Raw genomic sequence first — 230,745 nt, forward strand, 5'->3', positions numbered from 1 at the left:
TTTGATATATCCCAACTGCTATTAGGCCCTGGGTATAGAAGCAATGGCTTGATTGCATTGGTCACAGAAAGCCAATGTAGCAAATCAACTCAAATGACGAGCAGAGGATGCTATAAATGTGACAAAGTCAGCAACTCGGACGTTCAGGAACAGAGCATGGCAAGAAACTCGGCCTTGAAAGAGAAAATGTGTAATAGGTGCCATATTTGTGAAATGGCCCTTCTTAAATGTACTATGAAAGAAGGGCTATTGGGTTTTCACACATTGCCACACGAATTTCATAATCAGAATATTTCTTGAAACCGGAGGAATCCGATGAGCTATGAAGCTCTTTTTCACTAATGTCCAGTAGGGGGCGGATCAAAATTTGCTCTCCGGATGAATAAAAGATTGACACCATACCCCCGCAGTTAACAATCAAGAACTCAATTGGGTTCAACGCAACATCGTGGGGTGGGTGGGGGTCATTAACCCTCATTCAGGATAGGAACAGCGCATTTCTACAGGACAGGGCATTTATCTTTATTGTTTTGTTTAAACGTGCAGTCCAGGATTAAACATGGTGATTGTGATAAATGCAACTGTGTTGAGGTTCACTTGCCTCCGACCACGCAAATGTTGCATCGCCTCGATGTTGGCATCAACGGCACTGACTGCAAATGATTAACCTCTTCTGGACCTTCAACCCCGTGAGCCAAGACGCCGAAGACGTCGACGCAGCAGCAAAATCCACGGTTTAAACTCTACGCCTCTGCTCCATCGTGGTGAAATATGGACAAACAACCCATAAAAATTATAACCTAAAAATTATGTTGGGTAAAAAAATAGTTGTAGACGCCACGTGCACTTTGCAGGACCTCAATGCTGCTATACTCGCGTTACATTTGACGATAATGCACCCACCAGTGGTGGAAATGGGCCGGGACGCCGTGGTGCAAGTAAAAATCTGAACCCCGCCTTTTACTTATTTATTTTACTCACAGACCCCCATCTAGACTAACAGACACGCGCAGAAACCCACAAAAACCCACAGACACGCGCAGAAACCCACAGACACGCACAGAAACCCACAGACACGTTCAGACACCGACATACGTGCACAGAGACTCACAGACACGCTCAGAGACCCATATACGCGCGCAGAGAACCACAGACACGGAAAGAGACCCACAGGTCAGCTCAGACACCCACAGACACGCACAGAAACCCACAGACACGCACAGAAACCCACAGACACATCCAGACACCGACATACGCGCACAGAGACCCACAGACACGCTCAGAGACCCATATACGCGCGCAGAGAACCATACACTTATAGAGACGCACAGGTCAGCTCAGACACCCACAGACGCGCACAGAGACCCACAGACACGTATAGAGACCCACAGGTCAGCTCAGACACCCACAGACGCGCGCACAGAGACCCACAGATACATACAAAGACCCACAGAGACACACACGGAGCGAAGCTCCAGCTCGTCCCCCTCCTCAGATCTAGTGGGGGTGGGGGAATAATTTACGAGTTCCCCCAGTAATTTATTCCATTTTCAGCCCTGTTCATCACACTGCTTCGTCCGGGTTGGTGCAGGCGAGAATATCCACGAATTGCTGTTCTGTCATCAGTCAGCAGGTGGCGGTCGAGATCTGTGATGGCTCACAAAGGACGTGGGCGTATGGCTTTATTGAATAGAACAAAACCTTACATTCTTAAGCAAATAAAGACTCCTTTATATCCTCAACAATGCCTTTGTAATCTATAGGCAAGCGTGCAGCGTTTTCATTTAATCTGTGAACAATCTGTTTTCACAAAGTTACCCAATCTGATGATGTTGTCGAGGACAAAACACATTCTTTTGTTAAATTGTATTTGTATCACGGGTCCCGTGGTGTATAGTACCGTTTATTATTCACTCCATCACTCTGGCCTCTCTAACTCTGTTATGAAGAAGGGATATTGCCCATAACGTCACTGATTATATTTTTTTCCTCTTTAAAAAGTCAGTGATTTTGCTGCTCAAGTGAGCATTGTTGCAGTACTCCCCCAAGTCGGTGGTGGAAATTCCACATTACTATGGTGGGGAGAAGTATATATCCGTTGGACAACCGCTGTTGCCTTCCCCCCCACACATTGGTATTCACTTTCCTCTTCAAGGGCAGTGCTTTTGAAGAATGTGCTGATTTTTTGGATAAAATGCCTTTTGTAGGCCTCTTAGCATTGTTTTTGGATCTGAATTTCACTGTACAGTTGTTTGTGGCTTGTTGACCCCCCCCCGCCAGGTGACCTTTGCAAAAGAGAACCCTTTGTCTCAGATGTGTGTCATCTGTTGACATAATGACACTAAAATCATAAATACTAATTTTAACCTAACATTCACTTTTAGATAGTGTAGCGCTTTGAGCGTTGGGCAGTAATTATTCCCACGTTTATAAAGACCGCATGTTTTAAAATTAAACAATATTAGACGGTATCTGCGTAATCATTATAGTCGAGTACTACCCGGAATGGAGCTGTGGTTTAGTAGTTCTCTGAGCTATGAACCCAGCCACCTGAGTTTTTGACTCCAGGAAATGATAGGTTTCCGGCGTGCACTGTTCCTCTGATGTGATGGGGTTTTTCCGAGTCATTTACAGGGTTGGTTCCAGGCAGGAAAGGTCTACGTCAGTGGCGAATTACATCCGAACTCATCCTGAGGCTATCCAAAACTGACCAGCGTACTGAATTCTCACGGGACCGTTTTGTGCCAGTATGAAAGTACGAAAAATAAGAATAGGTTGTACTCTTTTCGACAATAAAACAGGTTATTGGTTCTTTCGGTAAAGTCACGTAGAAGGGAAATAAAACAATAAAATAAAATAATTTTTTTTATAAAATTAAACATAAAAAAATATTTTATGTTTTATTTGTATTATTTCCCTTCTACGTGACTTTACCGAAAGAACCAAGAAGATGAATCCCTGCAGTCACGAAAGCTTTTTGCAAGGAATCAAGTCTGCATTAACCACACGTACTTGTGGTGAGCATGCAAACAAACATGTTCTCATAATATATGCATTGTCTTTGAAACGGATTGGCCTACACGAGACAGCTTTCTTTAATGCAGACTTGATTCCTTGAAAACGGTATTTAGTTGGTGTTTGAACATCTTAACAGCTGTTTGGTTTCCAAAAAGGGTAAACACTATTCTTAATTTTCGTACTGAATTATGGCCTAATCCTAACCCTATGAGCAACATGGCACGACCGAGGCAGGTGAGCCTCCAAGCACGGTTCACAAAATCAATTGTTAAATCCTGGCCGCGTATTTAAATAAAAGATAAATGCCGTCCTGTAGAAATGCGTTGTCCCCACCTCGAATGAGGGTTCATGACCCCCCACGATGTTGCATTGGTAGCCCATTAAATCCCGAACTGTTAACTGCGGGGAATTGGTGTCAATCTTTTATCTGGAGAGCAACATTCCTATGGTAATGTGCTAATCTCACCGCTTACAAATGTGTTTACATTCAGGAGGGTACATTAAACTAACCCAAACCAATCTTACGAACGCGTGCATTACAAAACGCTTTTCAACAGACCTGTTAATTTACCTGGTGTTTATTTACGTGTGGAACTCGAGTGAAGAATCAGCGGCAAAATTATTTGCATATTGTCTCCGTTTGCTTTGGCTCATTTTTAACTGGGTAAAGTCCTTCGTAACACAACTTTACACCAGTTTGCCTCCGATTAGATCATCTTTATAAACGGTTAGAATGCTGCCACTTTAAATCTTGGTCAAAAAGCATGAAAAAGCCTACCACCTAACTACGATTAAGATCTCTTTGCAGTCCCAAACGTACAAAAATTAAGGTAATGATGTTCTGTATTTACCCCAAGAAAGTTTAATCTTCAAGACGTTCTCGGGCGAGTCCCAAATTGAGACCAATAAATGTTGCCAACGAGTAATTCTTCATCATTGGATGAGGCCAGATTATCCAGAAACCCCAGCCACGCATACAAGGCGATAGCACTGAAAAGCACGGCACAGATAGATTCAACAACGCCACTACTGTACTTCCAGCTCGCTGCCCAGTTTTGGAATTTAACAAATATTTACGTGATCCAACTTCTCCCCTCCCCCCCCTACTGGGTTCACATGTGCACACCACCACTCGCGTAGTGTAAACCCCTACGAGGGAAAATCTACGATTAACAAGTTGAGTAAAGTGCATTACATAAAGTGGGACCACAGCGACAGTAAAATGCTCAAGCCGAATATTTTCTCACCCCACTGGTTTGGGGTGAGGTGGGGAAAGAAGGGGTCTCCAGTCACGGGCCTCTCAAGAGAGCTGCTTAGACTCAACGTTGGCCAAGTGGTCTTGGACGTAGCCACACTAAACCAAAACGATCTGCCAAGTATTGTACCCATTTCCACTGCTGGCTGGACACGTCCTCGCGTCTGTCAGGACTGTATAAACACGGATTTAAAAATAACTCCCATTTATTTGAAACTGGTTCGCCGGGTAAGTTGAACCGGGTAATTCTGGATTGCAATTCCAGGGTGCTAACCAATAACCAGCCACGGTGAAATCACAACAGGTGACCAAGTGAACAGCCTTCAACGGTTCCCACACATACCAAGCCACGCCAACAGGGGGCAGCAACAGACCGCACACATGGCCTTAAAAAAACAGTTTTCTTTAATGTTTAAAGAGAAAACGTAAAGTACAGTGGCTCATAATTTAAAAGTTATTACTTTACAAAACGACGAATATTCGTTGTACATTGTGCAGGGCGCGCAGCAGGCAAAATGTACAAGTGTTTTAAGTGGTCTTGCAAAATTGAAGCACAGAAAAAAAATGTCCAACCTTTGTAATGTACGCATTTCGGGTCGGCCGACGCGGCAGATTTAATTTAACATCTTCAAAATACAATTGGGAGGCCATTTCTTAAAAAAACCACGTTTCAACAAAGGCTTCCACTCAAAATCAAATGCAATACATCGAACCAAAAAAAAAATGTACACAACCTTGAAAAAAATGAACGGATTAAAAAAAAAACGTGTATCTCCTTCACACATTTTCGTCTAAACGTTTGAAAAGCAAAAGATCAATGCTGTCGAAGTTTGCGTTTTCTTGAAAGGAAAAAAAACACCACATGCGATGGAGTTTTTGTTGTCGTTTACGAATTAAAACCGCTTGGAATCATAAAAATTCGTGCGTGGCTTACGCATGGGATGGGGTGTGGGCGCTGTCGCCAATAAATATGGGGCTTCTCACTTGCTCCTGATGAAAGGTCAAAAAGACCTCTGAACAAAAGCTACAAAAATCTTCAGTCGGGAGGCAAGGGGGGGGGGGGGTGTGAATTAATCAGCACACGCGTACATGTTTTGCAAGTTCTCACACCCTCAAAATAGAGGGCGAACTTCAGAAAAGGATTCGTTTTTTGCCGTCAATTAACAGTTATTCAACTTGCAACAGGATGCCCCCCCGTACCCCCCACCACCATCCCACAGGCAATATTGTTGTTATTGTTGATGCGAGCACAAGGAGGACGTCACTCTCAAGGGGGGTGCCAAGACGCGGCCTCAAAACTCCCAAAATAAAATCGCACTGGACGCGTTTCAATTTACAAGTCTTGCGAAAAACACACAAATGAATTGGTTTACCTTTATTACTTTTTAATTTACTTTTTTTGCACAAAGTCCTTGAAGTATAATATATTTGTATGTATAGGTGGATGGAAGGGGAGGGGGGCTATGTATAATGAACTGGGGGGGGGGGGGGGAGAAATCGGTGGGTTGTGGATGCAGAGAGATGACAAAGATCAAGGTCCTGGCAACGGCGCCAAAAGTCGAAATAAAAAAAAGCCCCGCACAGAAGAAAAAAAAAATAACTCTTCATCAGTGGGCATACACTCCAGACAGAAAGTCAACCTCATCTTGACCCAACCACAACTCCGGCAACTCTTGCACACGGTCCAGACCCAGCTCCAACACGAGCGACATCAGAAGCTCCTCGTCCAAGGCATCCGCATTTGGCATCGTCGCTGCGTGCGCTGCCGCCGCCGCCGCCGCCACCACTCCCGGGAAAGAGGCTCCCATGTGGCCCATCATGACGCCCCCAACGCCGCCCACGCCACCACCGCCGTGCATGGCCACGCTGTGCCCGTAGTAGCCGTGAGCTCCCACCAGCATGTGACCCGACGCAGCGTAATGCTGCGCGGCGTGCGAGAGGTGGTGACCGCCGCTCGGCAAGTGGTGCAGTTTGTGGGTATGCATCGCAGCCTGCTGCTGCTGCTGCTGTTGTTGTTGCTGCTGATGGTGCTGCTGCAATGCATGCTGTGCGGCAGATGGTGGCGCTTGCTGGTGATGTTGCTGCTGCTGTTGCTGCTGCTGTTGTTGTAGCTGCTGCTGCTGCTGGTGGTGCGCGCTTAGAAAGTGTCCCGGGTGCATGCCACCGTGAGCCACAGCCATGGCCACGTTTCCGGCACCACCTCCTCCGCCCACCATGGTGTGGCCGGGTCGAACTCCCAGCTGGTGGGGCTTGCCCACCCGGCCCATGGCTCCCGGGTGGCCGCTCTGCTGGTACTGCATGCCCGGCGCGTACTGGCGGTAGGGGTAGACCGGGCCAGCCGAAGATCCCGGCAGCATCTGGTGGCTGCTGGCGGACATTATCATCGGCTCGGCCATGTCGCTGATGAGAGGCGGCGAGGATTCGAGGTCGGGAAGAGAAAAATGAGAAGAGGGGAAGGGGGGTTTAGTTAGCAGATGCCGAGGATGATGAAGCGTTGTCTCAAACCAACAAAAGGCCGATGCGATTATTGCGAATACTCGTGCAAAACGTCTATAGAGTACACATCAGGCTACAATGCAGCCAGGAGACATGTGCATAACCACACCAACCGATTCCTCGACTGTTGATAGTGTAGTCCAGCGTTTCGACTAATCAGCACGAGGTTTATCATCATCAGCAAACGATCGATCCACCGCTGGATGACGATCTCCCGCCATCCCCCCCCCCATCCCAAAGCCACCACCATCCCTAACAATGCCGCCGAATCATTCCACCTTGCAACACGCAGCGAATTCATCGCTCCATTCACCTCGCCTTCAGAATACTCTCAATCCGATGCCGCATTCCGGTCACCAATTTCCGATATCTACAACCGCGGCAGTAGTTTTTTTTTCAAATAAAAAAACGCGTCCGAGTATGTTCTGTAAGAACGCTGCTTGCCGCGGTCCACCCAAGTCTCTAAATGTTTCACGCAGGGTTCTGCAATCATCTCACGGCGTAAATCCAGCCCTGCCCCCCCACTCATCGTCCACGTGTTTCATGAACGCGAGCGTGGAACGGCGGCCGCCAAATCGACAGCAGCACTTCTGTGTCCCACGACACAGCGGCTCGCGTATGGACACACGGCTAGGTACAGCTCACGGATAATAGCAGACCACCTCCCCCACCCCTCCCCGTGGTCAATTGTGATTTATTTGCAAAATTGCACGACGTCGATTATTGTAGCCATCAACCCCCACAACGGTTACCGATCTAGGAGACAAAAAACGTTTAATTTGCCATCAGCTGGACAAAATCGCCCTGTCGCTACATGGCGGCGTTGCAACTCGCTCACCCCTAAACCACACAAACATCGTCTACAAGCAAGCACCCATCCGCTCCGATTCTTTGGTGGGGGACGAGATTGGTGGGTCAACCAAACGCAGACTGCCGAGTTAAAACGCGTAGGGGACTTTCGCGACCAATATCCACACAGGTTTTTTTGCGTTAGGATCTGCATTATAGCAAACGGTTAACTCAGCCACTCGACACACAAAGCAACTGGCTACATCATCCCAGGAGCAACAGAACCACCACCACCAAACCACCACCATTCGTGCCCGCAGCAAGACTCCAACTCAACAACAGTCAACCCCGCAAGGCACCATTGTTCGCTTGTAAAGTGCCATCCCATCATCATCCTCCTCCTCCTCACCCACCCACCCGCCCGCCTCTCCCACCACAAGCACCCATGGGGACACAGTTGGATGGCCCAGTAAAAGCAATGGGGCCCCCCCAAGACAAACCCCCACACACACACAACAAGAGAAAGAAGACTCACCTCTTGAATGCGCCGTAGCCTTCCAAATCCGCGGACGTTGGAGCGCCTCGCGCGGTCGTTTTTGCTCGCGGTCTCGCCGGCCGCGTCCTACAACTCTTGGGGGTGGTGGGTAGGGGGGGGGTTGCCCCGCTTATCGCCTTCGTCGATGATATCCCTCCGCAGAGACACAAAAGGCCGACTACAACCACAACCAACACCACCACCACCACAGCCGCCGTGCACCACGCTACTCCACAATGAAAACAACCGCGTCCCGACTTAGTGGCTCCGCGCTTCTCCCCTTTATATACCCGAGGTGGAGGGGCGGAGGGAGGGGTGGGAAGCTAAACCCGGCTGGCGGCACACGGCGGAACGGATCGCGCTAGAACGGCGGTGCCGGACGAGGCGACGCCGACGTCGCTAGTTTCTCGCCGTCGTTTCAATCCGGCGCGCTCACCGCCGCCGCGTCGTTACGCCTCCTGCGAATGGCGCGGGTCCGTTCGTTAAAAATGATCGCCCGCGTGAAAAGGCGTCGGTTTGCGATCCGCACCAACGACTCCTGTCCGCGCTTTGCGGATTACCGCGACGCGAACGCGGGAGTTGTGGGGGAGGGGGAGCGCGCGAGCGGGGTGGGTGAGACGTGCGGCCAATGGGCGACGAGCTCGTGCCCCACGTGACCGCGACTTGGGATGTTGCTGGGCTGAGCGGGAGGTGGTCGCGCAAGCATGCACCGACACCAATCGGTTTTTTTTGTCAATGCACGCGACATACGGACTCTACCATGCACCAACTTTGCCAATGAACACTCCACAATGCCTTATGGTGTTGTTGTTGTTATGCAACTACAGCATGTGAATTGCATCCACGTCTTGTCATTCGAGATACACGGGCGGGGAGAGAGGAGGGGTGGGTTAAATAGAGGGCCATCACATGATTACACAAGTCCATTAATTGGTTTCACTGTTTGCACGCGTGCAATGTAAATGTTATGCTTGCGTATTTCCTGTTGTGTGCATTGTGGATGATGTACATTGTGTATGATATGTACATTGTGTATGATGTACACACAAACACGTTGTTGTGTCTGGCGCCAAGTCTGCCTTTTGAACATGGAAATACCTTCCTCAAGGTTATTTTCAAATGTCATCTATTGCACACACGCGCATCTTCAAAAGGTGCAGGCGCAGACTCTGCAATTGCTTGATCATGCCATGCTGGCAGAAGGGCGACTCTTCCAAATGTTGGTAGAGGTAGAAGTTCCCACACTTTACCCCACCATAGACGCCCTGCCCACCGATCGACTCACTGTGGTGGTGGTGTGCCCATTTATACTGCCGAGTGGACAGACGCAGGAATTTGAAGAAACTTGCCAATTTTTGTTGACCCGGACAAGGAGATTATAGGAAGACGACCATTTACACCACTGTAGCATCACAGTGTCTCTGTGTGTGTCTAGTATATATAACAGGACATGCCCCAACAGGCTGTGAAGGCTATATGGGGGGTGGGGGGGATCTTTGTCTTTGTTATATCCATGTAATTTGGGAGGGGAAAATTAACTCCTTGATGCAGCTAATTCGGCTGTGACGGTCCCACCTGATGACGGAGACTTGTGTTGCCTCCGAAACGTCGTGATTTTTTATTTTATTTTATTTTTTATTAATTTTGATGTTTTACCTACGTGACTATACCGAAAAAATCTAAGAATATGATTCCTTGCAGTCACGAAAGCTTCAAATCTAGAAGAAAATTAACTCATTGTACTTTGGTGAGGTTATCCAAAATCTTGGAAGGCATTCAAAAGTCATCAAATGTTGATGAGTCATTGCACCTCAGTTGAGTTCATCTCTACTCGATCTGACAGCACCCACCATACGACCCCCACCTTAGCCCACATAACTCGTCCAGTGTATTCGATATCGTTATTACCTCTTGGTAGTACATATTTTACCTTTTGTGCAATTTAACTGAAGCACCAAATGTTTTTTTATGGACATATTTACTGTACTGTGTGACCACCCCCCCCCCCCCAAATGTTTTCCTTTGCACATTAATTTCTGTTTTAAATAAACCTTAATTATGTAGAAATAAAAAAAAGTTTTAAATAATTAAATGGGGGGGGGGGGGGTCACAGGACATCTGGACCACTCTGTACACATTACTAGAAGCATCATTATATAAGCAGCTATGATTATCTACTGCTGGATGAAAGTAATCGCCACTTGATGACGATTGCTTGTGTTGCAGTCGAAACGTCGTGAGATTTTTTGTTTGTTTTATATTTTTGTTATTTTATTATTTCCCTTCTACGTGACTTTACCGAAAGAACCAAGAATATAGCACGCGTAGTGATAAGTAATCATATTTGCTGTGAATAATGTATTTGGTGATATTTCATCATCATCATCATTTTATGCGCTGTGAAGATGGAGCCATTGCCCGAAATGTCGTCTGTTATCTACATTTTCGCCATTTTTAAGGCAGTGTTATTGATGCACGTGTTGAGTTGTTGATTGCTTCATCACCACTGCAACCTGAATTGTCACAAAAACAAGATGCAGTGCCATGCACGTAGCGTTTCAACAGACTCGGGTGTTGGTGAGGTAGTTATAACAACTTCGAATGCACACACATTTTATGTATTTTTTTACTTCTAGGAATGCATGCAGTCATCCTCAGATTGGTATGACTCGATGTCCTCACCGGCCCCATAACGCAACCCCTTGTTATTGAAACAGGCGGGTTGGCACTCTGGGATTTGAGTCGGTGGGTGGGTTTTTTTTAGCAGTTCCCAAATCAGCGATGAGCTCATTAAATATCACAGAGGCATGCGTTTACGCTAATTAAAGAATCGGAGAGAGAGGGAGAGAGGGAGAAACAAACGTACAGTCGCTAAGCTTTAACAAAGACAGACAGACACCCAGACGCACCACACACGCCTCGTGTATAAGCTGCGATTATTGTGCGCTGCGGTTGTTAATGATTAAGTTGCTCTGTGTGGTTGCTGTCGTACGGTTGCAATGGTTATGGCAACGTTTCACTTTGCATATATTCAGAGGTCGCCGGTTCCAACCTCCCGAGGTGGCATTTTAAACTATTTCTGGCCATTCCAGCGACATCAGAAGTGGGTACACCAAACAGGCGATGGGTTAGCCATGCGATCTTTACAGGAATCGATCCGTGTTTACTCTACCAACGGGATCCGTGAGATATTGGGATCGCCTTCTACTCAGTACTCCCGAGGTCAAGGCTCTGTTCCTGCAGGGGCTGATCAGAATAGTTTGAGATATTTAAATGCCGTCTTAAACTGGCCTTTAGCCCCCAGCTCTGGCCGTTTACCATGCAGGTTATGTTTATCTCCTGCATTCCATACACAGCGCTCATTGCATTGGTTGGATCTACGGATGAAATGCGCCTTTACAAATGTAACTTATAATTATTATGGTCGCGTTTGGTGGGGTAAAGTGTGGGTACTCTCACCGCTTCCAAGACATCTGGTTCAGCGTGGAAGAGTAGGCCAAAAACACCCTCTGTGTGGGATCTCTAGAGCTCCCTCCAAATGGAAGCCCTTCCACCAGCAGGCACGTAAAGTGAGACACTGTCGAGCTGAAACTTTATAATGTTGTGCGTAAGTAACAATGCCAACCGAGGAGCGGAATGAGTCTCAGAGGACGTATGCCGGAGGAGATGGAGCGGTAAAATCCGTCGGTGCTAGAGGAATTATTGTATCGCAGAACTGTGAGAGACGGAAAATGTTAATAGGGGCATTCAGCCAGCAGTGGATAGACAATTGAAAATGATTATGACGATGAGATTTGGCAATCGCGAGAGATACTAAGAGGTAATTACGAATATTATAAAGTATTCCTAAGGTGACGTCGAGAGTCGGTCAGAGCCAGGGAGTAATTGCAGCCGGGTCCTATCCAGGTCTCACACGGCACACCACATCCAGTATAGCGCTCGCTATGGCTACGAGTCGCACACCTGAGTATGTTGATGATGATGATGAAATGCAAACGCATCTCAATAGAATGTAGAAAAATATGGGAGACAACAGAGAGAGGACATAACCAGTCGAGATGGAAACAAAATCAACAGTGCCAAATGTGGCTATACAATACAATACAGTGCACGACTTGGTTATTGAATACAATGAACACACAAGAGGTGGAGCGATGCGGTGGTGTCGCTGCGGTTAGCACATTCCCCTGGCCAAGGCTATAACATCAGTGGCGAGTTTTATCTGGACAGTCGCCCCTTGAACAACGCGGACTGGGCAGGCAGCGTGCTGCAGATTGGCAAAAACTAAAACAAAAAAACACGGAGGGGGAGGGCTTTCATCCGGCAGTGGATTGATACAGGGCTATAGATCACTTCGCTCTGCATTGATGAAGGGCAAAAGCATCCCCATGCAACACTGGATAAAGGAGGTTACTTGATCCTGTCCAACTCTAGAGAGATTGTGTTTCAGTTGTTTACTGTGGCGGTGGGTTGTGTATCACAACCCGCAATGAATAAATCTGGCCAAACTGCAACCTCCATTCATTGGGAGATGTAACGTCTGACATTGTTCACTGTTGTAGGAAGAGTTGATGCAATAATGTACATGCTCTTTTGTTTTTTTTCGGTAAAGTCACGTAGGTAGGTAAAACAATTAATAGAATAAAATAAATTGAAACGACTAAATTAAATCACGACGTTTCGGAGGCAACACAAGCTTCCTTCATCAGGTGTAAAAAAAAGGCACAGCAAAATAACTGTAGCGATAGTTATTTTTTTTTCTCTCGCTACAGTTATTTTGCTGTGCCTTTTTTACACCTGATGAAGGAAGCTTGTGTTGCCTCCGAAACGTCGTGATTTCATTTAGTTGTTTTCATTTATTTTATTTTATTAATTGTTTTACCTACGTGACTTTACCGAAAAAACCAAAGAGTAAGAATCCTTGCAGTCACGAAAGCTTCAAATCTAGAACAATAATGTACAGCTTACAAAAAAAACCCCCATCACGTTAAAGTAGCCAGGCATCTGCGCTTAATATGGCTAAATTCAAGCTCTGAGAATGAGATATCGGTTTGACCTGTCATGCGACGGACATTGCTCTCATATAGCAGAGCGGGTGGGCCCTAAGTGTTTCTCTTCACTGTGGACTTGAGGTCACTTAAGGGGCTCTCAAACGTAGGTCTATTGATGTCTTGTTTTCGGGGACCCGTTTCGCTAGCAGGAAGCTTCGCTACTGCACGTTGAGATAACCAACATGATGCCGAAAGCACAATCTAGAGTTATAATTCTGGAGAAAAAAACAAATATAAATTTTAAAAAATGTACAGCCCTTCGTCGGCTATGGATATGATGTGACCACACTTTGTTTGTCGTGCTGCTTGTTGCTGGCTGCGTAGAAGTTTCTGGGCCTTTCGACCTGCGTTCAACAACCTTAATTTAAATATAAATATATATTCATTACCTCAATCCGTGGGGCGGGGGGGCGGCGGACACTACACAGACAATGTGAAACACACTTTAAACAAATGTTAAACGCCAAACAAAGCTTTTATCATGCATTCTCTAACGGAGAATGGTGGAGGCTTGGGGGATGCCTTCATCCAGCAGTGGATTGACCATGGCTCTAGCTCTCAAATGATCTCACCCCTCCCCACCACTGTGTGTATACGAGCTCAGGCTGCAGCGGTCATCGCTTTATTCTAGATTTGAAGCTTTCGTGACTGCAAGGATTCGTACTCTTAGGTTTTTTTCGGTAAAGTCACGTAGGTAAAAAGAAAAAATAACAATAGAAATAATAAAATAAATAAAATTATAAATCACGACGTTTCGGAGGCAACACAAGTCTCCGTCATCAGGTGGGACCGTCACAGCTAAATTGTTTTATTAATACAGTAAATTCAGCTGTGACGGTCCCACCTGATGACGGAGACTTGTGTTGCCTCCGAAACGTCGTGATTTATTATTTTATTTCTATAATTACTTCATTTATTTTAAAAATGTATAAACTATTAATGCATTATTTATTTATTATTTATTTGTTTTTACCTACGTGACTTTACCGAAAAAAACCTAAGAGTATGGCCATCGCTTAATTGGAACACTTTTTTTTTGCATTTTGTGCGGAGCTTGAGGATGCATTCACACTTTCGATAGGCGAGGGCAGCTTCTCGAGTGGTTGCAGGAGAACGAACGCTGATTTCACTGAACTGAAGCGGACACTCGTTTTTTTTGTTATGTTCATGAGCACGTTCGGCCCGAAGGTTTGAATCAAAACCAAAGCCACTTGTGTTTTAAACATTGCACCCATTTCGTTAATTTTTTGTTTATTTCGTAAGTATCTATTTTCTACGAGGTGCAGGCCACTCGATGTGGCATGCCGGGTGCACACACACGGGGGCTTGCCTTTACAACACGGGGCGACTCTCATCTTTGTTGGCATGTGGCTACGAAACCGCACAATGAGAACGAGTTGAGTGGTTTAGAAACCTGTTTCACCACACGGGGGGTGGGTGCTGTGGTCAGGCAGGAGAAGGGTCCTTTTCACCTTTACTGCAGACTTGCACCCACCTTTGGTTCCTATGATCGGTGTTACATTGTTTTTATCGCTTTATTGTGGTGATTTCGAAAACGTTTTGGTTTAGCCATGTTTGTTTGTTGTAGTAGAGAGTTAGACTGATAGATTTAATATAAATTGTCTTATGGTTGTTATTGCTTGACTTGCATGCTACGGGGATTTTTGCACACAGCGTTGATGCTCGGTGCTTTTTCTGGAAGACTTTGCTGTTTTTTCCTGGATTTTTCTGTTTGCGCGTCGTCATTTTTAGATGTTCTTTGTTCATGTTTTTGTTTGTTGCGGTTGCACCCGATTCAAGAGCCGAATGGCTCACAGGGTTACACCTAATACATAAACTGAAACTGAAGAACAATGGTAAATGTTAATCGATGAATAGGTTTGATGAAACAATTTAAGTTGTACTTACGTGTTCGTGTTTGATTTGAGTCTCGACGGCTTCCCTTCTAAAACAATCTGGCCGTGCCTCGCACCTCCAGAAAGGGCATCACCCACCCCGGGGTGCGTGCGTACAGCCCAGGTGAAGAATCACTTTTGTAAACGATTAACAAATACATTAGACAAGTCAAATTACAGTAGTCCAATTGCACCCCCCACCCCCGACCCCACATTGGCTGATGGAGTTTGCTTGGAAAGGATGTAACGAGTTCTTTAGATCTGGGATATCCGATTAAGTAATCGATGCCTGTCGATTATCCGGTTAATTTGCTCGAACTAAGATCGGATGAAGTCGGTAGAAAAAAAACACAAGTGGGGCATCTGCGCTCAATCGGGTTGATTGTGATCTGTGAAAAAAAAGAGATTCATAGCTCATCGGATTCCTCCAGTATGAAGCAAATATTCTGATCTTGTTTGGCGAGGCGATAACTCCAGGAGGCCAGCGATGAATCTCATTTGCATTCAGCGGAGATGTCCCGGGTCACCGCCGTGACAAAAGCAGACACACAACGAAATAATGTACGCACTGTATCCCCGTTGCAATGAAGCAAAATATAAATCGGTGCCAAAACAACGGCGTCACACAAGAACGTCGAGAAATACCGCAAACGACGACACCGTACGACGACTACAATATTCAACTCTAAACCAAAAAAAACCATTTCTCTCCCAATGAAAGTTGCTTCGGAGAAAATACTTTATTATTTCGATTTAAAGCTTTCGTGACTGCAGGGATTCATCTTCTTTGTTCTTTCGGTGAAGTCACGTAGAATGGACATAATAAAATAATAAAAATAAAACATAATAAAATAATTCTACTTTATTATTATTATTTTGTTGTCATTGTTCAATTCAAAGCGATACAAATATTGAGCATAGCATTAACACGCGTGGTTTATTTTCTCATTTACAGTACAATGATATGGGGGGGGGGGGGCCCCCCGTTACCCGGGGTTATATATTTTCCGGAGTTCAGCCCCGGGCAGCTTGCGGTTGAAAGAACCCCCAGACCGACCGGCTGGATGTCTGGGCAGACAGCCAGTGCAGAGGACGTGTTTATACAAATACTGGTGAGATCCAGTGTTAACCACACACACACACCACCAACAACCACACTCCCTCCCTCGCTCGCTTCTCCCCATTCTCTCGTTTTTCGTTTTCCAGCCACTCATTCCCAATCATTCTTTACATCCACCGCTGCGTCCCACACAACACACAAATATACTCTCTCACACACACTGTTTACACACACACATACACTCACACACACACACATACACTCACACACACACACTGTTTACACACACGCATACACTCACACACACACACATACACTCACACACACACACATACACTCACACACACACAAATATACTCTCTCACACACACACATACACTCACACATACACTCTCTCACACACATTGTTTACACACACACACATACACTCACACACACACACTGTTAACACACACACACACACACTGTTTACACACACACATATACTCACACACACACATATACTCACTCACACACACTGTTTACACACACACACACACACAAATATACTCACACACACACATATACTCACTCACACACACTGTTTACACACACACACAAATATACTCACACACACACACACTGTTTAAAAACACACACATACACTCACACACTGTTTACACACACACACACAAATATACTCACACACATACACACTGTTTACAAACACACACATACACTCACACACACACACTGTTTACACACACACACAAATATACTCACACGTACACACACAGACACGTACACACACAGACACATGCACACAGACACATGCACACAGACACGTACACACACACAGACACGTGCACACACAGACACACGCACACAGACACACGCACACAGACACGTACACACACACAGACACACACACAGACACATGCACACAGACACATGCACACAGACACAGACACACACAGACACGTACACACACACACACACACGTGCACACACAGACACGTACACACACAGACACATGCACACATGCACACACACACACACACAGACACACGTACACACACAGACACGTGCACACGTGCACACACACGCGCGTGCACACACTGGTTGTGTGTGCACGCGCGCACGTGCACAACAGGCTCAGTGACGTGACACGCTACCCCCTCCTCGTGGTCGACTCGTCGCCATATGGTGCGAAATGTAAACATTAGCACTGGGGAGACAAAGGCGGCCCGGGCGTCGTTATGGCCTTCATAGGTGCACGCTAACAGCACTTGCCCCAACATGCCGTGCAGGCTACGCGGGGTATATTTGTCTTTTTTTTACGATGCAAAAAAAACTATCTAAGATATGCACCGGCAAAAATGATCAAAGTTGATAGTGATAATAGCAATAATCTACAGCCCTTTCTCAATCCACTGCTGGATGAAGGTCGTGGCAGTCCTTTGTCCATGTTTCACCACGCGTATGAACCGGTGCAAGCAGCTCTACCGCATCATCGCGATCTGCTGATTTGAGATTGCCTGGCCAGAGAAGTGACTATAAGTGAGTCGGGGTTCAAGGTGCAGTCAACTCGCAATTTGCACGTGCAGTGATGAATACAATACAGTCCTCTACTACATAGGTGTATGTGCAGTGCTGCATTAAGAAGAGCCATATTCCCAAAACGTCGGCCATCTATATAAAAATGCGTGTTTATGTGTGTGTGTACTGCAGCGTTAATGATTAATACGGCGAATTACGTTTGAGTGTGAGTTATACAGTGGATACGGGTCGGTAACCTTGCATCAGGTGACAAAGAGTTATTCTGCTAACGCGACATTGTCGATGCAAGCTCGTGGCACGCAACACACACACACACGAAGGCTCTCGGATGGTCCGATGTTTACATTTTTGTTTGTTACAATCGCGACGTTGCGTTTTGTAAGCGTCATGATGAATCGATACACTCGGAGGCAATTCACCGACATCATCAAATATCGTGAAACAAAATAATTCCTGCAATTCTTGATTTTAATAAAATGACTTCGCATTAGACGTCGGTTTGAAACTGATCTGCACTGTATATCATGGATACATGGCTAGTCGTTGCAGTAAGTTTTTCAACAGTTGAATGAGTCAGTGGAATTGAGTCATCATTTCAATGGGAATGTACCCAAGATTGATTATTTATGCACAATTACAAATGTCTCTTTTTTTCCAGAATCTAACAAACAAAAAAAGTACGTGTGATGCAGCGTTGGCAGTGGTGCACAAAGCACAAACAACACAAACGCCACTCATCTGTCAATAACATCACAATAGGCAACGTTTGGAGTAATGGCACGTCTATCATAGAGAAATCATATTCGACATTGTTACCAATGAGTTTTTGCGGAATTTCATCGACAGCGTGATTGATGAATGTGGTGGATGAGAGGTAAACCTTTTGCTAAATCCTCTTGCCCACGTGGTTGGGTGACCTCAACATTGCCCATGACTCTATTCTGTTCCCAATTATCCTCCTCAACAATATAAACAATATTTTAATACACGGATTACACGAAACAGAGCCATTACTTGTGAAGCCCTTCATTCAGCAGTGGATTGATCATGGCAGATGATGATCTTGATGACATGGGATAGTGAATAGCGATGAGTTTGGAAGGTCTTCATCCAGAAGTGGATAAAGCATGGAGGATGATGAATTAAAAATGAACTTTGATGAGAAAAAGCACGGCGCGAACTACTCAATTTAGAAAAATATTTATCACAATAGAAATCGTTTGCCAACGCAGTAGTGTATCGTCAGCGCCAGAGTGCCACTAGGGGGCTTGGGACGCTGAAGCCCAGGGCCTCTGATTGTTACAGACACCCCCCCTCCCAAAAAAACTAATTATATAGAGTGCTTGATAACGTGTGAAACACAATACTGGTGCAGCAAGATGACAAACCGTCTTGGTAATTTGGTAATCAAAAGCCGTTGCAGCACGACTTGTGTGCCGACATTAAAATCGTTTTTATTCGTTTTAACTCTTTTTTGTCTAATATTGTTGATACCCAAGGTGAATCTTGCAAAATGGTACTTTCCTGGTGTGGCTTGACTTCTTACGAATGTGAAACAAAATAAACTTGACTTGATTACAAATTTGTGCGTTACATGTTTTAAAAAAAATTGTAAGTGAAATAAACCCCAAGATTTAATCAAGTCAAGTATTTTTTTAAAATCGTTTAACCAGCTGAGAACTCAAGAGATGTGGAGATAGTCTCATTTGTAAGACTGACCCTGGGGGCACTTGAAGTGCAGATGCAACTCGTGAAATCGTGGGGCTTCTGCACAACAACCGTTCAATGTCTTTCTCAGGAGAAGCAAACCACGTGAACCATCTCCCGAGATGCCCTGCAGCACCACAATGCTATACTCCTCAAGATGTGGCGATGCCCAAAACCAGAAGTAGTGGCCTGTGTTGATTGTTGGGGAAATACTCCCGAATATGTTGGAGAGGAGACACGAAGGGCAGAATAAGGACGCGAATAGAAATCGGCGGAAAAACAACTGCGTCTTTGCGAGAAATCGAAAATATTGCACCAACGTAAATCGGTGTGAAGTCGGTGATATTTAGACTGCAGTACTTGTACCGTACAATCGAAAATTACGCAACAAAAACACTTTGGACAGATATCGGCTGACTATTATACTCTTGTGTAAACAGACAAGGATGCGTGTCGGCAAGTAAATTGAATAACAATGAATGACGTGTTTGGCATCGTACACGGACGCTGGTGAAACATTAAAGGGAAGGAACCGATTGACACAAAGTGAGCCCCCCACGAAACTAGACTGCTCAGGGGCCTCCCGTCCAAACTTAACCCAGGCTTGTGTCTCCTCCAGTGCGGGTGGCACGTGTCGCACTGTATAAGGAAGATGCATGACTTTCTCACTTCCCCTTCGTGCTTTGAATGTCGCCAAACCCAAAAAAAACCTCTCATAACGTGTACCATGTGTCAGTCGAGACCATCAGTGCTGTGCAGACGCGTTGTTGAATTGTTTCCATTGGGGTTATATTTCAAGAAAGAGTAGCAATTAACTGCGTCCTCCTCCTGTACCAGTGAAAGGTACTCTTCATCGATCATCATGTATACCTCGCCTGGTATACAGGAGGATCGTGAGATCGATCCCGACCCCGACGCCTATATATTTAGAGTCCGTGGGTTGTCCCCGTGGTCGCGTGGATTTTTCTAGAATCAGCATCACGCGTTTAGAGTATTCGGCTGCTATACATTTCCACGTGATAAGCCACTTCGTTGAGCTATCATTTGTGGTGGCCAGGTCGCTTCTGAAAACGAACTATGATGCTCAGTGAGCCTTACCTGGTAAAATGAAAAAGTTCACTTTTATCTTCTTGGTTCTTTCGGTAAAGTCACGTAGAAGGGAAATAAAGTAATTAAAAGAAAACATAATAAAATAATTCTCACGACGTTTCGGCCACAACGCAAGCAGCCGTCCTCAGGTGAAGAACAGGTCTGTCGGAAAAACAACGGCTGCTTGCGTTGTGGCCGAAACGTCGTGAGAATTGTATTTCATTGTTTTATTTTTATTATTGTATTATTTCCCTTCTACGCGACTTTACCGAAAGAACCAAGAAGATGAATCCCTGCAGTCACGAAAGCTTTAAATCGAAAGTTCACTTTTAGTTTGAAAGTTAAACACGTGATGCAATGGGCGCTTTGTCAGGCGAAGGTTATTGTGGTTGTTGTCGCTATCAGCCTGGAACTTCCAACTGTTCCTCGTGCAGTCATGGCATCCGAACTCCGATACAGTCTCTTCCGCAATCCTCCTCCACACTTCTGGGCCTCCACTCCTCCCTAAGTCGACGTTGTCTTTCAGTTGCCCTCATCACCGCGGTCCTTCCCCCCTCATTCTCTATGAATCTCGCTTTGCTCCAACAACGGCATCGATACCGCCGCATATCACCACCCCCGACTTACTGTTTGGCGTATTCTTATTTCTCCATGATGGGTTCAACCACGGCCGAAGTGTGAAAGAGAAGAACAGCGTCAACCAGTGCTACGGGCCCCGCACTTTCAAGGGACCCGCGCTAAATGCTTTCAAGCTATCAATTCCGGTTCAGTGATTCTGCACTTGCTCTATTACTATAGTACTATACCGCATTCAAATTTTACGAACGACTGGGTGTTTAAGGTTAACAATTTGTCGTATTATCTGGCTGTATAGCAAATGAAAAAATACAATTTACTATGCAAGTAAAAACAACTTTTTAATATTTGTGTTTTTTATTTAGGGCCCTTTATAACATCATGCTGCAGGTCTCGCACTAGTTTTATCCAGTACTGGCGTCAACGTGACTTTGAAGCGATGGGAGAAGAAACTATGTAAACAGCGGCGGCGTGCGGATATGCGTGCCACCTATTTTTGTGTCAAAGGGAAATAGTCACGTGGACGTGTTATTCACTCGCTACCGTACACTATTATATATTTCCCTTTCCCGAAATATATATATTTAGCGCGTACACACGCAGTCGTTATCTCGGTGTAGCGATGTGATGCCGAGGAATATTCCACGGTATTCACACGGGGCGGAACGCCGCGCCACCATAATAATGGACCCTGTGATCAAAGTGACGGTCTTGTTCTACCTCCGATTATCACGGTTGGCTACGTACGGTGCGAAAGAAGTTCAACATGCAACATACACACACGTACGTGCAAAATCGCTCGAATAATTGTTTAACGAGGTCACCGTTGGTCGTAATGCCCCGGTCTTTCTCCAGCGGGTGACAACATTTTTGTGTTTTCGGGAAGAAGAAAAAAAAACGCCGTCTCTGATAGTCGAAAGTTGTCAAATTCCACCGTGCACCGTCCAGAAGTAAAAACATAAACACCCTCGCAACTGGCTTCCAGTGGAGTGTAGTTCTGAACAGAAAGCAAATCTCCACCCCCTTTCCACACCGCCGCAAAAGAAAACAACAGCAGGACAAAAACACAAAATAGAAGCATCACATCGCCCTGACTCTGAAATCTACAGAGATACACACACAACAACAACAACAAAGATCCCCCGTAAAGCCTTTAACAGACTGCTGGGACAAGTGCTGTTAGCAGAGAAGTCGCAGCACCCATGAAGGCCGACGCGGCACGCGTGGGGGTGGGGGCCAGCACCACGCCCGGCCGCCTTTGTCTTCCCCCCATGTCTACACACACTGCACCAGGTGGTAACTAATTTGAGGCTGAGTCGACCTAGGGGAGGGAGTCCGTGGACCGCTTCAGATATTCGTCACCGATTGTTGGCTGTGAGCCGGGTATCGAATTCTGTTCGCCTTGTAGGAGGAGGGGAGCGGGGTGGGATTCTAGTGCAGTGCGCTAACCGCTGCGCCACCGCTCCCCACTGCACTCAGACAACAAAGACAAAGGTCCCCCGTATAGCCCGCGACAAGACTGCGCACAGACAGCACGGGCAGTAGTCTTCACCGCTCCGCGATCACGGCGAAGGGCGTGCTGGGTTCGGTGGTTTCAGGTCAACAAGTGTAGCCGAGACATTATCATCAGAGACGCACGCCGCGACATATTTTCACAGACACACAACGCGTAACCTCAAATAACAGGGGGCGGCGTGGCTTTATCACCACACCCACCACCACCACTACCACCACCACCACCACCGCCCCCTTCTTTGCAGTCGCCCCCGCTGCACGCGTGCATTGCTCCGTGTGACGCATTTGCTGATGCAAGTCCGGAAATCACTCACCACAAAATATACTACACAAGTATTTATTTTTCCCTAGCGTGGTGGCCGGGCAGCAGTGTTTATTTATTTATTTTCTCTCTCTCCTCTCTCTATTCGCGCACACACGCGGCGAATTATTTATTTATTTGTGTCTGGGTTATCCTGGGAGAGGGATGGATGGGAGAGTCCAAGTGGATGGGGGCATGGATGAGTGGCAGGCAGAGAGAGAGAGAGAAGTAAAAAATACAATGACTTGCAATGACTGCCATTGAAATAACAACAGCAGCAGCAGCAACAACAACAACAATGACCGTGGTGGTGGTGGTGCTGGTCGTGCAGCGGTTAGCGCGTGCGCTCCGAACCCCCGGCCACCCGAGTTCGATTCCTGCTCACAAACAACACCAGTGGCGACTATTTGAACCTGTCCTGGGCCTGCCCCCTAGCTGGAACAGCCCCAAATGAGTAGCACCTGGTGCGTTGCGTAAAAACCCATCGACACCGGGGAGACAAAGGCGGCCGGGCGTGGTGTTGGCCACCCACCCATCCTCCCTCGTGTGCCGTTGCCGGCCCTTCACATGTTGCTGCTTCTCGCTAACAACACTTGCAACAGTCTGTCGAGGTGACACGGTGTGAGGGTCTCTTTGTTTTGGTGGTGATAATGGTGCAAACGAATCGTTGGCGTATCGTGTGACAAACAAATTGACGAAGCGTTCTGTTGGCGCGCGCGCGCGCGCGTGCGTTTTACTCGAGGAATGCAGATGACATAGCGAGCCCGTGGGGTTAGGGCGAGAGAGGAGAGAGGGGAGAGAGAGGAGAGAGAGGGGAAGAGGCGAAAACACGGAGCTGTACCAAATACTTCGCGTCGGCCGGAATTTCTCAGACGCCAGAAAAAGAGCAGCAACAGCATTGGCGGCGGTGTTAGAAGCAAGACATGTATGGACGTCTTTCGCTCTCTCCGAGGCTTTTGCTGCTGCTGCAACAACAACAGCAGCAGCAGCAGCTTAGCAGAAGACGCCCTGTTACGAACCACATTTTGAAAATTAAATTCGCGGTTTTAAAATCATCAACGCGCGCCCACTCATTTATCACAATGCGCGTTTGAAGCGAGACAATTTCTCGCCGGTTTCCCACCCCGTAGCTTTGTTGAAGTGTCAGGGGGCATTTTGGAAAGAATTGTCTCGGAGCTGTTGACGTTCATCACGAAGACATGCAGAAGAAGATCCGCCCGTATAGCTGAGGCCACAGGGGCTGTTGTGGGGCAAGATCATTGTTTGCGAGCAGGTCCCTGGCGCACTGCGACGGGATGGTGTGGCCAGGACCACGCCCGACCTACTTTGTCTCCCCACAGTGCCGATTAATGTACACACACGGCACCAGGTAGTCATTTAAGGCCGAATCGAACTGGTGGCGGGTGGTGGGGGGGGGGCATGCAGGACATTCTACTGGGCATCTGTGAAAAATAGATTTAGAGCTCAGGGCCGTCCATAAATGACGTCACGCGATTTTGGACGATTTTTGATCCCCCCCCCCTCGTCACACGACGTCACAAAAAGTCAGACCCCCCTCAAATATGACGGCACGAAGCTCTGCCCCCCCCCCCAAAACCATATTTCCATTTTGAAAATAAAACATGCTTCAAATCGCTTTAAACTATTGTCATTGTAGTGCGTATTTAATGTGGCGCTGCACTCTGATGTTGGAGTGTTGTTATACCAATTAGTGTTGTTATAACAATTCTATATTTAAAGTTGCGCATTTTGATGTGACGTCACATCAAACAACCCCCCCCCCCTCGTCACACATCGTCACAAATGTCTGACCCCCCACCACCCCTAGGTGCGTGACGTCATTTATGTACGGTCCCTTAATTGATTCGTCCAGTATAAATACAGATTCTGATTCACGCAATTCGCCACTAATGATATCCATGAGCGGGAATCGAACTCGGGTATCCAGCTTCGTACTGCATTTATAACACGCACACACGTAGAGGAGACAAGGTTTAAAAAAAACCTCCTTTGTACAAATTAGATAAACATGCTGATCTGCCCCCTCTAACCATTCCTGACTACAGCACGTCGCGTTAGAGGAAATGGTGTTATGGGTGTGTCAATATTTATTCAATTAGTCACCCATTGCAGGGAAGATACTAGGTCCCTGACAGCCCCGATGTTCATGGAAAACTCTTCCAGCGTCGTGGCAAACAGGGCTTTTCAGTTTATGTTTCAGTTTATTTGGTATAGCCCTGTGAGCCATTCGGCTCTTGAATCGGGTGCAACCGCAACAAAACAAAAAACAAAAACATGAACAAGAAAACATCTTAAAGTGACTATGCGCAAACAGAAAATCCATTTTTCTTGGTTCTTTCGGTAAAGTCACGTAGAAGGGAAATAATAAAATAATATTATTATAAAACAATAAAAATGCTCACGACGTTTCGACTGCAATACAAGCAATCATCATCAGGTGTGACATCCACAGAAAGAACATTTTACACCTGATGACGATTGTTTATGTTTCAGTCGAAACGTCGTGAGAATTTTATATTTATATTATTTTATTATTTCCCTTCTACGTGACTTTACCGAAAGAACCAAGAAGATATTCATTCACCTTTGTCACGCACGGCCGCGTGCACATTCTCAATCTCGGCTCGCATTAGCCGAGCTCTGTCGCAAGCGGTTAAATGCCCCGTTGTTCAGCAACCTGTGTTTGCTTGGCGCATCTTTTTCTGTTCAATAGGCGTCCAAATATCCGACCTTTTCGCAACCTATCCACCCATCAATATAATGTCCCAGTCCCCCCATATCCGAGTCGGATATGCGACGTTGGCACACAGGACAGTGACGTTATACACAGTACGACGTTGTACACATCACAGCGACGTTGTACACAAGACAGCAATGACAGGCGTAGGCAGCTCTCAGTCAAAGCGGCGACAGCGAATGGTCTTTCTGGTGGCGCGAACGAGGAGACGAGTGCGTGACTCGTGTTGTAATATCCCTCGGACGTGAAGCAACAAAAAAAATGGTCCGATCCATCAAACGCAGCCCCTGAGCTCAAACTCAATCTCCGTTCTCATTCATTCCCCGCTAACGCGACCCGCCCCCGATGCGCCGTGGTTGGGTTTCGCGTGGCCGGCCCCTCCGCTTTGCACCGTTGCGCGTGAAGCCGGAGACTTTTGCGTTGTCGGGAATTGGGCCCGAGCATCTCCCAATTGAACAGGGACAAATCCTTCATTGGCGCCGAGCATTTTTGCAGCACCGTGGCGGTACAAATGAAAAATATTCTACAATACGGCAAAAGGTAGCAGCAGCGAGCCCCACTCCCCCCCCCCTTGCTCTAAACCCAGAGTTCATGCTGTGTTTGCGACAGAGGTCCACGAAGTTTCTGTAAACCCCTCCACCCACCCCCTCGCATCTTTACCGGGCTCCTATTGAAATACAAATTTTACGCACAAAAAAACAATTAAAGGCGCAACACCCTGAAATGGCTCAGGCAGGCGGTGCCTCCACTGAGCGAACTCAAAGAGGGTACTTGGTCTACTCTTCCAGACGTTTCACGTGACCTGTTGCATAAATAAGTGGGCGGGTTGTACCCACACGTTACTCGCGGACCTGCTGATCCACTCAAATGTGGCGGACTTATTTGTACTGCTGAGTGAACAGAGGCGCACGGGGATGGAGAGGGCTCTGGGGTAGGTTTGAGAAACCCGCAACCATCCCTTCGACTACCTCGCCGGGAGATGGAATGGATACCTGTCAAGCCCTTATCAGTGCCCCTTACATTATTACAGACAAATTCTGACCTCATTGGTCACCACGTGCTCTTATAAATCCCAACGTTCATCCTACAAAGTCCCATCACAAGGGAGAAACACAATAAAATAAACCAAAACACGTTTTTCCCCCCGTATTGAAACGGCTGTACGCCGTACGGACCTGAAAACTCAATTTTCCTGTACAACAATACGGGGTAAACCGTGTGAGGTTGACGGCTGTGGCAATGTGAACCTGCGACCTCTGGATTGAAAGTCCAGTGCGCGGGCCCCATTCGGGTACACGGCGGCGATTCTTTCATAAACGACAAGGAGGGCTAGATTTGAAGCTTTCGTGACTGCAAGGATTCATACTCTTAGTTCTTTCGGTAAAGTCACGTAGGTAAAAAATGAAATTAAAACTAATGAAAATAAAATAAAAATCACGACGTTTCGGAGGCAACACAAGTGACGGTCCCACCTGATGACGGAGACTTGTGTTGCCTCCGAAAGGTCGTGATTTTTATTTTATTTTTATCAATTTTAATTTCATTTTTTACCCACGTGACTTTACCGAAAGAACTAAGAGTATGACAAGGAGGGCATTGGTAAGTGCTGCCGCATTGCTGCTATCTTGCGCAATCACTACACGGGGCATCGTTGACCAGAGAGATGCCACGTGTGTAGTGGTGCGACGGACCAAAAACAAAACAAGAAAAGCAGCCGCAATGCGTCCGAGCTCCTCGGATGAACCTGGACGCTCGCTTGGGTCCAGCGAGCACCAGACGCCCCAAGGGAGGTTGTCAACGGGGCTGTTTTGGGGGCCACGCGTTTTTGGCAGAAGATGGCGAAGTCAATTGGCGCTGTGCTCTCTAACGCCGGCATCTACAACTAATGGGGGTGAGGGGGTGGGGTAAAATCCATCACGTTTGTTTGAAAACGAATAGCTTTTGTTTTCATTGCGGGAAAGATGAGGGCCCCGAAAGAGACAACAGATGTATTTTTCAAGTGTGATGTTGGCTCTAAATATAAATAAAGGCTCTAAATTTAGTGTGCGTAATTGTATTGCGTAACGCTGCATAATAGGGCAGAGTGGTGGGCGCAGTGGTTAGCTGCGTGGCGCTACGAATCCATAACTGGGCACGGCTAGTATCAGTGGCGAGAGGCATCTGGAACCGATCCTGGCTCCAACCCCCCCCCTCACCACCCAACTTCACCAACCAACCTTGACCAGGGTGATGAAGTATAACAAAGTGGCCGCCATGACAAGTTCTTGTAATTCGTGATTAATTCACGGTTCTTTGTTACGTCTTCAAAGGTTGCTGCTCGTTGCTGGATGCTTGCCACTGGGGTGGGGGGGTGGTTGGATCCTGTGCTAAGTAGCTGCGATTTTAAATAATATAAATGAAACAATACAAGCAACGGTACAAGGAAGAGGCCCATCACTTAGCAGTGGATTTGACGGCTGAAAATGCTTACTTGTACGATCTAAGGTTAAATAAGTTCGCTTGAAAAAACTACGATGGATATATTTTTATTTAGCACGGTAAAGTTCACTGAGCTACGAGCTCTTTTTCAGAGGCGACCTGGCTCCACGTGGGAATTTATAGCCGCTGCCAAATAATCCAAGCGGGTGTTGTTTCTAAATGCGGTGGAGGGAAAACACGGAGGAACCCGGTGAACGATCCACACGCTTGGACCACCGCGTGGAGAGAGAAAAACAAAGCCGCACTCTAAATATATAACAAAGGGCATCGCCAGGGGTCCGGGATGGAAGCCACGAGCCTCCTGCGCCGCACCAGCCGAAGGAGATAACATCTCATCACGGTGGCGCCCTCGTAAGTTGGAAAACATTCAGGAGGCAACGAGCCTTTTGGGGCCAAACCTCCTCCACTCGAGGGCCTGCGCCAAATGAGCCTCTTATCAAACTCTTAGGTTTTTTCGGTAAAGTGTCACGTTGGTAAAAAAATAAAATTAAAAATTACTAAAAGTATTAATAGAAATAAAATAAAATAATTTCTATTAATACTTTGAGTAATTTTTACTTTTATTTTGATAGAGTAATAATAGAAATAAAATAAAATAATTTCTACTATCACTTTTAGTAAATTTTAATTAAATTTTTCTACCTACGTGACTTTACCGAAAAAACCTAAGAGTATGAATCCTTGCAGTCACAAAAGCTTCAAATCTAGAGCCTCTTATCAAGCCTGTCGGCCGAAACGTCGCCCTGCGAAGCTGCAGCCAAAGCCGGGGAGTCGGGTCTACACTGGCGCTTTGCCCACCTTACACCACGCGGAGACGGCCGTGATATTTCACGAGTGTCCGCTAGCTCAGCTGTCCTCAAATGCTGCCCGGCGCTTGTTTTTCTGCGTGCCCTGTGCGCGGCTACTTTTAGCTCGATGACATCTCTGGCGGAGTTGAGCGGCCTCCCTCTGTTATGCGAGGACACTTGGCAGGCGTCAAGAGCCTGTGCGGTAAACACGCTCCGATCGCACGCGGCTCCTGTTGGCTCCCAACAGGGAGGACACCCGCGATTCACGAATATTGCGGAGTAAAATATATCTCCTTCTCGAAAGGCCAGGGCACGTGGTCGTAATGTTTTATGTATTGTCGTTGTTGTTGGTATTGTTCTAGATTTGAAGCTTTCGTGACTGCAAGGATTCATATTCTTAGGTTTTTTTACGTGACCTTACCGAAAAAAACCTAAGAATATGTTGGTATTGTTTTACGATGCTTCGCATTCCTGTCTCGGACGGAATGTTTTGGACTCATCGTCATCCGTCAACATATTTCATCCACTGCTGGATAAACGCCTCCCCCAAAACTGCCAACAGCTGGCCCAACAACGTAATACGTGAATTAAAATTGCGATGTAATTATAAAAAAATCGCCCTATCGCCCTGCAGGCGAGTTGATTTAATCGTACTCTTAGGTTTTTTCGGTAAAGTCACGTAGGTAAAGTCACCTGAAGACGGGAGCTTGTGTTGCCTCCGAAACGTCGTGATTTTTATTTTTTATTTTTATTTTATTTTACTTTTATTAATTTTCATGTTTTACCTACGTGACTTTACCGAAAAAACCTAAGAATATGAATCCTTGCAGTCACGAAAGCTTCAAATCTAGAATTGATTTAATCGCTTCGTCTCCCTAAGCGGTGGTTTGTATTTTCTCTAAATATGATGGGCTTCTTTCGCGCCGTACGTAAGCCAACCGCGGAGGTTCGTCCACTCTGGACGCGTTCCCCTGGTTGACTGTTCCCGTCCATCGGGCCCCGGAAGCCGTCGTGACGAGGTGTCAAAGTCCTGTCCAGAAAGACCCACGTGCCTTTCATAGTTGTTCTCTCTCTCGTCACAGTTCCACACTGCCGAACGTTGTTGTTGTTGTAGTTGTTGTGGCTGTTGTTGTTGTTTCCGGTGAAAGTGAGCGCGACAACAACAACAACAACAACGGCAGCAGCAGCAGCAGCAGCGAGACGCGTGAGAGATTCGGCAATCAAAACAATCCCGGTGACTCGCTCGTGCCATTTCGCGACCGCTCCGGTTCGCTTCTCACGCACTTCGCGAACACGCCGCTGCCGCCGCTACTACTGCTGCTGCTGCCACTGCCGCTGCTGCTACTGCCGCTGCTGCTACTGCCGCTGCCGCTACTGCCGCTGCTGCTATCGCGATATAATTTCTTTACGGAAGAATTTCATAACTTTCGTGACGTTTACGCGGACCGGTTTGAGCCCACTCTCTTCTCAACTATGTTGCTCTGGTGGTGGTGTGTTTTAAGAAAAAAAAACTACAATTTGCACGGTCACTTAAACACACTGATGCCGTAAGCCTACTGGATGGAGATCGGAAAAAGCCACGAATTTCCGTATTCGTGCTGCTGATACGTGAAAACGTAAAGATGCCCTTCGTCCACGCTGCACTTGATACGCCGCGGGGTGGCGGGGGGGTGAAGTATGGCGAAACAATCGCCATGGTAACGAAACAATCCCTGTGATCGACACGGCGTGCGGGAGGCCTTCATCCAGCAGTGGATTGACAAAGATCCCCCGTGTAGCCTGAACAGACTGTTGGGGCAAGTGCTGTTAGTGAGCACCTATGAAGGCCGGCGCGGCACACAAGGGGGTGGGTGGCCAGCACCACGCCCGGCCGCCTTTGTCTCCCCAGTGGCGATGTTTACACACCACACACCAGGTACTCATTTGAGGCTGAGTCGACCTAGTGGAGGCCCAGGACCGGTTCAGATAATCGTCACCGGTGTTATCCATTAGCGTATATCAAACCTCCAAACCTCCAGGTTCGTAGCACAGCGTAGCGCTAACCGCTACACCACCGCTCCCCCGCCGCACACACGCAACAGACAACGAAATGCCGTGGATAAAAGCAGAACAAACATTCAGAGTCTTGTCACCACCACCCCCCCACCACCACCACCGAAAGGGTCTCGCGTCGTTCCCATGCCGTTCGACAATTTACATTTCTCTCAATATTGTTCGTGGCGTGACCATCTCCCTGCGGCGAAAGTAAATCCACCACCCCCCCGCTTCGCTCACTCAGTCCGTGGCTGCGACGTGGTTGCATCGAGTGCGTCTCTCTCGCGTGTGCCTTTTGTGGTGTTTGTGATTGTTCTTGCAGGGAACGAGGAACGCTTTTGAGTTGTCCCCTGACCCTGCGGTGGAGTTTTTGTTCTCGATGTTTGGGGGGTGGGGGGGGGGGTTAATTCACGGCTGCGAATATTTTTTTGGGGGGCACTCTTTTGCCAATCAGCGCACGTGGCAGACAGCCCCCCCCCACCACCAGCCCCCCCCACCAGCCCCCCCCCCACCAGCCGACCCCCCACCACCCCCCACCAGCCCCCCCCCCCCACCAGCCACCCCCACCACAAGCCTATGAAACAATAATAAATTGTGTTTTTTTAAAAACCCTTCATGGCAATAAAACAGGAGTTTAACACGTAGGCTTTCGCGACCAATATCAACCATAAAATAGGTTTGTTTGGGTTAGATCGCGTAAATATATAAATGTGTTGTTAAACCCGCCACCACCCGACCCAGCCAACTAGTAAGGGTTTGTCACGTCAACAGAACGTGCCAATTCGTCCCGAGTACAGCACTAGCCGGTTGTGTGTTGGAGAGCCAAGCCACAACATTTACAAGCCGAGTACGACGTTTCGCCAGTGATTACAACTAGCTTCATCAGGCGGACAGCCAGAACAGGAGGATTTCTCCACAAATCTGTCTGTCGCCTGAAGCTAGTTGTAATTATTGGCAGAAACGACACATTTATCTTTACGCAATCTAACCCAAAAAAAACTATATTATGTAAAACAGGATTTGTGTTAATATGTTCAAACAGCAAAATAGGCACGCCTTTGTTGTTCAAGATTTGAAGTTTTCGTGACTGCAAAGATTCATACGCGTTGGTTATTTCAGTAAAGTCACGTAGGTGAAAAGATGAAATAAAATAAAAATAAGAATAAAATAAAAATTTTAATTAAAATAAAAAATAAAACAATTTCTAGCTGTGATTTCCACACCTGATGATGATCGCTTGTGTTGCAATCGAAACGTCGTGATTTAATGTAGTTATTTATATGTTTTATTTTCATTCGATTTTTTATTCTTATTTTTATTTTATTTAATTTTTTCACCTACGTGACTTTACCGAAAGAACCAAAGAGTACCTTTGTTGTTGTTGTTTCTGTTGCAAGGAGTCAAGTCAAAACATGCCAAACAAACATGCTCTGATCATTCTTTATGGTTTCGTCTCAACAGTGTTAGCCGAAAGAACGGCAAAAGGCGAACATTACGGAGGCGATGCAAGTATCAGAACACTTATAGCTCGGGGTCGATCAGTTTTATTTCTGTAGGGCAATCAGTTTTAAAGAAATGCAACTTGTAAATGTTGTGGATTTACTCTCCAACACGCCGGTGGGCTGAAGTTGTCACTAATTGGCGTTTTGTTTACGTGACAAATCCCTTACTAATTGGCTGTGTCGGGTGGTGGAGGGTTACGACACATTTATACTTACGCGATCTAACCCAAAAACCTTTATTATGAATCTTAACACCTGTTTTATTGCCAGAAACGGTAAAACCTCTATTTCTAGATTTGAAGCTTTCGTGACTGCAAGGATTCATATTCTTAGGTTTTTCGGTAAAGTCACGTAGGTAAAACATTAAAATTAATAAAAGTAACAAAGGCTCAGTCTTTTGTTATGCAGTCTATTCTTAGTCTTAAGCCTCACCTTACCATATTAATAAAAAGTGTGCCGTACTTGGCCCTTCCCCTCTTCAACCATTATATATACGGAGTGGTAGCTCTTGTAATCTCTCATTTACTTGATACAGCTGTCGTGGCTGTGACGGTTCCACCTGAAGACGGAAGCTTGTGTTGCCTCCGAAACGTCGTGATTTTTATTTTATTTTACTTTTATTAATTAAAATTTTTTACCTACGTGACTTTACCGAAAAAACCCTAAGAATACTATTCTTATTTTCATAATACATTTTTATCCTGGCAAAACGGTCCCATAGATATGCTCTGATAATGCTGAATATGCGTTGTCATTGTAACCGATTTGCCTACGCCAGAGACGGCCTTCGTCATGTCTCACCACCGGTGTTAGGTCAGGGAACAATGGCAAAAGACGAGTAAGGACAAAAACAATGCGAGTATCAGACCATGTAACGTCTGAACATCTTAACAGCTGCTTTATTACCAGACAGGGTAACACCCTGCTTAGTCTTATTTTCATCGTTTTGACACTTCCGAATATTTATTCATACTGGAGCAATCCGATGAGCTATGAAGCTCGTTTTTTCACAGATGCCCCATCGAGTAAAGTAACCCTCGCCGCGATCGCTGATAGAGAGAGAGGCTTTCCATGCGGCTGAACTAATCCGGGCGCCTCAACGGAGGCCGTGTGGTGGTGGCATGGGTCGCGTTGAAGCGATGCCACCTCTTAAGAAATTCGAGGCAAGTTGGGGGTGGGGGGAGTTCTTGTCCGGGATGGGTTCCCCTCCCCCACCACCACCACCAGGGCTGTATTATTCAATAGTCACTGTATGCACTGTGCCTAGGGCCTGCAAAAACTAAAGGGCCTACGGCAAAAAAAAGAGTGACCATGTGTTTTTTTTTTAGATTTAAAGCTTTCGTGACTGCAGGGATTCATCTTCTTGGTTCTTTCGGTAAAGTCACGTGACTTTACCGAAGGAACCAAGAAGATGTGTTTTTTTGTTTGTATGATAAAAAACAAATGTAACCAAGATATCTTCTTGAAAATATATATTCATAGAAAGCAAGGATAGGCACAGTGTGTAGATACAAAGAGGCAAAGTCCTATAAATATTTTCATAATGTGAAAGAGAAATTAACATCGGAAATGAACTCCCATCGAATGAGGACACAGATTAAATAACGGACGTGTCAGGAACGACATCTCTCCAGCGGCTGGACTAAGTAGACGTGAAACGAGCGAGTGATAGTGGCGATACGGGGGGGGGGGGGGCAGCAGCAGTGTCAACTATAGAGAAATATCACTCAAGTCCGACGTGCCGAGGGCCACGAAGAACCTTCATCAGGCCCTGACCACCACGGCTCGCGGAGGAAGACGGTGTGGCCCAACGTTTCAGGGCGTGGAAAGTGTCCGGACGTGAAGCTGACATTTGGCATCTTCTGCGCGCTGTCCCGTCGCGCAAAAAAAATTCGCCGCCGTCAGTGACAATGCATCGTGGACATTTTTGTTGAGTTTCTTGTCAACGTATTTTTATTTCGGCCACGCCGAACAAGGACAAACAATTCGCGCCGCGCACATTTTTTTGTCGTTGCACACACTCAAAATAAGTATTCTTGCGGATGTTAACATTGATTTTTAAAAATATATATAAAAAAGAGTGTAAATACACACTGGGGGGGGGGATTTTTTGTACGTATGTCGATAGGGCCGCACGCGGTCACGCCTGCCATGGTGCGTTCGCTGCGTGGCAACTGCCGCATTGGACTTGTGCCAAGCGCCACCGTGACACCACCCCCCCCCTCGCTACCCATCCCCCGAGATACAAAAAACACCAACCCATAAAGTACTCTTAGGTCTTTTCGGTAAAGTCACGTAGGTAAAAAAGAAACAATAAATAATAAGTAATAAAAAAATATATAAGGAATTATTTATTATTAAAATGTTGTTATTTATTTTTTTACCTACGTGACTTTACCGAAAAGACCTAAGAGTATGAATCCTTGCAGTCACGAAAGCTTCAAATCTAGAACCCATAAAGTGTTGGGTGTCAATCAAGTAAACCCGACAGCTTGGAACGACCTCGGACTGGAGGAGGTGGCTGGGGGGGTGGGTTGGATCTCGCTCTGCGATGTAAGGAGCGGAGGGAACCCAGAGTTTAGAGACGCTAATGAAATACTCAGCGTGAAAGAGGCCCTCCCAGGGACGAGGTTAGACGGTAGAAATTGACCGCCTCCTCCTGTGCCAGTGAAAGGTTCTCTCCACCGTCACGCTGTTCGTTACCGGACTCGATCGCGAGCAGTCGGAGATGTTGACTAACTCGCCTGGTCTACAGGAGGTCGTGGGTTCGATTCCAACCATGACGCCTGCTGTATATTTGGAGTTTGCGTGTCTCTCTCTCGATCTCATCATCACAGTGGCTAGGAGATGTTAACTACCTCGCCTGGTCTACAGGGGGTCGTGGGTTCGATTCCAACCATGACGCCTGCTGTATATTTGGAGTTTGCGTGTCTCTCGATCTCATCATCATCACGGTTGCTAGGAGATGTTAACTCCCTCGCCAGGTCTACAGGGGGTCGTGGGTTCGATTCCAACCCCGACGCCTGCTGCTGTATATTTTGAGTGTGCGTGTCTCTCTCTCTCGCCCGTGGTGGTCGCGTGGATTTTTCTCGGGCTCCCCCTCCACATTTAGAATCATGCGTTTACAGTATTTGGCTGCTATAAATGTATACATGATGATGATGACGATGATGCCACTTCATTGAGCTATCATGTGTGGCCATGTCTCTTCTGAAAAGGAGCTACATCGCAGCTCAGTGGGCCTTACCTGGTAAAATAAAAAGTTGAGTTTAAGTTTATTATTCGCTGCCACAGCTCTCTGGTTCTGCCGCGATTCGACGTTTTACTCCACGTGCTGGCAGCAACTTCTTCTTCTTCAGGAACTTCCTCAGGTGCAGAAGAAGCTTCCTCAGCACGCGCAGCGAAACGTCGGACACATCCATGGCGAACGACGCGAAGGGAATGCAATCGGGGAGACCCCCCCAAAAACAACTCGAGTTTGCGGAGTTGCCACGATGTCGGTTCACGCGCGGTCAAGGCAATCGTCGTGTTGTTGTTGTTGTTCCTAGTAACCCTGCGATGGGAATTTTGTTTCCTTGCTCGGCCCCCCTTTCGTCTGCCAGAGTGCCGCGTCCTCACAGCGCGCGGGGTAAGCGGGGGGGGGGGGGTCGTCTCGAAGCGCCCCGGCGAGACTTCGCATCAACACGCGACTCTTCTTCTGCGGGACCTTCGACACGCACGCTCGCGCAAAGTTTCCTGCCCGCGCAACAAATTAATTTTCCAGACAATTTAAGATTGACGCACATGTAAGCTCGTCTAGGTAGCACTGCAGCCCGCGCCGAGATCAGATAAGCTTCCCCATTGCATCTCGGTAGCGAGTAGAAGCAGCTGGTGGTATTTATCAGATGAACCTGATATTATTTTCCACGCTTGCTTTCATCATTATCCGTATTAGTAAGTCTGAGCACGTGGGACGTTTAAGTCCATCACAGTGCGGCGCGGCTACCGTGCACGATACAACAGCTCATGGGAGATTTCGTTTGCATTCGCTCATTCCTCCTTCATTCGCTCATTCTTCATTCGCTCATTCTTCATTCGCTCCTTCTTCATCCACTTATTCCTCATTCACTCATTCTTCATTCGCTCATTCTTCATTCGCTCATTCTTCATTCGCTCATTCTTCATTCGCTCATTCTTCATTCGCTCATTCTTCATTCGCTCATTCTTCATCCGCTCATTCTTCATTCGCTCCTTCTTCATCCACTCATTCCTCATTCGCTCATTCTTCATTCGCTCATTCTTCATTCGCTCATTCTTCATTCGCTCATTTTTCATTCACTCATTCTTCATTCATTCTCCATTCGTCGGCCACGATCTATCCACTGCTGGACGAAGGCTTCCCCCACGCGTTTGATCTCATCGCTCCAACTCCCCGGTGGTCACTTTTTTCTCTCTGCGGCTTTCGGTCACCAATCCGTTCGAGTGGCGTGTTCTGTCTAGATTTGAAGCTTTCGTGACTGCAGGGATCCATACTCTTTGGTTCTTTCGGTAAAGTCACGTAGGTATAAAATATAAAATAATTTAAATCACGACGTTTCAGGCGCAACACAAGCGTGTTCTGCCCCAAGCCAACGTTCATGAACGGTCCGGAAGACGTTTTCCGATTTGTTGTTTGCTCCTCCGATGCACGTGCTCCCCTGTCTGTCTCTCCGTGTAATTCCACGCCTCCGTTTTGCGTTCTTTTCGTATTTTGTTCAACTTAATTTCTCAACGTCGATGTGTGCGATACGCGATAGCGGGTAACACGCACCGATTGAAATGTTTTGTTACTTTGGACACATCGGAGGATGTTGCTTTTCTGAATCAAATTCAGTTTTCCAAAAAGCACTTTTCTCAACCAAGAATAAAATCGTAACTTTCACAAGCCTTTGTCAACAATCCCACTACTCGATGAAGGATCAAGGTTGGTTGGTCGGGACCCAAATCGCGGAGGAGTTTTACCACCATCACCACCACCATCACCACCACCACGGCATCTCTGATCTCATCACCAGGGAGAGCGCGCGACTGCGAGCGACACCAACAGCTGCTCAGACGACGTCGTCGTCGACTGCGACAGCAGCGGGGAGCGCGAATAGCGAAGGGCTTCCTCCTCCACCAGCGCCATGAGAACTGCGGGGAAATCTACAGGCGGTGCCTGGACCGCCGGGCCGCTCCAGTGTAGCGAATACTCAGCAAGTGGGGTGGGTGGGGTGGGGGCATAAACACGAACTGCGTCTGCGGAGATGAAGAGGGAATGCCTCCTCCTTCATCCCCCTCCCTTCGCCCACCCCCTCCTTCTCCCTCCTTCTTCTCCCCCTCCTCCCTCACCCCTCCTCCTTCTCCCCTCCTCCTCCTGGCTCGTCCGCTCCAGTTTGGTTCGTTCAGTGCGAGGAGCTTTGCGCAGCCGGTGATTGCAGCACCGCAGCTGCCCCCCGTGCGCAGGGCACAGCAAGCTCACGAATTCCCTCCCTGTTGGTGCCGTTGGAACGCAAAATCGAACAAAAGGCGATTGATCTTCTTGGTTCTTTCGGTAAAGTCACGTAGAAGGGAAGTAATAAAATAATAAAACATAATAAAATAATTCTCACGACGTTTCGGCCACAACGCAAGCAGCCTCGACAGACCTGGTTTTCACCTGAAGACGGCTGCTTGCGTTGTGGCCAAAACGTCGTGAGAATTATTTTATTACGTTTTATTTTTATTCTTTTATTATATCCCTTCTACGTGACTTTACCGAAAGAACCAAGAAGATCAATCCCTGCAGTCACGAAAGCTTTAAATCGAAAAAGGCGATTGGTTGAGACCAAAAAAAACAACAACGTAACGCTGCTGGGCAAGAGACACGCCGATGGGACCGGGTGGTTAGCACATGTCCGTTCCGCCGTGGGTGTTTGTCCACAACGCGTGTGAGCTAACTCGGCGGGGGAGATAGGAATCCGTTCGCAGGTTCCATTGCGTCCAGCGGAAGATTGGGTAATGGCACCGGCGAGGGGCACGTGGGATCGCGCGCCCCAGAAAGGGAAGTGTGATCGCGCCAGGGCCCGATAAGGCAGCCCCCCCCCTTCCCCTCGTTAACTCCCTCGCCTGGTATACAGGAGGTCGTGGGCTCGATCCCAACCCTGACGCCTGCTGCTGTATATTTGGAGTTTGCGGCGTCTCTCTCTGTCATCATCATCACGGTGGCTAGGAGATGTTAACTACCTCGCCTGGTGTACAGGAGGTCGTGGGCTCGATCCCGACCCTGACGCCTGCTGCTGTATATTTGGAGTTTGTGGCGTCTTTCTCTCTGTCATCATCTTCCAGTGGTCGCGTGGATTTTTCTCCGGGTCCTACGGGTTTTCCCTTCCAATTTAGAATCCACTTCACGCGTTTCGAGTATTTGGCTGCTATCAATTTCCACACGACGACGAGCCACTTCGCTGAGCTACCATTTGTGGCCAGATTGCTCACGAAGAAGAGCTGTACAGCTCAGTGGGCTTTACCTGGAAAAGAAAAATGGTTTAGTTTAGTTCATAAATGAATAATTTATAGCGTTTAACATTGTGTGTCGTGTCCACCCCCACCTCTGGCTCAGGACGCGCAGCAGTGTTGCGTAACGGGTGTGTGGACATTTCAGCTCACGTCACTCCGAGGTCTTGTTGCAAAACGTTTCTTTTTATTCGACAATTTGGTTCAAAACAACGGTGACAACAGGTCACAACAAACTATCTCGGTGTACGCACACATCAGGGCCGCCGTCACAGCCGCGGAATGGTCAGCACAACTGGACTGGGCAATCCGTCACCACCACCACCACCACCACAGTTTGTCCATTGGGAGGTCGCGTGTGGTGGGGTTTGACCAGCATGGAAGAGTAGGCCAAATACTCTTGAGGAGGGGGTGGGGGGGGTGGCTCTCTAGACAGCACCAGCAGTGGCGTAGATTGAAAACGCATTTCATTAGAACTCCTCGTTGTGTTTAGTTTGTTGTCCTTCCCCCCAACTCTGCATTAGCACGGTTGGCTACGTACGGTGCAGGCAGAAGTTCAACGTGCACGCGTACGCACACAGCAGGCCATTGCAGGGCTGCGCCTTTGACTCTCTCGAACGCGCGCAAGGTTCGACACGAGCGCACGTGGAATTGATGAGACGGCGATGAGACGGCAAAGCGGAGCGTCTCTCGGTTGGCCTTCGTGATCCCTCTCTCCGAAATAAGCGCGCTTCCTTCGCGTCAACGACCCTGTCAAGGGGTGGCCGTGTTGGAGGTTCCCGCGCCAATGTTCTTCCGCGGCCAAAAGCTACTCGGTGCACGCGGCGAGGGCACTGCTTGCGAAAGAGGCGCGCTTTCGGGAGGCGATAGCAAAGCCCCGTTGCAATTTGTAACATCGCAAGTGGTGACTTACCAATAGCAATCGATGATGATTCACCGACCTGCACCGACCAGCGTGGTGAAGTTTAGGGTCAAAAAATCATCAATGGCCAACAGTGGATGAACCATTCAAGTAAATTCTGCAGGCTACGGACACAACCACTAACCACATTCACAAGCATCATCATCGTCAGCCATGGTCGATCCACTGCTGGATGAAGGCCTGCTCTAAGCAATTGCCATCTTCCGTGATGTTAACAGTCACGCAAAAAAACTCGCCTAAATCTCGACGCCGAATCGCGACTTTTCTTGCAGTGGACCGAACGCAAGTCGCCATCGACACAGAAACATCGTGGACGGTTCGAAGCGTAAAAAAAACAAAAAAATAAAAATCACCAAACACGTCACCCGGGTACGATCCCAGCGTCGTTTTGATGAAACGGCGGCAACTCTTTTACTTTGGCAAAAAAAAAATGTCACGTAGCTCTCCCGACCGGTGTGCTTTCTTCAGGTTGTGTGTGGCGTGTCGCTCGGAAAACGATGTCCCCCGACGTTTTGTCGAACCCGAGACGTGGATCGGTTCCCAAATGACGAGTTCCGCCGGCGAAAGACGCTCTTCTCGGCACTCGCGAACGAGCGGCACGACCCGGAAACGCAACCGCAGGGCTAAGCAGCGCGACCGCTAACAACGCACGCAAGCAAAACAACCGACGGTATTTATTTTTTTACACGCGCCCGTTCCCCACCGGACCATACGAAACACGTGAGCGCGACGAACGAAACTTTTACAAATTATCCCGATTTTAAAGTGCACCGAGGTGTCGCCTGTCGGTGAGAGGCGCGAGTGTGTGATCACAAGCCGCCACTTCTGGATAATCTGCGGCATCACCCCCCCGCACCCCCCTCCGTCTAAATCCGTAGAATGAAATCGTCCCCGTCGGTCCCGCGTGCCACAAGAGTCCTTGGCGTCTTTGCGTTCGTCCCCGCGTGAAGATTACGACGCGTTTTTCAGGTTGGCTGCAAAAGAAAATCGCACAGCGGAAGGGGGAGAGTGAGTTTGGGTACATTGGCGGCGACGATGCAGAAGCAAATCGGGGCGAAAGTTTAGGGCCCCAAACAGCTCAAGGGGACCCTGAAATTTGTGAAGAAAAAAAAAACGAATATCGGGATGGATCAAATATCAGCTTGAATCCAGGTCCTAATTAACATAAAATGTAAATGAACATAAAGTTAATAACATTCTCACATCTCTAACGTGTCCGCAGCTGTCTCTTCTCTGCATCTCTCTCACTTCGGTACATTCTGTCTCGTGTCCACAGCTCTCTCGTTTTCAATACAATTCTGTCCCATTTTAATTTCTCCTCTCATCGCACGCACGGCAGCTGTCTTTCGCCCACACCTCGTATAATTTCACTCCATTGCTGTCTCATCTGTTATCTCTCTCCTCTCATCTCACGCCAACTCTATCCTTCCACACATCTCGAATCTCACCGCATCTTTATCAGCCCTCGTCTAGATCTCTTCAGTCATCTCGAGAGGAGTTTATAAATCGAACGCGGCCCCACAACGCGGGCGAGCGACCGCCACTGAATGTAGGAAAGCAATGACAAGCCGGGCGAGTGTGCCCAAGAGGGGCGGCTAATACAGTAATCCCTCGCCACTTTGCGGTTCAAGTTTCGCGGCCTCAGTGCATCGCGGATTTTTCGAACTGATTTAAAGGCCTCATTATACCTGTGCAGTAACACCATCATCATCATCATTCATCATCACATTCATCGAACTGCACAGGTCTGTCATCGTCGTCATTGTCATCGTCATTGTCATCGTCATTACTGGAGTCAAGTCTCAAGATACTACTGTCATTGGTGAGTGTAGAACACCATAATACGTATCGTATGAGAGAGAGTGAATGTATAATATTAAGGTTTTATAATTAAATAGATTAAAGTAAAATATATATAAAGTATAAATATACATATTTTAAACATTCTGGTACCCACACACACACATATACGGAAATTCCTAGTGGGCCAATCCTACTTCGCGGATTTTCACCTATCACGAGGGGTTCCGGTCCCCATGAACCGCGATAAACGAGGGATCACTGTACACGAGTACGGAGTTGTAGGCAACGCGATGCACCGAGTGCCGCCTGGAGCACAGGTGTGAGGCTGGCTACGTGCGGTGCGGAAGAATCTCAACGTGGGCACGTGCGCGCAAGTGGCAATGAGGTGAGTTGCCGCTGAGGAATTGTCAAGTCAGCCGTCTCTCGGGCCAGTACAAATCCCAGCGCAAGAATTTTTTTTATTATAATAATAATAACCCCTCATTCCACTTAGCAAAGAATACAAATTCTGCAGCCAAAAAACACACGCCCCTTAAAATATGCTGCATTTTGCGCCGCTTTTATTTCCTAAATCGCTCCAAAAGAGACGATAAATGTTTTGCAAACTGCGGTGCCGAGTGGTGGCGCAGTGGTTAGCGGCGCTGCAACAACGAACCCAGTGACCCCGAGTTCTATCTACCGGCCACCGCTAACGTGAGTGGCACGTGATATCAAGACAATGTCCTGCCCCCCCCCCCGCACAGCCTCCTAATGCTCCTTCACAAACCCGCAAATGACCAGCGTGGTCACATTTGGTTAAAAAAACCCCACGGTTGACATGGCACGGGGGAGGCTTTCGTCCATCGATGGACTGAAAAACGTCTACAATTGATTCATTTTACAACCATCATCAATCATATTCGATCATCATCAGCCGTGTTCAATCCACTGCTGGATGAAGGCCTCCGCCCCGCCCGCCCCCCCCCCACAAAGCCCACCGCCGTCACATTTATTTATTTCGGTGAAATAAAAGGAGCGTTTCGTTCCGAGTCCAATAGCCGTGGGATGACGCGCGTGGTTCTGGAAACGAGAGGTGACACGTGACGCCAGCAATCACAGTCGTGTCGCGTGCGTCGTGTGTGCGTCGTGTGTGCGTCGTGTGTGCGTGGTGTGTGTGTGTGTGGTGCGTGCGTCGTGTGTGCGTGTGTGTGCGTGGTGTGTGGTGTGTGTGTGCGTGGTGTGTGTGTGTGTGTGCGTGGTGTGTGTGTGTGTGGTGTGTGCGTGCGTCGTGTGTGTGTGTGCATGTGTGTGTGTGGTGTGTGTGTGTGGTGCGTGCGTCCTGTGTGTGTGTGCGTGTGTGTACGTGCGTGGTGCGTCGTGTGCGTGGTGTGTGTGTGTGGTGTGTGTGTGCGTGGTGTGTGTGTGCGTGCGTCTTGTGCGTGCGTCGTGTGTGTGTGTGTGTGGTGTGTGTGTGCGTGGTGTGTGTGTGTGTGCGTGGTGTGTGTGCGTGGTGTGTGTGTGTGCGTCGTGTGTGTCGCGCGCTTGGCTTCAGCGGCCTTCCCATGGCACGGCCGGCGCACCCCAACCCTGCCCTTCACCTATTCGAGGTTTTCAATAAAAAAAAATCCTTTAACTGAAATCCTATAGGGCGCTCTCCCCCCCCACCCACCCCCGATAGGGGAAACATACTAATATGGCACTGTGTCATATTGGGGGAAACAGCGGCGGGGCTAGCGTGCCGGAAACGCGTAATCGAATCACAGATGTCTCGTAGAACAAACACAAACACACCCGTGGAAAAAAAATCAATTAAACGCTTTTTGTTTTATTTCGCAGGGTCAGAGAGCGCTAGGTACTCTGACACGAAAGGAAGAGGTCTTTAATTATTTTGACGCCGTTTGTATTTTTTCGATGTCAGCAGGCGTGAGCGACGAGCAAAGCGTGCCAAGCGCGGTGCCTTGGTCCGTCTCAAATTATTTCTCGGCCCTTTTCAATATTCATTTTTATAGCCGACTGCACACAATTCAGTAATTCCCTGAAGAAATTATAGCCTTGCTGTTATAACACAACCATCAGCACTGTGGAAACTGGCACAGTGTGATGCCCATTAGGCTAACCCACTGCTCTGCAGCACACAACCCCACGCCGTGTGAACATACAGCAGCCGCCACCGCACACGCGTGGGCACGCACACGCGTGGGCACGCACACGCGTGTGCGCACGCAAACACGTGCGCACGCGCCATCCCGGACGACGCATCAATCCACGGCGAGTGTGGCAGCGGCGTAGCTGTCGAGGGGTGCAGGCGGTGCAACTGCACCAAGGCCCGCGGGCTGGAGGGGGCCCAGGCTACGTAGAGTGGGGCAGGGGGCAGAATTGGATGGGGCAGTTGCCCATCTCAATCCTTGCACAAGTGCCCTTGAAAATAAAGCTCAGCCACCGAGACCCATAGACTTACACAGAACCTACAGACCAGCGTAGATATATACACTAACATTTGACCCTTAGACTAACGTAGGACCCTGAAACTAACTACCAATGAATAACAATTGAATGATTACCAATCTATATAATTATAATACCCCCCCCTCCTTGCCTCGAATCACTGCACCAGATTGAATTGAATTAAATGATGACGTCACCCTGAGGCTGCTCTATTTAAGAACGGAAGCAACAGGAGAGCTTCACCGTTCTTGCCCGATGAAGCTGATTGTAATTATCAGCGAAACGTCGTGCTACTCAAATTTTAAAAATGCTGTTGATTCTCTCTTCAGCACACCAGTGGGCTAAAGAAGTGAATTATTTTGTCCTTTGAAAACGTGACACATTTTTTACTGTTTGGCCGTGTCGGGTGGTGGAGGGTTACGACACATTTATAAATAACGCGATCTGACCCAAAAACCTATATTATGAATAATATTGATCGCGAAAGCCTACGTGTTAAAAAGGTCCTGAGACTAACATCGGACCCATGGACTGACATAGGACCCAAAGACGTCCCACTGTACATTATCCCAAGTCGGCGGCGGGCAGACTGCAGCGACTTGTCGCCACAGTCCGGCGAGCGGTATACTGGATGAGGAACGCCGGCTGCGGAAATATCTTCTGCCCTCACTGGTCAGACTGGAGTAGGTGGCACGTGGAGGTACACTGGATGTGGTGTGCTGCGTGCTGGGCCGCTAACCCACCAACGCCCCCCTCCCCAGACAGATCCCCGCTGAGATTACGGCCGTCCGGGCTCTGCGCTTGTTGACAGTCGGTGAGGCCTCGACACGGCCCTGGGCGTTTGTGATGGGAACGATGTCGGTTGGGGGGGGGGGGGTCAGACCGGTGAACCTTGTATACAGAGGTCACTGCGCTGTCTCGGGGGCTAACCAGCCTCCTTCACTCTCAAGATTAAGATCAAGATGTCATCGTGGCCAAAGCTGTTGATGGCCACAACCTCACCGGCAACACTTCCTGCCCCCTGCCAGATCCCACAGCAGCTGCTGCTGCTGCTGCTGCAGAGTAGACACGCGACCTCCGACGTCCGAACTAGCAGCGTCCTGTCGTCCGCCCTTAGGGCTTCCCCTCGACCGCCGGACTTTGTGGAGGCCACTGCTCTGCCCGTGTCGCCCATAGGCCCTCCTCTAGAGCTGCACGGGCCGTCCTACCCAGCCCAACCGTTCGTGCCTAAATCATCACCGCAATACTCACCCCTGCCACGTTCTCTTCCCAGCCTCCAAGTCGATGGCCCTGTCCTGTGTTTAGTTTGTTGTCCTTCGCCGCACCTCCCATTAGCAGGGCTGGCTACGCACGGCGCGTGAGAAGTTCAACGTACGTACGCACGCACTCATCGCAACCGTTTTGTGCTCAGTCACACTTCCAGCACTTAACCTGCCGTGTTACCTGCCAGGCTTCTTGCACTGCTTGTTTTGTCTCGCCATTTACATTCCCAGCAACCCATCTCAAAACACCCGGTGCTCAAATAGCCGCCGTCAGATTTTAGTTTTTTAAAATCACGCTCGCTGAGCACAGTGCCCCCCAAAAATAAAAACCCGAGACCCTCAAAGCAGCCAGCAACGAACAGCACTCGTTAAAAGCTAAGAGTGTAAAACACTTGGGGAAGGGAGATGATGAGTGGGAATTCCCAATTTGAGCAGTGCGAGGGAAGAAGCAGAATGAGAAGTGGTTGTGACCTGCAGTGTGGCGAGTGGTGAGTGGGTGAGTGAGTGGGTGGGTGGGTGAGTGAGTGAATGAGCGAGTGGGTGAGTGGGTGAGTAAGTGGGTGAGTGAATGAGCGAGTGGGTGAGTGAGTGGGTGGGTGGGTGAGTGAATGAGCGAGTGAGTGAGTGGGTGGGTGAGTGAATGAGCGAGTGGGTGAGTGAGTGGGTGGGTGGGTGAGTGAATGAGCGAGCGAGTGGGTAGGTGAGTGGGTGAGCGAGTGTAATGTTGTGACACCTCAGTCATCTCAGTCAGTCGACCCGTGGCACCTGGGTCTGCCCCGTGATCTCCTGCCGGCGGGCGTTCGACACTTCACGTGGCCTCAAGGTGCACATGGCCTGGCACAAGCGTCGTGGTGACGTCACCGCCACTTAGTGGCGAATGGCGGTTGTTGTTGTTGTTGTGACATCCAGTGTGGTTGTGGGGCAAGTGGGTGGGTGAGCTAGCGAGCGAGTGGGTGGGCGAGTGTACGTTTTTAATTTGCAGTGTGGTTGAACACAGCGCGGATGAGGCAAAACAGTCAGTCTGGTAGATAGGAGTTCCGAACTTGGCAGGAGGAATGAACGAGTGAAGGTAGTAGCAAGAGAAGAGTCATAGGCAGGCGACTGACCGCCGGCGAGCGAGTGATCGAGCGAGCAAGCGAGCGGAGTGAATCGGTGAGCGCTGAATCATTAATCAACTGCTTCGTTAGTCCATCCTTGCGATGCCCAGAGGAGAGCATCACTTTACCTGATAAAATCTGATGGCTGAAACCTCCCCCTCCTCCTGCCCGTGACTATTTTTACTTGCTGACATCTGCTTTGCCATCTGCCTTGAGAAACACAACGCCGCTGCCATCGCCCCCTCCGCCAACGCGGACGTCCTGCGATCGCACGTGGGTAGGTGGCCACAGGCAGCGGTGGCGGCGACCGATTCGCCACCGAGTGGGGCGCAATATATCATCGCGCCGAAACGTGTGATTTATCGCGAGGGCCGCCGGGGCAGAGTTTCGTTGAGGGGGGGCGGGTGAGGGGGGGATGGTGGCGGGGAGTGAAAAATCATAAACAAAACCGTGGCGCCCGTTATTGCATTCCGACAAACATTACGCGCGGCCGTTGTTCAAATTCACGCGGTAATTCCTGAACCTTCGCGGGGAAAAAAAAAAGGCCTGGCAGTGGTGAGGAATGTAATATTAACCTAACATTCGGTGATTATTTTGACTTAATGACTATTTCGCATCACGTATTTTATAGGTTTGCGTCGGACTGTGACCAGTTCAAAAAACAGAAAGCGTGCTTGCCTATTAGGCATCGGGTGGTTTCACCAGACAAATTGGGGAAGGATGCATTGTTTATTTTCATAATATCTGAGGGACGGGGTAAGTCGTCGCGTTGAACGGCTCGTGCGCGAAGACTTGCGGCACCCGTTGCACGATGATACTGGATGTGGTGTGCCGGTTGTGGCAATATTTTCTGGGCCACTGGTAGGCTAGAACAGTCACGTGACTCATGGCCATGGCCAAAGTGAGAAGTGTTCTTGATGTGGTGTGCCGGGTGCAGAGATAGTTTTTTCCGTTACTAGAACACAAATGTTGCCGTTGCATCCTGCACGCGTCTGATGATTGCTAAACACGTCTCGCGTGATGTGACGAGCGTGATCCAAATTCAAGCGGAGAACTGTGTGGGAGAATGCAGACGCGTGTGAGATGTGTTTAGCCATCATCAGGCAAGTGTAGTGTGTACGACTCAATCCAGAATTAAAAGATGGTAATTTGGTAATTGACAGGCGATGGGTGGAGGCGCTGGGATAGTGGACAGCGCACTGCGCTATGACCCCGACGACCCGAGTTAGATTCCTGGCCACGGCTAACATCAGTGGTGAATGATATCAGAACGGGTGCCACCCTTTTACAGCCAATACACCAACCCACACTACCAGCGTGACAAAGTATGGTCAAAAAGCCCCCATAACCGGCATTGGCATGAGGGAAGCCTTCATCCATCGGTCAACAGAGAATGCGTCACATTTATTTGTTAAAGAGACATGCCATGGTGTGTATGTAAGTTGAACTTCTTTCGCACCGTACGTAGCCTGCCTAGCTAATTGGATGTGCGGGGGAAGGACAACCAACTAAATACAAAAAAGCAAGTTCGAAAGAAATAAGTTTTCAACCTAGACGATTTAATAGCGCATAGCTGCAACGGCTTCCTAATATCGTAAGGAAGAGCCTTCCAGACGGCCGCAGAAGCGCATCCCAGAAAGCGCCGCGTGATGCGGTGACCGCCACTAGCCAAACGCCGCCGCTGCTGCTGCTTCTGTGATGAAGTCGTGGTGCCGCCACCACAGTGAGGAACGGGCTTTGGCCGACCTGAATTAGTGTATTTGGGGCTGAGGCTGCGACACGCACGGGCACAACAATGGCCCGACTCGGGCGATCCGCTACATTCACAAAGGACCGGGGCAACCGGCTTAACGTCGTCGCGTGCGGCACGGCTCGTCATGTGGCGGCGGCGGCGGCGGTGGTGGTGTCGCCGGGGGTCCTGTCGATTGCGTTACGAGCCGCGCACAGCAAGGAGAGAAACTGATTCGTTTTGTTGGCTTCTTCAACAAAGACAAAGATCCACCCCCCCCCCTTGTGCAGCCTTAACAGACTGTTGGGGCAAGCGCTGTTAGCGAGTAGCACCTATGAAGGGCCTAGTGGCACACGAGGGGGTGGGTGGCCAACACCACGCCTGGCCGCCTTTGTCTCCTTAGTGGCGATGTTTACACACTGCACCGGGTACTCATTTGAGGCTGAGTCGACCTACGGGAGGCCCAGGACCGGTTCAGATAATCGACACCGATATGTTGGCCGTGAACGGGAATCGAACCCGGGTTCGTAGCGCAGCGCAGGGCTCACCGCTACACCACCGCTCCCCACCGTCTTACCAAACACACACGGATGTACGATTTTAATAAAAAAACTAAATCTTCCAGCGAGCAGCTTGGTTATCCTGGATTGATAATTGATTTTTAGGGTGCGATAGCCCTGAAGTCAAATGTGTGTCGTATACCCTCCTCCACCCGGCACCGCCAACGAATCACGTTGGAACGTGAACCAAACGTGCCACGTTATTGTTATTCTTAGGTTTTTTCGGTAAAGTCACGTAGGTAAAAAATTAAAATTAATAAAAGTAAAATAAATATAAAATAAAAATCACGACGTTTCGGAGGCAACACAAGCTTCCGTCTTCAGGTGGAACCGTCACAGCACGATAGCTGTATCAAGTGAGAGAAATTCCAAGAAACCAGTCCTTGTGTATATACTGGTTGAGGGTGGGAGGAGCCAAGGTAAGCCCTGAATATTATTTGTGTGAGGTTCGGTGCGGCTGAAGCACGCTGTTAGGCATGAGCCTTTGTTGTGTAAACTAGGTGCGGATGAGGTAAAGGTTATTGTTGCTTCGGCACAACCGCCAGAGTGGCTGGAGAGCGATCTCACAACATTTAACAATTGGGTGACGGTTTAAGGTTTTCCCATCTTCCTTGCCGCCTGTGCATCAAGTACCGTGTCCGCGTCCGCCGCACTGACCGTACGTCTTGGCGGAAGAAGTGGGAGCACCCACATTTTACTGCACTGCACGCGACCTGCCGCCCATCGCCTGTGGTTGGGCTACCCAAAAATTCTAGATTTGAAGCTTTCGTGACTGCAAGGATTCATTAGGTTTTTTTCGGTAAAGTCACATAGGTAAAAAAGTCAAATTAAGTAATTAATTCAATCAATTAATTAATTGTAAAAAATAAAATTCATTAATTACTTAAATTACTTAATTTTAATGTTTTAACTACGTCACTTTACCGAAAAAACCTAAGAATATCTACCCAAAAATACCGCTCGGTGGACAACAGCGGATGGGGAGTGGGGGACGGTGGGGGAGAGGATTTCAGAAACTGGCCGGGAGATGGAATCGAACCGATGACCTCTGGATTGCAGATCCAGTTGTGTTGACCATTATATACAACTCTGGCAGCATCCCCGATGAAACAGGTGACATTATCATGAATATGATTTACAATTATACCATGCGGGTCCCCGCCTGGTTTTCTCTCGACAATTAGAAACGTGCGTTTAGATTATTTAGAGTATTTGGCTGTTATTGATGTGCACGTGATGAGCCACTTCTTTGAGCTATCATTTGTGGCCAGGTCGCATCTGAATGAGAAGCTAATAGCTCAGTGGGCGTTAACTGGTAAAATAAAAAAAAAATGTATTTAAATTTTTTGTTTAATTTGTTTAGCTTTCCTATACTCTGCACTCCAACCGTGTTTTTTGTATTCATACTCTTACGTTTTTTCGGTAAAGTCACGTAGGTAAAAATAAATGATAAAAGAATAAAAATAATATAAATAATATGACTATTATTAAAAATAATAGAAATAATAATAATATAGCTGTTATTATTTATATGATTTTTATTCTTTTATTATTTATGTTTCCCTACGTGACTTTACCGAAAAGACCTAAGAGTATGAATCCTTGCAGTCACAAAAGCTTCAAATATTTTTTTGTATTGTTTGTTGTTGTAACTTTCTGACCTGCCCCTGCTGAACATCTATGAAAAAGAGCTTTATAGCTCATCTGATTGCTCCAGGCTAAATGAAGATTCAGATGTGCGGCGTATTGAGCTGAACGTGAACAAGGCGTGTGCGTCTGTGTTGGTGTGCCAGTGCCTTTCACATACCTCGTACTCTGGCGATGAGATTGTCCAGATACTGTTGGTCGTTTTTGTCAGTCCGACAGCTTGGAGTGATGTCAAGCATGTAGTCTGGTCCATATTCTGTAAAATACTACACAAAGACGCAGCAAAAACAGTGCACGTTGAATTTTTTGTAACTCATGGTTCCTTGTGCAACCTTCTCCCCGTGCCTGATTTGCCACTCTTTTTCAATCAATCAGATTATTTATTTATAACCAGGAAAGAGCGCATTCAGATACAATATCTCTTTGGCAAAGGTGAAGCAGGTCAGACGCACTGCGGCATTAATCATGGTACGGCAATCGCAATTTTTTACCTGTAATGCGCGCTAATATCCTTTTCATCCCATCGACATCACCATGAAAGAATCCCAATGTTTCCTCTCTGAATAAACAGCCGTGTGTGATTGAATAAAAAAATAAACACGATTCATTTTTACCGTAAGCGTGCCGTTTGAGAGCCGTTTGATTTTTTTATGTGGCAGGAATAAAAATCCATAAGAGGTTTTTTTTTGGGTTAGAACGCGTAAATATATAAATGTGTCGTTAAAACCCGCCAACACCCGACACAGCCAACTAGTAAGGGTTGTCACGTAAACAGAACGTGTCAATTCGTCACTAGTACAGCACTAGTGTGTAGTGTATAGTAGTGTATAGTGTAGTATACTGGTACAGCACACCGGTGTGTTGGAGAGCCAAGCCACAACATTTACAATCTGAGTACGACGTTTCGCCAGTGATTACAACTAGCTTCATCAGGCGACAGCCAGATTTGTGGAGAAGTCCACCTGTTTCGTTCCTTATATAGAGGCGTAGATGTGGTGACCACACTTCTGCACTCTTGCACCACGTGGGGGGGGGATGACTGAGGCAACGTACATTATGCGAGCCCTTTGAACTTGTCCTTCCTGCCCATTGTGTGTATTAAAATAGCCGTACCAACGGTAATCCCTATTGAAGTAAGCTGCCCTTTGTAGGCATGCATTTATATAATGTATTACTTGATGATTCGCTTCCACGCAGCACTAAGGCAGTCACTATCCGAACGGTTAAAGTTATTTTTATTTCTTTTAATTTAGATAGATTCTCTCATTAGTCTTGGCCAGTAGTAGCTAGTTTTCCACGAAACTTCAATATTATCAAAATCAATTGAGTGTCCTTGATGGCACGCGTGTTCTGCTACTGCTGACAGTTGTATTTGGGAGAATTTTATATTTCTCTGATGTTCTTTTAGTCTCATTCTGATCATTCGTCCTGTTTGCCCAACATCACATTTGCCACACGTGCAGTTAATCCTGTACACACCTTCTGTTGATAGCTTTGGTAATACATCTTTTGTACCAGATATTATTTTTTTGTATTTTATGTACCGTGCCAAATCTGACTCAGATCTTTTGTCACTCGTGTTATTTGATTTGGTTTTGGCATTCAATGCCCTGTTGATTTGTGCACCATTGTAACCGTTCATTTGCAGCGCTTCTTTAACATGTTGAATTTCACTTCTCAGACTGTCACCATTTGACACTTTCTTAGCTCGATGAATGAGCGTCTTGATAAGAGCAGATTTCTGTGCGGGGTGATGGTGTGACTCTGCATTCAGATAGGCGTCAGTAAGCGTTTACTTTCGGTAAACGCTGCGTGTTATTTTACCATTTCGACCCCCTCCGAGCAGAGTATCAAGAAATGGTAGAGCTCTGTCAGCTTCCACTTCCATGATGAACTGGATGGATGGGTTTTGCGAGTTGAGAGGAATATATCTATTTTTAATCCGTATATTCTGTACAAATTATTATATTGTCGCTTTATTTAAAACTCTGTTTACCCAACCCTTAGTTTTACCGCGCATGCTCTTGCCGCCGCGTCACAACACGAAGAAATATCCGTCTGGAACGATCGCAGTGAGCGGCGTACCACCCTGTGTCTGAGAATTACCCCAAGGACACGATGCCACGGAGGCTGCTTACGAGTTCGCTCCCGCGAGGTCCCGTTCACGCCAGGGGCAAATCCTGCGTACGTCCCTGCGACGAGTGCTCACTGCTTGTCAATCAAACCGAATTCTTCAAGTCTCACACAGCTGGAATAAGCCCAATTAATGGGAAATTATCATTGAATACGACGGCATAACAGAGCCCCGTGGTGTACACAGAGTGCAGTCTACGACGATTATTCACTCGGTCTCATCGGGCGTCTCTATCTCTGCCATGGAGAAAGGGGCATTGCCCAAAGCATTCTCTTTCCGTGTTTTCTGGATCACGAGACTCCCCCATCCCACCCCCCACCAATGTTAGTTTTCAGCAAAACTTGGGGGTCGCGCAGAGGTTGCAAACGGGTTTTGATTCCTTACCCGTACCCGTACCCGGGCGCACCAGGGTCGCAAACGGGTACCTGTACCCGGCCGGGTACGGGTACCCGTACGCTACCCATACCCGTACCCTACCCGAAATGAGTGACAAACGGTTACTCACCGGTGACTCAGGGCCTACCCGTACCCGGCCGCACCAGGGTCGCAAACGGGTACCCGTACCCGTACCCGGCCGGGTACGGGTAGCCGGGTATCGGGTAGGGTACGGGTATCGGGTACCCGGTTGCGACCTCTGGGGTCACGTCTTACGATCCGGAGAATACACTCGTCTTCCGGAAGGCGTGTTTTCAATCAAATTGGTAAGAATAATTTTCCGGAAGATGGTCCGTATGTACGAACATACGCACGTGCATGTTGAATTCCTTTCGGACCGTACGCAGCCCAAGCGTGCCAATCGGAGTTGCTGAACGTATTGCTGTGGTTCTCCACAGCAATCCGCGTCTCTCATTGTAAAGCAGTACACGCAGGACGGAAGACACCACCAGCCGTGCATAATCATCTTCCAGAAGACGTCTCTCATTGTAAAGCAGCGCGTTCATCATTGCCCATCTCCAGGAGAGACGGCTCTCCATAGTTACGGCATTTATCTTCCGGAAGACGTCTTTGAATCTCGTTGTTCAGAATTGTCTTGCCAGCAGACGACCATCTCCCCACTTGAAAGCGGTGCGGTCACGAACATGCTACGGAAGACGGCTCTCTGTAGCAATACCGCATCCTCCAAATGATAAAACACACTTTCTTTTCCAAAAATTACCCCGAAGTTTTGAGCGCATCCTACTTTCCGGAGGCACCCCCTGCATCTCCGATGTAGCACGGTTGGTTACGTAAGGTGTGAAAGAAGTCCAAAATACACACACACGTACACAGAATCCGGCGAATGCGGCAAAATCATTTGCGCTCTTTAGGCGAGCGGTGCCGACGAGCAAGTTGAGTTTTTTTGCCGTTGTTATTATCCCAGCCGAACGCTGAGCAGTGTGGATATCAGCCGCTCAGCCGCTGCTGGTTCACCGGGCTGGATCACGTTAAAGAGGATGTGGAAAAAAAAACCGTGGGGGCAGGGGAGAGAGAGAGAGAGCTGGAAGCACATTCCTGGCACGGAAGGCCTCACAACTGCCATCTGGGAGACCAGTTGTAAGGGACGGGCTTCTCTTTGTTTAAATTCTAATCTCCTCCTTTTTAAATGCTTATGTAAAATAAAAAAAAACCACACACCAACAAGTAAACGAACCCCGGGCGCATTTTCGCCTCGCTCCCTCCGTGCGGGCAGATGCAAAGAGGCATTAAAATGTGGCTGCACGGATGGATGATTTTATTTTTCTGCATCACACCAGCCCATCCTCGACGGAATAAATATTCACAAACTGCTTCCCGCCCATCATTCAGGTTTCGGGGGGGGGGGGGGAGAAAAAAACCTGTTTGTGTTTTTTGTTGGTTTTTAAAACATATTTTTATGTAAACGTGCATTGTGTGTTCTCCATTCAGCTAACATTTCTAATAATTTCAGGCTGAAAAACAAAAAGTAAACCTACCCATGTAAATACACAATTTGGGTGGAGGGAGGGGAGGGGAGGGGGGGCTCACGTTGGAGCGGAGGCGCAGTGGTTAGCGCACTGCGCTATGAAGCTGGTCACCTCAAGTCACGATTGCCAGCCACGGTGAACATCGTGGTGATGTCTGAAGCTGTGTCTGGGCCCCTGCACCCACCTCCCACCCCCAATCTGCAGTGACCAGCGAGTTGAAGTATTGTATGGCTGAACAATCACCACCACGACTAACACACGGCACGGGGAAAGCCTTTATCCAGCAGTGGATTAACAAAAGCAGCTGTTGTCTCCTCGCTTATTAAATCAAGAACGTCAATACATTTCATATAAATGGGACCGTTGAGGTGATCACACTAAATGCCCCCTATTTTTCTTTTAAATCGCACACACTTCGGATTATCTAGGCAAATAGGGGATTAGATAGGTGCAGGGGTGTCTCGTGGGCAAACGATGGCAACGTGTATCAGCAGACGCTAATTTAATTCCACAGATTTATCTGCCCTGGCCCAAGCCTTTACCGACGCACGCAAAATCTGCGTGGGGGATGGAAGACAAAGCTGGGGGTGGGGGGTTTGGGAGGACGCAGTGAACGGCACAGCACCAAGGAGTGAAACTTTAGATTACCCAGCAGCCCTCTCTCAGGGACATGCGGCACACCACGAAAGAGCCAACGCACAGCCAGGCAGGCACACGGCGAACAAGCCGACGGGCGGGCAGGCATGCACCGCGCGAAGTAAACAAATTCATTTCGATTTAAAGCTTTTGTGACTGCAGGGATTCATCTTTTTGTTTTTTTCGGTAAAGTCACGTAGAATGGAAATAATAAAATAAAAAAAATAAAACATAATAAAATAATTCTCACGACGTTTCGGCCACAACGCAAGCAGCCGTCCTCAGGTGGAGAGCAGGTCTGTCGAGTAGACAGAGTCTGAATAATAAAATAATTTATTTTTATTATTTTATTAATTCCATTCTACGTGACTTTACCGAAAGAACCAAGAAGATGAACAAATTCACTTTTGTAGCAGACGAGAGTCGTGGGTGAGCAAGCCCAGAGAGCGGGAAGGCCAAGGCGCTGCCTGGACACAGACGCAGACTTTTTTGGGGGTTTTTAATTGATAAGCTGGTTTATGCGTTCGTGGAATGTGATTCGAGACAAATGACAACATTCTTTACTCGGAGATGCACTTTGTTGCCCTGGGTGGAGAAGTGGGAGGAGAGCAAGGTTTGTTTGGGGGGGGATGAGGCGACGCACACACGCTCACGAAAGACAAAGACCCCCCGTGTAGCCTTGACAGACTGCTGGGGCAAGTGCTATTAGCGAGCGCCTACGAAGGCCGGCACGGCACACGAGGGGGTGGGTGACCAACACCACGCCCGGCCGCCTTTGTCTCCACCGGTGGCGATATTTACACACCGCACCAGGTACTTATTTGAGGCCGAGTCGGTCTAGGAGAGGCCCAGGACCGGTTCAGATAATCGCCACAGGTGTTGACCGTGAGCAGGAATCGAACTCGGATCACTGTTACACTACCGCTCCCCGCACGTGCTGACACATTCACGCACTCCAGACACATTCACGCAACGCGCACACCGCTGGGGAAACGTGTCTATCCGCTTTTCATGCTGCACTCACAAGTCACTACAAGACCGGTCAGTGAAGTCAGCATTGTCACCCCCGTCGCACCAGCAGAAGGCTGCCAAATCCGCACAATGAATGTTTCTAAAGCCATTGGATCGCAGAAAGCTCTCTCGAGGAAGGCACGATGGAATATAGCCCAGGGTGGGGAGAATGTGCGGCCCCGCAATTCCCTGCTCAAGCCACTGCTGGTAGAAAGGGCTTCCCACTCGCGGGAGCTCGAGACAGCCCCTCTAGAGGGTATCTTGGTCTACTCTTCCATGTCGACCGGGTGGACTTAGAAGGTGGGAATTAACCCGAATTTCTTTTTCCCACCAGACGCGACCAGCCGATCAACTTGACGGCGACACAACCGTTGGCACCACCGGTTGGGCGAGAGGCAACGGATTCAAGAATGGCGAGGTTCTTGAAGAAGCCTCACGGGCCACACGGAGCGAAACGTCGGGGCATCGTGGAGCCAAATGTCAGACATCTCCGGCGTGTGCTTTCGGGGTTGTACCGCAGCGCCGCGCCGGCACGACGTCCGGAACGTCTGACATCACGGCAAACGACGAGCGGCAACGATCCGCAAAAAAATCACAGCACGCATCGCGAGAGCTGTTCGGAAGCAAACCGCAAAAAAACCTGCACGGCAGTTGTACAACAGCCACCTCCCTCCACCCTTCCACCACCTAAATGTGGAGGCAAAAAGCCCTCTGCTGCCAGCACGAGGTGGAGGGGGGGTGATGGAGGGGGGGTGATGGAGGGGGGGTGATGGAGGGGGGGTGATGGAGGGGGGGTGATGGAGGGGGGTGGATGGAGGGGGGGTGGATGGAGGGGGGGTGATGGAGGGGGGGTGATGGAGGGGGGGTGATGGAGGGGGGTGGATGGAGGGGGGTGGATGGAGGGGGGGTGGATGGAGGGGGGGTGATGGAGGGGGGGTGATGGAGGGGGGGTGATGGAGGGGGGGTGATGGAGGGGGGGGTGATGGAGGGGGGGGTGGATGGAGGGGGGGTGGATGGAGGGGGGGTGATGGAGGGGGGGTGGATGGAGGGGGGGGTGATGGAGGGGGGGTGATGGAGGGGGGGGTGATGGAGGGGGGGTGATGGAGGGGGGGTGATGGAGGGGGGGTGGATGGAGGGGGGGTGATGGAGGGGGGGGGTGATGGAGGGGGGGTGGATGACTCTGCTGTGAGGGTGCCGCGAGAGCCACGAAGCGGCGAGTGAATGGAGCGGCGCTGGAGGACACGGGGCACTCGGTGCACGTTGGGGGGTTGGGGGGGGGCAGTGACGACGGCGTGGGGCCTCGCGAACGATGCCACCGCCTGTAAAGACAGCCCCCCCCTTTGAGGGAGACGACGACGGGCGATGACACCACCACCACCACAAATGGGCACCGCGAAACCCGCGGAATATAAAACATCGACACGGTGGGTACGGCGGCGGGGAGCGAGACCGCCGCTCGGCTACGGCGGCTCCGCTCGCCTGTTCGCCGAATCGTCGGGGCAACGGTGGCACGAGGCGCACAGGGCGCCAACAACAAAGCCACGCCGCGCGCGTCAGCGGCACTGCCGTGGGCCCCCCGAAAGGAAAGTTTACAACGTAGGGACAGGCGACGACGACGTTTTCAGACAATGACGCCTTTCTTCGCAGCGAAAGGGGGGCACAAACTGCCTGACGGGCCACTGACCGTGTATTTATTTGCCGCGTTATCGACGGACGGTGTTTTGTTGACCGCGTGGCACGAGCATCGCGGCGCTGTAATTAATGGTTGGCGCGCTGCGATTTCCAATCCGGAGGTCGCCGGTTCAATTTGTACTTCCCAGCGTGGCGGTTGTAACAATGGCCAAGCTTCTTTAATCACCCTCTCCCGCCTCTGCCCACCCAGCAATATAACCGAGTGCACAAAGAGATAGTCGATCGTAGATCACGCGTCCTACTCTTCCGTAGAGAGGAAGAGGAGGCCAAATATCCCATCGGGCAGTAGTTCTTAACCTGGGGTGCACGGACCCCCTGGGGGTGTGACATGCCCTCTCTGGGGCCCAGTGCGAGACACGGGCAGATTCTTTTTTTAAGGTAAATCATCGGAACACAAATTGGGCACGTAAGTTACGACTTTGTTTCATCAAAACCTCTGCATTTTTGAGAACCAAAGTGGGGGGGGGGGGGGGTGCAAGACTCCAGTAAAAGTTAAGAACCGCTAGTGTAGAGGAATCTCTACAGCCCACTCTTAGGGGAAGGCCCCTTCCTTCAGCAGTGGTGTGAGATATTGCAGGGTGTGCACCATTGCCGTTTCACTTTTCGATGAATTATTTTTAGACGTACAGTAATTTGACCGAGCCAATGAAATAAAAAGTAAGATTCTACTGAACGTACCCCGCGCACAATTGCGCACTCATTTTGATTATCACCTGTTCGCGCGGTTAATTCCTGCACTGATTGAGGTTCATTCTCCTCACCGCCGTATGAAGTCTGATTTATCTTTGTATAATTTCGGTGACCCGGGGTTCACCCTTGCAAATGAGACTCGCGAGTTCTCACACCTGATGAAACAAAATAAATAAAAGCAAACGTCTCCTCTTGAAACGCACTGCAGTTTCACAGTTGTCATTGGTCGCGCGTTGCTCTCCCACAGGAGTCGGATGCATTATTAATGCAGCTGGGAGGGCAGTAACGTGGTGAGGAACGCGCGCAAAGACACAGATCCCCCCCGTGTAAGCCCGACAGACTGTTGGGCCAAGTGCTGTTTCGCGAGTAGCACCTACGAAGGCCGGCACGGGGCACACGAGGGGGTGGGGTGGCCAGCACCATCTGGTGACATCACTTTTGTGAGCACGAGCGCACGTTGAGAATTGTTACACGATTTTAATTGTCAGAATTTTTTTTTTATATCTGCAATTGTCTTGTAAAATCCAAAAAGACTGACGTTAAAATCCCAAACTCATCCCTAACATACATCATTTAAATGGGCACAGTGTGCTTATTATTGAGAGAGAATTTTTTTTTAAACGTGTTAAAAAAAGTGGCCTTGGGCAGGACACGTGGCCAGAAGGGTTGAGGGTCAAGGGTCAATGATATCGATGGAGCAGCAGCCAAGGAACAAAACGTGTCTAAGAGTGCGTCCATTGGGGAGATGGAGCGATTCAGCCAGCTCGTGTGCGGGTGCTTGGTGGATCGTTACACCGCAAAATCGTGTGAGAGACGGTGTCGGCTGAAGGAGGCCTTTGACCAGCAGTGGACTGGCCATGGCCGATGACGATGATTAAACACACAAATCACTTAAAAGGGCATGGCATGCTTACGGGTGACATTTTTTAAAATTTAATACTTTTGCATTGTTAATAATCTACTCTCCAACTCTCAACCCAACAAAAATTCCACACAAATCACGTAAACCCCTCACTCCCCCATCATCGCAATCGCAAACCATGTTCGATCCACTGCTGGATGATGGCCTCGGCAAGCCGCTGCCACCATCTCTCACCCCCCGCACCCCCCCCCCCCCCCGTGATGAGAAGTGTAATACTTTCTACAAGGCTAACGAGCGAGACACAAAACGTTACTGTACTGTTCCGTCGGCCAAGGCGGGGATTTAAAATATGATAAGGCGGGTGAGTGGGGCTGTGGGTCTTTTCCTGAACAGCGATTCTCAAAAGACCGGGCAACTGTAAACCTGTCACGACCACCACCCACCACCACCACCCATCACCCATCACCGTCAGTCACTACCACGCGCGCTTCGTGGGTTTGTTTTCACACCCATATTTACACTGCGTGACAATCGCATCGCATCGTACACACACACATCTCTCTCAGCCTGCAGACAACGCAGGCGGAACGCTGCTACGTAGCGGCTGCGGCGGCAGTGACCGGCCACCCGGATTAGCACAGACAGCAACAGCAGCAGCAAACAGGGCCATGTTGGGGGAAGGGTGAGCCCTGGGATGGTATGCGAGGAGGAGGAGGTGGTGGTGGTGTAGCGGTTTGCGCTACTCTGCACTATGAACCCGGCGTCCCGAGTTCGATTCCCGCTCCCGTGGCGTACCAACACCGGGTGACGATTATCCGAACCGGTGTTGGGCCTCCCCCTAGGTCGACTCAGCCTCAAATGACTACCTGGTGCGCTGTGTGCTAAACATCGCCACTGGGGAGACAAAGGCGACCGAGCGTGATGCTGGCCACCCCCTTGCGTGTGCCACGGTGCCGGCCTTCGTAGGTGCTGCTCGCTAACAGCACTTGTCCCGAACAGCCTGTGAAGGCTACGCGGGGGATCTTTGTCTTTGGTGGTGGCAGCGGTGGGGAGGGTGAGCTGGAGAGAGAGAGGCTGAAAGGAGAGAGGCGGGCATTTTGTTATGAGGAGGGGGGCAAACACCCAGAAAACGAGTTTGGAATTCCAAGGTTGGGCTGTGGGGTGGGCGGAGGAGGTGGTGGTGAAAATGAGAATATAATTAAATATGTAACAGACCTGACCCTGATCAGGGCCGTTCCCATTATCATCATTGTTTACACACACACACAGTGAACACCGCACATTACAGCCGCAGCAAATCTACCAAACATCCAGTACCACAACAACAACAACGACTACGACGAGACACAAATCGATCTATTTCTTTTTCCACCCCAACAGTTCGGCGCGTGGCGCCAACAACGAGAGACGGATTTATCCATTGGCCGGAGCTGCCGAGAGGCATGCGCGAGGAGGCATCGGGGCCCCCCAAAAGCTGCCACTGGCCGAGGCCAAACGCAGCTGCAGCGTCCACAGGCCACAGGAACACAAAAGGGGCTTCCTGGCGGAGGGCACGGGCAGAGGGGAGGGAGGGCTGGGAGGGCAGGAGGAGGGGGGGGGGCCTGTGAAGGCCAGGGGCTGTGATCCGGTCGGCCTGGACAGAGTGGAACAATCAGCCGAGAATGCGGCCCGAAACCATCCCCCACCCACCGCCTTCCCCCGGCCGCCACAACCCCCCCCCCACAACCCTTCCCCCCCACCACCAACCCCCCCCACCACCAACCCCCCCAACACCCCCCACTACCCCCCCCACAACCCCCACTACCCCCACTACAACCCCCCCACAAACCCCCCCCCACTACCCCCACTACAACCCCCCCACCACCCCCCCAACACCCCCACAACCCCCACTACAACCCCCCAACAAACCCCCCCCCACCACAACCCCCACTACAACCCCCACTACAACCCCCCCACTACAACTCCCCCACAAACCCCCCCACCACCACCCCCACAACCTCCCCACCACAACCCCCCCCACCAAGCCCCCACACCACCACCACCCCCCACAACTACCCCACCACCACCACAATCCCCCACACCACCACAACCCCCCCACCAACCCCCCACACCACCACAACCCCCCCACCAACCCCCCACACCACCGTCCCAAAATAAAACCCCAGAGGGACAGGCTTCAGCGAGAGGCTGTGGTGATGATGGAAATGAGAGACGCGGCCACGGAACGCGCAAACGAGATGTTGGCCTGTCCACTCGTGACAACAACCTCATCGGAGAACGATTACAATCAGCGATTAAAATAAGGGATTAAAATTGCCTACTGGCTGTCGAGGGAAATATAAACAATTTTAATTGCAGGGATTCTCCATCTAATTTTGTTCCATAGCCCCCGTATGTTTCATTCACACAATGCTTACACAGCAGTGCGTTTTCTTTCTCCATAATTGAGGGGGGGGGGGGTTAAATCGCGTCAATATAAATGTGTCGTTAAACCCGCCACCACCCGACACAGCCAACTAGTAAGGTTTGTCACGTAAACATAACGTGTCAATTCGTTACTACTACAATTCGTTGCTAGTACTGTGAAACAGTACGTTTTTATGTCACTGATTGCAATTTTATTCATTATGTGCATCCACTAGATTATACAACTAGAATGTACAGTTTTGATTTAAAGCTTTCGTGACTGCAGGGATTCATATTCTTGGTTCTTTCGGTAAAGTCACGTAGAAGGGAAATAATAAAATAAAATATATATAAAACAATAAAAATTCTCACGACGTTTCGACTGCAACACAAGCAATCATCATCAGGTGTGAAATCCACAGCAAGAAAATAGAATGTACAGCCCAATGTCAATCCACTGCTGGGAAAAACCAGACCTCCTCTCGTTATGCTCGTCAAGCTTTTTTAGTTTTTGTAATCATACTTCACCATGCTGGCCATTGCGGATTGGCGACATGCGCTTTGGGAGGGGGGAGAGGCAGACCGATGAGTCTGATGTCACGGTGAGTCTGATATCACGGTGAGTCTGATGTCACGGTGAGTCTGATATCACGATGAGTCTCATATCAGGCACACAACTGATGTTAGTTGTGGGCCAGAAATCGAGTTCGGGGTGACCAGGTTCACAGCGCAAGCAACGCGCACGCGTTTAATTTATTTTCCTTTCATTTACAGATTAAGGCATGCACGCTACACATACCTGATGATTGCTTAACGCATCCAAACTCACACACACACACACGTGTGATGCGCTGACCACTGCACCAGCGGCACCATCCAAGGGGCAAAAATAATGAGCGGGACCATTCGTTTGGCGGAATGCCTTTTGCGCGCTAATTAAAATAACGGGACATTGGCAGGCAACATTAAGAAAAATGCTTAACTGATCAGAGTTTAAGTGAACCTTAATCCGATACAACCGCACGGTCCGTTTCATTTCTCCTTCCTGAATCTGAGCGCGGTCGATCGAATGTACTCGACGTTTCATTTATGCAACGACAACATCAACAACAACAAACAACAACAACAAATGTGAACGAGGGGAATCCGTCGGTGTGCGAGGCAGGGAGGTGACGTCCTGGCTGCGCTTGCATTGAAACAGCTCCGTTCGGCTCTCGTTCTAAAAATATAGAGTGCACCGAGTAAATTGCATTTGAACCCCGCGATAGATTTAGCACGCTGCCGTGAGACCAAAGGAGCAAAATGTATTTGTGTAAATATATATATTAAAGCTGTTACTGCTATATTCGGACAAAGCAAGGTATAAATACACACACACACGCGAGCGCACGTGCATATGCACATGCTGCATTACCACACAGTTTATAATAAAGGGGCAATAATTACCCACAAGAACAATATGCCCCGACACTGCGCTGATAATGCAGGAGCTTATATTGCAGAGAATACGCTGCTTGCCCTTGCCTCAGGCTGTCCTTCGTACGTCAAGCGTGGCATTATTTGCGTGCACATGCACAAAAAAAAATCCCAGGATGCATCATTGCATCAGATCAGATGACCTCCCAGAATCCTCTGGGGCTGCTCGCTCAGCCAAGCGAGAAGCGTCAACCGCGCGTTAGGCAAGAGGACAAACAAACAAAAAATTGGCGAATTTCAGTTGAAAAAATCATAGACAACAATGCCGCTAATCCTTGCGGAGTGATTCGTGCAGCAGTGGAGTGAACATGTCTGATGACACATTTTTGTGTTTATTCCTATCACGGCTCAAGAGGTCTGACATGCCAAGGGGCCAGCCACAAACAGCACGCCTCAACGTGCAGCCCTGCATATCGCTTTGCCCACTCCGCTGATGACCAAAGAAAGGGCCTCAACTAAAGAGGGAGCTCTGTGAGATCTGGAGAGGGCCCTCTCAATGCGCAATGGATAAAAGGTAACAAAAGCACTTCTTGAATGCAGTTATAAGTAACTTGGGGACATTCCAAAGTGGAGCGGTGCGAGAGAAGAATTAGAAAGAGAAGTGTTGTGTGACCTGCAGTGTGGTGAGTGGGTGGGTGAGTGTGTTGTTGTGACCTGCAGTGTGGTGAGTGGGTGGGTGTGTTGTTGTTGTGACCTGCAGTGTGGTGAGTGGGTGGGTGTGTTGTTGTTGTGACCTGCAGTGTGGTGAGTGGGTGGGTGTGTTGTTGTTGTGACCTGCAGTGTGCTGAGTGGGTGGGTGTGTTGTTGTTGTGACCTGCAGTGTGGTGAGTGGGTGGGTGTGTTGTTGTTGTGACCTGCAGTGTGGTGAGTGGGTGGGTGTGTTGTTGTTGTGACCTGCAGTGTGGTGAGTGGGTGGGTGTGTTGTTGTGACCTGCAGTGATGGTGAGTGGGTGGGTGTGTTGTTGTTGTGACCTGCAGTGTGGTGAGTGGGTGGGTGAGTGTGTTGTTGTGACCTGCAGTGTGGTGAGTGGGTGGGTGTGTTGTTGTTGTGACCTGCAGTGTGGTGAGTGGGTGGGTGAGTGTGTTGTTGTGACCTGCAGTGTGGTGAGTGGGTGGGTGTGTTGTTGTTGTGACCTGCAGTGTGGTGAGTGGGTGGGGGAGTGTGTTGTTGTTGTTGTTGTGACTTGCAGTGTGGTGGTTGAACACACTGTGGTTGGTGAGACAAAACAGTCTGTGTCTGGCAGACCAAGTCCTCGACATGGGAGGAGAAATCAATGGGTGCATTTCACGGGAAGTGGCCATGGTAGTAGTAGTAGCAGCAATGGGATCACGGCGATGCGATGATGAAATGCATCGATCGAGCGTTTGCGATGTGTGCGCATCAGTCCTCAGGCCCTTTGGCGCACCGGTGGAGGACGGGGGGTTAATTTTGCGCGCGAAATTCAGCGACAAAAAAATGTTGCCAACTAAGTTTTAGTTATTTTTCTTTCATTTGAGTCGGCGGTGACTACGAGCGGAGGACAGTCACCTAGCGCGGCGGCGGCGGCGATGGTTGCCGCTGCCGCCCGCCAGGGACCAAGGCGAGAGCGGCCGCGATGGGGTTAACGAAGACGCGGACTGGAATACATTTTGGTACCGTTACGAAAGACTGCGGTGCACCGAGCAAGACCGAAACACGGTCATTGGCTGTGAGTGGACATCGAAAAGATTGAGCGAGTTCCACCGATTGGCTGACCCGAAAGTATTGAAGATAAAACAAAATTGAACGCCTCCGCACGCCAACATATCATGACCGAGGAGTGGACAAGATCTTACACCTCTTGACGAGACTAAGAGAATGACTCAATGAAAACCCCACACAGAGTGAGAGACGTGACCAACATTCCGCAGGCTCTTGTCGACTAAACTAGAAAAAAAGGCGACTTCGGTAAAACGCCGCTGCTCGCAACCATGGCGCAAATCCACTGGTTGCTTTCCACTTTTAAATCAAGATTGAAAACTCATTTCTCTTAGAATAGCTTTTTAGTGTTTAGTTTGTTGTCCTTTCGCCCGCACCTCCAATTAGCACGGTGCGAAAGAAGTTCAACGTACACACACACACACTTACAGACACAGGAGGAGGCATCAACCCAGGGGCCCCGATGACTTGACTGGCCAAATGACTCCGCTAAATGGGACTCAATCTAAACAAACTCCGGTGGCCCAAATACAGAAAAAAAACCCCATCGCAGGTTGGGGAAGGAAGTGTAGGTGTTGCCCCCCCCGTTCCCATCCAAGGATAATTACTTTCGCTTGCGCCAATTTCAAATTTGTTGTTTTCTAGATAATAAGCGGTCCTGAGCCGTTATAGGTCAACCAACCGGTGGGTAACGTGAAATAAACAAACGAACGCACAAAGCATTCACGAGTCACGGCATTGTAAATGTCGCGCGATTTAATTGCGTATTTGCGCTTTCGTACCGTGAGCCTGGACACATCAACCGATGAGCTCCTTTCCCCATCGTCGCCGTCGTCGCTGCAGGTGAATTATTCGGTGAGCACAGCCGAGCCAGCTGGCAAACGGCAGCCAGAAATCTTCCTCCGCCCTCGTAATGAACGCAAGGAAGCACGCCGGCAGACGCGTGCTTGGAATCGCGCCGAGCGACGGAGAGAGAGGATCGCGTGGAATCAAAAAGAGGGCGTAAGCGCGCAGGTTAACAAACACGACGCGGAACGTTCGGTGCGGCTTGGGGCTGTGGGACGTGTGTCGTGGCTGGAAGCGTTGGTGGACGATGGTCAAGGAGATTAACGGAATTGCAGCCAAGGCACGGAACGGTGCACGAGAGGATTGTCTACCGAGAGATATTTTTGTGCTAGTTTACCGAGCGAATCGGTCCGTGTGTGCGGGGTGGATTGTAGCGTCGCGGGATTGGGATGGGATTTCACGATAGCTTGCGGAGGCCCTCATCCAGCAGTGGACTGGCCATGGCTGATGATTGATGATCTACTGCCTCATCACTGTGCCTATAGTTATGAGGCCCAAACGTGATTCATCGATTCAATAATTGCAATCGATTCTTACGCGTACGGTACACGTATTGAATCCTGCATGCTTAGATCGAGTGCGTACCATTTACGCACATCATACATTTACACGTTTAAAAAAATAAAATTTTATTTGACCAGGTAAGGCTCACTGAGCTACGTAGCTCTTTTGCAGAAGCGACCTGGCCACCACAAGTGACAGCTCAACTCAGTGGCTTATCGTCACGTGGAAATGCACAGCAATAGACAAATACTGTAAACGAACGTTGATTATAATCGTGGAGGGAAAAACCAGAAGACCCGGAGAAAAATCCACGCGACCACGGGGAGAGAGACACGCAAACTTAAATATACAGCAGCAGGCGTCAGGATTGGGATCGAACCCACGACCTCCTGTACACCAGGCGAGGTGGTTAACATCTCGTCACAGCTGGGAGAGTACACGCACTGTCACCCCACCACGCATGGTCTGCCGGTCGACCAGCCGTGGTTCGTGTGTGTATGTACGGTAGGTTCAACTTCTTTCGCACCGTATGTAGCCAACCGTGCTAATTGGGAAGGACAACAAACTGAACGCAAAAAGCAGTTCTAAAAAAAATATTTTTCAACCAAGATTTAAAAGTACATAGCTCCAGTGGCTTCCCAATATCGGCAACGAAGAGCGTTCCAGACGGCCGCAGAAGCGCACCTGTAGACGCGCGATGCGCCAACCGTCTTTGTTCGACCGGCAAGCCAAAAAGCCGCCGCCGCCGCCGCTGCTGCTGCGGCTGCGAGAACGACCGGAGCGTCGCGTCATGATGGTTTACGCTCCCCGACGGGATCGGCGAAGGTGGTATTGTGCGTTTCATTTGTGGCAAGCACTCTAGCGCGTAGCGAGAGCGACCTCGTAACGTATTTGGCCGGGGCGGACGGGGGGGGGGGGTGGTGGTGGCACACGCAGAGGCGGCGGTGCGGTGGGGGGCCCTTTGAGAAACTCGCGGCGGCACCGTCTCCGCTGTGGCACGCGGGCGGAACGACGGACCCCGATTGCCGCTACGAGGGGCGACGGCGGTGGCGGCGTCCTGACAGCCGCACGTCACCGTGGCTGGCGTGTTGCTTCTCGCTCAGCTGAACCTTTTGACCCCGGAGGCGAGGGACCCCTCCGCCGTGAAATGTCAACATCACCTTCATCAATCGCGGCGCCACGGCAGGGAAACGGCCTCCGTCGTACGCACCCACCCACCCACCCACCGGGGTTATGGAATATCTCCCCGTTCCTCCACGCCCCCCCCTCCCTGCCCCTCTCCGCCCCGGCCACTGCAGTCCAAAACGCACCCGCTCGTCGCAGAGGCTCTCGGTTCGAGACCCGGCGGCCGCCCTGGTTAACCGTGAATTAACCGTGCCCGCCCCGCTTTCCAAGCGGGCGCTCAAGATCCCGTGGCGTTATTAGAAATGGACGAGGCTGTGCGGGTCGCCGTCGCGCTCCAAGTGATCCGAGCGTGAAAATGAGCTCACGCGTCCTCACAATCGTGCAAATGAACATGGCAACGTCGCCCCGATTACGCTTCTACTGCCGGCTACGCGGACAAGATCAGTCACGTGGGGTACTCGCCCCGTTACGTGCATATTCTACTCCAAGCCCACGCTGACCAGTGCGGTGAAGTATGGTTGGCTACCGTACGTAGCCAACCGTGCTCATCGCTGTATGGTCTGGCAACCCCCATGACCGACATGACATGGGGAGGCTTTTATTCAGGAGTGTGATTGACCAAAGGGCTCTCATCACCATCAGCAGACCAGGTCGTACCTCTGCTGGATGAAGGCCTCCCTCCCCCAGGCCTGCGATGTAACGATCCACCTGCTGCGCATGAGCTCATCTCTCTGTTCCATCTCCTAAGCAGTGGACGTCCTTGCGGACGCTTTCCAATCCTTGGCTGCCACTCCGTTATTTTAAATATTATCATTATTATCATTATTCGCCATCGACCGTGATCCCTTACTTCATAGTTTAAATGATGTCGCCAACCTACACGCACACACACATATATATATAAATACACACACCCATTGTAAACGAAGACAACCCAGAACGTCAGAATGTGCGCTCGCACAAAAGCGCGTGACTCGCGCAAGAATTCGTTTTAAGAAAAAAAGAAAACACCCGGCCAGTGAATTCCAACAACAAAGAGCAGCACCGTCAGGTTCACCAGCGGTGAGACAGCGGGCAAAGGTGTGGCCTTGCAATCGCTTGCTTGCGGCCACTACTGACGGAAGAAAGGGCTTCCACTCTCAGAGTGAACTCTTAGAGGGGGGACTCTTTGGTTCTTTCGGTAAAGTCACGTATAAAGAGAAAATAATAAATTAAATTAAATACTAGCATACTAATTTATTATTTTCTCTTTATACGTGACTTCACCGAAAGAACCAAAGAGTAATTCCTGCAGTCACAAAAGCTCCAAATTAAGTATCTTAGAGGGGGGGGTCGGTTGGTGACCTGCGCTTCCACATCGACCAGGCGCATTGCAGTAAGCGGGCGTACCCACATTTTAACCCCACCACATGCGAACTGACCATCAACTGCACCGGGAGATGGGCTCGAACCAGCGACCTTTGGGTCGAGTGCACCGACCATTACACAGCGGTGGCGTCTGCTCAACAGCAGCAGTAGCAGCAGCAGCAGTAGCAGCAGCAGCGGACAGAATGGCAAGCGGGGGGGGAGGTGTGTGTTGCTCATGCTACGGTTGTGGTGATGATTTCGTTTTACAATTCAGCGGGCATTGCGCGGGAGCTCACGTGGGGGCTTCACCGAACGCACGCGCTCTCTAATTCGACGTAAAATGAAGACGAAAAGCCGGTCGGTCACAATAACGCGCGTGTCACAGGAATTGCAAGATGAACGCAAATTATGTCTGGTATGTGACAGCCCGGAATGTACTGTGCTCCCCGCAGAAGGGACACCCCTCCCCTTCCTGGCGCTTCGCATCATCAGCTGTGTGCCGTCCCGTATACAGCAAGGGGAAGCGGCTACTTGGAACAACCACGCTCCACCAGAGATAGGAAGCTGCCATTGAACGTGCCCCGCCTTGCAGAAGAGAAGGCCAGCGAGATTGAGCTCTGGTTGACACGAGGAAGGGAGATTTGCCTGGGAATCTCCCAGCGTGTTGAGTTTTAGTGGACCAAATGAGAACTCGGGACAGCGGGCGGGTCTCAGTGGATCACCAACATGACAAAGAGCAGTTGACCAGAATATGCAGGATATGTAAAAAAAAACTACGTAAATATACATCAATACTAAGAGTGATTATATTGTTGTTTTTGTAAGCTTGCTTCCGGGAAGGGGTAAGGCAACAGAATGTTTAATCTGTGTGGATTTGCGAGTGTTGGTATCTTCTCATCTTATCTAGATTCACATCGCACCTTTTCCAAGGCGCTTTAAATTGTGCACACGATGATAATGGCTTGAGATGTGGGGCTATTGAAAGTGGTGGCGTAGCTTCAGCGGCAGTAGAAGTTGCGGGAATAGTTAGGGAGGCGTTGGGGAGGCGTTGGGGTAGGCCCGGTCGAAGCTGGTGGTGGTGGTGGCGACGGAAAATCTGGGGGGCGGAAAAGTTTTGGGGCATCGCACTTGGAAGACAAAGGGGGTTGGGCTAGGGACGGCAGCCGGGCGGAGGGGAAGGGGAGGCAACCCGGGATGGGAGACCGGGCACTCCCAACTTCCTCCCGAGTGTGTCAAACACTCGTTCGCGTCATCGGCACAAACATCCCAACGCAGGAAAGGGACTCGGGGAATCACTGCGGCACTCTTGACTAAGAGCCAAGCAGGGATGGGCGCGGTTGGATGGCGGTAATGCCATTGAACGCCACTTCGTCGATGAGATTGTTGAATCTGTCTGTTGCGCATCTTTGTACACGTGGACTACGTGTTTCCTTTCACGTGCTGAAACACTTCAATGATGTCCTCTGCCAAGCACCTCAATGCAGAACGTGTCTGATGGAAAAAAAAGTCTTGAGACTCAGGCTCGGCTTTCCTGGCGACAGCTCATTGAGGCCACAAGACTGCCTAACAAAAGCCAAAACAAGATTACGGTAAAATGTGACACGTCTTTAAATTACACGCACATCAAGTGGACAAAAACATCCCAAGCCAAGGAACGAACACCGTGACGCTGTATAACTGGCACACGCACGCACACACGCACACACACACGCGCGCGGGACATTCAATTCACGCGCGTCGATCACGTCACGGACTCGGCTCGCAATAGATCCTCACCGAGGTTCGTTCAGTGAATCCGAGTAGCCAATTAGCGCGAGCTGGTGTGGCCGCCCCAGTCCGGGTGCGGCTTCTCTAATCAAAGGGTTCAGATAAGGTGACTGCCTGCCTGTCCGTGATTGAATATCTCCCCCCCCCCACTCTCCTTTCCAATCGCAAGAGTGAACGGAGTGAACGGAGCGAACGAGAGAGGTTCAACGGGACTCTCTGCCGCCGCCGGAGAGTTCTCGAACGAGCGAACGAATAAATGAAAGTTTCAACCGATTAGCCCAGTGATGGTCAACTCAGTAGAGTCGGGGTGGCTAAGAGATGTTAACTACCTCGCCTGGTATACATGAGGTCGTGGGTTGTAGCTTGCGTGTCTCTCTCTCTCTTTCTCACCATCATCACGGTGGCTCGGAGATGTTAACTACCTCGCCTGGTATACAGGAGGTCGTGGGTTCGATCCCGACCCTTGACAGCTGCTGTATAGTTGTAGTTAGCGTGTCTCTCCCTCTTTCTCACCATCATCATGGTGGCTCGTAGATGTTAATTACCTCGCCTGGTGTACAGGAGGTCGTGGGTTCGATCCCGACCCTTGACGGCTGCTGTATAGTTGTAGTTTGCGTGTCTCTCTCTCTCTCATCATCATCACGGTGGCTCGGAGATGTTAACTACCTCGCCTGGTATACAGGAAGTCGTGGGTTCGATCCCGACCCTGACGCCTGCTGCTGTATAGTTGTAGTTTGCGTGTCTCTCTCTCTCTCCCCATGGTCGCGTGGATTTTTCTCCGGGCCCTCCGATGTTTCCCTCCACATTTAGAATCGACATCACGCGTTGACAGTATTTGTCTGTTATACATTTCCACGTGATAATAAGCCACTTGGTTGAGCGATCATTTGTGTCAGCCAGGTCGCTTCTGAGAAAGAGCTACACACCTCGGTGGGGCCTTACCTGGTAACGTAAAAATAAAATAAAAAAATTGAGCCGGTGGGCCACATGAGCAACCCTGCTTCAGCCCAGCTATGGCTGCAGGGTTTTGTTGGTACATGTTGTTTGTCGTATATTGTGAAAATTGCGTCACAGTTCCTATGATCACTGTTTCATTGCTTTATTTTGGTGATTTCGAAAAGTTTACTGGTTTGGCCACGTTTGTTTGTTGTAGTACGGAGTAAGACTGATGGCCTTAATCTAAGTTGTCTTGTGGTTGTTGTTGTTTGACTTGCATCCCACTGGGATTTTCGCACACAGCGTTGGTGTACGGTGCTTTTTTTGCAATATAGTTTGATGTCTTTACGTGGATTTTCTGTTTGCACTCAGTCACATATTCACTTTAAGTTGTTTTCTTGTTCATGTTTTAGTTTTTTGTCTGTTGCGGTTGCACCCGATTCAAGAGCCGAATGGCTCACAGGGCTATACCAAATAAATGAACTTAAAATGAACTTGAATTTGAACCCCCAGTGGGCCACAAGCTTGACACTCATCATGACCCCCGCGCATCACCCTTGAGACACATCTAGACGAGGCCACCATGAGGAGCAGGGCCCGCGGGGCGTGGGTTGCCCGCCACCGGATTTGCACCTCGATCGTCACCGTGGTGATCTGCCACAGTCGATCCACCGCTAGATGAAGGCTTCCCCAAGGGGGCCACCATAACAACTCCTACCAAGCAGCCGCTGCACACGAAGAGATCTCATCGATCCATCTCCTCAGTGGACGACCGCTCAGACGCGCTCTGCTCCTTGGCTGCCACTTACATTATTATCCTTGGCTATCGGCCATCATCATCATCGTCATTGTCATCATCGTCGTCGTTATCATCATCATCATCATCGTTGTCATCGTCGTCAACATCGTCGTCGTCATCGTCATCATCGTCATCATCGTCATCATCATCGTTGTCATCATCGTCGTCATCGTCATCATCATCATCGTCGTCATCATCGCCGTCATTATCATCATCGTCATCATCGCCGTCATTGTCGCCGTCATCATCGTCATCATCTTCGCTATCATCGTCATTATCATATTTGTCGTTATTGTCATCGTTGTCATCATTGTCATCATCATCGCCATCATTAATGTCATCATTGTCATCATCTTCGCCATCGTCGTGATCATCATCATCGTCGTCATTGTCGTCATCATCGTCGTTATTGTCGTCATTGTCGTCATCATCGTCACTATTGTCATCGTCGTCGCGCTTAATTAATTATATGCCCTCATCGTTACTGGCCGGCCCAAAATCAAAAGCGCCCGCAACGAGGAATATTCGTGCCACTAAAAATTCCGCCAATCTAAATTAGCTTCAATTGCAAATGCTCGCCGAAGAATATTTCGCCGCGGCGTCAGAAACCGAGCCGCGACGATTCCGCGTGCGCACGCGGTCGCAGCGGCGTCCGGCAGCGCCAGGGTCATATTCCATTATAAAGACACCGTCCCTGTCTGCCCGTCCGAGCGAAGGGCTCCGGTCCAATCTCATCAATAATCCACGCGCAAAGCACAACCAGCTCAAGGCATGCAGTTCATCTCAGGCAGTTTTCAAACAAAGGCAAAGATACTCCCTCCACCCCCACCGCATAGCCTGTAACAGACTTTTGGGGCAAGTGCTGTTGGCGAGTAGCACCTATGAAGCATTTTTTTTTGGGTTGGATCGCGTAAATATATCAATGTGTCGTTAAAACCCGCCACCGCCCGACACAGCCAACTAGTAAGGGTTGTCACGTAAACAGAACATGCCAACATGTCAATTCGTCCCTAGTACAGCACATCAACATTTGTAAATGTTGTGGCTTGGCTCTCCAACACACCGGTGTGCTGTACTAGTGACGAATTGGCCACGTTCTGTTTACGTGACAACCCTTTATATATTTACGCGATCTAACCAAAAAAAACCCCTGTTATGGATGATATTGGTCGCGAAAGCCTGCAACGTGTTAAAAAGCACCTATGAAGGCCGGAACGGCACACTAGGGGGTGGGTGGCCAGCACTCAAACACCCGGCCGTCTTTGTGTCCCGAGTGGCGATGTTTACTACACACGGCACCAGGTACTCATATTAGGCTGAGTCGACACACACACACACACACGCACCCTGCACACACACACACGCACCCTGCACACACACACACGCACCCTGCACACACACACACGCACCCTGCACACACACACGCACCCTGCACACACACACACACAAAGGCGAAGGTCCCCCGTACAGCCTGAGCAGACTGTTGGGGCAAGTGCTGCTAGCGAGCACCTGTGCATGGCGCATGACGGGGTGGTGTGGCCAGCGCTACGCGCGGCTGCCTTTGACTCTCCAGGCACTCATTGAAGGCTGAGTCGACCTAGCAGAGGCCCACGACTGGTCCAGATATATCCGCCGTCGATTTTCGCCGTAAGCGGGAGTCAAACTCATCTCGCCGGGTTCATAACCCGGTGCGCGTTAACCACACCGCCACTGCTCCAAGCGTTTTAAATCATACACAAGACAAAGGTCCCGCGTATAAACTTAACAGACCGTAGGGGCAAGTGCTGTTAGCGAGCACCTATGAAGGCTGGTACGGTACACGAGCGTGTGTGTGTGTGTGTAAAGGTACGTGTGTGTGTGTAAACGTGTGTGTGTGTAAACCACACACACACACGTACGTTTTTCACACTGACTTTAAGTAGGCTGTCATTTTAATAATGCTCATCATCATCATCAGTCATGGTCAATTCACTGCTGGATGAAGGCCTCCTCAAGCCTCCGCCATCTCTGACGATCCCACGATGCAACGTTCCACCCGGCATCTGCACGCGAGCCGATTTCATCCTTCAAACACTTTGATAACGCTGCGCCGAACAAATAAAATAAGTAAATCCGTCTCCCAGAAGTAAGGGCGAGGTCAAACAAGCTGTTTGTACCAGAGGCCTATTTTTAATTAGCCAGAGTCAGATTGAATTCCACTTGGCTCATTGAAGTTTTGCTGAATAACTCGGGGGGGGCGACCGGTTTTCCCGACAAAGGTTAAAAAGCATGCAAATGCAAAGGCTGCGCACGGATGAAAAACACAAAAACGCCGCCGCCGCCGCCGCGATATAACGCGCGGTCTGTAGCCCGCTTAAATAACCCAATACGGGGGGAACATTGCAAGTCATTGTGTTAAAAATAACCGACCCCCTTCAGCGATCTGTAGCATCGCGCCCAGCGAACGCTCCCCGTTACCAGGGCATTTTGCGCGAAACAAAAGGAACCGTGGCGCGGCCTCTACGAGCCCTCGTCCATTATTTAAAGCGAGCGAGCGTGGTGGTGGTGGTGGTGCGGTGCGAGCGGGGGGGGGGATAAAGGCACAGATCCGTGTGCGTGACCCAAATCGACGGCAACTGAAAACGAAAAAATCGGAGGGGGGGCCCAACAAGTTTTCGCCCGGCGGTGAGACCACCGATGTGCATTGCCCACCGGTGACGGTGGAAAAAAGCACGCGGGGAAAAGAGAGAAAAAAAGAACAGAAACGCAACGGAGCGCGTCGGACAAGACGCGGAGGAGTGGGGGCTCCGTCGTTGCTACGCGCATTAGGAATGTCGCAGCCGAACGGAAAAAAAAGGTGGCCCTCAAGTTTTCGGGAGTTGTTATTCGTTTTTAAAACGCGGCTTTGTAGCGTCGACGAAAAAGGTAGCAAGGTGCAGGCCCTGCAATTGCGCGTTCGTGCCACTGCTGGCGGAAGGGCCTTCGGGACAGCTAAGCTTTACAGAGCCCCTATAAATTATTGTCATTTTTGGCCAACTCTTCCAAATGAACTGGTCACACATCTTGGGAGAGGTGGGGAATAACCCACTTCTTTACCCCCACCGCAAGCGACCTGCCGATCGACTTCACTCCGGCGAACGCATTTCATTATTCGGCTGGGTGGACAGGGGCACGGGGATTTAAGAAGCTTCCACCGCTGTCTCAACTGCTGACGCAGGAGGAGATCGAATCGAAACGGCGCGACCTCCGGCAGGCTGCGTCCCCAGCAACCCTCCGAAATTAAAAAAATGAAGCCCGGTGTCAATAAATACGCCACCCGCGCAACGGCCATTTAACCGAATCACGTGGTCGAACCTCACACCTTCCCGCCACGCAAACCGCGCTGAACGAATTCACCGCTGCCTTTAAAAAAGAAAAGACACTGAATATGGCCCAGGAGTGAAATTCCACATTTACTGTGGGTGGGACGTGCGGCTTCGGCAGCGCCCACTTGTTGTACAATCCAGATAGGCCTCGGCAAGGTAAGGTAATTTACCCTTTTTACCACCTTACCTTGCCGAGGCCTAAATCCAGATGGCTCTAATGAGCCATGGCACATCCTCGCGACTGCTCGTTGGCTGCGGCACATCGTACAGCATCAAGATCGGCTGACCACGACGCTCGATAACTTTCAGAGGAGCCCTAACTTGAACGGCAAACCAAACTAAAAACTGAGCTATACGGCACTTTTTCAGAAGCGGCCTGGCCACAAATGATAGCCCAACGAAGTGGCTTATCACGTGGATATGTATATAGCATTCGAAATACTAAATCCATGTGGAGGGAGGAAAAAACCCGAAGGACCCAGAGAAAAATCTACACGACTATGGGGAGAACATTCAAACTCCAAATATACAACAGCAGGCGTCAGGGTAGGGATCGCACCCACGACCTCCCGTATACCAGGCGAGGAAGTTAACATCTCACCACCACGGCTGCTTGGGGGGAGGGGCTTTATTTACTGCCACGAAAAGTCCACAATTTAAGTGTGTTTTGTCCAAAGATACCAAATTAAGGGTCACCTTGCAAACATCATTTGAACGCACAAGCTTTTGGCAAGCATCCGATGCCAGGATATTGCGGGTAAATTCCGCAAATTAGGCAACACCGCAGTCCAGGATTTCCAAAACTGTCCGTCGTCGCGATTATAAAACAGGGTCGTCATTTTGAAGGTCGTTATTGTTTTTCGAAGAAGGGGATCATTGATGGGATAAGGTGATGGTTTGACTCACGTGGAAAAAAACACTGGACGCACCAGCAGCAGCACAGTCTCAGCGTGGCTGAACAAGCTGATGAGTCAGAGTACGTCAGATGCGTCTCTCCCTTATCAAGAACTAAATTACAGAATTTATTAAAACAAGATTGACATGCTGTAATTTTAAAGCAACTTCACGCTGATACCAACGATTACTTAAAAGATATTGTCTCCCTCGCTATTATATTTGTGTTGTGCGATTACTGGGAGGTCATGGGTTGAAAGCATTTCCATTTGGAACTCTGCAGATAGCAGTTCATCAGCCTGTGCCAAAGGGCAGTCGTTGTAAGATGATGTCACTTGGGAAGTGACTTCAAAACATCTCGTTATTCATACCAGAGGCACACATTTTTTTGCGCTCTGCAAAGATAGTTTTTTTAACGTGTCACTCAATCCAAATAGTTTAAGTCTTAAAAGCTGGAATTTATTAAAACGAAGTGAAAAACCATCGAATAAATATTTCCACAATTTTATCACAATTGCGCCATGGAGTGTGATGTCCGCCACGTGACAGTCAAACCAATATTTTTACCTCTCAGAGCTGGAATTTATTCAAATCGCGTGCAGACCCAAACTTGGGGTGCGATAGATTTTTGTCTGCAGTCATTTGGTCACTGCCCCGGGGTGCCGAGACCATCAACCCGCGAACCCATTTCACGATCACGGACGGCCGAAACACGAAACGGCGTGTTTTGACGCGTCGGAAAAATCTGAGAACCGTGGCCACTGCTTCACCGTCGTACGGGACACGGCATGGCACGGGACACTGCGCGGGACACGGCATGGCACAGGACACTGTGCAGGACACTGCACCGAGCGGGACACTGCGTGGGACACGGCATGGCACAGGACACTGCGCGGGACACTGCACCGAGCGGAACACTGCGTGGCGTCCGCAATTCTTGGCTTGCATTTCTGCGCGTGCGGCACAACGCCCCACCATCGCGCGGCGAGGGGCCCAATCGTGTCACCGTATCTCGGCTCTCAGTTGAATAAGGGGCTCTCAACACAGAGGGGAACTTTGTCCCGTGCGTTCCCTACCCATTCACGGTGACATTTGGCGCTGCAGTCAGCTTGTGTGCGCCGCTAATAACAACGTCGGAGGGCGGGCAGGAGGCTTGGGGGCAGGGAAATAGCCTCCGCCAAACCGGCGGAGGCTTGAAAAGTCACGTGAGGGACGGCACAATCAATGAAGTTCTTTATTTATAACCCAAGGTAAGAACCCCATTGAGATTAAATAACTCTGCCAAGGAGGACGCAGGTCAACAGCAATGGTAACATCAATCAGCGTCATAAATACTTTTTACAATTCAACAAATGGACGATGTCAAAAGTCAAAGCATCAAGAACCACTACTGCTGCCAATTACTTGAAATCCTGGACGTGTTTTGTCTTTCCCACAATTACGGCCGCAAATTTCTATCAGCAAAACGATACGAGGCGACTCCGATGGTCCCCCACTCCACCGCCACCACCACCACCACCATCACGCTCTATCCCCCCACAGTCAAGTTTGGACACATATTTTGTCCCGAGCATACGCCCGCCAAGGAGATGGAGCGATCAAAATGAAATCGGTTCCCGTGCAAGCGCTGGCTGGATTATTACATCACACGATAGTGAGGGGTGGCTACGGGCCTTCAGTCAAGCGGTGGATTGAACATGGCTCATGGTAATTTAGTTGATCGGCAAGGTCTGGTGGGGTAAAAAGTGTGGGGCTACTCGTCTGGCCAGCATGAAAGAGAGCGGCCAAAATGCCTCGACTAAAGGGTCTCTCCAGAGTTAGTGTGGATGCCTTTCTGCCCATAGTGGCCTGAGCAAGTAATTTCAGGTCCTGTACTTTTTGGTGGCTAGGAGATGTTCACTACCTCGCCTGGTATACAGGAGGTCGTGGGTTCGATCCCAACCCTGACGATGTCTGTATATTTGGAGTTTGCGTCTCTCTCTGTCTCTTCCTGTGGTCGCGTGGATTTTTCCCCGGTTCCTCCGGTGTTTCCCTCCACATTTAGAATCAACGTGCGTTCAGAGTATTTGGCTGCTATAAATTTCAACGCGAGAAGCCACTCCGTTGAGCTATAATTTGTGATATCCAGGTCGCTTCTTAAAAAAGACTCATACAGCTCAGTGGGCCGTACCCAGTGAAACATAAATAGTTTCAGTTTATCGTTCAAATAACATTTCTCAGATTCCGAAGTCAAGCTCGCGAAGCGGGCTGCGGATAGATACTTCCGGCGGTGGGAAGCATGCCTCGCGCGCGCGCTAACGCGGAATAATAAAACCCCTTGACCACCGAGTGTCACGCAATCGTCTCACGGGCCTCGCTTTGCATTTAACGAGAGCCGCGGGCGAGCGCGCGAGTCGGGCAACGTGGCGAGTGCGTCGGCAGCGTCGGGTGCAGGAAGACCGACCGACTTGCTCCTGACGCGAGTCAGAATCAGGATGTTTGTATCGGAGGAGGAATCTGATGAGCTATGAAGCTCTTTCTCACAGATGTCCAATGTCGGGACACGGGTCAGAAAGGTACAACAAACAACACAAAAAACACGACAGGTTTGCAAAGTATATGAAGAGTAAACAAATCACTTAAAAAGTTATATAAATAAAACGAAACTATTTTTTTTGTATCTGACCAGGTAAAGCCCACTGAGGTATTCACTTATTTTTCAGAAGCGACTTGGCCACAAATGAGCGATGCCACCCCCAGTTTGATCAAAAGCTTCATAGCTCATCGGATTCCTCCAGTACTCCATCACGATGCTGATAAACGCTAAAGGCGCAGCTCTGCATTCGCCTGCTCATGACACTGTGCGCGGAAGGGCCTCCACTAGAGCTCATTCTTGGGGGTAGTTTTGGCCTACTCTTCCTCCACTGGCCGGACGTGTTGGAAGAATATTCTTAGGTTTTTTCGGTAAAGTCACGTAGGTAAAAAATTTAAATTAATAAAAGTAAAATAAAATAAAAATCACGACGTTTCGATTGCAACACAAGCAATCATCATCAGATATAAATGAAATAGCAACACAAAATTCTAACCAGAAAAACTATAGACAGACATATAAGCAGACAGATATCACCAAGATACATAGAGAGAGAGTAACACAGGTACAGAGAGGGAGATCGTCTCTGTTGAGTGTGGAAGAAGTCGGAGGACGTCACGCACTTCGTTGACAGGGCGGTTCAGGAAACGCGCGCCACCGTTCCAGCTGCCTAAGCGGGAGATCGAATCGAATCGGCGGCTTCTGGAATTCAAGTCCAGCACAGCTGCTCACCGTTACAACGGTGTGGGGCGTCACGGTGGCGAGGAGATGTTAGCTACCTCGCCTGGTATGCATGAGGTCGCGGGTTCGATCGCGACCGTGACTGCCTGCTGTAGATTTGGAGTTCGACTGTTCTCCCCGTGGTCACTTGGATTTTTCTTTCTCCGGGTCCTTCCACATTTAGAATCATCATCGCGCGTTAACAGTATTTGGCTGCGGTACATTTCACGCGATGAGCCACTTCGTTGAGCTATCGTTCGTGATAGCCAGGTCGCTTCTGAAAAACAGCTACATTGCTCAGTGGGCTTTTACCTGGTAAAATATATATTGAAAAATAGTTAAAAGTAGTTTTGGAAAAGCCTTCAGGTAATCACTGTCGCTTTGGCTAATCGATTATTTTGCACGGTGGCAGCAGTGGCGGCCGAGGAGGCAGGGCCACATCTGAAAGTGGCTGATCCTGTTTGCGCGCGTGGCCGCGGTGAGTGAGAGAGTAAACACGCGCGCACTTGCTCCGGGCTTAGCCAGAACAAACTGGAAGTCAGGACCGGGTGGATTGCATGGAGGAGGAGGAAGAAGGTGGGTAGGTGGGTGAGTGAATGGGTGGGTGAGTGAGTGGGTGGGTGAGTGAGTGGGTGGGTGAGTGGGTGAGTGGGTGAGTGAGTGGGTGGGTGGGTGAGTGAGTGGGTGAGTGGGTGAGTGGGTGAGTGAGTGGGTGGGTGAGTGAGTGGGTGGGTGAGTGGGTGGATGGGTGGGTAGGTGGGTGGGTGAGTGGGTAGGTGGTTGGGTAGGTGGGTGGGTGGGTAGGTGGTTGGGTAGGTGGGTGGGTGAGTGGGTGAGTGGGTGGGTGGGTGAGTGAGTGGGTGGATGAGTGGGTAGGTGGGTGGATGAGTGGGTAGGTGGGTGGGTGAGTGGGTGGGTGGGTGAGTTGGTGGGTGGGTGGTTTGAGTGAGTGGGTGGATGGGTGAGTGGGTGGGTAGGCGAGTGGGTGGGTGGGTGGATGAGTCGGTGGGTGGGTGAGTTGGTGGGTGGCTGAGTGGGTAGGTGGGTGGGTGAGTGGGTGAGTGGGTGGGTGGGTGAGTTGGTGGGTGGGTGGGTGAGTTGGTGGGTGGGTGGTTTGAGTGAGTGAGTGGGTGGATGGGTGAGTGGATGGGTGAGTGGGTGGGTGGGTAGGTGAGTGGGTGGGTGGATGAGTGGGTGGGTGGGTGAGTTGGTGGGTGGCTGAGTGGGTAGGTGGGTTGGTGAGTGGGTAGGTGGGTTGGTGAGTGGGTGGGTGGGTGAGTGGGTGGGTGAGTGGGTGGATGGGTGGGTGGATGGGTGGGTGGATGAGTGGGTGAGTTGGTGGGTGGCTGAGTGGGTAGGTGGGTGGGTGAGTGGGTGGGTGGGTGAGTTGGTGGGTGGGTGGGTGAGTTGGTGGGTGGGTGGTTTGAGTGAGTGAGTGGGTGGATGGGTGAGTGGATGGGTGAGTGGGTGGGTGGGTGAGTGGGTGGGTGGATGAGTGGGTGGGTGGGTGGATGGGTGGGTGGGTGGATGGGTGGGTGGGTGGGTGGGTGGGTGGATGGGTGGGTGGGTGGGTGGATGGGTGGGTGGGTGGGTGGGTGGGTGGATGGGTGGGTGGATGGGTGGGTGGGTGGGTGGATGGATGGGTGGGTGGATGGGTGGGTGGGTGGATGGGTGGGTGGGTGGGTGGATGGGTGGGTGGATGGGTGGATGGGTGGGTGGGTGGATGGGTGGATGGGTGGGTGGGTGGATGGGTGGGTGGGTGGGTGGGTGGATGGGTGGGTGGGTGGATGGGTGGGTGGGTGGGTGGATAGGTGGGTGGATAGGTGGGTGGGGAATTTCGCAGGAGGTTGTTGGGTGGGTTCGGTGGTGGGTGGGGTGGTAGGGAAGGCAGAGCCAGCAACAGAGCCAGACCGGTTACACAAAGGGCTGTAGTTGCCAGGACAGAACAAAGGACAAACAAGCACAAAAGCCAGTGGCAGCGGCAGCAGCATAAGGCGGCACCCTAAGAGAGAGAGAGAAAAAATAACGCACGGAAGCTTCATTTCGATTTAAAGCAAAAAAAAAACCCCTCTTGCTAATTGGTGAACTGAACGCCCGTCCACCCGGAGTTTAACGACCCTGTAAACACCAACTCGTGTGTGGCCATGGGCGCGCACGTCGCATGACGAGTGGCAGTACAGACTTGGCCAAGGGCAGGAGATGGAATTATTAAAAAAAAAGCAATGAGCTGTTGGGGAGGGGGAGCGGGGGCTTCCGCAGATATCTACCCACGGTCCCTCTCCTCCATAACCCTGTAACCGTATATTGTCGCGGCAGAGCATATGCGGAATATACACAAAGCGTAGGTCTCTTTTTTGTATCAATCATGACGATGCAGTGGGGCCCCCCTTGTTTGCAAATATGCACAGTTGTGTAATTATAATGTGGCGGGTGAAATGCAACTCTATGGGAGCTTTAACCTGATTTAATTTTTTTTTTAGTAATTGGATGACTACAACAATTGAGGCTACCAAACAATGTAATAACCGTGGACTTACATCGTTCCCTTAATTAAAATCCACGGAGATATAAACACGAATATATTAACGGTAACGAACTGCATTATGATGAATTGAATACTCAATGCACTATTCCCACCGTGTGCACGTCCATCTCGAGACCTCTCCCCGTACGGTTGTGCAAATGTGCTTGAGTATGCAGTATAAATAATGCACGTACAATGTATATAATGAACCTATGGTGCACATTGGCGATATCTGTTATAAATTAGTAATATCACACACATTGGGGAGGGGAGAGCGGGTGGAAAGAGTGGTGCACACACCTGCACAATGAACCTGGAAAACCCAAGTTCGATTCCTGGCCATGAGTGGTATCTGAAGCCGGTCCTCCGTTAACCGCTACACCCACCCACGCTGACCAGAATAGTGAAGTATGGTCAAAACTGCCCGACGTGACTGACACATTGTGGGCAGGCCTTCGTATAGAACCGTGGATTTACAAATGTTTCATATTGCTGATTATTACCGTTACTCTACACATTGCATTCGCGTGCGCGTGTGTGTGCGCGTGCATTTAGTGGGGAGCGGTAGTGTAGTGGTTAGCGTGCTGTGCCAAGAACCCGGTGACCCGAGTTCGATTCCCGCTCACGGCCACTATTAGTGACATTTGAACCGGTCCTCGGCCTCTCCTAGATCGACTCAGTCTCAAATGAGTACCTGATGTGATGGTGTAAACATCGCCACTGGGGAGACAAAGGCGGCCGGGCGTGGTGCTGGCCTTCATAGGTGCTACTCGCTAACAGCACTTGCCCTAAACATATGTTGAGGCTATGTGGGGGGCCTTTGTATCTAAGCTTGGGCTGCCTGACACCGAGGCTGGATTTCAGCTGGCTTTGTTCCGGTCAGCAACCCAAAAAACATTTTCGCTCCCGGCACACAACATCTGGTATACCCCCCCCACCACCACCACCACCACCACCACGGCGGGCTGTGGCTTCAAGTCACGTGACTGCTACTCCCTATCTCCCAGCGACCCTGCAAATATTCCAGCGAGGAATCCAGCCCCGTCTGGCGCAATACGTCACCCATGTCGGTATCGGACAAAGATCCCCCATGTAACCATCCAGACCGCCGAGACAAGTGCTGTTGGCGAGAACGCCGATGATGGATGTCCCCCAATCAGGTGGTGGTGTGGCCGGCACCTAAATTGGGCCACCAATTTCGGTTTAAAGCTTTCGTGACTGCAGGGATTCATCTTCTTGGTTCTTTCGGTAAAGTCACGTAGAAGGGAAATAATAAAATAATTTTTATTATGTTTTATTTTGATTATTTGATTATTTCCCTTCTACGTGACTTTACCGAAAGAACCAAGAAGATGGGCCACCAATGTCTCCCCCGGTGCCAATGTTGAGACGCGGGACTAGGCACCCATTTAAGGCTGAGTCGACCTAGGGGGTGGCCCGTAACCGGTTCATACATTCGGCAGTCAGCTGGAAATTGAGCTGCGTTGGCCTGCCTCGTTCGTGAGCGCGATGCGGCCAACCCACGGCACCGCCTTGCAAGGCACACAATGGCTTTCAAAGCGGCAGATGTACTGTATATTATGGTAATCTTGAAGGGAAACAATCAGCAGAGAAGCAGGCTGCTGCTGCTGCTACGATGATGATGACGACGCGAGGCTTCATGAAGGAAGGCGGTCAGAGGAACAGCAGCAGCAGCGATGATGATGATGAGAGAGAGAGAGGAGGGGGAGAGAGGGAAACACAACAGTGGCTCTCTCCCCCACACACTCGCCACCGCCGAGTAACAGCTCACGTTTCAGCCCGTTTGCGCATCTTTGATTACAGACAAAGACACGAAACAAAAAGCCCCAAGGAAACATTCTCTGAAGCGGCCGCACCGACGCGGCCGTGCGGGTTCCTGCAGACTGCGCACACGCACACACACTCACTCGGCCTTTTCAGCGGGGGACAAAGGGAGGCTGAAAGGGCTGGATTAATCTGAGACAGATGCCCCATGACACCGCGCACAATGTACTCGCGTTGCGCGCAATGCACAGCTAAAAGTTTGTCATCCAATACTCGGTGTGGCTACAACCAGGATGGGGGTGGTGTGGGGTGGGGGGGAGCAAGCGATAAAATTACATTCACCTACGTACGCAGGTTTTGATTGCGTGAGATTTTTGTGTGTGTGGCATTGATCCCGTTATTGTGGCCGGGCTACATTCTTCGTTGCGAAACAGCCATTCGTTGAAAGCTGCGATTGGCGGTGGGGCGAGGGGGTGGGAGATGCGCAGCGGATCACCGGCAATGACTTCAGCACGCCGATTAAAGACAACCATGCGAATCAAGATACAATCCCGCTGTTGAGTTCACCGCCCGTTGCGAAAAAACCTGGCCGCCCAGAGAAGGGGCACCCTCCCCCCCCTAACCCCAATTGCTCGCCAGCCGTTCAGAATCATCTTCCAGAAGACGTCTTACTCGCTCGCTCGCTCGCACACTCCATTGTTAAAGCACTCGCATTTATTATCATCATTAGGTGAGGTGGTTCTCCCGCAGGAAAAACCATTCTCTTCCGGGAAGACATCGTTGTAAGCGTTAAAAATGAAATTAAAATTAATAATTGTAAATATGAATTGATTATTATTTTATTATTATTATTTTATATTTTTTATAAATTTTTATTAATTTTTATTTCATTTTTTTACCTACGTGACTTTACCGAAAAAACTAAGAGTATGAATCCTTGCAGTCACGAAAGCTTCAAATCTAGAAGTAAGCGTTGTTGTTGTTCAGAATCTCACTTACAGAAGACGTCTCTCTCTCTCTTACTCCGCACCCCGTTTATTTTTTCCAAAGCACCACGTTCACAAATTGTCTTCTGAAAGGTGGCGTCTCTCTCGCTCTGTGTCGTGCCGTATTCTCCAGACGTATATACAAAACAACCCCCCAGACTTGCTGTTGTTGTTGTTCCCAAATTGACCCCCAACATTTTAACGGAGTACTGCTCTCTCGATGAACGAGCCTGACTGCTGATGAGATCCAAAATGTGGAAACCGATCATTTAAAGGGCTAATACTCGTCTTTGACAGACGAGGGAAAATATTGAGCTGTGTGGACACAAATGGCTTACTAATAATGATCTCTACTCTTTGGGGTTTTTTTCGGTAAAGTCACGTAGGTTAAAAAAAGGAAAACGAAAACAAATAAATTTAATGACGACGTTTCGGAGGCAACACAAGCCCCCGTCTTCAGGTGGAACAGTCACAGCAAAATGACTGTATCAATTGAAGTGAACTCTAAGATACACGACCTTACATACTGCGTCTCTTGAGGAAGGTTAGCGTCTCGATCGGCTGTGACTTCTTGTCTCGCTGTCTGTTAAAAACTCGAACAGATAAGTGAAATTTCTCCCCGTAGAGGGCATTAATTCTAGATTTGAAGCTTTCGTGACTGCAAGGACCTCGATGCGATCTCGCGTGTGTATTGGTTGTGCCCGGCTGAACTGGAGGCAGGGCCACTCTTCACAGGAAGCGTGAGATTCAAAGTCTCGCACGTCCATTGTCGCCAACTCGTTGAGATTAAGGGGAAAGTGGTTTACACACAGTAACGGCTGAAATGCGGACAATCGCCAGGTCAATGGGATACACGAGGGCTCGTTAAGTTATCTTATCTGTAAAATGCTTAATTAGGCGTAGCATCCCTTAATTTTGCTCCTGCATAAAAAAATAAAAAACGAGGTTATATGTATGGTTTGGTTACACGCGGCACGATCCGTCAGGTTTGGAATTAAAAAATGAATAAAAAAACGACTTGTATTTAACCGGTTGTGAAATCAATCTAGAATCCTCTGGGGCAAGGGAGAACTTGAAGAAGAAAGGTGAAGGGGTACAGGTGCAGCCCTTGCAATTGCTCGCTCGTGACTGCTGATGGAAGCGTCTCAATTAAGAGGGAGCTCTGATGGGCACACCTAGAGGACAATTTTGGCCTACTCTTCCACACTGGCTAAATATCTTGTGAAAGGAAAAAAACCGATAAGCGAAACTTTTTATTTTATTTTACCAGGTAAGGCACACTGAGCTATATAGCTTTTTCAGAAGCGACCTGGCCACAAATGATCGCTCAACGAAGTTGCTTATCACGTGGAAATGTCTATCAGCCAAATACTCGAAACGCGTGATGTTGATTCTAAATGTGTAGGGAAAAACCGGAGGACCCGGAGAAAAACCCATGGGACCATGGGGAGAGGAGGGACACCGCAAACTCCAAATATACAAGCAGGCGTCAGGGTCAGGATCGAATCCACATATTACTCCACCATACGCGACCTTCCTTTCGACTAACTTCGGTGTTGTGCTCCTTTAAACTGCTGGGTGGACAGAGGCGGAGGATTTAAGAAACTTGCACCGTTGTCTCAACCGCCACGCGGGGAGATGAAATCGAACGGTTGACCTCTGGATTGCAGGGCCAGAGGTCAACCGTTAAACCACAGCAACTATCAATGGAGAACGGTAGTTAATATGATTTTTTTCTTCACACGAATCATTTCTGGGTGATTTCATAAATAAATAAATCTTGATTAATGACGCAATAGGTAATGTATTGTTCACTATCCGGCAGATAATGCCCTCTGGTAACAGGGATTGAGCTGGTGGACTTTCCAAATGAACTGGAAGATAACAAAATATAAAAATAAAAACCCACTGAATATGTATAAAACTCCACGCGTAGGAAATCAAAACAAATCTGTCGGCAGTAATTATTCGACAAAAAAAACACAGCAAATGCATGTTGAGCAGAAATATTTTGCGCATTAACTTAGAATATTAACAAAAACAAACACGTTGTGTTTTGATGCTAATAGGACCGCCGCTGAGAAACAAAACCGTGGTATCTCAATTGTGCATCTTGAAATTCTTGGCCAAGTACTCCGAAAGAGAGAGAGAGATAAACACCGTGCTTTTAATTCATGTAAAAAAATATATATACCCACACACACCAACTAAAAAAATGTGTAACCTCATTTTTCCCACAATTATCCCCTCACCCTCCTTCCTGATTTCCTCCTCCTCTGCTCGAACTCACGTGGGTTGGGGGGGGTGGTTGGGTTCGGCTAAGAGGGGGGAGAGGTGGGGGGGGAAGAGACGGTGATACATTCCTACTGCAACATTAAGACAAACACCCCTTGAGACGCAATGGTTCAGTCCACGCAGAAACCCCCCCCCCATACACACGCCTCGGCCGATGGACGTCATCATGGAACCCGGTGGTTCTACGGCAGAGTTCATGTCTCGCAGAAGGTTTGGGGGGGGAGTTCAAATCCCGTACGGGGCTCAACAGAAGCATCATCAGTCCAGGTGCCATCAAACTAACGGAGACAGTCGAGGCTGGCTGGCTGACAAAACACTGGTCCCTGCCATAGGGACGTGGAACTTCCACTGCCAGCCGGCTCAAGACCACAAAACAACAGCACTGCCCAATGCTGGCTCGCAGATAGATGATGTACGCGCGTGACTTTGTGTTTGACAGCCGTGACAGGAGATGGAGTGATAAAATGAGCGCGTGCGCAGGTTCTCTGCACGGATTGCTGTGTCGCAGGATCGTGAGACAAGGCGACGGCTTGGAGAGGCCTTCAACGAGAAGAGAATTGGCAATGGCTGTTGTTGCTGCTGCTGCTACCGCCACCGTGACATAATAACGGTCAGGTTTGTGGGAACAAGAAGCCAAGGGGAGGCCCATCCATGAACGCTCTAAATTGAGAGATGTTGACCAACTCTGAGACAAAGCAATTAAATGGCTAAATCACTTCAAAATTAATATCTAACGGTTGCTCTACATGAGAGCTGGGACATACGGTATTAAGGAAAACTGAGAAGACAGCAAAATGTCTTGAACTTCCTCCCCCCATGCCCAGTTCAAAAGTTGTATTCTGCTTAGCCAGATGCGAACTCAAAGAGACCAGGATGAGTTTCTTTGGCAACCGTGACCTGGGACATTTGACTGCCAGTAGAGGTGATGGCTATTGCCGTGTGAGTGTGTGCCGATATTTATTTTTACTTTTAGGGAAGCGTGTTCAGCCTTTTGTTATATGTGATTACGCACATTTTATTTTAGTTATTTAATGCATACTGAGCTACATACTAAATGTAAGACATTGACCTTCGAAATACAAGGAAGCTGCTTGAATTTAGATAAGCTTCGCTTCAGTTTTTTTAAAACAAAATAAACACAGTCTCTAAATTGAAATATGTTTATTTTATCGTATTTTGGTTGTTACAATTTGGGGTATTCCCCTCCTCACCTACCCCTGTAAAGGGTCAATCACAGAGCCACGCTGTCAATTATTGGGGCTTTCCATTGAAAGCCGTACCAGTTAGTTCCACCAGCTTCTCAAAATGTCACCAAAATTCTAAAGAGTTTTTGAGAACATTTGGCGGTTGGGCGGCGTACAAAAACCACACGGGCGTGGACTGGCACCTGGTGCGGCCTTCGCTCGGAGAGCAACGGGAGGGCCTGACCCTGCCAGAAAACGGTTGCTCATTCGTCATTGTTGTTGCGACCGCAACCCACTATCGGAGGTGTCAACCTAGGTGATGATTTTTGTCTGTAAAACTAGCACTGCTGCGAGAAGACGTGTCCCCTGCGTGTGTGGGGGGACCCTGTCGGCGGGCACTGCGAGGCAACGTCCGAACGTTGCAGTGCTCGCGCTATGAACCCCGTGACCCTGGGATTCAATCGCCGTCACCGACGGTGAAATGAACCGGTCCTGAGCCTCCCCTACGTGCACTCAGCCTTGAACGACTAACTGGTACGATGTGTAAAAAATATCACGAGGGAGACAAAGGCAGCTGGGCTTGGTGCCACGCTGGCTTTCATAGATCCTCGCCAACAGCACTTTCCTGACAAGTCTATAAGACTGCTTCGGAGATTTTGTTTATGTTGAGATAGATAAACTTGCATTTAAGGGCTTACATCTTGAATCCTTGCCTCACTTGATGCAGCAAATCTGGCTGTGACGGTCCCACCTGATGACGGAGACTTGTGTTGCCTCCGAAACGTCGTGATTTTTTATTTTTTATTGTTTTATTTTTATTAATTTTAATTTCATTTTTTTTTACCTACGTTACTTTACCGAAAAAACTAAGAGTATTCAGTGTATCACTTACATATATTGACTTTAAATTAATACATACAACTTTCAGAATACATTTAGAGTGGCATACAAGCTAAGGGGTGGTGGAGCAGTGGTGCAGTGGTTTGCGCACTGCGCTACGAACCCGGCGACCCGAGTTTAATTCACGGCCACAGCCAACGTCAGCGGCGAGTGATAGCAGCACTGGTCCTTGGCCCGCTCCTTCCCCAAAACGCACCGACCAGCGTGGTGAAGTATGGTCAAACAACCCACAGCCACACGGCTGGGGAGGGGCCTTCATCCAGCAGCAGATTCGCAGATATCCAGAAGGACATCTGCGAAAAAGAGCCTAATAGCTCATCGGATTCCTAAAATATTAATAAATATTCAGATTATGGACTGTAACCTTTGTGGTTGTTACATTAACAAAGCCTCCAGGATGAAGGCCTCCCCGAGCCCATCGGCATCTCATCTCAGCCCTGCGACGCAACAATCCGTCGGTTCCATCTTCATCCAGCAGTTGATAGATCGCGCCGGTGATGACGACGACGACGAAGCGAAGGCTTTCAAACCCCCCACCACAACAAGAGAGACGTTGTCTGAAACATGGGGCCTATTGTTTGTTGAACTGCCATAAGACAAGTGTTGATAAAGAAGGTCACGTGAGGGTGTTATCAGTCTGTAACCGCTTGGATTTTGTTTGCCTCAATGAGATACCACACACAGCTGCAAGTCAAATTTGAAAACTGTGAAGGATGATTTCAAAGTGACTTCCTGCGCAAATGAGCCTTGAGGCAGCTGGGCCCATCTCCCGTTTATTCCACATTCCTATGGCCGGGGACCAGTCTCTCTCCGTAAGACAACCACTGTTGATGTCTCCACAAACTGGTATTGATTTTATCGACCCACACACCAGAGGTGGGACAAAGTCATTGTTATGCAAGTCCAAGTCGAGTCGCAAGTCATCAAATTCATGACTCGAGTCTGACTCGAGTCCAAGTCATATGACTCGAGTCCACATCTCATAGGTGGGACAAAGTCATTGTTATGCAAGTCCAAGTCGAGTCGCAAGTCATCAAATTCATGACTCGAGTCTGACTCGAGTCCAAGTCACATGACTCGAGTCCACACCTCTGCCACACACCCACCGCCCCTCTTGGAAGGAGGGATGATGGGCTGAGTCAACGCTCGACCAGAAATCAAATTCGAAAACCCTGCCGATTGTGCGCCACTCACTCCCCATCTCCGAGCCACCTGTGCTGGTGAGGAATCCAAAGGTCACGCGATGGACCGCTGACGATGCGCCCCGGACAATGATGCTCAGTGTCCGAAGACTTGCGCGAATAAGTGAGCGCCTATTTAGGCCGGCACGGGGATGGTGTGGCTACCGTCACCCAATGCCCGGTTTCTGTGTCTCATCGGCGCCGATGTTTACACACTGCACCGCGTTCTCGGTTCATGCCGTGTCGAACAACGGGAAGCCCAGGACCGGTTCAGAAAATCGCCACCGATATTGTCCGCGAGTGGAAATCGATGTCACGCCACCCAGTTTGTCGTGCGGTGCGCTAACCACTACAATGCTGCTCCCCCCCCACCATCACCACAACACACACTCGCACGAGACAAAGATCATCCATCTGTAGTCTTTAACAGATCGCTGGGGCAAGAGCTGTTAGCGAGCATCTATTACTGTGGCTATCGCGTTGCACGAGGTGACGTGGTCAACATCAACCCCTTTGTCTCCCAGTGGGGATGTTTACACGCCACAATACGCACACACAAACACACAAAGATCCCAGCCTTTTAACAGACTGGCGGGGCAAAAGTGTTATTAGGGAGCACCTAGAAAGCGTGGCATGACACACGAGGGGGTTGGCGGGCCAGAACCACACCTGCCCGCCTTTGTCTCCCCAGTCCTGATGTTTATACACCGTACGAGGAACTCAATTAAGTTTACCGAGAAGAACCCAAGAACTGGATCAGATTTATTCACCACTGATGTTGACAGCGCGCGAGCGGGAATCGAACTCGGGTCGCCGGGTTCGTAGAACAGCGCGCAAACCCCTGCACTGCCGCTAACCCTCCCTAACAAAAACAAAGATCGCCCGCATAGCCTTAACAGACTCATGGGGCAAGTGCTGTTTGCGAGCAGCACCTATAAAGGCCGGCACGGCACACGAGGGGGGGGGGAGGGGGGTGGCAAGCACCACGCCCGACCGCCTTGGTCTCCCAAGTGGTGACGATTAGACACCGCACCCAGCTACTCATTTGAGGCTGAGTCGACCTAGGCGAGGCGCGGGACTGGTTCAGATAAATCGCCACCGGCGTTGGTCACGAGCGGGAATCAAACTCGGGCCGCGGGGTCCGTGTTCGCATCGTGCGCACCGCACCGCACCGCCGAATCCGCACGACAAACCTACGGACGGACGAAACGAACGCACAGGGCGAGCGAACGGTGAGCGCACGCGCCATGCAAAGCAGAGCTCCGTCAAAATCTGGCATTGTCCAGAGGTGGGTGGCGGGGGGCTGTCGGCGGGGAGGGGGGGGGGTAGGCACGTGCCGCACGTCCGCTCACGACGACGATGACGAGGAGGAGGAGGAGGAGATGACCGCACAGCGGTGGCGTCGTACGATCCTTTGTGCCACCCTGGCCCCAGCTGTCACGCCGCGTGCCTACCCCCGGCTCGCATCTTCCCCTCGATACATTCTAATGGGCTCTCTCAGAGCGCCACGTTGCACTGTATTCGGGAGCGCACTTCGATGGGGATTCGTTTGAGCGTCGGTGGACACGGCGATGGGTTGTGTATCGACGATGACAATTGGTGCGGATTTGAACGAGTATTTTTTTATTTTATTTGACCAGGTTGAGGACCGCTGAGCTGTGTAGATCTTTTTCACAAGCGAGCCGGCCACAAGCGATAGCTTGACGAAGCGGCCGATCGTCGCGTGGAAATTTATAAGCAGCCAACTCCTCTAAACGCGTGATGCCGATTCTAAATGTGGAGGGAGAAACCGGATGACCCGGAGAAAATTGCAAGCGACCACCACGGGGGGAAAGAGACATCGCAAACTCCAAATATACACAGCAGGCGTCCGGATCGAACCCACGACCTCCTGTATACCGGGCGAGGTAGTTAACATCTCCTAGCCACCGTGGCGCCCTGAGTAGACAGAGGCAGGGGGTGAGGGGGGGCTGCAGATTTGGGAAACCTGACCCATTGTGACAACTGCTGCCGCCGCCGCCGGGAGATCGAATCGAATCGGCGACCCTCCGGAGTGCAAAAAGTCCCCTGCCGTGTGCCGCTAACCGCTGCAGTCGTCAGCGTGGTGCATCGATTGTGCCGGATACATGACGGCGATTCGGGGGGGGGGGGGGGGGCCGCTCCGTCTCTCGCTCTCTCGCTCATCCTACGAGCTTGGCAGACGGGAGGAGCTTCGCCCGTACAGTGTTTGGCTCCCACGCCACACTTCGTCTCTCCCGTGGGCTCCATTAACCGACGAAGCACCACACCCCCCCCTCCTCCTCCCGCCGTCTCGGGCTAAATTAAGCCGCCGTATGAAAAAAGACAACAATTAGCGGACGGACAGTGGGGCCGTGAGCCACGAGCGGCACGACGCCACGGCCGGCGTGACACAGCGTAGAGCCGTAGAAGGCAGTCGTAGATCTGCCCCGATCAATTAACCGCCCGCATCGCGAGGTATTTGCGCATGCCGCAACTGTGTCATCTTCTGTAGACGTTGACAAATCCGACCTTTAAACACGCAGCGCTGTGCTCTTGACCTCCGGTAACATTCAAATTGCTTCGACGTTGCAGGAAACAATGGTATGCGATTCATATTTGTCCAGAAACCTCTTTATCATTTCCTATATTTGTTCACGTACATAGCCGCTTACACCTCAAGTCCGCGGTGTGTTCGATACGTGACATTGGCCTGGATATCATTATTGGGTCGTTCTTAAACTCATTCAGTTTCGCCGTGCCGGGGACCGTATTACGCACGGCTGGCTAAAGCATTTGCGCATTTTGTCATCATCAGAGTTGTTTAAATTCCTGCTGAAGGCTGGCCCTGGTGTCTGCTGCGAACAACGAGCGCGGAACGTGACAGGTCAATCCAGAAACAAAGGGATTGAAATCAGGAGGCTGTGGCTATTGTACGGCTCCCGCCTCTCTGATCGCTCTCCCACCACCAAACCCAGAAGCCGCTCCCAGGAGCCGAGACATCGCACGGGTGTCAAAACGATTCCGCTCAAGATTCTGAAGCTCGACGGAGCTTGTCAAAGTTATGAAATTTGCTTTCGATCCGACGCACAGCTTCTGACCGCTGACCCAAAACAATGACCCGAACCAAAGCCCTCAATCCTAACCCCAATTCGTAAGCCCAACCGCGGCATTGACTCACTCCCTTAATGCTTAATCCGCCCCGGTGGCTCAACGGTAGAGTAAGCGGCGGAGTAAGCTGTTCACGATCGGATGGCTGCGAGTTCCATGGCGAGATGTTAACTACCTCGCCTAGTATTCAGGGTTTGATCCTAACGCTTGTATATTTAGAATTTGCGCTGTTCTCTCCTGTGGTTGCGTGGATTTTTCTCCGGGTCCTCCGGTTTTTCCCTCGACATTTAGAATCAACGTCACACGTTTAGAGTATTTGGCTGCTATGAATTTCCACGCGATAAGCCACTTCCGTTGAGCTATCATTTGTGGCCAGGTCGCTTCTGAAAAAGAACTGCTGTATATAGCTCAATGGGCCTTACCTGGTAAAATAAAAAATAGTTTATAATCCCACGTCATCCCTCCGGGGTCGATAAAATTAGGACAATTCTGTGGCGAAGTCAACAGTGGCTGTCCTATTGATAGACTCACTCGCCACCGCCCCGCCATGCAATTGTGAAATTTCCCCCACGAGATCGGGAAATCCGAACGGGAGATAAGCACCACCTCAATGCTCATTTGAGCAGGAAATTGGCTTTTTGAGAGAGAAAAAAACGACACCGACACATTGAATGTTGTTTCGGCGACTGCACATTTCAGAAACTTGACCCCATTGTTACGACCGCCGCCGCCGGCAAATCGAATCGTATCGAATCGACGACCCTCCGGATTGCCAGCTGCCCCGGCGTGCCGCTGACCATTACAATCGTCAGCGTGGTGCATTGATTGTACGAATGCGCGACGACAATTCCGGAGGGGGGGGGGGGGCTCTCAGTCCAGAGAGCACGGCTGAGCGCTGCGCACTGCAAGAACGGTGCTGCTGCATTGTAAGCATTTGTAAGTGGCGGTGGTGGCGGCATAGATTTTGAGAGTCGCCAAAAATGTACAAAAATTGGCGCACTGCGCTTTCTCGCGAGAGGACGCCAAACCTGGATGCCTTCCGTCACTGAACGAATAATAAGAAAAAGGGCATCGATAACGGTGCACCAGCACAAATAAATAAATACGGCATTTTAACGTTGATAATAATGACATGACAACAATAATTTATAGCATGTATTAACACGCACATTATTCATAATGCAAGTTTTTTTGGGTTAGATCGCGTAAATATATAAATGTGTTAAATATATAAATGTGTTAAAATGTACATTATTATTGTTATTATTTTGTCACTGACAGGGCCCCAGTCGTTGAATGGGAGTGCTCTTACCAATAATAAATATTTGGTACGTCAAGCAGAATGTTTTTAACACGCCTACATCTGCTGATGAGACCCAGAAGGTTCAAACCCGTCCAAAGATTGCATGTTTAAACAAATGCTGTTGGTTAACGTGAGCACGAGAAAGGCTGATGTGACCACAGACGAAAAAAAAACGTATTTATATTTGTTGCGATTACAAAACGGATATTAAATTAAAGTGATGGCTAACATAAGATTGGCAGTTGACAGTCAAGAATAGTGGCCAAGTGCCCGCCAAGGAACAAAATCCATCCGAAAGGACGTCCTCCAAGAAGACAGAGCAATTAAATCAGGATCGCGTGCAGTTCCTGGGTGGATTATGAAGATTGCTCAAATGCACAAGATGGCGGCGGCTTGGGGAAGCCTTCATCCAGCAGTGGATTGCCCACGGCTGCCGACGATGACGAGAGAACGGCGATAAAAACAAGCACCGCTTTGTGGGAAGTCAACAGCGGTCATCCCAGGATATACATCTCCCCCGTCATGGTAACGTGGAATTTCCACCGCTGGCTCGGCTTCCTGGGACGCACGTGCGTGCAGCTGTATCTCCGAAACGCCGCCCCCCCGTTGATGCTTTTATCGAACACGCGTTGCGTTGTGTCGCGTCCGAGAGGTGACGTGGGTTGTCCGTCACCGGCGGGCAACGTGGAACAGGCCGGGCAATCCGGTCTCGCGCGTGCGTCCACGTTGCATTTCAATTTGCCCAACGCATGCGACGAGGAGGGCGGGCGCAAGACCCGACGCGCACGCGCCCGCGTTGCGCAAATAATTCTCGCGTCGGCCCCAAAAGTCTCGCACCGTTGCCGAGTGTGCCCTTAGCGAGGAAAATACGGGTCCGGGCCTCGCGATTTCTCGACCTTGATTTTTATCGGCGCGCACGCGTCAGGAGGAGAAGCGTGCGCGCAGACAAACGCACGCGCCGCACACGCAAAAAAATGCAATCGGTTCACCTGCCGAGGATAAATTTAGAAACGCGCGGTGTCTGGTTGCCGCTGGCTTCGATTACCCGCTCGCTATCACGTTTACAAATGTGGGCCCGCGAGCCACCCGACACAAGACGCCGTGGCAAAAATTAATCCACATTACGCGCGAAGTGTTTTCATTTTCAGAACGACCTTATCATCACGGATCAGTTCTCGCACGGATGGATTGGATGCACGAAGTGGTACAGTAGTTATGATGTTTTGTAACCTGCGTGTTGAGGCGGGGTTGGGGCACGCAAGAGAGGTCGTCGCTTCAAGAGGACGCAATGATTTTTTCAGAGCGGGAATCCAAGAGGAGGTGGCTGCAGTGGCTCAGGAAGATCACAGCCGCTCAAACAGGCAATGCCGAGATCACGGGGTTCGAATCCAGGATTCGGCCACCCTCTTGATTGAAACGGGGTTAAACTATTAAAAATACATTATTTTACCAGGTAAAGCCCACCGAGCTAAGTAGCTCTTTTACAGAAGCGACCTGGCTATTATTAATGATGGCTTAACGAAGCGGCTTATCACGTGGCAATCTGTAGCAGCGAAATACTCTAAACGCATGTTTTTAAATGTGGAGGGAGAAACCGGAGGAGCCGGAGAAAAATCCACGCGACCAGGGGGAGAACATGCAAACTCCAAATGTACAGCAGCAGGCGTCAAGGGTCAGGATTGAACCCACGACCTCCTGCATACCAGGCGAGGTAGTTAACATCTCACCAACACGGCTCCCGAGTGGGTTCTCAAGACTAACCAACCAGGTTGCTTTCAGGTAAAGCGAGCGGCCTGCAAGCGGAAGGTTATGAGTTCAAATCCTAATTGGGGGTTGACTCAGACCATCATCCCTCTGGGGGTTAATAAAATAGGGAGCAATTTGTGGGGAAGCCAACGGTGGTTTTCCTACAGATAGACACATCCTCACCACAGTAATGTGGAATTTCACCACTGGCTCAGGGCTGCATGCTGGAGATGAACAGTGCTTCAATGCTCAATTGAGTGGGAAAAAAAGTTGACTTGCATCTCAAGTGTCGTGGAGTTGATGGCCTCAGCCCAATGAGTCATCAACGAGACATATATAAAAAAAATCCATCGTGTTAATATTGGGTTCTGCACTTAACGTGGCCAAATTTCAGGTCTGATAATTCAACTTTGGTTTGACTTTCACGCGAAAAATATCATTCTCAGCGGATGAGTGTGCGAGCAAGTTGAAGCCCTCTGTCGAGCAGACCAGAGGTCGCTTGAAGGTGTCTCAGAAGTAGATCTGCGGTATCATTCGGAAATCTCTCGAAATCTCACACTGCGAGATTTCGGAATGAACCCTGGGCCTCATTGCGTGACTATTTCACGCATCGTCGTCATACTCGTGCACTGCCGTCCTTCTCACCATCTCATCATCTCATCACACTTCTGCTGTACAAAATCGCGAATTCTTTGTTCAGCGCCTGATAGCACAATCGGGATCAAACTTGGGGCAAATTACAACACCGATAACAAAAGAGTGTGCTTGTGCGGGCCACAGTTTCTGAACCGACTTGACAATCTGATTGACCCAATTCTCATTCTTGGCATGATTACCATGTTATGTTCCTGTGTTCGAGTTTAATTAGGACGCACGTGTCACATATGTGAAGAATGTATGCGCGTTGGCTTTGTGTGTGTGTGCATATGTGCACGCACGCATGTGTGTGAGTCAGAGCGGTGTTGTAGCGGTTAGCGCGCTGCGCTACGAACCTGGCGACCCGGGTTCGATTCCCGCTCACGGCCAACACCGTCAGTGACGATTATCTGAACCGATCCCGGGCCTCCCCTAGGTCGACTCAGCCTCAAATGAGTACCTGGTGCGATGTGTAAACATCGTCACTAGGGAAACAAAGGCGGCCGGGCGTGGTGTTGGCCAACCACCCCCTTGTGTGCCGTGCCGGCCTTGATAGGTGCTCGCTAACAGCACTTGCTCCTACAGTGTGCTAAGGCTATACGGGGGATCTTTGTCTTTGTGCGAGCTAGCGAGTATGTGTTTGCACACACTCCAGTGTCTGTACACTCTGGTGTCTGCCTGCCTGTCTGCGTGTGTGCCCGTGCGTGTGCCCGTGCGCGAGCATGTGTGGCAAAGTTCCCACGTCATTACCTTAGCACTTGGGTAGAGAAAACAAGCCCTGCTGCCAAGCTGTACAGTTCACGCAGTTCCCATTATCAAATGGATGCGTGCTCTGAGTGTGTCTCGATTGAGTGGAAGGGCAGTGCACGCCAACATTGACAGTCGCAAGAAGAACAACACGAAGAAGCCCAGTCTCTGATGACAACGTAAATAATGCCTCTTGTGTCCATATTCGTTTCTCCGCATTAAAAATAACACACGACAGATTTTCGTTACAAGTCCCATCGGCCACACTACCCCCCTCTTGGGAGACGCGCATCAGCAGCAGCACTGGTTCACTGCAAACTCTGGATCGGTGTCTCATCATCGGTCGGACTGCCAGATGTTCATGGATCGTTTCTGTAAGACGTGGGTCCTCATTCGGCTCAATACGATCATTACGAGTGGAAGAATGTTAATAAATGAAATACAAAACGCCTCCCCCATATTTGTCTCGCCGCATTAAACAAAGAAATATGTAAACGTATTACTCTTAGGTTTTTTTCGGTAAAGTCACGTAAGTAATTTTTTAAAATAATAATAAAATAAAATAATAATAAATGAAAATAACTGAATTAAATCACGACGTTTCGGAAGCAACACAAGCCTCCGTCGTCAGGTGTAACTGCTCCAGTAAAATTACTGTAGCGTGTGGGATAATTTTGCTGGAGCAGTTACACCTGATGACGGAGGCTTGTGTTGCTTCCGAAACGTCGTAATTTAATGTAGTTATTTTCATTTATTTAATTATTTTATTATTATTATTAAAAAAAAATACCTACGTGACTTTACCGAAAAAACCTAGGGGTATGAATCCTTGCAGTCACGAAAGCTTCAAAACTAGAATGCAAAAGTATTGTTTATGCAAGCCATTGGCAGCACAGCATTCTGGGAGAACAAGCACACTATCAGTGGCATTGCTTCAGTCTCTAGAAGAAGAAGTAGAAAAAGAGGCAACCGACTGTTTACCCAAAGATTCAGGACTGGATATAACCTGTGTCAAGCGACTACGCGTGATTTAGCAACTCAAAAAACCACTCAGATCACAATGGAGCACGTGCTTGACAGGGGGGGAGGGAGGGACAGAGTTGGGATGGGGAGGAGGAGGAGGGAGGGGTGTAAAGCAAGCGAGGGCAGTGAGCAGAGAAGACTCGAGCTCGAAAAAAAAATCAAAGATCGGAATTTAAAAGAAAACACTGGCTGGGCCAGCTAAATGGCACCTCATTTTCCATTGTTTAAACTCGGGGGGGGGGGGGGTAGCCGAGGTGGGGGGGGGGTTGTTCTTGCCTCTACGCATTAAAAGTCATCTCCCACCTCAAGTTTTCACCTCCCCCCCGTCACAAAACTACTCTCTTAGCTGGCTGGGCCCGGTGCTGTACCCCCGCTCCTTCATAGATTACCCACCAGCTGGTCTCGCCGTCATGAATTATTCAGGGGGGGGGGGGGGTCCCAGTGAGCGCGCGCGCCGCATTCCCGTCTTGAAGGAGACGCAAAGAGAGGCACCTCCCACGGACCCCGAGGCCCGGGCCAAGCGAAATCAGCTGACACGCGGCTCCACGGCTCTAGACGAGGGGGGGGGGAAACCCCGCTAAAGATGAATTCCGGAGATGTTTTGCTCACGACATTGCTGGCACTAGAGGGTGCTCTAGAGAGCCCCCCCTCTATAAAAAGTGTGTATTTGGTCTACTCTTCCACACTGGCCAGACGTCTTGGAAGAGGAGGTGAGTGGCCACATTTCAGAGTGTACCCATTTGGAAGAGGTGAGTAGCCACATTTCAGAGTGTACCCATTTGGAAGAGGTGAGTAGCCACATTTCAGAGTGTACCCATTTGGAAGAGGTGAGTAGCCACATTTCAGAGTGTACCCATTTGGGAGAGGAGGTGAGTAGCAACATTTCAGAGTGTACCCATTTGAAAGAGGTGAGTGGCCACATTTCAGAGTGTACCCATTTGGAAGAGGTGAGTGGCCACATTTCAGAGTGTACCCATTTGGAAGAGGTGAGTGGCCACATTTCAGAGTGTACCCATTTGGAAGAGGAGGTGAGTAGCAACATTTCAGAGTGTACCCATTTGAAAGAGGCGAGTGGCCACATTTCAGAGTGTACCCATTTGGAAGAGGTGAGTGGCCACATTTCAGAGTGTACCCATTTGGAAGAGGTGAGTAGCAACATTTCAGAGTGTACCCATTTGAAAGAGGTGAGTGGCCACATTTCAGAGTGTACCCATTTGGAAGAGGTGAGTGGCCACATTTCAGAGTGTACCCATTTGAAAGAGGAGGTGAGTGGCCACATTTCAGAGTGTACCCATTTGAAAGAGGTGAGTGGCCACATTTCAGAGTGTACCCATTTGGAAGAGGTGAGTGGCCACATTTCAGAGTGTACCCATTTGGAAGAGGTGAGTAGCAACATTTCAGAGTGTACCCATTTGAAAGAGGTGAGTGGCCACATTTCAGAGTGTACCCATTTGGAAGAGGTGAGTAGCAACATTTCAGAGTGTACCCATTTGAAAGAGGTGAGTGGCCACATTTCAGAGTGTACCCATTTGGAAGAGGTGAGTGGCCACATTTCAGAGTGTACCCATTTGGAAGAGGAGGTGAGTGGCCACATTTCAGAGTGTACCCATTTGGAAGAGGTGAGTAACCACATTTCAGAGTGTACCCATTTGGAAGAGGTGAGTAGCCACACTTCAGGGTGTACCCATTTGGAAGAGGAGGTGAGTAGCCACACTTCAGAGTGTACCCATTTGGAAGAGGTGAGTAGCCACATTTCAGAGTGTACCCATTTGGAAGAGGTGAGTGACCACATTTCAGTGTACCCATTTGGAAGAGGTGAGTAGCCACATTTCAGAGTGTACCCATTTGGAAGAGGTGAGTGACCACATTTCAGAGTGTACCCATTTGGAAGAGGTGAGTAACCACATTTCAGAGTGTACCCATTTGGAAGAGGTGAGTAGCCACACTTCAGGGTGTACCCATTTGGAAGAGGAGGTGAGTAGCCACACTTCAGAGTGTACCCATTTGGAAGAGGTGAGTAGCCACATTTCAGAGTGTACCCATTTGGAAGAGGTGAGTGACCACATTTCAGAGTGTACCCATTTGGAAGAGGTGAGCAGCCACATTTCAAAGTGTACCCATTTGGAAGAGGTGAGTAACCACATTTCAGAGTGTACCCATTTGGAAGAGGTGAGCAGCCACATTTCAAAGTGTACCCATTTGGAAGAGGTGAGCAGCCACATTTCAGAGTGTACCCATTTGGAAGAGGCGAGCAGCCACATTTCAAAGTGTACCCATTTCCACCGCTGCTGCTGCTGGCACCGTCGTTTCGACTGGCACTCCGGGAGATCGACCCCTGGACTGCAAATCTCCAGCGTGCGGACCCATTACACCACCACGACACGGCAGCATCGCTTACGGACGGCTCAGAAGTACCTGTAATTGTGGCTGGGGCCAGACGGAGCTGTTTGACATTCCAACTGACACCAAAATAAACCCTGCACTCATCTGTGTGCTATGCACTCAACTGTGGAAATAAATCAAGTATGAACCCTGCCTCCCGCACCGGACGACGTGAGCTTATATCGGCTACCGGTGCCGGCTATCTCCTCTCGCCCTCCCCGGTTCTCTGCGCGAAGGCAGGTCCACCCACCCACGGCTCAAGCCCCCTCTGTCCAATTCCGTCCGATCAACAAACTCACAAACTCTTCACCTTCGCGACGTCCCCCCACACTCGCGCGCTCGCCAAAACCCCGCCGATTTCAGCGGAGGGCTGGCGGCGTGTGTTTTAAAATAAAAAATTCCAAACTCGTTTACACCGCACGCCGATTTCCAAAAGTAATATGTGAACAACAACAAAAAAACGTGTTTTTTTTACACGTGGAATTGTTGCGAAAACAGCAGTGCCGCTCGTCAGATGGTTTCAAAATCGGTGGCCGACTGAGGAAATCGGTAGGGTTTGGCACGAGCACGCACTTTTGTGTGACGCTTCTCGAGCCGGCCGGTTAGATCCTTTACTGTTCAATTGGGTGAGAACCCCATTGAGAGTAAAGAGCTCGCTCACTGCTCAAGAGGGACACGTGGGGAACACACAAGGGGAGAGGCATGGAGATAGCCGAGGGGGGGGGGGGGTAGGCACAGCGGTCCGTGCGCTACGCTAGGACCTGCTGACCCGGGTTCGAGTCCTGACGACGGCTGACATCGGTGGCAAATGGTATCTGAATCGATCGTGCTGCGGCTACCCTCTTCACACCCCCCCCGCCCCATCACCGACATGGCGTCAGCAGACCTTCGTTTCGGAGTGGATAGCCAAAGGGACTTAACCGACGATGATTAGTTGTTGGATGACTTGTGGGATGACCTGCCCTTGCCTTGCGAAGCGGTGTTTATCAATAATAGCAATGATACTAACAATAATAACAATAATTTTAATAATACCAAAAAATATAACGGTAACAACAATTTTGATTTAAAGCTTTCGTGACTGCAGGGATTCATATTATTGGTTCTTTCGGTAAAGTCACGTAGAAGGGAAATAATAAAACAATAAAAATATAAAACACCTGTCACACCTGATGATGATTGCTTGTGTTGCAGTCGAAACGTCGTGAGAATTTTTGTTTCATATTTTTCTTATTTTCTTATTTCCCTTCTACGTGACTTTACCCAAAGAACCAAGAATATAGTAACAACAATACTAACAACAATAACAATGATGATGATAACAGCAAGCGATAATTCCCAGCACGTTTGGGAATCTACTGCTGGATGAAGGCCTCCCCCATGCTGTGCTGTGCACCACGGGGATCGGTTGACCCCTGACCTCACCACGCCGGGTGGGGGGGCAGCTTGGCGGAGCTGTTGGGTTGGTGGGGGAGCCCAGAATCGGTTCAGAAGATCGACGCTGATTTTATCCGTGGCCAGAACACAAACACTTGACTTGCCGGTTTCACAGCGCAATGCACTGACCACAATGATTAATTTTTTTTACTAAAGTTTACCCGAACTATTATGCAAAAAACATGAATATACAAATACAATAAATGTGGAGTTGATTGGGTACAGACGTTTTTGTGGTTTGGTCACAGGAGAATGTTTCTATGCGTGTATGTTGAACTTCTTTTTAACCGTACGAAGACAACCATACTTCACCACGCTGGTCAGTGCGGTTTAGTGATAGGGGGGGGGGTTAAATAAAGCCCGGGGCTGAGGGCCGGTTAAGATATCACACGCCACTGATGGCAGCCGTGGCTAGGAATCCAACTCTGGTCACCCGCGTTCGTACAGCACGAAGCTAACCACTGCACCACCTCTTTCATTGCACAACCACTGCCAATGGATTAACGTGTTCTGTGGACTGTAACACACTACTATTTGCCTTCTGTATTTCAAAGCAACATTTGTGGATGCGTCTTATAATTCAGAAGGTACGTGTGTGTTTTTGTTAGAGCGGTGGTGTAGCGGGGGAGCGGTGGTGCAGCGGTTAGCGCGCTGCACTACGAATCCGGCGACCCGAGTTTGATTTCCGCTCATGACCACGATGACGATTATTTCAAACGGTCCTGGGCCTCCCCTAGGTCGACTGAGCCTCAAATGAGTTACTGGTGCAGTGTGTAAACGTCGTCACTGGGGAGACAAAGGCGTCCGGGCGTGGTGCTGGCCACCCACCCCCCTCGTGTGCCTTCATAGGTGCTCGCTAACAGCACTTGCCCCTACAGTTTGTTATGCTACACGGGGGATCTTTGTTCCAACAGTCTGTTACAGGCTATAAGGGGGATGGATGTTTATCTTAGCACAGTATGTTAATGTGTGTGACCAGATTTGTAGAACTTCATTGACACTGGGGCACACTTTCGGGGGGGGGGTGTCGGCGCTTCTTACAATCTGGAGATAGAATATACGTAAAGGTGTATCCCCTGTAATTAGTTAATCACAGCTGTATGGTAAACACAGTGATGTGCATTACACGTTACTGCCATCAAGACTTTTCCACGCCACCAGCTCAAAATATCTTCATGTTTGGCCCATGTTGTCGTCAAGAACCGCCGCCAACTCATAAAGAGTTGAGAAAGTAATTTGAAACGACAAAATGTCACCACACAGTTCTATTGAGCGGGTGGTCTGCGGAAACAGGCCAAGAGGTTGGACATGCCACGGCTGCACATCGTGTTAAATCTTTTTGTTCAGGGTGCCGCGGTGGCTAGGAGATGTTAACTGCCTCGCCTGGTATACAGGAGGTCGTGGGTTCGATCCCGACCCTGACGCCTGCTGCTGCTGTATATTTGGAGTTTGCATGTTTCTCTCTTATCGTGGTCGTGTGGATTTTTGTCCGGGTCCTCTGGTTTTTTCCCTCCACATTTAGAATAAACGTCACGCGTTTCGGGTATTCGGCTGCTTATACATCTCCACGTGATGAGCCACTTCGTTGAGCTATCATTTGTGGTGGCCAGGTCGCTTCTTAAAAAAGTTTAGTTTAGTTTTCCGGCCCGAGCAAATTTCTCTCTCTCTCTCTTCTGTTGCGATGGAATGTCTTGTCGTTTACAGATTGCACCGAGTTGAAAAAAGGCATACATCTTGAGCGCGCTGCTTAGCCAATGTCTGTGTGTACACATACAGGGAGGGGGGTGGGGGGGGGAGACCTGCAGAGCGAATATGCAAACTTTGTCCCACAATACAATAACGTGGCCACGCGAACAGCACGCCGGGGCCGGCGTTTTACACACACACACAATAATATATATAGCCTCAACCCGGTTTGTTTGTTAGTCATGGGTAAAGGTCGATGATGGGGGGAGGGGAGCTCAGTCACTGCCCCCCCCCCCGGCCCCATTTAAACCCCGTCGCCTCCACCTCGGCGGGATTAAGCCCCGTCAAGGGGAGACGACCCTCACAAAGCAAACGAAACAAAAGCTGGAAAAGTGCGCCAAGCAGACCCACGCTCTACTCGCTTGCAAGGAAGGGATGTTCGGCTGATGGAGAGGCAAGGAGGAGGAGGGAACGCGATCGAAAATAAGTTCACCGCGCACGATGGGAGCGATAAAACCAGAGGCAGATGGATCTATTTTTTGTTATTTGACCAGGTAAGGCCCACTGAGCTATTTGGCAAATTTTCAGAGGCGACCTGGCCACAAATTATATCTTAACTTAGTGGCTTATCGTGTGGACATTTACAGCAGACAAATAATGTAAATATTCTCAACTAAAATTTCTAAATGTGGAGGGAAAAACAGGAGGACCCGGCGAAAAATCCACGCGATCACGGGGAGAGAAACATGCAAACTTCAAATACACAGCAGCAGACGTCAGCGTCGGGATCGAACCCACGACCTCCTGCGTACCAGGCGAGGGAGTCAACATCTCCTAGCCACCATGGCATGAGGGCTTGGGGAAGGCCCTCCATCCAGCAGCGCATGGACCGTGGCTGCTGCTGCCAACAATGATCAAACTATAACCCACCTCAGCACAGCAAATGACAACTACGATGCGCCGTGCGTTGCTGTACACGGAGTTATCCATCTGGTGAAAACGTCCTCCCCATAAACACCTCCACTGCAATCGTTACCCTCCTAAACCCTCTCCACCATTCAATTTTATTTAACCGCACGAGTACATCCCGTGGCTCACGTTAGAATTAATTCACGGTGGCTGCAAGAGCGACGAGTTTCCGTGAAGCCAATGATGGCACAACAACTGCGGGCACGTGGCGATCCGTGACATCTAATCCCGTGCAGCCACTGGGGGCGCTGTATTCAAACAAAGACAAAGGTCCCCCGTATAGCCTCAACATACTGTTGAGGCAAGTGCTGTTAGCGAGCACCTGTGAAGGCCGGAACGGCACGCGAGGGGGTGGGTGGCCAGCACCATGCCCGGCCGCCTTTGTCTCCCCAGTGGCGATGTTTTCCACACCGCACTGGGTACTCATTTGAGGCTGAGTCGACCTAGGGGAGGCTCAGGACCGGTTCAAATCATCGTCACTGGGTGTTGGCCGTGAGCCAGCCGGGAATCGAACTCTGGTCCGCCGGGTTCGTAGCGCAGCGCGCTAACCGCTCCACCACCGCTCCACCCTGCGTTCACCACCGCAGTGTTAAACGAAAGAATCGCTTCTCGAATCGAATGCCGTGGGAACGGCACGTGCCGACTGACACGCGTGCCACCGTGAAAATGCCCGCGAACCGGTTCTTTGGGAGCGTAATTCGCATAATGCGTGCCATTACGAGTGGAGGCATCGATGTTTAATCAGTCGATTAATCCCCCCCGCCTCTCCCTCCACCGCCCACAAATACGCGTCGCAAACTAATCATTGTTAGATACATAAAAGACGATCGTGACCGAGCCTATGACGTTCTCGAAGGGAAGGTGGTGGTGGTGGTGGGGGTGTGTGTTAAAGGGAGCTGGAAATTCAGCACAAATATTGGTCGGAGGCTTCGCTTTGTAACTAGAAAAACCAGCAGAACAACATTTTCAAATGTGGGCACCAAAAGCGGCGACATCGAGTGAGGCTGATTGGTTTCGCTTACAGGGCAGGCCCAGCCTGACATTCTACACTTGCTCAGAAACGTCTCGCGCTCAACGCATCAACGCACGTGGTCGGTCTACCGCCATCAGACAACCCAGGTGATTTGCCTGACACGGAGTGTGTCAACTCAAGGCCCGCTCTACCGGTTACCGGTTCGTTTATATGACAACCAATCCAAGACTGTATGAAGGTCTCCCCACCACGTGTCCGTTCATACTCGTGTCGAACACGCGTCACCACCGATGATCAGTGGACTGCAGCCTTGCACTCCTTTGTTTATCGATCGTGAAAAAAACGTACAATGTTAATAAAAACATAGAGGGTTTGGTGAAACAAAGTAAGTTGTGACTTACGTGCCAGTCCTTCATTTGCGTTTCGATTATTTACCTTAAAAAACGAAAATCTGTCCATATCTCGTACCCCACAGAAAGGGCATCTCGCAACATCAAGGGGTTTGCGTGCACCCCAGGTGAAGAATCAATGATGCAGGGAACTGGTGTGTGTGTGTGTGTCCAGGACCAGTTTCCCAGCCATTGATGTGAGCCGTGACTGGGAATCGAACTCGTGTGGCCAGGTTCATCGGGCAGTGTGCGACCCACACTGCACCCAGCACTCCCTCCCACGCGGTTAGCACGGCACGTATAAATAGTCGGCAAGGAAGTCTTTTTAAAGATGTGGCAAGTTCCTGTTTGCCGTCACAGGCAGACAACACAACATTGGCACCAATGAAAACACCGGCTGTAGAATACATATCAAAGCGAATGTTGGTTTGATTGACACGCGATGGGAAGTCTTTGCAGGCACATGAAAGGCGCGTGCCCCTATTGTGAACCGAGGCACCGTCTGTGAATATTGCGAACAAAGGGGCCGATTCAACAGGCTTCACAAGTAGTTCTGTGGTGTCATCTTCACGGGCTGATGTCTGACACAGGTCATGCGCCGTAAGCTGAGGCCAGCAGTTATCTACGAATATATTTGTTCTCCTTGTTATGACATGCGACATGTTGCGGTGAGGTCAACGGTGATTGCCCAATGGATGAACCCGCCCCCCGCCATAGCAATGAGGAATTTCCACCACCGACTCGGTGCTCATTTGAGCAGGAAATCGCTTCGACTCGTGACTTGTCATTAAAAAAAGATGCCGAGAGCACAATTAGATTTCGGAATTTAACAAACATGCTCTTCAAACCGATTTGAAACACGGGATCAACGCCTTGCGTACGGACGCCCTGACATCCGCGCGCTTCAGAACGTGTCGACGAACACTGATCGCGTGCGCGTTTGTGTGACCTCAAAACACACCGGCACAATTCAAGGGGGTGAGGTGTCACTGGGTGTCCCCTTTCTGACAAACCCGACGCGATTTCCTGCTCAAATGAGCATTGATGCACATAGAGGTGGACATTCCACGTTACTATGGCGAGGGGTTGTTTGGTTCATCCGTCGGACAACTACCGTCGAACTCACCGCAAGAGTGTTACGTGCGATGCCACGTGCAACACAACGTGCGCCTGCAGAACTTGTAACAGCCAGCATTGCATGTCCTTGTGTTAGACCTTGGCCATGCGCTACATTACAAAAAAATCAAATGCCACGAGTGGAATTCACAATCCTACGCTAAAGTTAAAAATAACTTCAACGCATTCTATCAAGAGCACCATGGCCTTAAAAAAACAAAGCCCAAAGTACAAGAATAATAGGCGATGTTTTTGGGAAATGGCCCATCTTCACAGCATACAGAAATGCAGGAGAGGTAAGGTGAAAGCAAAGATGTAGCAACGGTACAAAAAGTCGAACGTCAAAAGTGATTTTCCTGCTGCTCGAATGAGCGTCGAGGCATCGGTGCCAGGTCTCCCGTCGACAGCCCCATGGAAGCCACCGAGTGGAAATTCCTCATTTCTTTGGCTGGGTCGGGGGTCAATCACCGCGGCGAGTTCAGGGCAAGCAACAGCGAGTTTGTGTGTAGCGGACGACTAAGACTGGGACTCCGCTGGCGCGGTCGGTTCTACGCAGCGTGGAGACTCGGCTGAACGCCCTTCAAATGTTTTGAGCTCCCAGAAGTGTGACTTTTAATCTAACTTTTTTTTTCACTTTTTTTTTAGATTCATGCCATGCCCCAAACCCCGCAGGTAAATGTGTGATGCTGTGACGCACTGCATTCACGTCTCTGGTATCAATATACCTGCTTAGTGCCAACCTTTGCTGTGGGGTGGCTCCGAGCAAGGGGATAACATGTAACACATTGTCCTGCGGAGGGAGCTGGTAGGAACGTTGGGTTGCTCGGTCAATGGCCAGGCTCAATGGCGGCGTGGTGTATTCCGCAAATATGCCCGACTGTGAGGGCGGGCACAAGCCGGCGTGAGTAGGTTAAACGTTGAGTTTTATAAGGGCACCACGGGGTGACCAGCCCCTCCTCACCCAGCCCCACCCCCCACCCAGCCCCACCCTCTCCACCCAGCCCCACCCTTCCCATTTTTGGATGCACGACGGACGGACACAATAACCCCCTGTGGGCTGGTGTAACCAGGAGGTTCCTACCAGTATAACAGTGACACATCAACATTCAACATTCCAAATGCCTAGCACCAGTTCCATCCACAAGACAAGCCGCTGCTGACTTTCCCACACAACGCGGTACTCATTTTAGAGCCCGGCGGAGGGATCTGCTGATTGTGAGCGGAGTCCCGTAATTCGAATCGCTCACACAGCCGCTTGAGCCGTCTCATGGCGGGGAATACAAATCCTGAGCGATAGTGACCTCACCATCCTAGCCACACGATAAGACGACGTCACAATCGTCGTATCGTGCGTGACGTCATCGCCATGGTCGACGAGGCTTAATGGTTGAGCTCTGGTTTTTACCCAGCGCGCTTCTGGGAAACCCTTTCCGTGTTCACTTGGCCCATTTTGAATGGGGTAAGTCCCTAACAGCGACGCAACTTGATACTAAAATGTAATTTATATCGGATCATCTTTACCAATTACCCCCCCCTCGCCCGCAACACGCAGACAGACGTACAGACAGAATGTCAGAGCGCATCAATGCACGAACCCACCGCAGCTGAAGGGCATTAGAAACGCGAGACAGCGGCGACCGCAACTAAGAGGTGCCGCTCACGCTTTCCTACGATAAGTTGGGACTTCTTTCGCACCCTACGTAGCCAACCGCGCTGATCGGAGGTGCAATCGTCAGGCACTCGGCCGCCCCTTAACGCACGTGCGTCCGTGTGTCCGTCCGTGCGTCCGCGCGGTGCTCGCGAACCCTCGTGCGGTATCTCTCGCGCCGGCGATCATTCCGCGCATTACACTCCCCGATGCCGCGCGTGCCACCGGGGAGGTCGCACATCCTCGCATCGCTCCCCCGGCGCGAGCGAGCGCGCGCACGCACTCACTCACGCGCGCAAGCGCTCGTACCGCGCCGGCTGCGCTTCTATAAAAGGTCCGAGCGAGGAACGCCGTGGCGGGATAAAACCCGCGCTTCCTCGGGCTTACCCCTCTCTCCTGCCGCGATGGGGGGGGGGGTGCTGGGGTGGGGGGGAGCCGCGTGCCGCGTGCCGTATTTGGAGAAACAGCTGTTCGTCGCATCGGCCTGGCTCTTCCTCCTCGAGGAGGGAGGGAGGAAAGGAAGGTGGCTCGAGCATTCCGCGCCGCTCTTTCTGCCCCCGGATGACTTCGTCGGCGCTGCAGGAACGTGAAGTGGCCGCGGTGGTGGCATGGCGAGGCCGTCACTCAGCGGTGGATTGATCGTGGTCGAGATGATGAGTCAATCGGTCACTTGTCTGGCGATATCGTTGCGCCTCCGATGAGCACGTTTGGCTACGTATGGTGCGAAAGAAGTTCAACTTACATGCACATGCATCATACACTGCAGCATCCCGGGAGCAAAATAATGGGGATACGTTGGGAGTGGTGGCGCAGTGATTTGCGCATTGCGGGCCAAGGCTAACAGCAGTGGCGGCTGATATCCAAAAACCTCCTCTAGATCGACTCAGCCTTAAATGAATACATGGCACGGGGAGCGAGCGAGCGAGAGATCCGTAAACCGTTCCCGGGTATTCCTCCGCCTTTCACCAACCTGGCACTGATGGGCGTGGTGAAGTATGGTCAAGCACTCCCATCGCTGACAGTGTGGAAAGACCTTCAACATCCAGCACTCGGCTGACAAAGGGGGGCAGCCGTAAATTGAACGAATATAATTATCGAGGTCACTTCGCACACCAAGCCGTCGGTTCGTCCATTGTTAACTCGGGCTATTAAAGCGTACAGGAAATTGGATAATTGTTTAATATTCACAATGACAACTTTTTATGTGGTCCTTAGCAAGTGGCAGTGCATAGATGAAATCCACATGAATCCCGTGTGTGAATAATGAGCAGGCAGGAGGACGTTACAGCGGGAGATGGCGGGCAGCCAAAGCGCCTCCCTGCCTCCTCTTGGGCGATTGTTAATGTTTCTTATATTTTTCTTGACTATCTTCATCGTGCGCTGCATTGTACGGAGGCAATACATCATCTAGAATAACACTTAAGCCAAACGCAGACCACCCCTCTACGCTGGTTATTTATACCAACACGTAGAGCATCTATGGTTTACTCGATTGGCGGGGTAGCTTGTGGGTACTCCCATCTTATCCAAGACGTCTGGCCCAGCTTGGAAGAGTAGAGTAGGTGAAAATATTCTCTAAAGCTTTCCTACGTACGGTACCGGTCCGTGGCCTGTTAGGAACCGGGCCGCAAGGCAGCAGGAGATGTGAGCGGTTAGTCCGCACGTGGTCCGCCTCCATTGTTTTATTATTGACCACTTCCATCCGCGCCTCTTTCCCGCACTGCGCACTTGTCACAGTTTGGGTAAGCCCACAAGCTGCTAACCCCTAGTAGCCACGATGAGTAAAAAACAAACGTCGCTGGAGAGCTTCGTTGAAAAGGGGGAAAGACCCAATGATGATCGCCCAGTCCGTCCGTGAAAAAATTGTCTTCCACGAAACCGGTCCCTGGTGCCAAAAAGGTTGGGGACCGCTGCTCTAAGAGATCCCTCTCGTGATGGTTCTTCCGCCAGCAGTGACGTCGACAAGCAATTGCAAGGCTGCACCTTTACCTCTAAGTAGTCTATAATGTACACAAAACGACAACAATTAGTTTTATTTTACCAGGTAAGGCCCACTAAGCTGTACAGCTCTTTTTCAGTAGCGACCTGGCCACGAATGATAGCTCAACGAAGTGGCTTATCAGCACGTGGAAATGTATAGCCGCCAAATACTGTCAACGCATGTTTCTAAACGTGGAGGGAAAAACCGGAGGACCCGAAGAAAAATCCACGCAACCACGGGTAAAACACGCAAACTCCAAATATACAGGCGGCAGGGTCGGGATCGAACCCACGACCTCCTGCATACCGGGCGAGGGGGTTAACATCTCGCCACGGCGGCACACCGCACAAGCTCATGATGCCCTGTTGGGTGTTTAATAAACAACTATCTCTCGTGCGTTGAACAAGGCCCCATCGTGAAACACGGGGATGCTCTCGCCGATGGCGTCTGTCCACTCGGAGGTGCTTCCTTAACAAGGCTGACTCTGCTGAGGAGGAACCGGTCCATAGATGAGGAACCGATCCAAGGCTTGCTCACTGAACCACAATACCTTGCCTATCTCGTCAAGGAACATGAACCATCACGCGAACTCCGGCGGTCATCCTCACAGCAGCGGCTTTTGGCTGGCCATCAAACAAAGACGATCACCGTATCGCGCGCTTTCAAATGCGCTTCTGCGGCCGTCTGGAATCGCTCTTCTTTACAATGTTGGGAAAGCTACTGGAGCGATCCACTTTCAAATCTTGATTGAAAAGTTATTTCTTGAGAACTGCTTTTCGCGTTTCGCTTGTTGTCCTTCCCCACACCTCCGATTAGCACGGCTGGCCACGTGCGGTGCAAAAGAAGTTCAACACGGACACGTACATGAAACAAACGCTGCTGTTTAATAAATGGGCCCGGAAGCGCCAACGTCGTCGTTGTTGTCGTTGGTTGTTGCGCTGAGCAACAAGAACAGGAGTCCACGTGTGGTGCAAGCTGTTTCGCTCTCACGCCTCGATTGAGGAAATGGTCATTTGCCTCCGAGTTTGCATATTCTTTGTGCCAGGTGTTGTGACGGGGAGGAACGAGGCTGAATGCCATGTCGACGTTTACAAGTGCTTCGAGATATCTCTCACTCTCTCTCCCCCGCTCTCTGTCTCTCTCTCTCTGTCTCTTTTCTGTCGGTCCCTACACGGCCCTCAGGGTTTTTTTGATTTTCTATTTTGCCGAGCCAAGCCAGAAGCAATGCGCGAGACGTCTTGCTCTCGCAAGGCCGTCTTATTTTGGCACACGAGCACCGATCGCATCGCTTCCGTCTCCACGGCGGACAAACCCTTGGGTGTGTGTTCTCTCGCTCCTTTGCCTGCCAATCCCGCACCGGTCCTGTCAATGGGCCACGGTCCATCCCCTTCCAGCGATACGCCCGGCGAAAGAGCCACTCACTTTACCTAACAATGGATGTGACGTATGATGGTGATGATTCAAGTCTGTTCCCACAATGCCTCTCTGCACGCTCCATCACGTGCTTCGCAGCTCTCTTGTTCCAATTTTATTTCAAGTGGTTTGCGTTTCTGAACCGTACGGGAGTTAAATGACACTTATTGAAACCCGCCCAAAACAAAGCTGTGTTTTGTTATTAACTTCTATTGTATAATTTGCACAAACCGTGCATTTTTTTTGTTTGTTATATGAACTATAATATTACGGTGTTTTTTTTATCTAGTCCAGGGGTCGGCAAACCTGCCTTCGTGACGTTATTCACGTGGCATTGCGGCTCTTGAAATATTTGCATTTATTACAGAATTCTAGAAGAAAATTCGAGAAAAAAAATGTCCCTTCCTGTTATTTTGTGTTGCAGAGCCGTGGTCTAGCCACGTGTCTGCTTGAAAGAAGAACAATTTCACGTCGCGTTAATTGTTATCCGCCGCTTACGTTTCCGCGTCACAGTGCAGACACTTGATTACGTGGATGACGAGGTTGCAAAAAAGGCATTTTCGGGCAGAGCATTGGAGTTTTTGACACCCGCTACGACGCACGGAACACGGAGAAAATGGAACAGAGGGAATATTGCGCAATGGCAGCATGGAAGATACTTTAGTGTTGTATTTGTGTGTGGTTGGGTGATTTGTTTACCTTTCCTGTACTTTGCACTACTATAATGTTCTTGTATTGTTTGTTGTTGTAACGTTCTTACCTCGTGCCCTTACTGGACATCTGTGAAAAAGAGCTCATCTAGCTCATCAGATTCCTCCAGTATGAATAAATATTCTGAGACTGAATGCGTTCTGTGAGCATCGCACGCAGTCCAAACACATTACAAATACAAAATAACGGGTAATGGTGCACACCACCGGCTCGTAGACAAATGTTACACGTCTTAGCGCGAACAAAAGTCACGTCACCCAATGCCACGTGACGCTACCAGCGGCGGGAATAGCGCGGGCATGACGTCGTGTTCGTGACGCCACTTCCTGATAGATCGCATTTTTTGGATCAATCCGGAAAACCGTTCATTTTCGGGATCATGTGACATTCCGTATCCAGGCCGGATTTTCAGATATTTCAGATTAATTTGAAAGTCTAGAACACATCTTTGGGTGCCACGGTGGCTAGGGGATGTTAACTGCTTCGCCTGGTATACAGGAGGTCGCGGGTTCGATCCCTTCCCTGATGCCTGCTGTATATTTGGAGTTTGCGTGTCTCTCTCTCATCATCATCACGGTGGCTAGGAGATGTTAACTGCCTCGCCTGGTATACAGGAGGTCGCGGGTTCGATCCCTTCCCTGATGCCTGCTGTATATTTGGAGTTTGTATGTCTCTCTCCCCGTGATCGTGTGGATTTTCCCCTCCACATTCAGAAATGTGCGTTACGGGTATTTGGCTGCTATAAACGAAGCCGCTTCGTTGAGCGAACATTTATGGCCAGGTCGCTTGTGAAAAAGAGCTTTACAGCTCAGTGGGCCATACCTGGTAAAATAAAAATATATAGTTTAATACTTTTCTTTAACAGCGCTCCGTGGACAAAACACTGCACATCTTTCACGGCCTATGCCGCCGTTTGAAAACAAATCCACGCATAAAAGGAGGGGCCCAAGTTTTTTTTTTTCTAAACGCGCAAATGTTGAAATGCCACCTTGTCCAACCCCTCCCCCCACTGGACCGCGTGACCTTTTAAAATCTGGGTTCATAGGCGGTGGCGGCATTCCTGGCCTAGGTATTGCTGGAATTGGGGCAAGCGGTGTCCGATTACCTCTGGCCGTCCCAATTGGAATCTGTTGCATTATCTCCGCGCAAAATCTTAATGAGGTGCTATGGGGGGGGGGGAGAGGAGGTGAGGGGAGGGTGGTGAGAGGGTGCGGGATGTTGGGTGGGTGGCTGGCGGAGCAAGGGGTGGGGGGGGGCTGCCAGGAAAGACCAGAGGGTGTTTGTCCTACAAGCGGATGTGACCCCCCTCTCCGTTCTCACCATTAGCCCCAGCTGTCGCTTATCTTCTCTCGGAGGGACAGCGCCAAAGCAAAGCCAAGGTCCACTCAGGCTGCTTGCCCTCACTACTCCCAATTCACGAGTTCCTTCATCCCCCGCCCCCCCGGGGCGATGCCCATTACGACGGAAGGTGTGACCAGAGCCTGCGTACGCGAATGTACTCCGCATGCTGTCAACCTCGCGTCAAGTAGGTGGACAATTAAAATACAACAAAAATCTGCAGCTGAACGAGGGGCCTCCCGCCCCCGCGCACGCCACGCGGGTCGCTGGGGGTTGCTTGACCGTACCTCGCCACGCTGCTCGGTGTGCGCGTTTGGGAAGGCGAGGAGAGCACGGATGCGTCAGCATCACAGTGCAGTTCATTGTGGATTTTCTGCTCAACCGCCACTCTGCTGCCCACGAAGTAGCTCCACAGCAGCCTGCGCTACACCGCTCTGATGATGTATCGGTCGCTCATACAAGCACCGTCCAAGCTCAAAACCCTGCTTAGCTTCCAAGATCCGTAACGATCGGGCGGATTCTGGGTGATTTTCTTGGTAGGCCCTACAGCGGGGGGCGGCTGAGGAAGGGGGTGGGGTGCGGGGGGGGGGGTAAATTACTACGTTAATTAGCAATGTCGTAAAAATGTCCGTTTGCAGAAAGAGAACACTCTAAGAACGCCCTCGTTGTGGATTCGGTTGCAGATTCAGTGGAAGGGCCCCTCCCCCCACTGCGGTCGAGCGCGGAGTTTTTTTTGGGGGGGGGGGTCCGAACGATCGTCAAAGTGAAGCGGTGGGGGGCCGGCGGGGAGTTGCAGCGCCCGCCGCGAGCCGTCGCACGATTCGGACACTTAATGTGGGAGTGACTGTGAGTATAGCACGTCAGTGGCGCGTTTTACACTTTGCGATCGTGGCGTGTCGATCGATTAGGACTGCAAATCGGATAGGAATGATTTGCCCCCCCTTTTGTTGACGAGGGAGAAGTGGTCGTCAAATACCACAGTGATGGTATCGGATGTACCCAGACGAACTGAGTTTTTGAAACCCACGCTAAGATGATGACGGTGGTGGTGGTGATGCGATTAGTTTTGTGAACCCTGTGTGTCAAACCGTTGACTCATTCCATAAATTAGCCCTGTTTTTTTTACTGCAGATAATTAATTTTAAAATGACAACTTTATACATCTCATCTTGTTTCTTTTTAAATTCAACTTTGACAGTGAGGTTGCCTCATTCGTGAAACTACCCACATGTCAATGCATCAGACGTGTCCTTATTATTTGTGAGGGCAGTGGTGGCCGCTATTTGTGTCTGCCAAAACAGTCACGAAAGAAAATACAATGCGATCCCTAAACAAATTAATTGGTCAAACATCCTCAAAGCAGGACCCTCTTGAAAAAGCACAACTTACTTAAGGTTCCTCCTGGATTTATAACGATTATATATATTACTAATTTACTATTCGGAAATTATTTACGAGCTGATCGCAGCCCATTGAAGCTTAAGCCTCTTTTGCAAAGCGAGAGGCTGGGTTTAAGAAAGCAAATACAATACACGTGTAAAAAAAAAAAATCTAAACACTAAAGGCCCTAACATTAAAGAAACCAGAAATAAATGAACGCTTACATTAACGTTGACCGTTAAGTCGGACATCACGGAGCGAATCGCCGGATATCATGCCAAAAAACCCGCGGTAACAACCACCGAAAAAACATCAGAGGGCTATCGAGTAAGACAGAGCACAGACGACGCAATGCAGGGCCGAGCAAACACAACTTGACGTATGCCACTGAGTGTAGCGGCAGCAGCAGCAGCAGCCTGTGGCCATCGCATTAGCCTCATCATCATCATCCTCGTCATCACCGTTATCATTATTTACAAGAAACCATTCTCAGCAGAAGCCTCGAACGCGTCCAGGAGGACGGAGTGACGCACGCACGGCTAGACGCGTTTGCAGCGACGCTGTTGCAACAGCAGCTGGGCACGTTGCGGCTTAAGCCTGAGCGTGCATAAGCCTGAGCGTGCATGCGTGCGCTCATGAGAGTGCGCGAGCGTGTGCAATTGAGCACGCAGGATGTGAAATCCTTCGTGTTTGTGTGCGTGCGCGCGCTCGACACGACCTTAGAGCACGTGCCCACGAAAAGTCTGTGAAGGCTATACGGGGGGGGGGGGGGGGGGATTAATCTTTGGTTCTTTCGGTAAAGTCACGTATAAAGATAAAATAATAAATTAAATAATAGCATACGACGTTTCGATTGCAACACAAGCAATCATCATCAGGTATAAATGAAATAGAAACACAAATCTAGTATACTTAGAAATGGAATACTAGATTTGTGTTTCTATTTCATTTATACCTGATGATGATTGCTTGTGTTGCAATCGAAACGTCGTATGCTAGTATTTAATTTATTATTTTATCTTTATACGTGACTTTACCGAAAGAACCAAAGATTAATTCCTGCAGTCACGAAAGCTCCAAATTAAGATTGGGGGGGGGGGGGGGGGATCTTTGTTGCGCGTCCATGCCCGCTCACGATCTGGAACAGTGGCGAATATTGAAACCGGTCCCGGGCCTCCCCCTAGGTCGACTCGGCCTAAATCGAGTACCTGACGCAGTGTGCAAACATCAGCACTGGGGGGGAGAGACAAAGGTGGCTGGGCGCGGGGCAAGCCACTCCACCCCCTCCGTGTGCCGTGCCGGCCTTCATCAGGTGCCGCTCGCTAAGAGCACTTGGCCCAACAGTCTGTTAAAGAGCTACACGGGGGATCTTCGTCTCTATGTGTGTGTGCGCATGCATGTGTGTGTGTGTGCGCACGCATGTGTGTGTGTGCGCACACGTGTGCGCACGCACGTGTGTGTGTGCGCACGTGTGTGTGTGCACGTGTGTGTGCGCGCACGTGTGTGTGCACGTGTGTGTATGCGCGCACGTGTGTGTGTGCACGTGTGTGTGCACGTGTGTGTGTGCACGTGTCTGTGCACGCACGTGTGTGTGCGCGCACGTGTGTGTGCGCGTACGTCTGCGCGTACATGTGTGTGTGCACGTGTGTGTGTGCGCACGTGTGTGTGTGCACGCGTGTGTGTGCACGTGTATGTGTGTGCACGTGTGTGTGTACGCGCACGTGTATGTGTGTGCACGTGTGTGTGTACGTTGCCTGCGTGCGCCACCGATCGCGCCGCAGAACTTTGCGGACAACGGGGAGGGTGAGAACGGTCGCGTCGTTTTGGCTAATTCGATTCGGAGTGCCCCCCACTCCCTCCGCTTGTCAAGGAACGCAGAGGGTCCCCCCTTGTTGCTCCTCCTCCTCCCATCGGTCCTCCCGCGAGCGCCACAGCGCTGCTACCATCCCTCACCCGCGATCCGGCACGTGCTCCCTCCTGCCTCCCCACCCCGCTGTGTAAACACATTTTTCAAGTCTGCCCGTGTCCCTGAAAGTGGTTGAAAAGTGATGTGACGGGGATGCAAAGAGGCCAGCAGTAGGGGCTTTAATAATTAATGGGGGGAGGGGGGAGGCAGTGTGGATGTCAAGGCCTTTTTTTGTTGTTGTTCAAACAATAAGGGCAGAGTGACGGTAATTAGTGGGGCAACAGCCAACTCCTGACCGGACCCCCCCCCCCCCCACGTCTTTAATTGGCGACGCGCCTTGAAATTTGCCGTAGCGCAGCAGCAGCAGCGGCGGCGGCGACGCAATAAAAACGAATCGACGGAGCTCCTCCGTAATCCGGCGCTGCTCACGGTGTTTTTTTACTGGACCCGTCACGCCGCCGCGGCCGCGTTTGTCTTGAGCGTCCCGTGGATTGATCTCAGCTCAGGTCCATACAAGGAGAGGAAGGGGTGGGAGAGAACGAGAGCCGGGGGGGGGGTAGAGCAGAGGCTAGAAGCTGCTGCAGGGCTGCAGTGAGTCAGCCACGCTCTGCCAAGTTTCATTAATCAAACTGCAGGAAACATCTTTCTGTATTCCCGCCCTCTCGACTTCCTAGCCCTTTGTGGGGGGGGGCCCAACGAAAACAAACCTCGTACACGTGGGCCAGTAGCGGGAGGAGACGACACCGACATGCACATTGCCGCTCTGGTCTATTTGCATATGCTGGCAGGGTGAAATATTTTTTGTTAAAAAACCACACCCGCGTGCGCATGCACGCTGTGTATTTGTCACGCGCTGCAGAGAATCGTGTAAAGTGCTTCAAGAAATGTCCTCGGCACAACGGAAACTGTGGCGCTTTGTTTCATCTGTTTAGATTGTGTCGTGTTACCCCGAGGCGGCAGAGAGGGCTTTGTGTGTCTCAGCCGAACTGACCAGTTCCTCTCTATTGTACGCTTTAGAGGCAAGGTGGGGGGGGGGTCAATTACTCCTCTGCGTTATCAATTACAATTGCGTTTTCTCTTACGAAATATCCAGTGGCTGCGTGACGCTGCACTCCACGCATCATCCATCAGCCACGGTCGATCCGCCGCTGGATGAAGGCCCTCCCAAAAGCTGTGGCCATCTCCCTCGCGACCCCGCGAAGTAATATTCCACGTTAGCGCCTGCACACGAAGCTCCATCTCCTCGACGGGCGTCCACTCTGCCACGTATCCATTCCTCGGCCGGTCGCTCGCACGCTTACATTTGGGAAAAGCACCTCAAACACAATCGGTGCGACATGTCCTTGAAGATTGAGTCAAGAACTTGGGTTTGAATTCTGGGTAACAGTCACTCCGCTCCCCCCCCCCCCCCTCCGTTATATTAAATCTGGTTCCCAAGAACTGGCAGGTGATCAATCGATCTTAATTTACATAGGGGGCACTTCATCAATAAAGGGCTCTGAGAGCGCTTCATGGAAAATACAATCTACATAAATGCCCGACACTGAGAATACATAAACTACAGGGTATTTATTGCGACAACAAATGCGATGTCATTTAATAAAACTGCTACGTCATAAAACTAATAATTTATCAGTAAAGGTTTACGAACGCTTTCGAGTTCGTTGTTTATCCACAAGGGGACTGAGTGCGGCTAATGATAATGACGACGTCAATGGATAAAAGCCTGGATTGTACAATCGAGAAAATTCAACACACTCGTCAATGACAGTGTTGCGTGCAGCTTTAAAAGAAAAACCGTAAAACCGGTGACGTTTCAGGCAACGGCTCTCCTTTGTGTGCTATGAAGAAGAGCCATTGAGGAAGTTGTGGGTTCCATCCTGACCCTGACGCCTGCTGCTGTATATTTGGAGTTTGCATGTATGTCTCTCTCCCCGTGGTCGCGTGGATTTTTCTCCGGGTCCTCCGGTTTTTCACTCCACATTTATAAACATGCATTCAGAGCGTTTGGCTGCGATACATTTCCACGTGATAAGCCACTTCGTTGAGCTATCATTTGTGGCCAGGTCGCGTCTGATAAAAAGAGCTGTTTCGCTCAGTGGGCCTTACCTGGTAAAATAAAATAAAAAAATCGTTTAGCTTTTCGTTAATATATTTTTCTCATTTAAGGTCACGCAGTGTTTTTATATTGCAGAGTCATTAAGACTAATTGTGGAGAGACAGCAGGGAAATTATGTCGGTCAGAAGGTGCAAGTGATGCAAGTGGAAGGAAAGAGATGAAGAGGAAGGCAGAAGAAGAGGTGGGGGGGGGGCGATACGGTGCGATCGGACACGGTGGCCCGAGGAGCGGAGGGAGAGATGGCGCAGGGCAGGGCAGCGTGGAGAAGATTTGCAAGGACAGCGGAACACTGCACGTGAGTGGGACAAACGCGTGGAAGAAGAAGAAGCGTAATTAAGAGTAATTCCTAAGCCTGATCACAAATGACTACACACACAAAAAAAAATCTTCAAGTCAAATTCGTTTTTTTTTGTTCACTTCGTTTGCCTGATTTAAGCTCCTAAGCTTACAAATGCGGGTGCAATTGGCATATGGAGACCAACTATTTGCATACAAAAGGAGCGCTCCTGGTGTGCCCCTAATGGACTTCAGGATACATCTCTGTGGCGGTTCAGGAGGAGTCTAAATGCAACTGCGTCCAAAGATGCCGCACAAAGAGCGGTCAACACTCGCGTCAAGTTTCAAGGGAGGCTCCATTCATTTACGTCCAATTTGCACAAAACTCAAACGCGGTCGCCAACAACGCCGCCTCGAATGGACACGAATGAACAAATGCGATCTGGGGACGTTGCGAGCAATGGTCAACGTTCACGTCGCTAAATAAAACTCCGTAATTTCATTACAGGGTCTCAGTTGCGCAGTGCGATGCTACCTCCCGGGGGGCGGGCTGTGATGACACAAGGTGGCCAAATTTCACGTGTTGGGAATGTAAACCTTCTCTGTCTCGTGACATGATGCTGACCACGAGAATTTGGCATCACGAGAAAAGAGGTTTTTGTCCTTTTCGCCACAAAACCGTTTTCAAAAGTCAAGTTGACATTCTTAAAGGGCCAATAATATATATGTGTATATATAACATCACAGCCCTTTTTTCAATCCACTGCTGGATGAAGGCCTCCCTACACCGTGTCGGTCATGGGGATTTGTTTGACCATACTTCACCACGCTGGTCGGTGTGGCTTGCAGCAGGTCGGTGCGCCAACCACTGCACCACCACTCCACCCTGCCCCAAGAGCCCAATTATGGAATCTATAATGCAATAATTTTTACAATTAACAGCACTTGACCTGGCGAATGTAGGACATCACCAGCCAGTACTCTGCAATACCTGACCAAGCCTATAGGCAACCTAAGCACGGTGCCCATAACCGCTTCCGTGCAACTTGTCAGTAAATGTCATTGGTTTCCCACCCATGCCAGCGTGGGAGGGTAGGTAGGCATCTTCTCTGTAAAACCCACAACCCACTGGTGGAAATTCCCCATGACCACTGCAGGGGTTCCAGTTTCACGGCGCTTTTGTTTATCCAGCGAAGATCTGAAAGAGACCGGGATAAGTCTCATTTGCAAGAGTGACCCGGGGCATTCGTCTGCCAGTAGGGGGCGATGATTACTGCTGATGTGTGTGCGTGTGTATGTGTATAATCAAAGTGGGGAGCGGTAGTGTAGCGGTTAGCGCCACGCTGCGCTACGAATCCGGCGACCCGAGTTCGATTCTCGCTCACGGCCAACACCGGTGAGGATTATTTGAACCGGTCCTGAGCCTCTCTTAGATCGACTCAGCCTCAAATAAGTACCTGGTGTCGTGTGTAAACATTGCCACTGGGCAGACAAAGGCGGTCCGGGCGTGGTGCTGGCCACCCACCCCCTCGTGTAACGTTCCGGCCTTTATAGGGCCTAAGAGTACTTGCCCCGAAGGCTATACATCACTTGCCCCTGCAGTCTGTTAAGGCTATACGGGAGATCTTTTTCTTTGTATAATCCAAACTGATTCTTCCGTGGTGTAATCTTTGGAATTTGACGTAAACATAAACCCTGACGCCGGCACACAACGGCCAACTCTTGTGAATTACGTCACGGGATCTTTCACGTTCTTTGTGAAGCAGGCGGCGGGTAGTATTTTTTCATGGTTATTACCCCCCGAGTAATAACTAGGCTGAGTCACTCCCCATAAGACCACTACCGCTAATTTCCCACAACATGGCACGCATTTTATTGACCCCCCATAGGGATGACAGTGCTCGGTGGGTAGGTGCCATCGCCGCATCGTAGGAAGGTGGGTCTGCGCAGGCTTGCGAAGGCCTTCATAGAGCAGTGGTTGGTCTTGGCTGATGATGCCCGTCTGAGCGATGTGGCCGGGTTTGACCCTGTACTAGGATTTTAATCTGACGACTCTCAGGGTGACACGCACGCCACGTCGTGACCAGTGGCACCCGGCACTCAAATCGAACGTGGTCTTAACCCAAACGACAAAAAATACCGACGGCATTCACAGCAAATTCGTTGCAATTTCTTGAACGAGCATTAACGTCAAAACTAGATTCTGCGGTTACCTTTCCACTCGTTCCAGAAAGACTGCCTCGCTGTTTACCACAGCCGGTGAACCTCGAGCACGATTGCCGGCCACGGCTCATGCCGGTGGTGCCGCGGTGTCTCTCAAGGCCATGCGGCGCTTTTGCTCTTCACCAACGAGGAGGCCCAGACCACCGAGGTCAAACAAGCCACTACCATCTTCTCGGTTCTTTCGGTAAAGTCACGTAGAAGGGAAATAATAGTAAAATAAGAAAAATAAAACACGATAAAGTAATATAATTATTATATAATAAAATAAGAAAAATTAAACATAATAAAGTAGTATAATTATTATGTTTTCTTATTATTTTATTATTTCCCTTCTACGTGACCTTAAGAACCAAGAAGGTGAATCCCTGCAGTCACGAAAGCTTTAAATCGAAATTTAAGCCACTACCACTGGCACGGCAGGGGGAGGGAGGCCTGCCTTCACTCGGTAGCGGATTGAACAAGGGCTGTCAATTATTATATATATATTCACTATTATTACCATCGAACTAACCACAAGCAATTTGTGTCAATTTTCGCGAATCTCATTATTTGCAATGCCTCATTCAATAACAGCCAACAGCGGAAGGGAAACTAAAGCCGCGCTTGCGTAGGGAAGCTCCCGCGTGCGGAGGTTTTTTTTATTCCAACCCTCCGATATAAGAAAAAGAAACACCCCCCAAAGAAAACAGATGATTATGTTGGTGCCTCGTGTGTTGGTCATTGGGGGCGGTGGAGGCGGGCAGGGGGGGGGGTGCGTACGGTAGTGAAAATGGTGAAAATGCGCCCGTCAATTGTACAGTGGGGTGGCTTTGAAAAACGCGAGGAACGGGCGGCGCTTCTTGCACAATTCGTCGAACAAACACTGCGCCGGGGCACAACAAATAACGTGGCAATCACGGGGCGGCCCACAAAGAGGATAATGCCTCGTGGAAAACAGACGGTGCGGACACGGCCACAATGGAGCGACCGCCGGCTTTCGCGGTGTGTCCATCCCCCGCGCCTGCGATCAGCACAGCTGGCTACGTATGGTGCGCAAGAATCTCAGCTTACATACGGAGCACGAGGAGGGCGACGCGATGGCACGTGGACACATCTATTCGTGCACGTGTGCGTGTACACGTGTGTGTGTACACGTGTGTGTGTGTGGGGAGCGATAGTGTAGCGGTTAGCGCGCTGCACTATGAACCCGGCGACACGGGTTCGATTCCCGCGCACTGCCAACATCAGTGACAATTATCTGAACCGGTCCCGGGCCTCCCCTAGGTCGATTCAGCCTCAAATCAGTACCTGGTACGGTGTGTAAACATTGCCACTAGGGAGACAAAGGCGGTCAGGCGTGGTGCTGGCCACCCACCCCCTCGTGTACGGTTCCGGCCTTCATAGGTGCTCGCTAACAGCACTTGCCCCTACAGTCTGTAAAGGCTATACAGGGGATCTTTGTCTTTGTCTTTGTACACGTGTGTGTGGGTGTAGTGGTTAGCACGCTGCGCTATGAACTCGGCGACCCCAGTTCGATTCCCGCTAATGGCCAACACCGGTGACGATTATCAGAACCGGTCCTGGGCCTCCCCTAGGTCGACTCAGCCTAAAGTGAGTACCTGATGTGGTGTGTAAACATCGCCACCGGGGAGACAAAGGCGGCCGGGCGTGGTGTTGGCCACCCACCTCCTCGTGTGCCATGCCGGCCTTCATAGGGCCTAAGAGTACTTGCCCCGAAGGCTATACTGGGGATCTTTTTCTTTGCATTTGTGTAGCCTTGCACATGGACACCAAAATACTCGGGATAGATGAACGAACGCATCCATTAATCGGTTGAAGTCAATTTAAATCGTTGGATAGATTAAAATAAATCGTTGCGAGGATTGCCAAAAATAAATATTATATTGATGGAAAGAGCAGTAGGTGAGAGATGCATGCAAATGCGTTGTCTAGAATGCAGCATTTTATCACGCAACTGATAAAAACCAGGATTATACATTTCCTGGCAGGATTTACAGATTCCCTTGACAGCAGCGACTGCAAAAAGTCGACGATCCAGGAAAAACAAGGACAGATAACAACCCTAATTCTAGGGCGCCATGGTCGCGAGATGTTAAATACCTCGCTTGGTATACAGGTCGTGGTTTCGATCCCAACTCTGACGTCTGTATATTTGAAGTTTGCATGCCTCTCTCTCTCTCCCCGTGATCGCGTGGATTTTTCTCTGGGTCCTCCCGTATTTCCCTCCACATTTATAATCAACGTGCGTTTACAGTATTTTGTTGCAATAAATCTCCACATGATAAGCCACTTCGTTGAGCTATCATTTTTGATAGCCAGGTCACTTCTGAAAAGGAGCTATACAAATCAGCGGGCCTTACCTGGTTGAAAAAAATAGTATTTTTTATTTATTTAAATAGATAGCGACCATAATTGTGCACGCATAATCAGCGATTACTATCTCGTGTGACCCATTTGGCTTACTCGAGGTGCTGCTGCCATCCAGGGCAGTACGGCAGCCCAGGCTTTGCCAGGGCCGTGCTGTGAGGGCTCTCCGATGTTGATTTTGGGTCGTACTGCGTGTCGTTCAAAACACGATGTCCGACGTTTCGATGCACGGAGCTCCCCCAGCGCACGCGAGCGAAATATCGGTCCCATGACGGCAAACAGAACCGTCGGAATCAGAATGTTTATTTACACCGGAGGAATCCGATGAGCTATGAAGCTCTTTATCACAGATGTCCAAGTAGGGGCACGGGATCAGGAAAGTTACAACAACAAACAACACAACACACGACAGGAGTGTAAAGTATGGGAAATGTAAACAAATCACTTAAAAAAATATATTAAAAAACTAAACTATTATTTTTATTTTACCAGGTGAAGCCCACTGAGGTATTAACTTATTTTACAGAAGCGACCTGGCCACAAATGAGTCTCAGCACAGCTGCCGAGCGAGGCCAACCCCAGTTGGATCAACAGCTTCTTAGCTCATCGGATTCCTCCAGCTCTACATCACGATTGTGATTCTGATGAACGCTACAGGCGCTCCTTTTCACAGATGATCACTGGGGGCCCCGGGGGTCAGGACGTTACAACAGCACGAATGGGTCACAACAACGGAAAGCTCTTCACCGCAGTGTGGGTGTAAAAAGAAAATAAATCGATTCTCAAGCGGAATCGCAAAGGGGGGCACACACAAAAGCGTAGCGGCCCCTCAGCCCTACCGATTTGGGCCCCCGATGCCTGCCGAAAATCGGCGCGCTGCAGATTAACCCTCGACCTTCACACTCCAAGCAGACCCTAATCCTCCACACCGACGGCAAATCTAATTGGATAACAAACGGCGTTCAGGCCTGACCCAGAGCCAGCCTCCCAAAAGCGGATCGTCAGCCGGAGAAAATCCACGACACACAAAACGCCACGTCGCGTAATTAGTCCTTCCCCCAGCTTCGTGGCATTCACAGCCGTCTGATTTCTTTGCGGGTTTTTTTTGTTCTTAACAAGAGACTTTTAAAGAGTCACCGCCACCCCCCCCCCCATCTATAAGTAAACCCGTTAACCCTTGAGATGCTGTTTTTCCACAATGAGACTGATTAGCCGTGGCAGGCAATGGCAGGTAGCAGCACAATAAACACCATCGCCACATTGGTCGTTATTAATAGCACTAATACACACCGATTAATATCGTCTGACCAACATGGTGACGTATGGTTAAATAACCCTCACATCCGACAAGGCGTTGGGGGGGTTCATTTAAAAATGGAACGACAAAGCGTTGTCAATAATACATTAGTATTAACAGCAATAGTATTCGTGATCATACTAAATGCAGCCATCATAACGGTAGAATTCATACCAGTAAATGCTTAGTTAAAAAATAACCCACTTCTGTACAGTAACGTCTACAGTAGTAGCCGCAGCAGCAGTAATTGTACCCATGCAGCGAACATATCGGTAGGAATCATAACGGTAAGTCCTTCCGTCAAAAATAATAAACTGCTAAACTGCACTTTATTGGATTTTCCTCCAAAGTGGACTCCACTTTGGAGTGCTGCGCAGCGGCAGCGGCGGCTGGCCGAGCCGCTCTTTATTCCGGTGGGGGTGGGAGGGCAGGAGCCCATGTAATGATCCGGCATGCGTTACTTATTCATTCGCTCGGCAGGGCAAGATGCCTGGGCATGTCCAGTGGCACTGCGCGCGGCGGCACTAAAGCAAAAGGACATCCTCTTAGGCGCCCGCCCGCCCGCCCGCCCGCCCGCGAGGAACCCACTTCAAGAGGGCCTGGAAATGAAGTGGAAAATCCTGCACGACGGTGGCCAACGAAAACCGTGTCCAGGGTGGGCTCGGGTTACGTGCGTCAGGGGAAAGAACGCGGAGGCGGCGGCGGCGGCAGTGGCGACGAGGTTTCCGTGTCGCTCCGAACCTGCGTCTGGGAAGTTGCTCGGCCCGGCTGGCACCCGGCAGCGTCTCACGCGCCGGGATGAATCGCTTGCCGCCGCCGCTGCCACCACCACCCCCCGCCACTCGGCCCCCAGATGAAGTGTCTGGTCAATCGACAGTGCAGTTTTCTTTCACGCGGACGATTTTAAATCGTTCACTTGTACAGCCAGCGCTTAATTGCAGGCGGAACAGTCCGGAACGCCGTTGCGGGAATTATTTTGGCACGCCACATCCATCTCCCCTTGTACTAAAACAAAAAAGAAACCTATTCGTAGGATTATACTATGAATACAGGGTACAATCGTGAAGGGTAATTATGGACAGGCAGGTCTTGTATTTTAGTGGCAGTGCCCTACGCCGTTAATTTATACTCCAAGCCAGCCTAGCAGTGCTTTGGTAAATATTAAGTAAGAAATAGAAGCCTCCTGTGTGCAGCCGTTTGTCAATCCACTGCTGGATGAGGGCCTATTTGACAAAGAGACAGGCACGGAGAAAGAAGCACGGTTTACACATGAAGACAGACACGGATATAGCGACACAGACACGGGGAGAGAGCGACGAGGGAGAGAGAGAGACGCATGAAAAGACAGAGGGACACACTGGGGCATGGAAGCAGAGACACGCACAGAGAGACACATTGCGGGACAGGAGGTCCCGTGAACACGTGAGCATGCTACTGGCAGACGGTCTATTATTTGTACTGCGTGTTTTGGGGCCATGCCACCGAATTAGAGTGAGTATTTTTACGTTTAATATTGCCGGAGACTACGGGCTTCATCTCACCGAGCGGAGCGCTTACAAAATATATTTCGGGAGACGCGGCATTTCTCCGCTATTTTAACCCTCATACGGTCACTGCAAAGCTCTGTAAATAGGTGAGTATCTCGCAAAGATTAACGTCCCGCTACATGCTTGGAATTACACTGAGAGACAGAGAAAGACGCACGCACGCTCTTTGGTGATGCTGCTGCTGCTGCGTTGGCAGTGGTGCGCAAGCACAAATAACAAAAACAATCTGCACACTGGTCAATAAAACTGTGGCCTTAAAAGGAAAACGTGTACTTGGCGATGATTCAGGCAATAGCCCTTCTTCACGACACATAAATGGAGAGGTGAGAGAGAGAGAGACAGACAAAGGTACACGTGTATAGGAGAACAAACTCACGCCATTGATACATTTAAAACAGTTGAAAAAAACCAGTGGACACGGGCGGGATATATACGTCATGGCTGGAAGGGACGATGGCCAAAGTTTAAGAGTACAGGTGGAGTAGCAGCCGCGGAATGGAATGCGTCCAAGAGAAGCTCCCGCCGTGGAGATGGAGCGATGAAATCCGCTCGTGTGCCAGCGCTCGGCGGGTCATTACACCGCGGGATCGTGAAGGCCAGAGGGGCAGCCTGGAGGCGGCCTTCATCCAGCAGTGGATTGACCGATGACCGATGATGATGATGATCACGGCGGACGAATGCCCCACTTACACAGGCACTGCGCGGACAACGGATCGTTCCAGGCAGGTGCGTTGCTGCGTGCGCTTCAGAACAAAGCGAGTCTCAGCGTGTGCGCCGAGCCAGAGGGCATCGGCACCGGGAGGCGTCCGGCAACGCTCGGACTGCGGTTAATTCCGTGGCGCTGCGAACGGAGCCGGCGCGTTCACAGCCACGGAGGCTCCCCCCAGGATGACGGCCCCGTCGGATCGAATTTTTCGCTTCGCTCCCGATTCAACGATATTATTTTAATTAATACATTACAAACGATAACCCCGCCCCTCCACCACGGTTTGTGTGTGTATATAAATAAATAAAATAGACAAACGGCCCGCGAGAGCTTCGGATTTATTTTGCTACTCGCGGGAACAGCGGGAAGGGTGGGAGATCCCACAAACTATAACGCAGCCGCACGGTCGCGCACACAAAACATTTGGGGCGGCTCTTTCATCGCAACCCCTGGACCCCGAGTGGTCACACCGCGTAACGCGATCGCCTGCGAGCAAACCGCCACGGAGTGTTTTGGCTCACTCCTCTCTCGGCCACCCACCCACCCCACCCCACCCACCCACAGGGCGGCTACTGGGACAGGAATTTGTATCTGTTGGATTTTTGTATTTATTTACTGAAGCATTTTTTGTTTAAACCTGGACGATCGCTTGAGATGGAACGCCGCGTTCGCAAAGGGGCGTCCAGGGTGTCATGTGACACGTACAGAGGAAACGTGTGATGACATTTAAAATTAAAAAGTACAAAACAAAACCGACAACTTAAACCGCCTGGATGTCGTGCACTGTGGCTTATCTTATTTTCTGTATATGTTGTTAAAAATCAAATATAATACAAATCCACATGTATAACGGATACAAAATTGTATTCATGCTTAAGTTTCTCTTGGGTCAGATCTTGTTAGTATTATGTAAATAAAATAAGTTTTACTGGAACCCTCTGCTACCCGACACTGCGACCCTCCGTGAGTCAATCGAATCAAGTTGTCACGTGGGCTAATACGCCAATGAATTGTTCTTTCAGCAAACCACCTGCCGCGCCTGGAGATTGAACCCAAACCGCCGACCTCTGGATTGCAAGTCCGGCGTGCTGACCGTCAACGCCACGGCAGCCGCCCATTATGCGACGATCGACAAAACTCCACGAGAGCCGCTTTGAGCCCCTCCACTGGGACGTTGGCCCTTACCCCGAGCGATCGTTGGTGCGAGTTACACCTGCGCACTCGTGAGGGCCTCTCAGGCCTCCCGAGTTGCGTCGTCGCACCTGTAGCCGGCTGCCGCCTCGACGGCAAAAGGCGTTTTTTCTCTTCTGCGCGTTTGGCACAAAACACCCGGGGAAGGATCAAAGGGCGACCTCGGGGGAAATAAAAAAACGAGCGGCAGCGTCCTCATTGTCTCCCGAAGAGGCACGTTCTGGTAAGTTCCCCGGGCGCGCTTCGAGCGAAACGTCGGCAACTGTGCTGAACATCACGTGGTTCGAGCCAAAAACGCGTCGGATAGAGCCCAGCAGCAGCACAACCGGGAGCGCCTCCCACCAATGGCTCTCATTCTATACTTGAAGCTTTCGTGACTGCAAGGATTCATACTCTTTGGTTTTTTCGGCAAAGTCACGTAGGTAAAACAATCAATGAAATTAAATAAATGAAAACAACTAAATTAAATAACGACGTTTCGGAGGCAACACAAGCTTCCTTCATCAGGTGTAAAAAAGGCACAGCAAAATAACTGTAGCGAGTTATTATTTTGTATTTTCTCTCGCTACGGTTATTTTGCTGTGCCTTTTTTCACACCTGATGAAGGAAGCTTGTGTTGTCTCCGAAACGTCGTGATTTAATTTAGTTGTTTTCATTTATTTTATTGATTGTTTTACCTACGTGACTTTACCGAAAAAAACAAAGAATAGCTCTCATGTTGTAGATGCGTCTTGAGCTACTGCGTACCGGTTTATTTTGGATGTGTCTTGGTTCAAGTGATTTTTTCCCCCACGTCTCACCAAACCTTTACGAGGATATGTAATTTTATTTAGCAGTAGATATGCGGGGTCAGAGGTCACACCGTGCTGGTTGCACCTCAAATTAGCACGGCTGGCGGCTACGTACGGTGCGAGAGAAGTTCAACCTCCATACAGACCCTCTCATTTCCATGCTCCATTACGGGGTCAGGAAGCAATCTTCAAAACAGGTTATTTATCACTTATGTCAATCCATTGCTGGATGAGAGCCGGATAAGGTCAGCAGGTGTAAAGGAGCGTGACGGGTTGATGAATCACAAAACCGAGAGAGGCGGTGAGACGGCTTTGGAAAGCCTATTTCCTGCTGTCTCTGTGACGGTGGTAATAAAAATTACAACCCTTTGTCCAACCCAATGCTAGATCAAGGCCTCCCCATGCCATATGGATCGTTGGGGGTATCCGACTATAATTCACCACACTGGTCAGTGCGGGTTGGTCTGGGGGGGGAGGTGGGTAGGTGAGACCCAGGACCGGTTCAGATATCGCTCCCCAATGACGTTAGCCGTGGCCGGGAATTGAACTCGCGTCGCCGGGTTCAAAGGTGCAGTTTGCTAACCGCCGTGCGATAGCGAGGTGGGGGTGGTCTTCATCCAGCAGTAGACTGACCACGGACATAATGCCACATTTCCGACATCATGTGAGTAACAGGCTGAACTAAAATGACCCCTAATAAAATCTGCTACAGACAACATACCACAACTGGAATAATTAGGGAGCGCCACGGTGACTAGGAGATGTTAACTACCTCGCCTGGCATACAGGACGTCGTGGGTTCGATCCCGACCCTGACGCCTGCTGCATATTTGTTTCTCTCTATCCCCGTGGTAGCGTGGATTTTTCACCGGGTCTTCCGAATTTTCCCTACACACTTACAAACATGCTAAAGAGTATTTGGCTGCTAAAAATGTCCACGCGATAAGCCACTTTGTAGAACTGTCATTTGTGGCCAGGTCGCTTTTGAAAAAGAGCTAAACAGTTCAGTCGACCTTACCTGGTAAAATAAAAAAATGTTTCATAGTTTAGTCTAAATAGTTAACAGTTTTAAGATGCTGCCCAACTCACAGCTGCAAAGAGAGTTTTAGCTATTTAAATAAAAGTAAACTTATTGCTGTCAGCCACAAATCTGCATGCAACATCATTTCTTCGGTTGATATCAAGGCTGTCCAAACAGCAAACTTTTGTACAACGGGCAAGTCGCTGCACAGTCGAGTTTATGCTGCCGGTAGCAAGTTCATTAATAGCCAAACTTTTGCTGTCTATTGCTGGCCTCTATATATAATCCCTAACTATGCTGTCTGCAGCGAGTCTATATATATAATCCCTAACTATACTATCTGCAGCGAGTTGAAGGAGCAGTCCAATTTCTGCTGCCCATCGCAAGCCACAACAATAACAAGGAAGGAAAAAAAAACATGCACTGAGCATGGATTAAGTTACGATTCCCAACATTTATTTGTGTTTAATCAGCGGTACGGCAGCCGGCGGCAGTCAGGGGTTAAGGCAAAATCGGTTTACGACTCTGTGTTTTGGGCAACCCCATCGGTCAATTTGGGGTGCCACGGTGGCGAGGAGATGTTAACTACCTCGCCTGGTATACAGGAGGTCGTGGGTTCGATCCCGACCCTGACGTCTGCTGCATATTTGGAGTTTGCGTGTTTCTCTCTATCCCCGCGGTAGCGTGGATTTTTCTTCGGGTCCTCCAGTTTTTCCGTCTACATTTGCAATCAACATCATGCATTTAGAGTATTTGGCTGCTATAAATGTCCACGTGGCCAGGTCGCTTCTGAAAAAAGAGCTCGATAGCTCAGTGGGACTTGCCCGAGTGTTTTGTCGATTTTTTTCTCGGAGTTTCTGGAACACTTTCGTGGCCACTTCCCACCGGTTCAACGGACCAGATGACAGGGAACCGCTGCTCTCGGTTACATCCCGAACAGCAACACAACTTGTTACCGAAGCTTTGTTCATCTTGGAACATCTTAACGAGGGTTATCGTGACCCCACGTCACAGACAAGACGGCCAGAGCTAATGCATTAAAGCTTTCAGCCCAAGCTGAGAACTGTTGACAATAATGAGAATCTTTAATTATCCTGGAGGAATCCGACGAGCTCTGAAGCTCTATGTCACATATGCATACCTCTGATTAGCGCAGTCGGCTACGTATGGTGCGAAAGAAGTTCAACATACATACATACATTTTTTTTAGAAAAAACTAGAAATTATAATAACTTAAATCTGCCAGTCGTGGTTGTTGTCTGACCGTGCAATCACCGCGGGTGTCGATACGGGACGATGACAGCCGACGGATGATACCGGTGACGGAATGACGGCCAAAGGCAAGAACGAGCCCAAGGCGGGGGGGGGGGGCGCGCGCCGCGGAGATGCAGCGATGAAATGAAATTCACCCGCGCCAGTTTCGATAGTTTCGTGGCTGCGCGCGAATTACCTTTCAAGCCTGCGGAATGGACGCGGTGCAGGAGAGGTTTCACGCACACGCGCGGGGAACGTCGCAACCATAAACTGCGGCGACAAAATGAACACCGTGTTGACTAGAGGCACGGGGCACGTGATGATTCCTGTCTGTATTGCGACCTTAGTAAGCTTGAGTGGGGAGCTGGGAGTGGGGGGCTGGGAGTGGGGGGCTGGGAGTGGGGGGCTGGGAGTGGGGGGCTGGGAGTGGGGACACGGAGTGGGGATGGGGCACCAGTGGTCTTGATTTGGCGGTCCGCCATGCCAAAAAGGTCGAGCAGCACTGGCGTACGACGGCGTGCGGAGGCCTTCAACCAGCAGTGGATAGACAATGGCTGACGATGACGACGACCACTAATAAAAATAGCAGAGCGTTGGCTGCGTGCAAGGGGAGGGGGGGGCAGCGGCTCGGGCTGAAAAACGGCTTAACCGTCGGCACGCAGAATGCAGCGTGAGCAGATTCTGCTGCTGGCAGGCGCGCTCGCTCGCCGCCGGTTCGTTCGGCGTGGTCTCGGTCGGTCGGTAAACAAGGGTTTGGACGTGGGGGGGGGAATGTGAGTAAGCCTTTTTTGGTCAGGAGCAGCGGCCCGGGCCGTTTGTGGTTTATGTTTTTTTCTTCTTGTTCTTCACAATGCGCTGCGACCACTACGACGCTGCCGCCGCCACCGCATAGTTTCTGAGGACACGGTCAACGTCCCCGGGGGGGAAAGAGTTAAGGAGGGCATTTGGAGGCGACGATCCCGGATTCGGTGTGGGATGGACGAAAGGATGCCGCTGCCGTTCCCCAACTCTGACCCTTACACGTCGACACATCGGGTCAGCGAGGGTTTGGCGAAGGCGACGGAGCCCCTTTGACGTGGGAGCATATAAGTACAGCCCTCTCCCATTTACGTCGTTTTGCAAAATAAGTCACCGCCTTATGATGAACACCGCAACCGCGATTTGCGTCGCCGCGACCCCACGCACTTTGCATCGCCGTCGTAGTCGTCGCATGTCCTTTCTCGTCATCAGTTGCATTTCAGCCGTCGCCTCCGCCACCCACTGCTACCCCCGTACGTCGCTCCGATTCACGCCGTTTCGATATTGCTGTACAGTTAAAGGTGAAGGCGCAGGGCTGAAACGTTGCTTCCTCAACTCCTTGGCTGGCGGAGGGGCCTCTGCTAGAAGGGAGCCTTGAGGAGCTCCTCCAGAGGGGCGTTTGGCCTACTCTTCCACACGTCGGCCAGATATTATTAAAGAAGATGCGGGAGTAGTCACAACGTACCCAACAAAACACTCGCCCCGCTGAGCGACTGTGGCCCACCCATTTATACTGCCGGGTGGGTGTGGACGGTTGCGTTAAGAAACTGGTGCCATTGTTTCAACCGCCACGCCAGTGATCGAACCTGCGACCTCTGGATTGCAAGTCCATTGTGCCAAACATTGAACCGCGGCTGCATCATCGGTTCAGTACGACGATCGATTTTGTCGCACTGCCCTCTGCCGGCCACCGTGTCGCCATGGCAGCAGCCTATAGCAACCTGTGAGGCATTGCGTTTGCTCGTCCAAGCCGTGTCCAAGCTCAACACCTGCTTAGCTTCCTGGATCTGACGAGATCGCGTGCACTCTGCGTGATTTGGTCTCGGGCAGCATAAGGCGGCAGAGCGTTGCAGCGAATAGGATAAATCAATAGACGTTCATTTCGTCTCTCCACATAAAAAAAAGATGTTTTATTTGCAACACCAGAACAAAAGGGCTTCCAGACCAAATACCATTCGGTAGCACTTGTTAAGGAATGCTGACGAGACTTGGAAGGTTGGAAACCAGGTCTCGGGTTTTTTTTCTGGGTTAAATATTTCGCCTTGAAAGCCCAAGGGGCCGAAAGCGAACGCAAAATATCCCCCCAAAACAGGAACTCGGATGGGCGAGCGACGCGCCGCCCATCTGGAATATGCCATTTCAGAATCGAGAAATTTGACGGTTAACTAAAGTGTCCACTTTCAAAGTTCAGAAATCATCACGTGACGGTTGAATTTTTGAAGATCTCCCTTCGGGATAGATTTTTCTCTTAGTTACGCTGGTAGACACAAATGCAGGAGCATGTTCTTAGCTATGAACTCTCGCTTAAAAAATAAACCACACACACGCATAGTTTGAGAGGGGAAGCGAAATAAATGGGTGGAAGGGGGCGGTGACATCGTGGTTAGCGCGCTGCAATGAGCACACCCGGGGGGTACGAGTTTGATTCCTCGTCCACTCTATTTCGACGCTACAACTTCCAACGCTGCCCACTCTTCACCAACCTGCACTGACCAGAGTGGTGAAGTATGGTCAAACAACCCTCAGAGCCGACACGATGTGAAGAGGCCTTGAAAAAGGCGGGGGGGGGCTCTGTTGACCCCTGACCCGGCTTGTGAACGCTGTGTGACACGTACAGAACTCCGTCAATTCAGGGCCGCCCCCACAATGCGGGGGGGCCTTGGAGGTTATTTGACCATACTTCACCACGCTGGTCAGTGGTGCCAGTCAGTTCACGAAGTGGCGTGTCCTCTAAACCGTATCTCCTGGACATCTGTGAAAAAAGAGCTTGGTAGCTCATTGGATTCCTCCCCCCCGACCCCCCCCCGCCCCCCCCCCTTCCAATACATTATCATGTGCACCTACAGGGGCTTGCGCACAAACACGTCCACGTACACGTCGTGCTCTCTTTTAGCCCCGCCCCCCCCCTCCCAATACGTTCCATTCATTGGCTACCACATTCTGATAAGCTCCCCGCCCCCTCCTCCCCCTTATCTTGTATTTAAGAACTTGCATCTTGGAATCCCTGCCTCACTTGATACAGAAAATCTGGCTGTGACGGTCCCACCTGATGACGGAGACTTGTGTTGCCTCCGAAACGTCGTGATTTTTATTATTTTATTTCTATTATTACTTTTAATTTAATTTTTTACCTACGTGACTTTACCGAAAAAACGAAGAGTGCAAATAAAACACTCTGATTCTGCACACACGCTATCATAAATCAAGCGGGCCACGTGGACGCCGCAACGAGTGCGCGAGACGAGGGGGTAAAGTATAATGAATGACAACAAGGAGAGCGATCGATGGCCAAGAGGGGGGTGTGAACAGATTAGCACTCGCTGCACAATGGCCTCACGGCACGAGGCCCACTCCCCCCCCCTTCAAACCGAGAGCGGACGGCTCCCTAAGCAGAAATGTAACAGACTCTGCGCTAAAAATTGATTCTCACGCTCATGACACGCGCATCGATCCGAGCGCGTGCCGATTGATTCTTTGTGATCCGTGCGCGCGTGCGTGCGTGCGTACGATTGTGATTGTTTCATGGGAAACTTACAAAGAACTATAGATTCTACAAGGGTAAACACACAAATAGAGTGTCAATCTAATAGTCGGCATGAATTGCTCACTGTTCGTAGAAATAACTTACTTAATCAAATTCAAGAAGGTGTTTTTTTGTACTATGACGGAGAGGCCGTTGTCCGACATGTCACCTATTACATACTCTTAGGGTTTTTCGGTAAAGTCACGTAGGTAAAAATAAATAAATAACGACAAAGTAAATAGAAATAAAATAATAAATCACGACGTTTCGGAGGCAACACAAGCTTCCTTCATCAGGTGTAAAAAGGCACAGCAAAATAACTGTAGTGACTGTAGTGACTACAGTTATTTTGCTGTACCTTTTTACACCTGATGAAGTAAGCTTGTGTTGCCTCTGAAACGTCGTGATTTATTATTTTATTTCTATTATTATTTATATACATTTCTATTATTTATTTTGACTATATATTTATTTTTACCTACGTGACTTTACCGAAAAAACCTAAGAGTATGAATCCTTGCAGTCACGAAAGCTTCAAATCTAGAAATAACACCTATTATATATTTATGTTGCATTTGCATTTGAGGTCACAGCTATTAACAAATGTGTTGAGGATTTTTTCTCCTCTTCCATTCAGTTAGCGGGTGGATGTGCCAGTCGACTTGCCACCCTGGAAAGGATGCTGCCACAGTGTTAATGTTTCACACACTAAACCTGCAATCCAGGGATCGCCGGTTCGATTCGATTTCCAGGCACGGCGGTTGAAACAACGGTCAAATTTATACGCCGGGTCCTTGCACGAGTAGGAATAACAACAACAACAATAATTTGACCATGCTTCATCACGTGGGTCAGTGCGAGTAGGTGAAGGGGGTGGGGGCCAGGGCCAGTTGAGAGTTGCACTCAGCACGGATGTGAGCTGTGACTGGGAATTGAACTCAGGTTGCTGTATTTGCAAGGGAATGTGCTCACCAATGCACCACTCCTCCTGACCTAATCATAATAATCCACTTTGTTGACCTATCATTTGTGGCCAAGTCGCTTCTGAAATGGGCTTTATCTGGTAAGATACAAATTGTTTAGTTCTAATGTGTATATTTTTTAAATGATTTGCTTTATATTTCCTATACTTTGCACTCCCATCGTGTTTTTTCGTACGGTTTATTGCTGGAACGTTCTGACCCCGTGCCCCGACTGGACATCTGTGAAAAATATATCTCATCGGATTCCTGCAGTATAAATAAATATTCCGCTTCTGAATAATCGTACCAATTATTTAGACAGGGGTTCCTAGAACCAATTCAGATTATATACTCTCCACGGATGTTAGCCATGGCGGGGAATCGAACTCGGGTCGGCGAGCTCAGAGCAAAGTGCGCTCACCGCTGTGCCCGCTGTTCCACCTCCAACCACCTCGACTCGGGGTAAAACAAAACAAAAAATAAATCAATTGTCAGGGCTCATTAGTTCTTACTGAACCAAGGACACAGAGGTCAGAGAGAAGATGGATACATTTCTCTGGTTATGTCCACAAACATTCTGGGCTGGTACTCAGAAGAGAGGCATTCCACGATTGCATCCGACAGAAGAGCACCAGTTTTTAATTCAAATATACCCAGATTAACTAAATTATACTGGTAGGAACCTCCTGGTTCCACCAGCCCACAGGGGATTATTGTGTCCGTCTGTCCGTCGTGCATCCAAAAATGGGAGGCGTGGGGCTGGGTGGAGAGGAGAGGGTGGGGAGGGGCTGGGTGGGGAGGGTGGGGCTGGGTGGGGAGGGGAGGGTGGGGGGGGGCTGGGTGGGTGGGGAGGGTGGGGCTGGGTGGGGAGGGTGGGGATGGTGGGGCTGGGTGGGGTGTGGGAGGGGTGGGGCTGGGTGGGGAGGGGCTGGTCACCCCGTGGTGCCCTTATAAAACTCAACGTTTAACCTACTCACGCCGGCTTGTACCCGCCCTCACAGTCGGGCATATTTGCGGAATACACCACGCCGCCGTTGACCCTGGCCATTGACCGAGCAACCCAACGTGTTCCTACCAGCTCCCTCCGCAGGACAATGTGTTTCAAGAAAATTTACAAGACCAAGACAAATGTCAGTGTTACAAACGGTAACTGTAAAGATGCAAGCAAATCCTGCAGTCAATGTTTTCCTCCCCGACGTCGGCTGTAATCGCAAGGTTAAACTCAAACGACTGGAAATTTATTTGCCATCAATAATTTATCTTCTTTTTTTATAAATGCTGCCGCAGTTGCGACTGTCGTCGTAAAATTTGAACTCGACGGCAGGGGGTTGCGAGTGAGAATTGCTGTGTGTTTGGGGTATGATAAGACAATCGTTGCTGGTGATCAGGAAGAAGCCTTGGAAGTCAAAGAAGAGGCCATTCAAGAATACAAACAATCATTCGCTCTCCCGACTATCATCGGTTCGATTACTCGCCTAATCGGACTACGCGAAAACAGCCGGGGGGGAGGGGGGGGGGAGTCTCACCTCTGTGTTCCCATGTGTGTTGTTGGACGGAAGGTGATGGCCACCCCTCCCCCCACCCCCTCCCCGAGTGATCGGAACACAAAAAACATATTTTATTGCAATTGCTGGTCGATTACTGAGCTTGTTCAGCTCCAGTTAGAACCGCCGATGGTAGCGCATTCACCTTGCAGTGGTGTAGGTGAGTGGGTGGGCTGGTGGTTTGAGTGGGTGGACGTGCAATTGAGGGTAGGTCAGGGTGGTTGAATGGGTGGGTGGATGAGTGAAATGGGTGGGTATTTGGGTTGCGGTGGGTGAGAATGGATGGAAGGATGAGAATGGAGGGATGAGTGGGTGGGAAAGGATGGGTGGGTGGATGGGTGAATGAGTATAGGTGGGAAGGTGAGCTGTGGTGGGCGAGTGGTACCTGATGCTCAGGTATCTCAGGTGAGAGGGTCTGTCCGAGGATGAGAGCAGTCAGGTACGCCCAGCAGCGAGCCGTGTTGGGCTGGTGGTACCCTCCTGTTCATCATCAACAAACAAATACAAACACAGATGTCCCGTATAGCCTGAACAGACGTTTATGGAAAGTGCTGTTAGTGAGCACCGATGATGGCTGCCACGGCACACGAGGGGGTGGGTTGCTAATACCACACCCAGCCATCTTTGTCTCCCCAGTGCTGATGCTTACACACCGCGCAAGGTACTCAATTGAGGCCGAGTCAACCTAGGGGAGGCCCAGATATTTGTCACCGTTGTTGGCCGTGAGCAGGAATCGAACTCGGCTCGCCTGGGGTTCGTAGCGCAGCGCACTAACTGCTGGCGCCACCGACCCCCACAAACATCATCATCCACACACACAGATGTCACATAGACAATATCTAGATTAATATAACTACAACACACACACACTTATTACACGTTCCGAGCAGGCGAAACAGCCACATCTGGCAAAATCTAGGGGCAGGCTTGCTTTAGAAATCTCCAGAATGAAGGAGGAGAGAGGCGTAAAGAGAAGTAAAGGTACAGCCCAGCAATTGCTTGCTCACGTGACCGCCGTTGGAAGGACCTCCACTGCAGTGGGATTTCTGAATTGCGTGACCTTAGCGGTGAAGGTTTTTTAGTTTTTTGTGTGAGCGTGTGAGCCGTGCCCCACCGGCGGAATGCTTGTCAGCAGCAGCCCGCATCGCGATCTTGTCTTCTGAATCTAAGAAATTCTATTTAAATTGTCGGCAATGTTAAAAGTGTAAGGTCTTGAAATTACTTGCTCAGGCCAGTTCAATGGCCTCCACTGAACAGGGAGGCCATTGAGCTCAAACACCTGCCGGGAATACGTCTTGAAATAGGTGGGAGTACCTACACGTACTCAAACTTAGGTCGCCGGGTTCATAGTGCAGTGTGCGAACCGCTGTGTCATCGTTTCCTTCTCTCCACCTCTCCCCCTCACCCCTTTTCCCCCCCTCTCTACCCCACCCCCCCCATTAAGCTACTCGAAACCTCAACTCAAATAGTCCACGAGACATTTTCGAGCGAGCCGCTCACATCACGGGCATATCGCGCGGGTAATTTAATGATTGATGGCTTTAAAATCAACGGCCATTACGTCTAATGGCCACTTGCAGCGGCGCGAAGGCCCAAAGTAGGCACCTCCCGCAAGCGAACACGAGAGAGGTAAACGGACGGAGGCGTACACAACCAAACGCGATGATAACTTGCCGACTGAATGGATGGATGGATGACTGACTGACGGGCTGGATGGGCGGGTGGTTGATTGGTTGGTACCTCCTCCAAGCACAAGTGTGGGCAGCCAACGTGAACGGTTTACGGACGGATGCGCGCACAAACAAATGCGACAGTAATTGACCGATTCGAGTGGTTGAATTTAGTAAATGAATGAACGTGTGAATGACTAAACCAATGAATGGGTGGTGCCTCCTTCAGTAAAAGCTTGGGCAGCATGAAAGGTTCGTGGATGAATACTTGAACAACGAACAGGGTAGTAGCTGACCAAACTGGGTGAATGAATGAAGGATTAAACGAGTGACTGAATGAATGAGCGAATGGTACCTCCTCCCAGTACAAGCGTGGGCAACCGCCACTCCAGGATGCTCTGCAGGCAGCGGCCGATTCCTCGCGGGGTCAGGTTGAAGGAGCACATGGGGTCACCGGCGAGGGTGTCTGCTCCCAGCTGGCAAACGACCACTTCTGGGTTAAAGGTCACGAACACATCTTGCAGGACCCTGGACAACAGCCAGCCCGGAGCGGAGGCGAGGGCAGAACAAAAAAACAAGGAAGAAAAACATCACGCACGCGCGGATTCTGTAAAGATCTCCCAACGCAGCATTTGCCATCACACTTTTGGTATACAGGAGGTCATGGGTTTGATGCCGACCCTGACGCCAGCTGTAAATTTTTAGTTTATGTGTTCTCCCCTTGGTCACGTGGATTTTTCTCCGGGTCCTCTGGTTTTTCTCTCCACATTTAGAATCAACATGGGATTAGAGTATTTGGCTGCTATAAATTTGCACGCGAAAAGCCACTTAATTGAGCTATTATTTGTGGCCACGTCGCTTCTGAAAAGGAGCTACATGGCTCAGTGGGTCTAATCTGGTCAAATAAAAATAGTTTAGTTTAAAAATAGTTTATAGTTTAGTTTATGAAGGAGTTTCAAACTCGGATCCCACCAAATGAAAAGTCTGCATTGTGTCCAGCACTTCTGAACAATGGATGAGCAAAACTTTTAACGCACGCACTCGTGCGATCATTCCTTGAGACTGATACGCTGTAGTTAGTGGAAATGTCGCCCTTCTTTAAGCACAGGAGGAGCTATATTAAGCGTGGGCCATTAATTTGACCATGGCACTTGCACCCACGGGCCTACTCCTTTTGCATCTTGGAGACTTTAATGATGCACGAGCAATAATCTTCCCCATGTGGATTTGAAAATACTATTACCTCTGCGTGCATAAATACGTTTTTTGGCAAGGCCCCGAGGTCTGAAACGCTGGGAGGGCCAGCAACAAACATCGCGAATAAAGTTGCATTCCTCAAAATACTAACTGGCGTTGTTGTGGAGAATAAAACAACATAATTAATGAAGGCTGTAGATAATGTCTCCTTCACGAATCCACGTCTCTCTGCATAAAAATAACAAATTTTCCTAGATTCTAACACATCCCATTAGCCGCATGGCCTTGTGGGAGTGCGTAATTTCAGCAGCATTGTTTCACTACAATCTGGACCAGTTTTGACACACAGTGTCTCATCAGCAGTCAGCCTTTGCTTGCATCAATGCTGGTGAACTGTCGTTCTTACGTTGTTGAGGTGCCAGTTTGATGCAAAGCTGCAACAACGAACAGGTGACGAGTTTATTTGAAGTGAGCAAGGGTAACTATACGAACTTGGGGAAAAGAGACGAGGAGAGGGAATTCTGAAGTGGAGCAAACGCGCGATGGACGAACGGCGTGGACAACACGAAACAGTTGGTCGCTTAGACCGAGTGATCAACATGGGAGGAGGAATGAGTGAAGTAAATTTATTCTGCTTTTTTGTGTTCATATTAGCAAGGTTGGCTATGTGCAGCGCGAAAGAAGTTCAGCGTACATATCTACACATATGGCCACTGAATTTCACTTGTTGTAGAGGTAGAGACAAGGCAGAAATAATAAAGCATCTGACCGCCCGATGTGCGAGCGAGTGAGTGAGCGAGCGAGCGACTGAACTGGGCAACTCGTCGCGGGCTCTGCCGCGTATGAAACATTTTTTTTCCGAGAGCGATAACCTCCTAAACGGATGCGCGGCCGTGGAACGAGCGCAAATAAATATGCACCGGCTCGCTCCGCGCCATTATCAGTTGTCGCTAACGCATTCCACGCAACGCAGCGTCGCTAACGCGCGGGGCTCACCGGCACAGCGCGGAATTTGTCAAACGGCCGACGAGCGTAACAGCCTGTGCCGAGCACGCCGAATAGAGGGACGGCGAGTCTCTTCTTGCAGCAAAGGAGGGGGGGGCGGGTACACGATGTGATTTAACAATCGGCACAATGTGTTTTTTTGTTCCCAGAAGCTGTGACCAGAAGCAATGCCCCCGTTGACTTTGCCGCCTGAGGCCCGTTGTGACGGTGGCGCGTGCACGCGTTATTTTTTTTTTACGTTCGTACAGGGTGGGTTCAGGCGTTCCGAGTTTTTCCACCCACACGATGAGTTGGACTCGGAGCGGGGCGCTGAGATCTGAATGAGGCACTGACACAGTTCGAGCACTGGAAGCTGTCAGTACCGTCGAAGGAGTGACAATGCAGCATCGGTCACGAGCAGGCACTTGTCCCACGTGGGTTGTTAACGACCACGGGTTGCCGTTGAAAATGCGACGACGCGTGTTGCGATGATCGTTCGCCCGTGCGGCTTTTTCAGAGTCGCGCTGCACAACTGGATGTGCCCGCGTGTCGTTCAGGACGATGTCACTCCCAAGTGCTGGGAGCTCGTTCACGAACTGAACATTCAATTCAGTTCCTGAAGAAGACCCCCCAAGCACATGGAGTGCAACGTCAAGACATCAAGCTGAAACATGACGCATTAATAACCTGAGAACGCACGTGGCGAGCGTTGTATTTTTTAACGGTTGTACTTCGAAGCTGCGATTGGGTTCCACTAACAAGTTGGTTTAATTTTATTTCAGCAGGTGAGAACCCAAGAGACCAGGATAGAGTCTCAATTTGCAAGGGTGACCTGTGGTGCCATTATTAGTCTGTCAGCAGCGTACGATTATTGCTACGTGTAATCCCAATTGGGTAGCAATGTAAGTTTATTTTGTGCCAATTGGCGACTCTTTAAAACAGCCTCGATAGCGCACACACACAGCGGCGGATTGAGGAATAAAAGCGCCACTCAAGCTGTTCATGCGACCAGTGTGGTGAAGTATGGTTAAATTATAAACCCCATTTGGGCAGGCCTTTATCCAGCAGTGGCTTCACAAGCACGTGTCATTCGAGCGTGTCGCAGAATACACGTGCTGGATAGCACATGAAGCACAAAGACGCACGCACACACACAGACACGTTATTTACCCTCACTGACTGCTGGCTATCACAGTCAGCGAGCACCTATTTTAGCCGGCATCAAACACGAGGTTGGGTGTTATGGCTGGCAGTGACGTAGGGCCGGCCAGCCACCTTCGTCTCCCCCCAGTGCTGATTTTTTTTTGACATTTGCATCCTGCTACTGGAGTTTTGGCTTTGCCTTGATTTGTTACATGCATTGAGATTATTGAGATTCTAGATTTGAAGCTTTCGTGACTGCAAGGATTCATATTCTTGGGTTTTTTTCGGTAAAGTGACGTAGGTAAAAAATTAAAATTAATAAAATAAAAATCACGACGTTTCGGAGGCAACACAAGCTTCCGTCTTCAGGTGGAACCGTCACAGCACGATAGCTGTATCAAGATTCTTGGAATCTCTCATTTACTTGATACAGCAAGCGTGCTGTGACGGTTCCACCTGAAGACGGAAGCTTGTGTTGCCTCCGAAACGTCGTGATTTTAATTTTTTTAATTTTAATTTTACTTTTATTAATTTAAATTTTTTACCTACGTGACTTTACCGAAAAAAACCAAGAATATTATTGAGATTCTTTTGCTGCTGTAAATTTCCGCACGACAAGCCACTTTGTTGGGATGTCATTTGGGGCCAGGTTCCTTCTTAAAATAAGTTAATACCTCAGTGGGGTTTACCTGGTAAGATAAACAATAAGTTAGTTTCATTTGTACATGTTTAAGTGATCTGTTTACATTTCCTATACTTCTCACTGCTATCGTGTTTTGTGTTGTTTGTTGTTGCAGCGTTCTGACGCCATGTCCCCCCGACTGGACATCTGTGAAAAATAACTTTATAGCTCATCGGATTTCTCCTCCGGTATAAATAGACATTCTGATTCTCATCCCACTATTTGAACAAGAGCTATCTTTTGATTTAAAGCTTTCGTGACTGCAGGGATTCATATTCTTGGTTCTTTCGGTAAAGTCACGTAGAAGGGAAATAATAAAATAATATTTTTATATTATTGTATTGCTTTCCTTCTATAAAATAATATTTTTATTATTTCATTGTTTCCCTTCTATGTGACTTTACCGAAAGAACCAAGAATAAGAGATATCTATAGATAGTAGACCTATGAAAAGCCTCAGCAAGGCAACAGATTCTGATGACCCACGCATTGAACCAGGAACGCCGTAGTTGTCGTGGAATAAACAAGCCACACGCTCCCCTCATCTCACACGAGTACATAGACATACCACGCATCTAGATTGGAAGCTTTCGTGACTGCAAGGGTCCATACTCTTTGGTTAGTTCGGAAAACAACTAAATTAAATCACGACGTTTCGGAAGCAACCATCATCAGGTGTTGACTGCTCCAGCTTCCGAAACTTCGTGATTTTATTTGTTTTCTCTCTTTAACCTACGTCACTTTACCGAAAAAACCAAAGAGAATATGACGCATCACCCGTTGCGCCATGCAGCCTGCTAAGGCCGGCACACAACACACGGCGGGGTGGGGTGGTAAGCATCACACTACTCCATTGCTCACATTAACACACGGCAACAGGTACTCATTTCAGGCCGAGTCGACCAAGGGGAGGCCCCGAACAAGTTTCGATGCAAATTTTTTCATTGATGTCTGCCGTGGCCGGGCAATCGAACTCGGTTCGCCGGGTTCGTAGCACGTTGCGTGGATCACTGATCCTCCGCTCCCCACCACACACACACATGACACAAGACAACGACCCCGCAGGAGACCTCTGTTGGGGCAAGTGCTGTTAGCGAGCACCTATTAAGGCCGGCATGGTGCACGATGGGGGTGGTGTGGCCTGCACATGGCAAACGCTCCCATGTATTCAGGCAGACACTAGCACACGTCACACACAAAAGACAGAAGCGCGTACACACATACACAGCGCACACAGTCAAAGGCGGGGTGGGTGACAGACGGGCAAGGCAGCCTTCTTGGCTCATTCCGTCTCTTGCCAAATTTGTCACTCGACCGACTGAAGGTCGCGGGGGAGGAGCGAGAGAGCGAGAGATAGAGACAGCGAGAGGCAGAGAGAGACAGGGGGAGAGAGACAGAGAGACAGCGAGAGGCAGAGAGAGACAGAGGGAGAGAGACAGGGGGAGAGAGACATAGACAGAGAGACAGAGGGAGTGAGACAGAGGGAGAGAGACAGGGGGAGAGAGACAGGGGGAGAGAGACAGGGGAAGAGAGACAGGGGGAGAGAGGCAGGAGGAGAGAGACAGACAGAGGGAGAAAGACAGAGGGAGAGAGACACAAAGACAGGGGGAGAGAGACAGGGGGAGAGAGACAGAGACACAGAGACAGGGGGAGAGAGACAGGGGGGGAGAGAGACAGGGGGAGAGAGAGACAGGGGAAGAGAGACAGAGACAGACAGGGGGAGAGAGACAGAGACAGGGGGAGAGAGACAGGGGGAGAGAGACAGGGGGAGAGAGACAGGGGAGAGAGACAGAGAGACAGACAGGGGGAGAGAGACAGAGACAGGGGGAGAGAGACAGGGGGAGAGAGACAGAGGGAGAGAGACAGAGGGAGAGAGACAGAGGGAGAGAGACAGGGGGAGAGACAGAGACACAGGGGGAGAGAGACAGAGGGAGAGAGACAGAGACAGAAAGACAGGGGGAGACAGGGGGAGAGAGACAGAGAGACAGAGACACAGGGGGAGAGAGACAGAGGGAGAGGGACAGGGGGAGAGAGACAGGGGGAGAGAGATGAGAGACAAGAGATGAGAGACACACAGAGAGACACAGACAGAGTGAGAGACACAGAGAGACACAGACAGAGAGACAGACAGGGGGAGAGAGACAGAGACAGACAGAGAGATGAGAGACAGAGACAGACAGAGAGATGAGAGACAGAGACAGACAGAGAGATGAGAGACAGACAGAGAGATGAGAGACAGACAGAGACACAGACAGACAGAGACAGATGAGAGACAGCCCCACGATTTCCGTGGCAACAACAAAAATGCGCGTCACCGACACGGCAAGGTCAACGGTTGCCATGGCAGCACAGGCGTCCACTGCCCGGGCCCGGCACGTTAACCACGCCCGGGGGGGAGTGGCCACAGACCACACCCCTGGGCTGTGTGACAAAGGGGGAGGGGGGCGGTAGGAGGAGGGGGGAGTTGATGAAAACTTCGACACGTGTCTGAGTCAATACCACTGTATGCGCACGTGTATCGTTTGTTGTCCGGTTCGGGGGTTAAACCTCCCACAGGTCGTAGTGTTTGTTGTTGTTGTAATTGACGAAGGAACCTGAACTGGTCCAGGGTTCAAGTGTAAAATGCAGCAAGTAAATAAACCGATGGAAATTATTGTGACAATACTTAAACTGTTGTGTGTGTGTTGTGTGTCTGTGGTAACGAGGAGCGGTGGTGGAGCGGTTAGCGCGCTCTGCGGTAACGAACCCGGCGACCTGAGTTTGATTCCCGCTCACGGCCAACACCGTCAGTGGCGATTATCGGAACCGGTCCTGGGCCTCGCCTAGGTCGACTCAGACTCAAATGAGTACCTGGTGCGGTGTGCAAAACATCGCCACTGGGAAGACAAAGGCGGCCGGGCGTGGTGCTGGCCAACCACCCCCTCGTGTGTCATGCCGGCTATACGGGGGGGGGGGGGGGGAGGGATTTTTGTTTAGTATATATACACACACACTCCACATCCACTGACAGCCCCTATGAGTCAACCCCTGGCAAGAGCTGTAAGGAATCTAAAACAATTAAAATGCAAATCCATTCTTCAGAGTTAATTGTTAACTAATTACACACCATTTTTTTTATTCGGAAAAGGTTAGGAGTTTTGGTAATTGTCCGTGGATTAACACCAGCATCTCGAGCAGCAGGTTAGCGCCATTCCATCTGCTACTATTCTAGGAAGGGGGAGAGAATGAGTCTTTAACCCTGGCAGGCAGTGAGTGTGTGGCTATTTACCAAAAAGGCAAGAGTGATCAGCTGGCCACGCAAAAGCTCAAGGTGTCGGCAGTCCCAGAAATTATATCGGGAGCCGGCTGCTGCATGCAAATGTGGTGCAAATGTGGTGCAAAGGGGGCACTCACCGCACGCACGACGATTATGTTTTTGCATGCTAATTTCCTTACGAAGCGATGATGATGATGATGATAATAATACCCCCCCCCTCTCTCCACCACCGCTGCCTCCGCCCCACCAAATAAATTCCATTTCTGCTTGGACGGGCTGACCATGCGAAAAAAATAATGTGGGCATGCCATAAAAACATTGAAAAAAAAATCCACCGGAACACATTTGGAACTTAACAGAATGTGTTTTTTTAAAGATGCTAATTTGATTGTTTTGCAAATGGATATATGACGCAAAAGAAATACCGAGAAAAGCAGCAACAACAACAACACGGCCCCCAAAACAATTCGACCGCCACGCTCTAGCGCCACGCACGCGTGAGCGTCGCGTGTGTGTGTGTGGACATTGCGTGCAACGGTGGAACGCTCTCCCCCCCCCCACCTCCATCCCCCCACCTCCATCCCCCCACCTCCATCCCCCCACCTCCACCCACCTCCATCCCCCCACCTCCACCCCCCCACCCCCATCCCCCCACCCACCTCCATCCCCCACCTCCACCCCCCACCCACCTCCACCCCCACCCACTTCCACCCACCCACCCCCATCCCCCCACCTCCACCCACCCACCCCCATCCCCCCACCCACCTCCATCCCCCACCTCCACGCCCCACCCACCTCCACCCACTTCCACCCACCTCCATCCCCCCACCTCCACCCACCCACCTCCATCCCCCCACCCACCTCTATTATTATTTATTTTATTATTAATTTTTACCTACGTGACTTTACCGAAAAAAACCTAAGAGTATAAACTACGTTTTATTTGACCAGGTAAGGTCCACTGAGCTATTAGCTTGTTTTTCAAATGCGACCTGGCTATCACAAATGATAGCTCCACCAAGTGGCTTATCGCGTGCAAATTCATTTCAGCCAAATACTCTAAAAACAGTGTTTTTTATGGTGCCCCCTGGCTTTTGAAATTTTGCCCCCCACGGCTAACTGCCCTTCCTCCCCCACAAAACTTAAAAATCATTCTCACGCCCCGAGAAAGTATCAAGACTAAGGTGACCCTCACCCCGTGAATCATATCAACACAAACATCATCATCATTAGTAGTAGTAGGTTTTTACCCTTTAAACTGGTACAAAACTGACACCTTTATACAAGGCATCATGTTTGCAATAACCACAACACAAGTAGTCAAAATGCAAACAAAAAGAAACAACTCTGATAATGATAATTATATGCACTGTCCTTGAAGTTGATCATCATTCTCATCATCGTGAAAAATGGAAAACAATAACACGACCGGCACTTGCTGCACCTATGGTCTGCTGGGCACTGCATGAGAGTGCGGCGATGATCGTGGTGGCGCCTTAAACGTGGCTGGCTTTGCTGGCCGTGAAACATAACGGGGTGGGGTGGCTTGAATGTGGCGGACTGCGGTCAGGAATGTTAAGTAACGGCGGCGGCGGCGGCGTTGGCGAAACGGTTAAGAAACAACCGCCGGGTTGTGGCAGCATCCGATGTGGAGCTACGAAAAATGGACAAGGAGGAGGAAGGGTCGCCTGGCAACGCACCGGTAACCTGGCAACCGGATGGCCTGGAACAAATCGTAAAGGGTCGCCCACCCCTCCTCATCCTCCTCCCTCCTCCTCCTCCGTCTCCTCCCGAAGGTGAATGCCTTCTCCAATAAGGGATCGCAGTGGGATGTGTCCCGCGATGTCACTGTAAGTGTTTAGCAGTGCGAGTGGGGAAGGTTGCTGGCAGGGGGAGGGAGGTAGTGAGGGATGGGATGGGTAGCGTGGATTAAACCCCCCATCCTCCCTTCCCAAGGGCCACCTCCAAGAGATTATAATGCCACTGGCGATGACGGCTACTTCAAGCAATTTCATCCATTTTTCCCCCCTCTTCTTCTTCGTCCCGAGTGTGCGGAAGAAAATACAAAAACCAACCCCCAAAACCCCCACCACGCCTGTACTGACTGACCAAGCCGCTCACTCCAGAGGCCATCTTCCTCTGCGGCACTGACCAGATGGAATTGACCGGCCATAATTTAGCCATCCTGGGAAAGAACACAAAAAATCCCTGGCTTCTTCTGCCAATGAGCAGGACTCGTGCGGTGGCGAAAAAAAAACCCCGCTGGGTTAGAGACGGGGAGGGGGGGATCTGACGACGACGATGAAAAATGCTACATTTGCACGAATACAGCTCCGCGCGTCGTCTAAGCAGTGCTAAGTCCCCCCCCCCACACAAGGGTCCAGGGCAGACAACTAGTACAGTCCATTCCACAAACAGATGCTGCCACTGCTGCTGCTGCAAACTGGTGAGAGAGAGGAGAGAGGCAGGGAGGTGGTGGTGGGGGGTTCAGGAGGGGGGTAGCGTGGACGGGGGGGTGCAGCCGGGGTTTATAGCACAGGAAGCGGGCAGCAGCAGCGTAAGTGGGTGTGGGGCTCAGAACAGTACAGTGCATAACAAGATGCAGCGCTTTAACCTGCCCACCACTTAGTAGCAATTGTGTAATCGGGATAATGCTCCCTTCTCTCTCTCTATCTCTTGCCTTTTCGGGTAAAAGAAAAACCCACAAAATCTCGTAACCCCCGTGTCAAGCGACGCTTCACGGCGACAATTTGAACGAAGGCACAAGAAGCCTGGCGCGACCCGCGCGGAGTCGCATTCGGTCACGAACAACATTTTTTGAGAAGCCACGAACGAGAGAGGTCCCCCCCTCTCCTCCTCCTCTCTCCTCGCCACTCGCTTCTAACGACGACCACCCGGCCACCCGGGCCAAACGAAGGCCCCCCTCCTCCTCCTCCCCCCCTCTTTGTTTTTACGGCCGCAGGACGAGGCCTCGTCGTGGCGAACGAGGAGAACTAAGAGGGCCGCCGGCTTGCGGGTTCACGTTTGGCCCGGTTTTTTACGAGGCGTGCTTTTCGGTGGCGGTCACAGCAGCGGGTGCCGTGGAACGCGTGGGAGCATCGGTGTCTTGCGCCTTACAATCAATGGAGTTTACATCCCATTCGTCGGCGCTATAATTAGACGGCGGGGGGGGGGGCGGCCGTAGCCTTGAGCTTTGGAGCCTGTTTGTTCGTTCACCTTCTTCTTCTTCATGTCGCTGCGCGCGCACGGCACGTAACGCGTCAGGACGACACCGTCACCCACTTAGGGCGCCCTAAATAAGGGAAGAGACAAAAATAGAGCGGACAAAATCTGGCGAGACGTCATATCCAGCACGCCGCCTAGAATAGAACGCACGATGCATTTGCAAATTGGCTTTTTTTAATCCTCAGATGGACCATTGGACCCCCCCCCCCAAAGCCGTCGCCCCATCTCCCCCCAAAATAAAGAAAAGTATAGAACGATTTTTAAAAATATATTTCGAGCGATTTTTGCAAGCGCTAAAATAACAAACCAAAAAATTGTACTCCAATAATATTAAAAATAACTTTGACCTGCTTTTCACAACAATTGTAAACCACAGCGGTGCTTCTAATAAAGCCTTGCAACGGATAAAACGCCCGACTGGCACCATTTGCTCGACCATAGAGTTGCCAAAGTCAAACTGACGCGATGCTGTCAGCACGCACGGAACATGCAATCCAGACGTGTCCCGGTTGGTTTCAATCTCCAGGCGTGGCAGTGTGAATTACAGTACTACAACGGCACGAGATGCCCAAAACGCACCCAACCCCTTCGCATTGTAAATGAGTATGCCACGTTTATTCAATGGGGTCGGTCGTGCGTGGTGGGGTCATGCGTCGGTATGAACTACCACTTCTGAGAAGTCTGGCCAGCGTTGGGAAGACTAGTCCAAGAATACCCTCTTCTGCCAGTAGTGGCGTGGTGAGCAATAGAACGGGCACCTCTGCCTTTTTTACCTTGGTAATGAAAAGAAAACTAAACTATTTATTTTTATTTTGCCAGGTAAGGCCCACTGAGCTACGTAGCCTTTTTTTTCAGAAGCGACCTGGCTAACACAAATGAGAGCCAAACGAAGTGGCTCGTCACGTGGGGATTTAAAGCAGTAGCCAAATCCTCTAAAAGCACGTTTCTAAATGGGGAGGGAAAAACCGGAGGAACCAGAGAAAAATCCACGTGATCACGTGGAGAGAGACAAGCAAACTTCAAATATACAGCAGATGTCAGGGTTGGGATCGAACCCACGACCTCCTGCATACCAGGCGAGGTAGTTAACATCTCACCACCATGCAAACTTCAAATATACAGCAGACGTCAGGGTTGGGATCGAACCCACGACCTCCTGCATACCAGGCGAGGTAGTTAACATCTCGCCACTATGCAAACTTCAAATATACAGCAGACGTCAGGGTTGGGATCGAACCCACGACCTCCTGCATACCAGGCGAGGTAGTTAACATCTCGTCACCGCGTTCAATAAACTTAATTGAATGTTTTCCATGATAGGAGAGCGTGTATTTACATCCACTCAAGTTTGAGGAGGGAGTGACACTGCGCCCCACGTGTTGTCTGTGTCCGCTAGTGCTCGTAAAGAACCCGCGCTCGAAATGTCAGAATGCTATCGCTTCTTACAGACGGATAAAAAAAACATCGGGGTTAATCTTTGCATCACACTCAAAAGCGCCATGCATTTCAATAGTTTTTGTTTTTTCCATTATGCAGGAAGCTAGCAGTGAGGATACAAAATGGTGTACAGTGTGGGTGACCTCACAACTTCCAGAGAGCTGAATGGATTAAAGGCATGACACAATCGCATCAAATCCCCGAAAAAATGTAACGCTCATGTTTTACTGGAAACCAAACGGGCACTTTCCTAAACGCCCTCCAGTGACACGCGCATGCACGCACGCAAAGCGGGCCTGTCAATCCACTGCTGGATGAGCACTACGAGCCTGTCAATCCACTGCAGGCCGCGAGGGGTGACGTGAAATTACTTCAACATGCTGGTCGGTGCAGGCTGGTGAACGCTGGGGGAGGGGGGTTACGAACAATAATAATCACCGGTGCTGAGCCTCTCCTAGGTCGACTCAGCCTGAAATGAGTAACTAGCGTGGTGCGCAAACATCAGCATTAGGGAGACAAAGGCGGGACGGGGCCTGGTGCTGGCCAGCCACTACCTCGTGCCCCGTGCCTGCCTTGACAGGCGCTCACTAACAGCACTTTCCCCAACACTTTGTTGAAGGCTACGTGGGGGGATGATCGTTGTCTCTGCGGTTACAGAACAATGGATTTCGCTGCACTGCCCTCTATCGGCCTGGTGACCCGTCAACGCCCAGCACCATCCAGGCGCAGCGCAGCCCCCTTGCTCGACCTCCGAAGGGTGCGACGTGGATCGCCGCGCGCCGTGGGCGATGCCTGGCGCCGCGGCGAAATGGCGCTCTTCACGAAGGCTGCGGCCGCCGGTCCCGTGTTGGGGTCTTGGCACAGCGGCGGGCGATTGCGTCGCCGTATGTTACGCACCGGGTCAATTTGGCGCTTCGGGAAGCCGCCGAGCCCGGCAATCGTGCGCTGCGTTACATGTTGATGCTGACAATTCTCCGCGCTGGATACGGCTGCTCTAAAATCAAATACATATTATTGGTTTAACACGTAGGCTTTCGCGACCAATATGATTCACAATAAAGGTTTTTTTGGGTTAGATCGCGTTATTTATAAATGTGTCGTAACCCTCCACCACCCGACACGGCCAAACAGTAAAACATGTGTCACGTTTACAAAAGACAATACGGCTAAAGTAGTGAACTATTTGTCTTTTGTGAACGTGACACATTTTTTTATTGATTGGCCGTGTCGGGTGGTGGAGGGTTACGACACATTTATAAATAACGCGATCTAACCCAAAAACCTTTATGATGAAAATATTTTGTGTGCATAATACTGCGTGTGACATTTCAGGCCAAGTCTGTCTCTTCGGCTGTGCGCTGTGCAGAAGGGCCTCTGCCCGTAACGTTGCCTCATAGATATTTCCTTTCAGGGCCGTGTTATTTGTGATTCGTGAACGCGTTGAGTTTTTACTGTTCTTGCGCACGAGACATTGTCGACTTTTGGCTACGGCAGCGTTGCAAGTTGATTTTGTTGAACCAGTCTGCCAGTAGGGGGGATTGACGATTGTTGTCTGTATCATCCCAATTGACCAAATTTGTGGCGGAATTATTTTTCGAATTGGGAAAATTTGGGTACAAAACGGAACTACCTCTTCACGGACAGTGTCCGGGGCGTGCGCAAATATCAACGCACTGATCCCATGTTTATTCACACCCGCCGCAGTATTAATCAGGGCGGCCGCTGGGTTCGAGACCGTGAACCTCTGTAAGAAGTGGCAAACGCAGCACTACCACCGGGCCGTGCCCACCGACCGCCGTAAGGGCGCCGTGTAACGCAAAACACCGTGGCTCTTAGAGCCAAGTATTGAGGATACCACGGTGGTGAACGTTAACTCCCTCGCCTGGTGTGCAGGAGGCCGTGGGTCTCGCGATCCCTACTCGGACGCCTGCTGCTGTATATTTGAAGTTGTCGCTCCCTGTTGTAGTGTGGATTTCTTTCTGGGTCCTCCGGGTTTTCCCTCCACATTAAGAATCAGCGTGCGTTCAGAGTATTTGGCTGCTATACATTTCCACGTGATGATTAGCCACTTCGTTGAGTTATCATTCGTAGCCACATCGCTTCTGAAAAAGAGGCGTATAGCTCAGTTGGCCTTACCTAGTAAAAATAAAATAAAAGTAGTTTAAGTCGTTTCAGTATTGCAGTATTGCAATGCAGCGGCCGATTCGAAGGTAGGGAGCCTCTTCAACGCAAACAAACACAAGTAGCAACGCTCGTTTCAGACAGCTGTGTTTGCAAATAATCACTTTGGCCTCACACCTTTTATTGCCAATTACGCTTCACTGGTGTCGTTGTCTGGTGCGTTTGCAGCTCCTAGCACGGCGTCCTTTACGGAGGGCGACGTTTTGCGTCACAACAAGACGGCAGTTGGCCAGCATCGGGGTGGCTGAAGGATCGAGGGGGGCTGAGACCGTCAAACCCTGGAACTTGAAGGCTCTCAAGCTAACCGCCTTTTAAAAAATTCTCACGGCCGAGTCAAATGACGTTGGTGCAATGTCCAACGCCAGTGGCGGGTTTTCATCGATTTATTTTGCCTTCGTGGTTCGCGAGCGACCGCACTGGATCTGCTGAGGAATGCTTCCTTTTAAGTTCGCAAAGTTTTCACGCGACGAGTTGTAAAGCTTGACTGCTGCAGGTTGGGACCGGGTGGAATTGAGCGACGGAGCGTGGCAGCAGCAGCCCCCTCGTGCACAGCGGCGGGCGTGCGCCAGGGCAGAAATCAAGATAGACGGGAAAATGCAGAGTCGTGTCGTTAAGTCATTCTGTTTAGCATCGAGCATTTTGTGGAGATAGTTTAATGTAGCATTGAGTCGTGTCTCCCAGCCATTCTGTTTAGCATCGAGCATTTTGTGGAGATAGTTTAATGTAGCATTGAGTCGTGTCTCCCAGCCCGAGTGTGTCTATGCCGTGCACCCCCCCCCCCCCACTTCTCCCCGTTTAAACAACGAGGTATATGCTTGCAGGGCTGTGGGAGGGGAGAATGAACGAGTGTGTCGGATTTCGATTTAAAGCTTTCGTGACTGCAGGGATTCATTTTCTTGGTTCTTTCGATAAAGTCACGTAGAAGGGAAGTAATAAAATAATAAAAATAAAACATAATAAAATAATTCTCACGACGTTTCGGCCACAACGCAAGCGTCAGACGCTGTCTCACCGACAGACCTGGTCTTCACCTGAAGACAGCTGCTTGCGTTGTGGCCGAAACGTCGTGAGAATTATTTTATTATGTTTTATTTTTATTATTTTATTACTTCCCTTCTACGTGACTTTACCGAAAGAACCAAGAAGATGAGTGTGTCGGATGGCCGATGGACGATTCTGATGCGTGTCGTGGAGGTAACGAACCCACAGCTTCTGAATTCCCACGAGTGGGTGAATAAAACGCGGAGGAGAGTCAGGCCCGACGAAAAGATAAACCTACACAAGAGCACTCACGCAGCCGAGTGCGAGCGTTCACTGATGAGCTCACCGCTTACTAAAAATAAGCAAAGATAAATTGCAGGCATTCTCAAGTCCACCACTGGATAAATGCCGCCTCCCCACGCAATGTCAGTCAAGGGATTAAAAGACAATAATTTATTGCTGCTCCCTGTCGTGGTGGGGGTAGCGAGCCCAGACGCCCAAGATCAATCCGTAATTTTCCGTCGAGTTTGTGACACGTTAACTGCCGTTTCCCCCCCCCCCCTCTTTTTGAAATCTACTTTTGTAATTCTGGGTCCTTGAATGACAAAAATGAATTATAAAAATATGAAAAAAAATGTATCATAAAAAAAACAAACGAGCAATCGTCTTCGATGTCAATACCACTACAACAGCACAGACCTCACCATGCTGGTCAGGACCGGTGGACATGTTCAGGTATCACTGGCCGATTACGCGGACTGTGCTCAGAATTCTGGGGCGCCGGGTTCATGGCACAGCGCACGAACCGCTGTGCCGCACCGCTCAACCCTCCACCCATTAAAACTTATTAACGGCACTTAATGCGACGCTTGGCATTCAGGTTCTATTTAATTACAGCGAATCCACACGTGTGCGTGCACGTAGCTCGGTTATAATTAGTAGTCGGCTCGGGCTGACGGGAGAGGTGTGTTACTTCTCTGACTACGAGTTGGGGGATTGCTCAGCGATTCCCACTGGTCTGGGAAAAGAAAAAAACGGAGCGCGCGCCGTAAAACGCCGATTTTATGACGATACCATCACATGCCGATGCGCCCCGCTTGAGTAACGAGTCTGCGTTTAATACCGGACTCACGCCCCCGACCACGCCAAAAGTGACGGCACTGGCGGCAGCGTACAGGCAAGAGTGACGGGTTTAACTTGAAACTACACTAACATGTTTTATTTTATTTTACCAGGTAAGGTATGGCCTACTGAGCAACGTAGCTCTTTTTTCAGAAGCGACGTGGCCACAAATTATAGCTCAACGAAGTGGCTTATCACGTGGAAATTTATAGCAGCCAAATATTTTTTCTTCTTGGTTCTTTCGGTAAAGTCACGTAGAATGGAAATAATAAAATAAAACATAATTAAATAATTCTCACGACGTTTCGGCCACAACGCAAGCAGCCGTCCTCAGGTGAAGACCAGGTCTGTCAGGGAGACAGCCAAATATTGTAAACGCGTGATGTCGATTCTAAATGTGGAGGAAAAAACCGGAGGACCCGGAGAAAAATCCACGCGACCACGGGGAAAGAGAGACACACAAACTCCAAATATGCAAGCGTCAGTGTCGGGAGCGAACCCACGAACCTCCTGTACACCAGGCGAGGTAGTTAACATCTCGGCACCGTGGTGCCCTTACACAAACCGCAGCAATCATCACCCCCCACTGGCAGTCTAATGCCTCAGGTCACCCTTGCAAACAAAACTCTCCTTGCCACCGATGTTGTCTGTGGCCGCAATTAAAAACCTAGGTCGCAGGCTTCAAAGCGCGGCATGCTAACTGCCGTGCCACCGTTTCTCCTCTGCGGCGTATGTGTGGGGTGCGCTTTGGCTAAAATCATACGCGTCAGCCACAAACTATAAACGATCCTCTGCCGGGCGAAGGCCTCCTCGTGCCTTCGCCATCCCTCGTAGTCTCGCGATGCCACAATCCATTTTCAGGTCCACATATGGGCCGATCTCGTTGCTTTCGTCTCCCCTTTTGGACGCCATTCCATGCCACCTTCGCCCCATCGGCCACTCAAGCGAACTGTCGCGCGCACAAGTCCCGCTTCAGAATCAGAATCCGAACAACATACTGCAGGAGGAATCCGATGAGCTGCAAAGCTCTTTTTCACAGATGTCCAGTCGGGGTGGGTAAGAACGTTGCAATAACAAACAATACAAAAACACGATAGGCGCGCAAAGTACAATAAAGGTAAACAAATCCCACAGCACACATACAACTAAACCATCCCTATCCTACCAGACCAGGCTCACTGAGGCATTAACTTACTTTTCAAAAGTGACCTGGCCACAAATGATAGCTCAACAAAATGGCTTATCATTTGGACGTTTATAGCAGCCAAATAATCTAAAACAACAATCGAAATAATCCCGTAACAATGTGGAGCCCCGAATCGGCGTTTGCTCCCCGATTTCCCCTTGTCCTTCGCTCGATCTCTCGGCGTAAAATTCCTAAGCGCGCACCTTTCCACGCGTCTTTTTGTTGTGCGCATTCCAGCCTTCCTTCCATTTTCATTTGTCCGTGTCCATGCTTCTGATGCGTGCGTCGCGGACGAAGGGGAGCGAAGTTCTATGACGTCACACTTTGGAGAAGTCAACTTTGCCCCTTCGACAGGATGATGAAGAAAGCTCTTGGACCAGATGTTTAACCTGTGGACGTCACCAAAGAAGCAGGACCAGCTCCTGGAACAAAACTATCGGACACGTTTATGAAATGTTTTCAGAGGCAATATTACCGTAAATTTCCGCCTTCATACAGCAGTGGAATGACCATGGCTCACGGCGATTATAATGATTATGATGATTAGAACGATGACTTGCTACATACCAACCCGTGAAATTATACTTGGGCAGCATCGCATGCACGTGGCCGCGTGCAAAATTAGAAAGTGACTCCGTGAACGCTGTCACTTTCTGAAAGCAAAGCACACCCAGAGTTGCACCCCGAAGGTGGTTGCACGTGACGAGGGCGTGCACGCGTGCGCGCTCACCCGAAGCGCGGGGGGGGGGGGTAACTGGCAGGCGGAGGGAGATCTCTGTTGTGGGCAAGTGTAGAAATCTTGGGTGTGAAAGGGTCGAGCGATGACGACGACGATGCGGCGGCGGCGGCGGCGCTGGCGGCGCTGGCGGCAACAGACAGGGTGGTGCCAGAAAATTTAATTGCCTGAGCTCATGGAGCTGTGGCAATGTGGAAAACACAACGCCTAAGGAATGCGGAGTGAGAGTCACCCTCGCCAGCGAATGAGCATTGTTGTTCGTCGTTTTTTTTCTCTCTCTCTCTGCCCGCCACGTTCGCTACGCGAGCGAAGCGATGCCAGCGTAGGACGTGGCGTGTTTGTCCGTCGGCGACGCGCGCTAAAATCTGCGGCGCGCGCGTCTTCTCCATCTCCTCCGTGCGACATCCACCGGACCCCCTCGCCTCGAATCCACCGCATCCCACCGTGTTACTCCCAAGTGCACAAGCAACGAGCACTCGCGTCAAGCCACTGCTGGGTGACGGTATTCCTCGTCATCCAGGTGATTTGACAGCGCTATACCACGCTGGTTGACGCGGGCTGACGAGAGGGCGGGGAGCGGTGATATGGCGGCGGCGGTGGCACAGAAGTACAGTACAGCGATGGACTTTGCTGCATTGAACTCTGCTCCCCACGACGCATCGCAGGTGCAGGCGCAGCCGCCGGTGTGACAACAGTTTGTTTAGACTCAACGACAGCCAGGGGCTTAAGGCTGCGTAGGCTACCGAAATCGGAACATTCCCGGTGACTTCGGTGAGAGGCGCCGCCAAAAGAGCGCGATCGCATTAATATTTGCGCCGCAAAGCCGCGGCGAGCAGGCGAGGGGACAACAGTGGGGGGTTGCAGTTTGTGTTTCCAGGTTCCAAAGTTCAGGCCCCACGTTTCAATTTGCCTCGAAACTCTTCAGCAGCAGCTGCAGCAGTGGCACTGTCATCGCCCGTCGATTGATAGTGAGGTAGTTAACATCTCGGTGGCTAGGAGATGTTAACTACCTCACCTGGTATGCAGGAGATCGTGGGTTTGATCCCGACCCTGACACCTGCTGTATATTTGGAGTCTGCGTGTCTCTCTCTCTCTCGCCGTGGTCGCATGCAGGTCATCCGGTATTTTCCTTCCAAGTTTCGAATCGACATGCATTTCGAGTATTTGGCTGCGTTTCGAGTATTTGGCTGCGTTTCGAGTATTTGGCTCGGGCTGGCTTCGTCTTCGTTGAGAGTCGGCAGCGATGTTTGCTGCTATAAATTCCCACGTGATGATAGGTCACTTCGTTGAGCTATAATTTGTGGCCAGGTCGCTTTTGAAAAAGAGCTACGCAGTTTAATTTGAGATGACGACTCGGCGAGGAAGGGAATCCAGACCAAGTGGTGGTGCTGGTGGCCTATTGAGGACCCTAAGCAAAACATATGTTACCCCCCCCCGCCTCTGCACTTACTAAAATCCGAGTGAGATGAGAGTAGAAATAATCATGCGAGATAGAGACGCAGCGAGATGACAGAAGAGAGATGCAGACACGCTCGGAATGAGTGATAGTATGAATTGTATTTGTGGCGTTAATTGGCCTTGTTATGCTTACAAGGATTTAAATTATTTGAGCCGGTGTCTGGTTTTCATGAATCCGCGGCTCGTGAGCTGCTTGGGGCTGCCTCTCAGCTGTCGCTCCGTATGGTTTCATGTACTCATGCCGCCACTGAAAACTCATTTTTGTTGCGTTTTAGTTTGTCGTCCTTCCCCCGCACCTCCGATTGGCACGGTTGGCTACGTACGGTGCCAAAGAAGTTCAACACATGTACATCCTGAACATCCTAATAAGCTCATCGTATTCCACCAGGATAAGCAAAAATTCTCATTCCGACAGACTGGCTGCGCCACGATTGTGGCGACAGACCGCGGCGCTGTCTTCTGCGTGTGTCGGGTCACGGACAACGGCGTCACGTGACACGCACCACTTCAGGCACGCTCCCCTCCGACCCCCCCCCCCCACACGCCCGTCTACGTGTAACCACAAAGCTGCCCAGCGAACAGCCGTCGCGCTGTCGAGGGCTGCCCCTGATGGCGGCGGCCAGAAAGGAGAGCACGACAAGGGCTGATTGGACGCGACGACGTGGCATATGGAGCGGCCGAGCGATTTGGATATCGACCGGCGAAGCGAACGCAAGAAGGGGGCACTTGACAGTGGCGGGGGCGGTGTGTTAGGAGGAGCAGAGGAATCGGGTTACCACCTCCGGGGTATAATAAAACCGGCACAGATCATAGCAATGGGAAGGAAATCTCAAGATACGGAAAAGAGGGGAGAGCTACGTGTAAATGCTTCGTCTCGAGTGGCGTATGACAATATTATCGTTACCCGACTGCACAAATATAAAGAGACTTTTAATACCACCGTGAAGACTTGGAGATTTCCCCGGGAGAGCCACCTGAAAGAGAGGACGATCCTGGGAAAAACAGAACAGGTGGCAACCCCAGTTGGCAAAAAGGATGGAGAGGGCGGTGGGGGGGGGGCGCTATGGGCAGCACGTACGTGTGACACGCGTAGTAGTATTTGTCGTCCGTGATGCCGTCCTGCAGCGGGACGTTGAGGGCAAAATATCTCCCCTTGCCCATGCCCACCTCGTCGATTCCTCCCGTACCTGCGGGCACAGACAGAGACCAAAGACAAAGACCATCCCGTATGGCCATCAACAGGCTACGGGCGCAAGTGCTGTTAGCGAGCGCCTATTAAGGCCGGCACGGCACACGAGGGGGGCGGTGGCCTGCGCTCTGCCCGGCAGCCTTCGTCTCCCCAGTGGCGATGTTCACGACACACCGCACTGGGAACTAATTTGAAGGCCGAGTCGACCTAGGGGAGACCCGGGACCGATTCAGATATTCGTGGTGTTAAAATCGATCCTGACGACGGCGGTCACAATAACCGCACTGAACAGTGCGTGCGAGAATTGATTTGACTTTCGATCTGTATACGTTGTCATTGTTTCTCGTATGCCCTGCAAGCCACTGTAGATTCTGCATGCACTACTGCACTGGATCAAGGCCTTCCCCTGCCATGCCACTGGTGGAGGTTTGTTTGTTTCCCGCACCTCCGATTTAGTACCGGTGGTCGGCTGCGTACGGCGCGAAAGAAGTTCAACATACGTACACACACTGAACATACTTCGCCCTGCTGGTCAGTGCGGGTTAGTGAAGGAGTGTGTGTTGGGGGAGGTGGGGTGGTTGGACAGGACCGGTTCAGATATCACTGGGTTACAGCTCAGTTCGCTAAGCACTGCACAACGTACATGCTTTTCAAATGTTATATATGAATAATGAGGTTTGCGTAATATCCAAAGAGAAATCAGCTTGAGCAAAACTATCCTTCTGAATTTAATTCCTAAACTAACCACTCCGTAACCAATCAGCGTATATCAACAGGAATAAAATAACAATCATCATCTTGACCCATGATTAATCCACTTTTGGATGAAGGCACCCCCCCACCCCTGCCCCCCCAAAGCTGTTGCCATCTCTCACGATCCCCCGAATGAACAATGCACCGAGCACCTACACACCAGCTGACTACATCGCTCACACGGTTACCCACAATCCTCCACGACGCCACAGTACACGTGGTGCAGCATTTTCTGGAACTGATCCGAGCAGGCTTCCATGGCGCTTGTGTACGGCTATGACCGACAACAAAAGGCAACCGAGGCACCATTTGTTCCTCACGGACACACCGCTGATGAGACTTCAAAACGTTGAAACGTGTCCACGGTTTGCCGGATTAAACTGGGGCCGTTGCTCCATGCGTCCCGTGGGCCGGGGGACGTTATTTGACTTTTAACGTGAACAAAAATTTACTACTATGAGACCTCCTTTACCAGTGGCAAAATATAGTAATAGGTTTTTACCCTTTCAACTGGTACAAAAAACTGACACCTTTATACAAGGCATCATGTTTGCAATAACGACAACACAAGCAGTCAATGCTTACCCCGAGCTCTCAATACTTTGATAGTGCGCTGTGTTTGAGTTGTACGCCTTTTGGCGTCATCTGGTCCAACACCAATGGAGACTAGGCTCTAAGGAAAGCTGTCTTGGGTGTGGACCAATCAACTTCAGGGACAGTGCATATCATTATCAGAGTTGTTTCTTTTTGTTTGCATTTTGACTGCTTGTGTTGTGGTTATTGCAAACATGATGCCTTGTATAAAGGTGTCAGTTTTTTGTACCAGTTGAAAGGGTAAAAACCTATTACAAAAATGTACTACATGTTTATTATTTTAATTCCCGCAATGAACCATGACACAGCATGGTTATATTTTTGTAAATGTTCTATTGTTTTTTGCGAAGCTTATCAGCGTTGTTTTGTTTGTGTTGTTATTGTTGCCATGGTGCCTATGCGGGGACCTTACTCATAGCATGGGGTTGGTCACCCAGCAGCATTGGTTTGAGAGGCCAAACAGAATCAGATTATATATTTATACCGGAGGAATCCCATGAGCTATGAAGCTCTTTTCATAGATGTCCTGTCGGGGAAGTTCAGAATGTTACAACAACAACCACAATACAAAAACATGACAGGAGTCAAAGTATAGGGCCGAAAGAACCAGAGAGTATGGAGTCCTGCAGTCACGAAAGCTTCAAATCAAGATAGTACAGGAAAGGTAAACAAATCGCTTAAATTTCGATTTAAAGCTTTCGTGACTGCAGGGATTTATCTTCTTGGTTCTTTCGGTAAAGTCACGTAGAATGGAAATAATAAAACATAATAAAGAATAATTATGTTTTCTTTTTATTATTTTATTATTTCCATTCTATGTGACTTTACCGAAAGAACCAAGAAAACCGCTTAAAGTATATAAAAATAAACATACAAATAAACCTAAACTATTTGTTAACTTAACAGTTAAAGCCCGCTGAGCTATTGGCTTCTTTTGCAGATGCGACCTGGCCACAAATAACATCTCAACGAAGTGGCCTATCATGCATCGCGTGGGAATTTATGGCAGCAAACCTCGCTGACGACTCCCAACGAAAACGAAGCCAGCCCGAGCCTGCCTTGTTTGAACAAAACGTTACCGGGAAATGTTAATCGGTGAGGCTCGTGGCCCGATGGATTAAATGTTATTTCCTTTCAAAGACCGAACAAACATCCTGACCGGGACCTTATTTATTGCGTTACTCCGCCGGCTGGCCGGTGTCGAAACAGCAGAAGCTTTGTTTTCTGCGTGTGTGTGTTTACGTATGCTAGTTGATACCGCTTAATGTTGTAGCCCAGTTCACGCGACGGGCGGGCAAGAGTGGAAGAGGGCATTCGAGAGAGCCTCAATCAACGGTCACGCCTCTCGGATTGGGCCGCTGTGTTCACGCGACGGTCAGTTGGCAGAGTGGACTCGCAGCAAATCCCGAGTTCGCGTGGGCTTCTTCCCGAAAGCCTGCAGATTTAAAAAAATTAATAACTCGAGCTGAATTCTATTCCTGCAAGCGCTGGCGGAAATAACGTTCAGGGGCTGAATGCCAATGTCGAGGTTGTGCTGGCCGTGACATGTAAGCGAATGACTCATGCGTTCTGAATAACAAAAAAAAGTTTGAAGATAAATGCGATATATTGATATGGCAATACGTGTGTTTATTTTTAATCAAGGGATGTTTGGTTTGAATTAAATAATCGCCGCTTCAATTTGTGCTCCCTGTGTGTGTGTGTGCAATGCACAGCGGCAGGCTTCGCGTGCATTTCACGAGCAAAATAATGAGTGCTTCAACGTGTACAATGTATTGTACAGAATTACCAGTGTTTGTTTTGCGAGGAGTATGTTACAATAAGTAATTACTGCTCCAATTTGCAGTGCGTTGGGTACTGCACGGTTTGGACATGCAGGCCTCTATTGATTACACGGTAGATTAGTATTATTGGATATATGGTAGATTAGTATTATTGGCTACACGGTAGATTAGTATTATTGGTTACATGGTAGATTAGTATTATTGGTTGAACGGTAGATTAGTCACGGTTAGCCATGATCAATCCACTGCTGGACGAAGGCCCTCAACCCCAAGTTGCCGCTATCTTTTCGGTCTGCTGCCACCGAGAACCACTGTCCCCCAAAACTGGAAATGCCGACCGAATCAATTCGTTTCCGCGCTTGTTTGTTGAACGGATGACCAATCAGGAGGAGCAAGGCGCAACAATGTCAAAAGGGAAAATTAGTGCAAGTTTTCAATCTTAATAAGTCTCAGTAAAAACATTTGGACGGCAATCGTTGCAAATTAACTATTAAAGTAATAATCTCATTACGTCGTAATGTTGCCTCCGCTCCCGTCTCCACGCGGTCACTCATTAGCGCGTGTGTTGCGTAGATTATTTTTCAGTGTTATTTTGTCTCGTGGCCTTCACAGGCCGTTTCCAAACGCTCTGGCGGTCGCCGCTGACGGTTCGTGGAGCGACAGGGGGGGGCGGCGGTGGGCGACGGAGGGAGGCGGCGGTGGTGTCGCCGTGCCGGGTCGCGCGGAGACAGAGGGTGACGTGACCCGCGCCTCTCAAACAAACAGCGCACGCGGAGGGAACGAACGCGTGCGTCTCTCTGCCGCGCCAGCGCACGTCACCGGCGCTGACGGGCGGCGCGTGGCTGCGAGCACGTCGTGTTGGAGGCGAGCCCTCCTCCCTCTCGCCACCGCGGCGTTAACTACCTCGCCTGGTATGCGGGAGGTCGTGGGTTCGATCTCGACCCTGACGCCTGCTGCTGATGTATATTTGGAGTTTGCGTGTCTCTCTCTCTCTCTCCCCCCGTGGTCGCGTGGATTTTTTTCTCCGGGTCCTCCCGGTTTTTCCTCTCCACATTTAGAATCAACATCACCACGCGTTTAGAGTATTTGGCTGCTATAAAAAAAAACTTACACGTGATAAGCCACTACGTTGGGATAGTATTTGTGACCGGGTCGCTTCTGAGAAACATAGCTACATAGCTCAGTGGGCCTTACTTCACCTGGTAAAATAAAAATAGTTTATAGTTTTTCCTCCCTCCCACAACCGTCTTAAACTCACGCGTCTGCTGTCCATGCCACCACCGCGGAAGGGAACAAATGACGCAAAGTCAAAAGCCCAGAATCCGTACGCAGCCAAGTCAACAGCACTGAGGCTCAGCGGTACGGAGCGGGCGGATTGCAATCAGCCGGAAGGTTGCGAGGTTCAAGTCTTGTTTGCGGCGTTTTTACCAAACCCATCATCTACCCTGGGGTGAGATAAAACGAGCGCCGCTTTGTAAGGAAGTCAACCGTGGTTTGTGCAATGGAGAGACTCGCCCTTGCCATGGGAATGTGGAATTCATTCCCAACACTGGCTCAGGGCTGCAAACGAGAGACGGACACTGCCTCAATGCTCTTTTGAGCAGGGAATCATTTTCATTTTGTAGCACAGTGCGCTTTTACCAAGCCACTGCCGGATGAAGGTCACACTGCGCCTGTTGGATATAGGCACTGTGTGACCAGACTGAAACAGCATCTCCATTATTCAGCCGAATAGACAGTTGAGGCAAGCGCTGTTAGCGAGCGCCTATTGAGGCCAGTGAAGCGCGTCAGGAATTTGTTTGGCGTGGACTACACCTGACCGCCTTTGTCTCGCCGGTGCTGATGTGTAAACCTAGAGGAGGCCTAGGACAAGTCTTGTTACCAGTCGACACTGACGTCGGCCGTGCCTGGGAATCGAATTCAGGGTTGTCAGGCTCATAGTACAGTGCACTAACCATTGATGCGAACACACACACGCGCACGCGCGCACACGCGTGTGCGCGCGTGCAGCAAGCCCATCAAGATAACTGCGCCAGATATAATTTTACTCTTGTACGGATATGAAAATCTATAGGGAGGGCACACGGGTCCATCGATAGGACTATAAGAGGAATGCTCTCAATTGGCCAAAAAATAGCATTCAGACAAGCGCAAATGACATTGCGGGTGGGAGTGGAGGTGGGGGAGGGAGGGAGGGAGAGAGGAGTGAGGGAGGGAGGGAGGCTGTGTGGCTCTTTGTGTGTCAACATTACATGGATGGCTTCCTTTGTTTCATGCCGGCCGCGACTGAATGAGTGTGTCGCCACAAGCGCTGCTCTGCCCCGCCGCAAATGTGTGCATGTGGTGTACGGCTGTGGTTTTAGCTCGGGCTAATGCGCACAGAGGAGAGAAAGAGTGTATAAGCAGAACGCCCTTGTGCGTCTCCACATATCATAATACAAATGCTTTCCCAAACCGACGTTATCAAGCGGCATTTAAGCAAGCAAACTCTGGACCGATTTACAGACTTTTTTTTTGGTCTCGCCGGCAAAAGCAGGTTTGTTAAACAAATGCTCGCCGGGCTTACGAGATGACATTGGCAAGAGCACGGTGTATAAACGATGGGACTTCGTTCAATGGCAACAGCAGTATTGCTTGTAAACCTCATTGTGTGTTGCTCTGATGCATTCTGGGTAAGACTATACCCAGTACTGTATAAGCAGAACTCCGTTTTGTATTTCCACATTTCAAATAAACATACGGTGGGTGCAGCGGCGAAAGTGGTTAGCGCACTGCGCTATTAACCTGTAGGCCTGAGTTTGACTCCCGGCCACGTTCATCATGAGTGGTGAGTGATATCCGAGTTGTGACTGGATTGTAGTCCCCTTCCCCGTTTCATGAATCGAGGAGACAACAGAGGGATAAGGGTGCCGATTGCTCTCCGTGCCCCCTTCATTGAGACCACAAAGAATGGTATTTTATTGACATTTACCAAAGAAATTGCTTTGAATGTTTGTTGTTGTTGTAATTATGATGAATGTAGGGCCCTTTTTAAAAAAATCTTCTTCCGGACCGTGGCAAGTTTCTAGATCCGGCCTGCACTTTGACGAACCCACTTGGCCAGCGTGGTGAAGTATGGTTAAAAAAAACAACAGCCATTAATTTACAGAGTGTAAGGAGCCCTTCATCCGGCATTGGATTATTACTTTATTATTTCCATTCTACGTGACTTTACCGAAAGAACAAAGAAGATGAATCCCTGCAGTCACGAAAGCTTTAAATTGAAAAGTGCTGTAAGTTATTATTATTTTCACGTTCTTTGAGTAAACTTGACTTATTCACTAGGTTCCCCAAAGGTATGATTTAAAATGCCACTGTCCTTCCATCACTGTTGTATGTAAGGATGTTTAATTTCTTTCACACTGTACGTAGCCAAGGGCGCTAATCGTAGACGCGATTAGCACGGTTGGCTAACATCAACGTTAACATCAATGTGAGAATAACTAAACATTAATGATGATGATAATACACCGACAGGGAGTGCTCTCCACCTTATTAAATCATCATCATTATTGTAGTATTATTATATGATAGAATATGATTAAATAATTATAATATTATTATTGGTGTATTACTATATTACTATTGTATTATATTATAGTATTATTATAGTATTATTGTATTATATTATTGTATTATCTTAACACCACTTTGCTGCCTCCCAGTGAACAAAACCCAGCACCTCAGGCAAAAGAAAAGAAATCTGCGTAAGCCCCCGGCCCGTCTCCGCAGATTTTCGTTTCCGTTTGGTGCTCGAAAAAACGGTTTCTCGGCGAAAAGACCAAAAAAACCCCGCGGTGAGCCCTGAACCTGCAACGGGCCCTCGATATCAAATCGGCCCTCTTAAATGACACGCACAGAGCCTGCTGATTGGAGTAGTGGCAGAGCGGTTAGCACACCACGCTATGAATCCGGTGACTCAAAAGTTTGAGTTGCCGGCTACGGCTAACACCGGTGGTGAGTAACATTGGAACTGGCTCTGCCCCCAGACCCCTCCCCTTCACCACCGCACACTCAGCGGTCTGGTGAAGTATGGTCAAATAACCCCCCACGATCAGCAGAGCAAGGGGAGACCGTCTAGCAGTGAGTGGACAGAGAGGTGCATTCTGGGTGTTTTGGCCATAGGGTCATGGTTATAGTCTAGGCAGGGCTGTAGGCTGGTCACATGTTTAGGGTAAGTTAGGGTGTAATCTAGGCAGGGCTGTAGGCTGGTCACGTGTTTAGGGTAAGTTAGGGTGTAGTGTAGGTAGGGCTGTAGGCTGGTCACGTGTTTAGGGTAAGTTATGGGTGTAGTCTAGGCAGGGCTGTAGGATGGTCACGTGTTTATGGTAAGTTATGGGTGTAGTCTAGGCAGGGCTGTAGGATGGTCACGTGTTTAGGGTAAGTTATGGGTGTAGTCTAGGCAGGGCTGTAGGATGGTCACGTGTTTATGGTAAGTTATGGGTGTAGTCTAGGCAGGGCTGTAGGATGGTCACGTGTTTAGGGTAAGTTATGGGTGTAGTCTAGGCAGGGCTGTAGGATGGTCACGTGTTTAGGGTAAGTTATGGGGGTAGTGTAGGCAGGGCTGTAGGCTGGTCACAGGGTGAGAGTGACGCGGTGCCTCGTGGGGTGCCTGGGTGTTTCAACTCTTACCTGGGAAGAAACCTGGCGAGAACTTGTGCACGGACACTGTCATCACCTTCGGGGTGAATGAGAAGGCATCCTCCACACCTGCGGGTATGGGGGTGGCATGGTGCGGTGAAACGTGGTGGTGTGGTGCGGTGTGGTGTGGTGCGGTGCGGCGTGGCATGGTGCGGAGTGGTGTGGCGTGGTGTGGCGTGGTGTAGCATGGTGGTGTGGTGTGGCGTGGTGTGGCGTGGTGTGGTGCGGTGTGAGGGTTGGGGGTTGACAAAGCGAGGCCCACACAGTTACAAAGGGTGCAGGCCGTCATCGCACACCCCACCTGCTTGCGCACAGTTTCACAAACTCATCTTCTCGGTTTTGACAGTTCGATTCGAAACTTCGCACGCGGGAACACGTTCTACAGTCCCACAGTCTGCACGGCCTGGGGAGGCCCTCATCCACCAGTGGGCTCATAAAAAAGCCGTTAACTTGTTCGATGTTTTCTTGCACTCCTTTCTCTCCGACGCGGTTTATTGACCTCGTGTGCGTGCGTGTGTGTGTGCATGTGTGCGTGCCACCCTGTGTGTGTGTGTGCCACCCTGTGTGTGTTTGTGCGTGTGTGCATGTGTGCGCGTGTGCGCGCCACCCTGTGTGTGTGTGTGTGCCACCCTGTGCCGCTTTGGCGACTTGCGTCTCAACGGGCTCTGGCCTGGCCTGGCCTAAATAAATAATGACAACAACAACAATGCCCTTTGTTTATCCAGGAATACTTCACTCAAGTCTCAAGACTGTCCTTCAGGAGGCTCCTGTATCGTTGTGTTTGGCCAATGCCATGAACAATGAGTGGCGCGTGACAACAAACTGGTGTTCGCGGAGAAAACCTACAAACGTTATCATTATTACTACTACGCTTGTTTAACCAGGAAAGCCTCACTCAGTCGAATGCACGTTGAACTTCTTTCGCAGCGTACGTGGCCAATCGCGCTAATCGGAAGTGCGGGGGAAGGACAACAAACTAAAAACAAAAAGCAGTTCTAAATAAATTAATTTTCAACTTCGATTTAAAAGTGCACAACCACCAGTGGCTTCCTAATATCGGAAGGAAGAGCATTCCAGACGGCCGCAGAATCGCATCTGAAAGCGCGCGACGGGGTGACCGTGTTTGTTTAATGGCTTAGCCAAAAGCCGCTGCTGCGAGGATGACCGGAGTTTGCGTGATGATGGTTTATGACTCCTTTTCAGGAGGGTTCTGCCGAATTATTTACAGTCGGGGCAAGATGACTGTTATGTGCATTGCAAATTGAGAACCTTATGGGTAATTTTAAAATTTGGTCACCTGACACAGGGCACATAATGGCCCCTGGCTCTTTTGAATGATGTCAGGGGATCTTTAATAACCGCGGTAATAACTGGCGCGGCCGCTTGATTCGAACCGTGAACTTCTTAAACAGGTGGGCCGTGCTCCCCGCCCCAATTGTCACGCGTTAGAGGATAAAACCGTGTGCACCCCCCCCCCCCCCAGTGGTTCTTAGCACCCCCAGTTCCTTCATCATCTCAGCCAATGGCATGGCTGGTTGATCCAGGCAAGTGGCAGACCCAAGCAGGGGGAGGGCGGGGAGGTGGAGTGATGGGGGGGCCTGGTATATTTGGAGTTTTCATGTCTGTCTCTCCCCATGGTCGCGTGGATTTCTCTCCGGGTCCTCCGGTGTTTCACCTAACATTTAAAATCAACATCACCCGTTTAAGAGTATTTGGTTTGTTCGAAATGCCCACGTGATAAGCCGCTTCGTTGAGCTACGATTTGTGGCCAGGTCGCTTCTGAAAAAGAGGTATGTAGCTCAGTTTCTTACCTGGTAAAATAAAAAAAATAGTTTAGTTTTATAGTTTAAATCGCTCCCCTACCCACATGCTCTCCCTCCGCCCGCCCCCTGGAGACCCCTATATATTGATGCAGTATTTATTAACGATAATATATTGAAGGTTTCATTTATTATTCATGTAGGGCCCGATTTAACAATCTTGCAATATTCGAGACTGACCCCCTCCCGTTTGCCGCTGGCAGGTTTATCGATGGGCACTGAGGGGCCATGGTGCGTCAGTCATGGGGGGGGGGGGGTGGGGGACAACAGCCTTCGACACTTCACGTGTGGTCGCAAGGTGCACCTAGCATGGCACAAGCGCTGCGGTGACGTCACCGCCACTTGGTGGCAAACGGAGGCTGTTTTCGTGGTTGTTGCTGATTCAATGTCAGAAACACCGCCCCCCAACACAAAGTTGCCCAAAACCACCGAAGAATCTCAAGAGCATTGTGCCGTAGGCTTACCCATCATCACCCCAAAGACAAAGACCCCCCGTATAGCCCGAACAGACTGCTGGGGCAAGTGCTGTTAGCGAGCACCTACGAAGGCCGGCTCGGCACATGCGGGAGTGGGTGGCCAACACACCCGGCCGCCTTTGTCTCCCTCGTGGCGATGTTTACGCCCCGCACAGGGTACTCATTTGAGGCTGAGTAAACCTAGGGGAGGACCAGGACCGGTTCAGTTAATTGTCACTGGCATTTGCCGTGAGCAGGAATCGAACTCAGTTTGACGGGTTCGTAGCGCAGCGTGCTAACCGCTGCGCCACCGCTCCTCTCTCACACTGCCACACTCTCCCGCCCCCGCCGCTCACCCACTCGGCCAGCCCCTGCTGCCTGTGCGGTTTCAATGGGATTGAATCCACATGCAAATGCACTGATCCAACTCGTGCCACGAAGCCAGACACAGTTACGCGTTACTCGAAAGCCTTGTTGCGCGCGTGCCCTTGGATGCCACAACCTCTGGCGACAAACCCTGCTCGTGTTTATTTTGCAACGTTGCGTGCTTTTTATTCCGTGCTCAAAAAAAGCCACCTTGGAAAAGAATGCCCTCCCCAACCTACCCAACCAAAAATCGACTTAAAAATAAATAAACGGGGAAAAAAAAAATCTGCCGTAAAAATACATAATCGGTGGTGGACTGCATATTATTGCTTCAAAAGTTAAAGGCAGATGTCCCGGAGCATTTCTGAGTGAAGGCGCAGCCCTGCAACAGCCTGCTCACAGCACCGCTGGCTTCAGGGCCTCCACTAGAGGGAGCTCTTGAAATGGGGTATTTGGCCCGACTATTCCACGCGGGCCCCACAAGACGCTGGACGACTGGGTGAGAGTGCCCACACTTTACCCCACCTGCCCATCGACTTATCTGCGTTGTACAGTACAGAGCTGCTACCAATGTTGAAATAGCCAGTGGGGGGTGTGGACAGGGGGGGGAGGACGGGGGGTTGGGTTGAGGGTGGTCATAATAAACTCGCACCGTTGCTTAAACCGGCGCGCCGGGAGATCGAAATCAAAGCTGCGACCTTGTCGTTTTGCGAGTCCAGCGCGTTTGCGCCGCGAGCCACCTAAAATGAAATACACGGAAGGATCGTCGAGATGACAAAAGAAAAACCCCGTCGCCGGTGGCGGCACGTGTGGACGCCTTGCGTCGTCTCAGCGGTGGAAGCGCGCCGGCTGGGAGCGTTGCTAATGAAGCCCTGCAGTGTATCACAGCGCCGCCGTGAGCCAAAGGGCCCATAGATCATCGGCGCCAATGCACGGCGCTTCGCTTTTTCATTTTCAGACAGGCACCCGGCCCGGGCTGATGCAAGGGCGCTCGTCCCCTACAGAATACCGGATGGGCTCCTCAAGGGCAAAAGCACATACCTTGCATAAGCACACCGCCTTGCTGTTTTCCCACGGGTTGTTTGTTAGTCCGATTGTCAGCCGATTTGATCTTTCCCCGACCGATATTATCCAGAAGCATTTGTTAAAAGCTAGAAAAAATGATATCTGGTTTCAACATTCTGGATCTCATCACGGAAGCGAGGTCGGATGCTCTAAGAGCATTTCCCTATCAACTATGGGACTTGTCATTCAATGCACGAAGCGGTTATGGGTAAAAGACCGACTCCGTTCTGTCTCCACACCATCATCATTGGCCTTGGTCAATCCACTGCTGGATGAAGGCCTGTCCAAGCTGCCGCCGTCTCTCCACAAATGAATACACGTCTCCACATATGAATGCAAAAAAATTGAAATCTATATTTTTTACTTCATCAGCCTATTCACTAAACTTGTTATTTGACCAGGTAAGGCTCTCTCTCAGAAGCAACCTGGCTATCACAAATGACAGCCCAAATAAGTGGCTGATCACGTGGAAATTTCTAACGCGTTTCTAAACGTGTAGGGATAAACCGGAGAGAAATCTGTGCCACCACGGGGAGAACATGCAAACTCCAAATATACAGCAGGCGTCGGGATCGAACCCACGACCTCCTGTATACCAGGCGAAGTAGTTAACATCTCACCACCGCGGCAACCATTGCACACCAATATTATCAGCATTTGTTTATGCAACCAAGGTCACGTCGCTCACAAAACTCCCGGAGGAATGCAAGCAAGGGGTTGGGGCAGGGCCGGATTAAGATTGTGTAGGCCCCTGGGCTACACAGGTACTGTGAGGCCCCCAGTAATATATCTTCAACAAGAAAACAAAGTTAAAGAGAAATAAAATGTATTTGTACAAGGCGAACAACAAATACAATTCAGCATTCTCAAATGAAATAATTTTTCACTTCATCTCTGGAGGCCCTCCAGCTGGTGGAGGCCTCTGGGCTGCAGCCCTCTAAAGCCCTCGTGCCTTGATCCGGCCCTGGATTTGGGGGGGGTCCCCCCCGGCCCCCCCCCCGCGAGACGAGCAAGCAACAACAATAATAAACCACGTGCACCCTGGTCGCGAAAGTTGGAATTGTCAAAATTAGAATTTGCCTTGAAACGACCTTGGCTGAATCCTCGAATAGGAGGAGGGGGGGGCAGCCGAGGTCACGGCACTGGCCTTGGGTGGCCGAGAATGCACGACGACGACGAGGAGGAGGAGGAAGGCCACGATGGCGATCTGCAACGTCGCCACCCAAGTGGCAGGGGGTGGTCGGGTGGGTGGGTTTGGGGGTTCGCTGCCGACCAACTTTTTTTTTGGTTGTTTGGAGCGAAACGCGACCCAATATGGATTCGGGAGAGGGCTTCAAAAAAAAAATGTCACGCCGCTCAGGAATGCGCACGCGCGATGGTAGAGAGCGCGGCGCGGGGGGCTAAATTTACGTCGCTGGTTTTAGTTTTTAGTTTTTTTGGGGGTGGGGGGGGTGGGGGGCTCGTTTGCGACGCCGCCGCCGCGATCGGTTAACAAAGCGCCGACAATTCATCGCCGGTCACCCGCTGCGTTACGACTTCAAATGCTGCGCGTCCCTTGAAACGTTCGGAGAAAAATGGACAATGAAGGTCACCCGACCGCATTGACGCGGCGCTACAGTACGCATTTATCGTCTGAGATTAAGTCACCTTATCCAGCCTGCTGGCTTTGTTGTTACAGAGCCCTGCACTCTGGAATTTAGTTACGGGGTAGCAGCCGGTTCCGGGGGGGGTTACAACACTGACATTTACCACTCTCAAAGCGTGACCCCTCCCGTTCCACACTCACAACAGAAGCGCGCCACGGCACTGCCTCAAAAGTCATCCTCGTGAACCCCACCTGACTTCACCCCCTCCCCCCTCCCCTCACATTCCTGTCCTCAACCTCAGAAGTTAAAACCCTGGGACTCCAGCCAGAAACTACTAATAACTAACTTATTACAAGGGGTGGCGAGGGGTGGGGGGCAAGGTGCAAACCATACGGCAAATACAATCAGTCTGCTCGTGTGGTAGTGCTGGTGGTGGGGGGGCGGTAGTGAAGAGGTGAGCGCTACGCTGCGGAACCAACCTGGCGACCCGAGTTCAATTCTCGCTCAAGGCCAACACCAGTGACGATTGTCTGAACCGGTCCTGGGCATCCGACCTCGGTCGATTCAGCTTCAAAATGAGTACCGCCAAGAGGGAGACAAAGGCGGCCGGGCACGGTGCCTGACAACCCACCCCCTCGTGTGCCATACCGGCCTTCATAGGTGCTACTCGCTAACAGCACTTGCCCCAAGAGCCTGATCAAGGCTGAACGGGGGATATTCGTCGCTGCTGCTGCTGCTGCTCCTGGTCATGGTGTAACATTGTGGGGAGTGAGCACAGCGGACGAGAATTCGGCTCCCACTCACAGTTCAAATATTCGGCGACAGATGCTTGAACCGGGCCTCGGCCTCCCTAGGGTCAGCCTGAGCCTTGACTGAGTACCTGGTTGCACTGGCTTGTCAACCAAAGTTGATCGAAACCACTGTGCAGTTGACTGCGACGAGGTTCAACACAATGGCATCTGCCACCCGACACACAGACGGAAATTCCCGGAATGTGCGTGTCAAGCAGGGGCAAGTGGCAACCCGAATGGTGCGGTGTGTAAACATCAACACTGCGGAGACAAAGGTGGCCAGGCGTGGTGCGATCCACACGACCCCATTGGTTGGCTTGCCGGCCTTCAAAAGTGATCGCTAACAGCACTTGCCAACAGCCTATGTCGGCTACACTGAACTAAACAATGTATTTTTTATTTTACCAGGTAAGGCCCACTGAGCGACCTGGCCACAGATGATAGCTCAACGAAGTGGCTTGTCACGTGGAAATGTATAGCAGGCAAATACCCTAAACGCGTGCCGATTCTAAAAGTGTAGGGAAAAGAACGGATGACCCTGAGAAAAATCAACACGACAACTCCAAATATACAGCAAGCGTCAGGGTCGTGATCGAACCCACGACCTCGTGTATACCAGGCGAGGTGGTGGGGTGGGGTGGGAGATCTTTGTCTTTTGTGCAACAGCTCTAACCGAGCGCTACGCACGAAACACAAAGAGCAAGGGGGGGGGGGACGATGGGGTTTTTGTCGTGGAGGCAACGTTGGCACCGCGACAGCGGCTGTGACAGCAGCCAACACGGCCTCTCCGGTCCAAAGTTCAAACCTCAACAAAACCCAATTCCTGGTACGGTGCGGCCACGCCGCCAAGTGGAGTTCTCGAGAGAGAGCGCCGTCCCGTGAGCGCGGGGGGGGCATTAAGGGTGGCGAGCGACCACGCGAGCGAGATCAGGTGGGCTGGCTCGCGCGATCGCTCGCCGCACGATCGCTCGCCGCCCTCACGTCCCGTGGACGCGGGAAGTTATGGTGGCGAGCGATCTCGCGGGCTGGTTCGCTCGCGCCATTCCGAACGTGCGACGCGTAAGTGGAGCGCTCCGGGACACTCTCCCACGCCACGCGGCGGAGAAAAGATTGTGTGCAGCGGCTAAAATTCTCACCTCCCTCCCCCCCACCAAGTTGCGGTCACCCATTCCCGTCGTTAAAGCCACGGCTCTTCTTGGCGGCCACAGAGCGAATCTGAGCGAACGAACGCGATGAAGTGGAGTCGTCGTGGTGCTGCTTGTGAGAAGATGACACCACCGGTCGGGATCTCCAAAAACAACTTCTCAGAGAGGGCATTGCAAAGTTGTCGTCATCACATGTAAACCATTTGCATCGATTGCTTTGTCAAGCTTCCCAACTCAGGTTGAGGGTGCTTTGTGCATGCCTTAGCTCTGTCCGTCCGTCCAAAACGAGGCGAGGGGCCTGGGAGCTCGAGAACTCGCGTGCGGACGACCGAAAAGAAACAAAACCCGTAGCGAGTACAAAGCTGCGTTTGCTCTTCAGGGCGATGCCCGACTGAAAAACGGCCTCGCCGTTCAAAGAGTTTCCCCAAAACTACTCGGGAGACTCAAACCGGGCCAAGAAAAGGACAATCAGCAAACACGCAAAACGCCTTCTGCCCTGACAGCTGCCTGCCAGGTTCCATCTCGCTAATGAAATACTTCCAAAGACAAAAAACGAGCGTCGCAAAGCGTTACATATTCCACACGCAAGGCAGCGATTTTTCACAACTTGCTCCCGTCGTGGTTTTACCCTCGTCGTTCGAGAGCGCCAGTTGGTCGTGCCCGTACTTTGACGGGTTGTCTTTTTTTGATCGAATTCAAATTCCACGCGTTTACGCGTACAGTGCACACCGCACGCAGAGGGTGTTAAAACATCACAGTACGTTAATCCGGCCGCGTGGCTCAGCGGCAGAGCGGAACGGTTGCCAGTTGGAATCCTGGCTGGGGGTTAACTCAGCCCATCATCTCTCTGCGGTCGATAAAATGAGCACCGCTTTGTGGTGAAGATCCGGATAGCACTCAGAAGGCTGCGAATTCGAATCCTGGCTGGGGGCTAACTCAGCCCATCATCTCCCTGCGGTCTATAAAATAGGCACCATTTTGTGGTGAAGAGCCGGTTAGCCCTCGGAAGGTTGCGAGTTCGAATCCTGGCTGGGGGTTAACTCAGCCCATCATCTCCCTGCGGTCGATAAAATGGGCACTGCCTTGCGGAGAAGTCACCAACGGATGTTCTGTGGATGCAATTTCCACCACCGGCTCAGGATTGTAAACAGGAGATGAACACCGCCTCGATGCTCATATTGAGCAGGACATCGCTTTGTCTATTTCTGAAACGAAGTAACATGTACGCAGTTTAAATACATTGTTAACCAAAACGTCCGCGAACGCCGAGAACAAGCTGTCTGTTATGCGATCACGAAAATAAAACTACCTAAGCCTCATGCCCAGTTGGCGAGGCTATTTTTGGCTACCAGTTCTCAAAGAGCGCTATCAGTCGGCCGAGCGCTCGTTGTCACTTTGCGGGGCGCCCCGCGTGCGTGAATTAACATAACCATGGACGTGGCCACCTGCTATCAACGGCGTTATCTCAATGCCGAGTCGCGTGCCTAACACGACTCGTGTCGTGGAAGAACAGAAAAACAACGACGATTCAACGCAGCGAGACACCGAATTATCCTAGACTCTCGCCTCTTCCAAGACGTGTGGAGGAGTAGGCCAACGCACCCTCGCTAGAAGAGGGCCTCTCTCTCTCTCTCGAGCGCCATCTAGTCTTGCGGAGGGGTCCCTCCGCTAGCAGTGGCATGAGAAAGCGATTGCAGGGCTGCACCTTTGCCTGTACTATTATCGGAGCCTGGAGTCGATCTGCTGAAAATAATTATGTTTAACACGTAGTAGGCTCTCGCGACCACTATCATCTACAAGAGGTATGTTTTTGGGGTTAGATCGCATAAGTATAAATGTGTAATTAAACCCGCTACCACTTTACTAATTGGCTGTGCCGGGTGGTGGCGGGTTTAACGATACATTTCTATTTACGCGATCTAACCCCCCCAAAAAAACCCTCGATGAAAAAAAAAATTCTGTTATCCGCTGATAAGATTCTTCCTATAGGAGTTACCCATAGGAGGCGGATAATACTGGTAGGAACCTCCTGGTTACACCAGCCCACAGGGGATTATTGTGTCCGTCCGTCCGTCGTGCAGGGAGGGGCTGGGTGGGGAGGGAGGGGCTGGGTGGGGAGGGGAGGGTGGGGCTGGGTGGGGGGTGGGGCTGGGTGGGGGTGGGGGCTGGTCACCCCGTGGTGCCCTTATAAAACTCAATGTTTAACCTACTCACGCCGGCTTGTGCCCGCCCTCACAGTCGGCCATATTTGCGGAATACACCACTCCGCCGTTGACCCTGGCCATTGACCGAGCAACCCAACGTTCCTACCAGCTCCCTCCGCAGGAATGTGTTTTAGTCCAATTATCGGATAATTTAGTCCAATTATCGGATAATTTAGTCCTATTATCGGATAATTTGATCCTATTATCGGATAATTTGATCCTATTATCCGCGGCTAAGAGTCACCCGTAAGCGATCTCCGGGTAGCGCTCGGTCCATCTCATCACAATCGCCATCGTGCGGATAAGAGGAGCGGGGCCTTCATCCGAGCGGTGGACAGACAATGCCCGATGACGATGTTGACGACGATGATGACAACGAAGAACAAATGGCAATGGCACCGGGGGGGGCAGGTTCCGGGAGGGAAAGAAATAAACGAGGTATTTAAAGAATAAAAATTAAACCCCGCCGCATTTATTGCGAGAAACACAATATTTCCCGGGTGATTACGGACACCTTGCGAAGTGGGCTCCTGCTGCGTGCGTGTGTCTTTCACACACACGGCGCTGCATCATATTTACATTTCCATTGGCGCCACGCGTGTGTGTGTGCACGCGTGTGTGTGCGAGTGGGGAGCGGTGGTGTAGCGGTTAGTGCGCTGCGCTACGAACCCGGCGACCCGGGTTCCATTCCCGCTCACGGCCAACACCAGTGACGATTATCTGAACCGGTCCCGGGCCTCCCCTAGGTCGACTCAGCCTCAAATGAGTACCTGATGCGGTGTGTAAGCATCGCCACTGGGGAGACAAAGGCGGTCGGGCGTGGTGCTGGCCACCCACCTTACTCGTTTACCGTTCCGGCCTTCATAGGTGCTCGCTAACAGCACTTGCTCGTACAGTCTAAGGCTATATGGGGGATCTTTGTCCTTGTCTTTTGTGCGAGTGTGTGTGTGCGTGCTCGGCTTGTTGAGCTTCTTATGCAACGAACGTCGCGAACAATGCGCCACGGCCGGCCCAGCAGCACCGTAATTGTGGCCAATACCGACGGTGCGCGGGCGACGCGATGGACCAGGCTGCCATTCGGGACGCAAAGCCAAGAGGCACGTGTTGTGGTGCACTCTGGGTACAAGCACAGGAAGCCACTCGAGCTGTATACACTTTAAATCTCGATTGAAAACTCATTTCTTTAGAACTGCTGATTGTGTTTAGTTTGTTGCCTTTCCCCCGCACCTCCGATTAGCACGATTGGCTACGTACGGTGCGAAAGAAGTTCACGTGTACATAAGCGGAACTCCGTGCCACACCTGCACGTACGAATCAATGGAAACAACATCTGTTGGACCATCGGCCTATTGGCTTTGCAGACCAACATTAGCAGGCAGCAATCTGTTGAAGCAAGCAGACTCTGGACCGGTTTCGACCTTTGGACCAAAACACGTTTGTATTCGTGTGTGTGGTGACGCAGAAGAGAATTCTGCTTGCATATACTCTTACCCACAATGCCCGACAGCGAGCAAACGAGTTTACGCACGGTATTGCTTATTTCCTACTTTACTGTTGAATGGGGGCCCCATGATTTTACACGGAGCGCTCTTGTCAACAGCGTCCGGTGAATCCAGGCAGCATTTGCTTAGCAAAGCCGCCACCGCCTATGAGACCTAGACAGTTGAAACCGGTGCAGAGTTTTGCTTGCTTCGACAAACGCTGCTTGGTAATGTTGAGTGCGGAAAGCCAATAGGCTGCTGTTGGGCCAATGAACACCGTATCTATTTGTAGAGTGGAGACACGGAAGGCGGTTTTTGCGTCTGTACGATACTGCAGGGCCGGGCCACGTAAACAATCCTTGCGAGGCAAGGGCGACTTTCTTTGCTCTTTTTTTCTTACTGTTGTTTTGACATTACCAAAGAGTGTCTCTGCTCCGGCAGCTGGCTTCGCCCGGCTCACTGCGCATGCTCCCCCCCTCCTCTTGGCTTCCCCTTTTTCTTGCCTCCTCGCTTAACTGCCCACCCCCCCACCCCGCCAATGCCCGGCGCGACCGCAAAGTTGTCCCCAAGAAAGGTTCAGCAGAATCGTGTGTCAACCGTTCCAGTGTGGCGCCTGCGCGCGTTACGATAGTGCGCGCCTGCTGCACTTGAATGTCCACCCTTTTTGCATAGGTGTGGCCCGAAAACGAGGCTGAGTGTTGTCATCGACATTTTTTCTCCCGTCTTGCATTCCGAGCGCTGCAACAAAAATAATAAATCCCTCCCACGAAATGTTTCAAACTGTTAAAATAAAAATAAAGGCGCGGCCCTGCAATTGCTTTGCTCACGCCACTGCGGGCGGAAGCGGCCCCCCCCCACCGCCCCCCCCACCGCCCCCCCCCCCCCACTACATGGAGAATCCCGGCTGCAGGATTTCTACGGCTTTACTCTTTCACGGCCGGCCAGATGTCTTGGAAGAGATGCGAGTACCCACACTTTACCCTACCACGCGCAACCTGCGATGATCGGCTGTCATGTACCCATTGGATTACTGCTGCTGGGTGGGTAGAGGCGGGGGGAGGGGACGGCGGTGATTCAACAAGAAACTTGCGGTGATATTTTCACTGCCGTTGCCGGAGTATGGAATCGAACTGGCGACCTCTGGATTACAAGCGATAACCATTACACCGCCGTATTTTGTTTTGCGAAAGAAAGTCACTTCCGCAGATTTCCATCGCTGCTGCTGCTGCTGTGGTCAAAGAGGGCCCACCGCTTGGTGGATTTGAGACACCCCCCCCACCAACATCCCTGGCGGCTCGGGTGCTCGTTTCGTCACACGTGCGCTCGCCACTTTGAAGCGAAATCCGGAGCCCAAGACTCAAAGATTCGGAGCAGAAACCTCGCGTGCGGTGGCCGGGCGTGCCCAGCGCACACGCGCCACGGTCGGGTCGTCTCCTTGAGTCGTAAACGCACGTACGCACACATCCACTTACACAGGTGCGCGCGCGTTTACACTTGCTGACGCGCGCGCACATACCACCTTCACCTGCCACCTGACGCTTGTTTATCCAGGAGAGCCTCGGTGAGTCTCAAAGCTTCTCTCCCAGGCGCTCCGGTTTCCTCCCACGTGTAAGCACCCATTCATTGGCCGGGAACACCTTAACGCACAGAGGACCGCAGAGCTTGGAGAGAGATAGTAAGCGAATACAAACTGACATTGTTGTTATTTTAAATTATTTTCTGTAAAAAAAAAGGACCTTTTCGCCAGTATCAAAGAATGCACACATACTTTGATACTGGCAAAAAGGTCAAATTTTGCAGCTGCTTACCCCGAGCTCTCAATGCTCTGATAGTGGTAGTGTCCTTGTACTGGTCGCCTTTTGGTGTTCAATGGTCTCTGGTGTAGGCCAATCAGGTTCAAGTACAATGCCATCTATTATCAGAGCATGTTTGTTTTGCATGTTCACCACAAGTACGTGTGGTTAATGCAGACTTAATTCCTTGCAAAAGGTCTCTTAGTTGGTGTTTGAACATCTTAACACCTGTTTTATTGCCAGAAAGGGTAAAATTTTTTAAATTATTTTTGCAAAAACTCTTTTCTGTGTTCAAAAAATACCACGTTGCCCCTTACGTGAGAAGCAGGGCAGTGAGCCCAGCCAACGACCCTTCCCACGTGGGTACCTGGCCTTGGACTTGTGATCCGAGGAAGATCTGTACCCCCCCCCCGGCTCCCCCCGCCTCTCCCCTTCCCATCGCTCATGCTTCATACCAGGCTCTTGTTAAATAAACACAAATAATTTTCTGTGGCTCCTGCCAATGCTTCTCAGTAAGGGGGTGGATTATGCTCCGTGTGCAATCACAACCCGATAATTTGCAGGTTATTATTTTGCACCAATGGTGATGTTTTGGCCAAAAGCATTAACATTGGATGTGGGTTTAAAAAAAAATATATTTTAGGTATGAGAGGAAACCACAAAACCTGGAGGAAATCCGTGCAGAACAGAGAGGCGTGCAAGTAGAAAATACAAAACTTCTTCTCAGATGCATGTATGTACGTTGAACTTTTTCGCACCGTACGTAGCCAAACCGTGCCAAACGGAGGATGCGGGTGATTATAAATGAATACGATTTTTTTTTTAAATCGCCGCAACGATGGTTAGCCTGTCCGCTGCCAAGCCCGGTCATGGGCGGTGACAGCACGGCCCCCACTGTTGCTCCGTCACGTGCTGTGTCTGAGCGCGCTGCGGAGACTGCCGCTCGCCCACCGGGGCTGTCCTTTCATGGCTCTCGTCTCCACCGTTAAGGACGCACGGCGCACTTTGTTCGCGAGTAAAGCTACCCGTCAATAACACGAGCTGAGTCAACAACAACAACAACAGCAGCCAATGTGTATACAGGGTGGCCCAGAAATCAGGACGTATCGTGTCATTTCATTTATTAGAGAATGCTGATGTAAAAACGTCTATTCGTCGAGTTATTATTTTATCTATTATAATTCTAAAAGTATATATATTTTTTCTAAATCCTGTGGGGGTCAACGCAAATCCGTCGCTTACAAAACTCGACGAAGAACCCGGAATGAATTGAAAAACGACAATTTTACGAATGGTCAAAGATTACACTTTGTAATCCTAAAAGTCTCACATTCATAAAGTCAGTTTGAACAATCGTTTAAAATAATAAAAATCCCGTAACTCGACGTGATTTGTGACGATAAAATCCGCGTGACGTGTCCTGGCTTTTGGGTCACCCTGGGTATGACACCGGTCGGTGCAAAGGCGCAGGACTGCAACAGCTCGCCCGCGCCACTGCTGCCGGGTAAGTGCCTCCAACAGAGGGGGATCTGGAGGCCCTCTCTCGAGGCTGAATCGGCCTACTCTTCCACGCTGGTCACAGATCTCGGAAGAGGTGGGGGTACCCACACTTTCACCCAACACAAAGCTGTGCGCGACAACCTATGAAGTCCGGAACGGTACACGACGGAGTGGGTGGCCAGCACCACGCCTGGCCGTCTTTGTCTCTCCAGTAGCGATGCTTCCACACCACTCCAGGTACTCAATTGAGCCCGAGTTGACCTAGGGGGAGGCCAAGCAACTTTTGAAACAATCGTCACTGGTGTCGACCGTGAGCGTGAATCGAACTCGGGTCGCCGGGTTCGTAGCGCAGCGGCGCTGACCACAATGCCACCGCTCCCCGCACGCACTCCCCTCCCACACACACACACGTGACCTGTGGGGGACTCATCTCGACTGCCGGGTAGCTGGAGGCGGTGGTGGGAGGTGGGGGGAGGGGTGTGGATTTCAGAAACTTGCTCAATTGTTTCAACTGTTAGAAGATTGAACGAAACCAGTGACCTCTGGACTACAAACCCAGTGTGCTTTTGACACCACCGTGACAGAATCCACACACACACAATACGGATATGTGTATATATAGCTAAGGTGTGCTTATAGCCAGCTTCGAACTGTATTTTCTATAATTGTTGTTGTGGTTAGGAATCCTGACCTGCTGACGACGGGGCAGAGGGCGGGGGGTAGTGGCTGAGCCAGGAGGCACCGCTCTGGCTGCGGCCTGAATCTTTGACACAAAGGTGCCGTGGTCTCGGCAAACAAAGGAAGGAATGCGCGACTGAAGTGGCACTAAGCCTCTGCCACCACCACCGCCGTCACCACCGCCACCGCGGCCGCCACCACCACTACCACAACCACCACCACCGCTGTCACCACCACTACCACAGCCGCCACCACCATTACCACAACCACCACCACCACCGCCGCCGCCGCGGCCACCACTACTGCTACCACCACCACTGCCGCCACCACCACCACCGCCGCCACCACTACCACTACCAGCACCATCCACCGCCACCACCACCGCCACCACCACCACCACCGCCGCCACCACCGCCACCACCGCCGCCACCACCATCTCCACCACCACCATCACCACCGCCGCCACTGCCACCGCCACCGCAATCACCACCACCACCACCGCCACCGCCATCACTGCCGCCACCGCCGCCGCCACCACCGCCACCACCGCCACCACCGCCACCACCGCCACCACCGCCACCACCGCCACCACCGCCTACTGGGCTCATGGACTACGTGAAACATTTGTGACGTCATGCACACGTGACATCATGGAAGTGAATGAGGCCTCTGGAACGTTTGTCAATGTTTGGTATCGTTGCCCTATCGCCGCATAGTTGTGGCGAGCGTTCATTCGGCTGAATTCATCACGTACGCCCCCCCCCTGCCCATGACAGTCTTTGTTTGAGGTCCCAACCACGCGTGAATGAAAAACTTACGAGTTGAGGTTCATTTAAAACATTTATATGAATTTATATTTGTCAAGTTTTCAGGTTGCAAAGAAGAAGGAATCGGTATCTTGATGTTGTCACGTAAATATTGTACAAATGTTATGATATTATACAAATAAATACGATGCAAATGAATATACAAATAAGCCTTGAAGTTGTCGAGTTTATCAAGGAACACAAGACGGCTATATATACTGAATGCATTATATCGGAGAATGTTTTTGTTTGCATGTTCACAACAGGTACTCTGTGTGGTTATTGCAGACTTGATTCCTTGCAAAAGTTTTCGATTTGCTGTTTGAACGTCTTAACACCTCCTATTTTATTTCCAGAAAGGTGTAAGACCCCTTCTTATTTTTTCATATACTGAATGTACCTTTACCTATTAAAGAATCAGAATACCTAATTGTATTTATCCTGGAGGAATCCGATGAGCTATGAAGCTCTTCACAGATGTCCGGCAGGGGCGCGTTACAACAACAAACGATACGAAAACACGATAGCAGTGCAAAGTACAGGAAATGTCAACAAACCACTTAAAAATATACAAATACAACTAAACTTTTCTTTATCTTACCAGGTAAGGCCCACTGAGCTATTAACTTATTTTTTAGAAGTGACCTGGCAACAAATGAAAGCTCAACAAAGTGGCTTATCGCGTGGAAATTTATCGCAGCAAAATCATCTAAACAATAATTACAGTGTGGGTACCTCCACCCCTTCCAAGACGTCCAACCAGCGTAGAAGAGTAGGCCAAATACACCTGTTAGGGGATTTCACGAGCTCCCTCTAGCAGTGCCGTGAGTATGCAATTGCAGGGCTGCACATTTGTCTCTTATATACCTTTAAGCGAATTTATGGGAGAAATCAAAGACATATCGCTCGCCACTGATTTTAACCGTGGCTGGGAATCGAACTCAGGTCACTGGGCTGATAGCGCAGTGTGCCAACAACTTCTCCACCCCTCCCCTCCACCACAGTGTATGTGAATACGTGAACATTCAGGTCGAGTTGGCACAGTCGGGGGTACAGCTGGTGCATCTACTAGTCATCTCAGTCAGCCAACACATGGCACCCTGGGTCTGTCCCGAGGCCTCCTGTCAGTGAGCCTTCGACACTTCACGTGGCCTCCAAGTGCACATAGCCTGGCACAGGCGCCACGGTGACTTCACCGTCACTTAGTGGCGAATGGCGGTTGCATTGGTATCAGTTAAGGTCTTTAAACCCTGCAAAGGGCCATCTCGTTCATCGCGACAGAACAAATTCACACCCATTCGTAATCCCGCCCCTCCATACAAAAACACCGCAAACACACGGACACGCACAGCACGCGTGCGCTTTACACAACGCTCACACACGCCGGAGGCAGAGGCCCCCTGTATAACCATGCAGACTTTTTGGGGAGGAGTATTGTTCGCGAGCGCCTATGAAGGCCGGCACTGTGCACGAAAGGGTGATGTGTCAAGAACCACAGGCCGGCAGCCATCGTCTCGCCCCCCCAACGCCGATGTTCACACACCACAGCAAGGTGCTCATTTAAGGCTGAGTTGACCTAGGGGAGGGCCCACGATATCCGTCACTGATGTCGGGCCGTGAGCGGGAATCAATCTCGGGTTCGAAGTGCGGCGCGCAAAACGTCTAAACGACCCCAATCGGCAACACTCGCACGCGAATAGTCGCGCAAACGCTCACGCGCGCGCACGCACCGAAGCACACTCACCCGGGAAGGTGTTAATCGCATTGCATTAAAACTCGCTCGGGCCAAAGAGGTGGACCACATGGTCAAAGAGCCCCCGCGGAGGTTGCAGGGATGCATTGGGGGCAGTGGGGCAGCGCATGAAGCTGTTAACGTGACCGCACAAGACTGCATCCGCATTTAAATGTACTTGAAGATGAGAGACCATTGTTTAAAGACCCAGACAGACCTGCATGTCTTGTCTATTGTCTAAAGACCTAGACAGACCTGGTTGTCTTGTCTATTGTCTAAAGACTCAGACAGACCTAGTTGTCTTGTCTATTGTTTGAAGACCCAGACAGACCTGGTTGTCTTATCTATTGTCTGAAGACCCAGACAGATCTGGTTGTCTTGTCTATTGTCTGAAGACCCATACAAACCTGTCTATTGTCTGTCTGAAGACCCAGACAGACCTGTCTATTGTCTATTGTCTAAGGGCCCAGACAGATCTGGTTGTCTTGTCCTGTGTGTCAGAGGCTATTCATTTGGCCAACTCTTCCGCGTTGGGCAGACGTCCTGGCAATGACGCGAGTACCCACCCTTGGCCCCACCGCGATGTACACGCTGGGTAGTAGGTGGTGGAGGGGACTGAATAAAAGTGTCCCGTCGGAATCAGAATATGTATAGATATTGGAGGAATCCGGTGAGTGACGCGGTCCTATTGCACGGAGGTCCGGCAGCGTCCCATTCTTTTCAACCTCCACGCCAGGAGATCAAGTCGAAAAAACTGTCGACCCGCGAGATTTGACGGCGGAGAGGGGGAGGGGAGAAGTGGAGAGAAAGAGAACTCCAGCTGGTGACTGCATCACGAGAATGCGCCGCTCGTGCCGGGAGGGGCTTCCGCAAGCGAGCGAATTCCGCGGGTTGAGAAGTGAGAGTCGGGAAGGAGTCTTAGGCGTGACGGGCAGTTTGCTCGCCAGCCTGAGCTCCGGTTGCCACCGCCGCCGCGGCGTGCAAAACAAAAAGAAACCGGGGGAGACTTATCCTGGGCAGAAGAAGAAAAAATGATAATCTCACAAGACCAGAAGTGGGAAGGAAGTGCATTGTGGGCACAACGGTGTGGCAGGGTGGCAGCCCAGCGGTTAACAACACTCGCGGCAAGAAGGGCCCTGGGTTTACATTCTTTTTTTTTAAACGGGTGCCTTTTTCTGCGCGGACTTTTGTGCGTTCTCCCCCTCTGCTCCGCGTGTGGTTTCCTCCGTGATCTACGGTTTCCTCCCATAGCGGGGGGGAAAAAAAACACATTCGATGTCATTGGCGTTGTGGCCGGACATCCCAACGTAGCAGGGGGCACCTGGAGTCTTAGGACTAGGTCTTAGGACTCTGTGTGGTTATCTCTGTTATAAATGCATCGTCCCGATTGGGTCAATTGTCATGCAAATGAACAACAACACGGGACTTTCTGTGTGTATATATATGAAATGCCTCGGTAACATTTAGAGATTTCCCAGGAGAGCCACGATGTGAAAGACGATAATCCTGGAAGAAACCAAGGGGCGGTTGGGGCAGCCGGGGTTTGTGGGATTCCGAATCCTTGCGGAGAGGGACAGGACCAGCCGATCCCTCCCCACCCACGTCTGTTGTCTAAACAACCAAAGCAGCCCATCCTGATCGTAGCAAGTTACGCAAATTATTGCGTCGAGCAATACGAGCGAGGTGCTGGAGAGCGATCGCGGTGCGTTTCCGGGCCGAGGATCGCCCCGTTGTTGTTTACAGAGCGGCGCTGCGATATCGCATTGCTGCCCTGCCGGGTTATTAATCGTCGCTCGACATCAAACGCGGCGTGAACAGCCACCAACCACCCCCCACCAAACTCCCCCAACCAACCTCCCCCCACCCACCAACCACCCCCCACCAGCCCCCCCCCCATCAACCACCCCCACCAAACTCCCCCCACCAGCCCCCCCCCACCAACCTCCTCCCACCAACCACCCCCCACCAACCACCCCCCCACCAACCTCCCCCCACCAACCTGCCCCCACCGACCACCCCCCCACCGACCACCCCCCCACCAACCTTCCCCCACCAACCTCCCCCTCACCAACCGCCCCCCACCAAACTCCCCCAACCAACCTCCCCCCACCAACCTCCCCCCACCAACCTCCCCCCACCAACCTCCCCCCACCAACCTCCCCCCACCAACCTCCCCCAACCAACCTCCCCCAACCAACCTCCACCCACCAACCTCCCCCAACCAACCTCCCCCCACCAACCTCCCCCAACCAACCTCCCCCCACCAACCACCCCCCACCAAACTCCCCCCACAAACCTCCCTGCACCAACCTCCCTGCACCAACCTCCCCCCACCAACCACCCCCCACCAACCTCCCCCCACCAACCTCCCCCCACCAACCTCCCCCCACCAACCTCCCCCCACCAACCACCCCCCACCAACCTCCCCCCACCCCTTCCCTAGATCCCGCCCTACGCGCTCGAGAGAGAAGCCACCGCCGCAGGGAACACGTGAATGAATGAATAATCGTGTGCACAATGTCCGCGCGCACATTCGCACACGCACAATCACGCACGCATACACGCACGTGCGCACACACAAACACGCACGTATACATAAAAGATCCCCCGTATAGCCGTAACAGACTGTAGGGGCATGTGCTGTTAGCGAGCACCTATGAAGGCCAGAACGGCACACGATGGGGTGGGTGGCCAGCACCACGCCCGACCGCCTTTGTCTCCCCAGTGGCGATGTTTACACACTGCACCATGTACTCATTTGAGGCTGAGTCGACCTAGGGGAGGCCCAGGACCGGTTCAGATAATCGTCACTGGTGTTGGCCGTGAGCAAGAATCGAACTCGTGTCGCAGGGTTCATAGCGCAGCGCACTAACACTACCGCTCCCCACCATATACATGCACGCATGCACACATACACGCACGCGCAAACACGCACGTAAACGCGCACGTACTTATGCATGCGTATACACAAGTACATACACGCACGTACGCATGTACGCGCACGCAGTGTTGCAGACTCATTGCGATGATCTGAATCAGAATCCTCTGTATTCGTACCGGAGGAGGAATCCGATGGGCTAAGAAGCTCTTCATCACGAGCGTCCAGTCAGGGGTTGCCACGTCGGCAGGTTGCACCATCAAAACAATCGGCGTGAGGACCCAGGAGTTAGTTTTGTCCAGGTCAAGCTCGTCAATAGCGAATTAAATAGAGATACAGCATTGACGTACGAACCGCACTCGTTACACATATATACTGGGTTCTCAAATGTCGCGGGGAGCTGATGGTCCTCAGCCTGGGCACCAGCGACCCACAGACACACAATGCTGGCCTAGTTATTTTTTGTCATTATGAATTTGGCACATTTAAGCTCTGTGGTTACAGATGTTTTTTTTTATAATAAATATTGAATAGTTTCCCACCACTCACGCCCCAACCCTAATTTATCCTGCTTTCAAACAACGCCATTCGGGAAATTGTCACTTAATGTTATTTATGCAACTGGCCTCTGGGGACGAATCTTTCGTTCCCATGATCAGTTAAAACTGAACCAGTAAGTTCGGCTGCAGCCGGCGTTTCTCCAGTAGGTTAGCGTTAACCGGGACTAGCCGGCATCAACCGAGTCATGCGAAGGAGTTCCATCGCGACAAGGAGTTTTCTCTTTGTCTTGCCGCACGACGGCACATTTGAAAGATAGCAAGTGTTATTGTGAGTATCTATCCGTGAGTAGCATTCATTTACGCTGCTGTAAATGTTTACCTGCACATCACTCACTCGGAATAAAATATGAAATAACATCGCCCTCCGACTACTACGAGAACTTGGCAGGACCCTCCTGAACGGAAGTCCTGAGCCTCGGCGAAGCCTTCCTGGGTTAAACGAGCGGAACAACAAAATAACCGCGACCCAAGACGCCCCGTCAGAATGGTCCTGGCTACACTGCGATGTTTAGGAAGTCCAGTGACAGTGTCATGTGTTTTTTTTTAGGCTATTGGAGGAAATCTGAGAACCCGGAGGAAACCCATCCAAAGAACGGGGAGACAACACACAAACCGAGTCGGGGATTGAACCCAGGTGTTTTTTTTGGTTTGTCGCTCTACGGCGCAAGTATCGCAGCTGCACGAGCAGGATGAAGGCTATACGTCGTCATGTGTATATATCTACACAGGGCCTAAATACCGGCAAGCATATCATACAACTGTACGCGGCAAAGCTTATAAATACCCACGGAACATTCAGATAAAATAAACAATCGGAGACAAATCAAAACAAAAGCACACGAGAGAGCTGGGCCGACCGAGCGGTGCACGGGCCACACTGCACGTAAGCCCGTTCTCAAGCCATCGCCAACGCACGCAGACGGTGGACTGAATGACGATAACCACGATAACGACGACGACAATGATGACGACAATGATGACGACAATGATGACGACGACAATGATGACGTAGACAATGACGACGACAATGACGACGACAACAATGACGACGACGACAATGATGACGACGACAATGATGACGACGACAATGATGACGACAATGACGACGAATTGGGGGGAGGTCTGCGCAATCTCCAGTTTACACGGCCAGAAGGGGGGGGGGGGAAGAGAGCGGCAAGGGTGACAATTTGGATGCTAATTGGAGGAAGGAAAAGGGATGTGTGGGGGGGGGGGTACGAGGCAGTGTCGTTATGAGGATGTCACCGGTCAACGGCTGAGCAGAGGAGCTTTGCCGAATGTGGACTTTTAAAAGCCGTGAGAGTCAAGTGATTTCTGCTCAAGCGAGCGCTGAGAGGGTGGCTCACCCGACGTTAACGGCCCTGAACCGGTGTTGGAAATTCCACATTCCTTACGGGAGGCATATCCATAGGACAGCCACTCTTGACTTGATGATGGGTTGTTTCAATCCCCAGCCAGGATTAGAACTCGTGTGCCTCGCTGAGCTTCCTGCCTCGGCTTAACAGACGGAGGGAGAACCAGCAATGCGAACGAGCAGAGGGACGCGATTTCCAAACACCGGGAATCAACAGAGCTGTCTTCTTTCTCACCGAAGTGGACATCACAGAACTACCTCTGAGATCCAATTAAGTGCCCTCTGGTCCACACAGTCGAGGGCAGCACTTTCCTACCCACGCTACCATAGACGGGGGGGGGGGAATGTTTGTCACGTGACAATCAAACCAATGTGTTTTGTTTTATTCTCAGAGTTGTAATCCAGTAAAATTAAAGAGTCAATTTCAGTGTGGATGGATTGCTTCCGTGCAGTCATTGGTGACCAGGCTGAGACGAACTCACTGCACTTGAGAACCCAGTTTAACCACAGGCTGCTGATACTTGGGATTGAGACGCAGGATCTCAGCGGTCGTGGCTTGGCACACTCACCTCTGAACCAAAGGAGCATAAACCATCATCACGCAAACTCCGGTCATCCTCGCAGTAGCCATTGAACAAAGACGGTCGCCGCATCGTGCGCTTTTAGATGCGCTTCTGCGGCCGTCTGGAACGCTCTTCCTTCCGATATTAGGAAGCCACCGGAGCTATGCACTTTTAAATCTAGATTGAAAACGAATTTCTTTAGAACTGCTTTTCGTTATATTTCGCTTGCCGTCCTTCCCCCGCATCTGCGATTAGCATGTTTGGCTACGTACGGCGCAAAAGAAGTTCAACACACGTACACTCGTGAAACAAAAATATCAATATAATGAGGTACCGTCTCCATGGTGAAGATCCAGATCGATGTACAGCACCCTCTCGAACTTCTCCCTCAGCTTGAGAATGCCCAGGACGATGTCGTTCACGTAGCAGAACCCGGACGCCTCGTCCCTGTGCGGGGCGACAGAAAGGAAACGAGAGGTCACGTTTGTACTCTCACGTAGGTAAGAAAGAAAATAAATTAAATCACGACGTTTCGGAGGCAACACAAGCTTCCGTCTTCAGGTGGCACCGTCACAGCAAAATTACTGAAGACGGAAGCTTGTGTTTCCTCCGAAACGTCGTGATTTAATTTATTTTTATTTTATTTTTTACCTACGTGACTTTACCGAAAAAAACAAAGAGTATGGACCCTTGCAGTTACGAAAATTTCAAATCTAGGTCACGTTTGGTTTATTAAACTATATGTGTTTTACCAGGTAAGGCCCACTGAGCTAAAGTGTAGCTCTTTTTCAGAAGGGACTCGGCTATCATAATTGATAGCTTAACGAAGTGGCTTGTTACGTGAAAATGTATAGCAGGCAAATCATCTCAATGCACCTTTATTTTTAAATGTGGAGGGAAAAACCGGAGGCCCCGGAGAAAAAAACCACACGACCACGGGGAGAACATGCAAACTCCAAATATACAGGCGTCAGGAATGGGATTGAACCCACGACCTCCTGCGTACCGGGCGAGGTAGTCAACAGCCCCTTGTTGAATTTGGTGTCGGATCGCGCGCGAGTAAAATGTGTGTCGTAAACCCTTCTCCACCCGACACGGCCAATTCATGAAGTGGTCAGGTGCACAAGTGTGCCTGGATATTATTGCTTCGGTGAGAAAAAAGTGTGGCATTGGAAAGCGGTCCAGAATATCTAACAAATGAGAGGGTCACCTTTTGCTACGGCTTAAAGGAAGAACGCAAATCAAAACTGGCCGGGTGGCTCGGAGGTCGGAGCCGGCGCTGTTCACAATCCAGGGTTCGAATCCAGGTTGAGGCCACATTGTGATTAAACTTGATTCTCAAAAAAAAAACAATGCTATCAAATGTCCATGTATCGCTTAACTTTCCAAAATCGCAGATGCGACGATTAAAATATTGCCTCAAAATCGAAATAACCGTGCACTGTCCAAGCACTGTCCAAGATGAGGCGGGACAGTGCTCGGACAGGGCATCGCTACGCAACAACAACAAAAAACAGGTGCTTCAGGCGGCTGCTGCGGGGTCTCCCAGCACGAAACGTGGGACGCCGTGCCCAACAACGCGCGGCACGACCGGCAACACGCACGGGGAAAGCCACTTTTTAAAATCCTTTATATTAAGTTCACTTGCGCGCTTGCTTGCGTGCTTGCTTGCGTGCTTGCTTGCGTGCTTGCTTGCTTACGACCGTGCAAATCTTTCGGTCGTTTTTTAACCCACTTCCCGTGATCCAATCGAGCTGACATTTTCCACACAGACTCGTTGTGCGTGACAATAACTTTTCGTGAAATTGTTTTTCCAAAATTTTACACTTTTTAGGACAAAAATATTATATTTAATTACCAATTGCTTAATGGTTGCATGCAATCATCTGACCCATAGGTGGCAGCCATCTCAAGCCAGAGGACGAGAGGACTCTAGCCGCCACGCATATAAAGGATTTATAGTGAAAAACTTTGTTTTTACGGGTTAATTTTTATCGGTCGAATCCCGCCGAGGCAGCGTCATGCTTCCACGTACGGCCGCGTGCACTTTAATGACGTACGGACGGACGGATGCCACCGATTCAAATCCTCGCAAACCGTGGCCATTGCCCCAAGCCTCGGGTGCGAGGTTGGCACCTCACCAATACTGCCCTGGAGCCCGCGGGGAGGTCCCTCTCCTTAATCATCACCAAAGACAAAGTTAAACTAAACTATTTAAACACATTTTTTTACTTACATTTTTTTTTACCAAGTTAAGGCTCACCGGGCTACATAGCTCTTTTTCAGGAAGCAACCTGGCCACAAATGACAGTTCAAAAAAGTAGCTTGTCATGCGGAAATTCATAGCAGCCAAATACTCTATATGCGTGTTTATAAATGTGGAGGGAAAAACCGGAGGACCCGGAGAAAAACCCACGCGACCACGGGGATAGAGACATGCGAACTACAAATATAGAGGTGCCAGGGTCGAGATCCAATCCACGACCTCCTGTATACCCAACGAGGTAGTTAACATCTCGCCACCGTGGCGCCCCTGAATAGCCTTCACGGAATGTTGGGGCGAGTGCTGTTAGCGAGTAGCACTGCAAACGGTTGGGGTGGGTGGCCAGCACCACGCCCTGCCGCCTTTGTCTCCTGAGTGGCGATGTTGACACAAAGCAGCAGCAGGTATTCACTTGAGGCCCAGTCGACTCAGGAGCTAGTCAGATAATAGTCACCGGTGTTGGCCGTGAGCGTGAATCGAACTCGGGTCGCCCGTTTCGTAGTCCAGCACACTTACAGTTATATCTATGTGACCCTTTTTTGACAGTGCCATAAAGGGTCCCCTGTAGATATTGTACTGCTCTCTCAGCTGCCACGCCGGGACATCGATTGAGACCCGGCGTCCAGTTTTTTTGCCAATCGCCCCACCGGAGTCGCTCAACAACCTCCAACCAGAGGTCGCAACCGGGTACCCGATACCCGTACCCTACCCGATACCCGGCTACCCGTACCCGGCCGGGTACGGGTACAGGTACCCATTTGCGACCCTGGTGCGGCCGGGTACGGGTACATGTAGGCCGTGAGTCACTGGTGAGTAACCGTTTGTCACTCATTTCCCAACGTCTTGACTCTTCTCACAATTCAAGTTCCTAGAATCAACCCACCCGCGCCTACAACATGGCTTCATCCCAGAGGTCGCAATCGGGTACCCGTACCCTACCCGATACCCGGCCGGGTACGGGTAGCCGGGTAATCGGGTAGGGTACGGGTACCCGTTTGCGACCCTGGTGCGGCCGGGTACAAAAACGGGTAAGGAATCAAAACCCGCTTGCGACCTCTGCCTCCAACTCTCGGCACTCGCCGGAGCATTCAACGGCTCCTAAAATAAGATCTCCCCCCCTCCGGTCACATGAGCCGTGCGCCGCTGCCTCACGGTGCAAAACAATCGTGCCCCCTTGTGACCCGCGATCGACCGACGAAGGCAGAGTCGCGTTTGTGCTCAAAACCCAGCACTGTTGTTTTTGTTTACATGTTTGCATGCAACAGCGGCGGGGCAAAACAATCGGCTCTTTACACTGGTCGATGACGCGTCGAGTTGAAACTATCCCTGGAAAACCCACGAGCATGTGATGCCTTTATAAGGGGCCCGTTTGTACGGGGGCATAAGAGTGTGTATTCTTCTTCCCTTTATGAATCGGTGCGAATGTTTTAAGAGGCACAGATGTCCCCTTGTGCCCCCCCCACCCCCCAACTCGACAAGCCCCCAACTGCCGGGCGACACAATGAGGAGCATGTGACGGTACGGCGAACGGAGGGGACGGTGCCTGTCGGGGCTTTGCGGGAACAAAAGCTCCCAGCCTTGTCCAGACCACCACCTCAAAGTAACTGAACGAGTGTCCACGCTTTCCCGTAGACCACAAAATAACAAAGCTCTTTTTCACAGAGGGGAGTCTACGAGCGGGCGATCCCGGGTGGAAACCCAATTTCTCGAAGCGTGCACACGCGCCCTCATCCAGATTGCCCTCCGACTGGAAAAAAAAAGACGTTATTTAAAAACGGGCAATTTTTTTCTTCTTCTCCACCAATAAAAAAAACCGTTCCATTTCCTGGTAGCAATTACATTTGTCGTGAGCGAGATAAGCGATAAGCTGATACTGCAAAAAAGTACACGGCCGTTACTCTTTGGCAGTGTACAGCGCGCTTCTGACCGACTCCAGGGCTGAACGGCCCTATCTTCCGCGTAAAGTAAAAAAAACTGCGTTTACAAAGCGGTTTCCAAAAACACCAAACTGCGTAGGTTTTCGCGGTTGCGAGTTACTGAGCCGGATTCTGCGGTGGTGCCGTATGGCTTCTCCCACGGCCGTGCCACAGAGGTCGCAACCGGGTACCCGATACCCGTACCCTACCTGATACCCGGCTACCCGTATCCGGCCGGGTACGGGTACGGGTACCCGTTTGCAACCCTGGTGCGGCCGGGTACGGGTAGGCCGTTAGTCACTGGTGAGTAACCGTTTGTCACGCATTTCGGGTAGGGTACGGGTAGGGAACGGGTACCCGTACCCAGCTGGTACCCGTACCCAGCTGGTACCCGTACCCAGCTGGGTACGGGTACCAGCTGGGTACGGGTACCAATTTGCGACCCTGGTGCGGCCGGGTACGGGTGCGGGTAAGGAATCAAAACCCGTTTGCGACCTCTGCCGTGCCACGACGCCGTTCCGGAACGACGGCCCGGCGTTTTGTTGCTCGGCGGTGCCCGGCGCACATGTGGTAACTGTCAGCAGCGGCGGCGGCGGCGTGCCACGTGCGAGCCGGTCCCCTCTCACCGACGCACGCTGACCAGCGTGGCGAAGTATGGACAAACAAATCCCCACGGCCGACGTGGCGTGGAGGAGGTCTTCGTTCATCCAGCAGTAGATTGACAAACGGCTGTCAATTGTGATAATTATTACGGAATCTTATAATATACATTTTACTATTTGCAACTGTTGTTATTATACCGCTTTGTTTTTCCAGAAAAGTCTCAAGGGTCTTTTTCAAGAGGCTCCTGCTACATTGGGACAGTTGTCCGATTCGATTAATACCGCACCCTCTAGATTATAAGACACACTTAATTTTTCCAATTATTTAAAAGTACAAATTGGGAGTCCACGGAATGCCTGTACCACCCTCTCCCCGTCGCTCGCGCTTTGCGCCGGGCTCTTGTTTGACAAACAAAAACGATTACATGTATATAAAAAAAGAAATAGGAAAAAGCTCCCAGCACCACGTGGAGGGAAACGTCAAGACATCGTGCCCGAACAACCCGGCGGGAAAGCCACCAAAGCCACCGAAACGCGAGAGCCACGGAGTTTGTGAGACGGCGAATAAGGGCGCGGCGAGGGCCGCGCTGTGATGTCGCATCGCGCGCACGCGTCCTGATCTCCCGGGCTACGACGGGGTTTTGTTTGAAAATCAATTAAGGCTTCAATAAGAGCCATTACCCCCTATCGTTGTCGTTTAAGCCGAGCCGTATTTGCGCACGCAGCTGCGCAGCGGCGTCTGCACCAGTTCCCTGGGCCATCCCACCCACCCACCCACCCCCTCATCGTCAACCATCACTGGCCAGCGTGGCCACGATGGACGAGAAACCCACGTGGCATGGCGGGGCGGGGGAGAGGGAAGGGAGTCGGGGAGGGGGGGGGAAGGACTCCATCCATTTGCCGAAATTTATTTTATTTTTGTTCTAGAAGGGCTAACCACGTACAAAAAAAATCACGAACTGCGCGGCCTGTGTGTGTGTAAAGGTGCAGCCCTGAAAGTTCCTGCTCATGCCGCTGCTCGCGAGAGCGGCCTCCAATCAGAGGGCCGATCCAGAGAGCCCCTCTTTGAACCCGCAATCTTGGCCTACTCTTCCACGTTGCCCACACGTCGTGAAAGAGGTGGGTCCACCCCACGTTTTACCCCACCACCACAAGCGACCCGCCCATGAACTGTTTTGTACAAATTTCTCCCGCTATTTGGACAGATGTTGGCGGGTGGGGTGGAGGGGGGAAAAGTTTGCCCCATCGTTCCAACTGCCGTGCCGGGAGATGGAATCAAACTCGCAACCTCTGGAATGCAAATCCTGTAGCGTGCTGACCGTTACTCCGACCGGGGGCATCCTCGTCTGTGGCCTTGCCTTTTAAAGGAGAGCACTTTGGGCTACTTGTGAACGCGGCACAAAACGTTACGACACAAAAGCACTCCACACGCAGGGGGATGAACTGCAATCACGGGGGGCTCCAGTACATCAATGGATTGGCTCGCTCAGCTTGGTGCTTGGCATGCACGCGCTCGACTTCTCAAGGGGTTGTCTGTGGCGAAATATCTACCGATGTGTGCAACTTGTTCGTCTGCCAGATGACAAAAGACTTTGTTATCTAGAAAGAGCCTTAAGTTGAGAGTTCTCATCAGGGCCCCATGGTGGCTAACAGCACATTCTCCCAACTGTTGTTCACTCAAGGCTCAGTGGCCTCCCCATCTCTCTGCCACGAGAGATGGGCCGTTGCCCGAAACGTTGTCCGTGACCGTATTATCATTAGGATTACGACGGACTTTATTCTCACTGTCAATTTAATGGCAATGTTGGGGGTTCATCTTCTTGGTTCTTTCGGTAAAGTCACGTAGAAGGGAAGTAATAAAATAATCCAAATAAAACATAATAAAATAATTCTCACGACGTTTCGGCCACAACGCAAGCAGCCGTCCTCAGGTGGAGAACAGGTCTGTCGGGGAGACAGCGTCTGTCTACTTGACGGACCTGTTCTCCACCTTGACGGACCTGTTCTTCACCTGAGGACGGCTGCTTGCGTTGTGGCCGAAACGTCGTGATAATGATTTTATTATGTTTTATTTTTATTATTTTATTACTTCCCTTCTACGTGACTTTACCGAAAGAACCAAGAAGATGAATCCCTGCAGTCACGAAAGCTTTAAATCGAAATTTAATGTTGGGGGTCTTATAATCCTGGTGACGCCTCTCAATCGAGAGGACGCTTGTCCACAGCGATAGACGCGAGGACACGTCGCCGTCCCTCCGTTCAACACAACCTTCTGGAAGACATCTCTCCGCCATTCTCAGGCGGCGCGTTGGTAATCGCCTCCCGGAAGGCGGCTGTCCGTAGCAATTGGCGTGTTTCCCCCCAGATTAATAAAATACGTTGAAATTGCGAGCAGCAAAAAAAAGAAAGAATTCTGAGAACGCGTCCGACTTTTCCACATCGTCTAACAATCCGGAGAATGCGCCACTGCATGTGGAACATTTTCTCATCTTAAGGGGCAGCGTGACGGACAAACGTGTATTCGGCGTTTTGTTATCCACGCTTGCGCGCGCCCGCTGCCAACGCGGCGTCGCAAACGAACGGCGACTCGGAGTCGGGGGGGGGGGGCATGAGATTGGAGCGAGGCTCTCCCAGCTGGGCCCCCCCCTCCCTCCCCCGGCCCCCCACCGACCGCCCACCCCCCCCCGGCGCTGACGGTGACCTCGAAGAGGCGGCGTTTTGACGACCCTCCTAGCGGCGGGCCACCGGCAGCGGGCCCCCCGAGACGCGGGAGAAATTCCGTTGAGCACGTGGATTCTATCTAGAAGTGCGCGTATCGACGGGCGACCCATCCGTGGAGATCATTTACTAACACCCAGTAGCGGGCGACTGTCCTGATGGAATCGCACGATAAAAAATAACAACCCCTACCACACGCGCACACACGCGAGCGAGGAGTTGACCGGGTTTAAGAGAGGATTTTTAGCGTGTAGCCGATGTTCGGCGAGGAATGTCCGTGATGGCACAAAAGGAGCCGAACGGCATTTCCTCCTTGCATCACTTTCTGTTTCTGTGTTGCTATATAGGGATATGAGAAGAGCCGAGCGAAGAGAGAGAGAGGGGGTGAAAGAAAAAAACACACGGGCTCCTTAAGATTCCTGAGATTCGGAGGAAATGCCTCGGGCTTAAAGAGCGTTGCACAAAGGCAGCGGTGAGACGCGGCGATTGTTATGCTGACGTTTGGCACAAACCGCGCACGAGGAGTGACTTGCCAATGCATTATGGGTGTGTCGGCCGGCAGGGGAGTCAAGACGCATTGATGACTATCGATTAGCGTCGATCGTTGAGCTTCAGCGATGCCGCCGTGGTTGTAATGGTCAGCACGCCGCACTTGCAACCACACAGGTCACCGGTTCAGCGGTTGAAACAATTGGACACGTTTCTTAAACCCACCAATCTCCCTTCAACCACCCCCCCCCAACTTGTCCACCCAGGGCTAGTTTGTTGATCACCATCTTCCTCTTTCGTACGGCTGCTCTTGTAGATGCAGAGCAATGATTACAATTTCAAGAATGTATCGCTGACCGACAGGTCGTGTGTGGTTGAGCAAAGTGTGGGTAAGTACAACCTCTTCCAAGATGTGTGGCCAGCGTGGAAGAGTAGGCCAAAACATCCTCTAGAGGAGGTCAATAGAGCTCCTACTAGTGGAGGCCTTTCTGCCAGCAGTGGCACGAGCAGGCGGTTGTCGGTTCCGCGCGTTTTCCTTCCAGCACGCGTCGATCGGTACGCGAGAGTAAACTGTCGTTCAGATGTTTGTAAACGCTGCACGTGTAAGGCGTCGCAAAATCCGCAGCCACTGAAGATGCCAACATTCGCCGGAATGTAAAAATAAGAAAAAAAACCACCCCACATCTTATTCGTTCATCGAATTGCGATTTGACAATCCGTTGCGTCTTTGGCGGTGAGCATTAGTCGTTGAAATCTCGATCTCCCCGCGTTGATTCCCTTCCGGTTATTTTTCCGGCAGCGACTCAGGGGCCCAGCGGGGGCAGCGCCGGGAGCGCAGAGGTACCGCGGTTCGAATACAGCGGCCGAACCTCGTGCCCGACGTTTCGCTCCACGCGCTGGAGCCTTTTCCCTGCGGACCGAATTCAGTTCGCGCCCAAGGAGCGCACAGCACGTCGAGCAAAACATCGGACACTGTGCCGGTAGCTAGGCAGTTGCTGTTATTATATCGGCATGTGAATCTCAGAAAAGTCAAAGTAGCTTCCCCTGAAACTAATGTGGGGTAGGGCCCTCCTTCTTCTGCCTACAGCTCTGAGCCAGTGGTGGAAATTCCACTATCCCATGGCGGGGCTGGGTCTATCCAGGGAGCAACCGCTGCTGACTTCCAGAACCAATAAGTGACGCTCATTTCATCGATCCTGGATAAAGAAAGTCAGGGCAATTTAACTCGCGACTTTCAAATTTGTTAACCAAGCGGGTTACGTATCAAAGCGATCTAATTTTAGAACACCTCAGATTAAAAAAAGGGTCTAAAAATGACGCCGCTCATGACTCAGCACGATGCGGGCTTTCACACGTGGCCGTGCCCGCATCTTGTCTTTTGGTGATGACATTGCCGGAGCTTTGGTGGTCCTGCGCTGCCGAATGGCGGCGTAGTGGCCTGCGTGAGCGTTCCAAAGCCTCCCTCCCGCCTAAGAAGTTAATTCGGCGCAAAAAAAACCCAAAGGGGATTTGCCCACTTTACAAAATTGTGCTCACCGCAGCTGTCCTACTTTCGCGTGCCCTGCTGGTGGACCGCTCGCCTGAAAGCCAGGTGTTTAATGGGCGTGAAGACGTGAGGACACGCAGACAATTATGTTACTTCACAGGTTTGATATTTAGGTCGTCAGGGTGTTGCAAACCGTTTCATTCTCCACATCGAAGCAATCTCACGCCTCCGTGTGCGTACATGTCTTCAATAGGTGCTCGCGAACAGCACTTGCCCCAAAATTTATGATAAGGCTACACGGGAGACCTCTGTTTTGTGTGCAAGTATGTTTGTTTCCCAGGGAAGCGGTAATTTAGTGGTTAGCCGCACTGCACCATGAACCCGGCGTCCCGAGTTCGATTCCCGCTCACGGCCAACATCGGTGACGAATATATGAACAGGTCCCGGGCCTCCCCTAGGTCGACTCAGCCTTAAATGGGTACCTGGTGCAGTGTGGTAATACAACGGCACTGGCCACACCACCCCCTCGTGTGCCGTTCTATTCTTCACAGCTGCTCGCTCACAGCACTTGCCCCAGAAGTCTGGTAATGCTATGGGGGCGGGGGGGGGTATTATGTGTACATATGCCAAGTAAAGTATGTGTGCATAGGGTGCGCGGTGGCGGAGTGGTTTACGCTCCCCATTACATTTTTAGATATCAGTGACTCAGGTTTAGGTTATGTGGTTGTGAAAATATCAGTGGCATTAGAAGCTGTCCTGGAATTCCCTTGGTTAAACCCAGCCCTGAATGAGTGTGCAAACATCAGCACGGGGGAGACAAAGGTGGGTGGGTAACATCATCTTCTTGTGTGCCATAACCAGCGTTAATACACGCTGGCAGCACTTGTCCCAACGTTCGTGGAGGCTGACTGGGCAAACCTTTCGTATGAAGTTATGTTTGTTTATACAGAGCAATTGCTAACATGGGGAGAGGAAGAGATACTTTCAGCAGCACCTGTTGTAACACTGCTCCTACACACAAAACATAACGGCACATTATTTACAATCCCTTGTCAATTTACTGCTGGATGAAAGCCTTTCCCGTGCTGTTTTGGCTTATATAGCGGTTGTTTGAACATACTTCACCACGCTGGTCAGTGCGCATTGGTGAAAAGGGGGGTGGGGAGGGGGCAGGAACGATTGAAATGTCACTCGCCACTGACGTTACAGCCGTGGCCGGGAATCATTCTCAGGTGGTCGAACTCGCAGCTCGGCGTGCTAAGCGCTGCGCCACCGCTCCAGCTCACTCGCCAAGTGGCACATTCAATGGCAGCAACGGTAGACTCAAAGGTAGATAAAACGTATAGGGCAAAAGCGAAGAAGAAAATGCGGAGAGGTGATAAATAGATCGGCGGAGGTTAGCAATTAAATCACGTTCGGTGAGAGAGGTGAGCCCTGGCCAAGTGGGGCACTGCGCAAAACCGCCCGCCCACCCACGCACCTCCGGACCCGCTCGGTCTACGCGGGAAATGAATGGAAATTCCGCGCACGTTGTCGGCGCGTTACTTTTTCGCGTGGTGCCACCCTCCGGGCCAGTTGAGGGCCACGTCGCAGGAGCCGTCCATCAGAGAGCCGGCGGCTGCCAGCGTCCCTCCCGCCACGGATGCCGCGCACTCGAACACGCCCTCCGTGGTGGGGCAGTCGTAGCCTGCGGTACCGCACACACGCACCGCACAATGTATCCACCGCACACACGCACCGCACACAGACACAACATACCCACCACACACTTGCAACTTACCGCACACACGCACCGCACAATGTATCCACCGCTCACACGCACCGCACACAGACACAACATACCCACCACACACTTGCACCGTACCGCACACACGCACCGCACCATATATCCACCGCACACACGAACCGCACATGCGCACCGCATGTTTCCAATGCACACACACACTGCGCATAGACAGAACGTATCCACCGCACACACGCACCGCACACGCACACACATCTTGCACCTTACCGCACACACGCACCGTTACGCACCGCACACACGCACAATGTATCCACCGCAGACATGTATCACACAAGCGCGCCGCACTCATGCACGGGGCCGCGTTTAGAGATGACCCCTTCAGAGACTTCTGACTGATCAGCGTTGAAGAGGAGGCCAAAATACCTTCCTCCGTAAAGGCTCTCTCGTGATTCCTCGAGTGGAGGGCCCTTCCACCAACAGTGGCACGAGCAGGAAATTGCAGGGCTGCACCTTAATAATATATTCTTTGCATGCAGATGGCAGCAATTCGTCCACCGCCGCCAGAGGAGTGAACACCGCTCGTAGTGGTGGATCAAGGGCAGGGCGACGGGGGCAATGTCCCCCCGCTCCCCCCCTCTCCCTGCCCTTGAGACCCAGAATTTTGTTATTTTATTGATATGTTCGTGGCCTCTGTTTAAAACGCTGGAAATCTCAGCACTACGCATCCCCCCACCGCTCTGGCCCCTCCCCCCCGTCCAACTCGATCTGCTGTCGAGTATTAATTCGTGAATAATGGACGACGACAACACTTGCCGTGGACACCCTGTGCCACGGCTAATACGGTACATTGCGGCTTCTGGGTCAAGCTGCCACCTCTGAGAAACAAACCCGAGACGTGTGATGGGATAAGATGATCTCACAGTAGCGAGGGAGGGGAGAACCGCACGGAAGTGCATCGTCTTGGGTGGCGTACGATTATTATAATAACACTGGTCAACACACTTTTTCTGGCATAAGGTATTCCAACGGTCTTAAGGTAATTTTGGGGTGCTGATTCAAAATCTGGCATCAGTTTTTTTTCTATCACATCAGGTTTATGAGAAATCAAATATTGCATTTTCAATAAAAACTGCAGAAGAAAAATATTAAATAAATGTGGATATCTACATAAAATGATATTATAAACACACTATCCTAAAAATACAGCACCATATTTTAACACTAAAGCAGTCACTGACTCGCAACAACTTGCAATCATAAGTGAAAGAGTTAATTTCGGGTAAAATCAATGAAAATGGGGTATGCCGATAGCATAAAAATGAGATGTGATAGAGCAAATATGAGATCAGATTTGGAATCAGCACCCTGAAATTAGTCTAAAACAGCTGCAAAAGTCCAGGCCAGAATTTTTTTTTTTGTTGACCAGTGTTATTATTACAATTATTATTGATATTACTATTCTGCAACTGACAAGTAAACCAGGAGTGTTCACGCCCCGGAAAGACGAGGCAGATTTTCCCCAGGCAGCAGGCTGCTTCCTGCTGATCCAAGAGGATGATCCTGGGAAAACCGGGACGGGTGGCAACCTCGCTGCTGAGAGTCGGCACCGGTGTACGTATGCATGCAAGACGTGCCTGACTCGTCGCTCCCTCGGTCACACACTGACAAACAATCCGAACGAGACAAACTGCTCAACAACGCAAGGGTGGCACCAGAACCCCCACCCCCCCCCACTTGTGCCCCCTCCACCCCCAACCCCCCATCGCCCCCCCCCTCTTGTGCCCCCCACTCCTTCCTGTGAGCAACCACCCCCCCCGCCCCCTCCGTGCCTCCGCCAAACAACAGCAAAACACGGAAGCCCTCTCGACTTCAAACGTCCATGGAAACACTCGCTCGCGCGTCATTAATTAATTTTTGTTGCTGAATTATTGATTTTGTTTTCAGGGCCACGCAGCGCACGCCAACCCATCGGCGCCGTGCGGGTGCTGTTCAATCCAACGAGCCGGCGACGAATCTGAACTCGACCCTCCGTTTGGGTAGCTCGCACGAAGCGCGCGCGCGCGCACGCTCGCTCGCTCGCCTTCGGCGGAAAGGGGGAGATCGTTGGCCCGGCTGCGTGGGGAATTGCTCGAAGCGAAAAAAAACAGAACGTGTCGGTTATTTAATCAGATGTGATTTTAGCCAAGGGAACCCTCCCTCCTCAAATGCGGTGAAACATTTGTGCTGCATTTTACACGCGAAATTTCGTGTCGGCAGCCTCCTACCTATAAATGTCTATCCCTGCTCTGGCCCAGTGCGCCTGGCCAAGCAGTGATTTTGCACCACGAGGTTGCCACACTGTGTGGTGGGCTGTAGGCCCAAAGTAGCCAAGCAAGGGCTTAGGGTCCCCAAACAGCTCAAGGGGGCCTGGGACTCATGCAAGAAATAGGGGCGTGTCAAATATCTGCTCCAATTCAAATCTGAATAAAACATAACCCAATTCGCATAAATAACGTCATTAACATATCTCTATAATAGAGTTTTTTTTGGGTTAGATCACGTAAATATATAAATGTGTCGTTAAAACCCGCCACCACCCGACACAGCCAACTAGTAAGGGTTGTCACGTAAACAGAAAATGCCAGTTCGTCACTCGTACAGCGCACACTATCTCGTCTGCATCTCGTCTCTATTTTTGTCCACATTTTGTCTCATCTCGCGAGGTACACCTCCATCGCTTCCCTATACTTCTGCTGCCATCTCGCTGTGCATTTAGTGAGATGGAATGAGAGAAGGGGAGTCTTCAAAAACAACTCTTGCTGTGGGCCCTGAATAGACCACAAGCACCACCACAACCACCACTGGCCACCGTGAACGGACGACGTCCTACTACGGACAACACCGTGCGTGTTGAGGCCTGCCGCAATGCCAACAACTTAACGCCGTCTACAGGCCAGGATTAACCCACAGGCTAATAAAGGCTCAGGCCCTCATTTCGCAAGGCCCACCTTGAGGCCCTCCGTTACACGTTGTTGGTAACAGCTGAGCGACGGTAGCGCGGCCATCGGGAACATTTTTCGTGTTTGGATTACGATGAAATCATTCGTGACTATGCCACAGCGGCTAAAGCTAGGAGAAAAAAAACCGAATGTTTGTTTGAAGAAATTAGTGTAGTGAGTGATTTACGTTTGATGACTTTGCCTTGAGTCAAATACACATGTTAATGTTACATAAGTAAATAAACACGTTTGATGACTTCATCATTTTACTGTTGTTGCAATTATATGTAAGAAGGCATGCTTAAGCCCATCCCTCCTATTACCATGAAGCACCTCATAACCGCAATCCAGCCCTGGCCATCCACCACGGTGGTGGACACGAAGCAGCCACTCCATCTTCATGGCACAAACCAAACCAAACTTTTAAAAAACAAGCAAAAAAATCTATGTTTTATTTTACCAGGAAAGGCCCACTAAGCTATACAGCTCTATTTCAGAAGTGATTTGGCCACAAACGATAGCTCAACGAAGTGGTTTCTCGCGTGGAAATTTATAGCCGCCAAATACTCTAAATGCATGTTTATAAATGTGCAGAGAAAAAAACGGAGGAGCCGGAGAAAAACCCGCGCCACATGGCGCCACCATACGGCGCCACCACACTCACTGTGCGCACCTCATCCAGCAGTAGATTGATCATGGCTGCTGCTGATGGTGATGCGTGGGTTTGCGTGCGCACAAGTGGCACGCCGCTACGGACGGAATTGGTGCCGCCATGGAAATGCCGGTGTCCATCTGCTGTGTTCATTTCAACGTCTGTGCATATCCGTCTCCGCGAACTATCTGTTGATCTATATCAATCTATACAAGATGAGATGATTTTCTTTCAACCTCTGCGTTTCTCCTGCCGATCGGCGCTTCCAAAACAAAACAAAAAACATCGCGGCGGCGGCGGCGGCTCACCTGGGACATTTGTTTCTGCGCGTCACGCCGGCTGGGAAGCACGGGCACTGGAGGGTTAATTTTCTTAGCGCGCGACCACCCCCCCCCCCGCCGTGTTGATTCTGGGAACATTACTTATTCATCGCCAGTGGTTAATGTGTCAATGGCATTGGCACAGAGTGCTCCCTGCTACTCTCCTGTGAGCAGTGTCCCCGGATCGCTATCGGCCCGCAGACGACGAACAAACCACCCACTCTCTGGTAATTGGGCTCAAGGCGAGAGGGGGAGTGCTGGGGGAGAGCTGGGCGGGAGAGCTGGGGTGGGGGGGGGAGCTGGGGGGGGGTGCTGGGGGGGAGAGCTGGGAGGGAGAGCTGGGGTGGGGGGAAGAGCTGGGGGGGGGAGCTGGGGGGAGAGCTGGGCGGGAGAGCTGGGGTGGGGGGGGGGAGCTGGGGGGGGTGCTGGGGGGGAGAGCTGGGCGGGAGAGCTGGGGTGGGGGGAAGAGCTGGGGGGGGGGAGCTGGGGGGGAGAGCTGGGGGGGAGAGCTGGGGTGGGGGGAAGAGCTGGGGGGGGGGAGCTGCGGGGGAGAGCTGGGCGGGAGAGCTGGGTTGGGGGGAAGAGCTGTGGGGGGGGAGCTGGGGGAGAGCTGGGGGGGAGAGCTGGGAGGGGGGGGGGAGCTGGGGGGGGCTGGGGGGGAGAGCTGGGCAGGAGAGCTGGGGTGGGGGGAAGAGCTGGGGGGGGGGAGCTGGGAGGGGGGAGGAGCTGGGGGAGAGAGCTGGGGGGGGGAGCTGGGAGGGGGGGGGCTGGGGGGAGAGGAGCTGGGGGGGAGAGCTGGGCGGGAGAGCTGGGGTGGGGGAGCTGGGAGGGGGGGGAGCTGGGGGGGGGGGCTGGGGGGGAGAGCTGGGAGGGGGGGGGGCTGGGGGGGGGGGGATCTGGGCGGGAGAGCTGGGGTGGGGGGGGGGAGCTGGGGGGGGGGGGAGTTGGGGGGGAAAGAGCTGGGGTGGGGGGGGAGAGCTGGGGGGGCAGTGCTGGGGGGGAGCTGGAGGGGAGAGCTGGGGGGAGAGCTGGGGGGAGAGCTGGGGGGGGAGTGCTGGGGGAAGAGCTGGGGGGGGAGTGCTGGGGGGGAGAGCTGGGGGGGAGTGCTGGGGGAAGAGCTGGGGGGGAGAGCTGGGAGGGGGGGGGGAGCTGGGGGGGGGGGAGCTGGGGGAGGGGGGAGCTGGGGGGGAGAGCTGGGGGGGAGAGCTGGGGGGGGGGAGCTGGGGGGGGGGAGCTGGGGGGGAGAGCCGAGAGGGAGAGCCGGTGGGGGGGGGGGGAGAGCTGTGCGGCCTTAAAATAAAAATATAACAGGCGACGTTTCTGGCAATAGCCCTTCTTCATGGCACGTAAATGGAGACACCAGAGAGAACAATTTTAGCCGCGTTGCTACGGACATTCCTGCGTTCAACATTGTGCGGTAGAAAAAAAAACCTCCTTAAAAATGTGGTGACACAAGTCAATAGCTATGCGGTCTGTGCCCGCAGCGGAGTGCAAGCGCGACCCCTGGTGGCTCATGGACCTCTCCGTTGAACGCGAACCCAGGCCCTGCTGGGACGAAAAAAAATGTGAGGTATTGGAGTGGGTCCTCATCATCACAAAGGGACAAGAGGCATATTTTGGGCGAATAGCAAACAGGAGAGAGGTGATTTAAAAAATGGTGGGGGTGGGGGGAGTGTGGTTAAAAGGAGAATACGACTGGCTGACACAAGCAGTAGTTTCAAGTGAAAGTCAAGATCTACGACCGGCTGACATGAGCCAGTGGTTTTCAATTGAAAGCCAACAGATCAAGAGATCGAGACGTCATCGTTGCCAGAGCAGCTAATGCCACCGCTCCCCGGCAACGCTTTGTGCCAAGCACTCGCGACATCTCAAGTTACGCCGTCGCGCTGGGCTATCGGTGAAGTGATCCCGTTTGTCACCCTACACGACCATCGGTTCGAGAACGCACAAATAATAAAAAAAGCCTCGACCCTGCTCACATGCGTGCCGCTGGCCGGGAGATGATGGGGCTGGGCTTGGTGATGTCATCGGTGCGATTTGGGGTCACGGGTCATTTTTAAAGGGAACCACACACAAAAACGAAAGGAGTCGATTACAATATTTCATCTTCTTGGTTCTTTCGGTAAAGTCACGTAGAAGGGAAATAATAAAATAATAAAAATAAACCTAATAAAATAATATTAATTTATATATTATAAAATAATATTATATTTCGATTTAAAGCTTTCGTGACTGCAGGGATTCATCTTCTTGGTTCTTTCGGTAAAGTCACGTAGAAGGGAAGTAATAAAATAATAAAAATAAAACATAATAAAACAATTCTCACGACGTTTCGGCCACAACGCAAGCAGCCGTCCTCAGGCGAAGAATGAGAACATTATCAAGCTAGGAGCTTATGTAGGTGTAGCGAGGAGGAGCGCCTTAACAAAAGAATGTGCATATGAAGAGGAATTTAGCATACCAATGGGCAATGAGTAGGAGGTGGGCGGAGGGGTTTCAAAGTCCCATTATGCCCATGCATTATGCAGGATCAACAGCACCACGGGGGGGCGCAAGGAACAGCGTTAATAAAGGAAAGGAATGTTAATGATATGTAGCTGCATTTACCCAACAACCACGTAGAAAACCAAAGTAAAAACTACATAAAAAACTAAAATATAAACTGATACTTACTATACTCTACAATAAGCTGAGTTACTAACAACAAATAATAACTTACAATTCTACGTCGTAAGAAGTATATAATATACTTCCATCTAAACTTTATTCTCTTAGCATATACAGTACTATATACTGCCATAGATAAACCCAACATTAAATTATATACTGTATTGCTGTAAACCACCCTATACGTTATACATTTTAATATAACACTATGTATTATTCAACTCACCCTAATGTGTATCGAAATGGTTTATTACGTCCTTCCAATGATTGCTAAGCCTGAATCCATCTTCTCGGTTAAAATTGTCTCTGTGTTTGTATATGTGGATCGCCTCATGAACGAATCTCTCATGATAGCCAGATGGCTTGCAGAGAACCTCCGTCCTGGAGAAGTCAATGTCATGTGAGCCCACTGAGTTGTAACAGTGGTCTGCCACGGCTGAGGTGTTTGTCCTACCGTGTTTTAGATCAGCTTTATGTTCACGAATGCGGTCTGAGACGTGTCGTTTGGTTTCCCCAACCAAACGACACGTCTCAGACCGCATTCGTGAACATAAAGCTGATCTAAAACACGGTAGGACAAACACCTCAGCCGTGGCAGACCACTGTTACAACTCAGTGGGCTCACATGACATTGACTTCTCCAGGACGGAGGTTCTCTGCAAGCCATCTGGCTATCATGAGAGATTCGTTCATGAGGCGATCCACATATACAAACACAGAGACAATTTTAACCGAGAAGATGGATTCAGGCTTAGCAATCATTGGAAGGACGTAATAAACCATTTCGATACACATTAGGGTGAGTTGAATAATACATAGTGTTATATTAAAATGTATAACGTATAGGGTGGTTTACAGCAATACAGTATATAATTTAATGTTGGGTTTATCTATGGCAGTATATAGTACTGTATATGCTAAGAGAATAAAGTTTAGATGGAAGTATATTATATACTTCTTACGACGTAGAATTGTAAGTTATTATTTGTTGTTAGTAACTCAGCTTATTGTAGAGTATAGTAAGTATCAGTTTATATTTTAGTTTTTTATGTAGTTTTTACTTTGGTTTTCTACGTGGTTGTTGGGTAAATGCAGCTACATATCATTAACATTCCTTTCCTTTATTAACGCTGTTCCTTGCGCCCCCCCGTGGTGCTGTTGATCCTGCATAATGCATGGGCATAATGGGACTTTGAAACCCCTCCGCCCACCTCCTACTCATTGCCCATTGGTATGCTAAATTCCTCTTCATATGCACATTCTTTTGTTAAGGCGCTCCTCCTCGCTACACCTACATAAGCTCCTAGCTTGATAATGTTCTCATTCTTCGCCTGAGGACGGCTGCTTGCGTTGTGGCCGAAACGTCGTGAGAATTGTTTTATTATGTTTTATTTTTATTATTTTATTACTTCCCTTCTACGTGACTTTACCGAAAGAACCAAGAAGATAATATTATATTATAATATTATTTAATGGTTTATTTTTATTATTTTATTATTTCCCTTCTACGTGACTTTAATTATTATTATATTATTTTATATATTATAAAATAATATAATATTATAATAATATTATTTTATTATTTTATTATGTTTTATTTTTATTCTTTTATTATTTCCCTTCTACGTGACTTTACCGAAAGAACCATGAAGATGAATCCCTGCAGTCACGAAAGCTTTAAATCGAAATACAATATCTCAGTCGACTAATCAACTGAATGGGATACTCGTCCTGCCTTTGGCTGCAACGCAAGGAGGATTGCTGGTACGCAGACGCAGTTGCCTTCTCGCTAACAATCTCAACGCTCCTCATGCCCAAAGCTGCTGCGGTTGGCAAGCTGCCCGGCCTGCGCAAACTAAACACGTGGGTTAGCCAGGTTCCAGGGAATGTTTAGCATGCAGGCTTTCGCGACCAATATCATCCGTAAGAGGTAAAAAAAACTAAAACTCTATCCAGGGACTGTTTCAGAATCTTTAACCAGTCTCACTCTCACTCGGCGGCGTGTCTCCCCTACTTGGGATCTTTGGCCATTCGAATCTCAATCTCTTGACCGGCTGATGTATGAAGATCGAGGGAGCGACCAAGAAAAGTCATCAGCCGTGGTTAATCAGCTGCTGGATGAAGGTCTCGCCAAGCCGTTACGGTCCTTCGTATTTCCGCAATCTAACGATCCACCCGGCAAGCTGCGCAGAAGGAGCTCGTTTCGTCGCTCCATCTCCTCTGTGGACAGCCTCTCAATGGACACGTCCCATCGCTTGGCTGCCACTCCTTCCTTAGCCTCGACCACGTAAATGATGTCCGTAAGCAAGTAACGTCGGCCACAACGCGCAGACCAGGTCTGTCGGGGAGACAGACGCTGTCTCCCCAAGAGACCTGGTCTTTACCTGAGGACGGCTGCTTGCGTTGTGACCGAAACGTCGTGAGAATTATTTTATTATGTTTTATTTTTATTGTTTTATTGTTTCCCTTCTGCGTGACTTTACCGAAAGTCACGAAAGCTTTAAATCGAAAAAAGTTACGTCAATCAAATTTGCAGCTTCCCGTGTCCTGTTTTTGGTTCGGATGAATTTGCATCTAATTTTTTCCCCTCGCAGAAAATTCATTTTCCGCACGCCGTATATTTTTTCGACCCAAGGTATCTCCCTGGGAAAGGAGACTTCTGCTCTCAGCGAGCTGTAAGCCGGTTTTAAACGCGGGCTATCTCCCTCTGACCCTGCGTGTGCCGAGCGTGGCCGCTGCAGCGTGCGATTTTATCTTGGCAACAACGAAAATGGTGCAGTGAGCCAGGGAGCCAAGTAATCGCACCTAACAGCCGGTTACAGTCGCCCGCACTGCGAGGAATTATCCTCTAATTACGACGAAAGTCAAGGACGAAGCGTCTCCGTGCTTGCGCGAGCGTGGCGCACTGCGCACCTCGGGATTGCCACAACGCGCAAGGAAAATGTGCCACTGGCTCACAAACAGCAGGAAGGGCATGGACTCCCATCGTCCCTCGCGTGCATGTCATGTGACCGCCTTGCCTAAGCCACCAGCTCCGAAAAGGGCTGAACCTGCGGCCGGATTGTCGTCTGTTGGCGGCCGTGTTACGGGCGTCGACTCAAAGCGTTGAAAATGCGGCCATCCCAACAGGCAGCGGCGCACGTACGAAGAGACACACACACACACAAGCAGAGTCTCCAGAGTAGAGTCTTGACAGAGATGAACTACGTGTAGGGAGTTGGGCCAAGGCAAGCTCAGGGGCTATGTTTGGCTGCGTCTTGTACACTAAAGCTTGAACGTCGTCACACAACCGTTCTCCCCGCCAAAGACCACACGCATTTTTCAATATCGGAAGCACCACACTTCTACGTGCCGTTTCCGCTCGACCGATCGGAGCCTTCCTCGCTCACCGCGCTGCCAACCGTCCGACTTGCCGAACATCTTTTGGCGGTTCCGGCAGCGCCCGACAGGAGGGTGGTACATTTTGCCCGTCGCTTGGGCATGAGGCACGCAGAGCGGCTCGACTCTCCGCGGGAATGGCAAAGGCCGCCACCAAGCGCCTCGTCGGCCCGACGCCATTGGCAGCACCTTCAGTGCCTCCAATTCCGTCCAATCCGAGGCCCCGGCACGCAGCTCCGAACCTTCGGAAGGCCTCCCAATCGCCTCCCACCGCCGAGTACAGCTGTGAAAAAGAGCTTCGTGGCTCGTCGGATTTCTGCAGGATAAATATTCTGATTCCGCATCACACGACGTCCCCCGTTTCCCGTCACTCTTCAATTGGGACGAGTTGGGGGGGGGGGGGTCGTCGGTTTGCGCTCTCATTGCAGCCGTGCCGCTAGCTCGTTGTTGTCGTTCCGGCACGGGCCCCCCCCTTAAATTTGGGCGGCAGGAAGGAGGGCTGCGTCGGTAGGCCCCACCTCGCTTCGGGACGAGTGCCGGGTCCGCGACGACAACTGCCGCCGACGCTCTGTGGTTGACGTCCGGACAAAGGCGGCAAGGGGGGGGGGGGGGGGGGGGGTGGCTGCGCGGCACCGTCTCGGCAAACCACCTGCAGCGATCCGGTGAGCGGTCGTCACCGCCGCTTGCTTGCACACGCTGCTTTGTACGTACTGTACGTTGAACTTCTTTTGCGTCGTACGTAGCGAACGATGCTAATCGGAGGTGTGGGGAGGGGGGGGAAGGACAACAAACTAAATACAAAATCAGTTTTAAATAAATGAGTTTTCAACCGAATATATATCGGAAGGAAGAGCGTTCCAGACGGCCGCAGAAGCACATCTAAAAGCGTGCGACGCGGTTTGATGGCCAGCGAGTCTTGTCTCTGGCCGGGACGAACTCTTGCGGCTTGCTGAAGAGGACTGCGTTCTCGGCTCCTGCTGGTCCGTCCCGATGAACTGCGGTTCTTCTGTTGATGCGGCATGACAGTGATGATGACGACGACGACGAAGACGATGACGACGACGACGACGATGAACCGCACCGCTGCCACCAAATGAAGAGAAGTTCCAGCACAAGCGATTGGAATCTTCGGAGATCTTTATTGAGTCGTTCGTCAACGTGCTCACGCATGCAATGATGTCGTGAAATGGAATGCGTGCTACGGCGTGTGGATGGGAGTCGTGCCTTCCCTGCTGTTTGTGATCAGCGCACTGTTGTGTGCTGTGAAATCTATTTGCTTCCCACCTGCATGCATTCTCAAAGGCGTCTCTCATAATTTATACAAAGCATTGGATTTTCATTCCTACGCGTGTCCGTGATGAACGGCTCTAAGCCTGCAGTGGAGATTCAATATTTCTATGGAAGTGGCGAGTGCATTTATGTTTCGACCACTGGAGAAATTCCACAAAATGGTACCAATTAAAATTTGACTGACCACAGAGATAACATGGGCCGCGGAGTTGATTCCCGACTGGAACTTGAACTTGCAACCTTGCGAGTCAAGCCCTCTCCCACAGCACCACCGTACCGCATCCGATTTTAATTCCTCATCATCATCATCGTGTGCCACGGTCATTCCTCTGCTTGAAAGCCACTCTCCCACGGTCCTGCTGCGTCACATAATCGTGAATATTTCCTCCTTGAACGTGGCCCTAGGAAACCCAAACTCCTATTATATTATTTGCAGAGCAAATCGATCGGGTGAAGAAGAATCCACCATCGGAACGTGGAATTTGCCACCACCGGCTCAGGGCTGTTAAACCGATACGAGCACCGACCCTCAGCGCTCATTCTGAGCGAGAAATCACTTTGACGACACGTGCTGGCGGTTGTTTGTTTTGTTTCTCGCATCTCATCAGTGGCGACGGCTCGCGTCAAGCGGCACTTCTGACCCGCGACCTCGGCCCGTTGCCTCTCCGCCAATTTTGCGTTCGCGCCCTCGTCGTCACGGAATTACGGCCGTCGGTCGGTCGGCGGGTCGGTGCGGAGCGCTAAATCACGTTTTGTTGCTGTGAGAAATTAAATAAAAAGGTCGGAGGCACGAGTCGGCGTCGGAGCTGGGCCGAGCGAGGCCGAGCGAGGCCGCGACGCCCTTCGAGGGTCACGCGCGCTGCCGTGGTCCCCCCCCCCCCCCCCACGTACCCCCCCCCCCCACCTACCCACCCACCCCCCCCTATGCGTCAACTTTTACGGCCTCCACCTCGGGCTCTGGGCGAACGCGCGAGACTTTGAGGATACGTGCGAGGAATTTGCGATGGGATGCAGACGCAGGAATTTGTTTTAACAATTACGTGCAATTTATGCGCACCGAGACGGGGGCTTGGGTGGGGGGGAAGAGGGACGGGGGGGCAACGGGCGGGCGGGCGCTTGTTGGAACGGTGGCGAGCGTGGATCTGGATCCAATAAAGGCGTGTACGTATTTGTGCACGTTGAACTTCTTTCGCACCGTACATAGCCAACCGTGCTCATCGGAGACGAGATGAGTTTTCAATCTGCAAGCGAGTCAAGAAGAAGAAGACGACTTCGCTCCCCTCCCCGTCGCGTTCTAAAATTTGTCGCAACGACCCGTAAAAATCACGATCACGGCGGCCGTGTCGTGACCACTCGTGCCGGGGGACGCGGCCTCCGCTGTTGAAGGGGGCAGGGGGGGGAGGTAGGGGCACTGCCACGTCCCTTGAGGTTTTTTACGGCTAGGCATAAAGCAACGCGATAAACAATCGTTTCATCGTATTTTGATAATAAAAAAAAACGCCTTTCGTGAGCGGGGCAATCTCAGGGAGTACTCTTGGTACAGCCGTAAATAAAAAAAGGGAAATGAAAAACAAGGCAAAGAGTGCTGAATCACTCATGAATGCGGCTATATTTTGGCTGTTGGAGCCTCTATGCTTGTCGGCACTAAATGCTTAGAATCCTAAAATATATTCTGTTCTGAATTAAGCCACGTGCAGCGACCGCACTTCTCTTAAATACAAAAGTGAATGTTTTTATTTCCATTGTTTTCTTAACAAACTTATTATTCTGATAATTACTATTATTAGTAAGTCGGAGTAGGCTAAACAGGATAAGAAAACAGGACAATTGAGACAGAACAAAACAGAAATAGCAGAAAACGAGACGGTAAATCTTTCGACAAAATATATATTCTTGAGTCTGACTCGCCAACTTGCATCGTTGGAATTCATCAAAAATCTCTGCTCGGGTCAATCAACGCGTACCCAGCATCTGCACGCAATGCCCTAATTCTGTGCGTGTGTATGCGCGTGTACGGGTAGTGCTATTGTAAGGGTTAGCGCACTGCGCTACGAACTCGGCAATCCAAGTTCATTTCCCACTCACGGCCAACACGAGTGATGAAATCCTGAAAACCGGTCCGAGGCCTCCCCTACGCCGACTCAGCCTTAAATGGGCACCTGGCGCGGTGTGTAAACGTCAGCATTGGGCAGGTGCTGGCCGTGCCAACCCCCGTCGTGTGCCTTGCTGGACACCACCACACCCTCAGGCGCAGTGCCAGCCTTCACAGGCGCTGCTCGCTAACCTCAGATTATCACGGTTGGCTACGTACGGTGCAAAAGAAGTTCAACATACACGCATCTTTGTCTTTGCTGTACACGTGTGGACTATAAAATAAACTCTTTTTTTGTACCAGCGAAGGCCCACTGAGCTACGTAGCTTTCTTTCAGATGGGACTTACTCACAAATGAATCCCCAAAGAAGTGGTTTATCATGTTGAAATTGATAGCAGCCAAATACTCTAAACATACGTTGATTCTAAATGTGGAGGGTAAAACCGGAGGACCCGGAGAAAAATCCACGCGACCACGGGGAGAGAGAGACACGCAAACTCCAAATATGCAGGTGTCATGGTCAAAATCCTGTATACCAGGTGAGGTAGTTGACATCTCACCACCGTGGCGTGTTTCAGTCAACCCATGGCACCTCATTTTAACACGTAGGCTTTCGCGACCAATAGTATTCATAATCAACGTTTTTGGTTTAGATCGCGTTATCTATAAATGTGTCGTAACCCTCCACCACCCGACACGGCCAATCAGTAAAAAAGTGTCACGTTGACAAAAGACAAAGAGTTCACTACTTTAGCCCACCGGTGCGTTGAAGAGTGAATCCACAACAATTACAATTTTTGAGTATGACGTTTCGCTGGTAATTACATCCAGCATCATCGGGCGATTTGCCCTCACTTGCTCCCGGTCTTAAATAGAGCAGCAGGGTGACGTCATCATTTTACTCATTCAGGTGCAGTGATTTGAGGCGGTTGGGGGGGTATTGTAATTATATAATAGATTAGTAATCAGTCAATTTTTATGATTAGTAATGAGTTGTAGATTAGTAATTAGTTGCAAGGTGTATTACTTAACTGAACCCAATTACTATAACCATGGCACCTGTTCCGTGACCTCCTGCCAGCGGGCGTTGGACACTTCACGTGGCCTTAAAAGTGCACACAGCCTGGCACAAGCGCCGCGGTGACGTCACCGCCACTCGGTGGCGAATGGCGGCTCGTCGTTGTTGTTGTTTATTGTTGTGTGCACGCGCGCGGACGCACCGAGGCCGTAGAGCTGCGACTCGGGGTGGTCGTCGTCCCCGTCCCGGCTCACTTGCTCCAGGTGCTCCAGGTAGTCGTCCGAGTGGAACGCGGCGAGCTCCTGCCGGCTCGGGGCGCTGGGTTCCACCACGCTGGGGACGCGACGGGGGGCGCAGCAAGTGGTGACGCGCGCGGTCCGCTCGCCCGCAGCGCGCGTTGTTTGCATCGCGCGAATCGGATGTACGACGCGACGGACGCGATTAGGGGAGGGCATTTTTCGTTTTTTTTTTCACGTAACGCGAGTGCGCGAATGGGATGTGCAACGCAATCGACTACCGTCGCGCGAGCAGGAACGAGCGGTTGTACGGCCGCCGCGGTGTAGCGTCGTCGCACAAGGCATTGGGGATGCTGCTGAATGCTTCTCGATGCTACGCCACGCGCCTCGGTCTTCACGCGTTCTCGCGGACTGTGCTTTTCACCCGATATTATAACGCGATTCTTCCCATAACGCGGTCCTCTTCGGGAACGCAACTACTACAGGAGAACAGACTGCAGTTAGTATTATTACTACGGCCACTGCTACGCTTGTTCACGCTAGCAAAGCCTGGGAATCACGGAGAGTCGCCCATCTTCAAGTGGACATCGTCTGCCTCCTTGCAGCAGTATTTGCTTTTCTTTGCAAAGAGGCCCTGAACTTCCGCTGCTGTTCCAGCAATTAAGAAGATCAAACGAACGGTCAGACACAGGGAGTCAGAGGTCAGCGACGCTTTTGTCAGTTTGTAAAATTAGTTTGCGCAGGGTCAAGCACTCGGCGCTTCGGGAACCTTTGATAAATGAGGATTGACTTCTTCTGGTCTAGGCAAAATCTGCCTCTCCCCTTTCGTGCCCTGCCCTGCCCACCAGACATTAAATCATTTTAGAGCCGGGAGAACAGACACAGATTGTGTTCAGCGCGTGCGTTCGAACTCGAGCCAGGCGGCAGCTTCGCGGTTATACACAGGACGCAATGTGCTCAGACCGCCGAAAAGATTGAAAGCAATCGATTATCGCACGCGTACAACAATTTCACGCGTATATCATTGTTCGCGTACAAACTGTGCTCGCTTGGAAGCGCATGCCAGCTCAACGTTTTTTTTCTTCCCCCAAAGCATAACTTGGCTTGAAGGTGATTATAGCCATGGAATGCATTACGTGTTCTCTAAGCCGGGCCCCCATTGCCACACACTTGACTGTAACACGGCAAGAGAGAAGCGTAAACAAAGCGAGACTTGAGTCAAGCTTTGCGACGACGAGGGGGGATGTGAAAATTGTTAGGGGCTGCAGAAGACGAAAGTAAACTAAACTATTTTCTTGGTTCTTTCGGTAAAGTCACGTAGAAGGGAAATAATAAAATAATAAAAATAAAACATAATAAAATAATTCTCACGACGTTTCGGCCACAACGCAAGCAGCCGTCCCCAGGTCTGTCTCCCCGACAGACCTGGTCTTCACCTGAGGACGGCTGCTTGCGTTGTGGCCGAAACGTCGTGAGAATTATTTTAGAATGTTTTATTTTTATTATTTTATTATTTCCCTTCTACGTGACTTTACCGAAAGAACCAAGAAGATGAATCCCTGCAGTCACGAAAGCTTTAAATCGAAAATTAAACTAAACTATTCTTATTCTATCAGGCTAAGGCCCACTGAGCTATGTAGCTCTTTTATCAGAAGTGACCTGGCAAACAAATGATAGCTCAACGGAAGTGGCTTATCATCATGTGGAAATGTAGAGCCGCCAAATACTCTAAATGTGTGATGTTGATTCTAAATGTGGTGGGGAAAACCGGAGGACCCGATGAAAAATCCACGTGACCACGGGGAGAGAGACACTGCGAACTCCAAATATACAGGCGTCAGGGTCGGGATCGAACCCACGACATCCTGTATACCAGGCGAGGTAGTTAACATCTCAGAATCAGAATCTCAATAATGATTTATACTCGAGGAATCTCACCACCGTGGTGCCCTGACTAGCGAACCAAAACCTAGCCCTGACTCTAACCCCTCACAAAAGCCCCCCACACCCATGGCACCCAACCTGGCAACACATTTAAGTTGCTTCTTCTTCACATTTCAACTTTGGAGGGGAGCCACGGATTGGCACGGATACCTCCACACGACCCCAAGACCACAACTGGAAGCTGCTTGCTGCTACGGCGTTTAAACAGGCAGTGACACGGCCGGGGTTTGCGGTTCGTCACAGTGGTTCACGGTTCGAATTAAGCGGTCACCCCGGTTAATACCGCACGTCTTTCGCAAGAGTGGGTCATTGTGTGCCGAGGTCATGGTGACAATTAGAAAAATGTTCCGCTGAAATTAAATGAATTGGGTTTAAAGGTCGCCTCCTCCTGCAGAACCTTGGCGGGACCCTCCTGAAAACGAGTCATGAGGCTTTCCTGGGTAAATAAGTTTAACAATAATTATAAAATCTGTTTAACTTTGTACCGACAGCTCTGCTGTAATGGTGTCTGTATTTTACTCAGATCTCAATTGAAAGACTTCTGGTCTCAATGGGCTTTGCATCATCATCATCATCATCATCCGCCATGATCAATCCACTGCTGGATAAGGGCCTCCCCTACCCTTCCGGGTAATGAAAAATAATTCGCCATACTTCACCACGCTGGTCAGTGTAGGTTAGCAAAGTTGGGAGGAGTGCAGAACAACAATGAATTATGCTGCACTGCCCTCTACTGCCCACAAGGCCTACTGCACATGTATCTAAACGATAAACCATTACAAATTTGGTTTAACACGTGGGCTTTCGCGACCAATATCATCCACAACATTACGTATTGCAATTTTTTATTCATTTTACCAGGTAAGGTCCACTGAGCTATATCGCTCTACTTCAGAAGCTACCTGGCCACAATTGATAGCTCAACGAAGCGGTTTATCTGCCAAATACTCTGAACCAGAGGTCGCAACCGGGTACCCGATACCCGTACCCTACCCGATACCCGGCTACCCGTACCCAGCCGGGTGGGTACGGGTAGCCGTTTGCGACCCTGGTGCGGCCGGGTACGGGTAGGCCGTGAGTCACTGGTGAGTAACCGTTTGTCACTCATTTCCCAACGTCTTGTCTCTTCTCACAATTCAAGTTCCTAGAATCAACCCACCCGCGCCTGCACGATAGCTGTATCAAGTAAGATAATTTTAATTTTTTACCTACGTGACTTTACCGAAAAAAACCTAAGAATATAAAATAATAAATCACGACGTTTCTGCCCACTTCAGCAATTGTTTCTTGCTGTGGTTGTCCCACCTGATGACGGACGCTTGTGTTGCGCCCGAAACGTCGTGATTTATTATAAAATTTCTATTTCTATTATTTTATTATTATTGTTATTTATTTTTACCTACGTGACTTTACCGAAAAAACCTAAGAATATGAATCCTTGCAGTAACGAAAGCTTCAAATATAGAATTAATTGCCTCTACGGGGAGGAATTCCACCTATCTGTTAGAGTTTTTAACAGACAACGAGACAAGAAGTCACAGCTTCTCGAGACGCTGGCCTTCCTCAAGAGATGCCGAGATAACAAGGAAATACCCATCGCTTTCACACTTACATCTGCTGCTGTGTCGTCACCAAACTCTAAACAGATTTTATTTAAAGCTAGCCTATCACTAATCTCAGAGAGAATAAGGTTACTCCGATCTGAACTCAATAATTTAGACAAGACTCTCTTACAAACACATTTAATGTTAACACAAAAAAATGTCCCCTTCCGATTGGAACCACGTTGACAACATGATTTCTGCGTCTGCTGACTCAATGTCAGCCAAATGCAAAGCTAACCTGATTTCTAAATTCAACCTCCTATCTAAGAAGAAACCAGAGCTACACATCACAAAGCTGGATATCAACAAGACCGTTATTAATCAGAGTAACATAATTTTTTACCTACGTGACTTTACCGAAAAAACCTAAGAATACCTATTAACGCTATTAATTCCCGCACCTCCAGTTAGCAAGGTTGGCTACGTACCGTGCAAACGAAGTTCTATATACATACATACAACGCAATGTGTATTTGTCTATGTTAATGTGTGTGTTAGTGCGTGTCTTAGTGTGTTTGTGTGTGCGTGGGACCAGATTTGTGTAACTCAATTGACACCGGGCACACATTTCGCTTGAGTCTTACTTTCCAAAGCGTCTCATACATATCGCAAATACACTTTATATCGAGTGCATCACGTGACTCCTCCTCTTACCGCATGTACTTTAGCAGGCCGTACGATTCTATGAGTGTGTGCACCATGCTCGCCTGTTGGAACACACGACACCGCACCACCCACTCCTCGTTACAGGCGGAACTAAAACAGGCTCATACAGAGAACCACAGCAGCACGCAATACATGTTTAAGGCACGCGTAATTTTGGTTTGCTATTTTGCGCCCAACGTCGAAACAAACTTGATACACCTGGCATTTCAAGCCCTCAAAGAACGTGGGTAGCGTGCTGCAATGTTCGCAGACATTTTCCCGACCCATATTCTTTTCCAGATTACGTCCAATGCCGCACCAGTTTGCAGAACTGAGCGGAATTGAGCCTCGGATGGCACTTACGATTGTTGACAATCATGTTTAAAACAGGTGCTACAGGCTGCTGCTTCGGGGATATGTTGTGGGCAGCAGAGGGCAGTGCAGTAAAATACATTGTTGTACTATACGTCTATGCTCCCCGACTGCACCAACCTGCACAGACGAGGGTTGCCACCCATCTGGGATTGGCAGCAATAATTTATTTGTATCGAGATCTGGTGGCATTGTGTTGAACTTGGGGCATCTGTGAAAAAGATCTATTTATTTTTACTTTATTGCGCTATATGGTACTGCACACTTTTCATTATAGAGATCGGCTGACTGAGAGAACGGACTGGGCATGGCAGGGGAGGGGAGGGGGGTGGAGGACTTCATCCAGCAGTGAATTGACAAACAGGGCTGTCCGTGTGCATTTTAAATTTCGATGTAAAGCTTTCGTGACTGCAGGGATTCATCTTCTTGGTTCTTTCGGTAAAGTCACGTAGAAGGGAAATAATAAAATAATAAAAATAAAACATAATAAAATAATTCTCACGACGTTTCGGCCACAACGCAAGCAGGCGTCCTCAGGTGAAGACCAGGTCAGACGCTGTCTCCCCGACAGACCTGGTCTTCACCCGAGGACGGCTGCTTGCGTTGTGGCCGAAACGTCGTGAGAATTATTTTATGTTTTATTTTTATTATTTTATTATTTCCCTTCTACGTGACTTTACCGAAAGAACCAAGAAGACGTGTGCATTTTGTTTTGCTTGTTTAAGTGCCCTCCGAGTGTCACCGGCGGGCGTCAAACTTGGGGGTTGCCACCTCCACGTGTGACAGTGGCCTCCACGCAGGGCTCGCTGCGGCCTTCAACAACAACTCGCACGTCTTTGCAGAGGGCCCATAAACGAGGTAACAACAAACGTCTCAGGTTGCAGCGTTACAGAGGAAGAGGAGGGAGGGTGGGGGGCCGAGCAAGGGGAAGGAGAAGATGGAAGGAATTAAGGAGGGGGGGGTCTTGAAGTTACAGCTGACAACATAGGCGGTGTTTGAATTCTATATTAGAAAACGTGGGTGCATATAATTTATTTATAATATTAATTGTATTCTTGGTTTTTTCGGTAAAGTCACCTAGATAGAATTTATTTTTAAATATTAATAAAATGTGTTTAAAAATAATATAAGCAAAAAAACACGATAAAAAATAGTAAAATAAAATTAAATTGTTTGCTTTTATTACATTTTTTTTATTTACTATTTTAATTTTAAATTATATTTATTGTGGTTTTTTGCTTTTATTATTTTCAATTTATCATTTATATTTTGTTTATGTTTTCTATCTATGTGACTTTACCGAAAGAACCAAGAATATTAATCCCTGCAGTCACGAAAGTTAAGTCAAAATTTTATATTAATTGTAAACTACTGAAAATAAATTAATGAAGGTGTCCAGTTTGGGAGAGAGGGGGGGGTGTCCTCCCCCCCGCCTCCCAAACTGCGCTCATGGGTGCAAATCAGCCACGGGTGACATAATCCCCGTGACGTTTGGCTGAGAAGCCGGGCTCCGTTGGATTCACGTCCCGATTGAGTGCGCGAGCGTTCCGTATTTCTCCTACTGGACACCAGGTGGCAGGCTAGGACAATGATAAGAGAGACTGCTCCAACCGGTTGCATTGTTAAATTTCGATTTAAAGCTTTCGTGACTGCAGGGATACATCTTCTTGGTTCTTTAGGTAAAGTCACGTAGAATGGAAACAATAAAAATAATAAAGTAAAACATATTTTATTATGTTAATAAAAATAATAAAATATATTTTATTATGTTTTATTTTATTATTTGTATTGTTTCCATTCTACGTGACTTTACCGAAAGAACCAAGAAGACGGTTGTATTGTTGTTAGGCCCTGGCACCGAATCCAGTTGCGCGTATTGTCATTCATTCATTAATTCAGCCGACAGAACCATCATCTCTACACGTGGTTTGTCGCTGGACAATGTGTCGCGAGTCATGAGAGGGGAGAGGTAGGAGAGTGCGTGGAGGGGAGTGGAGAGAGATGAGAGGGGAGAGGTAGGAGAGTGAGTGGAGGGGAGTGGAATGAGATGAGAGAGGAGAGTGCGTGGAGGGGAGTGGAGTGGAATGAGATGAGAGGGGAGAGGTAGGAGAGTGAGTGGAGGGGAGTGGAGAGAGATGAGAGAGGAGAGGTAGGAGAGTGCGTGGAGGGGAGGGGAGTTAGTTGAGAGGGGAGAGGTAGGAGAGTGCGTGGAGGAGAGTGGAGTGAGATGAGAGAGGAGAGTGCGTGGAGGGGAGTGGAGAGGGATGAGAGGGGAGAGGTAGGAAAGTGCGTGGAGGGGAGTGGAGTGAGATGAGAAGGGAGAGGCAGGAGAGTGCGTGGAGGGGAGGGGAGTTAGTTGAGAGGGGAGAGGTAGGAGAGTGAGTGGAGGGGAGTAGAGAGAGATGAGAGGGGAGAGGCAGGAGAGTGCGTGGAGGGGACTAGGGTGAGATGAGAGGTAGGAGAGTGCCATGTCGACAGCAGAGGAGGATAATGAGCGACCTCCCACAGAGGCGAGGATGTTAGAGCACGTGTTAAAATAAAATAAGCTGAGTTCTTTCCCACCGTACATACTCAACCGTGATAATCTGGAGGTAGGAAACCGGCAAAAGCTGGCAAGCATTGCAAGGGAGAGCAAAAAAAAAACACTTTGCAAAGCTCTGCACCACATTTCAAGATTCCCACAGGCACGCTCCAAATCTCCGCAGCAGCAGGGATGTGATGATGATCTTCAGTGCCGGAATATCCTCGTAGCTCAAGTAGCTACTACATATGCTACGGGCCCCGCGCTAAATGCTTTCAAGCTATCAATTCCGGTTCAGTGATTCTGCACTTGCTCTATTACTATAGTACTATACCGCCTTCAACTTTTATGAATGACTGAGTGTTTAAGGTTAGCGATTTGTCGTATTATCCGGCTGTATAGCAAATGAAAAAAAAATACAATGACTTTACTATGCAAGTAAAACAATTGTGTTTGGATATTTATGTCAAGGCCATAATTATAATATTCAAATATGCTCAAAATGTCCCCCCCCCCCAATATATTGCTATAAAATATATTTCTGTTTATATGATTGCTATGGTTGTACTTTATTAATCCCTAATCTCAAACAGTACATACAATGAAACAAGAAAAGGTAAAAAAGAAAAAACAGAGCAATGTAATACAATACACTATTAGACAACATTGTAAAAAAAATAAAGTCCATCCCATGTTTTAGTGATTTTTTTAAATATTTTAGGCAGGAAATTCGTTTTCAAATTTAGATATTTTTTCTGGGGGGGGACCCCCAGACCCCCTGGAAGATTTGCCCCCCCCCCCCCAAACACAATGTTGACTCCATGGCTAGGACCTTGATTGATGTCTTTTCATTTTATTGAGGGCCCCTTTGTAACATTATGCTACACGAGCTTTATCTGGCACTCACCACCACCATCATCACCATCACCAAGTCGCGTTCAGAGCGCGAGACGCGTGGGTTCGCCTCCCCGTTGGGGGGCATTGCCCAAGCTCTGGCGGCCTTCATCAACGCGGCCCCAGCTAGTCAACGTTTCCTCGCCACGTGGAGTTCAAAGCCATTCAGCGAGTCACTCTCCCGCGGCCGGTCGCACTGCACCGAGAGCCAATCCACTGCTGGATGGCGTGCGGGTTTCGCTAAGCCCGTGGTCTCCGTAGAGAGATCGTGGCGGTTACCGCGTATACAGTCCACGAGCTGAAGGCCGAGGGGGGGGGGGATCATCGAAGTCACGGCCCTCATCATCGATCCGTCTCACCCCGGCATATCACATCAAGTATATCTCTCTCTCGCCGATGGCTACTAGTCACAGGCTACCAGCGAAGAAAATACGAATATATACGCACACACGTAAACAACAGAAATAAGCCGTTGTAATAATAGCTCGTGGTTAATGGTAAATAAAGAGATAGCAGGATGTTGTTGTGGTTGTTGTTGTTGTTTTTACCCGCCGAGGAATTCTGGAGAGAGTATCGCACGCCAACACGTACTGCGCACTGTGAATGTACGTGACTCTCACGCCGCTGCCGTCCGACATAGTTACTGTTATTACTTTAACTGTTGTTGTATAAACAAAACAAATGTTTATATCGTGACGAGATTCGCCGGCAAGCCCAGCAAACACATCACTGCTGAACGCACGTGTTCAGATTGGTGGGGTAGAGCTGCGGAAGTGATAAATGCCTCCGGGGTAGATACCAGTTGTTCCGGGTGTTTCAAATGAGTAGTGGCTGTGCCCTCAGGGCATTTGTTAGATTCGTTCAGGATGATGGGCGCTTACACACGTGTGTTAGTAGGGGGGCTTGTGTCATCAGAGGGGCGTTGCCTGAAACGTCGTGTCAGTTGTGAGTTTATACAGGTAGGAACAACGTTCCACACTGCCCACCAGGGATTATACAGGTAGGAACAACGTTCCACACTGCCCACCAGGGATTATACAGGTAGGAACAACGTTCCACACTGCCCACCAGGGATTATTTGTCTGTCTGACTGTCTGACAGTCTGTCGTGCATAAATATATATATAATAACAGGACCCTGCGGGGTGGGCTGGTAGGAACGAATAACCAAAGAATATAAACATAATGTATTATTACACTTGTTAAGCCAGGAAAGCCCCACTGAGTCAAAAGGTTTTTGTAGGGTCCTGCCAAGTGTTTGCAGTAGGGGTCGATGTTGATACACGGACGGACGGACGATATAATCTATTGGTGGTCTGGTCCACTTCGTTCCTACCAGTATAAACAGCTCTTTGATTGGTGGAGACCTACTGCCGGGTACGGAGAGGGGAGGGGCCTAAGGAAGGGCGGAGTCAGGAGAGGGGCTTGAGGGGGGGAGGGGCCTAAGGGAGGGGGAGGGACCGATAGTTAAGGGGGCTGGCTACCTGGCTGGCTGCCTGGCTCCCTAAAGTCAAGTTATCTTTTATACAGGTAGGAGGAACAACAGGTTCCACACTGCCCACCAGGGATTATGTGTCTGTCTGTCGTGCACGAATGCGCTGTCCAACCAAGTTCCTACCTGCCCACTCCGAAGGAACGTGTTTGAAGTGGGATTAGAGAGCAGAGCGTGGTGTCATCACGTGGTTTTAAGGAAAGTCAACAAGTGTATTATGTACCTCAGTTCGCCTTTGCGGTATTTTGTACATCTGAAGCCTGCGCGTGTGTTCAACTTCTTTCGCACCGTACGTAGTCAACAGTGCTAATCGGAGATGCAGGGGAAAGACAACAAATTAAACACAAAAATCTACTACCCTCCACGCACTCTCCTACCTCTCATCTCACTCTACTCCCCTCCACGCACGCTCCTACCTCTCCCGTCTCATCTCACTCTACTACCCTCCACGCACTCTCCTACCTAGCCCCTCTCATCTCACTCTACTCCCCTCCACTCACTCTCCTACCTCTCCCCTCTCATCTCACTCTAATTTCTCCACTCACTCTCCTACCTTTCCCCTCTCATCTCACTCTACTCCCCTCCACACACTCTCCTACGTCTCCCGTCTCATCTCACTCTATTCTCTCCACACACTCTCCTACCTCTCCCCTCTCATCTAACTAGTAACGAATTGGCATGTTTTGTTTCCGTGACAAACCTTACTAATTGGCTGTGTCAGGTGGTGGCGGGTTTAACGACACATTTATGCGATCTAACCCCAAAAAACTATTATGGATGATATTGGGAGTGAAAGCCTACGTGTTAAACTATGAACTAAACTTGTTATTTTAGATTTTACCAGGTAAGGCCCACTGAGCTGTGTAGCTCTATTTCAGAAGTGACGCGGCCACAAATGACAGCTAAACGAAGTGGCTTATCACGTGGACATTTAGGGCATCCAAACACTCTAAACGCGTGATGTCGATTGTAATTGGTGGGGCGGGGGTGGGGGGAAATCGGAGGACCCGGAGAAAAATCCACGCGACCTGCACAGGGATAGAGAGAAACACCGCAAACTCCAAATATACAGCAGCAGGCGTCAGGGTCGGGATCGAACCCACGACCTCCTGTGTACCAGGCGAGGGAGTCAACATCTCGTCACTCTGGAATGGTTAGCAACACTGCCTTCGTCATCTGGAGATCGCCGGTTCAATGTCTCATCGCGGCAGTTCGAGTCATAGACACGTTCAGGGGGTGCCCACCGCGCTGTATAATTGGGAACATCGAAGTTTATCGGCAGGGTGCATGTGGTGGGTTGTGGGTCCTCCCATCGGTTACATGCCAGCATGGAAGCGTAGGCAGAAAGTACCCATTAAAGGGAGATTTTGAAGGCTTTACATTTTACGAAGTATCTGTGTAGTTCAGATACGTGATCATGAAGGTGTGTTGGGTGTACATTGCAAGATCGTTGTTGCATTGCAAGATCGTTGTTGCATTGCAAGATCGTTAGAAGTGGCGCTGGCTTGGGGGAAGGCTTCATCTAGCAGTGGATTGATCATGGCCGATGATTAGTTATTACCTAAAGGTTGTACACTTTGGAAATGTATTGAAATTTGGTTTAAATAACTTACACGCAGCAATATATTATTTTGAGAGTATAGTCATAGTGAATGTAAAACAAACAAATAACCCATCACCTGAGTTCGATTCCCAGCCACGGTAAATATTAATGGCAGTTCCACAAATACGAAGGAGGCATCGATCATCTCATCTGGCTCGACCCCTTCAACGTACAAATGTGTTGCTCTCAAATCTGTGAATAGATCCGCACCCACCGTCACCACCACCTTCCACCGATTTCGAAACGTTTTTTGGGTTTGGCCATGCTTGTTTGTTGTAGTACGGAGTTAGACTGATGGCCTTAATCTAAGTTGTCTTGTGGTTGTTGTTGTTGTTTGACTTGCATCCCACTGTGATTTTTGCACACAGCGTTGGTGTACGGTGCTTTTTCAGCAAATATTTTGCTGTCTTTTCCTGGATTTTCTGTTTTGCACGTAGTCACATAGTCACTTTAAGATGTTTTCTTGTTCATGTTTTTGTTTTTTGTTTGTTGCGGTTGCACCCGATTCAAGAGCCGAATGGCTCACAGGCTATACCTAATAAATTAACTTTAACTATCGCGGTGAAGTATGGCCCAACATTCCCCGATGATTGACACCAGCTATGTGGATGAAAAAACACATTCCTGCGGAGGGAGCTGGTAGGAACGTTGGGTTGCTCGGTCAATGGCCAGGGTCAACGGCGGCGTGGTGTATTCCGCAAATATGGCCGACTGTGAGGGCGGGCACAAGCCGGCGTGAGTAGGTTAAACGTTGAGTTGTATAAGGGGCACCACGGGGTGACCAGCCCCTCCCCACCCAGCCCCACCCCTCCCCACCCCTCCCATCCCCCACCCAGCCCCTCCCCACCCAGCCCCTCCCCACCCTCCCCTCTTTAGCCAGCCCCACCACTCCCATTTTTGGATGCACGACGGACAGACGGACACAATATTCCCCTGTGGGCTGGTAGAACCAGGTGGTTCCACCCAGTATAAATGTGGCAGTTTTGGAAGCAAATAACGTGAGACTGACGAGACAAGTTTGTAATGAAATGAAAACATTTACTGTATATTTAAGGGAGAGGTCAGAAAGTGACATCGTTTTAAACCGTCGCTCTTTAGATCACCCGCGAAGCAATGGGATTCGCTTGCTCCTGACACTTTTCCACATTTCCCATCTGCAATAACAACAACAGCAGCAGCAACAACAACAACGCTAACAACATGTTTTGGCCAAACATCCGTCGTCGTGCGACTATTTATTTTCGTAAATGGGCCGCGAACACCCGCCGAGAGCATTGTACTAGAGAACGTCTTTTCGCTGGCAAACAAGATCTCTCCCCCCCAGCCGACACAAAAAAAACAAAATATCTGCATTTCATTAGAGAGAGAGTTATTGTTTGGACACGGAGGGTTAGGATGGGGGGAGCATATGACCTGCCCCCCCCACGCCTCGTAACCACTCTCCTGCATCGCTATCACACAGTGTCCTCCTCTTTTCAGCACAAAAAAATGTGGGAAATGAA

At 50.1% G+C, this 230,745-nt stretch overlaps 2 protein-coding genes across 3 annotated transcripts; both read right to left on the bottom strand.

Annotated features, from left to right (window-relative positions):
* Positions 1–4,660: 4,660 nt before the first annotated feature.
* On the bottom strand, positions 4,661–8,373 carry LOC144948625 (uncharacterized). Its single transcript, XM_078878237.1, has 2 exons — positions 8,094–8,373; positions 4,661–6,673 (listed from the first exon to the last, which is right to left on the bottom strand). The coding sequence occupies exon 2, from the start codon at positions 6,667–6,669 to the stop codon at positions 5,881–5,883; it is 789 nt and encodes a 262-aa protein (XP_078734363.1). The 5' UTR covers positions 6,670–6,673; positions 8,094–8,373; the 3' UTR covers positions 4,661–5,880.
* Positions 8,374–39,053: 30,680 nt separating this feature from the next.
* Positions 39,054–226,869, bottom strand: HDAC8 (histone deacetylase 8). Of its 2 annotated transcripts, none has more exons than XM_078878243.1 (11): positions 226,698–226,869; positions 222,372–222,424; positions 218,136–218,266; positions 203,339–203,480; positions 192,654–192,766; positions 169,516–169,593; positions 161,603–161,711; positions 141,292–141,464; positions 139,652–139,746; positions 50,480–50,585; positions 39,054–40,771 (listed from the first exon to the last, which is right to left on the bottom strand). In XM_078878243.1, exons 1-11 carry the CDS (start codon positions 226,785–226,787, stop codon positions 40,749–40,751), a joined length of 1,113 nt encoding a protein of 370 aa, XP_078734369.1. In that variant the 5' UTR covers positions 226,788–226,869; the 3' UTR covers positions 39,054–40,748. The 2 variants fall into 2 exon arrangements, with proteins under 2 accessions (XP_078734369.1, XP_078734370.1); XM_078878244.1 differs by having other exon boundaries at positions 226,702–226,767.
* Positions 226,870–230,745: the final 3,876 nt, after the last annotated feature.

This window comes from Lampetra fluviatilis, chromosome 50, assembly GCF_964198595.1.
Source record: "Lampetra fluviatilis chromosome 50, kcLamFluv1.1, whole genome shotgun sequence".
NCBI classification, from domain to species: Eukaryota; Metazoa; Chordata; class Hyperoartia; order Petromyzontiformes; family Petromyzontidae; genus Lampetra; species Lampetra fluviatilis.

Excerpts from the sequence above, each read along its gene's own strand:
- LOC144948625 (XM_078878237.1), bottom strand. The coding sequence starts at position 6,669 with ATGGCCGAGCCGATGATAATGTCCGCCAGCAGCCACCAGATGCTGCCG.
- HDAC8 (XM_078878243.1), bottom strand. The coding sequence starts at position 226,787 with ATGTCGGACGGCAGCGGCGTGAGAGTCACGTACATTCACAGTGCGCAG. Across the intron at positions 218,267-222,371 it reads GGCCTGCTAAAGTACATGCG|CGTGGTGGAACCCAGCGCCC; the intron begins GTAAGAGGAGGA and ends TCGCGTCCCCAG. Across the intron at positions 203,481-218,135 it reads GTCGCAGCTCTACGGCCTCG|GCTACGACTGCCCCACCACG; the intron begins GTGCGTCCGCGC and ends GCGGTACCGCAG.